The sequence below is a fragment of the Cavia porcellus genome, unplaced genomic scaffold (genome assembly GCF_034190915.1).
Source record: "Cavia porcellus strain 051 isolate PalLab524CR breed Dunkin Hartley unplaced genomic scaffold, mCavPor4.1 scaffold_1, whole genome shotgun sequence".
NCBI lineage: Eukaryota > Metazoa > Chordata > Mammalia > Rodentia > Caviidae > Cavia > Cavia porcellus.
Window position 1 is genome coordinate 177,531,866 of NW_026947484.1, and position 208,284 is coordinate 177,740,149.

At 36.8% G+C, this 208,284-nt stretch overlaps 1 protein-coding gene and 1 pseudogene across 8 annotated transcripts; one reads left to right on the forward strand and one right to left on the reverse strand.

Moving 5' to 3' along the window:
• The first annotated feature begins 17,163 nt into the window (after nucleotides 1-17,163).
• Lpar1 (lysophosphatidic acid receptor 1) lies at nucleotides 17,164-164,427 on the forward strand. 8 transcript variants are annotated; one of them, XM_063260933.1, is made up of 5 exons: nucleotides 18,432-18,587; nucleotides 20,112-20,235; nucleotides 80,601-80,758; nucleotides 95,321-96,068; nucleotides 162,010-164,427. In XM_063260933.1, exons 3-5 carry the CDS (start codon nucleotides 80,714-80,716, stop codon nucleotides 162,309-162,311), a joined length of 1,095 nt encoding a protein of 364 aa, XP_063117003.1. In that variant the 5' UTR covers nucleotides 18,432-18,587; nucleotides 20,112-20,235; nucleotides 80,601-80,713; the 3' UTR covers nucleotides 162,312-164,427. The 8 variants fall into 8 exon arrangements, with proteins under 8 accessions (XP_013001332.1, XP_063117013.1, XP_013001331.1 ...); XM_063260923.1 differs by lacking the exon at nucleotides 20,112-20,235 and adding an exon at nucleotides 65,675-65,770 and having other exon boundaries at nucleotides 18,459-18,587; XM_013145878.3 differs by lacking the exons at nucleotides 18,432-18,587; nucleotides 20,112-20,235 and adding an exon at nucleotides 17,164-17,593.
• LOC106026217 (C-terminal-binding protein 2-like) lies at nucleotides 157,200-158,553 on the reverse strand (annotated as a pseudogene).
• Nucleotides 164,428-208,284: the final 43,857 nt, after the last annotated feature.

Genomic DNA, 208,284 nt, shown 5'->3' on the forward strand with positions numbered 1-208,284 from the left:
ACAGTAATGACCTTGTTAGTGTTTATCATTTTATTTTTATGAAAATTCCTACATAAATATTCCATGAACAAAATTACTATATTATTCAATAGCAAGTTCCTTGAAGAAACAACTGAAGCACAAAACCTAAATTTTCTGTTTTACAAAATCTGCTAAATTATCCACACCTGAGTAAGAAAGTAAGAATAACATGCTAATGGAAAAACAGCCTAATAAACCTACCTGAATTCCACATTTAAGGGGTGGAATAATTTATGGGCAAGCTCTCAAAGTTTCTAAATGCTGTAATCAAATCACTATATGGAGAAAATCAAGTTCCAAACAATGAAAACATCAGTTTCTTATGGAACAGTTCCAACCATCTGGCATTCATATGTTGTTTGTAGGAAAGCTTATTGTACAGACATAATGACCCAGACCCACCTCTAGGCAAGAAGTTTTCATGAAAGAAGTTTACTCTCGTCACTTATGGCTGGTTAGTATTACCAAAAGAGATTTTTCCCCTTTGTTAATGTTTCAAATGCAGATCTTAGAAAATACTAAAAGAGTGAATTTCAAATGCATTTGTAAAGTACAAGAGAGTGGAAAGGAAATTTCAGTATCTCAAGAAAGGAATTTTTTCTTCAAGGCAATTTTTGCTTTTCAAAAAAGTGCACTCTTTCACAGGTTGGAGACAGTGTTAATGATAAGCAGCTGTCTCTTCTAAATGGGTTTCAATTAAGTATAGGATAATTCTCCTATTTCACTTTAAAAACTGACTTTGAATAAAATTTGGAATACAGAAAGTCGTAACACTTCTTATTTCTTTGGATGAATCATATATTTTTTTTAGTGTATTACCTTTTTGCCTTACTGTGTAACTTGGTTTACAGTTGAATGTTCATTTTTTCATTTAAAATGTGTCTTAGTTACTTTTCTCATCATCAAGATAAAATATCCAACACCCAAAGTTAAATGAGGAAAAAGTTTATTTGGCTTTTACAGTTTGTAGAGATTTCAATCCATAATCAACTGGCTCAAAAACAGGGTGGCAAATGGTGCAGGGATAATCCTTCATGGTGGCAGAGGATAGCAAAGCAACAAGAGACCTTACTAATATCTTCCTGCCACTTTCATACTCTGCCTAGGCTACCGGGATTAGGGTGGTGCCAAACTAAACACTGGACTGATTTAGAAATCACACATCCTTAATGTCAGCCACCTCTGAAATAGCCCCACCTAAAACTGCATGAGGCTTTGGGGGGACATCCATATGCAAACCATGACATTCTGCCTATGGCCCCCAAAAGACTCATGTATATTTCTTTACATAAAAGGCATTTAGTTAATCTCTGAGTTGCCAAAACTCTAACAGTTACTGCTGTGTCAAGGCTCCTCTGAAATTTAAGACAAAGCCTTAGCCTTGAGACCATGTACAAATGAAAAGAAAGCTAAAAACTTCCAACATTCAACGGCACAAGATAAAAATCACCATTTTAAAAAGTACAAATAAGGCAGATACAAAGGAATGGGATCAAAGTAAGTCCAAAAGCTACTGTATAAAGGTTTATAAATGTACTTATAAACCCAGTATTTATGGTTTTCTTCAAATTTAAATAGGATTCTAGGCTTCAAGACAATTTTTTCTCTCTTTCTTTCTCTTTTTCTCTGCTTTCTTCTTTCTCTCTCCCTCTTCCTTTATTTTTTCTTTCCTTTTGTCTTCCTTCTTTTGCTTCCCATCTTCCTCTCTCTCCTTTTGTTTCTTTTTTTTTCCAAAGAGAATCAAAAAATTCTTTTTTTACAAGTTATACAGAATTTCAGAAAAAATAAACAATAGGAAATCACTGGTTAATAGATTACATATTGTTATCTTAGAAATAGTTGTTCTCGATCCCTGGTACTGATAAAAAAAAATTGTTGTTCAACTTACAAAATTAAAGCATATAAAGTGGACTTTCAAACAGTGAGTCTGGAAACAGTTTTGTTCAATGATCCAACAAAACTCAGTAATATGATTATCTATCTTATACACTTAAATATATCTGCAGTTATATCCTTTAGAGCACTTTCTTTTCCTTTCTTTTGTACAATGACAATTACACATTTTGGGTTTTATTACTCCCACAGTTCTTATTACTTTTTTTTGAAGAGAGTAAAACCAAATGTGTCATAACAGAACAGAGTCAGTCAAATCAAAAGAATGGACATAATAGATAATGTAAAAACAAAATACAAGGTGATCAACAATGGTTACCATACTGCCTCTTGCTATCTTAAAAAGAATTGTCTATATCATCAGTTATAATAAAATTGAACAAAACAGTAAAGAATAAAACCAAAACATTGGAGACATTACAGGACTTTAAAAGAAGATAATAGTCAACCAGAATGGGCGTCATAATGAATCTTATTGTCTTTACAATTGTTGCCTATACTTTCAAACTTGGTACTATCAAGCAAAGCAGAATAGAGGAAAATCAGTCAAAGCAAGATGGTGAGGGCTATACAGGATTTCAAATCAAGTTAATAGGAAATCAAAGTGGGTTACTATAATGTATCCTGCTATTTTTTTTTATTTTTCCCTTCATTCAAAAGATAAAAATAAAAAAATAATTTAAAAGAAGGAGACTGAGATAAAAGAGGGCATAACAACAAAACAGTGCAGGTCAAAGCATAACCATTTAAGCAAAATAATGTTTCACCACAAGATATCCTGACATAAAAGTAGTTACCATAGTGTCTCTTTCCTTGAAATCTTTGAGTATAATTTTGTATACTGTAGCACCAAACATATCAAGACAATGTAAAACCACTCAAGAGAATGACAGTATTACAGGGTATTTAGAATCAACTATCAGAAAATAAACAATAGTTTCTGTATAATCTCCTTGTCTATAAAAGTTTTGCTTGTATTATCACATATAATAAAATACAATAAGATACAACCTGTTAAGACCAATGGAGACAGAAGAATAAAAGCTTGATGGGACTTCAAAGCAAGATGACACTAAATCAGCACTAGCTATTATGATGTCTTGTTTTCTCCAAAATAGCTGTTCCTACCATCCAATCTTCTCTGCCTCATTTCTGTTGAGCTCTCTGTTGTTTGTTGTCAGTTTGTCTTCTTTATTTTGCTTTCTGCTCCATTCATTGTGGCCTCTCTGCCACTGTTTCTGAAGTCTTGGTATTTTCCTTTTGTGGATATCCTGCAGTATTCTCTGTAGAGTTGAATTGGTGGTTGCAAATTCCCCTAGTTCCTCTTTATCCTGGAAGCACCTTGTTTTTCCATCAATTTCTAGGAACAGTTGTGCAGGATATATCAATCTTGGCTGGAGGTTGTTATCTTTCAAAGCTTGAATTATGATGGTTTGTGCTGAGAAGTCTACTGTAATTCTGATGGGTATTCCCTTGTAAGTGATCTGTTTCTTGTCTTTGATGGCTTTTAGTATTCTGTTCTTATATTGGATTTCTGGAATTTTGATTATTATATGCCTGGGTGTAGTTCCATTTGGGTTGTAGGTGGCTGGGGTCCTGTATGCCTCATACATCTGAGTAACTTTATCTTTTGCTAAATTAGGGAAATTCTCTTGGATTATTTCTGTGGATAGCTTTTGTATTCCATTTCTTTGTGTCCCTACTTCTTCTTTTATGTTCTTAATTCTTAAGTTATAGATCCTCTTATCATCTTCTAGCCTTTGTATTATTGCTGTTTGTTTTCTTATTATTTTTAAGAAGTTTTTCATTTCATGCTCCCATATTGCAAATCCTCCCTCCAATTCAGATAATCTATCCTTAGTTTCTTTCAAGCTGTTATGACAGCTTTCAATAGAGTTTTTAGTTTCCTGGTAATCTCTTTGAACCTGCTTCACATATTCTATGTTTTCTCTATTTTCTCCATCCAACAATTCTCCCCTTTTTTTCTGTTCTTCCATTCCACCATCTGTTTTTTCTTGGGCGGTGCTTAGCATTTCTCTGACTATTCTACTTATATCTTGCTTTATGTCATTAAATACTTCATTTTTAAACTTGTCTATGAGGCTCCAAGATATCGCTCTATGTCTATTGGTGTCATGTCTGATATTGCATGTTTTCTGTCTTGCTTTGCATTTCCCTTTCCTGGATCAGTGTTCTCAGGATTGGGGACTGAGGACCCTTTCTTGTTGCTTCCTCTTCCCATACTTTTTGTTCCTTCCATACAAGCACATGTAGGAGGCCCAATTTTTTTCTTTTTTTCAGTTACAGTTTGTTTGAATTGTGCCGGCTAGGTGTTCCCGCCCACTGCAGTGTACTAGGGAGACACAGACCTGGGCAGCCTCTGCTGGGCCCACCCCTCCAGGTCAACCTACCAAAGGCTTCACCACTAGGGTGCACCTCCAGGTGCTGGGACCTGGTTTGTGCTAGCCTACTGGGTCTTAGTCAGCGGTGTTATGCAGGCCAGGCACTCCCCACCAATCCTGCTTGAGAGGGGAATATGCAACTAATGTCAACTGCAGCGCCCTGTTCCGGGAAGTCTGCCTGATCCCAGTATGTCCTTTGCTGGAGCCTCCTACTCTATGAAAGGGTCCCCATTCCACTCACTCACCACAAGTCGATGTAGGGCTCCCTGCTAGTCCCGCTCTCAACTCTGTTCTCAGATTCCCGCTCTCAGAGCTTTCGCGCGTCTCTCTCCCTGCCCTGCAGATTTGGACGCAGCAGCGGCAGCAGGAAATTCAAATTACGGCTTCCAGTGGCACGGGATCTAGCTTTCGTGCTGAGATTTTATCTGTTCCTGTTATAGCACCAGGATTGGATTTCCAGTTGGCTTCTCTTAGCTTAGTTCATTCCTGGGTGAGCAGGGTTATCTCCCCTTGCTTAGGACTCCTCATACCGCACCATTCCTGGATTTTAAGCGGGGTATCTCAGAGAGTCGCTGTAGCTGCTGCTATCTATCCACCATGTTCTTCTGGAAATCTGTCAGAACTGAAAAATTCTATTATGTGTGGATTCAATTGTTACTGTCTTAGACTAGTTTAATTTTTTTAAACTGACAATTAACAATTATATAAATTTTTTGGATATTTAATAGCTTTTAAGGAATAGAAATTTATGACTGGTGGTAGTTCTGGAGGTCAGGAAGTTCAACATCAAGGAGCTTGCAGATTTGATGTCTAATGAAGGCTAGTTTCTCCTGGTGCCTGTTATATAAGGATACTAATCCCATTCATAAGAATAAAGACTTACTGGCCTAATCATGTATATATCACTCTATTGATTAGGATTCATTATATGAACATGAGGAGGAGCACAAACATTAAGACCATAGCAATAAAAAACCATGTTGAAAATGTATAGATTAAAGCCCAAGTGCCTGTATGAGTACCAAGTTGAGTGTACTTAAAAATTGTCATTAAAAAGGAAGACTAAATTAGGTATTGGGTAGTAGAAACTAAAGAGAATAACAATATAAACCTCAGAAAGTCAGTAGGAGGGATTTGAGTATAAACAAAACAACTAATGATATTCACAACAGTACATGAATAGGATTGCTAAATACATTCTGTATCTATTTTTTGTAAAGAATAAAAAGATGACCTTCAGCAAAGCAAATAGTTAAAAAATACATTACTCTACAGTACTAGGCTAAGCAAAGATATGAAATATAGTACAAAAATATCAGAATAATTCAGGTTGGAGAATTTGAAAAATCTCAACCAAAAAACCATTACATGAAAATTATTTAAAGGTAAATAATACGATAAATGGGACAGTAACTCTGGAAGATAACTGTGACAAGTTGGGTTACCTGGGCAGCAGAAAGAAAGGCTGAGTTATGAATGCACAGGATTTATTGGGAAGCATCTTTGAAAGGAAAAGGTGGAGAAGAAATAGGGAAAGTAATGCCATCCGATTATGATGCAGGCCCCACAGATTTTTTGCTAGCTCAAGATGAGCCTTGAGAGCAAAGATGATCTGCTAGAGGGACCCGTCATTAGACAGAAATAGGTTCTTACGTAGTCAGTGCCCATAATCCACGATGAGGAGAGAATAATCTTGGCTAGCACCACTTTGCTCAGTAGGCTGAAGGGACGTTCCAGGAAGAGTACAGCCCCATCTCAAAATCTGCAGAAGATTTTGAAGGTGTCAGCCACTATAAGATGTCAACTAATCACATTCTTTGCAGATTGTCAGTGAGTTCTTTCTTGAAAGTGATCAGTACGGTGTGTCTGCCATAAACCACTCAATACTCCACATGGATCTGTTTTTTCCAAATTTGTTGAGGTAGCAGCGCCTATGATGGATGTCTTTTCCTGAGGGGATACTTAGAAGGAAAAAATTAGTGGGATGTAGCCTTTTTCACTGCAGTTAATCTCAGGGACGCAGCTGATATTGACCCTCTTCTTTCCTCACTACACATGCTCAGACCCTCATCTAAATACCTCTGCTAGTCTCAATGACTTATGAGGTAACCCAAGGGTTCCACAGAAATCTGTGTCCTTGATAACAATTCTCTTTCTTCAGTTTTTATAGCTGTCTATTCACAGTCACAGGTTGATAAAGAAGTTTTAAGAAGCATGTAAGTTGCCTACAGAAGTTCCACATTTTCTGCTTCCATTTAACAATAGCAGTTCTATCTCCTGTTAATGATCAGAATCAATTGCCCTGAAAGGATGGTGACTATATTTTGGTCTCAAGACATTAGGACCCTAATTTTCCCAGGCAGTAATCATGGCTTATGTCACTGAGAGTTTAGCTTTGTCTCTTGGTAGGACTGCAAAATCTTTAACCCTGGAGTTGTCAGAGTTGTGTGGGATGAAGTTCAAAGTTCCATGGTAAGTTACTGACAGTGATGGCAAGGAAGGCCACTTCTGCTTCCAATGCTTTGGATCATGGGCCATTTAATCTATTTTCCCTCTCTAATTGATGACGAAATTGTGCTACATCTGAATGCCCAAACTATCAGCGGTAGAGACCTATTGCTCCCTTTCTTCTGATCACTCCACATTTTCCTAAGGTTTTTAAATGACCTGTATTCTTGTTTAAACTCAGCACAATCCATTTACACTCTGCAAATTATCGGTGACTTCTATAAGCTTATCTCTTGTATGCATAGTAATCTTCTTAAGGTAGTGACTATATCTTATAAAATTAGTTCTTATTCTAGGATTTGTATCTTTCCATAACACAACTACACAAAAGTTCCTGATTAGGGGCTTGGGATTTAGCTCAGCAGCGTAAGCACCTGCCTTGCAAGCGTGCAGTAGTGAGTTGATCCCCGATACCAAAACAAACAACAAAAAACAGTTCCTGATTAATATAAGTATTACATCATGAAAATAGTTCCCCATCCTTGCAGGGTACTACCTACAAGTTAGTGCTTTAGTTGGGTCTTCATAGGATATTCCATTCTTCAAAAGAAAGCCGTTGTATAAGATCATATTCACTTTATTCACAGTAAACAAAAACACTCCTTAAGTATTTGCTGTGATTTTATGACCTGTGACTCAGACATTCCATGAGTCCTGAGATACCGACTGAGGGTTGAGGCAAGAAAGCCAATGATATATCCAGAATGTGAACCACTAATTCTTCCAAGATGGAAAAGGCCCAATCTTGTCAATATGGCAACAAACTGCCATTTGGTGGATAGTTCGTGCTAGAACCCACAGTAGGTCTCTACTGCTGATAGTTTGGGCATTCAGATGTAGCACTAGTAAGTGCAGTTTTGGTAAGTAGGAGTCTAATGCTGTTGATCTCATGACAATTAATTTATTTGTCCACTGCTGACAAAATCTGGCTTCACAGTGCTGCTTGTGGAAATGAGTAGTAATTCTATCTCTTTACTTTAGGTTGTGAAAACTGTGGAAGGGGGAGGCTTATGTACATTCAAGTTCATTTTGGAATTGAGTATGCTACTCAATAACTTACACTTGCCAAAACCTGTTCCTAATGGGTCAGATGCACGTTCTGATTCTACATTTGTATGAATCAGTGAAGACTCCTCTCTGGGAAGAAGTACAGCTATTTTTATTGTTGTTAATCTTTCAAAAACTAAAAGTCCCAGGAAAGGTTATGAAGATATAGCTTTTTGTATTTATTTTCTAGATTTTTTTTTGGAAATTGGAGATAAATTAACCTTATCAGCTAATTCCACCAAGGCTCAATTTCTATTGCCCCCTTTCTTCTGATCACTCCACATTTTCCTAAGGTTTTTAAATGACCTGTATTCTTGTTTAAACTCAGCACAATCCATTTACACTCTGCAAATTATCGGTGACTTCTGTGAGCTTATCTCTTGTATGCATAGTAATCTTCTTAAGGTAGTGACTATATCTTATAAAATTAGTTCTTATTCTAGGATTTGTATCTTTCCATGGCACAAACAAAAAATTTGTAGAGGATCTTATCAATCAGGGAAGAGAATACTTGGTGAGTACTGTGGGCTGAACTGGGTACTAAACCTGCACCCACAATTTCATATGATGAAGTCCTAAACTCCAATATCTCAGAAGGGACTGTATTTGAGGGTAAGTTATTGTGGCACATGCCTGGAATCCCACCACTCTGGGAGGCTGAGGTAGGAGGATCACAAATTTAAATGCAACCTAGAAATTTAGTGACCAGTGAGATCCTATCTTAAAAATGAAATGAAATGAAATGAAATGAAATGAAATGAAATGAAATGGTCTGAGGATTCAGCTCAGTTTGATTCAATCCTCAATAGAGCAAGGAAGAAAAAAAAAATAGAAGTGATCAAGATAAATGAAGTTAAATGGGTGGACCCTGATTCAATATGACTCATATTCGTACAAGAAAAGATTAGGATACAGACAATATGGAGACTTCACTTCAACCACTTGAAGACATGGGAAAGACAGCTATCTAGAAGCAAGGAAGGAGGCCTCAGAAAGACTAACCCTGCTGATACCTCGGTCCCAGACTTCCAGCCTCCAGAACTATGAGAAATAAATTTCCATTGTTTGAGTAACCTAGCCAGTGACACTTCATTGTGGCAGCCGGAGAAAATGAAGACGGTGAGTGTGAACCTCAGTTAATAAGCTTGGAAATCCAAGAAGTATTTTTTTTTTTGTTTCAGATTAGATCTTATTCTGCCTCCTTATTCTTCAGAGTTGATGGGAAAAGAGAAGCTCAGTTTCTTTCCCTTTCTATTGTTAGTGAATGAGTTATGCCCATCCACCCAGGTTAATCAGCATTTTAGTTTTTATAGGACAATGCATTAGAGAGGGCCTGTCTAGCTTTCCTCCTTAGAGGTTACCTTTGATACTCTCTTCAAATCCATTGCTGCTATGGTACCCACGGGATGAGACTCTGTTATGAAGTCCTTCTTGATCTTATCTATCGAAACAGTCCTTGCATTCTTTCCTTTTCTGGAGTCTTGCTCTCTCCCCAGTACCATTCCAGGAAGCAGGGCAGAGGTGACCTCTGCTCTGGGAACTCATAGCCTGTTCACTCCTACTCCCACAGAGTGTTTCCAGTACAAGGGGATAGTTTTTCCTTCGGGTCTATTTGCCTCACTCTCTGAATCCTCTTTTAATCTTTCTGTGACTAGTTTTGGCTCATTTGTTTTTTGTCCTGTCACGTATCTTTCTGAGCAACAAGCACAGAGAACATTACTATACAACAGTGAGAGAGAGGAGAGTGCAAGTGCAGGAAACACATAAAATGAAATAAATATCTCAAAAGAGATCTGTCATATAGTTATTATATCCCACTAAAGATAGAAGAAACCATACACTGCTGCTCCTAGAAGTATGTTTTATGGTTATGTAGAAGTAAGGTGCTAACCATGAGAAGTCATCAGTTTTATGCATAGAAATAAACTATTCTAGCTATTGGTATATTTCTTTTAAAACTGATTTGTCTCAACATGTATGTGTTGCAGTTTGGTTTTACAAAGGAACATAATCGTTTCCTGCTGTTAGGTATTACAGAGTTAATATGTGGTTAATTCCAACCATAGACACCAAATGATCTGATGGCTGAACATTATTCCATATTTGTTTGTTTTAGAAATATTATACAGGTAGATTGAAATCATTTTATTTCATTTGCGTTTAAAATGTGCCATTGAGGTGAGAGTTATAAAAAATAAATTTTACCAGTCGTAAGTACTATGTTCAATGTGTTTGGACCATTATATTTACTCATGTAACCATCTTGTAAAGCAAGATAAGGGACATTTCCCTACTTGCAGAAAGTTCTCTTGCATATTTTCCAGTCCCTCTACCTCCTTGACAGCTATTGTTCTGTTTCTGTCCTCATAGTTTACTTTTCCCTGTTCTAGAATTTCATATAAACAAAATCAGGTAGCAGGAAGTATTTTGTGTCTGTTTTGCTGCATTCAGCTTGTTTTTGAGATTCATCCATGTTGGGTGAATAAGTAGTTTGCTTGTGATGTTGCTAACCGGTTTTGCGTTTGTGTGTCTGTGTGTGGGTGTGTTTACTCTGCCTCTCCTGGCAGAGTGTATATTAGCCTTTGCAAAATGCAGGGATTTGGCAGACCCATTCAGTTAGATATAATCACTGTGTAGTCAGGCAGAGTCCCTGTGAAGGTGTAACTTCTCTCACTTTTTTGCTTTGGATACTTATTCTAGAGGGCAGTACATAAAAGTTTTTCTTTGTCTCTAATCCATCCACAATATAGACTTAAAGGGTGTTACCAACCCTTGAGGTAATATTCAAAACGTGTGTGAATAGGGGCTGGGAATTTAGCTCAGCGACATAAGCACCTGCCTCGCAAGCAGGCAGTCGTGAGTTCAATCCCCGGTACCGATAAAAAGGAAAAAGACAAAAAAAAAAAAATTTGTGTGAATATATGATTAGTTATGCTGAAGCAACAAATTCCCAATGTTTAGTGTCACAAAAACAAGATTTCTTTTTACTCATGAAAGTTCAAGATGGATCTTCATGTCATTAAAAAGGTGTTCCCTCACATGAATATTTAGGTATCAGGACTTCAGCCACCTATCATATTTAACCAGTGGGTTCCAAAAATGGCATGGTCAACACTGTCCCAGTCAGTCAGAAGGACCAAAGTGTTGGAGACCACTACAAAAGCTGTTCTGAGAAGGATTTAAATTTAACTAATTGGCTTTCTATGTTTATCTTTGAATCTGTCCTAGGCCTTGGCCCCTTGCCTGGCAATGGCAGCTGATTCATAGTAAGTGAACCTCTATGAATCACTGGTCATAGCTGAGGCCTGCAGTGGCCTGTGAGGCCAGAGATACCTCAAAGGGTAAGATAAGGCCACAGCTGCAGACACTTGGCTCCAACCCCAATTAACAAGGTAGAGACTACAGCTACAAAAATTACTCTTATAGTCTCGCTTCTACCATGTCTTCATGATAAGACAGTACTACTAAATTGACTTGATTCTTTACTTGGAGACGTCCTTGAAGTAACTCCCAAGGTCCTGCTCATTTCCTTCACTTTCCTCAGTTTCCCCACCTTTTGTCCTTGGTCCTAATAAAAGTGGGTTGATCCAAAAAAGTCTTTGTCATAGCCTTCAGAGTCTTGAGCTCAGCAAAAGGGTTTTGACCCTCCCAGCACCCTAAAACCATACAGTTTGTCTCTTTTTATTTAACCTTCGCCATATTCTCATTTGGGAGATCGGGGATCTAAGTCAAGACCTGATAACTGGTGCCGGAGGTGAAGGATCATACATGGCAGAACTTTATAGATAGTCTTAGCATTGGCAGAACTCACTCATGCTTATGTCCTGAGGGAGAGAACTCAAGTTACAAGACTTAACTCATGTTTGAGGGAGGTCTGGGAAATCTAATTTCATTGGTGCCAAGAAGGCAAGAATAGATCTGCTTCCAGAGGCCTCTGACACAATATGAATACACTATGTTTATCTATAGAGCAGTTTTATAATTTCACTTAGGTTTCCAGAGGGCGAGTCCATACTCAGAATGCTTTAGAGCCTCTTATGGAGGGCACTGCTAGTTTGTTCTAGAAGAAATAAAGGACTATGAAGGCACAAAGAAGGGGAATGACACAAAATGCACCGGATGTAGGGAAACCCTGCTCCTCACTGTTGTCCAGAGTGGCACAAAATGCTGGCCATAGTTCTTGAAATAATCACTATGCGATTTGAGGCAAACACCCTATTAGCTAGTAGAGCTCACAAAAGTCCAACATATTACAATAGTCGTATTTTGTTTAAAAGGAACAGATTATTTCATGTCATTTGTGCTTTTTATATCTTGTGTACAGGATTATTCACTGCCCTAGACTGATAAAGATATTGTAAATATATGGACGTTTCACTTTGTAAGTTTCATTTAATTTGTTAACATTTTTTTTAAATGGTGTAAGTTAAGGATCTAATTTTTCCCCTCTGTGTGGAGTGCTTATATTCTCAGCATTGTTTATTAAAAAGAATATCCTGTGTGCATTAGTTTGCACTAATTGATCATTTATATGCAGTTCTGTTTCTAATCCTTCTGTTCTCCGTTGTCACATTATTTATCAGTCACAGTACTAATTTTGCATGTCAAGAATTCTCTTGGTGTTCTTAACCTCTTATATTCCCACATAAATTTTATAATCACCTTATCAATGTCTATGAACCATCTTATTGCATTTTGAGTAGGTATCATTGTTTATATGGACTTTGAACTATCTTGTCAGTGTCTATGAAGAATCTTATTGCAATTCTGAACAGATTGCAATGTGTATGTATATGGAATTTTTTCACTCACAAAAATGGTGTATCTAGGTTATAAAAATGTATTTCAGTAATACTAAAATTTTTCTTCATGTAGACTCTGTAACTTTTGATTAACTTTGGTCCACATTTAATGGAGATGTGTTACTATTACAAGGATTTTAAAAAATTATTGTTAATGGACAGTGGCTTTTTGACATATTGATCTTATATTTACAGTGTTACTTAACTCTATTTGCATACTTTAACTTGCTTTGAATTTCTCAAGTAACTATATCATCCATAAATCATATTCTTGTTTTCTAAACCTTAAACCATCTAATTTTTTCTTGTTTTATTTTATTATCAAGGGGTTTCAATACAGTATTGTTGAGTATGTATGGAAAAAGATCTTTGTTTTGTTATTAACTTTTGGGAGAAAAATATTTAATGGATTGCCAGGTAACATAATGCTTTTAGCATTAGATTTTGGTAACAGCTCTTTACTATGTACAAGAAATTCCTATTCCTATTCATTAGGATAAAAAAATAAATGAGAGGAGAATCAATTTGTATTTTCTAATATTAAACTATTCTTACATTAATTATATGCAAAAATGCTTAATATTATATTTCATTAAAAACTTTTTTGACTGGTTTGATAATATTGTATGTAGAATTACAATTTTATTCTTGGCCTATTATTTTCTTTTTTTGGTTCCTTTCCTTATTTTGGTATCTGGATTTTAGTAGCTCAAAATTATTGGAGTACATTTCTTCTTTTTCTGTTCTTTGAATCTCTTTCAAGATAGGTTCTTTGCCTACCATGATTTGGAAATTTTGTGGTTGAATTTAGAAATAAGAATTCAAATGTTTGGGTATGGTGGAATGTACTTATAATCCAAGCTATCTGGAAGGGTGAGGCAGGAGGATTGCTATTTCAAAATTAGTCTGGGCAATTTCAAAATAAAATTTTTAAAAAGGACTCAGGATATGTTCAGTAATGAGTGAAATACTATAAAAAAGCAAAACAAAAATTCAAATTGTTTAATAGTTTTAAATATACATGTTTATTTTGAATCATTATATTTTACAATATATTTTTTATTTATTTTAAGACTTTAAATGTTGTCAAAAATTCTACTAAAAATTCTACTAAAACTGTAGTTAGAATTTCCACATTCTTAGTCTTCTTTCTTTTCTTTTCTCATTGTTAGTTTTTACCAGAAATGCATGTACTTTTTTATTGTTTTGTAGAATTAGCATTTTTGTTTTGTTGGCTTTTTTACCATTTCTTTGTATGTAGGTCTAGTTTTAGCTCTAATTGCACATATATATATATATATATATATATATATATAATCTTTTTTCAATTTCTTTTTCTCCCAATGTTTAGAGCTGAGCCTTTTACCTGCAAAAAGGACACTGCAGAGAAAGGATTGGCTAGCCTTTGGTCCACTTCCAACATTGCCTAGATTATTCATGCAGATATATGCGATAAAAAAAGGGACTGCTTCAGACTTTGACTTCATTGTAATCTTGTACTTATACCAGGAACAGACTCAACTTCAATTCCTCACTCCTGAAATAATCTTGTGCCATTTCTCCTCTGAAGAGAGCTATTTTTTTTTTTTTTTTATAGAATTGGGTGGCCCTTTAAAATAGAAAGGAAAATGGTTTTAGTTTAAGGGAAAAACACCTGAACAGCCAAATGCATCATTTTCAGAAGGAAGAAATCTGCGCCCCCAAGGCATCTGAAACCCTCTCTCAAACAAGCTGAATTCTCTCAGGGTATTGTTTTTCCAAAATATGTTCTTTGAATCAGTGTCTACATTAATAGCCTAGAAGGAAAATTTCCAACAGATCTTTGTGCTGATAGTTTTGATTGCTCTCTGCTAGAAAATCTCAAAGGCATTTTGACAGAAAAAAGGAAACAGAGGGAGGAAGAAAGCACTGGCAAGACTGGCAAACCCTTTTTGAACAAGTAATAAATAGTTTCAAGGGAAATGACAGCTAATTTTTCAATTCCAACCAAATACTTCTCAAATTACAGTCTTTAGATCTGCAGATGACATCAACAATCTGATGAAGTCTATAGTGCCCTTTAAGGTATGGGTGCAAAATCTCCACCTGAGTAGCCATCATTAAAAATTTATGTTTCTGAGAATATTTTTTCTAATGTTTGATAGCGACAGCTGTTTTTGGCTTTTTGGAGTCGTTCAGAGAAGCAAATCTATAGAAATATTGCCTGGCAAAGGACAGGAGATATGACTGCTCAAGAAAAGAAATAAGTTTGAGTAAGAGGGCTTCAGACAGGTGACAACATTAAGGAAAGACTATCAAGGTATCCTCTCCTTCATTTCCATAGAAACAACATCATCATGAAGCCCATCCATAGTCATCTTACTTTTATGAAAACAACTTGGTATCTTATGAAGTAAAGTGTGCTGTATTATCATCCTATTTTCCAGATGAGAAAACCAGTTATTTTGAAACATCATACCAAGCTTTGATGGGCTAATCTATGTGCTGAACTCAGGTCTGTCTTGTATCTCATTTTCTCTCTCCTTTCGTACTGGATGTACAGTCTGCTTTTGATTTTAAAGTTACTGACCTAAAGCTGGCTGTTGAAGCAGCCTCATTCCTACAGGCCCATGCTTGTCAGGAAGACAGGTCTGTCCAGGTAGACTTTTATTTTGTTCCCCACAGGTAGCACTTTATTGTGTTTTTTCAGTAGGTCAAATAAAGAGGAAGGAAACTGTTTTATGCCAAATCACTTATTCTACCATTTTATCTAATGAAAATGTTTTTTCCCTAGTGGTGGCAATTGGACCAGGACCTTGTACTGAGGTACTTCCCACCCCTATTTTACCCTTGAATACACCTAGTAGGAAGAGACTTCACACTGGATATCAGCAAGGATCCCAGAGTAAAGGTATTTAATATTTAGTCAAAGTAGAAGCAACTGCATTCTTCAAGAAGGCAAGAGATAAAGATCAATATATTAAAATATTCAATCTGAGTGCTGAGTGCTAAGTGGTAGGTAAGAGACTCATTAGTACTATGCCTTGAATTTATGAGGAAAGACTAATCATGAAAATAACTTATTTAAAATATTCTTTTCATTAGATATGGAAGTATTGGTATTGAGAAATCTAACAAGTGGAGTGTGTGGTATGGGAGGGAAAGGGAAATTGGGTGTTAGGTGATTTTTAAAAAACTGAATGGTGTCATAGTTTAAAAACAACAGCCCTTTTTACTACATTCTTCTTTCCTTTTAAATATAAGGTATGGTAAAAACACCATGAATATTTAAATGAAAAATGATACGGTAAAAGATTAAGGTAAAAAATGATTAAGGTAAAATACTCCTCTTTGCTTATGTTGTGGTTCCTGCCACTTTCTGAAGCAGTTTTGGAAGTCCTCTTTCGTGAGTGCTTCCATTGCTAACCTGTGTTGATGTGGAGAATTATTCATAACTTTTCATGATCATTTTCACTTTGGGGAAAGAGACAGCCATTGCATGGTGCCAGATCTACTGAATAAAGTATGTAAGAACACATTTTAGTGTTTTTATGAGATTACTTCTCCACTGGATGGTACTTAGCAGTAGCACCATGGGTTTGCACACATCTCATAAAGGCACGACAGAGGATTTCCATAACTGCTCCAGATGGTGGGATAACTTGTTTGAAGCAAGGGGGTAGGCTTAGGCGGGGGGGGGGGGGGGGGGGAGTGTAAAATACAACAAATGTTGTATCTTTTTTTACTTAAACATTCACCATATATTATAATCACACCTCATACTATACATGTCTGCATAACTGCACAAATCATAGTTGTCCTATGCATGAGTGTATTAGCACTGTGCATATATTACAACTTTATGTTTTCACATTTTCAGTACGCTATTATAAAATAAATAATAAATTGTAGGAAAAGAGAGAAAGCAGAGTCTTCCAGAGTTTATTTTAAAAAGGAAACATTTTGGTAAATGACCAGCAGTCAGGGCTCAAGCCTTGAGTATCCTGTGAAAACCACTTGGGCTGGGTCAAGGTTCTGAGCAGTCACTGGCAGGAAATGGTCATGGTCTCTTCAGTTTGTAACTTACTGGAGGCTTGAAAAGTTTCCATTCCGTGCAAGAAATCCTACACCGGCTCTCTACTACCGCTGTTCACAGCGCCCTCTCTTCTGCAAAGCTCAAGATTAGTGTGACCAGTATCAATGCAGCGGCCTCCCTCCTTGCCTCCCACCCCTTCGTAGGTGGGTTCATTCTATCAGTGCTGCTGGCCTTCCTAAGTCCCACAGCAGGCGACAGCAGATTGAGCTTTTACTCTCTGCAGCAGCTTTGTGAGCTGGCCTAGGCGGTGGAGTGAGAGGAGAGAATTCTGAGCACTGCGGAAACCCCGGAGAGCCAGGGGTGGGAAGTGGGTGGGTGCGAAGGCGCGGCTGGAGGCCCCCACTGCCAGTGACTGAGCGTTGCTATAGGACCTGGCAAATCCGTGCCGCTGCCACTCCCCTGAGAATGATCCCTGGGCCTTGGTACTGCTCCGCTCCCGCCCACACCTCCAGGTGTGCTTTTCCCTCCCTTAATCACTCTCACTAAAATTGATAGTTTGCACTTGCAAAGTTTCACTGGGAAAGCGGAAGAGAAATTTATAATCATGGATCTGGAGGACTGGGGGAGCAGAGCGCCACACTTGCTTTGATCTGCGTGCAGCTCATGTCAGTTGATAAATCAGAACCAGAACACACACCTTTATAGCAGCCTCCAATCTAGACTGCGATGGGAGAAACTTTGCAACTTCTGGAAAGTTTGGAAACTGCGCCAAAACTGCTCCGAAAGTTTTGCGGGCCCCACCATGTTTCCCAGAGTGTTTCAAGTGGGAAAGAGAAACGTGATAAAATGAAAATGCAACGTGAGGGGGAGCTCACCGGAATCCCACAAAGCTGTGGCGACCAAGGGTGAGAGCAGGAGGGGTGGGGGTGGTGGCGAAAACACGGCCACTGTTCCGCGGTGCGTGTGTCTGATCTCGGCTGTGTGTAGGGGAAGAAGAGAGTCGGTAAGATAATGAATGGGAGGCTTAGCGCGCCCCCACCTCCACCAGCTCCCCTACGCCTGGCGACCTGCAGCCGCGGCGGGAAGTCCAGCCAATGAATGGGGGAGGGGAGCGCAGAGGCCGGGGGGCTGGGGGCGCCACACAGGTAAGGGGCCAGCTAGGGAGGGAGTCCGGGGTGCAGGAGCTGGACTTGTGCTACGTGGAGCAAGCAGAAAAGAAAGGCGGAGAAGAAGAAAGGCGGTTGGCGTCTGTGCTGCCTGCTCGGCCCTCCCTCGCGCCCCCTCCCTGGCCGCCGCTGCGCTGCCAACTCGCGGCAGCCGGAGCCGAAGGGACCAGGCGGCGGCGGCGCTTCTCCAGTCGTGGCTCGCCCTGCCGGTCGCTTCTCGGATTTGGGCTGCCCGACCCGGCGGAGCCCTCTTCGGCTTCCCGGCCAAGCCCGGGACCTCGGCGGGGTGGGCGGCCCAGCTCTGGGCGACCGCCCAGGGGCAGGCGGGGGGCCGCGTTCCGCAAGCCCGGGGCGGGGGCCGCCCGAAGCCAGCCCGGGGTGCGCAGCGGGACCCTCGGCGGCAGCGGCGGGCGCAGGTAAAGGGGCGGGCGCGGCTCGGGAGGCGCCCTTGGGCGCGCAGCCAGTGGCCGCCGCGGAGACGGCGCGGCATCCCAGCGCGGCGCTCCACCGCCCGGTCCCACCGCAGGCTGCTTTGTGGCCGTGCGCGCGCGCCGGTGCGGGTGCGAGTGCGAGAGTGAGCGCGCGCCCTGCTCCGCCGAGTGGGTGTGCGCGCGTGCGAGGCGGCCTGCGGGAGCGAGGCTCTCCTCGCCTTCCTCACCAACCGGTGGACCCAGCCCTGCCAGGGAAGTTGTCGCAGCCTCCGGGGCCACCGGCCCTGCTGTCCCCTGGCCAGGTCAGTGAGCCTCGGGGCCCACCCGAGTGACACGTAGGTGGCTTCTGAGTACCCGGGTCTGGTGGGGAGCGGGAGGGCTAGCGAAGTGCCGCGTCCCGGGGGACGTGAACGGCGGGACGTCCCGGGAGCGCAGGGCTCCGGTACAGCTGGCTTATCGCTGGCAGCTCTGGCATCCGAGGGCTGACGACTTTTCAGTTTCTGTGCAACTGCCGAACACGCTTAGCAAGTACCCGGGAGTGCAAGTCAAGGGAGGGACCTGGCTTTGCATTGATGGCTTTGAATGGATGGACTCCTTGGACTCCTGCGGGACTAATTTGTTGGGAATAATTTAAACTTTCTTCTCGGTTTTTCTTTGCTGTCTGCCCTTTATTTAGCCTTTGATGTTTAAGAGTCGTGGCATCAAGGACTTGTTAGTGCCTCCAAATGTGGGGCCTGAGGTTGTTGCTCTTTGCTGCTGCTTCTTTCTTTTCCTTTTTGATGAAATCTCTGGATTTTTTCGTAAATGTGGGTTTCCAGTTGCATGCTGACTTGTGAAAGTTCCACTATGAATGTCTTCTTTCCTATTGGAGTAGATTCCCATTGGTAAACTTACATATTGAAAACTTAACTAGTTATTAAAGCAAAATCCTCTATTCCTCTGGTTCTTAACAGTCTGTTTTCACTTTTTGCATAGCCATCCTTTGCTCAGCCAGTCTAACTGTGAAGCCAAAGTCTTTGAATCAAAGCTTGCAGTTCTGGTTAAAGGGAGGCTCAGCCCTTGGAAAACGGCTAACTTCTTGTTCAGAAATTATTCCCTCGTCAGATGAGATGAAAGCCAAGGAAAAGGAATATGTATTAGACCTCCAGTTTTGGGAACCAAACTAAAACTGCGTTCAAACACACACACACACACACACACACACACACACACACACACGTCACCTACTTGCTTTTGCCCTTGATTTTCCAAAATACATTATTAACAGTGATTTTTTTTTCTTGATTCCATGTACTTTGGGACTAAATACATAAGAGAATGGCCTCCTGAGATCTAGTAGCTAGGCTGGAAGAGTGGGTTGTCAGGAACCCGGCCCCTTGCGCACAGCGTCCCCTAGCGGTGCAACCTTCGTCTTTCGGGTCAGCTGCTGGTCTCGGTGTCCTCATCTGGATAATGGAGACTTTTGATAATTTTTACTGTTCTTTCTTTCCAGTTCTTCAATTACTAGAAGCTGGTGGATGGTTTGCTGTGATAGAACAGTAGAAAGGAAGAAAAGGAAAGGGAAATAGGACAACAGAGCCAAAAAAATAAGATGGAAAAATTCCAACATCCTCCAACGGGATGTCTGGAGGAGAAAGAACGAGCAGTCAGGGAATTGATTTCTTCTGTTTGTTTCTTTTCTTTGTGCCTCTCGTCCTGCACAAGGGAGTCAATAATACTTTCCTTTCCTCTGACAAGTCTCCTGCTCCTCTTCTTAACACTTGCGCCTGCTTGGCCTTAAATTTGACACGAGGTCAAGGTGATCCGTGTCGTCTGACCTTTGCTAGGTATCCTGGACCAAGTTGAGATTTACATCTTCTTCAGGAAACAGCTGCTGCCCAGAGGTGTGGACACCTTGTGTACTCCCAGTGTCCCTTTGAGAAACGGGCAAAAAACCTACGAAGTGGCAATGTAAGTGACAGCCCTTTTGAAACTTGCTTTCATTTAAAGCTAATATTTTCCAAAATGTAAATTGATTTCATCCCCCAAATTATGCCATCGACTTTTTAAACTTTTATTAAATCTACTATTCCATCTCTTGGAACATTCAAAAGTAATCTCAATTGCTAAGTCTTTTTGATACTCAGTGACATTCTGTTTGAAGTTAGTGATTTTGGGGGACAAGATAATTTAAAATACTTGGTAAGAAAAGTCCCAATCTGGGCAGAATACACTGTATCATTTTCTCTGGGAAGCTTCAATATTCACCAAATCACAGCACTTTTGAAATTAAATTTGACTTTGCTTTTTAATCTTTTTGCTTAGTGTGTGATCTGTCTTACTGCTCTTTAATTTCCCCTTCCCCCTCCCCTCTCCCTCTTCTCTTCCCTTCCCTTCTTTTTTTCCTTCTCTCATTTCTTCTCTTCTTCCTTTCCTTTCTCCATCCATTCATTCTTCTTTCTTTCTTTTTGGCATCAGTCTGCCCTCACACTTAAGGAATATGATTTATTTTAAAAATAAAGTGCAATCTATTAAAAATTCAAGCATAAACTCTTGGTTTAGTCTTGAAGTCTGCTCTGGCTTGTTAAATCAGCACTTTATTATTGTTTGGTTTCTCACTTTTTACAAATCATGTTGCTCCTAGTGTGCCTATTGTGTTATTTAAGTATCTCATGCTGAGCTATTAAAGATCTTAGTAGGGAAAAGAGGAAATTTTTAATTTGATAAGTAGGCGTCGGGTTCTTTCTATTGTAACAGATGCAAGGATGATGAAAAGTTTTGGAAAGAGCTGCAAACCAGGGGAAAGATGCAGCTAAGTGTAGTATACAAGGTGTGATAGAAATATACAGTCCAAAAAAGAAATATATAGTTAATATTTACATTTAAAAATGTATTACAATAAAGACATTGTATTACCCTTCCTCCCCAATTTTCCCCTTTGAATCAGACATACTTTCCAATCATTTTTGCCACTTCTGAAGCAGTTCTGCAAGTCTTCTTTTGTGAGTTTCTTCAGGACGTGCGACCAAAAAATACAGTGAATGCTGCTGCTGAGTGCTATCCAGCCGGAAAGGCAGGTTTCTAAAAACACTGTGAGGTGGCCTGCTCCACCTTATTCATGGTATTTGGCCCCAAGAGGCTTCTGTATCTTCTCCAAAGTCCAAATGGCCATGAAAGGTAAATGTTTTTAATTGATTCAGGACATCTAGGTAGCCATGACAATACAACTAAAGACATTCACAAAAGAGGACTTCTAGAATTGTTTTAGAAATTGGCAAGAATAAAGGGATAAGTGTGTTGGAATTGAGGGGAAATATTTTACTGTAATAAATAAAAAACCTCATGTCATATGTTCATTGTATGTTTCAGTCAGACCTTTTATCCTGAATAGGCATGGATATGTGTCACAGAGCCTAATTGTGGGGCAATTGTGAGGTGTCAGAACCTTGGCCTGCTGAGGAATGGAAAGTTAAGTTCCGACTTTGGCAGACATTCACACACAACTTGAAGGATCTCTTTAGAGATGTGCGGTGGGAGATTGAAGACTTATTCTCTGGAGGTGGACATAGTCAGAAGCCCCAGTGTTGAAAGCTGAAAGTTGTAAGGTGGTCAATTATAGGAAAACGTGGATGCCATTTCAAGGATGTGTGCTACATGGCGGGAGGGGGAGTATTATTTGACCTCAAGATGCAAGAAGAAACGGAGTAACGTATTTTGGATCAGAGGGAGGATGCAATGATTGAGGGATGAGTGTGCTCTCGAACTTGGTTGCCAGTTTATTCAGTTTTATTATATTGAGATTTTAAAATAAACTAGTATATGAATTTACACTCTCCTATTCCCTCGAAATTAGTAGTTCTCTTTGAATTTTGGAGAAATTTAATGTAGGCAAACAATTGTTGATGCTACAGCATTGTATCTGAGCCTTCTGGGGCCTTTTGAGCATGGGTATTGAGCTCATTCTGCGGCCACAGGGCTGACCATACAACCAACCTACTTTCTTTCTTTCTTTCTTTCTTTCTTTCTTTCTTTCTTTCTTTCTTTCTTTCTTTCTTTCCTTCCTTCCTTCCTTCCTTCCTTCCTTTCTGTTTTTTGCTTAGGGAAGGGTTTATTGGTTAATGCTAATTTAAACATGACTCTTCTGACACCTGGTGATCTTGTTTATGTTGTATATTATATTTAATCACAGTGGCTGACTATTTGCAGCAGTGAGAGAAAGAATCACAGTGAGATTAGTTTGGAAATAGGGTTAATGCCCCTCTAAAGGATTTGGGGGTGGGTAGAATCCTGAGAATCTTTTATGAAGTTTAACCTTCAACAGAAGTAGCTTACTTGTTCCTTTAGAGTAATAGTTCTTTAAAAATTTTTTCCTCCCTTCTTTTTAAAAATCCTGGAGCTGAAGTATTTAGCTCATTATGTTCAAGAAGAATCTCTGTGGCAAGTGGTGGTGAACCTATGGCACACATTTGTTTTTTCTTTTAAGACAAAAGATGTTAATGTATGAGTTATTTTTTTCTAAACTAAAACTTCAGTATTCAGGTTTAGTTGCAATGTTGGCACTGTATGATAAATTAGTGAGTTTTGGGTTGCGGTTTGGGCACTCATCTCTAAAAGGTTCGCCAGCATTGCTCTATGGGATGCATTTGGGCAGCTCTTAGGTTCCATCTGCAACCCCAAAGACTGTGTTTTAGGTGGGAATGAATAGGTTTTTCAGCTCCATGCCAAAGGTGGGCTGGTTTAGGTGAAGCCCGTGAATCTGAAATGCTAAACTATTAAGGAGACAGATAATTATTAAGCATTAAATTATCTTCTTTTTACTTTCTTCTGGATATAGTTTGAATGAAGATTACCCTAGCTTTTTTTTTTTTTTTTAACCTTCTGGAAAGGAACTCAGGTTTGGCATGTTTAAAATTAAATTAGTTAAGATGAAGGACCCCTATGTTAGTACTGTATACTTTTCTTAGGAAGATACAGATTATCAAGGGGTGCAGAAGGATGGAGGATTGTGGGCGGGGATTGTATTTAAATTCCTTAGTAAGTTAGTATGATTTCATGTATTATTGACTTGCTAGGAGAGGCCAAGGGAAACTGTAGTAATACTTGGATGTTAGCCTCTATCATCTGGTCAGTGCTACAGAAACTTTAATCGTGAAGTTCAAATAAAATTCAATTTTTTCCCCCAGAAATGAAAGGGGACTATTTTGCCACATCCATGGATTTTCTAATTTATTTTCTTTTTGTGGTACTGTTTTAAAAAAGTATTATAATGACAGGGCAGACTTTTTAGTCCAGTGCTAAAACAAACATATACAAATCTGAATGAGCCGGTAACCCCTTGCTCCCAAATCTGAATGAGGTAGATCAGGTTGTGCTTGTACTGTGGAAATAAAGAAAAATGATTTCAAAACCAGCCTCTTTCTAAATGAAAAACAGAAAGCTTGGCTAGTAATGCCTGGCTGTGTGTCCTTGCTTAGGGTGAATTTCCAACCCTGCAACTGTTGCGTCTTAAATGTTGAAATCGTGGGCTAGATTAGGCATTGTGGGCATCTGCTATCCTCAGTTTTCTTTCCCTATGTCCAAGTAGCTCCCCTTGACCAATCCTTAATGGCAGGCATTCTGAAATCCTGCCCTCATAGAAGGATGGATATTTCTGGCTCTTTGGTAGGAGAATCGAATGAGGGACAGAGAAAACGTGTTCTGTCCAACCTTGGGAGTACTTTAGTTTAACTGCTTGCCACCCCAGGCAATGTGCTAGGAACTAGGACAGATAAAGTAGGGTTCCTGCCCTTCAAAAAGGGCCCACAGGTTCATTAACAGATAATCACAACTCAGTGCAAGAAGAGGATGAGAGAGGTAAACTCCTGCACTGTGGGAGCAGGGAGTGGGGTAGGCAGAACTCCTGATCCTGGAGGTCAGGGAGAGAACTAGAAGACTGGGACTTGGAAGGAGCCGAGGAGATAAATCCAGCCCAGAAGAGGAAAAAGGAACCGTAAACAGAGGGGATCAGGAGGTTTTCTCTTTCCAGTTTTGCTGTGGCTGAAAGGATCAAAGCACTTTTCTTTCTGCATCTCTAAAGTAGGAATAAGAACTGATACAATCTGTTGGCCAATACTGGTTTTCACTGACATGTTCTTGAGTTTTTTGTATTATTCATTCATCATTCAATCCACATTTGATAGGTATTTGTTGAGCAGCCACTGTGTATGGGAGAGGAGTAGAAAATGAGACAGGTAAGGCCTCTTCTGTCATGGAGCTTGCATGCTCTCATATTATGTTGATGACTGAGGGTTTTTGGAAATGCTTTTCAATATGGGGATATGTCTCTTGAATCAGTCTTCAATTTGAAGAACTTTTTCTTTAAAGTAGTCTCAGTGTTTTCAGTCTCAGTGTTTCACATAGCTTTTCCCCTGTAGGAGACAGAACCTGGTATTCTCACTTTCATTTTACAAACTTTATACTGTTTTGCCAGGATTTACCTGTTAGCTGTAAGAATCCAGAGATCAACACAGCTGTGTTTTATCTATAAGCTTGGCTGGCTTCCATCTCACTTTGGCTATTCTTGCATTTGACTCTACGTGTGTTTCAGTGTCTATCTTCAGTTTATGGCCTACTTCCTAGGGAAAAAAAGCCTAATCTGGTGTTTATGGGAAGTCAGATTTATTTCGAGGTCATGCTATGGCTATGCTGTGCCTTTTGTTCATGCATTTTACTTATGTTCTTGTCACTGAAAAATACAGACCCTGCAGGAAGCATTCCAGCAGAAGAAGGTAGCTGCATTGTTTGGTAAAAATCGGGGTTGCTATAATGATTTAAACACTATAGATCCAGGTGTGTCTATAGTATATGGAATAATCTCCTTATTTATCTAATGTGATCCTTTTATCTGTTTGTTACATGGCCTTCCATTCTTTTTTTTTGTACCAGGAATTAAACTCAGGATCTTGTCTTGCCTGGTAGGCTCTCTGTCACTGAGCTACATCCTACGTCCTAGCCTTCCATTCTTGTTTTTTGCTTACGCAAACCTAGAGAACTATGTGTATTTATGTTGTCATGTACTCAAATACATGTTTGAACGTGTGTGTCTGCACTTGGCTCTATTCTTCCTTGTTTTAGAGAGGCTGTACCTGAGGCTGCTATTGAGAGTAGGAAGTCTGAAGCTAGAAAGGCCAGCACAGGCTCTTCTTGAATTGGGGCAGCGTGATACTGCTCAATTAAGACTTTTTGTCAGAGTGATATGAATGTCTGGTCGTTATGAATAGGAAGTAAGAAAACTTCCTACTGCATGACAGTCAAGATGACACATATATTTACAGAGACTGTTATTTCCACAGGGACTGCTGCATGTGGGGCTCAGGCAAGGGGAGGAGGGGAGTTTTGGACACAGGTTTAGCATCTGCGAGCCTTTTGTTAGGTAGAAAACAAGGCGTGAGTGGAAGGCATATCAACCACTTGTAGAGCAGGTAGGCGGGGTTAGTCATTCTAGGCAGGTTTCATTGTGGGAGCACTGAGAGAAGGCCCCGCTCCCCCAGAGGTCTGTAATCAGAAGATGATAAGGATGACGTATTCTTACTAAGGGAGTAACACAGCTGAAACAGAACTGCCTTTTGTTAAGGGGCTGCTTTGCCTTCATGGACTGTGATTCGTTGGGAGAAGGACTTTTGTCATGTCAAGAAAATGAGGCATTCATTGTGTCTCCACTATTTATTGTAGTTGCACAGAGAACTGCTTGCATTACTTTCTGAGAAGGCACAGAGATGCAAAGGTTTAAAGACTAAGGCAAGATGACTGATTTTTCCAAATTCAGTAGGATCATTCTTTGGTCGCTTATGAGACTGTCAATTCAGTTTCTTGCAACTGATATCTTGGCATGCTTCTGTGTCCTCATCCTTGGCTGAGAACATGAAAAAGACCAAAAAAAAAAAAAAATGCAAAAAACTAACAACCAAAGAAGCATGGTTTCTGCCTTGAGTAGTTTATAAACATGAAGACACATGGATACAGATGACTAAGATGAGGCAGACAGTGGTTAATACTGTAAACCAAGTTTTAAACAAAGCTGTCTGCATGTAGATGTGGCTGGATGGAGAGGGTAAATCAGCCTCGGAGTAGGGAATGATGGCCATTGCAGTAGGATGCTGGCTTCAGTTCTATGCAGAAGCTCATTCTATTTTGAGGGGCACTAAGGAAGGCTCAGGTGGACATAGGAGTGACACGTTTGGGCATGGGGGCCTGGAGTTTGTTTTCTGGCAGAGAGTTGTGGTACACATGGAGATAGTCTTCAAGATTGTGGAAGGTTCTGGGTACAAAAAAGGCAGGGGGGATGTTGATTCCATTTGTGGTTGGACACAAGGGTATGAAGATTGTTGCAGTGATGTTAGTTTCAGACATGTATAAAACAGGACGGATGTTCAGCTGGTAACTAGAAATTTAAGGTTAAGTTGAGTTAGAATTTAACACTAATTGCATGTTGAACAGTTTTTACATGTGAATGCCACTGAAATGCATGTGATTAGCTAGAGAGAACTCTTACGAGTGAGAAGAGTGACATATTCAGTGTTTTAACAAGGAAAAGACTTGGTTCAACTCTTTAGGTGCTTTTTCTTCAGCTGATGGTTAAAATATCTACTGTGGCTTCTCTTGCTGAGCTGGTTCTCGGATGATATAAAGGCAATGGTGTGGATTTCAGTGTAATGTTCTTTCGGGGTGGAAAAAATATCCCTGGGACCATCCACTGCAGCTGCTCTTATCTGCATAGTACCCTTAAAATTTTTGTGAGGTTGGCAGCGATTGGCGGGCTAAAGAGAATTGCAAATATAGTTTTAATTTACTATAGAACTAAGAGCAGTGAGTTTCATATTGCTAGCGTTACTGTAAGACAAATAGACTTTTCAGGAAAGCTTTGGAAATTGCAGTAACCTAAAGACCACATTTTGAGAAACTTCATCAGCATAGAGATTTTACAAGTCCAGTAAGTCATTTTAAACTTTAATTGCCCAGTGAAGGTAAAAAGTAGGATACAGTACAACTTTGTTATTCACTTGCTTGTAGTTAAGAATTAATTTGCATTTTAGATAACAGTGTTGGCATGAATTCTTGCAAGTGAGACAACACAGTTTATTCTTCTTGCTAAGCCTTTATAATTCAAGATTATGCTCATTTCCATTTAGTAGCAAAGACAGTAAATACATGTTCACTTTGGAACATTTGGACTGTACAGGAGGCCATTTGTAGTTCTACCACTCAATAATAACTTCTGTATTCCATTTTGGCCTAATTTCTTGCAATTTAGAAATGTATATTTAATAGCATTATGCTTGTACACATGCTGTTAAAATTTTTCACTTTGAGTTTCTAAGAACTGCAGAGTTTTCACAATATGTAACGTGTGTTATATTGAGGGCTTTGTTTTTCTGCCCCTCTTTTGGTGCCTAAGTTCTCAGAGTTCCAGTCTTACAGTCTTCACGGTGAGCTAGCCTGCACAGCCACTGTGGTTTCTCATCTTTGTCATCCACTGTCTGCTCGGTCTAGAGCATTATTTTCATAGATATATATTATCATTTTTCTGCCTTAAAGGTTTCTACCTTCTGGTTGAAGCCTTCTAGCTCCTACATTTAAGATTGCCTGATCTTTCCTGTTTCTGCAGCTTTCCTGATACATTTCTTCTTTGTCATTGAACTTAACTTCTAGTATCAAATGAGGGCAAGGATTTCTTTTTGAATTTCTGTTTTATTTTCTGCTGTTTTCCCATTGCTTTGTACAAATCAAAAGTTTTAAGTCAAAAAAACCTGAACAAACTATCCTTGATCAATATTTGAATGAATGAAATGGAAGTTTATCATCTGCTAAGTAAAATATAATGAATCATGTAAAGTCTTGACTTTACGAGACATGTGATCCAGTGAAAGAGATGCCCATTGAGCATCTGCCTCCTTGTGATTGAAATTAGGGAGAGGAGCAGAGTGGCCTAAAAGAGTCTAAGGTCAGGTGACTCTTGACCTTGTCTAGGAGGATGAGTAAAGTATCTCTGACCCGACAAGGGTGAGTCCAGTTTGCTAAATGAACCTGTGAGGTGAGGATGGAAGAGGAAGAAGACTGGTTTATGACAAACAGAAGAATCAAGAAAATACTACAACTTTGGTTCTCATATTTTGAGTTGAACTTAGGTCATTGTTTAAATGAAATTATATAAGGACAGAAATTTATCAACTATGTTGGCACCTTCAGTGGTCAGTGTTTCATTTTCAATATATTTTTGTTTTTGACTCAGTCAATGAGGAGGGAGCAATTTTACATCTGAAGATGGCACTTTAAAAGAAATGGGGCTAGTTTTAATTCTGTTTTATGCTAATATGAATCCCTGTAAATTTTTTAAAATTTTATTTTAGGAGAAAAAGAAAAAAAAACAGAAAAAGGGTACACGTCATACAAATTTCAGAAAGAATAAACAGTAGGAAATCACTAGTTAATGGATTGCATATCATTATCTTAGAAATAGTTGTTCAAGCCACAAAACCAAAGTATACAAAGTGGACTCTCAAGCAGTGAGACTGCAAACAGTTTTGTTCAATGCTCTAACAAAACTCAGTAATATGGTTATCTATCCTATACACTTAAATATATATGCAGTTATATCCTTTAGAGACTTTCTTTTCCTTTCTTTTGTACAATGACAATTACACATTTTGGGTTTTATTACTCCCACAGCTCTTATTACTTTTTTTTGAAGAGAGTAAAACCAAATGTGACATAACAGGACAGAGTCAGTCAAATCAAAAGGATGGACATAATACATAATGTAAAAACATAATGTAATGTATTGGTTACCATACTGCCTCTTGCTATCTTAAAAAGAATTGCCTATATCCTCAGTTATAATAAAATTGAACAAAACAGTAAAGAATAAAACCAAAACATTGGAGACATTACAGGGCTTTAAAAGAAGATAATAGTCAACCAGAATGGGCATCATAATGACCTGTAAATTTTAAAAGTGCATGGAAAATAAAAGGTTTTAATACCTTACTTCACTGGAAATGCTGCTAGTGGTTTAGTATGAGTTGGCTGAAGGTTGCTTTATTGTAGGTGCTTTACACACATAAACTTTTACATTGATTGTTGGTTTTGTCCATTCTGGTAAGTGAACTTGCATTATTGTACTTGTCACCTATAGAAAACCATTCTCTTTCCAAGCATTTAGGGAACAGACATCTACTTCTTAGATTAAGGGTTTCTGTTTCGTATATTCCCTTAAAGAGGGCATGGCTTTCTATAGGTAAAAAGTAGGGGCTGGGGATTTAGCTCAGCGGCATAAGCACCTGCCTTGCAAGCAGGCAGTCGTGAGTTCGATCCCTGGTACCGATAAAAACGAAAAAGACAAAAAACAAACAAACAAACAAAAAAAAACAAAAATACAATGTATGTTTGTTATTTGGTCAGCACACTATTATTAGTCTCATACTCATTGCCCTGTTTTCTACTTGAGTTGTTGTAGACTAATAACAGTTCTTTAGTATGTCTCTACAAATAGGCTTCTGTTGATTTCTTTGTAACAATTTCTGTGTTAAATAACAATATAAAATACATAAAGGTTCCAATTAGGCCTTTGTTATTTTTTTTTATTAATATAAAAGGACCCTCTGTGCATTTGCAATTGCATTGTTTTTGGCTGATATCAATACTGCCAATTCTCTTTGTTTTTTCTTTTTTATATTTGTCTGAAATGATTTCATTGGTGCTTCTGATGTTAAACTTTTGGTGGTGTTTTACTTCATATATCTGCTGGTAAGCAACATTTAATTAGATTTTGTTTTGAAATACCTTTCAATAGGGAAACATTACCTTTTTAAAAAAGATTTATTGTTACAAATGATACATATGATTTTTTTTTTTTGATGCAAAACGTACTATACTTCTGGAAAGATCACTGGTTTTGAGGCAGCGCCTTATTTTAAGGCCTTTTCCACCAATTCTTAGCTGCGTGGCCATAAATTCCACAATGTCTCTAGGCCTTAATTTGTGCAGAAGCAACACACACACACACACACACACACACACACACACACACACACACACATTTTCAATTAATGCTTTTCAAATGCCTGGTACACTGAACGTGTTACCTTCCATTATTATTATCATTGTTGATAGGTTGACTCATAAAATTCCTGATATCTGACTGCTGCTAACATATAAAAATGGCAACTTCATATGGTTCCACTTAATACCATACTTTTTGGCCTTTTTCTTATTTACTTGAGTATATTTTTTGTCTCATGTATCTTGTAAAATGTCCAAATTTACTTTTTAGTTTTATTGGTGATTGCCTATATTTTCCAAATACATTCATAAAGCTATGTTTCTCTGATTCTCAAAAGCAAGAGTAAATCATAACTTTGAATTTCATTCCTGGGCACATCAAAGAACTGAGTATACTTTTGCTTTTCTTATTCCTTCTCAATTTCCATTACATGGAAGTGTAGATTCTATTTTGTAAACAAATCTGTGTTAGTGCTTTGTATGTCACTATAATTTCTTTTGATTCTCATTAGCAACTGGGGCCTTTTGAGCTTCTTGCTTTGATTATCTTTAATGCATATGACAGGGAAAACATAATGGGGAACCTCATCTGACTTGGAGTGATTAAGGTTTTCCTTGGGGAAGTGCCATTTGGTTAGGTCTGCAGGGATGGGTTGATGCTGTGAAGGGCTACGTAGGGATGTGTGTGTGGGATTGTACAGTCATGGAAGAAGTGAGTAAGGGAAAGAAAACAGTGCTGGAAGTGAATGACCAGTGGAAGGTCACCTTTCTTGTTTGATGAGCTTGTATTTTTTGGGGGGTTATACTTATGCAACTTCCTATTTGTGGCACCCCCCCCCATCTCTTGGCAAAAGTCAAACAGATTATAGAAAGGAATTTGGGAAGAGATGGGTGAAGGTATTTGTTGAAGCAGTTTGTATGACAGACATTTAGTACATTACTAACAAGTGCCAGCATTTATTGAAGGTTTGTTCTGTATTAGCTGTTGTACAAAGTTGTGTATAGTTACATAGGACATGCAGATTTCATTGGGTTAAACAGACTATTATAGTTACCAGTCTATTTGACTTGCATAATTTATAAGAAATTAGAATACTGGACTAAAGCTTTTGATAAGTAAGGATCAAATGGTTATTTCATAATTTGTGATTTTTAATTATTAAGAGTTATGACTATGCTATTATTTTTATTTCAAGTTTACATTTTCACTATAACTTCAGGGTTCATTTCCCTCAATTTTAAAATGCTGTGTAAAGAGTTCTAAAAAAGTTTTAAAATTGGAAATTCATAAAGTAAGTTTGAAATGAAATGAGGCAGGAAACCATTAATTAATGCCAGTTTCCCTACTTCTACCCATGGAGCCCTTGAGAATACTAAACCTTTGTAGGCTTTGGGATTCTTGTCTTAAAAATAGAGGATTTGGAATCAGTTTACCCAAATCACTCCCCAGTTTTATTGTTCAGTGGCTGTATGCTTTTGATTTTCAACTTTGTTTTGGCTATTTAGTCTTAAAAACTTGTCTCTGTGCCATTTGGCTAATCTCACCCAAGAAGCTCAAACTGATGTTGGGAGAACCCCAAATGTTTGCATCCTTCTGTGTTCTCCTAAGGTAATGATCAGATAGCATTAACACCTTTTCATTGGATTGTGCTCAAAGCATGAAAGAATGGATGAAGACTAGAATTTCTTGAGCCAATCTTTAAGACCTTAAATCACAGTTTGTAATTGGGCCACATCTGACTTTAAATTTTTAAAAAATATCTCAGGTTCAAGGAAGATGGAAAAAAATAACTATTAGATTTATCTGCTGGTTGCTTGCTTGGAAAATATGTGAGGTATCTAAGTTATGTATAATCCAGATTTATAAAAACTCACCGAACAGTGGGTGATATAACTTCAAAGAGATTTAAAGAGCTAAGGAATCATACAGAAAGCAAATTCAGTTTTAATAGCTAGTCCAAGATTAATGTTTCATAAAAAATAGAAGAACAGAATATGTAGAACAGAATAAGTCAGCTTTTCTTTTTCTCTAACCAATGTTAAGGAGTCATAATTGACAATTATGTTGAAGTAAAATTGTAGTTTTAAAAATTTGACAACATGATGACTTGATATACATACATACTATGGGAAGATTAACACAACCAGCAAGTCTGTTAACACATCTCTCACCCTGTGTGATTGCCCTTTTTTTCAGTGGTGAAAACACTTACATACTGTTATGGATTAAAAACTGGTGGTCAGTTTAAAACCAGCTGGATTACATCAGCGTGGAGCTGAGTGTAGATGTCCTACCTGAGGACATCTACTTATGCCAGCATAAATAGAGACGTGGAGCAGGAGAAGCTATGTGTTGAGGCATTGTGGATTCTCCTATGAGTTGCTGTTTGAGCTGTTAGGTTCTCCTGGAGAAGCTCTGGTCCTCACATCCAGTATTGCTTCCTGGCTCCAGAGAGGAAGACGTGTACCGCTTAATCTCCAGGATGAACTCGTCACGCTGGCTTCCTGGTATGTACTCGACTGTGCTTGTCAGAGGAGGAGCTCAGGGCACTCCGTGTCACTGAGGATGGCTGTGTGCTTTTCAGGACAGCCCTGGTCTTTGTTGTGGGTATGACTTCTCTGCTCAGGTGTAGAAACCTCAACCTACCAGCACAGCTCCTTCACCCTGCTGGCATAGACTTCCTAGCTTCTACCACTGACCTTTGGGCCTTCCCAGCATGGATCCATAAAAAAGACTGGTGTCCTTCTTGTGGGCTCTAGACCTCCAGTTGGACTCATGGGAGGCATTGTCATGAGCTCTGGGTCTTCATCTGGACTCATGTGGGACATTGCTGTGGGATTCAGGCCTTTGGCTAAATATTCTATGTCTTTAGTGTCGCGGATTTCCTGCATTTTCTTGTGTTAACTCTGGGTGACCATCATAAAACAATATTCATAACTCCATGTCCTGATTCTAATTTTTCTCCAGATAACCCATGACTAAAACACAACTATAGTCACCAGACAATATGTCAGGGAAAGTTGGTATTCTCTGACACACATAACCTTATTTCCCCACCAAGTTAGCTTTTCTCACCCTTGTGTTAAAATTGTTGATTTAAATACATTTAAATATTAGTTTTACCATTTAAGATCTGTAGTCTTTAAAGTTTACTTACTATAATATGAATAGTTTATTATACCTATCTTTTTGTTTAGTAGTAGAAAGGAGAAAATAAGATGTATGCCTTTTCAGTTTGAATTCTAGCTAATTCTTCATTCATAATACATATTTACCCAGCGAGTCCACGTGACTGTAGGGGTTTTACCTGATATGTTTTAGTGCTGATTCATCAGCGTACATTCCTTTACTTGGTATTGAATATCTGCTTCTTAGGTTGATTACTGCATGGAAACTGGCAGGATTCCAGGCTCCTGATCTGAGACAAGGCAGGGGCAAGTCACACAGCACAGGCAGGGTTTGGGACCATACAAAGGTCCAGGCAGGCAATGGGCATGAGTGTTGCTTGAGGCTAGTACTAGATACCAGTTTGGTTAGAAGGGGATGGAATGGTGGGGTTAGATTAGCTTTAAGGCAGATAGAGCCAGGCAGAAGCATGGGGCAATCTGACTTTGAGGAAAGCATTCTGCTTAAGTTTAAGAGAGAAATGACGTAGGCAGAAGTCTAAAATTACCTGGAGAGATTTTATTTTCAGTGTTTGAACATCGGTTGAACTTCTCCGCTTGTTCATGGACATCTTCACTCTCAGTGGAGCTTTGGCACTCTGAATTAGGGAGAAGCTCTGGCTCCTTTTCAGGCATTTGGCTATCTCAGGGTGAAGAAACACAAATCCTCATCTGATTAGGATGAGGAATCTTATTGAATATCATTTCTCTAGAAGCAGGACTCATTCCAGGTATAAATATGTTATTCCTGAAAGAAATTTATTGTAAAACACATTCATGTGTTTGTGGTGGTGGGGATTGAACGGTGTCACCCCTCCCTGGTTTCCCTGTGTTGAAGCCTGAGCCCACAGTATGTTTATGTTTGGAAACAGGGTTTTTGGAGGTAATTTATGTTAAGTGAAGTTGTAAGAGTGGGACCCTAATCCAATAGGATTGATAGTTTTAGAAGAAGAAGATTTGCCCACACCCATACTCTGAGGAAAGGCCATGGGACCTCATAGTGAGATCTTCCTTTATGCAGGTCACAGAGAGCCCTCCCTGGGAACCAGCAACACTGGCTCTCTGTTCTCAGATTTCTAGCCACTAGAATTGTGAAGAAATAAATTTCTGCTGTTTAAACTACATAATCGATGGTGGTTTGTTAAGACAGTTTAAGCTGACTGATTCAATATTTCATTAATTTTGATTAGGAAAAAAGTATTAACCCTGGCTGGTAGCCATCGATGGCAGATGCTTGGGACCTACTCAGGCTTATTCTGATACATGGAAAATGTGCAGGGCCACTTTTCTGCCTATCTCTTCCCTTTCCATTTTCAGTCTATTTTAATGAACAGCTCAGTGGGTAAGCCCCCCACGCACACATGCACATCTTACTGAGCATCCTTAAAACATATAAAACTATTTCTTTGTGACATATGACTTGATGTGGTATTAAAAATATTTTAAAAATTATTTTGAAACCATGTTATGATGGTGTTTAAATAAAAAAAAAAAATCCCAACCCATTCCTGTTTGCAGTTGCCCAATGAGTAATTTTTTCATTTAATCATGTTGGTTTTATGGCCTGTTTTAATTATGGTCTGTTTTATAGCCTACTTATTCCAAGAGGTAACAAATGTATGTTTTTGTTTCTGCAAGTCATTTTTTTTTATGACAGCATATTTGGAATCATATTTTTAGTGGCTATTGGTAATAATCTGTTAAGTTGTCAAACTGTTCATTTAAAAATTGTAGTATATTTTAATATTGAGTTTTATTTCTTATATCATTGCTGTCTTAAAAAATACTGCATCTGTAGCTTTCCATATAATTTGTCTAGGTTATCTAAGAATGAAATCACTAATTTGAGAGTGATAATGTTTGATTTTTTGGTGTTCTCTTTCTCTGTCTCTTTGTCTGTATCTTTGTCTCTCTGTCTCTCTGTGTTTCTGTCAGTTGTACAGCTGTCTCAGTCTCTGTCTGAAACAGTGTGTGGTTAAGTTGCCCAGGCTAGCTTTGCCCAGGCTGATTTATAGCCTTCCTACATTAGACTCCCAGGTAGCTGAGATTTAGGCATGCAACACCATGCCCAGAAGTCTTTCGGTTTTTAACTAAACTTTAAAAAGGTTCACTTTTTTCTTTTCTTTTTTTGGTTCCAGGGATCGAACTCACGACCTCACACTTGTCAGGCAGGCGCTTATGCTGCTGAGCTAAATCCCCAAGGTTCACTTTTTTAACTTACAAAAATATATATTCGTTGAGGAAAACAAAAATGTAAGAAGTAGCTCTAATGCCCACCTAAAGACAGCCATTGTGAAGTTCATTGGATGTTTTCTTTTAATATTTTTACTGTGAAATTTATCTAGTTAAAATCCCGCTGAGCACAGTATCCCGTCTTTTCTCTTAATGGTTCATCATACCTAGAGGTGACCTTCGTTTCATTCTGGAGCTGCCATGAACACTATTGTGTGCATGGTCTTTTCTGCATTTCTTCAGAGTAGGTTCCCTTAACAGAATTTGTTACCTCAAACAGTAGGGATTTTTGTGGCTAGACATGATGAAATTTATTTCCCAAACAGTGATACCACTTCACATTTCATACAGCAGAGTTTGAGAAAAATTTCAAGAAAGAAATCAGCATGCATGAAATGTGGATTTGCAAAACACGGAAATGATTGGAGCATGTTTTAGTGATAATTTGTCCTTGATGATCCTGACTGGAGGTGGCTGACTTCACTGGCAGATGTTCTTTCTGCTGTGCTAATACCTTTCTGTCACTTACACTTTTGGATTCTGACTGAGAACATCTGCTCCCAGGCTTCCCTTGGTCCTATGCTCTTTGAATGCATAGACTTTAACGTGAAAAGTTTGCTTTTTGGTTGCATTCATCTATTAGTTGAAGGGAGAATATTCCTGATTGAGTATGCTCCTGTGAAATAATGGTTAATTACCAGAAAGTGACACAGGTACTCTCAAAAGGGATAATTAATAAGTCATAACTAAATGTACATTCTTCACAGCTGTTGCCGTAAACTTTATTTTCTTCAGTTGCTGTTGTGTCTTAGCCAGGGACCACTTTGATGTTTAGGGGGGAATAGATGAACTTCCGTAAGCAGTAGTTAATTTTTTATTTTACCCATTACTAGAAATAGTCCCATAAGATGCAAGAAATTTGACATCTCACTAAGGATTGCTTATTAGATCCTGGAGATGCAAGATGAGTAAGATGCAGATCTGTCTTCAAAAACTCAAAAACAGTAGAGGGGAGAAATGAATGAAAATAATGTGCGATATACACAGTGTTAGAAGTTCATTGCACCTGTGTTTTTCTTCAGAATATGAAGAAATTTAATAGACACAGGAAGGAAATGTGGAAAGAGGAACTGAGAATGTAAGTTTAAGCAGAGACTGGGGGTCCATCTCAGGGTCTCGACCGTGTATCGGCAAAGAGCCAAACACTTCACTGCCCTTTCAAGCAGTTGGCATGATGGAGGGACAACTAGTTGTGTGGCCCAGGGAGCCCACCAGGATAAGGATTAATGGAGAAGGGGAGGAGGGAATAACTCTTCATGGTGCTGGGAGGAGAGAGGATTTCATTTGTGATTCTTCAATTTTTTGAAAACTGTAACTGTTTTTAAAATTTTGATTTTTAAATGTCTAAAATTTTTATTAATTAATGTTTGCAGTACATAATGATTGTGTATTTTAGAGTAGTGAGCAGTGTCTCTAAATACAGTCACTACAGTGAATGTAATAGTGGAGTTTTAAAAATGTTACTTTAAAAATTATTTATTTACTTAATTATTTTTTGAGTCAAGGTCTCCTGGTGTAATTCAGGCTGGCCTTGAATTCACTATGTAGCTGAAGCTAGCCTCAAACTCATGGTGATTCTCCTGTCTCAGTCTTCCAAGTGCTGGGATTGTAGACATGTGCCACCATGCTCAGTTAAACAATGTTAGTATAAGTCTGTGGCACAGTGCCAAAGCTTATCTCAGAAAAAGTAATTCTGTGGGAGCCAAAGCAAGACAGTTCAAACATGTAGCTTTCATTGGCTTTGCCCAAGGATAGGCATGCAACAGTCCATGTAGACTGGCAAACTAGACATCTTTGAGGATATTACCTATGTACGCTACCTCATACAAGATAATATTTTGGATAATTACTAGGTAGCAGGAAATTCAAGGCTATGAAACTAAAACACAGCATCATTTCCATGTAGTTAGTGTGAATCTGTGCGCTTAACTGTCAGCTTCACTGTGTTGCATGTACGAGGGTCTGCATATGTTTGGGAGTCTTTTCACTCTAGAGAGTAGAAGAGAAATGAAGGTCCTGACATTTTATGACTTTGGCTAGCATTTGCAAAATAGGTAGTACAGCACTAAGTGAATTTGGCTTTGCATGCATGTTATTCAGGTCAAGGTTTTAAAAGGTGAAAGACAGGCACACTAACCACATTAACCCAGTGAAACCTCAGAAGTTTGACTGACAGTGCAGGCCACAGCAGCTTGACTGACCTGGAGGGAAGGCCCTGCAAAAGAAATATAGTGCATGTCAAAGCAGCTTGTCTGATCCCCACGCTGCTGCGCTCCAGCCACCACCTCCGGTGCCTCTGGGCCACTGGCGAGACCTGTTGCTGCAGGCCCCGGGAGGCTGGAGGGAGTATAGTGACTCAGCGTGTACTGGCTACCCCCACCCTTGCCCCGCTGCCACTGTCACTGCCACTGCCACCGCCATCCCCACCACCGCTAATCCAGAGGAAAGGTGGTGCAAAGTCCGCTGCCACTGCTGCCGCCGCTGCCACCACCATGCTCCAGCTGCAGCCACCCAGAGGGGAGGCAGCAGCAAAGTAATACAGTGAAGGCCACAGCAGCTTGACTGATCCGGAGGGGAGGTGCCAGCATATGCTGTCCCTATCTGCAACTCACTAGCATATGGCAGTGTGAAGAGTCATCTAGCTGGTGTGCCTCAGAAGAATTGTAACCAACAAAGAAAGAAACTGGGGCCTCCTGGAAGAAGCAAAAAAGATAGGAAGAGGAAGCAACAACAAAAAGTCCCCAGGTCCCAACCCTGAGAACACTGACCCAGGACAGGTAAATACAAAGGAGAATGAGAACAGCAAACATGCAATATCAGACACAGCGCCAGTGGACATAAAGGAGATATATTCAGGACCTCATAGATGAGTTCAAAAGTGAAACATTTAGCCAAATAAAGCAAGATATAAGAAGATTAATAAAAGAGATACTAAGTACCCCTCAAACAGACACAGATGGAAGAAGGGAGGAACTCAAAGGAGAGAACCATTTGATGAAGAATATAAAAAAAATAGAACACATGAAGTAGATTCAAAGAGATCACCAGGAAATTAAAAGCTCTATGGAAAGATGGCAAATCAGCTTGAAAGAAACTAAGGATACATTATCCAAACTGGAGGACAATTTTGCAATGTGTGGGAGTATGAAAGGGAAAAATTTTTGAAAATAACAAGGAAACAAGCAGTAACAATACAAAAGCTAGAAGATGAAAAGAGGATCTATAACTTAAGATTAAAGAATGTGATTGAAGAAGCAGGGGTACAAACAAAGGAACTACAAAGACTATTCCAAGAAATAATTAAGGAAAACTTCCCAAACATAGGAAAAGGAAATGATATTCTGATGTATGAGGCATACAGAACTACAGCCACCTACAACCAAAACAGAGCTACACCCAGGCACATAATAATCAAGATCCCAGAAATTCAATATAAGAACAGAATATTAAAAGCTGTTAGAGACAAGAAACAGATAACCTATAGAGGAAGGCCCATCAGAATAATGGCAGACTTCTCGACACAAACCATCAAGTCAAGAAGAGTCTGGAGCAAAATATTCCAAGCCCTGAAAGAAAATAACCTCCATCCCAGATTGATATACCCTGCTAAACTGTCTCTAGAAATTAATGGAGAAACAAGATGCTTCCAAAGACAAAGAGGAACTTAGGAAATTTGCAGCCACCAATCCAACTCTACAGAGAGTACTGCAGGGCATTCTAGAGGGAGAGAAAAGTAGTAGGATTCCAGAAACAGTGGCAGAAAGGCCTCAATGGATGGAGCAGAAAACAGAGTGAAGAAGATAAGCAGACAATTGATGGCAAAAAAAAAAAAAAAAAAAAAGAGCATAACAGAAATGAGGCAGAGAAGATTTTATTCAAAACTGATATGATTGATAGTATCAAGTCTGAGGGTATAGGCAACTACACTGAAGATGACAAGACTCTTCGATACACATTCTGGTTTGATAACTGCCTGTTTTTGAAGTTCTATACTATATACAAAGTTGTGTTTTTATTAATACTGTTATATACTGATATATTCAATTATATTGTGTCTGATGATATAGCCAATTCTATTGGAGATAACATGAGGCAACACAGGAACCATGGTAGAACTCTTTGTACGATGGTCTTGTATGTTTATTTCATTTCATGTATTTATAGTAATATGTTTTGTTTTGCTTTGCTTTGTTTTGTTTCTCCCTCTAACATAGAAAGGATAAAAATACATGTTAAGACTCATGCATGTGTAGAATCTATAAACAGTTTATGAGAACTGATCTTATGACACATGATGAAATGAACAGATACTTTGAAGAAAAAGAGACACTAAAATACCCAGTGCTGATCCTGGAATATTATAATGTGAAACCCAGCAATAGTATTATTCTTTGTTCAGAGTAATATTAGCCTGCTTGGGTTTATTCAATCTCAACATAATTGAAGATATAGATAACTGCATGTATGTTTAAGTGTATAGGATTGATAACCATATTTCTAAGTTTTTGTTGGATATTTGAACAGAACTGGTTGCAATGTCACTGTTTGAATCCCCACTTTATATGCTCCACTTTAGTATCTTGAATAACTATTTATAAGCAGATAATCTGTAATCATCAACTAGTGATTTCTTACTGTTTTTTTTTCTTTGAAACTGTGTATTATTTCTACTCGTTTTCTGTTTTGTTTAGCTTTTCTTTAAATTAAATTAAAAAAAAAAAGACACTACAGTACCCAGTGCTGGTCATAGAGTGTCAAGATGTAAAATCCAGCAATACTATTATTCTTTGTTCAGAATGATTTTAACCTGCTTTAATTTATTTAATCTAAACATAAATGAAGATATGGGTAACTGCATGTGTGTTTAAGTGTATAGGATTGACAACCATGTTACTAAGTTTTTGTTGGGCAGTTGAACAGAACTGTTTGCAGTCTCGCTGTTTGAATTCCCACTTTACATGTTCCATTCTTGAACCTTGAGCAACTATTTGTAAAACAATAATATGTAAACATCAACTAGTGATTTCTTACTGTTTATTTTTTTCTCTGAATGTATGTATTATTTCTACCTATTTTATGTTTTGTTTAGTCTTTCTTTAAATAAAACTAAAAAAAATGAAAGGTGACAGACAGGCAAGCATTATTGGATAGTTTAAATATGTGTTTCAAATTTGTTTTCACTAAGCACTTTGTGTATCTGTGATACTTGACTGGTTCTTGTGGGTAATTACGTTTGTGATATCTGCAAGTTGTATGGCCACATTATACAATGTGGAAATTTCAGGGGAACATTAAAAGGCAGTGATTAGTCAGTGTTGTAAAAGGCTTCCCTCGGAGGTGATTCTGAGGCTGAATGTGTAGGTGGAGGTGGCTATACAATTTGGACAAAGGAGGGTAGAAAGAGAAAAGTACATGTATGAAGATCTGTATTATGTGTTAGGGAGCTCCGCTGCAGTTTAACAGGTGATTTGGGTTACAACTAAGGCAGGAAGTAGTTGTAAGAATAATAAATGCTTATGATCAGCATCAGAGAAAGATTCAGCCAATTGAAAAAATACGCATAATTATTGAGCGCTATCCATAGTATGATTCCAGTTAACTACTGCTGTTTTAAATTCCAAAATCAAATAATCTAAAACAATAATTTATTGTTGTTTTTCACTATACTGTGAGTTAGGAATCAAGGAAGAGTTCTGCTGATTTCCCCCAGGGTCCCTGGTTACCATGTGGAATTCTATATGATCTGTGGTTCCCCAAGTCAGTGAGGGAAATGGGAGCAGAGGCTGATTTTTTATAGCCTTCTCTGCATTTATTAAGATGGTTGTTTTTTATTATTTTTGATTAGCAAATTATAATTATACACATTTTTGGGATACAGTATGATGATATATATGTGTGTGTGTGGGTCTATATATTGATATATAGATACAGTACAAAATGATTTAGCCAAGGAAGCTAACATATCTATCCATCACCTCTTTTAGCTATCTTTTTAAATGGTGGGACATTTGAAACTTACTGTTGTACTTTATACATTACGTTGTTGCAGTTACTATAGTCATCCTGCTGTGGGATGGATCTCAATATCTTCTTCTCCCATCTGAAACTTTGTGTGTTTCAATCAACAACCCCCCGTTCCCTCTTTCCCCAATGTCCAAGCCCCCCAATATCCATCATTCTACTTTCTGCTTCCATGAGTTCCAGGTTTTCAGAGTCCATGTGAAAGTGAAATCATAGGATTAAGGCAATGACAGTAGTTTTAGATGGAATAGGGCAGCTATGAAAGATCTTTAGGAGGAAGAATTAATACAGCTTAGTGATGAAATAGAGGTCGCTGGTAAGGGGAAGGGAGACATAATGGTAGATAAACAGTGTTTCAGAGTCATAAGAAGTATATTTGTTTGTTAGAGCCACCATACAGTGCTAGAGATGGGGTGACTTAAATAACAGTTCTGGAAATTAGAGGTCTGAGATCAGGGTATTGGCAAAGTGCCTGTTTTTCTGAAGCCTCTTTCTTTGCCTGTTAGGTGATCATCTTTCTCTGTCTCTTCACATGATCTTTTCTCTGTATGAGTCTAGGCTCAGAATTCTCTTTTTATAGTACATCAGTTAATATTGATTAGGGCTAACACTGATGACTTTATTTTATCTTCTCAAAGGATTGATGTCTTCCCAAAGGATCGTGGCCGTATTCTGAAATACCAGGAGTTAGGACTTCAACATGGGAATTTCTGGAGCATACTTTTAGCCCATAACAGGAAGGATGAGGAATTTGATACATGTTGAGTTCAAAGTGCCTAAAGGATATGCAAAGAGGTGGCTCTAAAATGTAGATAAGTGAGGATGCAGCAGTGAAAAGAGCTTCAGATTTGGTATTTAAAACCATAGGAATGGAAAGGTTGTCTTGGCCAGTAATAGCCAACTTTAGCTTATTTTATGAATCACTTGGGGTTGAGGAGCTTTTCAAATGTATTGTATTCATGGGCCTCAGGGAGACAGTTTGACTCAGTGTTAGAGACCAGCACAACAGCCTGGTGGTTCCAGTGTATGTCCAGGTTTGAGAGGACTGATTTAGAGTGAGTGTGGTATGTGAGCCACCAAAGACATCTGGAAGATCAGCTCAGATCATTCAAGTGATGGGAAGTAAAGGAGAGTAGGAAGGAGGTGGGTTTTGTGATGCTGCCTGTAAACTCAGCATTCTGGGTGACAGAGGCAGGAGGATCACAAGTTTGAGCCCATTCTGAGCAACTTAGTGACTCAGCAAAACTCAGTCTAATAATAAAAATGAAAAAAAGGGCTGGGAATATATCTAAGTGCAAAGGCTCTAGGTTCAGTCCATGGTGGCCCCAAAAACAAAAGGAAAGAGAAACAGAGGGAAAGGATGGAGCTTTGAGATGCTTCTTGACTGATACCAACTGACTTCTCCATGATAGACATGCATACTATGGAGTTTCTTTAAGGGAAGAGATGACCTGAAGAATGGAAGAGAGCAGAGACAAATGACAGCATTTATGACTGCCATTGTGGGCTCAAGGAAGATTAGAATGCACCGATGAAAAACGACAGTTGTACTTTGTTTTTAAGTTTTCTCTGTGAATGGGAGAGCACAGGCAGCTTGGAGGTCCATTAGGATGCAGAGGTGGCCACAGGCAGATTGGCAGAAAGGCATGTGGGAGGGAGCTGATTTACTAAACAACTTTGAATGTATCTTCCAGTTCATGATTTAACACAGTGTTGTTTTTTGGGTCAGGGCTCTTTCCTCCCCACTAATACACTTGCCTTTAATCAGAAGAATAGAGCAATCTGGAAAATAATCATTGAGCAATCCCACTTTTATTGATCTTCTTGTAATTGTAAATGTTTGACAGATTGTGGCCTCTTTAAATGCCTTGGGAATCCATTAATGCACACTTCATAGAGTTCATCCAGGGTCAAGGAATGAGTACCTTGGTCAGAAAATGCTTTTCTGTCTGCTGCTAGCTCTACCACCCAGCTGGCTTCTGAGGCTCATAATGGACAGTTAGGACAAGAAGGACAGGAGTTGCTTAAGTTCTTTTTAAGGCAGCACAATTGGATTTATCTTTTACCACGTAGTCAGGGTCATGGTAGTAAGGGTCATGGGTAGTACATTTGCCATTTGGGGTTTGGCGTTTAACTTCTTTATTGTGGATTGGTTGGTCCTGGACATTTCAGAGTTAGTTTTGTGGTAGGATGTTTTGTCTGCAGTTTGTATCTGTATATGGAACTGGAATGAAATATAGTTTTTAATACTAGAATTGTCCCCCTTCAACAAAACCACCAGAAATGATTTTAGGAGTATATTTAGCATTCATATTAGAATGTTTGCTTATTATATGAGGAGATAAATTCAGTTCTCACCTGCAATATAAGAAATAATCTTTAGGGGATTTTTTTTTTTTTTTTTTGGTGTTTTTGGTATAGCAAATACAGATATCAGCTGTCCTGGTTTTGAATTTGCTTTTTGGGAAAACTGTTTTTGAAATCTCGTAAAGCTTAGTACTGATACAAGAAAATGTAAACATTGAACTTGTGACAGTGACACATTAGAACTTTCCTAAAGCTCCCGGCTGAGGCTGAATCCACTGGTCTGCCTTGTACACTTCAGGGAATTCCCTTTCTGTTGCCTGAGGTTTCCTTCCTCTTTCTTTTGTCTCTTTCCTCTCTTCTCTCTTTCAATCTCTTCCAGGTTAGACATGTTCTCTGTATTGTAGCCCTTGTCTCAGAGGATCAAGTGTAAGTGAATAATCACTTCAGCTGATTTATTTCTTGAGCTTCAACCCTATCTGACACACTGACTCTCTTCTCATCCTACCACAATCACAATAGTATCCTCTTCTTCAGAAGACAAGTTTGGACCAAAATGAGAAGATGGGATTACCAGTGCCTCATTCTGATCTCAGCTGTGTCATCAATTGTAATCATTGGATTGCTTCTGCCTTTTTGGACACCCAGGAGATCAAGTGTGCGTTCATGCACATGGGCATATGTGTGTTTGTGTTTTAATGCAGTAGGAGGTTAGCACGCAATAGGTTAGGTATCAATTCTCAATGTTTACTGTGTCTCAGAATCACCTGAGAGGCACATGTTTAAAATGGTGAGCCACATCTGCTCGTATGGGTCTGACTCAGTCTGGGAAGGCTCTGGAACAACACACTTTTTAGCAAACTATTTAGTGGGTCACATTTCTTCAGCAAACAGTGGATCTGAGGAATTCAATTTTTATGATTTTCCATATCATAAGAGTAGCAATACTTTTAAAGTCAGATCTATTTGAAATGATCATTACATAAAACTATAGACTTTATTTCATTACAATATGTTTTCTGTCTCAAAACTAAATTACAAACAAGGGAGATGTTGGCTTCACTGTAATCTGTATTTTAGCTGCTATCCTTTGGTGATAGAATGACTAAGCTGTAGTGTTCTCTGTCACTAGTGGAAAGGAATTGTAAATGATCCTTGAAATAGGAATGGTGAGAAAGAGGAAGAAAAGAAACACCTGATCACATCTCTGTCTTCACTGGCTTATAAATCTTATCATGTATGATGGATTCAATATGGTTATGAAAGAGTTGCTGGGTCCCCTTAATAGGATTGATTGAAACTACATTAAAAAGAGAATTTGTGGCATGTGACTTGCTCAAGGACTTCCTGGTTGGCCTTGGAAGCTAATGTGCTTCCTGTTATTGAAATGATCTGCCAGATACTGCAGAACAGAGATACTGCAGGGATTAAAGAATTGGATAAGAAGTGGATTTAGATATAACCTGGGAAGTTTCCCTTCAATCATGAGCTGTTATAAACTTTATGAATGTCACGTGTAAACTAGTTCTAGGACACTCTCCAAATATCCATTGCTGAAATAAGACTCAACTTCAGTTGGTTGATTGATTATTAAAACCAAACACAGATACACACCAACCAACACATGTATACACACAAATGATAAATGCTGGGATAGTTTTGAATTGCCTTTGAAGTTTATTATTTGCAGGTGTAGAAGCTCTTAAGTTTTGGTTTGCAATGTTCCTAGAAGTGAAGCTGTCTCTTGAACTGTCTTTGATGATCTGATGTTTTTATATTGTGTCTGCTGTGAATTTGGAAAGCCCTGCAGAATCACTCCTTTAAAGATCAGAGGGACACTCGATACAGTGAATTAAGTCTTATCCTGTTGTTTGTAATCTTGTTCTTTGTCTAGGGCTTGCCTTCAGAGGTCTCTTTCTGGAAGGAGAGGGAAAGTCATGACTGTTAATAAAAAATTAAACTAGGCAATGTGAAGTTTGAAAGTGTGTGGCATATGATCTGAATTTTTATTCCTGAGTAAATTACAGATTAAAATCTGTGGTTTCCAGTCAAGGATATTGAACTAAAAACAAAAACAAAAACAAAGAACAAAAACATGTACCTGATGTGGGTTTTGATATCATTAAGAAGAGAAGTGGTAGTAACTGAATGTTGTCAGTTTTGTCTCCTTTTTCTTGGTCTCTTGGTTCTTTTCTATTATCCCAAAAGATATAGTAAATTTTAACTTTTCCCATGATTGTCAGTGATTGTAAACTTTAATGTGCATTAAGATAGATGGTTTTGGTTCCTGTCTTACTTTCCTGGTCCTCTTGCTTTAATAGCCAGGTTCCCAAGATTCAAAATTGAGGCCAGATGTGTGTCCACATCCAGAAACCCTGACTAGCCCTCTTGTTCTCTGCTTCCCCAGATATTAGTGGAAGAAGGAAACAAGGACACCAGGCACAGCCACTCGTAACTTCATCTGTAATTTTTGCCTATTGTCCTTCTATAAATTTTTAAATGACATCTGTGTGCATATTTATTGTGTTAAGTTCTGACATTTAAATGTGTTGCTTTCTCATAACATAGTAAGTCTTTGAATGAATTGCATATAAGTCTGTGAACACACTGCACATTTGCTTTCAATTTTGACTATTTGAAAATGGAGTTCTTTTGCACAGTTTTCCCTATAATTTACTATGAAGTGATGTCTGTACTCACATGCTTATATATCTTTTTTCTCACTGATGAAATGACAAATGAAAGTGTATAAAATGTAAACTACATAAACAAGGGAATAAATGAAAAGTTCTAAAACATAAACATTTCAAATCATATAATAATTTAACATTCATAATAAGCTTGTATTATTAAGTACAGGAAAAAATAATCTAAATATTCACAAACTAGAAATGTTAGCTATTAATATTTTTAGTCTCTTTGTGTGTGTGTGTGTATATACAGCATGTATGTAATACACACACACAGGGCACATTAATCCATTAATTATCAAATAAACTTTTCTACTATAAATGATTCATGGGCCTGGGGTATGGCTCAGTGCTAGAGGTCTTGCCTAACATATGTGAGACCTTGACTGCAAAAGAAAAGAAAAAAGTAATTTATATATAATTCAGAACTATTATAAAATATGAAAAGCATAAAAAGAAAAGGTCTAAAATATTTACACTCAAAACAAACAATTTTTGTTAATTATGTACAATGTTTACTTATATCTGTAAACTCATACTATTTAAAAATGAAAAAAGATGACACAAGTATATATTGGTCTATATATATATATATATATATATATGCATTTATACTTAGGAATAGTCAAACATTTTACGTCAAGAAAAGTGGTATAAAATGTGATGTGAATTTTAAAAACATTTGATTTTCTGCTTTTGGAATCCATCTACCACTAATTCTAGAGCATTTTAATGTATTATTTCTTCACTTCTCTTGGTTATTTAGTTATGGATCCTCATGTAGATGTTTACAAGACTTCCCCACCGTGCATCTGAATCTCACTTTTCAATTTCTTCTCTGTGTCCCTGTTCTCTATCCTATGTAATTTCTTCGTTTTTTCTTTAATGTTTTTGAGACAGGGTCTCACTATACAGACCAACCTAGCTTCTCTCAGCAGTCCTCCTGCCTCAGCCTCCAGAGTGCTGGGATTACAGATGTGTATGACTATGTCCAGTGTAATTTCTTTGTAACAGTGGTCTGGTCTACTAATGATTTCCGTAATTTCACTTCATCTGCTGTATTATTCACCAATTGAGTGCCTAATTTGAAATACTATATATTTTTCATTTCTAGAAACTCTTGAGTTTTTAAACTATTTGACATTTTAAGGTATATTATCCTTTATATAATGTCCTCAGCCATGTCTACATCAGTTTAAATACCCAGTTTGAGATTTTTGGGTGTCCATCCATGTGATAATAATTCAGGCCCCTAAGTTGTTGCTGGTAGGTATCTCAGTATAAATTCTCAGTGGAGTCTTTGTCTTACCACTTTCTGTACCATATCTTTATGTGACAAGGATTAGTATTTTCCTCCTAATTTACCTGTTGACTTCTCGTCTTGTTGCAGGGATCTTTGATTTGACTCCTACTTTCCTTCTGATTTCTACCTATAAAGACCAAAACTCAGTTACCTGGGGTTGGGGTATTGCCATTGGCCAATTCAGTGCTCTTACCTCATGGATTTCTTGGCATATTCTTCCATATTTTTCTTGGGAGATTCATTACTTTTGCTAACTTGGCCAGACATTTGCAAAAGTAGCAACTGTGCATATATGTTTGTATATGCATACACCCAACCAGCAGTTTTAGATGCTTTTGTGCTGGAAGAGTTTTCAGGATGTTTTGTCCTTGGTATTCGTGGAAGAGAAGTCTACAGTATGGCAGGATGTATATTATCTTTTCAGTATATTGCTTATTGAAGTAATACTCTTCTTTGGAATTTAAAATTTGCTTTCAACTTGACTATTATAAACAGATTTTCAGTAGATGCCCTTGGAGAGATATCTTCTTAGAAATTGCTTTTTATCTCCCTACAGTAAATATCTTTGAGCAGAGTTACTAGGTCAAAGAGCATGCTTGTCTGGTTTTGTTGTTGTTTGTTTCTTTAATAGTTCTGGGAATTTAACAAGAGTCTTCACATTATAGCAATATTCTCAGCCCTTTTCAAATATTTTGAGACAGGGTCTTATAAATTGGTGAGCTGCCCAGGCTAGGATATAGCTTGGTGATCCTCCTGCCTCTTCCTTGTACAGTACAGGAATTACAGGTATGCACTATCATACCCGACTCTTGACTGTTTTTCTTGAATATCAGCATAGTCATCCTGAAGAAATCAGATGACTGCTTCACATTGTGGCCTCAATCACGGTGCTCAAGAGTAAAACAATTTCTCTAACAGGTAGTACACATTTAGAAAAAGATGAACATGTTGAGAAAGTAACACTTTATTGTTAAAAGTTGTGTTTCCCTGATGAAAGGAGTAAGCAAAATTTTTTCTTATGTTCATTGACCATTTTTATTTCTCTTACAAATTTTCTGTTCGTGTTTATTGTTTTTCTAAAAGAGACTCATTTTTAATTTTTTGTGAAAGCTATAAAGTAAGAGTTTTTGTTTTTAAAACTAAAGCTATAAAGATTTTATTATGTGATATAAAAAAATTTCAGTTTGCACATTTTTTCTTGAAAGGTTAAATGTTACCTTTATCAATCTTTTATCATTTTTGCTTTGACCTGATGCCGAAATAGCTCCCGTTCATTAAAAGACTGTATAAATATTCCTTAATATTTTCTTTCAGCTCTCTTAGGACTTTATTTTTCATGTCTAATCATAATGCATAAAAATTTGTTTATGTAATATAAGGATTTTATCTCACCGTATAGCACTGTGCGTTTATTTGAGTTGCTTGTCTGTGTACCTACAGGGAGATGTGATTTGAGTAAAGTCAGATTATTTGGGTTTTGTGTGTCTGTTGAGTTAGTCTGCTTTTGAAAATGGAATTGCCGTAACATGGAATGTGTAATGTAGATGTTTATACAGATAACAGCAAAGTCCATGATGAAAATGCAAGTGTGAAGGAAGGCAGAAGGAATAAATTAAGGGATGTGCTAAGGGAATGGGTAAATGATAATGCTGAACCTTTTTTTAAACTTAGTATATGTTTGTGATATATAATATACACACTGATTATGGGGAATTGGTATTATACCTCTCACATCTTGATCCTTTTTGGAGTTGTCTTCCTACCAACTGGTACATGTTTCTTTTTCTTCGCAATGATCTTTGGGAAAAGAATATGTGGGATTCACTAAGAAGGCTTGTACTGTCGGGACTTGCTGTAACTTGAGAAAGCAAGGGACACCGTTACCTACACTTTGTGTCTTGTGTGATGTGGCCTTTTGCATGCCAGAATGAATGGACATTCACTGGTCAGGAAAAAGTTAAGTGGTGCTCAAATACTCATGATATTGGCTAAGCCAATCTTTGAGTTCATTTCTCAGTCTCACAAGTCTTATGTCATCATTCCTGCTTTTGTTATTCAACAAACCTTGATTGTGCACTGTTGACATGCCAGGTTCACTGAGCAGTAAGATAAAGAAAAAAAAATGACGCTGATCAAGAAGCTCAAAGTCCAGCAATTACTTTACAAATGAATAGAGTCTCACATGATGACTGTTGTCACTTATGTACGAAGTGCAGAGATGACAGCATATAAGAATACACAACCTACACTTATGGATCATGACTGGCGCTCATGAAGAAAGAGACCTCTAAGACTTCAGCTGTGTCTTAGAAGAGTTTATTTTGTGTTTTGGAAGAGACTCATTTTAAGATTGTACTTTAATCAGTGAAAATAGAATGTCAGATATGAAATGGCATGTTTCCTAGAAACTCTAAGTAGTTTTGTTGGTAAATAATGGAAGAATTTGTTGGTGAATGAGGCAGAGACCAGATTAGGGGAGGTCTTAAAGATTATGCGAAGGAATCTGAAGTTTGCCTTTTCCTTCCCAATTTTTAACAATGGAAAGGATTTTTCGCAGTTTTGTTAGATGGTCAAAGAAGGTTAAGCTGAAGGGGACAGAAAAGTGAAATAAGAGTAGAGATGGTACCTTTGCAATTGTCCAAGGGAGGTGACCTGAACTAAGTAAGAGACAATAGGGATTGGAGGAGAGATAATAGATTAGAATCTATTGAAAGGTACAATCAGCAGGATTTAATGATACAGTCAGTGTAGAAAAGTAACAAGTTGAATTTAAGGTAGCTTTAAATTTGAGCTCCTTAAGTGCTATACAGGTCAATTGGAATATTGGGGTGTTTGGAAGTGGAGATGCATATTTGAGGCTCACCAACTTATAAATGCCTGTGGAACTCAGTGATGAGACCAAGATTAGCGTCATGACAATGATCAGAAATAGACTATAAAAGACTAAGTCAAGAAGTCATGGGTGGACCAACCTTTCTCAATCACTGAAGAAGGAGGATCCTGCAGAGATGCTTGAGAAGGAGCTATTGGAGCTAGTATAAAAATCAAGAGGATGTGGTAGCATGTGTAGGACAGGTGTAAAAACAGAGTAATTAATCATGTACAATGGCCACTAATAGGCTGAGTAAGATAAGGACAGAGAAATGTTTTTGTTCTAAAGGAAAACAATTTTTTTAATACCAGGAGTCAACTCAGGACCTTATACTTGCCAGGCAGGCACTTGTGCCACTGAGTTATATCCCTGGTCCAAGAAATTCATCTTTATCCCAAAGCTTTGAGGAATGGGTACAGAAACTATAGTGTATTTTGTAAGAATACAAAAACAAACACAATATATAATACAAGACATACAAACAAACAAGATATTACAAGATTAGTTTACAATAGTCAGCCACAGAGTTGGATAAGGAAGCTTGCAGAGGGTGTCTTCACATTGGAGGCTGAAGGGTTGCAATGTCCTGCGCAAGTCTGTATCAGGAGACCGATGGGTCTGTGTTGGAAGACTGAAGAGTCTATGCTGAAAGGCTGAAGGATCCAATTTCAAAGCTGAAGAGTCTGTGCTAGAAGCCAGGAGGTGATGTTCAAGTTGAAGGCAAAAGCTGGAGTTCCTCTGAAGAGTAGCCAGTCCATCCTGGCTCATTTCCCTTTTATACTGTGCACGTGATGAGCTGCCCTAGGGTGGATGCTTTATGTCCTAGGATACAGGCAGCCACCCTAGGGTGTAGAATTGTTGAGCTGATTCAGTTAAGCTTCTAAATTTATCAAGCTGACACAATCAACCACTACATAGATGATGTTCCTGAGAAAGAGGAATCTTCTGACCTTTCTTCATTGTATTGGCAGTGGGTGAATGTGTTCATTGCTGTTGCCAAGTAGGAAAATTCTTTTTAGCCCCAGTGATGGTCTTCTCTTTTGGTTTGTGGTTTCTTCTATTAAGGCGATTACCTGTGGAATACCCAGAGGATGTATTACAGGATGATTCAGTGCTACTCTGATGGTTTTACTCATACCATCCTTTTTTTATGATGTAAATATGCACCTACAAACTGTCTTAGCTTGGAGCGTTTTGGCTTGCCCACTAAGTTCCTAGGGTTGGGCAGCAGTAATCCTCTGCTTCAGACTGAATCTCTGCGATCTAAATATTTTGCTGTTGACTCCTCATGACCAAGGGATTCCTATGCTAAATGGACTTTTGACAACCTGCCTGCATTCCAAGAGTTCCTCATCTGGGCATGCAAATTAGGCTTCCTGGAAGCAGCGTTTGTTATTTTAGAAAGAAGTCACTCATCCATAGTGCTTTAGACTTCAAAGGGAGTCATCTTTTGGAGCCTGATCCATTTTTATGGATAGTTTTATAATTGCTCTATCCTATTAACCTAATAAGGAAAAATCCTAGCATTACTGTGGCTTTAAGTCCCTGGCTTTATCCTACTTTGGTTTAGGATTAAGGAATACATCTAACCTTCAAAAAGTAAGGAGCCTTGCAACATGTTCATCCTCATTATTAATTTACATTGTGTGACAATTTTCCCAGTTTTAAAGAGAAGCTTTTTCAGAAATTTGTTCTCATATTGGGTCATACCTCTGCTGGGTGTTTTCTTTTTTTTTTTTTTTAATGTATGATGATCGTTAGCACTTCATGAATATTGTCTGATAAAATTAAATGATTGTTTTTCCCCAAGCATGCTAAAATGTGCATATATACATATACATGTTACTGTGATATTAGTTAGTGTACACATTAGGAGTTTAGAAGTGAGTTTAAAAATCATTTTCTCAAGGAAATTCATTTCACAGAGAAATATAATTGATAGCTATAATAATTCATTTTTAAATAAAAAATATACTTATTGTGATAATTTGTATTTTATCAATAACCATATTTAAATTGCCTCTGTAATTGAATATTCCTGCCATAGTTGTTTTAATTTTTGTTAATCAGCTGAAATATCAGTTTTATTATAAAGTGAGCTACAAATGAAAAGAAATTTAAGACAGACTTTAAAAAAAAAACTAATATTCCCACTTAAAGTATATAATTTCTAAAGAAGCTTAGCATATATTAAAATTTATAGCTGCATTCATGAGTTTTTACGTGTTTCTAGCCAGAATATTTTAGTCGTCTGTTCATATCATCTGTGAGTAGTTATATAGCTTATTTTAAAACAGAATTGTGAATAGGGTTTTTAATCAATCGGTTAAATCAGGAACTTTCCGTGCCTGTCTTTGGAGTAGAAGGAAGGCAATGGTTAGTATTAGGTTGTCCAAGAGAGCTTCAGGTATGATCAACCTTTTACTTCTTGTTTCTGTATCATTTCAAGAAATAATCTGCAGGGTTTGCTGCACGGCATTTTTAGTACAGAATGGTGGTGGAAGGGGTCAGAAACGAATCTAGGTGGAAAGAAGAGATAGGCATGATCTTGGAATTTTCCTAGGCCAGTTGAACATGTTTAGATTTGCAACTCACCTGGATGTTGCTTCTGTGTATGGTGTAATGTGGGGGTCAGGTTATATCTGTGTTTACTTTTGCCTGAGAATCTTTTTAGTATATTTCCATTATGTCTCCAATATTATGTCATTTCTGTCATATTTGTGAGATTATTTGTTGAGACCCTGTGCATTGCTGTAAATGTAGTCCTAAACAAATACCATATCACTTTCATTACAAGGCTTTTTACACAAGCCTTGCTCTCTAGCAGGTCATGCCCTCCCCTTCTGTTCTTTACATTTGTCTTGGCTATTTTAGTACTTACTTGGCATTTCCATTTGAAATTTAGGATCAAGTTTGTCTGTAGACTGTTTTGGATTTTGAATACAGATAATTATTTTAATTGCAGAGAGGACATGTTTGTCTTTTCCTATCCATTCCTTTCATGTTATTTATTGTTGTCATATATTAATGAATGAATGACCAAGTCTGCCCAGAATTATGATGGTTGAATAGCAGGGCTAATAATGGAATTCTTGTCATTGTCGACATGCATGGAAATTCTTTTGCTAAGTAACTTATTCCTCTTCTTGTATCTGTTGCTGTGAGTGGCTGTTTTGAAAATGACAAGAGGCACTCTGGTAGCCATTGTTGATTTCCTATTGTGTTGTTTTGAGATTCTGTATCACTTGCACAGTTTTGTTTTGATTGGCTTTGTTCTGTTTAGTTTGGTTTTATTCTTTTTAAAATAAAAATAAATAACCCATAACTTGTGTGTGTTTGGTTTTAACATATTTTAAATTTTTTTAAATTTTTATTTTTTCACATCTTTTATTAGTACATGTTTGTAGTACATAATGATAACATTCCTTGTTGGAAATTGGTACATGTACATAACTCATTTTAGTTCCCTTATTTCATTCTCTTTCTCTTCCTTCCTTCCTTTACCCATCTTTTGCTCCCCTCTTTGCAGTTATAAAGATATCAAATAATAAAAACAGATGCTATCAAGTCTATTGGGGAACAGTAACCTTTATACTGTTAGGGGAAATATAAACTAGTACAACAATTTTGGAAATCTACTGATTTCCACAGTAGAGTCTCCAAAAAACTGACACCAGAAGTTCCGTTTGACCCAGCTATTCTCCTTCTAGGTATCTTTCTCAAAGAGTTTAAGACATCATATTACAGCACACATTCATACCCATGTTTATGGTATACTAGTTCATGGTAGCTAAATCTTGTAAGTGGTCGTATGTTCATAACTAGATGAGTGGGTAAATAAAATATGTTCTTTGTACACAATAGAATAGTACTCTGCCGTTAAGAAAAGATTAACCTGAGTCATTTGTAGGAAAATATGTACCCCTTGGGACCATAACGTTAACTGAAATAAGTCAGACACACAAATTTAAATATCATATGATTTCTCTTATATGAGAAACTCAAACTATAAATAAAAGATAGATATAGAAATTATGGATATTACTCTTTTTAAAAGGGCAAGGGAATCAAGAGATGGAGGGAGGGGAGAGAAGAGAAGGAATTAAGATGTGTCATGTATATATATCAACTGCATACAATGAATGGTTTTAACCTGTTTAAAAAATAGAAAACAGAATAGATATGCATAAGTTTACAGCAATCAACTTAATTTTTACATTATTTTAGATGCATTTTGTTAGATCTAATTCTGACTCCAAAATGGCAGAATTCTGACGCTGCATTTTGTGGATATTGTACTTCATTTTAATTGAAATACTAAAGTGGGAAACCTTCCTTTACTTCACATTTTTTATAGACACTATTTTGGTGCTATTTAATAGAAATGCTTGTGATAATGAAAGTGTTTTGCACTGTCCACTTAGGTGACTTACTATCTTATCGGAGAGTGGAGGCCTGGACTTTGGAGTTAAAACTATATAGTATTTTCTGGCTCTGGAACTCTTCCTGGTTTCAGAAACCTTACTCTTTTGGGCAAGCTCTGCTCCACATTCAGGTACACTGTGGAGGGGTGGTGCAGCACCCATCAAGGGTTGCTGCCCTAGGACTCCCACTTAGCCTGATGCCTTTGTATAATGAGTGATCAGCACCATTAAGGTGATGCCCATGGCCACCTCTGCAGACCCTGCATCCTGACTGCTGAAACAGGAGAAAAGTGTGGCCCTATTCCCCACAAAAGACCCCTGACCAAAATGGGACCCTTTGGTTACAGGCTGGTACTCAGGGACCTGGCTAGTGAAAAGGAAATTCTTCATGTTAGAATTCTTTTGGTACCCAAATCTTCTGCAACCAAGCTTCTATTCTCCCATATTTGGTGAGCCGTGAACCAACCAGTGAATTATTTATTGTGGCTTTAGATTTCTGAGAAAACGTTGTTGTACAGAACTTCTGAAGGTAACAGGAGAAAGGGGAAGCAGTGGTATTATAGACTAGTATTTGTGGGCTCCTCATTCATACATTAAAATCCTAGTTCCCAACATAAAGGTATTAGGAAGTGGAGCTTTGGGGAGCTGATTAGGCCACGAGGGCAGAGATGTCCTAAATGGGGTTAGTGTTCTTCTAAAAGAGTCCAAGGGCTCTCCACTCTCTCCTACTTGTGAGGGAGGGTATAGTCAGAAGGTGACAGTGCTCCCTACAGGAGGGCCCTCACTGGAATCCAGTTTTGATGCTATCCTAATTTCAGGCTTCCAATCATTAGAACCGTGAGAAATAAATATTTAAGCCACATTATTAATGGTAATTCACCATAGGAGCTCAGATTGATGGAAATATTAGTTTTTTGAAAAAGTAGAGCCGCACCAGGTGACCCTCCTGTTTGCTCTCTTTGGCCTGTATTCTATTAAATGAGATAGAGTAGGGTAGGTTTGACTCTTCTCGCTTCTGGTGGTTTCTTTTTCAGTGAGCAAAGCACTGAATGAACACTGATTGCTTTTAATTCAAATTCACATCCCCTGTAGATATTTTTTCAAGATTCTTATGAATGAGTGGGTATTATTTTTGGTGTCAAAGCCATTTTGAAGTGTAGTCTTTTTGTTGTTTTATCTGCATTGTAACTGGAAATTAGGGGAGGACATATGGAGAATCTGGGCTGATGTCATCCTAAATTAGAAGTCAGTTTATATCCATTTGCAGGATTTTTTAATTTAATCATAGCTTTTCATTCTAATGAAATATCTCTGGGTTGAATTTATCTCAAAGATTTTAGACTTTAATATTTCTTAAGAGGGTTGATACTGCCATCCAGAGAATAATGTAGTAGACAGAAATTATCTTTCTTTTTTAAAACAATTTTATTTAAAGAGAAAAAAAATCAAAACAGAAAAGGGTAGAAATAATAAAAGATTTCGAAAAAAATAAACAGTAAGAAATTTCTAATTAATAAATTACATATTGTCCTCTTAGAAATAGTTGTTCAAGTTACAAAATTAAAGCATACAAAGTGAACATTCAAACAATGAGATTGCAAACAGTTCTGTTCAGTGATGCAACAAAAACTTAGGATGATTATCAATCCTACACATTTAAACGTACATGCAGTTATATCTTTTAGAGCACTTTTTTTAAAATTTTTTTTTAATTTTGAAGAGAATAAAACCAAATGTGACAAAACAAAATAGAGTCAGTCAAAACAAAAGGATGGACATAGTACATGACATAAAAACAAAATACAAAATGATAAACAGTGGTTACCATAATGCCTCTTGCTATCTTCAAAAGAATTGCCCATATCAGCAGGTATAATAAAATTGAACAAAACAGTACAGAACAAAGCTAATAAAAATGAAACATTGGAGACATTACAGTACTTCAAAAGAAGGTACTAGTCAAACCAGAATGGGTATCATAGTGAATCTTATTGTCGTCAAAGTAGTTGCTTATTCTCTCAGACTTGATACTATCAAACAAAACAAAATAGAGTAAAATCAGTCAAAACAAGACAGTGAAAGCATTACAGGGCTTCAAATCAAGTTAATAGGAAATCAAAAATGGTTACCACAATATATCCTGCTATCTTTGGAATAGCTGTCCAAGCCATCAAATCTAATACAAGTAGACAAATTGGAACAGAATAAAATGATACTAAACAGAATGATGAAAACAATATGGGTTTCAAATCATGATAAAAAATTAATAATGGCCACTGCCTTCCCTTTTTAGACAGTTCCTCCCCTTTCACTTTCACAGGGTGCATTGTACATTTTGCATCCCACTAAGTTTTTAGATAAGGGAGACAGCCTGCTATTCACCTAAGTGATTCTGAACCTTTTTACTCATGAGCATGATCTCAAGTTGAATCCATTTACCTACAAGAGCCTCAAGGTTTTCCTTCCTTATAGCTGAGAAGTTTTCCATTGTATAAAAGTGTTATGGCTTTCTTGTCAATCTGCAGTGATGGACAAGCTACTCCCACTTTCATCTGGTTCCCTGTCACACAGAGCATTGTTTTCTTGTCTTTGATTTTCAGTCAATAAACCCTCTTTTGGGTTAATTATATTTCTTATATAGAGCATATTGATACACCATATCTCCTGATCCACACTTTGCTTGTGTTTCATTTTATTGGTGAATCAAGGCCATCCATATTAGTGATTATAGCCATCCTTCTCTGCCTCATCTCTGCCATGTTATTTTTCTGCCATTGGTTGTCTACTTTCCCCCTTCATTCCACTGTCTTCCCCGTTCAGTGAGCCCCCTCTGCCACTGTACCTGAAACCATGGTCTTTTTTTTTTTTCTCTCTCTCTCTAGAATGTCCCTCAGTATTTTTTGTAGGGTTGGTTTAGTGGTCAGGAACTGCCCCAGTTCCTCTTTGTAATGGAAGCATCTTGTTTCTCCATTAATTTTAAAAGATAGTTTTGCAGGATACATCAATCTGGGTTGGAGGTTATTTTCTTTCAGGACTTGGAATACTTCACTCCAAGCTCTTCTTGATTTTATGATTTTTGCTGTGATTCTGATGGGCCTTCCTCTATAGGTTATCTGTTTCTTTTCTCTGACAGCTTTTAATATTCTGTTCTTGTGTTGAATTTCTGGGATTTTGACTATTATATGTTTGTGTGTAGATCTATTTTGGTTATAGCTGGCTGGAGTTCTGTATGCCTCAATATCTGAATATCGCTTCCTTTTCTTATGCTTGGAAAGTTTTCTTTAATTATTTCTGTAAATAGCCTTGGTATTTCATTTGTGTTTACTCCTGCTTCTTCACTCATGTTTTTTATTGTTAAGTTATAGATCCTCTTGTCATCTTCTGGCCTTTGTATTGTTACTTCCTGGCTCCTTGTTATTTTTAAGAGATCTTTCCTTTCATGATCGCAAGCTGCAAGCCTGTCTTCAAGGTTTGATAGTCTATCTTTAGTTTCTTTCAAGCAGTTTTGCCAGCTTTCAATAGAGTTTTTAATTTCCTGGTAATCTCTTTGAATCTGTTTCATATGTTCTAAATTTTTTTTTATATTCTTCACTGAAGGTTTCCCTCAATTTTCTGTGGTCTACTATTCTTTCATCTGTGTTTTCTTTAGAGATGCTTAGCAATTCTTTATGTTACATTTCACATATCTTCTTTTACCTGTAATAGTATTTCTGTTCTAAGTCCGTTATAGTTTCATGGAGTTGTTTCTTTATTTCATTTGCTGTTGCTTCAAAAATTGCAGTTGTGCAACTTCCGATATCTTCTGTGTTTTTATCTCCTGGGCCAGTACTGCTTGAGTTGGAGGCCAGAGCTTGCCTTTTGTTTCTTTTCTCTTGTCATGTTCCTGGTTTCTTCTGAGCAAGTGGGTAGCAGGGTCCCTGACACTTCCTGTGTTGGTTATAATTTCTCTGAAGTGTGTTGGCTAGGTGTTTCTGCTGTTTGCTGCTTTCCCCAGTCTGCTGGTAGCTACTGGAGTGTAAGAAGGGGTGAGGCAGGTTGGCCCTCCCTTCGGAGCTGGTTAACCACAGGGCATCTTCACCACATTAATGTGTGGAGCAGGTAAGGTTGAATAGGGATAGCTTTAGGGAAACCTTGGCAGTGGCTATTGGACAATGCAGAGGGGTGGGACTCAGTCTAAGCAATTTCTACCAGTCTGCTGTGAGCTAGGAGTGGCTGAATGAAGCCAGCTGTAGTTCTGTCTCTAGGTTTATCTTGCCCAACTCCAAAATGGTACCTGGCCAATTGCCCACACTCATGGGAGAACTGAGGCCTGCACATTCACCACCAGCCAGTGCAGTTCTCTGGTCTGCTGCTCCCCTCTGCCACCACATCTCCCTGCCAAGGCCTTTGGGCTTGCTAGCTGCCAGCTTCATTGTGCCCATGCATCTCTGGGTTCCAACAGCACTCTGGCACTGTGGTTCTGGCTTCAGTGAAAGTGCCGCCAGCTATTGCTTTCTTCTGCTTGAATTTTTCTTTTATTGTTTTATTCTCTCATTGGGCTTCAATTCTCACTTTAGTGTCTCACTTTAGTGGGTTGAGGGGACCCACTTCTTTCCTTCTTGTCTTCTCCAGAATGCAATATTCCAGCATCTGGACTATTTCTCCTAGAGAGGCTATTTACTCTGCTGCTTACTGTTCTGCCATCTTTCCAGACTCCTCAGAAATTATCTTTCAACAGATCAAATTCCCTTTGTAAGTTATATAAAACCCACTTGTGTCCACATCTCTGCCCTCTTTTAAAATTATACTTTAATAACTTAAAACAATCCATATGTAAGCATAGTGCTTTTCTATTTGAGCTATAATACGATCTTATGTTCATGAATAGGAAATGAATTTAGAAAGCCTCAGATTTGTCAGCTAGTACTTTCCTTAAAGGAGAGCTTGCTATTGATTTTATCCAAACTAAAGCTGTTGCTTTTGGCAGTGCCCTCTGTCATTCAGATAGCACTGAGTAGTTTCATTCTATAGGTCAATTCATATAATTATGTGGTAGGTACATTTTGCAGCTGTTTGCATGTAAACACATTATGATGAAATACTATTCAAAAATAACATGTTCTTAGGAGCTTCATTAAGTATGTGTGTGTTATTTCTCAATGGCCAAGATTTTTAAATAGTAATGGTCAGTACTCTTGGATCTGTTCTTTACTGATTTGTAGAGTTTTAGTTCATCTTTGTTAAATGCTTACAAGGTTCTCTCCTAAGAAGATTGCTCTCAGTCCTTCTAATGGAACAGATGAAATGTCTCTCATTTGTTTTGGATTTTTAAAGAAAGTGTCATTCTTACTTATTATGCTGGATATCAAAAACATGAAATTATTTAAAATCGATAGCATGGAATACTTTAGACACTCATCAGAGCTTTCAGTCTTGAATTATCTACTTTCTTATTCTATCAAAGGCTATTTGAGGTCACTGATATATTAAGCAAATAGTAGTGGTTCTCAAATTTTGGCCTAGGATCAGCATCACTGGGGACTTGCTAGGAAATGTAGATTCTTGACCCTGACCTAGACCTACTGTCAGAAACTCATGGAGTGGGGCCTGGATCCCTGTGTTTGAAAACCCTCCAGTGAATGCTGGCATGTTATGGTTTGAGACTCACTAATCTAAGACGGGTTAGCACACCTGACTTCTAACCTGGACTCATTTTGTTAAAATTCAGATTTGTGGTTCTCACTGCCTGATTCAGTTAGGTTTGGGTATAGCCCAAGGAATCAGTGCTTTTCTATTTTCTGGTAAAGCTTATTATACTCTTACCTTGTGTCCTGTTTAATCACTTATTAGCTATAAATGTAGAATATAATAATCATTTATTCCCCATACAGGTATCATTAAAGAATTCTGATTTAAGATAATGGCATATAATCAAAGATTTGCTTCAGAATTACTTGAAGAGACTAAAAATAGAGGTGTCTAGCATCTACTAAATCAAAACCTCTGGTTAAATTATGGATAAATCTGGTTCTATTTTGAGTTAAGTTTCATGGTGGATATACCATCCAAGAATACGGTCTCTTTGTCTTTAGCTTTTGCTGAGTGTTGATAGGAGAAATAATGACAGTAATATTTTCGTATATTTTGTAGTACATGATAATTCTTAATCTCTCTCTCTCTCTCTCTCTCTCTCTCTCTCTCTCTCTCTCTCTCTCTCTCAAATGCAACTCTTCTGTTTTGTTACCAGGGAATTCAAGTAAACTGTTGCATTCAATTTTGAAGCACATATTTCCCATGCCCACTTTAATTCATGATACTTATTTCTTCCTTTTTTTCTCTTTTGTATAACTTCATATTAATGTATCTGAAATTCATTTCAAAATAGTGAAGGCTCAAAAGTAAGTAAATGATGGGGTGTCTGCCCTTCATTTTGAAATTTGCTTCTTCTTTGGAGAACCTATCCCAACTCTGTGCCAACGTCCCTGCTTGTCTTCTAAGCCTGGCTATGAAAGAGTTAATGTTTCTCAATACCAGGCACTGACATAGGCAGTAGGGAAATCTGGTTCATTTTGTTTCAAAATACACCATACCTCAAATAAGTACAAACAGCTGCAGTGTGGGCTTGGAGCCAAAAGAAATCAGTGTGATGCTATGAACTCCAGCCGAGAGGAGTTCATGTAACATGAATCTGAGAGCAGGCTCCATCTCAAAACTTTCAGGCCCCAGCAGGAAGAGTCTTTGCATGCCACCCTGCTCACCTCCACTGCCACTGCTCAGAGAATTTGGAGTGGTTTTTTGAAGAGGTAGCCCCCCGCCCCCATTTCCCCATCTCCAGCGATTACTGTTCTGCAGTGGATTGCACACACATTTTGTCTCTTGCAGCTCCAAACTAAGGTATTGTAAAATTAGGAAATCTGGGAATATAAAGCACTTATATTTACCACCTGCTTATTTTATCTCTATGGTTAGACTTAAAGGAGCAATCGTACTAACACTGCTTCTTTTCAAAGCCTCACGGAAATTCTTAGTCAGGTAGAACCTCTTAACTCCTGATCCTGTTGGGTTGTTTCTTCTTCTCCTAATTCTTACAGGTAATATCAGTTTAGTAAAATTGGTGTTTTTTTTTTTTAACAGATATCTTTTTACCATAATTTCATTTCTGACTTTTTAATCCTGCATCTCTTTGGGGTGGTCAACAATTCCCTTTTTACATTAACTAGAAATTATCTGTATGACAGTCTCCATTCTCTGCATTTTTGGAATATCCTCTGTGTTTTTCTGGACATGTAGAATGGCATCTTTCAGGCTGATGTTTAGAAGTCTTTAAAATAGGGCCTCACAGCTGTTTTTAGGTCTCTGGTTGGTTTTTAGGTCGTGTGTCAGGCATGGGTGATTTGTGGCTTTTGTGGTTTTACTATTTTTTTCATAGTTTATCAAAAAGGGCTCCTTCCCTTTCCATATTCTGCTTCTGTCTTGGTAAATAGTCCCAGCAATTATTTTAAAAGGTGCCCACTAGTATATTAGGAATGTTTTTATAATAAAAAGTAGGAGTTAGAATACCATTCATATAAGTGAGAGAATTGCCTCCTCATGGTATCATAGTTACTAAATGATTGTGAATAGAGAATCATTTAATTTTCCTTATTTTACTTTCCTGTTTCCTCAACAAAGTAGTCACGTTGGAAGTGTGCCCCATAGAACTGTTATATTAAAGAGTGACAGAAACCTTACTGACTCTTCACATTGACAAAATCATATACATATGAATTCTCAGGAAACTACATAGCCCAGCTGGGAATAATTTTATCCTTTGGCACAATACCAGTTTTCTTTATGTTCCCTTCTGTATTTATTGTGTCAGAGTGGTATTGCCAAGAGGAATTTTTCTGAAGAAGAATGGTGCATAGTAGGAGGAAGAAAAGGAAAGGAAATGAAATGTCTCATTATTTTTCCCATCCTGAAGTAGATATCAGGGCTGCATTCAGCAAGCTTTTCCTCCTTAAAACTTTGGGTTGATTTTATAAGTCTCTGGACTTAAGGTTATATACTGAGGTTTTTTTTTTTTTTTTTCTCTTTTATCTCTTAATTAGAGATTAGTGAGGAAAATTCAATTTCTTATTTGGCTCTTGAAATAAACTGAAAGTTCATATTTTTGAATAGCACATTGTGGGCTGAACAACATCTGGGAGAGATTATTGTACTGGTAGGCAGAGAAAATTCATAATTTGCTATCTTCAAAAAACATAGCACCTTGTCCCATTTCTTCTGTCTTCTGGAAACAAAAGCAGTGCTTAGGGTGACATGGCTGGTGCATCTGCCCCTTCGTTCATTTTACTGAATGTAAATGTATCGAATGCTATAGTATTTCGGTAGCTTTTGAAAATGACAAAACTTGCCGGTATGTTGCTGCCTGCACAGTTTACTGTGGCCCAGACTTCTCCTTTTTCAAAAGGCCTATTTTGACTTCTGACAACTTGCCTGTCAAACTTTGCAATTTATCTGAGACATCTTTTCCTGTCTTCTGTGAAACCAGGCACATTATGTGTCTGGGATAGTAGTGTGATTTATTGCAATAACTTATGCCCACATTTTAAAAAAGTATAGTTTTGGGCATGTTTACTCTATAGTTAGCAGTGACACATGAACATTTTCTTTCATTTAAAAAGATTTTATTTTAGTTGTTTTTTCTGTTCTTCATGTTTCTTTTCTCTTTCAGCTTTCAAATTTGCAGAAAGGTTGCAAGGACATATAGAAGTGTGATGAAACTTTTATCTCACCAAGTCAATTTAGAATTGTTCACATTTATACTCTAGCACCCATTCTCACAAAATTTATTTTTCTTAAAAATGAGGATGGTCCCATCCTCACATATTTTATATTTCTTACACATAAGAGTAGTCTTCTACATACGCAAATTATCAAATCGTAACTATCAAAATCAGTAAGCGAACTTTATTTTACTGTCATTCAAGTTTTCTCAAGTTGTCACAGTATCCTTGATAGCAAAAATTCAGTTCCAAATCTAATGTTGTGTTTAGTTGTTCTGTTTCTTCTCAGTCTCCTTTAATATGGAGTAATTTCTCTCAGATTGTTGTTGTTTTGCTTTAATAACTTTGATCTTTTCAAAATTACATTCCAGTTATTTTATAGAGTATTTCTCAGTTTGGTTTTGTGATGTTTTCTCTTAAGTTTAAATTTCAAAACTTTGGCAAGATTATCACAGAAGTAATCATCTTCTTCTATCCTATGACATATGATAATAATTTATGCTGTTACTGTGGATGTTTATTTTTATTACTTGATTAAGGTGATGTCTTTCAGATTTCACTACTAAAAAGTTACTGTTCTGCCATTTGTAATTAATAGATATTTTGTGGAGAAGTATTTGGGTCTAACCATTTTTAAAAATTAAACCATTAATTTATATATACCATTAATTTATACATGAGTTCTAAAATGAACTCATGAATTGTTCTTTAAAAGAGTTAAATAATTTATCTAGCGGGTACTTTTTGAATGAGTTTTCCTGTTATTTTAACATCTTCTTATAATTGTTAGTTGTTGCCTTAACTCTGTGTACTCTGCATGTGATGTTCCAAGCCATCATATGCTTGCCTGATGTCATGGTTTATATATAGATGTAACCCCAATACCCATGTCTTCACTAGTTGAACTTTTAGGAAGTGATTGGATTGTGGATGTGTGATACTCATCAGTAGATTGTCTCACTGATGAATGTATGGCTAAATGTGGTATTGGGAGATGAAACTTGGTTGTAGGAGGGGAGTCACTGGGGGCATAGCCGGAAGAGTCTATCTCTTCTGTCTTCTTCCCCTTGGTCTTTCTGCTTCTGTCTGTCCTGCCATGCTCCTATAACATGCCACCTGACCTTGGAGCCAGCTACCTGTCGACTGAAATCTTACAAACTGTGAACCAAACTGAACCTTTCCTCCTCATCTTTCTGGAGATAGTGTCTCAACAACTAAAAAGCAACTAAAACAAATGTTGGTACCAGAAGTGATATTATTGCTTTGATGCTACTTGACCGTGTGGTTCAAAAACTTTTTGAGTTGATTTATGAGAGGAGTTGGGAAAAGCTTAGAGATGGTGGCTTGAGGTTGAATAGAAGAAATAAAGCTAGGAAGAAAGGAAATCGAGATTTTAAAAATTGTACTTTAAAGAAAAATTGCAGCTTCAAAACACAAGCTTGGTTATTTACTCTTTTTTCTTCTGAAACAGAACCCTGGTGAACTTCCCTTCAACTGCATATGGGTCTGCCTATCCCCATTTACTTGGTTATTTACTCTTTTTTCTTCTGAAACAGAACCCTGGTGAACTTCCCTTCAACTGCATATGGGTCTACCCATGAAAGGATCATTTTTTTGGCATTTCTCATAGGAATAGATCATTATCTCATTAGGTAAGCCATCCTCTCCCACCCACTAAGACTAAGACTAAGACTAAGACTAAGACTAAGACTAAGACTAACACTAAGACTGTAGAGTTTTGAATTCCACAGATTTTCACTCCTCGAAACACATAAAAGATTCCTAGTTCCCAGCTATATTACTCTTCATGTCTTTGACTACCCACGTGTTGCTCGTGAGTGCATCCTATACCTGCCTCTAACAAATCCTTCTCATTCCTGTTTTACTGACACATTCTGAAAATTCTTTTTCCATGACAGGAATCAGAGAACCTACATACTTATGTTAAAGGAGTACACTAAATTCCTTATTTCAGCATCTGGGCCCCTCAGACCCAGCTTGTGACATCTTTGAGAAGCAGTGCTAAAATGATGTGAGTGGAGCTTGGTAGGAGATTCTGGTCAGAGCTTAGAAGACCAGAATGTTGACAGTAATGCAGATGGAAGAGACCAGGCTCAAGAAGATTCAGTTGGGAAGAAGATTAGCAGCTGGACTCAGGCCATAAGTGTTATTCCCTGGTACAAAATTTGTTTGTATTTTGCCCATGTCCAGAGACTTTGTTGATAACTAAGATTAAGGGTGGTGGACTAAATAATGTGGGTGAGCAAATTTCTAGGCAGCCAAATATTTAGGCTGTGGTGTGAGTTCTTGGGGGCTTTTAGTCAACTTTTCAATGCCAGTGAAGTGCCAATAGCTCAGCAGAATGATTTAAAAGTTCTGAGTTTGGCCAAAAGGGAATCTTAGGTAAAATTTGGGTCTGCAAGGATACAGTAGAAGAGAGCTTTGTTGCTAAAATATTAGCATTAAAAAAAAAAACCCCAAGTACTATACTTTGAAACAGGACAATGGGAAAAATTCCTGAAGAAATGTGAAAAACTAGCAGGGCCACACCCTTTTCACGGTTCAAACTTGGAGAGATAAAAACTTGGCTTTGAGAAGAGAGCCCCAAGCTACCATGTTTCAAAATGGCAGCTACTAGGGAATTTGTTCCTCAGGATTCAGTTTATAGTGCTCAGCTATCCTGGTACTCACAGATGGTTGCAACCAAGACAGCAGGTAGCAGACCTTGGCATCATCCATCTGGTGAACTTTTGAATACAAAAGTTGTGGGATTAGAAAGGCTTCTACCCAGATTTTAGAAGTCCTGTGAGGCAGGCCTTGTGCCACTGAGAGGGCAGTGTGTGAAGCTGTGAGAGTGAAAACAAAAGTACAGAGGAAACCACAAGATGTTAGAAAAGCCAGGAAAATGGAACATCAGAGTAAAGCTACAGGGAGGCAGCAAAGCTGGCCCAAGAGAAAGGGCCATGAAGGCTACAACTGCTGTTAGCACCATAAGGGCATGAGTGCCCAAACCTTTTAGAGTTCACATTTAGCCATGGATTTCCCCAGGTATTTGACATGAACTACAAGTCTTAATATTGGCCCTGCTATCTTACTTTAGTCTCATTTGTTTCTATCTTTCCCATTTCTCTCTTTTTTATTGGAATGTTTACCTATATGTAGGTGGTGTTTAACTTTCTTTTTAATTTCTACAGGGGTGCACAAAAAAGTTTGCCTTAAATCTCAGAGGACACTATGAACTTGGACTTTTTAACAATGCTAAAACTGTTAAGACTTTAGTAACTCTTAGCGATGGACGTTTATGAAAATGCATTTTTCATAAAGGGATGTGCATGAGTCTTTTCGGGACCATGAATGGGATGTTATGACTTACATTTAGATGTTTCCCCCAAAGTCTCATGTGTTCATAATGATATAAGGGAATGAAATTCCCAACCTACTATATGTCTGGTATGAGTTCGTGTTCTCTAAAATCGAAGAATGAATTTTAGGAACAATAAAGATTAAGAGCAGAAATATTTATTGAGAGAAATAAAACTTCTGTCTGAGAGAGAGACAGGAGTCCCAAATGGCTTGTCAAAGAATGTGTCTTTTACTCTATTTTTATAGAGTAAAATCATGGGGAAAGGTGGGTCTAAAGTGGGGAAAACTGGGCACTTGCAAGACAGATGGGCATGAGGTGGAACAGAACTATGCTCAGCCAGTCAGATTAATTGTTCTTGTAGAATTGACCAAATTAGGGACAAATAAGAAATAGAGTCAAGTAGCAAGTGAGTATTCTTACAAATCAGTGACTCTTCCTGTAGGGGTTGAGATGGTAACTCCTGACTTCTCAAGGTGATCCATACCTAATCCCTAATCACTTAGGATGTGATTGCATTTGTTCTGCCTTCTGTTTTGAGGTCTGGCCCACAGCAAGAGTTGTGTGTCTCCTCCAGGGTCACAACACATTTGGTCCTCTGTGCTGGCTTCCTGGAGGGCCTATCCCTGTCTGACTGCCTATCATATTTCTAACTAGCTCAGCTGCCTGTAACAATAACTAGGGCATGCTGCTCTGCCTTGGAGCCAATTCACTATAGACTAAAATCTCTACAAACTGTGAGCCTAAAGAAACCTTTCTTCCTTAAAGTTGTGGGTGTGTGATATTGTGTCTCAAGGACAAAAAATAACTAAGACACTTGGCCTGACCACTTGACCCAGACATTTCTTCAGAGAGCTTAGAATGATATTTAGAGACTAAGATGTAAATGCTAAGTGTGCTCATGGTTTTTGAGATGTTACTATTCACAGGCTTCTCACTGTGCAACACACATTTACAATTATCATTGTAATTATCTCCTGTTTATCCTTTGCTGCTAGATTCCTCCTAGCTGATGTGCTCCCTCTAATGCAGACATCTTCCTTGTCTCAGTTTCAAACACCCTGCCTTGGGTTTCCCATGCTTTGTTACAAGCATATGCTTTTTTAAAAAAAATATTAGTTCATGATTAGTGGTCAGATTTTCATACTGTCAGGTTTTCCATTTAAGGAGACTGTTACTAAAATTCTGCCTTTAACAATCTATAAAATAGCATTTTAACATTATGATGTTTTCTTTTAGTAAAATTTTATTGACATATATAAACATTTAATGTATGTAGTTAATACGTTTTGACATATGAATGTACCTTTGATTCATCACAGTCAAGACAGTGAACAAATACATCACCTTCCAAATTTTCTCCAGTTCTTTTGAGATCTGTTCCTTGTATCAGCTCTTCCTTTGGATTTCTAGGCAATCACTGCTTTTTTTGTTCTTTAGAGATTAGTTTGAATTTTCTATAGTATTAATGCAATCATTTGTAGTAAGTTCTGTGTTTTGTCAGCTTCTTTTACTTGGCTTAATTACTTTGAGACTGATATATGCTATTGTACATATTAATAATTCAGTTATTTCTACTGCTGTTTTCATTGTTTGATTGTATAAGAATTTGTCTGTCTACTAATTTATAAGTTGGAATTTTAGCTGTTTTCCAGTTTTGGACTATTACAGATAAGGCTACTATAAATACTTGTGTGCTTAATTCTTTGTATAGACATATACTTTCTTTTCTGTAGATATCCAGGAGTGAAATAGCTGAATGGATGTTAAATACATTCTTAATATTTAAAGAACTGTATTCTAAGCTGATCCCATCTTACACTCCCACATCAATCTGTGAGGGTTGCAGAATCTTTGTATCCTTACCAATATTCTTTTAATTTTATATTCTTTTTAATTTTATTCATTTTAATAGATATGTATTGGTATTTTATTTGGTTTTAACATATATTTTCCTATTTGTTCTTCTGAGCTTATCTTCCATCTGCATATTATCTTTGAAGTGTGGAAATCATTTGCCCCTTTTTAAAAATGCATCTGGTTTCTTGCAAAATTTTGAAATTTCTTTCATACTTTAAATATGAGTCCTTTAACAGATAAATGCTTTGAAAGCATTTTCTCCCAGTTTATGGCTTGCCTTTACTTTTACTTAACTGTGTCTTCCAAAGAACATACGTTTTTAATTTTTATGGAGTCCAGTTTTTAAATTTGTGCTTCAGAGATCATGCTTTTGGGATCTTAAGAAAACTGTTTGTACCTTAAGTCTAAATTTTTTTTCTGATTTTTTAACTTATAAAAAAGGAAAAGCTTACTTTGGTTCACAGTTTTGGAGGGCTTAGCCCATGGTTGGTAAGTTCTGTTACTTTCAGACCTCATTGCAGGGTCACAGGGCAAAGAAAGCTGTTTGCTTCATGATACAAAGCTTCTCTTATGTTTTCTTCTCAAAGTTTTGTAGCTCTCAATTTAACATTTTGAGTGAACTTTTGTATATCCTGAGATCTGAATAAAAATATTTTTGGGGAATGTGACTATCAAATAATTTTAGCATAACTCAAATTATACTTTCATATTTAAAAGTAGAGGATAAAAAGGACATCCTTACTCTACTGAATAGCCTATTTTACCTATGGCAAGTAGGTTTATGACTGAATTATCTGTTATGTTTCATTAGCCTATGTTTATGTTCATACTGTACTGTCTCTATCATTTATTATCCTAAAATTTAATGTCTGTGGAATCAGCAGTGATGGGCTTTCATTCCTGATATTAATTTGTGCTTTGTCTCTCTTTTTCCTGGCTAGGATGGTGAGACAAGATTATCTTTTTCTAGTTTTTGATGGCAAAAGATGAAGTTATTTATTTGACTTTTCTTTTTTCCTACTATTGGTATTTAATGTCATAAGTTTCCTCTTCGGTACTGCATGGCCTCAAATTTTAATATATTTTATTTTCATCTGCATTCAATTAAAAATACTTTTTAATTTCATTGAATTGTAAAATATTTTAGATATATGTTATTTAGTTTTACAGTATTTGGAAATCTTGCAGAAATGTTTGTTACTGACTTCTAATTTAATTCAAGTGTGATCAAGGAACATACTTTGCATGATACAAATCCTTTTAAATTTTAAATGTGTTTTAAAATGTGTTTTATATCCCAAACTATGACTTGTTTTGATATAAATTTCTTTTGCACTTGAGAAAAATGTGTATTTTGCTGGTGCTGTGGTGAGTGTTCCATATGTCATTTAGATTAAGTTGGCTATGTTGTACAAATTCTTCCTATCCTTGTTAATTTTCTGTTCTGTCGACTAATGACAGGGGTATTGAACTCTGGCTATAATTGTGGATTTGTTCTTTTTTCCAGTCATCAATTTTTACTTGTGTATTTTGAAAGTCTGTTATTAGATGCATAAGCTTTTAGAATTGTTACATCATCTTGATGAATAGACCCGTTGTTGTTATGAAGTGTCTTTCTTTATCCTTTATAGTAAGTTTTTCTCTGAAGTCTGCTTTGTCAGATACTATAATAAAGGTACTTCAACTGTATTTTGTTTAGTATGAGTGTGGTATATGTTTTACTACTCTTTTATTTTTGAACTATTTGTGTCTTAATATTTAAAGTATGGTTCTATAGTTGAATCTTCCTGCTTTATCAGTCTAAAACTCTACCTTTTATTTAGGTTGCTTAGATCACTTACATTTAATATGTGCATATATGTTTCGATATGGTTATGGTTAAGTCTGATATTTTGTTGTTTATTCCATTTTTCTTTGGAATTTGGTATACTTTATGATTTTATTTTATCTTATTGGTATATTAAATGATTATCTTGTGGTTAGTGGTTAATTAAGTATTTATACTTATGGTACTAATTCATTCTAGACAACTTTTAGGCATGCTTCTTTATGTATGACATAAGAACCTCAAAATAGTGTACTTTCTTTCTTAACTTTTAAAAAAATATTACCTTTGTGGTAAGCCCTATTATTTTTGTTGATTATGTTTCTCAACAGTTTTGAGATATAATGTATATATCACATAGCTCAGTCTTTTAAAGTATAAAATCCGGGAGGCTTTTGTATATTTAGTTAACAATTATTACCATAAACAGGTGTAGAAAATTTTTATCTTTCAAAAAGAAACTCTGCACTATCAGTTATTCTCTATTTCTTCTCCTCCAAACTGCTGGAAAACAGGTGGTTAGTGGTAAGCTTGGCTCTTCTAACCACAGCGGATGGAGGAGACTTGGAAAATGAGTCCTTCTAAGAATAATGCATGCGTCTAACATCAGAAGTAGTTCTGGTATGGACCACAATAAAAGGCATGTGTATGTTCATAGTGGTGGAAGTGAGGGGAAAGAAAACCACATTCTGTCTTATAGAAAATTTCATATATTCTAGACATTTTTAAATAGATGGCTTGTGTGACCTTTTGTAACTAGCTTCTTTCACTTGACATAATGATTTTAAGGTGCAGACATGCTGTAAAATTTATCATTGCAACATTATTTTATTGCTCAATAATATTGTGTTTTTTAGAAGTATCATATATGCACTTAGCTATAGATAGATGATTCGATTGTTTCCATTCTTTGATGGTTTTGAAAATTTCTTGTATGACTATTCTTGGAGGAATTATTGTATGGAAATATATTTTCAGTTCTTGGGTATAGGAATGGATTACTGGGTCACATGGAAATTCTATGTTTAATATTTTGAGGAACTGTTATTATTTTTCATGGTGGCTGCACCATTTTACATTTTCCACCAGTAGTGTCTAAGAGTTTCACCTTCTTTGCATAGTCACCGACACTTGTTATTAACTCTCTTTTTACATATAACTGTCCTAGTGATCATAAAGTGGTACTTTATTGTGGATTTGAGTTTCCCTAATGGCCAGTGTTACTGAGTATCTTTTCATTTACTTATTGGTGATTTGTAAAATTTTTAGGAAAATGTCGATTCAGATATTTTATCATTCTAAAATTAACTTATTTGTCTCTTTTATTATTGGGTTATAAAGTTCTTTGTATATTCTGGATATATTTCTTATCATGTGTACATTCCTAACTCCATATGTATTTATTTGATGTTCGTTTATTTGTTTAGAGACAGGATTGTGCCAAGTTGCCCCAAACTAAGTTCAAACTTACAGTACTGCCTCAGCCTCCCAGAGTGCTGGGATTACAGACGTGTGCCACTATCCGGCTATATTTTAGGATCTTGATGCACATTATGCAAACAAATATATATCCTCAGTACATTCCCGAAGTACTGTAGCAATTGCATTTATGTAGGAAATATTTTTGAGTGCTTATTTTCCTACCTTGTATACAAACTAATGCATCAGAAAATTGTCTTTCAGATATAATTTTACTACACTGAAGTACACTTTTGAAATCACTTTTTTATTCAAACACCCTAAATTGATTTTGAGGTATTTTTTCCCCAAACACTCTTGAATTTGAAGCCACTTGAAATTATAAGTAATGAAGGATGCCTTTCAACAGAACACTCTGCCGTTGAAAACTCCTAGTCTAGGCTGAATCTGCTGTTCTTGCCACAGCCACAGACTTCTGTATTCTGAGCAGCTATTTTGATACTCTGTCCCCACTGCATTCAGTCTCTCCTTTTCCCTCACTTCCAATATGAACATACACATGCTTTTTATTGTGGTCCGTCCCAGAACCACTTCTGATGTTAGATGCATTATTCTCATCTTCCAAGTCTCCTCCGTCCGCTGTGGTTAGAAGAGCCAAGCTTGCCTGAGACTTGGTTACTGAGGTTATAATTCTCCTTGTCCTGAAAACTATGGACTGAAATCACTCCACCTTGGTTCAGTGATTCTCTTCTTAAACATTCCACAATACCGTAGAACTGTACTACCGTATCCTTTAGGTATGGTACACTCTCCCCACCCTGGAAATCCTAATTCCCATCCATTCAGTATTCTTTTTGTGTCCTCTGAAAATGGGTAGGAGTCATGTAGATACTAGATCAAAGGTTTAGACATTGCAGTCTTTGACTATGGAAAGAAACAGAGCAGTGTCTGTCTCTTACCCAAAGAGGAACTGCTCTGTCTTATTTTCAAGATTGTTTTTAGTTGTCTTTATTTTAAGAAAATCTCATCCCTTCTTTTCTCACTCTCTCATGATTGGTTCCATTCACTTAAATTTCATTTTCTCTAGCTCAGGAATCTGTAGTTCTAGATCCTTCTTGATATAGTATGATATAGTATGTCTAGAGTAGAGACTCTCTGCTGTCTAAGCATAATGATACAAATTGGTTTTACCCTGACAAGTGGGTTTGGCCAAAACATCCTTTGGCATTGTAATAACCACAGTTCTGGGATTATTCCATAAATCAAACTTTACAATTCCTAGTTATATTTTAGAACTCATTTCCCATGATGAACTTCTGAAGTGGAAACTATATACCTTCCTTTCCGTCTCCAGTCAGTAGAGTGAGTTTCTAGGACTTTGATTCGTTGTTCCAGTTTGCAGAGTTTGCAGTGTACTAGAATCTGAACTGGTAAGATACAAGTGAAGGAGTGCAAATGTGTTGGTTGTGTTTCTTTTTCTGTAGTCAGCATCAGCAGGGTGGGCTGGCTGTGTTTGTTCCTTTGAATGTATCAGCTTTGTGCCATACAGAAAAAGAATGAGAAACTCTTAGGCCAGATGTATCATAGAGAGTTGGATTGAAAAGTTGGAGTAGCACATGGAAAAACTGGGAAAGTGTTAAGAACATGAAATATTCATTGTCTTTTTATGAGTATATTGAAGCAAGATCTTAGGTCAGATATTCTGAGAAGAGGAGGACAATTTCTTTAGCCACAGGTGAAGCTGGAATTTTAAAATGAAGCATGAGAAATGTTTGGTTTCTCAGGTGGTTTTCTGATTTCTTTGTTTTAACCCTGCACGTGAAGCAAATGGACTCTGATCCCTTACTCTTCTGCCCCAGCTGGGCCACTGGTGTCACCACCGTTCTGAGCAATAGTGACAGGGAGGGATTAGTGTAGCTGTTCCTTTGACACCCTGGTCCCCATTCCCTTTCTTCTTTGGTCTTTAACCACAGTGTGATTTTTGTTAACTTTAGAAATAAAAAAGTGCTGATTGCCTCTTCTCTACAAGTGAAAATTTTTTCTTTTTCTGGTGATTTTTTTTTTTTTTTTTTTTTTTTGGTTTTCACTTCAGCTTATTAGTTATATTGATTTCAACTTTATAGCTTTGAAAAATACTTATAACTGCATTTTTCCACCATTTTTATCACTGAGATTTTGTGTCTATATGAATTGATAGGCTGCCTCTGCCAGAGCTCTCCTGAGCCCATTTCTGAGATTCAACACGAGTGGTTGTACTATGACATTGATTAGATTTTATTTGCTTTATATTGGAAAGTGCCCTGTTTTTGCTGATTGCAAGTAAGTGACAAGTTGGCCAAATGTAGAGCTTTTGTGTTCCATATTTCTGACAAAGTCTTGAAAATTGTTCCTTTGTTTTATTGTCTGTTGTGGCCGTGTCGATGTTATATTCAGTCCAATTTTTTCTATTTTGATTTGGTGTTTTTCTCTACCTAATTTTTTTTCTCCATAAAGTCTAAGTAATTTAAAGTTAATGTTTTAGTTGTTGATCACTTACTGTATGTTTTTCCTGGAAGAACCAAGCTTTTTTCTCTTTCTAACAAAACTGTGATAATATATGCATAATATAAAATTTATTAAGTGACTATACACTTAATAAATAAATGTATAGTGTATACTCAGTAATGTTTAGTATAGTCAGATTGTTGGGCAGTGTCTTAGTTTATTTCTGTGCTCTAATCAAATACTGGAGTCCTAGTGATTTATAAAGAGTAGAGGTTTGGTGGCTCATAGCTCTGAGTCCAGTATCTGATGAGAGCCTTCTGGCTGCTTCATACCATAGCAAAAGGTATCCCATGAGGAGAAAGAGCAGGTGTGCTGGCTTTGATCTCCTCCCCTCTTTTTATGAAGCTGAGAGTGCCATCACAGGGGCCCTACCCTCATCCAATCCTAATTACTTTTCAAATAACGCAGAAACAAATACCATCATTAATCTGCACATTTGGAGATTAAATTTCTAGTCCAAAACCTTTTTCCTTTTTGGAGAGCTAGGGATTGATGCCAAAGGCACTCCTATCACTGAACTGTCTCTACATCTATTTTTATTATTTTGAGACAGCGACCCCCTAAGTTCCTCAAACCAGCATTGAATTTGTGATCTTCCTGCCCACCCTTCCAAGTAGCTGGTATTATAACTGTGAACAAAGATCTGACATTTAAAGGACTTTTGAAGGAAACATTCAAACTGTAGAATGACACTAGTGTCCAGATTCTTTTCCTCCTAAGAGTTCTATCTAAAACTCTGCTCATTAAGCAATTCTCTTTCTTCCTTTCCTTAGTTCCTGTTTATCACTATGGTACTTTCTATCTCTGTAAATTTGGCTATTCTAAGTATCTCCTAGCTAGACAGACTCATAATGTTTGTCTTTTTGCAATTGGCTTATCTCACTTAGGATAGTGTTTTCAAGATTCACTCATGTTTTAGCGTATATCACAATTTCCTTTTCAAGGCTAAATACATTCCTTTGCAAATGTATACCACATTTTGTTTATATATTGTCATTCATTACTGGACACCTTGGATTCTTCTACCTCTTGGCTACATAAATAATACCATAGGAACATGGGTATATAACAAGCTTTTTGAGATCCATTTAATTCACTTGGGAATATATCAGAAATGAAATTGATGGATCATATGGTCGTTCAATACTTACCTTTTAGAGGAAAAACTATATTGTTTTCCAGTTCAATCACACTTTTTATCATCTAACCAATAGTGCATAGAGGTTCCACTTCTTCCATATCTTTGATAGTGTTAATTTTCTGCCTGTTAGCTTGTCTTTAATTTTTATGATGATCATCCTAATCAACTCAAGTCTTTTGCTGGTTTTTAAATCAGAAATTTTTTTTTGTTTTGTTTTTTTTCTGAGGTAGGAGTTAGAAAAGCTTATTTTTATTGTTTAATATTTTTGGTTCCATTTGTACTTTTCAAGTATGCCAAGTAGTATGTCAAGCCTTTGTTCCTATACCTTTAATAGAATGCAATAGATTTCATTATGGTAAGTGCATGTGCTTTTACCTAATCTAGCCTTCTAGGCATGAACTTGGGTTTTTGCAGTTGTACATTTGCCTTTTGTAGTTTCAAATTTTTAGCTTTAGGAGTGATATTCTCTGTAATTTTTAAAATCAAATTTATAAATGTTTATAATTTAACCTGTTAAGTAGCTCCATGAGGCTTGTTAAGAAAAAAAGAGTCCTTATTCCTTTCATATTTTGCCTTCACTAGCTTACCACTTTCAGTTGTGTGAGCTGCCCCATTTGATGTGTGCATCTTTTCTAAGGTTTGTATTTTTAAAAAAATCACAAAATATGTTGTTTTGAAATATTTATGCGTTGTGAAATTCAAAACTTTTATTTCTAATTTTTGATTTATAAATTGTAAATAGGTACATTTCCTATGGGGAAGAATGTGATGGCATCTCTACTTCTGTGCTATACCTCGCAGTCCTAATATTTAGGTCGGGACTTGTTACTGTGTTCCTTGTTACTCTGATGATGAGTGTGTTAATACCATTTATACCTGAGCTATGTTTGAAGAGTTCTACGAATCCTTTTCCTCTTCTGAGGTTTTGTTTGCCATTGATTAACCATTCCTTTGATATTTCTTTAGTTTTCTGTGTGTTTGTTACTTATTCAGTCTCAAACTCAATACCGAAATCTGCTCTCAGAACATCCAGTGGACAGGTGTGCTGTGATGGGGACCTGTGAGGTCTTCTTGCCTGTCACAAAGGGCTCTCCCTGTGCAATTTTGCCAGGAATAACTGTGAACAAAGTATCTTTTTCTTGATGTTCCTGTTGTTAAGTCTTCATTTGTTCCTGCCTACAAAACAGGGAGGAAGATAAGAAAAAGGAAGGCATGTGGCACAGGAAACGGATTCCAGCACTGGAGAAAAACAAGACTGATTTTATTTTCTGCTTTTATTGACTGTCTTTATTCACGTTTGAAATGTAGATTTTTTTTTTCTCTTTTTGACTAGTGGAAGTTCTTTTTCTGATCTCAGATAATTCTTTTCATGTCCATCCTACATTTAAAGATACTCCTGTCTCCTCAGCAATTTTAAGAACATGAACTAGACATGTTCTGAAGTTTTCTCTTTTAGGTCATGTGCATATGACTTAAATAAATATTTTCTCTGATTCTCAAGTCTTCCCTTATTTCAAAGTATAATAATATGTTGTATTGGTCTGGTAGATTTGAATTTTCCTCTTGTTTATTCTTGGAGATGAAATCTTTTGCACATTCAGTATCAGGTATTGCCTGGTGTTTTTTTTTTAGGAAACTTGTAAGAGTCACTGCTTGTCTGAGGTCCAGAAAAATGAAAAAGTAAAAAGGCTGAGTTTGTAGTAGATTCATTTACTAATTAGAAATTCATCTTTCTGTGAGGCCTGGGGAGGAAGCCAACATCCACACCAGAAGTAATCAAATAGAAGTTTGCTTCACACTAGACTTTCTTGTAGGTATTTGGTGTGGCTCTCAGTTATTAGCAAAGTTATTGTCCTTTGGCGTGGCTGCCCTCCATGCTCCATGGAAGCGAGCTAGCGGCATTCTTTTCTTTTATATTTGCTGAAGTCTTCTTCACTGCCGTATGTAAATCAGGAGCAAATGTAGTTAGAGATGACTTACTTTGATTTTGGTTTGCTTTTGGTGCCAGAAACCCCTTAAAAGAGTGTATTTTAAAGGTACCCAATTCTCTCCTGGCCTAGTTTCCTCCAACCCTCATCCCTTTGAAATGAAGGCATCACTCCAGGTCTATTGGGTTCTCATCTGTTTATTTTCTGTACATTCAATTGCAGTGTCTCATGAAGAATGTAGTGTTTTAGTCTGTTTTTAAACGTCCCATCTTGATGTCTTTCCAGTACAGTTTCTGGACATTTTAGCATTAGTAGGATCAACCTGTAGTTTCTAGAACTGATTTTCAAACCCAGTCAATCACTTCTCTAGTCATCTGGGAAAAAAGAGTAAACCTCTATAGCTTTCTTTTTTGGGAATTGTACTTTTCCTAAAATTGTACTTTTTTTTCTTGTGGTGCTGTGATTGGAACCCAGAGCTTCCTTAAGCGGGGCACATGCTGTACCCTTGAACTACATCCCCGATCCCTCCTGAAGTATGCTTTTAATTGCCCACGATCCTTGCTCATCCACTTTGACTTGTCTACATTTTCTGTTCTTTTAAAGCTAGTCTACATATAATTTTAGACTGTACTTTTTATATTAGTTTTCATATCATTCCTTATTTTCAGGACCCTTTCTTTCACCCTTTTTTTGGTGGTAAGATGTACATAACGTGAAAGGTACTGTTTTAGCCATTTTTAAGTATACATTTCAGCAGCAACAGCTACACTCACGGTGTTGTGCAGCTGCCACCAATATCCATTTTCAGAACTTTTTCTTCAGCCCAAGCTGAACCTCTACCATTCTGAAATACACCGCATTACTTCCTCCTCCCAGCCCCCCATATCCCCTGTTCTACTTTCTAGTTTAATGAATTTTTGTGTCTGTATTTTGTATATATGATCTGAATTATAGGGGAAAGATAAGGATGTAATTCAGCCTGGTGACCATAGGGGAGTGCATGAATGGTCCAGTGAATAAACTGATGAAAAACCTATACATACAAAAAGCACTGAGGTAGTTTTATGGTTTAGGAAGATGTTGTAGATAACAAGAGATGCTGAGGAGAATGAAAAAGAAGAAAGGAAGGTTCAATAATGATGACCTAAAGGCAGCTGGAGAACCTGATGCCAGGGGAGTAAACCCACATTAGGTTGGTTTTTTGTGGCTGGAACAATTTGGGAGTTCCAGCAAAGGAAATGTAAAGTTAGGTTGATGACAGTTTGGAAGAATTGCAGGAAAGATATCAAGTACTTGGAGTTCATAGAAGTGTGTCTTTCTTTCAAAGTTCTTGGGCAATGCTATAGTTGACCATCTGGGACTCTGGCGAAGCAGAGACTAGTGTGTCTAAGTGAACCAGCGTACTCTTCTAGAAAGCGAATGGGTTTATTACTCTGCTGGGTATTGTCTTTCTGTTGTCTTGCCTAGTTATCCCATGATTTATGCAGCTTTGCAAATAAATTGAGAAGTAAGTGGGTTTCTTAGATGTAATTTTGAGACATCAATCCCAAGAATACTGATTTATACCTCTAAAAGAACATGGTTTGCTCCTTGTGTTTGGCAAAGGTAGTAACCATATGCTGTTTTATGAAGGGTACTTCAACAAAAGTGTTAAAACATATCTCAGATGCTCAAAGGTAAAGCAGTTTTAGCTCCTTTCTCCTGCAAAATATAAAATTAAAAAACTGTGTTTATTAGATATTTTAGATATAAAACTTACATCAAATTAAGAGGCACATAATTCCAGTTTTATATTGATGAGGGGAGCCTGGGGTTCTGTGTCAGAGGGTAACTGCAGGCTATCCGAATTACATTCTTCTGTCTTTAGGACTTCCTGAAATTTTTGTTTAAAAACACCCCATGCTCTTCATATCCCTTCCCTGGGAGAGAAGGAGACTGACTGCTGGTCTTGGTTGGGGTCTTGGTTCTCTGTCTTCTTGGCTATGCATATGTTGTCTAATCTTTCAAACTCTCAGGTGTTTGAAATGAGTGAAAAAAAGTCTGCCTCAAATTCTGTCAAATGTAGATGATTCATTATTTTTTTCTTTTCTTATTATTTAAAGGCAAAATAGCTTTTCCTCCTGTTCACTTTTCCTTTCTCCTCAAACTTATGCTGCCTCTCCAGAATATCTAGCTGGTACCGAGTTGAGCTTAAACTTAGGAAAATATACCCACTTACTAGCATTTCTACAAATGATACAAAAGTCATAACTTTTAGAAGTCAAATCCGCTCTGTGGGTTCCTAGTGTTATGAGACTAATATTTTGTACTTGGTATAAAAGTTTTGCTTCCTTTGGCCCGTGGTGCTTTACTCTTATATGCTGGTCCGCTTATACTAACTGTGGGTGTTCCTTTCCTTTTCCAGGTCCCCACTTCGTCTAGCATGACTGTGATTTGATCAGCAGCCACAAGAATTGGCTCCTGTGTCTGGCACTGGAGTGCTGGGGCCTGATCACTGCTCACAGCTCTAGAGCTGTCATGGCTACTGCGTCTACGGCAACCTCTGTCATTTCACAGCCCCAGGTAAATGATTCGAGCAGCTTAAGTTTGGGAGAATCGAAACTTTGTTAGATATTTAAGTTGGATTTCAGAAAGTAACTTTTATTCTAAGGGACTGTGTAAATCTCTTTTATTAGCATTCTCTGTGCATTTAGATAATGGTGCTTTTCCGAGCGAGGTACCATTTAGTTCAGGAAGCAGCTGAGACAATGAACAAGTGATTTTGGTGAACTGGCCTCTGTTTCCAAGAGACCTCAGTTTTGAGTACTTAGGACACATCAAACTCCAAACCAAGACAAATAGTAGCAAATTCTGCTGTTTTTGCTTTTGTGTATGTGTCTGTGTGTGTGTGTGTGTAGGGGAAGATATTTAATGAAATATCTCAGAAAGGATGTGATCTTACAACAAGGTCTCCAACCCTGCCTTGTTGTCTTCCTCCCATAATTATTGTTTTACTTTGATATTTTCTAAGCACTTTGAAAACAAAATGCAGTTCTAGAAACTTCTGAATAGTAGTCCTAGGAGGAATGTTTTCTGTCCACTTAAGAAGAGTAATACCGCAGAGACACTGCATTTGTTCAGGTTATTGCACAACCTTCTGGGTATTCAGTGGTCTCTTTAGGTTCAGCAGGCACATGGTACGATGGGGGAAACAGGCTTGGGAATCAGCAGGCCCTGTACCTGGGAAAGCTTGATAAAAAGCTTGATAAAAAAGGATAAAAATTGGGGGCTGGGGATTTAGCTCAGCAGCATAAGCACCTACATTGAAAGCAGGCAGTCGTGAGTTCGATCCCTGGTACCGATAAAAACGAAAAAGATCCCCACCCCCCGCAAAAAAAAAAAAAAAGGATAAAAATTAAACCTGAGATCATGCCAGCCAATCTCAGGTTTAATTTCTTTCCATGTACTTGTGCTTGACACGCTGGTTATATGGCATAGTTTCCCATGCGCTCTTTCTTTACCTTCCCTCTTCTCTTTAGAGCCTGGCATCTCATTCGTGACAGTCATTTTAAGCTAAGGTTAAAGAAAAGAGAAAGAGCTGTGTTGACTGAAATTTGAATCTTGATAGTATAGAAACTTTTTTGTCTGTATCATTTTTGCATGTTATTACTTTTTATGTATTTCAGTTGAGAGCGTCTGTGTTTTTAAAAGAAAGAATGGAAAAAGAGACGGAAGAAGGGGAAAGGGGGAAAGGGGCATTTATCCTTCATTGCTGTAAATTCCCCTCTTTTCCTCTAAAAGACCTGCATATTTTGTTGCATGAGTAAGGTCCTTGTTGCGCTTGAATGCTTTCAGTATTATGTTCCAGAATGCTCCGTGTTACCCCCATCACGTCATGATGTGTGTTTCTCTTTCTTTGCCCTTAATTTACTTTAGGTATTTTGTTACTTTTACCTTCAATAGTTTTGTGTGTGTGTGTGTGGTTCCTGAAAGAGTTGGAGAATAGGTAAAAAGAATTCAATGCCTGTTACTGGAGGTCACCATTGAAAGTCCAGTGCAGCTGTTCCCAGGTGCCTTTTAGGCTTGCGTGAAGTGAGTTAGACTGCAGTGTAGCTTTTCTGCACAAGGCATTTCAGTATCCAGTGACACTGTCATTTGTCAGCATTGCCAAAAGCATCACATTTTGTGCACATTTTCCTTATTATATAAGCTACTATAATCTGGTGAGTAATATAATACTTTCAAATGACTTGTTTAGTTAAAATGCCCTCCTAGTCATTTTTATGTAAATACTTGGGAAATGTGTACCCTTACACATGTCCTGTGGTCCTGTGGCCACTTGGGAGGAAGATGATAATTTAAAATCATGCACCTTAGCACATAGTCTGCTCCAATCTTGGTATCTATATTACAAAAGCACTCACATAGGAGGCCAAGGAATAGTATGTAGAAATATTCACTGAAGCATTGCTTAAAGACCAAAAAGTATAAAACTTGCTGAATATCTAATAGTGCAAGGACATAAACTCAGACATGCAGATTTGATTGAAATGCTATAAAACAGCTAAAAATGAGCCTATCAGCAGAGCTGAATTACTTTAAGTTATCTTATGGTGAGAAAGAAAAGTAAGATGCAGTTTAATCCTTATAGGACGATATCATTAAAACTATAATCCATGACTGTGAGTCTTTAGGGATAGAAAAGTGGAAGTACATAGTAAAAGGCCCAGGACACACATTTTCAATAGAATGATATTCCCCCAGAGGGCTAGAACTAGATCTTGAGAGATGAAAATAATCTCTCCCAAAGTTTAGGCTTACCTAACAAAACTCGCTTCCTTAGTATTTAATTTCTCCCTTAGAGAGAATTTAAATTTAATTGAAATTTTCTCCTTGAGGGCCACTCATGGAAAAAAAAAAAGAAAGAAAGGTCAGCAAATAGTTGTTTCTTAAAGCATGCACACGCCCCCCCTAGTCAACAGCCTGAGTTAAATCCTGGCTGAGCCTAAGGGAAAAGTGATCATGCTCTCAGTGCCTTGATTTCCTCACATGCAGAATGAACAAGGCAATCATAAAGCCTGTCTCAGGTTGTTTTAAAGATGGCATGAGAAAATGTGTACACAACTTAAAATAGGTCCGACATATATTGTGCAATTATATCAGCAAGGGTTGTGATAAATAAGATAAAGAAGGCTTTTGCCCTCCCTGAGTTTAGAAATGTAATGCAAGGTATACAGATAAGTACACAGATTATAGTGGCATATCACAAAGCGAGGACACAGGAAGTATTGCTGTTATAGGAGTAAACTGGAACCCCCAGAAAATAGTGGGCAGACCAGGGAAGGTTTTTCGAAGGAAGATCACCAGACTGGTGTCTAATAAAAGAGTATGGATTATTTTGGCAAGCGAGTAAGAAGGGTATGTGTGAGGGTCAAATGTCCTGTGGTGAAAGACAGCATAGCAGCTAGAATTTAGTTTAGGGTACTACAGTATAGTGGAACATGTGGTTGTAAACACCCATGTCCATAAGCCACATCCAGCAGTTCATGAAGACTGATTGTTAAATTTTAGAGAATTTTGTGAGTAGACTTCAGGCCAGTAGCTTGAGATCAATCCTGGTGGAATATTTATACTACAAAACTAGGCAAATGGTAAGCATCAACATAGATGAACTAGGTTATGAAGTCGGAGGTTTTGCAGCCTTTCTAAGCCATCTTAAGGAATGTCATGTAGAATTTATAGATACCTGTGCAGTTCAGTGGTTAGCCAGACTTTGGAGACTTAGCTCTGGATACAAGTGTTTTGTGTAGTATCAACCCTTCAATAGATACAGGCTTTGGAGGGGTCTGTTGAGTAAATCCTATATTAACATTTTGACTATATGTTGGGTGTAGTGATAGCCTCTAGTATTTGGGGAAACACATCCTTTTGGAAGACGTCATCTGTGACCTGGGATATTAGGTCATAAGGAAAGCTGGCTTACGCTTCAGGAGAGATAAAGACTGTCTCAGTTATTTCCTCATTGCTAAGATGAAATACCCAACAGCCACAAGTTAAAGGAGGAGAGGGTTATTTTGGCTATTTATAAAGTCCATAGTTAGCTGATTCCAAGAAAGGAGGCATGGCAGAGGGGAAACAGCTCATCGCATGGCAGCCTTGAAGCAGAAAGACGTCAAGGGAGTAGGAAGGATGTACAATCTCTAGACCACAGTCTCAGTGACATGCTTCTTCCTTCCAGGCTTCACCTCCCAACATCACACCCAGCTATACACCCATCGGTGTGATGTATTCCAAGGAGTAGCACACACCCATGATCCCTAAAGCCGTATATGTGAGCACATAAGGCGTTGGGTGGGAGGGACATCTAGATATAAACCATAACAGAGACCATTGCATCATTTAGTTTGAGGATCCTCTGGTTGATGATGGGTCTCCTAATTATATGTTAACTCTTCCCATGTAATTTGTACAGTCAAATTTTAGTCCAAGACTGGCTTGACCTTTTTGCCATGCCTCTTTTCTCTTATTAGCACTTTCCTTCCAAATTCAGAGAAGGTTGAAAGTATTTAAACTTAGCCTCTCCTTAGCATAATGAATTGTTCACTCAATCAGTTTAGCCCGGTATTGAGTACATAAACTTGATCTGCATTCTTTAGAAGTGAATTCAGGGATCTATGCATAAAGATAAACCACTGTTAATATACAAGATCTGAAAACCCTCTTCCAAGGCAAAAACAATTAAATAAAAAAAGTTTGGTTTTGTTTGTTTCTCTATTCATCTGATAACAAAGTGCATTTTCTAGGTAAGGCTGCCTAATACTAGATATAAACTAATTAATATGAACAAATGACCTGTGATTGTTTCAAACAATAATAGAGAAGAAAGCTTTCGTTGTCACTCCTGCTGGGATTGCTATTTAGTCCTTGAAAACTATGCCTTGTGCTTTGAAGTGAAACAAGCCTGCATTCCCTGTTTTACTCCTGCCTGAACTGAGACAGATTTTTGTTTTCTCATGCTGAGAATGCATCTAATGCTTACAAAGCTAGGTAAATTCCAAGGCAAAAGTGGAGTAGCAGCTGCAGGATGTCTCTGTTTGTAGCTGATTTATGCTTCTGCTATTCCAGACACTGATAAACAGCTTCCTTCTCCAGAGGAAGCTACAAGGATGTATTTGCAGACAGGAACTGTTCATCATTAGTTGAAGTTAATATTGAGAGAGTGGGGAGGGTGTAGGAAACCAAAAAACTTGACTTGCCACTCTCAGTAGCCCCTCTCTGTTTTTGGAATTCTGTTAAGCGTTTCTTTTATTCCGGTTGATAAAATTACTGTGAATAGAATGGGTAGAATTTAGAATTAAAATTTTTGCTTTCATTTTTGATGGAAGCTTCAATAGTTTAATACCTGACTGTACAAGTCAGTTTCTTTCAAACTGATAATAGAGGATATCTGAGAACTTCTGAGTTGTTTAGCTTCTTTACCTGTGAGTCCAGTAAGGAAGAAATCTTTTCCTTAGCATTTTACAAGAATTTCAGCCTGCCTCTCATGTGCTGTGACTATTTTGGTTTTAAGGCAAAGACAAATGGATATTTTGATCCTTCCGAGTGATTTCTGGGAAATTTCATTAAATGGTAAATTTAGATAGATTTTCAGTGTCTTAATAGTTTGCTCCTCTAATTCTTCTATAGCATTCTAATAAAAATTGACAAATTTAAATGGCAAAATATCTACCAAAGGTTTTGTGTACTATTAGTCCTTTAAAGATATGGGGCATATGTTAATGCTTTCCATTTTCCCCATGATTATTTTAGGAGTTCTTTACAGGGAGGAAGTGATACTTTTACATATGGATGTATATATTATGTGCATATGTGTTATGCCAGAAGATCCATCAAAGGAAAGCCAACTTAGATAAACACTTCAGGGAGAACTGCAGTGTATTGCCAGGACTAAATGCATGTGCAGATAAACACTGAGATTTCTGACTTATTCCATCTTGAACTGTGTTTCTACTAGAAATTAAATTTGTTCTCATATTGCCATTTAAATTCATTTATGTCTCATTTTGTGTTTATAAACTCAGATAAAGCTTGAGAGGATATCTTGTTTGGCAATCTGAGAGCACATTTTGAATTTTCTTTTCCTAAGATAAAATTGCATTGAGACACCAAGGACAAACCACAAATGACACCTTTTATGTTTGTTCGTTTTTCTAATACATCCTTTTAATTGGAGTTTTTAATGATTAATGAAGCTATTTCTTTAACCCTCAAAGCTTTGTGGCTTTGTCCTTCTTAATGCCCTTTGAGGCATGTTTTGTCTGCTCTCCTTTTGACAATCCTAAATTCCCCCGCCACTTTTCTTTGAGTGTTTGTGGCACATTTGCCATGAGTAAATGTCAAGGTAGGATAATACCCACTGTTCTTATTATAATCATAGAGTCCAAGGAATACCTATCTTATGAGCTCTGTATCTTGCTGTAATAAGACGGTCATTTAAAAAATCAGTCTGTGTTTGCTGCATAATGATACTGTGTTCAGTAATTGCATAGCGTCTTTAAATTTCACTAGGCAGGCTCAGGCTGGGAAAGAAGTGAGAGTGTGTTGATACCTGTTCCTTAGCATCTGAAAGGGCCCTGGAGCAGGCTAGATTCTAAAGCCCAAGTTTGGCGATGAAACAGTTTAGGAAGACTCAGACAGCCATTAGTAGCAAAAGACTGAATCCTGCAGGAGGAAGAATAGGGTGTGGAAGTGGCTGCAGGACTTAGAATGTCCAGCCGCTGATTTCAAAACATTTACACTTAAATAAACATCCCCCAGGCATTATAGAGAGCTGTTAAGAGTCTTAGTGCAAGCCTGGAAGGGAGAAGTCTTCATCTGGATTCAGCTGTGTCCCAGGCTCAGCGCTTTGCACACTCTAGAATTCTGCTTAGCATTACAGAGTTGTTGTTGATCAGGTTGTAAAGTGACCTGGCTGAAACACTGGAGGAGAGGACCCAGGGATTCCAGCCTCGTGGTCCAATGGCACAGATCAGTATTGAGTGTTCACCTCTGTGGATATGCTGGTGTGCGCAGAAGCGTAGTGGTAGACACACAGATGGAGAGAGTCAGCTACTCTCACTACTTTTACAGATACTTACTCAGGACAGAAATGTGGATAATGTACTTTTTGTACTACACATGTCTGACACTGTTTTTTATTGCCTTGTGTAAGAGCATCAGAGCAGCTGGCTGTGGAATTTATGGATCTCAGGCACTTTTTCTTTACTGTGTCAAGACTAGTATGGAGCACTAGGGCACCACTGAACCTGCACAAATTCAAATGTGTAGCCATGGATAAAGAAAAAGCAGAAAAAACAAGGTGGCAAGTAATAGGGAGTAGCATGAGAGATAAAGATTACAGTCATCAGTTGCACCAGGGTATTTTACTCTTATGAACGCTTGCATACATTTTTGAAGACACATTCTTATAGGCACTTTTTATTTGAAATTGTTTCTTAAAATTATGAAAGCTTTTTGATATTTAAAATATTAAATGCTGCTTTTTAACTGTGTATTTTATTGCTTTCTCTAACCTATTCACAGAAAAAGGAAGCATAGTATACAGGGATATGCAATTTTGTAATAAAAACAAGGGAACATAATAGAAGATACTGAAAATGAAAAGAAAAAGCATATAATCCTATCTTTTAAAATTGAACTGAAACATGGACAGATGGGTTGGTAGAAAATAATTTTTCATTTTCTTCATTGGAAATTATTTAATTGTTTTGATTAAACAATTCAAGAATGACTGTATTTTATAAATAGTTTTTGGTTATGGAGATTCAAATCCTGTGTGACTTTTTTTCTTTTTTGGTGGAAGCAGACATAGAACCCAGCATCTTTGCACTGAGCTGTATCTCTAGCCTCCTTTTCTTAAGTTTGAGACAGGGTCTTGTTAAATTGTCCAGGCTGAGCTTGAACTAAATTTTGTCACCATCTGAAAGCAATTGTGGGTCTCGAGGGTTTTAAAGAGTACTGCTAGTAGTTCCCTCCTTGGGTGTGTGTGTGTGTGCTTCTTTTTTTCTTTTTTCTCAGAACTTATTTTTACAAGTACTTAGTTAGGATAGAAACATAGATAATGTACTTTTTGTACTACACATGTCTGCACTGTTTTTTATTGCCCTTGTGTGAGAACATCAGAATAGCTGACTGTGGACTTTATGAGTCTCAGGAATTTTCTCTCTGTATTAGAAGATTCTGATTACTTGGGTCCTGTCCTTAGGAATTCTGTCTACATTAGAAGCTTGACATATTCTATGTTGTCTGTTTTAGGTATTTTTTCTCTGTATACTAGAATTTGTCTTTATTGTTGAAATTCTAAAATCTCATCAAGCTGTGACTACATTTTATATTATTTTTGTATTATATATATAAGATTAACCTGAGGTCTTTCTTTTAAACAACGTTTTGTCTTTGTTTAGAATAGTGTCACTATCATCTTCTTTGGCTTCTTAGTGTACCTAGAGCTTCTGGGTGTTTCTTTTTTCCTTTTGTTCTTTCCCTTTAAGGCTTTCTGAGTCTTGGGTAAATTTCTTACATCGTCTACTTGGTTTTTCCCTTTTCTGGAATGTTTATATTTTATTTTGTTGCCATGTTGCTGTTTTTAGAAAATTTATTTACTTTCTTCTGGTAGAGTAGTGACATCCAAAGATAGCCACTTTATCCTCAGAATCTCTGTGTACACTGTTTTACATGACAAAAGGGACTGATGTGATTCTGTAAAGGATTGTGAGATAGAGAGATTACCCCAGATTACTCTAGGTGCTTTAGAAGTGTTCTTAGGTGCAAAAGAGAGAAGCAGAAGAGCCAAGTGTGAAAGAAAAGATCTGGCTGCCCTTTACTGGCTTTTGTGGGTGAAAGAAACCATGAGCCAAGGAAAGTGCGTAACCTATAGACGTTCAGAGAGACAGAAAAAATGAATTATCTCCTAGCACCTCTGGAGAGAAATACAGACTTACCAGCAGCTGGATTTTATCCTAGTGAGACACATTGCAGACTTCTATATATTTAAGTGACTGTTTTAGCATTTTGTTATAGTAGCAATAAGAAACTAACAACTTCTATATAGTGTTTATTTTTGTGTTCATATGGTTTATTATATTTTCCATATCAATATCCTAATAAAGCACTTTGAGAAGGCAAATCATAGATATCCTGTAACTTAATCTCTCCTTTTTGCCCTAATAGATCTGCTCCATAAGGGACATTTTCTTTTTGGGGGTGTTATCTCCTTTGGGATTACATTCTTACCAGTTGTGTTAGATTTGTTTTTCCTGTTTGCTACTTCATTACAGCCATGGCTATCTTACTGGGTAGTCCATTTGCAGTGGAATCATTCTCCACGAGCCTAAATCCAGAGTCCTAAAGAAGCAGCAAAATCCGTTACTGTGGTTCTCTTGATGCTACTGGGGGTTTTTCAAGTTTGCTGTTTTCTGCAGATGATTTGAGAGACTTATTCTTTTGATTCAGTTGTCTAGTACTAAATCTAACTGAAATGCCTTCATTTCACAGATGTATTTTACCATACTGTCTTTAACTCCTGGTATATTTTCTACTCTTTTAATATTTGGTCTGTAATTTTCATGAAATGCAGAATTCTTACCCAGAATTCTCTTTGTATAGAATTCCAAATCAGAAGTAGAGGTTCTATATAATTTAGGCTATTTTTCTCAGATAGTCAAGCTGAATTTCAAAAAGTTCATGTTTTATCATTAAAATTATATAGTTTTGACTGTAGCATCACTCAATTTTTGAGAGATACGGAATGAAATAAAACTGAGTCCTATACGATTTGCCAACTCAACAATTGAGATTTCATTAGAGAAAAAAAATGTCATTTTTTTTCTCTTTGTATATTGTGGCTTAAAGAAGATATGTTTTACTTTTACTTTTTATTTTGCCATCCTTAACCTTAAACTTTAAGTTTAAATAAATAGGAAAACTGTAACATATTTCTGTTTAGAATATTATAAGAAGTACCACATATCCCTGTTTGGTTTTTTGATAGTTGATGTCTTGAAACCAGAATGCTATGAAATATATGCTTCACATTTGATTTTAAAAATTCTGTATTCAGAGAAAACAAATGGTTCCACAGCTAATGGAAAGAATAATTTTGTATTTACATTTACAATTTCTGTATAACATCTGCAGAAAGGAAACTTGTAAATTGTAAACATTTTTGGAATTATCTTTATCTTATTAATGCAATTAACATTCATTTACCATTCAGTCCATCTAACACTTACTGCCATACAACAAAGAATAAAAAAGCCAGGATTTCTACCTTGGTTAGTTTTTAGCTCCGCTGAGAGGGATCAATAGATAATTAAGCAGTCATTACACAATCACTACCAGGTGTTGTTGTAGGGGAGCCACATGTATCTGGTAGGAAATACTTTGCCCAAACTTAAGAGTGATTGAGGAGAATGACTCAAAGGAACATTTCACTGATAGAAATTGGGGAAGGACTGAGGTGCTCAAACTGTGGTCCTTGAATCCACAAGATAGGCATTATCTGAAGTTCCACCTCAGATTACTGTATCAGAAGTTCTTGGGGTATGGCCAGCAATCTGTGTTTTATAAACCCCGTTGATGATTCTGATGCAGGAAACCACTCTTGTCACTGATGCTGAGAACTGGAAATAAGAGAGAGTGCAGCACATTAAAACAGAGTTGAAGCAAAGTCTGAAGTCATCAGTAGCTTGAGTTGAGGCAGGTAAGTCCTGATAAGATAGTTGACAAGCTTAGCACATTTGTAAACCATTGAAGTGTTTTCAGCAGAGGAATAGATTGCTTAATTTTGTCTTTTAGAAAGATTACTAGAGAAGAGATGAGGACTGAGTAGAAAAAAATAGTTAGGAAGCCATTATAGTAGTAATAGCAATAATTATGAGGATGGAATAAAGTATTTAGGTCAGTAAGAAATTCAGAAAAGAGAATTTCTAAGATTTCATTATGGATATAAATTATGGGAATGAGAGAAGTCCCATGTTTAGCACTCAAGCCAACAGACAGATAGACACTTGGATAGAGGATATAGGAGGAGCATGTTGGAGATGGTGAAAAGGTTTTTGAGTTTGGCTTTTTGACTATTGAAATGGAAGTACTGATGGGATAGTCAATAGAGGTATCAGCAGATAATTCTATATTTGAATGGAACTCAGAAAAGAATTATGGTTAAATATCTAGAATTGGGAAAATATGGGTTATGTAGGGTGAATTGAAATCTTAGGGGATAAATTAAATGACTCAATGGAAGTTTGTTGAACAAATGAGATGATAAAGAGTGTATAACAATTCCTACTGGACAAGGAAGAGGAACGCTTAAAAAATTACCAAGAAGGACTAGCCAGAGAGCATTGTTAAAGTCCAAAAGACTATGGTGTCATAAAAGCCAAAGAAAGACAGAAGAACCACCTTTCCTTTATGTGTCTTATGCTCTGGGGAAGCCAGAGGGAAAAAAAAGTTAATTAGAATGGCCACCCAATGATACCAGTAACTTTGGAGGGTTACATAGACCTTGTCTTAGATGCTTTCCTTGTTGCTGAGACAAAGTACCTGACAGCCACAAATTGAGGGGAAAGGTTTATTTTGGCTCTCAATTTGGAGAGTTTTCAGTCCATAGTCAATAGGCTCCAAGTCAGGGTTGTGTATCACAGGGTCATCATAGAACAGAAACAGTTCATAGCATTGCAGGCAGAAGGAACAAAAGCAGCAAGCAGCAGAAGTAGCCTGCCTTCCTGCTCTCTCTTTATCTTCCATCCAGGCTATAAATCTATTTATTGGTGACATCTATACCTATGGTGGGCTTTCATTATTTCATATAATTTCAATCAGTGCATTAATTTAGTGCTACCCACCCTTAATCCCAGTGTCACATGCCTAGAACCAACCAGCTCTGAAAAGCCCCACCAATAAGTGTATGAAGCTTTGGGGGGACATCTAGATACAAGTCATAACAGATCTCAAGAAGTTGATTAGGTGTGAATTTGATAGATGGGTGGGAGTAGAAACAACACTATGAGAAATTAGTGGGAGACAGACATAAAAGAGGATTTGGCTATGAATGAGAAAATGAATCAAACCTGGCAGGCCAGAAACAGAATGTGAGGCTATTGGAGAACTTTTCCTTCTTTTTAAAGATGTCAGAGACTTAATTTTTAATTTTACTGATGGGAAAGTGTGTCCTTAGAGGGAGAGGACAAAGGATAGAGGGATGAAGAAAGGAAAAGAGAAGGAGGAAAAAAGGGAAGAAACTGCAGATGGAAGAGAAAGGAAGCAAATAATAGAAAAAGATTCTTGTAATTGTAGGTAGAGAAGAGAATCAGAGTAGTTGTGTGCAGAGAGCACACTTTCCTGTTCTAGGAAAGCAGAGAAAGGGGGTGTTGATCAGATAACTTTTCTTTTCAATGAAAGAAAAAAGAGGAGGAATTCAAATCTGATGATTTCCTGTTTTCATCTGTTTGACAGCTGCTCATGGAAAGAGGAAACAAGGTGGCCTAAAAGGCTGAGAATGGTTAAATAAAATAAACATTGTGCAGAATATATAGATTAATAATTAGGGAGAAAACCAAACTGGCATCAAAGTTTCACTTGAGGAGAAACATCATGAATTTATAATGCGATCAATCTGGAAATATGTGAATTTTCTCTAAACTTTGTAGAAAGCCTTAGGACATGTGGAATTAGCAACAAATTGGATTCAATCAATACCACTGCTTTGGTAATGTAATAGGGCAAAGAAATGAAAAGATATACCCTCTGTTTCTGTATTAAAAATTCCAAAACTTAAGCAACTCTGAGGGCTGAAGACTTACCATAATTCATTTGGTGCCAAAACTCTGAATGAATTAATGTACGTCTATTGATAGCTTTCACTCATCCATATATATATAGATACATATGTATATGGATGAGTGAATATATACATACATATATATATGGATGAGTGAATATATATATATATATATATATATATATATTCACGTGTTTTGCTTCACGAATGAATGTGTATGATTATGGAGCACTACCTTTTACTCTGCTAAAGACATTATATATGGAATATACACTTTATTCTTAAAACCAGAAAAATTCTAAATTCTAAAGGATATTTGACCCTAATATCTTTAAGAAGAGACTATGACATCAATAAAGAGGTTAAAATGAATTACTATGAAATGTAAGCTGAAAAAGAGGAAAGGGGAAGGTGGGGAGGGCATTCTAATGGGAAAAGTTAGAAGAGATGAGGGTAAAGATATCTTCAAATGCTAGGAGCCAAATGACAAAGATTGAAGAACGGAAATTACAAAAAGCAAATAGAATGCTTCAAGTGCTTCCCAAGGGAGACAGTTCTGGATGCTTGCAAACTCCAGGGTGGGCCTATTAGGGCAGCTGGGTTGTAATTGAAGAGAAAGTCATTGGAAATGAGGTCAAAAAAATAAAAAAGGCAAGATAATTAGATAAATTACCCAGAGTAATGGCAAGATTCAAGGTACACTGGAACTCTAAGCCAAGTTTTCTGATCTCTAATGAGTCAAGAAAAGTGAAAAGTGTGTGAGATATTCAGGGTATTGAACAAGGGCTTTACTCTTCCCCTGAAGCAAAATCTGTTTAATAAACAGAAAACAAAAGCAATAAGTAATTTTATCTAGCTTGTTTAATGCTAGAAGTGTGATTTAGAAGTTATTGAAGTCAAATTGAGAAAAATGACTTTATAGAACTAACACATATTTTACACTGTTTTTGTAATTTTTAATGATTGGTAAACATTTACATTCAGCCATAGATATTCAGTAGAGTATAGTATTACAAATAGTGATTAAAAACTCATATTTGCTAAGCTATTATAAACCATGATTTAAAAACAGTAAAATGTGAAATACTCAAGAAACATGTTCTAATTCTAGAAGTCTCAAACATAAAGCTTCAGGAAGAGTGATATACGACATGCAATTTTCTAGTTTTCCTCTGTTGCTTTATATTTTCTAATTTTGCCACTTATTTTCACTACTGGATATCAAACCTGGAGACATTCTACACTGAGCTACATCCTAAACTCTGCCCCCCATTGTTTTTAGTCAGGGTCTCACTAAGTTGCTCTGGTGGGATTCAAATTTGAGATCCTCCAGCCTCAACTTCCCTAAGTTCTGGGATCTGGTGTTACAGGTGTGTGCTACTGTGTCTCTCATAATTTTGCTTTAGTAGCTTTATTGATCATATTATTCTATTTAAAATTGCCTCAATCCCTTTTGGCTTCAAGTAAGTATAAATAATAAGCAAATGTATTCTAATGATTGATGTTAAAAAATAAGTAAACATTGTAAAGCATTTTCACTTCAAATTTTAAAGACAAACTTAATGTAACCTAAATATCTTTCACTTCTTATAGAGCAGTATCGAGTATCAACTACTGTTTGGAGGTTACATTAGGTTCTCCAAAAAGAAAAATCTCCTTGAGTGTTGATGAATTCTATTCTGGGGATGAGGAGCTGTAGGGGTAGGCTCTACTGACCACAGGAATGTTGAGCATCAGATGCTGGCTTTGGCCAAAGAACCTTTGATGGACAGTGACCTCTTTGAAATGCTGAGACCAATGGTCCCTGTGGGAACCTGCATCACAAAATGTCTGTCACTGATGGAACATACTGTGTGAGAGTAAAAATGCAGAATAATAGGAGAATGATACCCTGTCCATAAGCCATCTGTGTTTACAGGTTTCCCAAATGACAGGTCAAAACAGATTTCTCTATAGTAAATAGTCCAATTGCAATGTTCTCCAAAATTTTGTCTGTCTCATTTATTTTAAGTAAGATTTCTGGGCCATGTGGCTTTTCCAGTAGACTTCAATGACATGCCACCACCAGCCAGAGACCTTGTCATTTATTTAACTCCGACTGTCTTTAATCTTGAGGACTGTGAGAAACCTTAGGGCTTTAGTATAATCATAGAATGTTTCACAGGATCAGATTTTCAGATTTTTTCTTTTGTTATTTTGGTTGCCTGTACCACAGAAGTCTTGTTGTTATCCCATCATCTTTAAATTTGGATTTGTGTGAGGTTTTTTCTATCTTTTTATTATCATTTTCCTCCTTTCTTTTTTAGTTCACAGCCATGAATGAACCACAATGCTTCTACAACGAGTCTATCGCCTTCTTTTATAACCGGAGTGGAAAGTATCTTGCCACAGAATGGAACACAGTCAGCAAGCTGGTGATGGGACTTGGAATCACTGTCTGTATCTTCATCATGTTGGCCAACCTTTTGGTCATGGTGGCTATCTACGTCAACCGTCGCTTCCATTTTCCTATTTATTACTTAATGGCTAACCTGGCTGCTGCAGACTTTTTTGCTGGGCTGGCTTACTTCTACCTAATGTTCAACACAGGACCCAACACTCGGAGACTGACTGTCAGCACATGGCTCCTTCGTCAGGGCCTCATTGACACCAGCCTGACAGCTTCTGTGGCCAACTTACTGGCTATTGCAATTGAGAGACATATTACAGTTTTCCGCATGCAGCTCCACACGCGGATGAGCAACCGGCGAGTGGTGGTGGTCATTGTGGTCATCTGGACGATGGCCATTGTCATGGGTGCTATACCCAGTGTGGGCTGGAATTGTATTTGTGATATTGAGAATTGTTCCAACATGGCGCCCCTCTACAGTGATTCTTACTTAGTCTTCTGGGCCATTTTCAACTTGGTGACCTTTGTGGTAATGGTGGTTCTTTATGCTCACATCTTTGGGTATGTTCGCCAGAGGACTATGAGAATGTCTCGGCATAGTTCTGGACCCCGGCGGAATCGGGATACCATGATGAGTCTTCTGAAGACTGTGGTCATTGTACTTGGTAAGTTCTGTCTTCTTATAACTCACTTGATGGATTCCTAATACCTTAATATAAGCTGCGTTAGTTTATGGTAGCAGTAAACAACAATATGAATATTTTCCAGATGTATACACAGGAATTATGAGGGGATGAAACATCTTTATTTTAAATATCTATAACAACTCGTCCTACAATTGCAGAATTAGCAAAATATTGGTCTCAGTGGTATAATATGATGATGATGATATAAAGCATGTCATTGAAGAGTTTGGCTATCTACTATTGGAATTACATACTAGAATCATCAATTAATTTTGTTTAGCTTCTAACAGGTTTCCTTAGACTTTAAATTGTGAAACTTTGTCCTGTGGCCTCTATAATCTTGATTTTCAGGGGGAAGGTATTTTTGCTAATATGAATATATTTTCATATTTTTTTAGTGATCTATTTCTAAATATATTATCATTAACATTCTACAATTTTTATTATAACCAACTATATCAAGATTTTTGTATAGGTTTATTAAACAAAGATTGAAAACAATGATATTTTGTGATTACAATCTTCATGAAAACTTGTTAGTTCCTGTGGTTATGTAGGAGGGATGGGTTAATTTTACAAAAAGAAAAGTTCTGGTCTAACCTCATCTTATTGTAAATTTATGTGTTGACAATTGGTTATTTTTTTGTTGTTGCATTAGTGTTTGATGATTTTTTTTTTTTTAAAAAGCGAAAAGTCTTTTAAAACAAATAATAAGGGTTAAGGGTGTAGCTCACTGGTAAAATACAGATAGTCTATGGGAAGCCCTGGGGTTGATTCAGCACCATAAAACATACAGACAAAGCATGCAAAACTTTCATTATTTCATCTTTTTCTGTAGGAATTCAATGGAAAGTTCCTATAATTTTCTTTGCTTTGCATAACACAGTACTGAAATAATGCAGCCTGGGATTATGTGACTTCTCTTAACTATCTGGAGCACTTAAGTATTATCTCCATTGGGGACTCTATCATCTCAGATGAGAGATTGCCTTATTCCATCCAAGGAAGCTTCATGGAAGTACAAGAATAGTTTCCTTATGTGTTTAACTATCAACAAGACTTTGAGTATCCTGGTGCCACGAGGATAAATTTTCCATGTTATGTATGAATCACATCTTAGTTTACCATATACACTATTTTTGCATAAAATTAAATAACATGAAGCATTTTACTTCTATATTGATGTAAATGTTTATTTACTAGTGGTCTAAATGTTGATTGGTATTTTTCATATGCATGTACGTTTTTGTTGCATTAAGTGCTGCTTACATAGTTCATAGGACCATTTGGAACTATGAGCCTATCAATTAATGGTTTAATTTTCATCTTTATGTTATTTCTTGCATTTCCTGTTGTACAAAATGCTTAATAAGTCATGTGAAATTAACTTTTGTGTCTCATTGAGGCTTTTTGCATGTTGATATAATTATTTTAAGGGTTTATAAGGCTATAGATGTATAGTAGTACATCTCTCCTAAATATCTATATCCCAACTCCTAAATCACACAAACTCCAAACTTGAATATAGCAGCAATATTTCTGCTTTCTAATATTTCAAGAGAACAGAATCCATAAAGAATGAAGTTAATTTCTTCAGGAACTGATAACATTATTTCTGTAGCTGAAAAATGGAAGAAGTTTTAGAATATGAAAAGCTCCAAATAGGATGATAGGTGAAGAAATTAGATGAGGCATTGTGGGAATGTTATTGTAACACAGGAAGCAGAAACTAAATAAATGGACTGTTGCCCTTGTGAGAAAAGCATCAAGAATAGAAGGATAGAAGGGATATAGCTGGAAGGGTATTGGAAAGCTTAGATTAGGGAATCTACAGTCCTAAACAGTGTTTATCAAGGTGATGATGTTGTTCAAAAAATGTACTCCACTGCCTGCTTGAGTTCTGAGTGTCTCTCTGGAAAAACTAGAGTTCTGTTCTACCTGCATTTCATTGCATCGTAAACTGGTGTACTGAGAGTTTGTTACTTTAGGTTTTCACTTCATGTGGACCTTGGGTTTTAATTTCTAGTATCTGTTTTCTTGGCCAGATTGTCAGGTCTTTGCTGGGCAGGCTGGGATTATAATGCTGTGTTGTCTGTTTTTTCCTCATGGTCTGTCACAGTTGTCTAGCACAAAGGAAGTGTTCAATAAGTAATTGCTGAATGAGTGAATGTGGTAACAGAATCAAGTTTCCAAGTCTTCAAAACTGAAGACCAGAGAAATCCACAGTGAATTCCCTATGGTAAATGCTTCTTTATTCAGCTGAATGGAAGCCACATCTAGCTATACTTCTGTTACATTCTCTCTCTTCTATTCAAAATGTACCTCTTGGAAAATGACAGGCTAATATGGGTTGTCAGGAATAAGCCTGTTTTAGTTGCATTTATTCTGGGGCTGACTAACTGTGGACATCCTTCAGTTTCATTTTAGCTGTGTTGGAATAACCTCTGGTCTTTGAACCTTTCAGTATCAATGATCAGGAGAAGGGTTGATTGGTAGACAACTGTATTGCTACGAGGCAACTCAAAAATAAAGGTCTCCTTGAGATTTATGACAGAATGTGTAGATAAACTGCTTCTCAGTGAGTAAGAGATTTTTGTTTAAAGAGAGAAAAAAAAATAAAAATGATACAGAATTTCGAACAGGGCAATAGGAAATTGACAATGGTTGCTGTATTGTGTATTGTTGTCTTCGAAGTACTTCAACAGATTATAAGATATAGGCATGCAAAATTGATCAACCAGTATAAGTACAGATTGATCTTTTTGATGAAAAAAGAAATTAGTAGTATAATTATGTTAATTGTCATACAGAAATTGAGAAAGGGAGAGAAACTGCTCAAGAGTATGGGATCTTAATAGTTACTTTTGTCAAACATTTCTGCAATATTAATCATGTGCCCAGCAAAATTCTACTTTGGAAATTAATATTTGTATATAATAATCCTGTGGAGCATAGGTATAGTTATTAATTTCTTGTCCTTATTTTCTAACAGATGAATACTGAGGTACAGAGGCACTAGGTGACTCCTCTGAGGCCATGGAGCTAGTAGGTAGAGGAATTAGGGTTCAAACTCTGGCACTTGGGCTCTAGAACCTATGTGTTTTTTGCCTCCACACTGTACTGCTTCTTTCAAATGAAAACAGCTACCGGTACGTGTGATATTTGGTAGTAAAGTTTGAACAGCAGTGTGCTATTAAGTAGAAACATTGTGATCCTATTAGTACCCACTTGCTGCCCGCCCTCTGTGTGCTTTGTCCATGGGCAGAGAAAGCTTTAAGGAACATTCATTTCTTTGTTTTTGATGCTGCTCAGGACTCTCATTTCCTCTGCCCTTTTCCATTGTGTGGTGTTGGGGGCACCAGTAGCTGCTTGTCACCAAGGGAGTGTTTTGTTCTAGGTGTGGTTAACTTGTTCATTTGTTGTCTTAGCACCTCATGTAACCTCTTTCCAGGCTTCTCCCTACTTGACATTTTAGCGAGAATTCCTTCTGAGTCTGTTCCATGGTTGAATCTGTGGCTGTCAAGATGTTCTTCCTTATTTGACCACAGGCTGTCTTTAGTTGTAAGTCTTTCCTTTCTGATGCTATTCTTTGCGACAACATTTCTGGGGATAATTACAGAAGAGAAAAACCAGAATTTGGGAAGAAAACATCATGGTGAAGGTATAGAAGTTTTTGTGTCTGAGCCCTGGGAGGGTAATAAAGTAAATTAAATCTAGGTAGTGGTTTTCTCTTTGGGGAAGAAGAAAGGAACAGTTTTCTAGTTGGAGCTGTTTAGGCTGGAAATGATCACCACAGAGGCTACGTTAACCTTATTATCTATCTAGTCTATGCCCAAGCCAACACGAGGCACTTCTCAATGCTGTTTTCACCCAATACCAAGGAAAGTGGCACCTTTCTCTCCATTTTATGTATGTAGCTCCCAGATTAGGATAGGGTAAGTCATTTGTCAAAACTCATTCCTTTTGTCAGTGACAGACTTGGAATTCAACTCCAGGAATGTTTTGCATGGCCTTCTACCACAGGTGCCCGAGCCTTTACTCAGTTTAGTTCATCAAACATGGTGTTGAGTGCCAATTATGTGCCAAAGAGAACAAGACAAGGAAAGTTCTCTACAGAGCTTGTGTTGCAGTAGAGGAGATCAAGACAGTGCCTCAAAGCAGTTGGGTCCATGCCCTAGTAGAGGTGTGGCCCTGAGTAGAGGTGAAGCAAGTGAGGGTTTTCTAAAGCAGGTTCTTAGTGAATATGGAAGAGTTTGTCATACTATAGCATGGGATGGAGGAGAAGGTAGGTGATAGCATGAACAATAAATAGTTCCTGCCTTAGTGAAGCTGAAAGTAGTCAGGTATGATTTGCGTATTGTGGGTCTGCTGAATGGTGTTTTGACTGGAATGTCAAATGTTTTGCTAGCATACTAAGGAGTGTGGGTTTCAGCCTATAGTGATAGGAGATGCTAAGGGGTACCTTATAGGTAGGGTGGTCATAAAATTACTCATCTAAACTGAGCCACTTTCAGTGATGAAACAAACACTAGCTGGTTGGGACTCTGGTACAATAGCCATAAACCTAAGACTGTTCTGGGAACTCCAGAAGATATGGTCACTGTCTTCCTAGATTCTGCTTCTTATTTATAGATAATTTGGGTGTATTATTTCTAGGTTCTCTTTTGGCCTTTCAAATGCAGAGCTCAACACTGGGCTTCTTCCAGTCTATAAAAATTGTAACGAAGAGTTTTTAAAAGGCAGTGTCTGTCCAGATTCAGAATTTCAGAGCTCTAAAGGATCCTTTGGAATCATTTTATCCAGCTCCTTCATCTTACAAATAAAGACTGAACCTCCCAAGTTAATTGAAAAATTTAGTTCTGAGTTATCTCATGAGCCAACCAGGATCTAAGCTTCTTCCTTCCACTGAGGTGCTGTTTTTGTTCCACCAGTGCCTCCACCTTATTCAATGTCATCCCCACTTGCCCTCATTTTCTTTCTTGTGAAGATCAACATGTCTTTATGTGACTGGCCAAGATTAGGTGTAAACATTGTGGCTGTAAAGGTAACTGGCTCCCGTAGCGTCTCCTTGAATTTGGCCTCGTTATAACCAGCTGGTAATTTCTGTAATGAGACTTCAGTAAAGACATCTGAGACTGAATTTGCTTATGTACTATGCAGTTTTTACATGTATTATGAAAGATACCACTTTTTAAATAGCAGGATTGTATTACTGCTTTTATGCAGCTTTTTTCTATTGAGTTTGTGCTGTGTAGAGTGTATGCATCTGTGTGTGTGTGTGTTCTCACTTCTATTTGTCGAGGCAATATGCATCTGGTGGTAAATAGCTTTACTCTCGCATATCTGGCTGATTCTGAGCAAGTTACTTTCTTGGTACCTTCAGCTGTAGTATGAAGTTGATCAATTTGATTTCAAAGAAATTTAGGGTTCTTTTTACTAGCCTATAAATAAAATCGTAAGGACAGAAGTCAACTGTGGATCACCATGTAGGGTTTTCTTGTGGAAAATTTAGAAATGGAACTGGAACAAAAGCAAAAGACAATGGTTCCTGTCTGGTATAAAAGGTACGCATCACCTTCTTTAACAATCCATTTCTAGATACACTATTTCCCACTGAGGGGAATGGTGCAGTTGTGGAGAATTATCTCAAAGAAGTGGACTTTGGGTGTTACTTTTCTGTGGAGAGCCACATTGCAGGAGAGGTAGACATCCCAGTTGGTAGTGTTGCTAGGGGAAAGGAGTGGACACAGAGTCCCTTATTCCCTGGCCACAGGTGACCAAACTACACATCCTGTTGCTCTGAAAAGGAATTAAATCTACCTCAAGTCTGCTCAGGTCCCAGTGGCATCCCTGTAAAGGACGCTTTGAGGAAGAACCTGAGCAAACCTTCATGAGAGCCTTGATTGTTTGGCACTGTGGGTCACGCCAGGAGAGACACCCTGCAGCTGTTCCACAGTGCTGCCCAGACCCCAGCTCCCGGGCTCAGGTCAAGACAGAAAACAGCTTTCAAACACCAGCTCTTTATACCCTTTTGTTGTCCATCTCCATTGAATTTTTTTTTCTCAGACGAAACTTTTCAACAGACACCCCACCCCCATCCCCACCAAACCACACAGACTTAACAGAGTTCCTTTTGAGGTATGGACAGAGAAACCAGGACATGAAGCTCTTTCTTATTTTAGCTCTGTTGAGAGTGATTCAGATTTGTCTGAGACTCTAAATGTTGCAGAGTTATTTGTCCTTGTCATTAAAGCAAATAAATGATGCAAAGTGCTTTAATTGTGGTGATGACTGAGAATCACTGTTGCCTAGAGGCCAAGAACTTAGATTTAAAATAAAACAGGCCAGTTTGAATATTGGCTCCTCACTTGCTAGCCCTATAACCCTGAAAAAACAGCTTAGCTTCTCTGAACCTCAGTTCTAGAATTAAAAATGAAGACAGTATGACTTTTTTCATCACGTAGTTATAGCATTAGATGGACTGATTATGTAAAGAACAGAGTTCAGTGCCCGGATTACAGAGAACTCTCACTAAACGTACATTTGCTGCTGAAGCAAGCACATGGCACCAAGTGTCACTGCTGTTGGGTTCTTTTCACATGAGTGTCCTTCCCGCTTTTCCTTTTCCTTTTCTTTTTAAGGCACCTTCTGACACACCAGATTTACTATTTATAAAATGATGGTGCTTTATACTATGACATAATATAAAACTACTACTGTGGTTTAGCAACTGGCTCTAATAGTGTGATATAAATTTTATTCTTAATGGCCTTTGCTTTTCAAAGGTACAATCTTTAAAAGGTTTTCATTTTTCCCTTTTTCTATTAGTATGTGTTTGCAATACATAATACATTCACATGGGAAAACAGTGCACATACAGATTGCATCTTGGCCATTTTATCCTTTCTTCCCTCTCCTCCCAGACCCCTTTCCCACGTCTTTACTACATACAGTCTTGCTTATTCCTTATTTGCTGAGCTTCAACTCAAGGTATGAAAATTCCTATTAGCATTATAGGAATTGGCAGTTTGATCTTTTAACTCTCCAGCAATAACTATATGGTGTTAACAATGAAAATGAATTTTGGAAGTGAATAGACCACTTAGTCGATATCTATTAGGAAATTATCAGCCTCTTCCAACGGAGCTGCAATACTTAAGGTGCTATCAGCTATCAGCCCTGAAAGGCCTCGTTCAGGGCTTTTGATCAGCAGCGAAGGGCCATATCTGGAATATCTGGAACCCACAGCAAGTGGATGGGATCATGAGACCTTACTGCTGTTCTCAAGCTGGTTCCAGCTTCAGTGTGGTCCCCTGTGAATCCTTTAGTTTGTGTTTCATCATTATTCACCTAGGAAGGAGCATGCTTAACTCCTTCTCAACATCTACTGCCACTAAGTGACTCTTCTTGGAGAATTCCTATGGGCATTTCATGTGTTAGGTCTTTATCTTCTCAGCACCCAGAACAGGGTTCAATGCATATCAGTCTCCAAATATTTGTTGAGTGACTTGAGTGAAATATATAATTCTTTCTAGCCTGGGAGATGTATAGGTTAATTACAACAAAATATACCTGTATGACCTATAATTCAATGGGATGTAAAAGCTCCATTCAAGAGATATTTGTCAGGAAGTTGGTTATAATAAAGCAGTTCCACATTTTTCCTTTCATGGACCTTTTTAAAGCTAACCTTGTTAATAACGGTTTATTTTGTCAACAAATATGTATTGAATATCTTTGAGTATCTCCTTTAAGGAACAGAGATTTAAAAAAAAAAAAAACAATGAAAATATAGACCCTGTTCTTCAGGAGGACTCACGTTAGTAGATAAGAACAGATAATTTAAATAAAAACAAAACAACATGGTAAATAAGCATACCATATGCAAGGTGCTATGGAATGCAGTATGGTGACTGAGAAATGTCTGGAAAAGACTTCAGGATGAAAGTAGGATTGGAATTATGTCATACATAGTGTATGAGAATTTGCCAAGTGAACCCAGGAAGAGGAATTATTTGTTGTTCTTTATACCGTGTTTGAATGAAATTTTTGATCACTTTATTTAAATTACAACTATTTTGTTATTTATATGTGACATTAACCTTCATTAGATATGCAAATTTCATGTAAATTTCTGGGAATGGGAGAGGATTTTTCATAATTGTCAGGTAATAATTCTCTTAAACTTTTTACCTATATTTTTCATTAGTATAATACATTCAGTTTTTGAATTGATCAAAGGTAGCAAATTAAGGTCAAATTTAACATCTTTTATTTTATATGACAACCCTAACATACACACACATGCACACTCACACACATCATTGTCTAGGCAATAAAACCTTTTTGAAGGCAAAGAACTCTATATAATATAGATTTTATTCTTTATTGTGTATGCTTCCATACTATCCTGGAGATTTAAGTTCTCAGAGGTTTCACTTTATTTGCTATTTTGATTTATCTTTGAGTTGTTTGGAGATAAATAAAGGATTATATCCAATGTATAGAATCTTATATTTGTTTCCCAGAAATGATGTTTGCCTATGAACGGGTAATGTTGTATACTTGTAGGTCAACACTGAATTAATTTCTTTTTTTATGTATTCTTTGACATATCCTTTGAAAAAAGTACTTAAATGAAATTTTTTTCATGTAAGCAGAGGATTTTTTTCTTGTGTTTGTAGTTTTGATATTTTTTCCCCTTTGAGGTCTAAACTACAGGCTTGTGCTTCTGAGAAGCTACTTTTCATTCGTGTACTTTAGTGAAGATGATAGTGTCTAGACTGAATGTGGTCACGGCTTTACTTAAACCCAGGCGGGTCTCTTCCACCAATAGAGGACTTGTTGTCATGATCCAAAGCAAATATGAAGTTCTAATAGGGTGACATAGCAATAACAGGGTCTTTTTGAAGAAGTGGGATTTAATCTGGCATTGAGAGACTGGAAATTCATGGCTTCACCTATTTATCCTGCCCAAGTAGACTTTTATTGACACAAAGAACACTGCATTTTAAGTAGGGTTTTCCATGAGTTCATTCTAAATGGGCATTTCTACACTTCAGAAAGCTTCTCTTTATGTGGCAGGCGTGAATTCATTCACTGGAGTTATTTTCCTTTCTCTTGGGAGAGAGAAGATGATTGTGTAGGAGCCTTGCCTTAAAGGACCTGCAGAAGAGACTGGAGAAGCCAAAAGTCCACGGACCTTTTTGAAGCCAGCAAGTGATTCACCATTTTATACTAAAGGGATTTGCTTTACTAACCTTGCTGAGACTGTGTACAGCTCTTTGTGTACTGGCTCAGGTCCAAAGAAAAAGCCATGCTATAAACTGAGAGGTTGCAATCAGGGAGTTTCTGAACAAAATAAGAGAAGCTGTATTTAGACATTCTTTAAAAATGGGTGCGTATGAGTGTAATGATCAAATGGTCAAATAAACAGAAGAGAGATTAGAGTGCTAGCTTTATTTAATTTGGCAAATTCTCATGTTTTGAGGGAGAAGTGAAGCTGTTTTAATCAAAAACACTTCCTAAGCCATATACTTTAGAGTATTCACGACTATCAATACACGAGAACAGTTTACTTGCAGGATTCAATTAATCAGCTGAACTGTAGTATATATTAATACATTTGTACAGTAAAATAAGATTAATGTAACTTTATAATGAAATTTTTAATAGTTTTCAATTTGAATTAGTTTTACCACTCCTAAAGCAAGAAGTCTCCCACTAAAGTGTTCATAAATTTTAAAAATATCCAAATTAAAAATAGGAATAAAATACATTTCCATTTGTATGTATAGAGCAGTCTATATTATGTAATAAATGATTTATTGGTATCATATTTATGTTCTATGTTATCCCTTAGTAATTATGTATTTATAACTTTAATAATAATGTGTGTAGCTCCATTGCTACATAACTAACTGAGATCATGAGGTTTTTTGCTGAATCATTTTGATTAGAGTCTGAGAACATTTTTGTTCTGTGTTTATAAATAGGATATTTGAATTAGAGTAACATTGATCTTTGTAGAGGATTTATTTGTTGAAATGTATATTTATCTATTCTAATCCTTTCAACAATTTAATAAACAGCACAGTTTAACTTTGCTACATTTTCTCTTTTAATGTGATTATTTTTCATAAATGTTAAATCATTCTATAGAAATTATATGCAGGAGACAAGATTTGATCAAGATTTTTAAGCACAAATTGTGACTACTAAACCCCAAACTCCTTTTATTTTACCTCTCATATGTACTTTTCCTGTCTTTATTCTACAGCTAAACTTGATCAAAAAGATTTTATTCTTCTTTTATGTCATAATATACAGTATGTCTTTTTTGCTTGTGATTTAGCTGCTTTCAATTTTATTTTAATATTTTCATATTATTTTTAACTTTTCCATATAGTAATTTTACTTTACAGTTTCTAAAACATGATGATGGCCAACATTTAAGTGCTTATTACTTATCAGGACTCTGACTTTGTCCCAAGTGGAATATAATTTTGAGCAAGAATCTTAATCTCTCAGAATTTCAGTCCCTTTATCTGCCAAATATAGAAAATACTTTTATAAAGATCATGCATGAAAATCCTTTTTATAGGCAGTGCTGCACAAATGTAAGCTAGCAATGCTTTTACAGCTGTGGCTTATTTAGGACAATGACCTAGATTAAAACAAACTAAAAATGTTTGGGATGTTAAGCAACGTGATGCAGTGTGCATTGCCTGTATTCGAACTCATGTGTTTGTCCCAGGTGGTGTGACTTTGGACAATCCACTTAACCTTTATGACAGTCTCTTTATCTGTGCCATTAAGGCCTGCATACGCCATTGTGTCTCCAAGTGTGGTTGAAGGACCTCCTGCATCTGAATCACCTGGCATGCTTGTTAAACAAGGCCGAGTGTTGGATCTCAGCCCAGACCTGCTAGGGTAGAATCTTTGTGTTGGCATCTAACATTAATACCCAAGGCCCTCCAGCGTGATGGTACTATGACTCTCTGGGTTTGATTTAAGATGCCTAACACTCAGCTCATCCTTGTTCATTTTATTGTATTTTATTTATTCTTTATTGGGACACTTTGTAGTACATATTGATTATGTTCATTGTGGGTAGCTGACACTTGTATCTGACACATCTTAATTCTTTTTAATGCACTTACCATCACTTCTGTCCATCTCTTGGACTCCTTCTATTTGTTTTCCTTCATATGTGTTTGTATACATACTTATCATGTTCCTTGTAGGGAATTGGTATGTTTACACAACACATTACAATTCTTTTTCTTTTTTATTCCATTTCCTTCCCCTCTCATACCCTTACCTCTGACTTTAGGGTCCCTTCCCATGTGCTAAAGATCTATCTTGCTATTTCCTAATATCTTTTATTTTGCTTTTTATTTATATTTTGGGCTGTCATAAAAGAGAAAGCATGTGATATTTAAGCTTGAGTATCTGATTTATTTGAATTAAAGTTATGGTCTCAGGATATATTTATTTTCCTAAAAAGGAATGAAATTTATCCTTCTTTATGGCAGAGTGGTATTCTGTTTTGTATAAGTACCACATTTTCTTGATCCACTCACTAGGTTATGGACATGCAGGCATTACAAAGATTTAGCTATTGTAAATTGTGATGTTGTAAACATGAATATGCATGTATCACTGTAATATAATATTTTTATCTCTTCTGGGAGATACCAAGAAGGAGAATAGTTGGGTCAAATGGACATTCTAGTTTCAGTTTTTGAGGAATCTCCATACTGATCTCCATAGTGATTGTACCAGTTTACATTCCTATCAACAATGAAGCAGTGTTTCTTTTTCCCCATAGTCTCATTATGAAGTGAGATGGGATCACAGTGTTGCTTTAATTTGCATTTCTGGAATGGCCAGCGTTATTGAGCATTTTTGCATGTATTTATATGACTTTTGTACTTCTTCTGAGAAGTGTCTGTTCATTTCAGTTTCCATTTTCTGATTGGCTCTTTTGTTTTGAGGGTGTCTAATTTATTCAAGTTCTTTATATATTCTAGATATCAGCCCATTGGCAGAGTCATACTTGACAAAATTTTTTCCATTCTGTAGGTAGTCTCTTCGCTCTGTTGGTTATTCCTTTCGCTGTGCAGAAGCTTTTTAATTTGTTAAGATTTCATTTGTTGATTCTTCGTATTATTTCTATGTAATTGTTGCTCTGTTCAAAAAGTCCTTGCTTATATCTTCAAGAGTTTTACCTGTTTTGTTTTCCAGCAGACTGTTTCTGTTTTAATATTTAGATCTTTGATCCATTTTGACTTTACCTTAGTACATAATGAAAGATAAAGGTCTAGATCCAATTTTCTGTAAATGGAAGGACAGTTTCCCTAACATCACTTATTAAAGAGATTATCTTTCTTCCAGTAAAGGTGTTGGCTCCTTTATCAGAGATAAGGTAGTTAAGTGTGATTGGAGTTGTTTCTGCATATTCTATTTTGTTCCACTGATTTTCAGGTCTGGCTGTTTTTTTTTTTTTTCTTTCTGTCTTGCAGTACAATACTGGTTTTATCATGGTAGCTTTGTAGTACAACTTCAAATCAGAGATTGTGATGCCCCCTGTCTTTGTTGCTCAGTACTGTTTTTGGAATTTTAGGTCTCTTCTGGTTCCAAATTTATTTTAGGATTGTTCTCTCTGGTTCTTTAAGGTATAGTATTGGTATTTTTATTGGGATTGCATTAAATCTGTGTAACAGTTTTGGTCTTATGGCTGTTTTAATTCTATTGGTTCTGCCTATTTAGGAGCAGGGTCTATCTTTCCATCTTCTGATGCTTTTTGATCTCTTTTTAGAGTACTGTAGTTTTCATTGTAGAAGTCTTTCACTTCTTTGGTTGGAATAATTTCTAAGTATTTAATATTTCTTGATGCTCTTATGAAAGGTATTTTCCTAATTTGTTTCTTGGTGAGCTTATTATTGGGGTAGAGCAACATTATGGATTTTGTACCCTGCTATGCTACTAAATTTATTTTTTATTTTTACGTTTTAATTTTATTCAAAGAGAAAAAGCAAAACAGAAAAAAGTATAGAAATAATACAGAATTTCAAAGAAACACTAAGAAATCACTAGTTGATAAATTACATATTATCATCTTAGAAATAGTTGTTTAAGTTACTGAATTAAAACACAAAAAGTGGACATTCAAAGTGAGACTGCAAACAGTTCTGTTTAATGATCTAACAAAAACTTAGTAATATGGTTATCTATCTTACACACTTAAACATACATGCAATTATATCTTTTAGAGTACTTTCTTTCCCTCTCTCTTTATAATAGTAATTACACATTTTGGGTTTTATTACTCTATAGTTCTTATTACTTTTTACGCTAGAGACATAATGTGATATTTCAAAATATGATTCTTATTTATTTCACTTATGAGAATAGTCTTAAGTTACCTCCATTTACCTATAAAGACCTCAAGATCATCCTTTTTTTATAGCTGAGTAATATCTCATTGTATAAAATTACCACATCTTTTACATCCACTCTGCAGTTGATGGGCATTTTGATTGTTTCCAAGATTTAGCTATTACAAACTGTGTTGTTATGAACATGGTGCACATATGTCCCTGTGACATGACCTTTTCAGTTTTTCTGGGAAAATACCCTGGAGGGGAATAACTGGATTGAATGGAACTTCCAATCCTAGTCTTCTGAGAAATCTCCATACTGATTTCCATAGTGGCTGTACCAGTCTACACTCCCACCAACAGTGGAGCAGTGTTCCTTTTCCCCCACAGCCTTGCCAACATTTGTTATCAGTTGATTTCTTGATGGCAGCTATTTTTTCTGGAGTGAGATGAAATCTCAATGCTGTTTTAATTTGCATTTCTTGAATGATCAGTGATGGTGAGTAATTATCCATGTATTTATTTGCCATTTGTGTATCTTCATCTGAGAACTGTGTGTTCATCTCAGATGCCCATTTTTGGAGAGAGTCTTTGAATCTGGGGTGCTTGATGTTTTTCAATTCTTTATATGTTCTGGATGTAAGTCCTTTGTCTGAGGGGTTGCTGGCTATAATTCGTTACCATTTGTGGGTTTTCTTTTCACCCTGTTGATGATTTCTTTTGAAGTGCAGAAACTTTTCAGTAATATGAGATCCCAGTTGTTGATTCTTTGAAGGGTTTCCCGTGCAATTTATGTTTGTTCATGATTCTCTGCCTACCCCTATGTCTCCAAGACTTCTACCTACCTTGTCTTTCAGTAGATTTAGTGTTTCTGTTTAATATTTAGATCTTTGATCCATTTTGATCTTAGTTTAGTGCATGATGATAAGCATGGGTCTAGTTTCAGTCTTTGGCATGTGGAGAGCCAAGTTTTCCACACTATTTATTAAAGATGCTATCCTTCTTCCAGTGAACATATTTAGCCCCTTTATCAAATATCAGGTCACTGAGTGTCTTTGTGGTTGTGTTTGCATCTTCTAATCTATTCCATTGATCCTTAGGTCTATTTCTTTGCTAGTACCATGCAGATTTTATCATGGTAGTTTTGTAGTATAGTTTCAAGTCAGCAATTGAGATGCCTCCTGCTTTGCCTTTGTTGCCCAGAATTGCCTTTGCTATTCTAGGTTTCTCTGTTTCCAAATGAATTTTAGGAGTATTTTCTCTAAATCTGTGAATGTTAATGGTATTTTGATTGGAATTGCATTAAATCTGTGTAACAATTTTGGGAGTATGGCCACTTTTACAATGTTGGTTCATCCTAGCCAAGAACATCCTTCCATATTCTAATATCCTCTTCAAACTCTTTTTTTTTTTTTTTTTTTTAGCATAGCATAAGTTTCGGCATATAGGTCTTTTACATTCTTGGTAGGTTGATTCCCAAGTATTTCATTTTTTTAGATGCTATTGTGAGAGGTGTTATTTCTATAATTTCTCTCTCAGTGAGTTTTTTGTTTGTGTACAGGAATGCTATTGATTTTTGAGCACTGACTTTGTATCCAGCTACACTACTGAATTTGTTTATTACATCTAGTAGTCTTTCAATGGAGTTTTTTTTTTTGTCTTCTATATAGAGTACCATTTCATCTGCAAATAGTGATAATTTAACTTCTTCCTTTCATATCTTTATTTCTTTTTTTTCTCTCTCTTGTCTGATTGCTCTGACTAATATTTCTAGGACTATATTGAATAGTAATGGTGATAGTGGACATCTTTATCTTGTTCCTGGTTTTAAAGTGAAAGGTTTCAGTTTTTGTCCATTTAAGTATAATGTTGGCTGTTGGTTTGTCATAGATGGCCTTTGTAAGATGGAGGTAGACACCATGTATTCCAAGTTTCTGTAGGGTTTTTATCATGAACATGTGTTGGACTTTATCAAAAGCTTTTTCTGTAACTATTGAGATGACCACTTTTTTTTTTAGCTTTGTTGATGTGGTGTATTACATTCACTGTTTTGCATATGTTAAACCGTTCCTATATTCCTGGAATAAATCCCACTTGGTCATGATGTATAATCTTCTTGATGATTTGTTGCATTCTGTTTGCCAGTATTTTATTGTGAATCTTTGCATCAATGTTCGTTAGTGAGATTGATCTATAGTTCTCCTTTTTGGCTAGGTCTTCCCTGGTTTTGATATCAGAGTAAATACTTGTCTCTGGGAATGATTTAGGGAGCAATTGCTTCATTTTCAATTTCATTGAAGAGTTTAAGGAGTATCATCAAATCTTCTCTACATATATTGTAGAATTCATATGCTACTGAATCTTGTCATTTATAGGAGAATTTTTTGTCCTACATTTGGGGAAATTTTTGGTTCTTATTTTTTTTTTGTACTTGTGATTGAACTCATGACCTTTATTTCTTTTCCTTGTCTGATTTCTCTGTGTAATACTTACAATATCTTAGTTCACATACTTGAATTTGTGAATAAAAACTTTTGGCAAAATTTTGCTTCCCTCTGTGAACTCCACAGTGGGTGATAAATAAGAGACCCTTTTCCTCAGAAAAACATGGGTGCCTTGGTTCACAAATTTAATTTGCTTTACAATTTTGGGAATGATAGCTGCATTTGTGTTCATGCAGGGAAGATGGTCATATTTGTGTTCATGGGGAATGATGGCCACAGTGTTGTTAGTCATTCAATATGAAGTTCACCAATGGAAGCAAAATTTTGTTCTCCAACCAAACTGTTTGCAAACAGAAGCATTTGTGAACTAAGTTATTACTGGATATTGAACAAGAATGGGGGTAGCAGATATTTTTCTCTTGGTCCTGATTTTTGAGGGAAACCCTTTAGCTTCTCCCTATTTAATATGATGTTGATCTCTGGTTTGTCATAGATGACTTATATTAGATTGACATAAGAATTTTCTATACCTAATTTCTTCATTTTAAAAAAAAATCATGAATGGATGTTGGATTTTATGAAAGGCTTTTCTGCATGTCTTGAGATGATTGTGGAATTTTTGTCCTTGCTTCTATTTATGTGGTATAGTGCACTTACTGATTTGCATATGTTGAACCACACCTGAGTCCCTGGAATAAATCCTACTTGGTCATAATGTATGATCTTTTTGATGATTTGCTGCACGGTGTTTGCCAGTATCTTATTGAGAAATTATTGCATCTATGTTCATGAAAGTGGTTGACCTATAGTTCTCTTATTTTGTTGGGTCCTTTTCTGGTTTTGGAATCAGCTTAATACTAGCTTCCAGGAATGACTTTGGAAATACTTCCTTTCTGATTTCATTAAAGAGTTTGAGATAGATTGACATTAGATTGAACATTTTTCTCCAAAGCTCTTGGAGAATTTGGCAGTTTATCCATTGAGACTGGACTTTTCTTAGTTCTTAGATTTTTAAAAATTAAATCTTCAGTTTCATTGCCTGACATTGGCTTATTCTCTATTTGGTTCTTAAAGTAGATGACCTGGATTTCAGCAGAATCTGTTGTGATTTTGCCTTTTTCATTTCTGATTGTGTTGGCTTGGCTCTTTTCTTTCTTTTTTTGGTACTATTGGCTAGAGGTCGGTGAATTTTATTTATTTTTTTCAAAGAACCAACTTTTTGATTCATTGGCTTGTTTTTGTCTCAACTTCACTAATTTATGCTCTGACCTTTAAAATTTTTCATTGTGCTAGCTTTAGATTTGGATTTTTCTTGTTTTTCTAGGATGTTGTGGTGTATCACTGGGGTATTTATTGGCATGCTCTATTTTTCTGATGTAAGCATTCACAGCTATAAACTTCACTTTTAGGAGTATTTTCATTGTATCCCAAATGTCTAGTATGTTGTACTGGCATTATCATTTGATTCTAGGAACCATATAATTTCTTCCTTGAGCTCTTCTGTGATCTTTTGATTATTGAACAGGCTATTGTTTAATTTCCATGTGTTTGCATAATTTTTGTGTTTTCTTTTGCCTTTGATTTCTAGTTTAATTGCACTGTTATCTGATAATTGCATGAGATAATTTCAATTCATTAGCATTTACTTAAGCATGTTTTATGGGCTAGCATGTAATCTATTTTGAAGAAAATTGTATGTGTTACTGAGAAGAATGCATATTGTATTCTTATTAGATGAAACGTTAGATAGTTATTGTCCATTCTAGATTTGATTCAACTCTAATATTTTTTTGCTGTTTTTCTGTGTAGTGGATATATTTGTGACGGTACGAAATTCAGGTCCCTCATTATTATTATGTTGATATCTATCTGATTTTTTAGTGTCCAGTAATGTTATAAAGTTGGGTGTGCAGGTGTTTGGTGTGTTAGTGTTTATAATTATTATCTCTTCCTATTGAATTTTTCCATTAACCAGTAGGTAGTGACCTTTGTGCTTCTGATCAGTTTTGCCTTGAAATCCACCTTGTCTGAAGTTTAGATCACTGCTTCTACTTTTTTTTTTTTTTTTGGTGGGGTTGGAGTGCTTGTTGCATCAAATGTTTTCTGTCCGTTGATTTTTAATATGTGAATTTTAAAAAATGAAATGTTTCCAATATACTGCTGATTATTGCGTCTTGTTTCTTGATCCATTCTGCCAGTCTCCACCTTTTGACTGGGAAGTGGGGAATAGTCACGTTGGGAGCTATTACTGAGAGGTATTGATATATTTCTTGTCATTACATCATTTTCTTGTTGCTGATTTCCTTATTTTTTTCCTTCCACTTAACTGATCACGCTGGATGGTGTATTCATTTTGTGTGACTTATTGGCATTGTTGGCTTCATTCTGGATATCCTTGTGAATTATTTCAACGTGCTGGTTTGATGACACTCAACTTTTGAGGTGCTCTTTAATGAAAATAATGTATTGCTCCATAAATTTTGAAGGATAATTTTGTAGGCTGTACTTTCAATATAAGTTTTAATCTTCTGGATTTCTGTTTGAAACCTTTTCATGAACTCTAATTTTTTGCTACACTGCTTAATTGTATTTTGCATTGTGTTTGGCCCTGCTGTTTTTCACTAGTGTGTTTTATAAGCTCTCTGGTAATTCTGCTTATTACTTCAATTACTTGTTTAGTTATAACTACAGATATTGACATACAATGAGTGCACTATATTTGACACCTGAATGTCTATTAATATAAAAAAGATTTCAACAGTAATTATGTAAAATTAGCTATGTAAATATTAATAAAACTTCATAGCTCTACTGTTATAGAGACATAGGGGCTTAGAAATGGAAAAATAAACAAAAACTTCTGAAATCCTAAATTATAGGAGATGAGAAAGAAGAGAGAAGTGAAACAAAGAATCCTATTAGGGAGTAGAAAGGTATTTATAGAGTTAGATAAAGATAACAGAAAAAAGGAATAGAAGATAAAAGAAGAAAAGTGGCATGAAGAAATGATTTGAAAGACAAAAGGGAAAAAAATTAAAAGACAAAAGGAAAAAAACAAAAATAAAGGACAAAGGAAAAGAAAAATTCTTTAAACTTCAATAAAATAGGGAAGAAGAAAGCACAAAAGAAAAAAAGAGTCCAAAAAATCTTTATGTTTTTGAATATACGCATTTCTTTCCTCTGGGATCTATAATTTTGAAATCTAGCAATTCATGGTTTTCTATGTCTAGTCTTATGGTCCTTGGTTTTTTTGAGGTGTCCCCCATTCTAGATTCCCTGTATCTCCCAGGCTATAGCAGTTTCCAAGCCAAGATATGTTCCCACCCATGTCATAGATAAGGAAGGCAATCAGACTCCAATTCTGTTCTACATGCAGACTGCAGGGCAATGGTTCAAGCATTCAGAGGTGACACTTTCATAGCCACAGCAACTCAAGCTGGACTGGCCTTTGCTGATGGGTGACAGAGCATGTCTTTCCCCTCTGAACTCAAACCCCTCAGGGAGTCTGTTTTCAGCCTGATCCCTCTCAGTGGCTCTCTCTCACCCGGTCATTGTGGGAATGTAACCCCAGGGGAACTGAAGTGAAACTGTCACACAGTTCTGAGTTCCAGAATCAAACACTCACCCCTTTCCCAGAATGGCAACCTACCTTGCACTGTCTGGCAATATGGTGAGCACCTGCCCTGGGATTCCTCTCTGGCTGTTACCTGCTGCGGGGAAGGACTCCCTTTAGAGCTAAATCCTATGCTGTCCTTACAGGTCAGCAAACACTGGCCAGTCCACTGCTGCCTTTTCTTTCTAGCACCCTTTCCAGGCCCCTAGTGTTCATCTTCCTTTTGCAGAGTCAGACTCCCCTCTCCACGAACTGTGTGCCCAGAGTTGGGGAGAAATTCCAGACTATTCTTCCCTATGTGTTGTGGTCCATTTCTTCAACTTTTCTTAGCTTTTAATTTCCTTGTAAGTTCCTTCTTGGTTGCTGGGGATCTGCTTCTCTTTCTTCTTCTTCCCTAAGTTATTTTCCAGTGTCTGGATTCCAAATCTTGGAGAGGCTGAAGTTCTGCTAATCACCACTGCTCCATTTTTCACTCTCTTGCCTTTGCTCAATTTTAAACTTTATTTTTCATTTTTTTCTAATGAAAATGACACACAATTTGTACCTTTTAAGCAGTGTGTGAATACTTGTGATTGCCCATGCAAATATCTTTACCAGCTGCTTTGCAGAAGGGGACAATAAGAGAAAGGGAAAAACAGTGCGAACAGAAAGAAAATTCTAAGCAACTAAGATAAAACTTTTGACTTTGAAGAGCTTGCTATCAATGAAAATCAGTATTTCCAAACCAAGTAGATTTTTCCCAAAATAACTGAAACATCCTTAGTATGTGTAGCACCTATAACTTTATCACCTATAACTTAAAGACTGAAAATACAATCGATCTATGTGTATAAAAATACCTTCAGGAATTATGACATTTTAACGAACATTTCATGTGGGCCTGTAATTCTAAAGAGAAACATTATATTCCCAAGAAAAGATATAGAGCAATATGTTTATTTTTGCATTAACTTGAAAACTATTGCATGCATCTGCATGAAGACTTTTGTAGAAAAACAATAAATTGATATTCAGGCTATGTAAGGAATAGCTTACCCCTTTCATTTTCTTTCTAAATCAGAACAGCATGATCCAAAGAGTTTGGAATTTGGACTCACATGTATTTGAGTTAAAAATCTTGACTGTGCTGACACAGTAGCTGTTTGATGTTAAATATCTAATATGAATCTTTAGTCTCCTCACTGCTTTTTAATGACTTATAGGTTAATGTCCTTCCCAGGCAAGTTTGTACTGATTTATATGCTTCAGAGAAGAGAATGAAAGTATTTTGTCACATTCATACCAATATCAGGTGGCATTTTTTTTCTTAATGGTGCTTCTTTTGTCATTTACATTATTGTATCCATGAGAGCAAACACTCAACCAGAGAAAAGGGATGGTTACTCTTCAGGATTTAGAAACTAAGTATACATAAAAATAGAAATACATTTGGCCACATTAAATATATATATATATACTACTTTGAAGTACTGTGGTTCATGTAAGGGGCTATATTTACTTCTTTAAAAACCTGAAGCCCTAACAGCTGGGCAGTATGGTGGTTGACATTGTTACTTACTGAATTCTAATCCTAGTGCTACTACTACATACCAGCATTTGTTTCAAGCTTCAGTTTCCTTGTCTGTACAATGAGCAGTAGGATGGAACAAAAACCTTAGTCGGTTAAGTAAGGTTATTATAAATGGTGCCAACTTAGCCAGGCTTACTGGAGCATGCTTGTAATCCCAGCATTCTGGAAGGCTGAAGCAGGAGGATTGAAATTTTGAACCCAGCCTAGGCAATTGAGTGATTTAGCAAGATTCTGTCTCAAAACAAACAAACAAAAAAATGAGAAAATGGTTAGGGATGTAGCTCAGTGTAAAGGCTGTGTGTTCAACCGCCAGTACCACCATTACCATCACAGACACACAAAACCTACGCATATAGATAGGTAGGCAGAAGTATGAAAATGCATAATTTTCATCAGATGGTCTTACTGCTAAGCTTAAACCAAAGGCCCCTGACTTCATCCTCATTGTATTAATTCTTCATTATATTGTGAAAAGGGGCAGTCCTGAGTGGAGGGGACCAGTCTTTTTCTGGGACTCCATGTGACAGGTCTTCTTTGGACTGGATGGCATGACCATACCAAGATCCTGAGAGATGCTGAAAGCAGAAATGTAACTCACTTTGTATGTACTCTACTTTTTTCTTTTCCTAAGTGACTTTAATTCTCATGTTCCCATCAAGTCTCAGTTCAGTGTTCTCACTGTCTCAACAATTCTTTTATCAGTGCCCCTCGTCTGGCAGAATTAGCCCCCAGTTTCATTTATTATGCAGTTAAATTAATTTACTTCATGTTTATTTATTTACTTATTTTGGTACTGGGAGTGGAACTTAAGACCTTGCAATTGCCAGGCATGTGCTTATGCCACTGAGCTAAGTCTCTGGCCTTTTACTTAGTGTTTATCTCACCTCTCGTACACCAGGCCCTGCTTTTATTATTTATTTATTTATTTAAATTTTTTTTTTTTGTTTTAAAGAGAATGGAACAACAACAACAACAACAAACACAGAACAAAGCAGATCAGAGCAAAACAATGCAAGCAACACAGGATTTCAAAACAAGACAACAGGAAATTAATAGTGTCTAGCATAATGTCTCTTGTTTTCTTTGAGATAGTTGTCCATATCTTCACACATACTGAATTCAAACAAAACAAAGCAGTATAAAACCAATCAAAACAAAAGAATGAAAGCATTAACTGGTCTTCAAAACCAGACAACAGGAAAATCAACAATGGCTACCATAATGTCTCTTGTTCTCTTCAAAGTAGCTATCCATACCTTCACACATATTGAAATTAAATAATACAAAACAGACTAAAACTAATCAAAACAAAGAATAAAAGCATTACTGGACTTCACAACAAGATGATAGGAAATCAGCAATGTCTACCATAATGTCTCCTTTTGTTCAAAGTAGCTGTTCATTTCATCAGACATACTAAAATCAATTCTTGTAAATTCTTTTAGGAGAAGTTCTAGGCATGTATAAGCCTATGCATGTACATCTATCCTTTCTGTATTAGAGGGAAACCAAAACCAAAACAAAATAAAACAAATTATGAGAAAAGAAGAAACAAAAGAGACAAATAAATAACAATAACAAAGAGCCCAAAACAATGACGATACAGGCTTTCAAATCAAGGTGGTAGAAACCTAACCGAGGTTGTTATTTTGCATCGCCATCCCCAAATTTATTCCTCTCATTTCCTTCTGCTTTGCCCCAAGGCGATTCTTGTTTTATCACCCTCGGGCAGCAGAGGTCCCTCTAGCTGTTTCTGGACAGTTGCAGACCTGCGGAGGTCTAGGCTGCGTACTGAAGGTGCTGATGTAGTTCGGTAGCTGGCTGTAGGTCAGCCCATGGCCTCTAAGTCCTACAGGTCTTCAGTACATAACTCCAGAGAGCATCCATTTCCACTGTAGGCTGTCTCCATGGCTCACATTGAATGTCTCTCTGTGGTGGTTTCTCTCTGATGTGGGTGCCACGTCCTTCATCCCAGAGCTCCTAGCTCACCAGGGACACAGCGTTATAGCCACATTGACCACCTGTGGGCCCAGACCATGTCTCATCACTCTTGTTTTCAGATGTCAATCCAGCAAATGTGCCTCAAACAGTTGTGTGGTTGATTTCGGGCTTTGTAGGGATTAGACTGGTTGATTTTTGCATCCTAGGGTTACCACTTATTACTTATCTGAAATGTGTTGCTTCATGTGAAAATCAAGTGAGAAAATAGTGTCCTCTCAGCACCATATCTGACATGTACTTGGCAAATGTTAACTGTTAACAGCAACTTCGAAACCTTAAATGTTTAATTTGTGTTAGGAATAGAGCAACAAGCCACTAGTTTTTAAAAATTTAAGTAACCTTGCCAGTTTATGAAATAAAACATAAATATTAAAATAAAATCATACTTATGTGTCTCCATCAAATATACACAATTTTATGTTTAAAGAAATTAAGAGTGATAGTAAAAATATTATTTTGTCCATTGTAGAATTGATAAAACAGACTCAGAAATGATGTGAATTGCCGAAGGTAATTCTTTGTTGGTATTCCTTAACTTGCTATGTTGCTGCCTTTAATATTTCAAGAGTTAAAAATGGGAAGGAAGGAAGAAAGGGGAAAAAGGAAAAGAAGATTGTTATTCTCTTTGACTTTTCTATGTAGTGAAAGTGTGCTGTTTCTGCTATGTCTAGTACCTTTAAATGGTGCAGTAGTTTTAATTAGTGTATAGGAGTCACAGCAATTGAAAAAATACCAATACCTTGTTATTAGAAATGATTTTTTAAAATGTTTTTGGCCCTATTTGAATAATATAGCATAAGTGTTATATTTTAACTCAAAAATACAATATGAAAAACGTTTTAAATTGGATTTCAGTGGAGAGAAAAATGCTTCTGGAAAAAAGGCAAACTTCTCCTTCCCTCCACTCTCCTGCTCTGAACGTTCACATGCCTAACCCTTTCACCGATGGGAGCACTCTTACTGCCTAACCACTTTCTGGGCACAGTGGCATGGAAATACATCATCAGGGTATAATTTTGTGCAGAGCACAGAGAACATGCTATTACGGAATGGAGTCTCCACTAAACACAGTGGCTATGGACTGTGTTTTTATCTTCATGTTAAAGTACACATGAAGCAGGTCCCTAGACAGTTTGCTGGTTCTCTTCTTGCTTGGTTATTTTCATGCCCAAGCAGCAGGTGAAGGGAGAACCAACAGTCATGTAGCACTGAGGTGAAGGCAACAGTGAGTTAGGGGGACAGTGACTTTAGGTTGTGGAGTCATTGTAACAAACTAAAGATACTGCTTGACTCTCTGATGATGGTCAACTAAGAAATTGTGGCTGTCACTGGCTGGCCAGGTTCTAGCCTTCCTGGTTTGTTAAGGGTAGGTTTTTCTATGTAGCCACTGTGGTGGTTCTCTAGCGAAGCAGCATGGAGATGGTGGCAACTGCTTTGGTTTAAGTATCTGGAATATCTCATGTGGCTAATAATGATGTGGGAAGTTAAGGAAGGAGCTTGGAATTTCCATTAAATTGTGTTTGTGTGTGTGTGTGCACGCGCACACGCACGCGCATAGTTGATAGGTCCCTTTTCTCTTAGGTGGTTCTCTTTATGTGTTTGTTTCCTATGCTGCAAGACAAATTGTCCCAGATGTAATGGCTTTAAAAACAATGGCTTAATAATCTCATTTTTGCAGGTTGAAAGTTAAGGCCTGCCTTTTCTGGTTTCCCAGGCTGAACTAAACATATTGCCTGGGCTGCATTCTCATCTGGAGGCCCGACTGGGGAAGTTATCTTACTTGAGATCGTGTCTAGGTTGTCAGCTGAATTTATTTCCTGTGGCTGTCAAATTCGTGGGAGCTTGCTGCTTCGACAGCTAAGAGAGTGTGTACGTCTCTGCTGCTTCTTGTCTCTGTCCTTTGTTTTTCAACTGCCCACTTAATTAGGTCCATTTGATTCAGGTTAATCTCTTTGGATCACACCTACAGAGTGGGGAAGCTGCACAAAAGCTTGACTCTTTGAGGGTCACCTCAGACTGTTTCTACTGTGCATGTGTCATGGTTTTAGATACAGATTACAGAGGAAAAAGATGGCTTTTAAAAAGTGCTTGTTTAAAAAAAAAAATATTAGGTCGAAGGCTAAAGGATGGGGTGTAATCTATCTAAACCTATGCTTTTTTTTTTTTTTAAAGCTTTCCCTGGACATATGTGTGTTTTCCAAAGAACGTATCATTTAATACCTTTGAATTGTTCTCTTTCTTGACTATGGAGACATTAGTTGTTCCTGATCTTCTGGTCTCTTGATTCATTCTTTCAGTTGCACTTCCTTCTGTGTTTGGGAAATGCCACATCTCTAACCTGATAGTGCCCTTTGTCCACTCACCTTAAGGGTGGCTGGAAGCTTTATGGCCACAAGACTGTTTACTTCCTGAGCACAGTTGCATGCAAACGCATAATCATGATATAATTGTGACCTGCAGATAAGCCACCAGCTCTGTTGGGGGCATGTTGTAATCTGGGTGCCTGCAGAATGACCTATGGGTGATAGATCTTAAGACTTTTTGGACTTCACTTTTAAAACAGAAATGAATTCTTTTTGATCTACCGGAGACATGCTGGTTCCATTCAATTTTATGTACAAATAGCAGTATTACATAGTCTTAGATACATGTACAGAGTATATATCTGTGCTTATTTATACTAAGCCTTGTGTAGCACAAAGATTTAAAACAATTTAAAAAGATGCTTGCAATTCAGAATATAAAGTTGAATCACAAATAAGCAAGAAAAAGGAGAAAGGAGAAAAAATTTTGAAGGTAATGTAGAATCACATAAAGATATAATTGCTACCAGTTTACGTAATCATAAGAATTATTAAATTCATGATTTGGTGGCCATAATTAGAAGAAGTAGCCCTTCTAAGCACTGAATCTGGAGAGAGATTTCTCCTATGGGTGTCCACCTGTGATGGACACATCACCATGGGTGATACACTGATTAATTCAGTGTTCTTTGTGAAGCTTGCAGGTACCATGTTTCATAGTCATTTCTCATTCTTCTTTGAAGGCTGTGACCTGTGACCAAAGTGAAATTCTGTACAAGAATTTCTGGGGTGATTAAAAGATACAGTGTAATTGCTTGACTTTCTAATAAGGTACTGGATAGTGGCTAGTTCGGTCAAAACCAGGTTTAGCATAATGTTTCTAAGTTTTTAAAAACTTATTGCCCTGCCTTACTAAAAGCTTAAGAAAATTTCAAAGGTTTATTTTTCATTCCTTAAATTATGTTGCAAGCTGAGCATGGTGGTACAGTTCTAGCATTCTGGGAGGCAGAGCAAGAGGACTAAAGGTTTGAAACTTGCCTGGGCAACTTAGTAAGAACCTGCCTCAAAATAAACAAAAGTCAGAAAGGTGAGCAGAAGATGGAGTTCAATGCAAAGGCTTGGATTTATTCCCTGGTACTCACTCCCCAAGTAATGTTATTTTATTTTTCAATTGTGATGTTGACAATGAACACAACCAGCAGTATTCTGCCATAATTACCCAAATAGCCTTTTAAAAAAATCTTTATTTTAGCTTCTTTGAAAGAAAGAATTCTATAGTTTGCCATGTGTGTTGTATTATACTTATTTCTTCAAGGTTCTTTCCCCTAAGATTATTTTTATTGATAACATCTGGGCACACTTTTTAAAAAATGATTTCTAGTTAAATATAAAATGTTGGAAGTCAGTGAAACTTTCTTGGAGAAAGCGGGCAATTTAATTCACTCTAGGAGCCTTGCATAACTTAAAAGAACATCTGCTTCATTCAAGAGGCTGTTCTACCCTAACTGAGAGTGAAGAAGAGGGAGAAACCAGGGCCCATCCAAGGGCAGCAGCGTAATAACAGGTGACCCAGAGAGCGAGGGTGATCAGGATTCATGGCTGTGAGTCTCTAACTCTGTTATTCCTGGTTATAAACCGAAATTATATTCTATGTCAGTGTTACACAGAAACCTTGAAATAAGAATGCAAACATGATGTCAATTTTCTTACTTGTAAAATAGACTCAGAAGGAGTGCTCATTTCATGAGATTCTTGCAAGGACTACACAAAAAGTATATTCAGGGAGGAGAGCACAGTTCAAGGCATATGACAAGGCCCCAGGAGAAGAGTATTGCATGTGCATACATTCCTACATACATTTACATGTAAAATAGTGCTATAAAATTAGTATGCTCAGTGCGATTTCCTTTATCCTTTCAATTTAAAATCTGACATTTGGCTAGAAGGTTGTATTTCTTTATACTTACTTGTGCTTGATTTTGTTTTCAGGTTGTTATCGTGATACGAAAGTTGATAATTTACTAAATTATTATGTTGATAGACAGAAATAAGGAGGGAAAGAAAACATGTTCAATATCTTTTTTTTTGTTAAGGAAAGTAATTGTTCTGTTATTGATGATAATAGGTATAAAAATAAGCTAAAATATGCAACTAAAGACTTTCATTTATGTCTTTACTTCTAGGAATTTAAGAAAATTGTATACAATGATGTGTGAGCTTGTATGTATATGAAAATCAGCATATAGTTGCATGTGCAAGATACAGATTGTATCCTAAGGATGAATTATAGATAATTTTTCTAGTATATTCTATCTTTCAAATTCTATTAAATTTCTCTTGTATATTCTATGTTTCTTGTATATTCTATCTTCTACAGATGGACTTAAAATGCTCTTGATCACAAAATAACAGTAAATACTAATGTTTTTAAAGTGAAACAAGGTAAATGAAACTATAGAATTATAAGTTACGAATATAATTATACAGGGAGTTTAAAGAATCCTTGTGGACAATACTCACATCTTAAATGGATTACTTCTATATTGTAAGTCAATGGAGCTTGCACCAATGTCCCTTACTATCCTTCTGATTTCTGTATTCTAATATTTTTGATCTTAATTTGTGAGAGGTTTCCCTTAAGTTCCACAAACTAGCTGGTTGAAACTAATGTTAATTCCATTCTCAAGGATGGATTGACCTGAGAGTTACAACACTCATTTTTAAGAAGTGAAACCCAGAAATACAATCTTAGCAAGTAAAATAGGACAAGCTTTCCCCACCTTGAGTCATTAATGAAGAAAGGAAGTAAAATTAGAAATATCAAAGTCCATACTTTGTTAGGTATCTTCCGGGTAAGTGTTGGCATTATCCTTTTGATAAGACTGCCTATTCAAATAAGAAGGAAGCACTGAGTTATTCTCATAAAAAGAATTGATCTTGGAATATGAGAGCATAAGTATTAATGACATTTATGTACACAGTGGTAGCCCCGTTGAAAATTTGGGAAGACACCCCTAACAGAAAGCATTGTTAGGTTAACTATTTTTCTTATTCTTAACTTTCTGTTATGCACGCTAACCACATAGTCACTGATGGTCCAACTCCTCCTCAGTCTTCCTCCTGCCCCATCCCCTTCTGGTACTTTAGCTGGTCCCCATATCAAAACAGATGCTAGTGATTGTCATTCATGGCTGACTGGCTGGATGAATATGTACTAAAGAGATGGATATGTACATAGACCCTATTATATGTCAGGTGAATTTCTAGGTCAGAGAATATATTGGAATATCTAGATTTGAACACAGTCTTCAGTTTGAACAGTAGCTAGATGAGTCAGTTGATTTCAGTTTTAGTTTCCTCATCTGGGAAATAGTGTAAATGATTCTACTTGAGATGCTATACCAAAGAATAAATGACAAATGTCTGCTGTGGAGGCCTTCCTCAATGCCTGTTAAGTTTCCTTGCTTCCTTCTTGAGTCAGGACTTCCTGAGGCAGATATCTGATCCTCTCTGGTTGACCAGTTGCTCCATCTGTCTGTGGTTAGCTGGTCATCTTCATTGGGCTAAATACCAAGAGAGATGAGATTAGCATTTTGTAAACTGAAAGAAGCTCTTCTTGTATGGAGGGTGAAGAGGAAAGATAAGAGTGCCCCGGTGACATTTAGAATGGAATTTCTAGATCTTTTCTCTGTACATAGTTGGAGTAAAAAAAAAAAAAAAAAATTGGATGCTGAGATACTGTCTTCAGTAAGAGTCTTACAGCCAAATTGGAAGAGCTGGTTTAAATTTAGACTATGCTAGCTCCTATAGAGGTTGAAAACCTGAAACACTTACCTCCATTAATAAAGTTTCAATGCTCTCTAAATGACAAATATCTAAGGATAGGCTGTATTGTGAAATGAGAAGCCCCTTTAAATTTTCCTTTTCTCTTTTTCATGAAAGAGAAAAACAAGTCTGTAATTAGGAGAAAGGTCCTTGTCCCCTAATAAATTTTCTTCCAAAAAACCTATCATTAAAAAAACAAGAGTTGTTCAAAGTTGTATGTCCTATGTCAGGGATCAAATATTTGCATTTGTAAAGAAGTTAGAATTGCTTTTGAGGAGGGGATATTCCTGGCAAAGTTCAAGTTCCCCAGTCCAAGGCTTTGTGGAATGAAGTTCTGGTCACCTTTGTGATGGAAAAGGTCACAGTAAGGAGACCTGGCTTTTTGGGTGGTCAAAAATAGGGTGTGTTTGGAAAAAAGCTGTTTTTCTTTCCATTTTCTGTTATTAAGAATTTAAAAGCTGTGATTGATGTCTTTGTTTATGCTTTCCTTCCTTCTACTCACAGCCTCTTCATCTATCCAGCCTCCTCCTTTATCACTCAAACGTTTCTGCCTGCGTGTTAGATTTGCTTTAGTCTATAACTTTTTTGCTTTTTGGCTGTTCCTTAAAACAGACATCCAGGTTTTTGTATGAATACTCAATTCTGATTACAATGAGAAAGAGAAGGTGTTAGGAATATAGGAGAGATTCAAGGAGGTGTCAGGAACATATAAGCTGTTATCACCTTGGTTTCTGATCAATAATTCTCTTTTGAAATGGAAACTCAAGTCTTATTGAACTTTTGTTATGTGGGATCACATTGGCTGTCCTGAAAGGGAGGCTGAGCACACATGTTCTTTCCATCAGCGTGGCTCTTCACGTGGCCCTGCATCTTGAAGAACTGTCCCTTTGAGTTTACAAGGCCTTCTGGGAAGTTGTGCACATTCCAACACAAAGCAAAAGGCTTTTCTTTGGTGTCTGAGACACTAGAATCTTCTATTCAGTGCATTTACTTTATACTTTGGGCTTACTTTCAACGATACAGTGGACTCTTGAGTTACTACTGGCCTGACATACGAACAACTTGGGTTAAGACCATATTTTAGTTTTAATGCCAGCCACTTATGCTTCTGGATGGTCTCAGATAGAGTTAACCCTTAAAGAGTTCTGGAAGGAACAACACACCATCCTTTCCTGTGTGGGGTTAATGGAGAAATCCTGGGTCAGTGTCTCTCTAAGACACTGAGATCTGCCCGTATGCAGGACAGAGACTTTGAAGGTTGTGTAGAGGAGCTTGAGCCTTCTATTGACAACTCGAGTTTCAACCCGACTTTGGGAATGAATTGAGTGTGTAGGTGAACTCTGTATTATGTGACAAGGCACTAACTTAAAAAGGAATTCTGTGTTTTAATACTTGAATGATTAAAACTAACATAAGTATAATTTAACAGATGTAAAATTTCATGGTAAACTAACCATTTAGATAATAATTAATTATTTTATTAAACATGGATAAATTGTTAAATATTATTTAAATGAATGCCTTAAGATATTATAAAAATAAAAGTGAAATATTTTTAAAAGATAAATATGTAAATGAATAGTCATTTTTAATGAGTCATAATGTTAATGCACTTTGGGTTGTGAGGAGATTTGTGTGTGTGTGTGTGTGTGTGTGTGTGTGTGCGTGTGCGCGCGCATGTGTGAGCTTGAGACAGGGTTTTGCTCTGCAGTTCAGGCTAGCCTTGGGCTCACTTTGTAGCCCAGGCTGGTCTTCAATTTGCATTGTTTCTCCTGCCTCAGCCTGCAGAGTGCTGGGATTATAGGCATGAGTCACTACGCCCTGCTTTGGGGGAAATTTCTTCTAGATTGTTGGTGTCCTGAAGAAAGAATTGGACAAGACACAGAAAATGTAGCTAGAACATATGTTAATTGAAAGTGGAGAAGAAGTTTGCTGTGCAGAGTGAGAGCTGGCACAATGGCCAGGAGGATAATAGGAGGGAATCTTTTGTATGTGGAATTCCTAGATTGGCTTCTCACTGACATAAATAAGGAGTGTGGGGTGGTTGTCCTAAAACTCACTTGGCCCCTGGAAGGCTCTGATGATTTCACCTGAGGTGTAAATGAAGAATGGAAAATAGTGCTTTCCTGATTGGTTCCACATACACTGTTCACGAACTAGAGTCAACTGAGATTCTGTGTTTCATGCCTGTGCCCTGGGCTCGTAACTTTGACAGATTACATGATTTTCTCACTATGCCTGACACCTCATCTCCTACTTCAATAATTAAAATTGATAGTAATTTTGTTTCTAGTTTAAGTGGAAAATATTCTTCAAAAGGGAAACACATTAATTAGTTATTTCTTCAGGATGAGTAAGAAAGGAGCAATTGATTTGACAAGCTGAATTATTTGTATTGCAAAAGTTACATTATCTCTCTTCAGTAATATATCTTATGAATTCACTTAAGCTTTTTCCTAAAATCAGGAATGATGTGTGTGATATGTGTATGTGTGTGTGTGCGGATGAAAATTTAGAAGACTTAAGCTAAAATAAATCAGAATCTTAAATATTCCTTGAATGGCAAGCCATTCTTCTATTTTCTATAATTTTTGCTCTTTGTTCTGTTTTAATCTTTAAATTATTACTAAGACTATTTATTTTCTCCCATCAGAAAGGTAATATTTAACTGGCACAGATATATTGGAAAATATTGAAAGTCAGAAAGTGAGCAGCTATCTAGTGTCACACCACACAGAGACAATAATGCACCCTTTATCTGAGCTCTTTTTATTGTGCTGACATGGGACTGACAGGAGAGAAAATGGAATTACTGGATCCAAACATTTTTTTTGTGAACTCTTACAGATATTGCCTTACTGGCCTGTTAATGTTGTCATGGAAAAATCTAAGTTAAGTCTGATTATTCTTCCTTCACACGTAACCTATTTATTTTGGCTAGGAGATTGTCTGGCTCTTTTGTTACAGTCCTTTCTCCATACTTATTCTGCCACCAAGGATTCTGCTCCTTTTAAAACCAGGAACTTTCCCTCTTGTGTTGTTACAGTGCTCAGTCAGGGGGTTGGAACCATCAGTGGCTCAGGCAAGACAAGTCTCCAGGGAATTACTCAGGCTTGTTCTGCACACATCTCTGTTAGTCCTGGTTTGTCTCTACGTTTTCCTTGGTGGTTCTAGGATATGATTTATAGGATAATATGTTACCAGGAACATTTATGTTTGCAGTTCACTTTGATCAAACTCTTCAATAAGAGTTAGCCCCTTTTCAGATACAGTATTATCCTTTCTTCCTCTTTGTTAAAGTGAAATGATCAGTGGAATCATTAACATTTCCAAACGCATTTTAACTTTTTCTTTTTTAGCCCAAGGAAATGAAGGAAGTGTTTTGTCACTGAGCTACCTGCCTCTGGTACGGAGCTACACTAGAAATGTGTAAACATTCAGAAAGATTAATCTACTTTTTATTTATTTATTTATATTGTGATTTTTTTTTTTGAGACAGGGTCTTGCTATGCAGTTTGGGTTCATCTGGAGCTCACTTTGTAGCCCAGGCTGGTCTCAAACTCTCAATCATCCTCCTGCCTCAACCTCCTGAGTGCTGGGATTATAGGCATGAGTACCATGCCTGGCAAGATTACTTTATTCTTAATTACAGATTTTTGTTACAAAATTAAAATATCTGAGTCTATTTTGCATCAATGTAGGATTGCTTTATAATTTTTAGAAATTTTTAGAAAGGTCTTTTATCCTTAAATTAGCCCTTAATATATCACTTTAGAAATACTGGCACCTTACATAAAAATATGTATTTCATATGATATACTTCTTTTGTATGATTACTGAATATATCTATATACCCTCTATATATAAGCTTTTTAATTTAAAAAGTTTGTTCTAGCAGGGGCCTGGAAGAAAACTGCAAGTTTTTAAAGTACTTTGATAGCTGGTTATCAACTCTTAATTGTGTTGTTGCTGTGAAGCACTTTATTTTGCTGACTGCAAAAGTCAAGCCCAAGAAAAATATTTCAATATGAAAAAATTCACCACAAAATGATTGGAATGTGTACTTTTATTAGATAATTTTTTGAGGAAACCATTTTGATATTTACTGGGTTGATGTTAAAAAAAGAATAGATAAGCATGCATTTCTAGCATAGATTGAAATTACGGAGATGATATTCTTCATTATTCTGAATGATTATGTTTCCACTTAGAAGTTTTCTCCTGATGAAAAGAAGTAACTTTTAAAAGTCATCATGTCACACTGATGGCATACAATGAGCAACACTTCACACCCAGGTGGGACTAGTTAATGCTTCACTACTATAGAAGGTAGATAATGGGTCAGCAATAGGTAAGTGGCTAATACTAGAGTCCCAGTGATTCTAGAGCCCCAAATAGAAGCACAGGGAAATTTTGACTTTAGAGATCACAACTATCTTGTCTGTAGAACTTGATACATTTGAGGGGGTTCTGCAACCCTCATTAATTTGGAATTTTGGTGATCCCTCACTTTTTGTCTATAACTATTGCTACCTCTGATAACAGGTTTTCTAACACAATGTGTGTCCTCGAATCAGAACAGCTAGTGTAGAATGTTCATTATGTACCAAATACTTTATGTACATATCTGTGTCTTACAGCAATCATACAGAGTAGGCCTTGCTATGTCTTTTTTACAAATGAGGAATCTGAGGCCCAGGGAGTTAAGCCAGGGCACTTGGCCAACAAGCTGAAGCACTGAAGCCAAGGTGCTTCTGATATCAAAGTCCAAACTTGGTTGCCATATGGGATTTTATTTCTGAGTGAGTCAGTCTGTGTCTCTCTAGGAAAAGTGGTTCTTTCTTGCCACAGGATGCTGAAATTGAAGGAAATATGTAAAGGCTTTTTAATTCTTACATATTATGGAGAGTAATACAGAAGGCTTTTTACCTTTATAGTAAAAGTAGGTGTTCATACATATTCATAAATGCAATAGTTGAAGTATTTATTATAGCTTCTTTAAAATTTGGCAAGTAATTTCATTCTCACTTATCTGTGTGTTATAGTCAGGGTTTACAAGGAAATCAATGTAATACAGGACACATAATTTATAGAATTATTTATAATAATAGTCCCTCAAAGAGTCTAATACAAAAAGTGCAGAAAATCTTCCCACACATTAAAGAACCCAAAAACTCTAGCTGAGGGCCTGGATCCCACAGCAATGTCCTGCATGAGTCCAGCTGAAGACCTACAACCCATGACTTGTCTCATACAAGTCTGTTCCATAGATCTCCCTGGGAAGGCCCAAAGGTTAGTGGTAGAAGCTAGAGAGTCTGTGCCAGCAGGATGAAGGATCTGTGTCAGTAGACTGAGGGTTCTGCACAGGGGCCAGGAAGCAGTGCTCAAAGTAATGACCAGAAGTTTTCTGAAAAGTACCATAGTCATCCTCAGTGAAGGTCCTGAGCTCCTCCAATGACCAGAACAGCCAACTCCACATCAGGAAGCCAGCATAGCAAGCTTCTTCAGGAGATTGAACAGCACACCATCTTCCCTTCCGGAGTCAGGAAGCGATGCTTAAAGAACCACACAGGTCCCCCAAAGTGAACCACAGCCATTCTCAGTGACAACAAGATCCCGAGCTCCTCTGATGATGACTACAGCCAAGTTCTTATCAGAAAAGAACTTCAACAAGCAACTCCAGGAGAACCAACAACAACAGGAGAACACCTTCTTCTCCAGTTCTCCTTTTTATGTTGGCAACAGTCCTCAGGTGGGCCATCCACACCCAGCACAACAGGGATTCAGTCCAGCTGGTGTTACAAATTGACCTCCAGTTGTCAATCCACTAGACAGTGTTATTGTCACTTGATCTGCCGTTTCTCAAACAAGTTGTGATTTTTCTGGGTTTTAGGTGAATTTTCATTGTGCCGTGGACATCCGGCTTTCATGTTAAGAGACTTAGAGACCTATTTAAATCCCTTCTTTTAGCACACAGCCATCCCTTCTAGGTTTAGTGCTCGGCACGTCCTTATATAAGTGTGTTGGCTGTGCTTCCAGTGACAATTACATTTTCAGAGACTATGTTGTGGTATTCTGCTCTGCTTGATTTATTTAGGGCTGAGAGATCTGCTGTTGATTCCTGCTGATGCTGTCTATGGGTTGGGGGTTGGCAGGCAAGCACTTTCCCTGGTTAGGATCTCCTGATCTGCTTTGATAGGGGAGGACAAACAGAATTCCTGGAAACAGGCATTGGTTGATCTGACTCACCCCCAAGGAAAGTACTTCTCAGATGGACCTTTTTGGGGACAAGATCCCCACTGATGATGTTGTTAATCACTGGGTGAAGGGACAGACTGAGGCCCACCGAGTAGGGAGAGTGCTTTCTGAGGCTCCTTGGCCACTCACTGCAAGTGTGGCTCACAATCCACCCGCCTTGAAGTGCTGTTGACAATCTTGTAGTGTTGGGGGTCTCCTGTTTGATGCTGGGTACAGGGAATGGGTTCACCTGTGCTGCCTGCTGATGCGTAGTCTGGAATATGGAAATGGTGAGATCGGATAGTCTTCTGTGGCATCCAAGATTATGAGACACCTGTCATTGTGGTTCCTCTTTAGTCCCGGGTCCCTCACCAGTTCATCTTCCTCTTCTTACATCTGAGAGTTGTCTTTGTTTGCCCTTTGTGTTTTTCCAACGATTTGACCTTAACTGGGAAGATCAGAGAGAATATATTCTATATTGTATTGTCTATGCTGCAGCTCTTACTTAGGAACTATTTTTAAGAGATGGGAACCCTTCAGACTCCTCATACTATAAAAGAATTTGGTTAGTGTTTTTATTTCGCCAGAAAGTACTTACCGTCTTTACAGTTCTACCTCTCACAATTACCTACAAACGAAACCCTCTCTCCCTTCTCTATCGCTCCACTCTGCAATTCTGCTGCTCCCCGGGTTTCAGTGAGTGGGGGTTCTCATGTCTTCAGAATGTAGGACAAGGGTTAGCTGAGAGGCTCAGTTTTGCTTTGCCGCTCTTGTTGCTGTGGGAAGGTGAGTCAGTGCATCCTTGATCCCTGGGCCACACCTTCTCCTTTGTCTTCCTCCAGAGTCTCCTGTTGAGCTCCTTACCAAACTTCCCAAGCCTGGAAGAATGGGCTTTTAAAGACTGTTAGTCTAACCTTATGTTTCAGTCTCAAAAAAGGAAAGAAATCCAAAGTAAAAGCACCATCTGGCTTTATTTATTCAGAATCCCTTGAGCAGATACACGCTTTTACTCCAAAAGCAGTTTATAGGAAGAAACTGAAGAAAGAATTTGTTTAAAAGTTTTTGAAACTATAATTAGATTTAATGAACTTGTTACTAAGGGTTCTGTAACTTAAGATATTCTAGCCCTAAACACATTTAAGCAGAAATCTAAAAAATACAGGAAAGTGGCTGATGAAGGTTTTATATGAGAGCCAGATACATACAAACTTCACTTTCAAGGAAAAATATCAAAAAAGTTGATGTTAAAGAGCAGTAAATAGAGCAATATAGTGTATAAATGGAATTCTTAAGTTCTAAGAAGAGTCCAAAGATTCACAAATGAATGGTGTTTTTTCATTTGTTGAGTATTAAAACAGAATTTTATACTAGTGATCTCAGCAGGGTAGAGGAAGCATGGATCATGCTTGAGAACTGCAACATTTCCAAGTGGAAAAACATGATTCTTCTCTCAGTTGAATTTTTTATATGAATAGAAATGTTACAAAATACTTTCTTATAGGAAAGTACCTGCAGCACAGAATAAAAACAAAATTATCTAAAATTTTGAGAAAATTATTTTAAATTGTTTTAAGTGTGAAATTATTTACTGCTTCAAATTTTTATTTTAATTTTGTGGGAGTGAGGAAAATGGCCTACCAAAGATATCCACATCATTTCTCCTGGATCCTGCATCTGCATCACTTTCCGTGACAAAGACACTTTGCAAGTGAGATGGAGAAACTATGCTGGATTATTGGCCTTGTGGATGGAGAAAGGGTCCACAAGCTGTAGAATGTGGCAGCCTGTGGAAAGTCAAGGAGGTAGATTGAGCCCCTAGAGCATCTGGAACTCTGAGTGCACTGCTGGCACTCTGAGGCTCATATCACACTTCTGACTTTTAGAACTGTGAGATAATAAACAAATATGCTTCTAATAACATGTTATTAGAAAACTGATATAGACACTCATGTTAAAAGACGTTGCTGTTTAGCTCACATAACTTTCCTTACTAAGGCATTATCTGAAATAGTGATTTTGCCTCCAGAAGGATATTTACCTGGAGGTATTTGGGATTTTCACAGCCAGGGTTTTAGTGTTCATGTCTAGTAAGCTAAGGCCAGGGGTCCTAATAAAACATATTACAGTGGAGAGATAGACTCACATTATCCACTCTAAATGTTGCTAGTGCCAAGGCTGAGCAACCCCCAAATGACGATTTTTGTTCTCAAACATGCAGGAAATTAAGGCCAACCACACAGTCATCTCTGAACTGTCTGTGTAGTTGAGAGCAGAACTATCCACTTAGGGTGGCTCTTAGACACATATAGCTACTTAAATTTGAATTTTTAAAAATTAAATAAATTTTAAAATTCAGATTCCCAGTTGCACTCAGTATTCAGAAATCCAAAATTTATTCAAATAAAAGTCATTGAGCTCTCCTCCATCCAAATTTAAGGCATGCTGTAGTTTACTATGCATTGTTAAATGCAAATGCAGTGTTTAATCCCGGAAGTCTTCAATCTAGCAATGCCCCATTCTTGTTGATTTTTTGCTTTGTTTTCCTTATCTACTTAAGTACAGTTATTTTCCATATTGTGTCATGAAATTCAGTGGAGAATTAAAAATACAAATACAAAAACAAAACAATAACAACAAAAAAAAACCAACAAAAAATTTATTTTGCACTTAAGTGAATTGATTAAGTGCAATTGAATAATCATACTAAGCAATTAAATGTAACATTCTCAGATGCTTTTTAAATGTTTTAAGTGGGATTATCCCTGATACGTTTCAGTAGGCATTATAAATGATATGAAAATACAATTGAGATATACTTGCATCTCGACTTTACATAGTTAAAAATCAGAGGGCCACAAAAGTCTTGGAGAAATAGCACGTTTGATTAAAAAGTTTGATTAAAAAGAAACTTGAAGTGGTGTTTGTGAAAAAGAATGAGGCCCCTAGAAAATATCAAGCAGAGTTTACGTCTCTTCTGGAAAAGAGACTAAGTAAAAGTAGGCTTGGAGCTTTTCATTAGCATCATATGGCTGGAATAAATCCAGAAAATCTGTTTCTTCTTCCAGTCCTAACTTGAAGCACATGCTTCACTGACAGCTCGGAGCAAAGGGTAAGTGAAGGAAATCACCTTGGATAAGACCAAGAATTGACCCAGTTTATATCTTCCCTAATAATGAGTTTTCTCTCTGTAAGCCTAAACTGTTTATGATCTTTGGTTAACAAATGGATGCAAAACAGGTGGGTCAGTGTGGCAAGAGAAGCCTGAAGAAAATGTTCTAAGTTGACCAAAGTTTCTGTCCTCATTTTCCACAAAGAAATTGAAGCTGGACTTGGTTTCATGTCATTGCTACTCTGTTTCTTAAGAAAATATTTTTTTTCCCCTTAAGAACTGTTTTGCAGTACAATTCTCTCACCGCCAACCCTTTCCAGCAGCCCACTTGTTTCTGGAGGTTGAGGTTCAGTCTTCTTTTTGTTTTGTTTTGTTTTTGAGACAGGGTCTCACTATGTAGTTCAGGCTGGGCTGGCCTTGGACTCTAGGTTCAGTCTTAACAGAGCTGGAGTGATCTAACTGCACATGTCCTGCTCAGTTGCTTATGTTGTGTAACCTCTACCATTATCTCTCAAGCTTTAGTCTGTGAAAAACAGTCTGCGTCCATCTGAAGAAGTTCCCCACTAACCTTCTTTCTTTTCAGATTTATCAACTGAATCAAGCCCTATAATTAAAAAATAAAAATACAAAACAAAAACCAGATGAGTCTGCCCAGCTGATCTAGCGTCTCCCCCATAAAAGGTGGCATGCAATGTGCAGCCCCAAAATTTGCTGTGTCGGGGTTTTGGACAGCTGACCCTGCTATGCATCTCTGAGCATGCTCAGAATGGAGCATCTTGTGTTCCCAGACTTTCCAATGCCTGAAATATTTCATTCTTTCACAGACTACTAGAGTAGCTTAGCAGGCTAGGGTAATGTGTATTATTTGCTTTCCCATTGCTGGGACAAAATACCTGATATCCACAATTGAAAGGAGGAGAAATTTATTTTGGCTTGTAGTTGTAGAGGTTGTAGTCTGTGGTCAGCTGGAACCAAGCAGATACATCATGGAGGAGCAAAGTTGCTCACTTCATGGTAGCCAGGAAGCAAAGCACAGGGGAAGAGGACCTTAGAGAAAAGGACCAGAGATCAGATACAGTCACAAGGGTCATAGCCCCATGACACATGTGCTTTGCTAAACCTCTTGACCATCTCAAGCCAATCAATATTGATTTTTACTCTTCAGAAATTGTTCTTTTTTGCTGAAAATATAGCAGTATCAAAGACTTCTTTCTTAGCTTATTAACTTGACTCTTTCTTTATATTCTTATTCAAATGAAATAGTCTCAAGTTAAGGAAGTAGAAGAAGTTGCTTTATTTTCAACTTAAGCAGCAGGTGGCTGACGCTAAAGTCCGATAGCTTATTGAGCAATGCTAGTGGATTCCTGCAGAATTTATTTCACTAACCATGGACAGCCCGGGAGCTACTCTGTCACAAGAGTAATAGCAGACTTCAGAGTGCTTCTCCTGTTATCTCTCTCTAGCTTGACAGAGCCAATAAGAGTTCACCCCAAATTTCTATTTCTTACAGCTTTATTCTTTGGGTATTCCCTGAATAGGGCAAGAACACACAATGAAGGGATTCTGTTAGGCGGCTCCATACTTTCTATTTCACCTGCAGCGTCTCAGTCCTCACAATAGGGCTGGAAGTAGGTTATCTTCATTTGACAGACAAGAAAAGTGAGTGTCTTCAAAAGGGAGAAACATTCGTTGTTACACAGCTAATAAAGAGAAGAAATATTTGACCATAGGTCAGGTTCTTTTCTCCTATAGTGTATGAATACATACTTTAAAGTCTTCCAAATTCCTAGCTTGAGATATTAAAGTAAATTTATTTCCAAGGAACCTCAATCAGTCTTCTTCCCCACTAACTAGTACGCTCTTGAGTGCCCATGTGAATAATGCCTGAATGTTGCCACCCGTTTCCTTAATTATAAAGATAAAACATGTTCCTTGTCCAAAAAATTACAAATGTGGTTACATTAAAATTTAAGGTATAGCCAGAGATATAGCTCAGTGGCAGAGCACTTGCCTGGCAAGTATGAGGTCAGGAGTTCAATTCCCAGTACAAAAAAAAAAAAAAGAAGAAGAAGAAAAGAAATTTAAAGTACATTCCACTGCCCTTGTCCCCTTAAGGTAATTGATGCTTATAATTTGCTGGTTATCATTGTAGACTGTTTTTGGTAATACACATAGAATATATATGCATGTAAGTACTAGAGCAATCTTATAATCAGTGGAATATTGTGCATAGTGTTACTTTATTGATTCAGTGTGGCAGACATTTTCTCCCATATAGGCAGATACGGCAGAGGAAAGTTAATCTGTGGTGGCTGCGTGTGACTCTGCTTATTTATTCTATCAGTGAACAGGTTCAGATTGTTTATAATTTTCCACCAATATCTCATCAGATGACCTGTGTTCATTTTTTCTATGCTTCTTCAAATATTTCTAGATGAACTGTTAAAGGGACAACGAACATTTTAAACTTAGATACACTGCCAAATTGCCCTCACAAAACATATCAAATGACACTATCAATAGTGTAGGAATGTACCTGTTTATTATGCATTTTGTGGTTATTAGGAGCATTTTAAATTTTCTCCAATCTGCTAGCTATCATGGTTGAAATTAGAACAGCATACTTAATAACGATTAGTTTTAGTTATGAGTCCAAAAGGGCTGTCCCTTTTGTAGATCAACAGTCTTGTAAAATGCTGGACAAAAGAGGCTTCTCCATGAGGGAAACTCTGCACTACTAACCCCTTACTGAATGTTTTCGACCTACTTTCTACAAGAAAGTCAACTAAATATGGTTGATATTGGCCCTTCTGGTCTTGGTTGGTCTCTTTCTGAATCTCTCACTCTCTCAGTCTCACTCTGTCTCTGTCTCACTCTCTCACACACACATTCTTTGTTGAGTTACAATTGACACGTAACAAACAAGAGAAAAAAGGAAGACAGAAAAAAGGGTGGGAAAATGCAGAATTTCAAAAAAATAAACACTAAGAAATCACTAGTTGATAAATTACATATTGCCATTTTAAAAATAGTTGTTCGAGTTACAAAATTAAAGCGTAAAAAGTAGACATTCAAACAGTGAGAATGCAAACAGTTCTGTTCAATGATTCAACAAAAACTTAGAAATATGGTTATCTATCTTACACACTTAAACATACATGCAGTTATATCCTTTAGAGTACTTTCTTTCCCTCTTTTTTATACAATAGTGATTACAAAATTTTGGGTCCTATTACTACTATAGTTATTGCTATTTTTTGCACTAGAGACACACTGTGAATTTAAAAATATGGTTCTTATTTATTTCACTTGTGAGAACAGTCTCCAGTTACCTCCATTTACCTATAAAGGCTTCAAGACCATCCTTTTTTATAGCTGAGTAATATTCCATTGTATAAAAATACCATATCTTTTTCATCCACTCTGTGGTTGATGGGGATTTTGATTGTTTCCAAAATTTAGCTATTAAAAACTGTGCTATTATGGACATTGGCACATGTATATCGCTGTGATATAACCTTTTCAGTTTTTCTGGGGAAATACCAAGGAGGACAATAGCTGAATTGAATGGAACTTCCAATCTTAGTCTTCTGAGAAACCTCTACACTGATTTACACAGTAGCTGTACCAGTCTGCACTCCCACTAACAGCAGAGCAGTGTTCCTTTTTCCCCGCAGCCTCACCAACATTTGTTATCAGTTGATTTCTTGATGGCAACTATTCTCTCCGGAGTGAGATGAAATCTCAATGCTGTTTTAATTTGCATTTCTCAAATGACCAGTGATGGTGAACATTTATTCATGTATTTATTTGCATTTGCATATCTTAATCTGAGAACTGAGTGTTCATCTCTGATGCCATTTAGGACAGGGTCTTTGAATTTGGGGGGCTTGATGGTTTTCAATGCATTGTATGTTCTGGATATAAGCCCTTTGTCTGAGGGGTTGCTCACTATAATTCTTTCCCATTCTGTGGGTTTTCTTTTCACTCTGTTGGTGATTTATTTTGAAGTGCAAAAACTTTTCAATTTCATGAGCTCCCAGTTGTTGATTCTTTGAAGTGTTTCCTATGCAGTTTGCATGTTTTTTTTCATGAATTTTCTGCCTACTTCTATGTCTCCAAGACTTCTACCTACCTTGTCTTCCAGTACATTTAGTGTTTGTTTTAATATTTAGGTTTTTGATCCATTTAAACTTTAGTGCATGGTGATAAGCATGGGTCTAGTTTCAATCTTCGGCATGTGGAGAGCCAATTTTTTCAGCACTGTTTATTAAAGAGGCTATCCATCTTGCAATGAATATGTTTAGCCCCTTAGTCAAATACCAGGTGGCTGAGTGTCTTTGTAGTTCTGCTTGCATCTTTTAATCTGTTCCTTTGATCCTTAGGTCTGTATCTCTGCCAGCACCATGCTGATTTTATAACTGTAGCTTTATAGTAGTTTCAAGTCAGGAATTGAGTTACCTTCTGCCTTGCCTTTGTTGCCCAGAATTGCCTTTGCTACTCTAGGTTTCTTCTGTTTCCAAATGAATTTTAGAAGTATTTTCTCTAGATCTGTGAAGTATGTTAATGGTATTTTGATTTGAATTGCATTAAATCTGTATAACAGTTTTGAGAGAATGGCCACTTTCACAATGTTGGTTCATCCTAGCTAAGAACATCCTTCCATTTTCTAATATTCTCTTTAATCTCCTTTTTTAGTATAGTAGAAGTTTTAGCATATAGGTCTTTTACATTATTGGCAAATTGATTCCTAAGTATTTCATTTTTTAAGATGTTATTGTGAAAGGTGTTATTTCCATAATTTGTCTCTCAGTGAGTTTTCTGTTTGTGTACGGGAATGCTATTGATTTTTGAGCATTGACTTTCTATCCAGCTACACTGTTGAATTTGTTTATTACCTCTAGTAGTCTTTTAGTGGATTTTTTTAGTCTCCTATATAAAGTATCATGTCATCTGAAAATAGTGATAATTTAACTTCTTCCTTTCCTATCTTTGTACCTTTTATTTCTCTCTCTTGTCTGATTGTTCTGGCTAATACTTCCAGGACTATATTCAATAGTAGTGGTGATAGTGGACATCCTTGTCTTATTCCTGATTTTAAAGTGAAAGCTTTCAGTTTTTGTCCATTTAATATAATGTTTGCTGTTGGTTTGTCATATATGGCCTTTATGAGATTGAGGTAGACACCATCTATTCTGAGTTTCTGAAGATTTTTTATCATGAACATGTGTTGGACTTTATCAAAAGCTTTTTCTGCATCTATTGAGATGACCATGTGGTTTTTGTTTTGGGATCTGTTGATGTGGTGTATTACATTTACTGATTTGTGTATGTTAAACCATCCCTGAATTCCTGGAATGAATTCCAGTTGGTCGTGATATATAATCTTCTTGATGATTTGCTGCATTCTATTTGCCAGTATTTTATTGAGAATCATCAATGTTTATTAGTGGCCTATAATTCTCCTTTTTGGTTGGGTCTTTCTCTAGTTTTGGTATCAGAGTAATACTTGCCTCCAGGAATGATTTAGGGAGGATTGCTTCCTTTTCAATTTCATTAAAGAGTTTAAAAATATTAGCATCATATCTTCTCTAAATTTCTTGTAGAATTAAGCCATGAATCCATTAAGACCTGGGCTTTTTTTGTTGATAGGTTTTTAATTACATTTTCAATTTTAATAGTTGATATTAGGTTATTCAAAATTTTTATATCTTCTTAGTTGAGCTTTAGTAATTCATATGTTTCTAGAAATCTGTCCATTTCCTATGTGAGTAGATTTTCCAAGTAGGTATTCATGATCTTTTGAATTTCCATTGGATCTGTAGTAACTTCCTTCTTTTCAGTCCTTATTGCATGAACTTGTTTTTTTTTCTTTCTTTTTCTTGATAAGGTTAGCTAGAAGTTTGTCATTTTTGTTTATTCTCCCCAAAAAACAGCTTTTTGATTAATTCTTTTTATTTTTTTTTAGTTTCAGTTACATTAATTTCTGCTCTTATTTTTTACAAATTTCTCTCTTCTATGAGCTTTGGGTTTGTAGCTCTTCTTTTTCTAGAAGCTTAAGATGAAGCATTAGGTTGTTTATTTGTGCTTGTTCTGTTTTCTTAATATGACAATTTATTGCTCTATATTTCCCTCTGAAAACTGCTTTTCTTTGCATTCCACAGATTACAATATGTTGTTTCCACATTTTCATTGAATTGTAGGTGTTGCTTTATTCCTTCTTTAATTTCATCTGTAGCCCACTGGTTGTTCAGAAGGTTGTTATTTAATTTCCACGTACTTAGGCAGTTTTTGCAATTTCTTTTGCTATTAATTTCCAGTTTCAGTGTGCTATGTTCAGATAATATGCATGGGATAATTTCAATACCTTTGCATTTACTTATGAATGTTTTATGGGTTATTATATGGTCTATTTTTAAGAATGTCCCATGCACAGGTGAGACATGGTGGTTGGCTGGAACACTCTACAAGTCCAATTGCTCACAGGTATGATTCAGTTCTATTATTTCTTTGCTGGCTTTTTGTCTAGTTGATCAATCTTTTTGTGACAATGGGGTGTTAAGGTTCCCTGTTATAACTGTGTTCTTGTGTATTTGGTTTTTCATGTCCATTAGTATCTTTTATATAGTTGGGTGCTCCTGTATTTGGTGCATATATATTTATAATTGTTAGTTCTTCCTTTTTAATTTTTCCACTAACAAGTATGTAGTGACCTTCTTTATCTCTTTTAATCATTTTAAGTTTGAAGTTCACTTTGGCTGCAAATAGAATAGCTACTCCTGCTTTTTCTTCATTCTTGTTGCATGGAATACTGTTTTCCATCCTTTGACTTTTAATCTGTGAGTTTCCTTCTGGATCAGATGTGTTTCTTGTATACAGCATATTGTGAGATTATGTTTCTTGATCCATTCTGTCAACGAATTTCTTTTGATAGGTGAATTGAAGCCATTTGCATTTATGGATATAACTGATATGTACTCACTCGACTTTGTCATTTTATGTTCCAGTTGTTTGTTTTTTGCTTTTCCCCCTTATTAATTGCTTGTCCTGCCTGATGATTTCTTTCTGTTTTTGTTCTGAGATTATGGTCATTTTTATCTATATCTAGTATGCCTTTCAATACTCTTTCTAGGGTTAATTTGGTGGACGTGAATTTCTTCAGTTCTTTGTCATGGAAGTATCTTGTTTCTCCATTAAATTTGAATGGAAGGTTTTCTGGGTACATCATTCTGGGTTGAAAGCTGTTTCCTTTTAAGGCTCACTCCTACACCTCACTCCAAGCTCATCTTGACTTGAGGGTTTATGCTAAAAAGTCTGCCGTGATTCTAGTAGGCTTTCCTTGATAGGTGAGTTGTGTCATTACTTTAACAGCTTTTAGTATTCTGTTTTTATGCTGCATGTCTGGGATCTTAATTATTATATGTCTGGGTGTAGATTTATGTTGATTGTGACTGTTTGGAATTCTGTATGTTTTGCTTATCTGCATATCAGATTTTTTCCCCATGTTTGGGAAATTTTCTGCTATTATTTCTGTGAATAGTCATTTGCATTGACTCCCATATCTTCACTGATGCCTATTAGTCTTATATTGTTTCTCTTGGCATCATCTTGAAGCTGCTGGATTGTCATGCTGCTTTGTTATTTTTGAAAGTCCTACCCTTCATGATCGCTAATTGCAATCCTGCCCGAAAGGTCCAAAATTCTATGTTCAGTTTCATTTAAACAGTCTTTCCAGATTTCAATAGAATTTTTTGTTTCTTGGTTGTCTCTTTGAGTTTGTTTCATGGATTCTGCTTGTTTTCTATATTGTTCATTCAAGATTTCAATCAGTTTCCCATGCTCTGGTACTTTTGTATTTTTTCTTCTCTATCTGTGCTGAACAATTTCTTTACTAAGATTGTTATTTCTGTCTTTACATGAGAGATCACTTCTAATTTGATTTCCTCTATAGCCTCATGGATTTGTTTTTTATTTCACTTGCTATCTTTTCAGAAATTACTGGTGTTTGACTTTTGAAGTGTCTATTTCAGTGTCTCCTGTACTTGCTTCTGATGGACTAGATGTTTGAGATTGCATTTTACTTTTTCATTTTGCCATTTTTCCTTTTCAGGTTAATATTTGGTCTTTGAATTCCACTGTCAGTAGTGTGTATTTTAGGGTCCTACTGTAAGGTTGATGTTTGTCCAATTGCTGGGTCCCACAATGAGGAGGTGGCCCAGTCACCTGAATTCCCCCTGCAGGCCTATTTGGTGAGTCCTGTATTCTTTCTAGGCTGATAAGCCTAGAGGTATTGATAACTCTTAGTTCCTGCTGTTATGTCTTCAGGTTGTTTTCAGAGTCATTAGATCTCCCTGTATATAATGCTTGTCTCAGCTGTGACCCTGCTGTGTCACTGGCTGTCTCATAGGCCCTCTTAATTTTCTCCAGGTTGGGGAGGCCTTACTGGCACCCTCCTCAACCTACCTCATGTTCTCTGTGTGGAGGAAGGACTCACCCACACTCTTGCCAAGTTCACCAAGAGCCTACTTCTGGAGGGGGCTTCACTATTGCTACTGTTTACTCATTGAAGGTGGCAAACTCTATTCCTATTTTAGGAGCAAACTCACTGCTGAGTCCTTCTGTTTGGATGATGGGTTACTGAGTCTGCCCTTGATACAGCACAGTTAATTCACTGCAGTTCAAAGTTCTGGGAGGAGGAATGGGAACCAAAGATCAATAGCAATACTAGGTCCAGGAGGTAGGGCATCCCCAGTGGCAGCAGTGGGACTGTGGAGGTGTGGGAGGCTGAGGGTGTGGCCCAGCCCTGTGTTCACTGCTAGCTGGAGGTACTGGGTCCCGAGGTGGGTGGCCGGAACAGCCTCTTTGTGATTAATTTTGCTTTTCACTCCTCCCTCAGGCAGCAAGTCTTCTGTCACTTTAGATTCATTTGCATTTTCTAAAATCTTATAAATGGACACATATGTATTATAGCAATTTTCATCCATCATAATTATTTCAAGTTCAACCATATTGTTACATACATCAATAGTTTTTTATTGCTGAGTAGTGTTCTGTCTTTTAAAAATACAACTATATATTCATGCATTCATTTGCTGATGGACTTTTGGCATGTGAAACTACTGTGAGAATTCAGGTACTTGTTTTTGTGGTAATTGTACATTATTATACAAAAATTATAGTTGTGTGAAGGAGCTACTGTTTTGTCCATTTTAAACTGCTTTTCTTTCTCTTGGACAAATAATTAAGAATGGAATGGTGAAGTAGCCTGGTGTAAGAATGTTTTATTCCAAAGTGTTTTCCAGAGCACTCTTAGAATATTGTATTCTCACAAGCAGTGATGAAAGTGCACAGTCTAGTACATCTCAGCTATTCTTTCTATAGTCATTCTTTAATATTAGCTGTCTTAGCAGACATGTAATGCTATCTTATGATGCTTTTCAATTGCATTTTCCTGAGAACTAATGAATTTGAGTATTCTTTCATGACATTGAAGAGCTATTTGTATATTTTCTTTTGAGAAATGTTTATTGACATCCTTTGTCTTTTCAGAGTTTTCATTTTATTGTTGTATAGATTTATAATGGGAATCTATCTTTGCTTTTTCTGTCTCTACAAAAGAATAATTACTCTAAGACAATTAATTGAGGATTTCCTTTCTCTGCTTTAAAAATATTGTATATATTAGATTCTGTTACACACAGTGGTCAGCTTCTATACTCCATTGTGTCCAACTGATCTCTATGTTTATACTTTTGTAAAAAAACCAATTTAAAATTGATTTGGTCTCAAGTTTTAGGAGACATTTCTCTTTCATTAACTTGCTTTGTTAACTTCCTCCCCTATCCATGCACTCAATGCACAAATTTAGTTTTTTATTAGTACTTGTTTTCAGTACATAATGTTTATATTCCTTGTGTGGGGTTGATCCATGTACAAAACACATCTTAGTTCATTTTCACAATTATTGAACTTTCCTTCACAAGAAAATGCTACATAGCTGTTTTTATTTTGGTTATTCATTAAAACTTATATAATTTTCTTTATGAAAGGATAATATATTTTTGCTACATTATGATCATCTTGTACAGGGAATGTCAGTTTACATGAGAAAACTATTTGGTTTTGTGCTCAATTTATGTGTCTATTTCACTGAATTAAATTTTTTCTCAGTAATTTTCCAATGAATGTTCTGTGATTGGCCTTAGGTGGTTATTATTATTTAGATTTTCTATTAACAAGTGAGAACTTTCTAAATAATTTATTCTCAAAATAATTCTATTTTTTTGGTTTATTACATTGACTAGAATATACCAATAAAAGTTGATGTCCTTTTCTTATTCTTATTGTTAATGAAATACTTCTAGTTCACTAAGAAGATTTTTCATGGTTTCTAATAAGTTTTCTAGTTTCCCCATATTCCTAGATTATTAAATGTGTTCTTTAGACTATTTTTGATGTACTAAGTTTTATTTTCCTTTTTAATGAGTGAATTTTAAATTTTATCAGATAATTTATCAGTATTAATAATTTTCCCTTAATGATATAGTTAACTGAAAGGATATATTTCCTCATATTATGTCATTTTTGTTTATATCATAGCATTCTTTTAATGTACTGTTGGATTCAGATAGATGTTGTCCCCAAGGACTAGGGGCTTCTTCCTTATGTCCCTCTGGGGACATTTGGTAATCTGAGTGTTTATGTTTGCTGCCCACAGTGACTGGCAGGGCAAGAGTTAGGAGTGGGTGTCTGCAGCTTCTAGTGGGGTAATGGCAGGGTGCTAAGTGCTCTGTAATTCATGGAACAACCACATGCAATAGAGTTTTTCCAGCCTAAAACCCATCCCACTCACATTGGGAAAAATTAATCTATAATTTTGTAGAGGAAGATATTGTTTTTTCCAGTTTTTCACAGTTTATCTTAGGCTTTTAAGATGACTTGAAAACTTTTTTTAAAAAATTCTAATGCTTGAGAACAATGTAAATACTATAAAGTAGAATTTATTAAATTTCATCCATAAATCCATTTGAGTTATGTTGATTTGGAAGAGGCAAAGAGACTCTATTAAACTCTTTGTGGACATATTCAGATTTTTAAACAGTTCTATCAATTTTTATAATTTTTATGTCTTATAAAAGCATTAATTGTATCCATATTTTCAAACAGATTGGCAAATACTCTTACACAACTTTCATCAATTTGTGTGAGTTTCTTCATCATCTGTTACTTCTACTTTCTATCTTTGTTTCTTTGATCATAATTATAAGAAATTTATCTCACTTTTCAAATGCCAGTTTTGTTGTCTTTATCAAGTTGTTTATTCTTTGTTTTCTGTTTTAATAACACATTTTAATTTCACCCTCTTGGGAAGCCCCATCACCAACAAATTCTTTTCATTTCAATGAAATGTGTGTTTTATTTTTTTCTCATTATTTTTATTTATAAATATTTTAAAAATATTTATTTAAAAATGTAATGCCATGACAGGATTATGGAGTTAATTTAAAGACTTTTTAGACTTAACAGACATCCTACCTGTTGATTGAGTTTAAACAATTTGACTTGAATAAATTCAATTTCTTGATTAATGTGTATAATTTGCATTACTAGAACTGCTATTGATTGTTTTATAACCAAAATATGCTATTTGTGCAGCAAACAACCTAAGTCTGTTTTGAATTTCTAATAGCTCAGTTGATGTCCTGTTAAATTTAATGCTGGCAGTTCTGCATTATCTTACAATTTTATAATTACTTTTAAAATAATGTTTTGTGATAAACAGAAAAGTCTTACAGTGAAAAACATATTTTCAGTTTTACTTTAGTCTTCGGCCATGGTAATAACCAGTTCCTGATGTAGCATTCCAAAAAGTATTTTCTATACATGTGAGAATATATGGGTATGAGGAAACATGTGTGTATTTATATTTATACACTGAACTTACGCCTATTTTTGACTTTGTTTCCACCAGTTTGGAATTTTAACTGTAGTTTGGTAAAACATAAAAATCATGACCACAGCCCCTTTTCCCTTTGTTTCTTCATAGTAAACTTCTTCAAAGAGTTGTCTGTACTTCCAGGATCCAAATATTTTCCTGTTTTCTCTTGAACCTGCTCCAATGAGGCTTCTGTTCTCATAACTCCCCTGAGCTGTCACTAGTGACCTTATCAGTAAATCATTTTATGGGCAAAATTCCTCTGTAACCACACTTTCCCATCTTTATTCTGGATTACTGCATGAGCTTGCGTGTAAACTTGTCTCTTCATAGTCCCCATAACTGATCCCCTCAAAAAAGAATTGTACTTTATTTGTTGGTTGGCTTTTCCTTAGACCTCTCAAAATCTAAGCTCACTTAGAATAGAAACATTTTTCTTTTTTATTTACTGCTGTATTCCTAGTGCCTAGAATAGTACCTGACATACAGCAGATCCTCATATAGTTGGATGACTTTTTTTAAATGAAAGTTTAGTACAGTAAATTTTAAGGTCAATAACTCAGCTCCTCATGGCCATCAAAAACAAATTATTTTTGCTCCTAAAACTGTCTACATCAAACCATCATAATTATATTACTAGTTAAATATTACAGTACCTGGCCAAAAATTCCCATTATTACTGTGAAAATTAGGTGAATTTTTCAACATTCAGTGAGGGAAAATTACAAAACTATTGCTTTAAGATAGCTGGAAAAAACAGCTTTTTGTAGTTTGGAGAAACCATAAAAAACTTACAAGGTTTTGGCACTGAAATTGCTTTGCTAGAATTTCAAGTGTTGATTCCATTTTGAAGAAGCCAAATTGGAAGTAATATGTGATGTTTAATTGGTGTGAATTTCACTTGAGAGATTATATAGAACTTTAGTCAAGAGACCCCTTTCAAATGAAAAGGTTGGCTCTATATCAAAGGACTGACGAATGAATATAAATTTGTTTTTTTTAAGTCAAATAACGTGTTTGATGTATCATTTTGTGATTTCTTGTTTTAAATATTTTCAAAATAAGTTGTTTATTAGCCTCATTTGGGACTATTATAGAACATCTTTGTGTCCACTTTTTTATTGTTCTTACTGTCAAAGCTGTTTGGTAACATAATTATACACATTTTTTACATTTTATTCTTTTAACCTAATAATATGTCTTGGAGATCATTTGGTATCTATAAAGACAAGTTATCTTAATAATTTTTAGAAGTTTAGTATGATTCTACTTTATGGATGAAAATAATTTTAAAATTTTTCTGTGATTATCTAATTGATTTTCAACTTTTAAAATAAATTTTGCTGCAAAGAATTCTTTGAACTTGCATAACTACGTTCGTTGTAGATACATCTATATAACAAATTCTCAAATTGATATCATAGCAATTTATTTTGCTAGTTTCAGAACAGATTCATTGACTATTACATGTAATTTATGAGTCTGACTTTGTTTTATGATGTTTAGACAGTTTTGCCAGTTTTGACATTCCAGTAGTTTACTCTACATTTGTAGTTGAAATAATTGAAAATCATGTCAAGAAAATGTTTACAATTGTGCATTTGGAATTCTTTAGCATCAATTCTGACATCTCAATTAAGTAACAGATTTTATAAACTTTCTTTTTAAAATTCTGCTTGAAGTGTTCCATGAGGAGCTTTTGATAATGCGAAGTGTCTAAGGCACAGAGCTATCAAATTATAGCAGAACAGACTGTACCTCTCTTCTCCTCTGCCAAGAATCTGTGCTTGGTGAAGATCAATCCAGGACATTTGGCAACAGTAGTAAACACAACCGATCTCATAAAGAATAATGACATTTATGCTCTCTGCAGTTCTTCATTTCTTTTTCTTTCAGAATGAATATATCTATATCCCTGTATATATAACTATACATAAAAATCTATGTATTATCTCAATATATATCATACATATGATGATCTATGGTGTGTGTCATATTTTGAGGTTTCCAAATTATCCAAGTGCTGGACAATGCTGTATTTGCTTTTGAATTGTTTTTAATTTCTTCCCATTTTGATGGTAAGACAATGAATTGTAAATGAAATTTCCTTTGTGTTTCACTATCCTTCAAGTTTCTCTTCTGGGCAATACATATTTTCTCAATCCATGCCAGTACTTCATAAATTACAAAACAAAATCTACAAGATTTTGTCATCTGCTGTATTCTTCAAGCATTTTCAGCGAGATTTCAGATCTTGTTTAGACTTATATCATTTTGGAGGAATCTTAATTCATAGCTGAAAAATTAAATATGTTGCAAAACCAATTATAAACTTCCTGGTAATGTTGAACTTTTGCTAGGGAAAGATTTGGGAGAGTAGGGATTTAATTTATCCTTTTAGAAAGATAAATATTATTCATATCACCTTGGTAACAGCTGGGTCACAATCTTGCAGTGAGTCTAATATCACTTTCTATGACATTAGCCTGAAGTTGACAACATAGATTTTTCTATGAGATGTATGATTTAATATTCTGAAAATAAGAGGGTGGTTAATCTGCTTTTTAAAAAATTATAATCTATCACTAGGTTTAGGGATCAAAATAGACTTAACTGTTTTGAGAATAGTTAATTATTTTCTATATGAAGAATACATATAACTTTTTTAAAGTCAGGTCTCAGTCTGTTGCATATAAAGGAAAATGAATTACCTTTTTTAAAACACTAAAATGAAGGAATTACTCTTACTGCAATATGCATGTATATTATATATATACATTTATATGTTTTATATGTATGTTTAAATGTGTTTATACACACACATGCTATATATCTTTTTGCAAATTTAAAATGTATCTGCCATTTGAAAATTAAGGGTTTACCAGAAAATCTTTCAGTTGACCTTGGAATAGCATTGCGTTTGGTTACTGTCAGTGTTAATGCTCAATCATAGTGAGGCAATCTTAACCGCAGTCCTTTACCCCAAGACAGAGCTTAATACTAATCAGAAAGACATTTACAGGGAAGAAAAAGACAGCTAGTGGCCCATCTTAACATGATTTAGATTGCTGCATGTATTGGTTTTATTGAAAGTAAACTAAAACATATCCTGTTTTGTAATCTTCTTAAGATGATAGGGTCATATTCTGTTCCTGAGAGGATCTACTGCCATTGCTACCACTGGAAATGGCTTGTGCGTGTTTGAAATGACACGTAACTTGGCACATCCTGAAGCTGATTAGATGGTCACACTATTTCTGTATCACTGGAGCATTACTGTGACTTCATTTTCTGTATCCATAAATAAGAGAAACATGACTGCATGGAATAAGGCACTTTGCCTGCTCATTAGATGGCATTGCTGGAAGTTTTAGCAATAAGAAAAACTGGCAGTGTGTTGTGCTATATTTCTAAGCAAAAATGGTTCCCCATTCTGGAAAGTTTCCTGCAAAATGTGCAAACATTCCCTGAAGCATGGTGCCCTCCAGTGCACATGAAATAGAGTAGCATTACAAATGGAAACTGATAGCATAGGAAACAATAGCTTCAAATAAGTGTAATTAATGATTTCACAGATTTTTTGACTAAATTAAGATGCCTTGGTATATATTGTTCAGATAGAAAGAAAATTTCTGATAACATAATAATTAGTAATAAAACAACAGATTGCCTGCTTTCCTTCAGCCATCACTAATAAAGCACTCTAATCACAAAATGAATCAAAGACCAAATGGCAAAAGACCAAATATTCAGTCTGCAAAGTAAATCCAAAATATCCCCCAGGACACCAAATAAAAAGCAAGAGTTAAAAATACAAAAGAAAAATTAAGAGACTGAGGAACAATCAAAGTTTAAACATAGATTCTAAAATATCCAATAACCATCATAAAATAAATTTCAAAGGAAATGAACAAAAAGAATGGAAAGAAAAGTTGAAAGAAATAGAAGGATATTTTCTTGATCTAAAGAACAGTGTGAGACTTTAAATAAAATTCCATGTTGTGGTCAAGCAAGAATTATAAACAATGAAAATACGTCAAGATAGATGTACCCTGGCAACATTGATGATCTTCCGAAGTTAAAGAAAAAATTTGTGACAGTTTTCAAGTAGTAGTAGGTGAGAGAAAACTTGATTAATGACATAAAGCTAGTCAAATCTTTATTCTTCAATTTAGTTTTCAAAATTCATTCAACAAACATTTATATAAATCTTACAATAGTGCCAGTATTTTGTTAGGCAGTGGAGACACATTGGTGAATAAAAATAGTCTGAAGAAAAGCAGTAATCAATAATAGAAGTATAAATAAAAGTGAATTACAGCTATGAGGTTTTGGAGACTATATGTAAGTAAGGATGTCAACTTCATCAGAGAAGGCGTCTCAGAAGTAGTTAGGCAAACAGAGAATGGGAATTAGGTTAGGGGAGGGGCAGTAACATACAGGAAGAAAGAAAAACAGATTTATGTTTGGGAATTGTGACAGACTGAAAGGAAGAGAAATGCTAGTCTATTCAGAAGGATGTTGGTGTAAGATGAAGGTTAGAAATAGGGAAAACTGTACATGCAGGTCATTTACATTAACAAATTGGGAATCCTGTGACACTAGACCCCTGGATGTGTCCTCTCCAGGCCTGAATTCTGCAAGTCATTGTTCTGCAGAAAATGATCTTGACCTCCTACAAACTTTCTAGAAAGACTTCCCAGGATGTACTGTAGGAAATGACTGGGGAAGGGAAGGAGCAGGAAAAAAAATCTTCCAGACAAAGGAAGATAACGTTTGCGGAACACAAGATATCACCTAGAGATTAAGAGAAGGAATCCTCAATGAATCTGTGTGCTAGAAACTGATTAATTTGTTTGGGACAGTAAATCAAAGGGTCATGAAATGTCATTACAGAGTAATTTTATAATTAAAACTTAGAGTTACATCTATGACATACTTCAGTTAGAATAAGCCGTATGTTTCTTCTGATGCGTGGGGTGGGGGGATAACAGAAAAAAGTAACTAGAAATTCAAGGGAACAAAAAAACCATTCAAACTTGGGTTGTTTCACTATAATCAGATCATCTCTTTTTTAAATAAGGATATTAAGTTTAATCCATTTGTGATACCTCAAGACATGTTTGACTTTATTCTTAACATCGTGTTTATGAGAGAAAGGAGAAGGAGAAAGAGACAGGCAGGAAAAAATGTGAACAATTTACAACAGATTCAAAAGGCCAAACAACATTCTTTAAAAATTGGATTTTATTAATGTTTAACTAGTATGCTGTGGGTTTTGTCTATCAAATTGAAAAGGGTTTTTAAAAAGAGATTATTGTGGTCCAGACTTTCAGCAATTGCCATAACAGTTTATGCTGCTTACAGGTACCTAAATTTGTATAATCTTTTGATGGGCAATCTAACCATATATAACAATAGCCAAACATATTTACACTTTTTAATTCAGTAAAACCTCCTTGTGGAATCTTTACTTAAAAATGAGACAATATTGTTAAATACTTAATGTGCCAAAACATTAACTCAAAATTCAATAGAGCAAATTGAAAGTTTTTCATTTCTATTTTAAGTCATTATAATTATAAGCAGCCTAGAAAATTAACATTTACAGATATCACTTGATATAATAGAGAATGTTACCAATGCATTATTTGTGGTAAAGTTATTCTACACAAATGTATTTTGGAATTCAAAGAATCAACGGCTAAAGAGTATGTCATATACTAAAGTATGTGATTATAAAATTATAAATGACTCTTTACATTTTCTCATATTTTACACACTTTCTGTAGGACAAAAAAAGACAACAGAACCTAAAGAACTTGTTAGTTTCAGATCTCCAGTTAATCACAATCACTTCAAGTGAATGAGCTGATATACAATGCTGGGAAGAAAAATTACATAATGAGAATTATCCTTGTCACGCTCTCAAAAATTAGAAGTGTTCGCTTGCATTAAGTTGTTCTACAAATCATCAGACAAAATTATATGAAAACAACTCACAGTTTTTATGAGTCCCTGTCAGAAATATACTTGTGACAGTTGGAATGTCCTATGACTATTCAAATTTAACATTACAGGTCAGTGCTGAAGATAAATAATTAGAACTGTACTTTAAGTGTAAAAGAATATTTAAGATACTGTTTCCTGGAAGGTAGGATATATTTTCCTCTGTCCCATCATAGCTAGAGTATGCATATGAGACATAAGCATTGGCAATAAAATACATCTGATGCAACTTTGAATTTTGATGGACCAAGAAAAAGATACGTGCAATGAATTCATGAATTTTCCAGGCAACTGTTACCAGGGTCTGGTCTGCAGCAGAGAATATATAAAGACAGTAGAGTCTAAATTATAGAAATGTTCTTGAACCATTGCTGTATTACAAACAAGGCTGACAACATTCTCTGGTTAGTGACTCATCCTCAATCTTTAGTACTCAGTGAATTCCATGGACAATTTGATCTCTATCAGTATTAATTATAATAGATTAGCTGATGCTATGTGAGAAGCGCATATATAACAAAATGCATCTATGTAGGGACCACCTCATGTCCCTTTAACGCTCTGTAGCGTTTATTCAAAGACCATGCCCACTGCAGAAGTTTATGTTTATTTTCCAAACACAATTTAATGCACATCTATTAGTTAATTTTCCTGTGTCCATTATTTCACAGTAACTTTCTAACTCATTCAGCAGACGATGTATTAAGTGATATATTAGGTGTCTATGTTAGGCACTGTCCTAGATGTATGTTAGAGATCCCAGACATGAAAGAGAGCATTCCCTCCACCCTGAAGCGAACATCTTGCTGACAATCAATAAAAATGTAAGCCAATAAGTACGACAATTTGGGATATAGATAAGAGGTCTGAAGGCAGTAAAATGGGGCAATGCAGTGGCGCACTGCTGGGGCCTCAGTTAAGAGAGGCAAGGATAGTTTTTTGAAGGAAGGAAAACATAAAGAACTACAGAAGGGTATCCCCAGCCAAAAGAGCCATAAACACAAAGATCTGTGATACAAATAAGCTTAGACTACATGGCTAGAACCTGGTAAAGGAAGAGGAGGTGGGAAGAAATGAGGCCAGAGACCAGCAGGAGAGAGGTGTGTGTAAAACATTAAGTACAGAATGACGTGTGACTAGCTTGGTGCTTTTGAAAAATCATTCTGGCTGTAGGTGTAACCTGGACTTATGAAAGAAGTACAAAGGAAGAAGAATTGTTGCAATAAGCAGATAAAAAGTGTTGCTCACTTTGCTAGGGGAGTTGCAGTGGAGAAGTGGTTTCTGCTGGCTTTTTGCAGAATTCTCTTCTGTAAGAGATGACGCTCGCATACAAGTCTCCTCGGTATGTACTTTCCAGTGTAAAGTTGCTCAGTGAGATTTGCAGTCTGTTGCAGGGGATGGAGCACATGTGTGTGACACTGTTCAATATTAGGGGGCGTATACACAATGCCAGCGGGAAGGCAGTTCTGACATTCTCTGTGTCTAGAAAAGGCAGCATTGTGTTTTATCAGGACAGAACTATCAGAGTGAAACTTCCACCCAGGAATCTTAAAAAGAATAAGGATTCTACTGTGCTTTAGATTTTTGTATCATATCAATGTCTTTCTCTAAAAGATAAATGTTGCTCTGGGTCACCAGTAATGGAAACACTAGAACAAATCACACAGTGAATAAACAGTGAAACCTTGAATGTCTGAGACATTTACTTTGCTCATGAACAGGTGTAAGTGTTGGGCATAGTAAAAGTGGTATCAAGGTAGAATAACATGTCATAGAGATAATCTCAGTTGAATTATTTGTCTTTTTTATAGTCAGAAAAATTATACTTAATCTAGGTATCTCTTTTATAAAAAACTTTAACTTCAAAAAGTCATCACATGTAGTCCTATTATAAAGACACCATACTTACTAGACCAAGGAATAAGCTTTGTATTTATAGCCTATTTCTAAGAGTTTTGCTTAAGCTATAGAACGCAGAAAGCTTTCCTAGCTAACCATGCACCTTTATAAGAGAGTACTACAAGGGTGAATTAAATTCTGATTGGATTCAGCAATACTGCCCTGCCTGCCCCGAGGGAATACACCATTTGGTGGCATGAGAAAAAGCAGTCTCTGTATTGAAATGCTTATTTTCTCACTTGATCTCCGCCACAGGTTTCTGAAATAAATATGACTGTTTAAGAAACAGGAAGAGCGAGGCCAAAGAGAGGTTAACCTGGGCACCGTGCTGGTGTAGAATTGATTTACCTTGATCTGTTTGGGATCCCTGGGATGTTTGAATTTTTTGTAAAAACACAATTTTGCCAGACAGACTGGAAGTGATGTTTTTTTCATCAAAAGTCTTGGGCTCTCTCCCCAGAGATCTTCTCTGGCAGGCCTTTTTTCTTCTTAAACTTTAGCTTTTGTATTCCATATGTAAGTAAAGAAGCAAAGTTCAACTATTTAGAAAAAGTCCTTCTAGAAAAAAAAAGACTAATTATAAGACCAGATGGTAAGCATTACTCAGCTGATGGGTTGTGTAGATTTGAGGAAAGGTGTAGTAACATGATCTTGGTCTGCAGCTGTGACCTGTTGTTCTAAACAACCTCTTTCTCCCCTGCCTTTTGGATCTACATTCCAGCACCTCTCCCTCCATTTCTGTGGACACTGGGCCCTCCCAGATCACTTTGACAGATGTATATGAAAGGAGTGGAGGTTATTCAAGGAAGAGCACCCTGCCAACTTTTGTGTAGCCTCCTCCCATGTTTCTGTAACACTGGCAAATGAAGCAGACTGTTCTGTTCACCAAGAGGCAAGTTTCCCAGGACTCAGATGATCGTGAGTTTGCCATGGTATCTGTAAGGCATCTCCGTTTGATGTCTTGTGGACATTCAAGACCAAAACATACACACAGCATTCTTCTCCTTACCTCCCCTAACAAAACACCAGTCAACATTATTTCCTGTATTTCCTCCTTCAGAAAAAGGGACCACCAGCCTTCCTTCATCCAAACTGAAAATCTGAAAGTTATCGTAGATTTATCTTTCTCACCATCAAATGCAGTCAAACTCTTAAATACCTTTCCAATCCTCTTACATCTGTTTTTCCCAAGCTGGTGCCTGAGGTAGGCTCTCAATATTTTTGTTCTGGAATTTGAAAATACATGATCTATTTTCCTTATCATTTTCTTCTTCCCTGTGTCACTAATGTTATATCTTAAATGAAATTCTGACCAGGGGCATGAAAGTCATTATTTCTTAGAAACTCTGCATGGCTAGGAATGAGAACAAATACTGAACTGGAAACTATTTCAAGTGTTAGCCTGTTATGCAAAACCTTCATGACCTTGGATATCTTATCTTCTGCCCCTTTTGCTTCTGACTTTACAAGTAAATAATTGTAACTAAGTACTTCCTCTAACTTCATACTGTTGCTATCATTTATTGGTTTTGTGCCTTGATCTGTAGGGACTGCAACATTTAAAATGTCCTGGAAATAGACTACCAAAAACACTGTCTCTTCTGAGTACCATGTTATTTTATTCCTCATCTTGGGCATGAATTTACTCTTTTTTTTTTTGAAATTTTAATTACTTTTTATTGAAAGCTGCACTGAATGCTAAATGCCCACTTTTACAATAAACAAATACAGTAACAATAACTCACTAAAACAAAACATATTTCTAATAGCCATTATTTTCTATTTGGGACAGTTTAAAATTTTTCTTTTGTCACAAAAACAGGAATGTACCTATACAAAGGATCAAAATAGGACATCTTTTTAAACTAAAAGGCAATGATTCACAACATGTAACTAGTTGATACAAATCTAATAGGATTTGTTAAAATCAGTCACATCTAATAACACATCTGAAGTGTTCTTGTATAAAATATCATATGAAGAGAAGAATTTATCAATGTCTAAAAAGTGAGTTTGTTCATAGACAATCTGATAAGTTACCATAAAAAGTGTTTCCTGAAACATAAGGAAATGCAACATTTTTCTTCTTGAATGCTTACAGCTCAAGACTTTCCACTCAATAAAAAGGTGAGAATCTGAAACTGAGAAAATGTATTTGAGTAAAAAGAGCTTGTGAAACTTAATTTGCCTCTTTTTTTGTACAAAGAAGTATCTCTCATATCTGAACCGCAGACTGAGCGCACAACCAACCATCTGAACCGCTCAGTCTGCGGTTCAGATATGAGAGATACTTCTTTGTACAAAAGCCTGTACTCTTCAATCCTGTGCGTGCAAATATCTAACAGGCAGTTTCCTCCCCATTTTGTAGTAATTTAATCTTCCTATTAGTGAAGAGGTAATGAGCCCCTGTAGACCAAAGGGACTAGAGTCATAAGATGGGGATTTCCTCTTAACATATTTTATTTTGATGCTTGGAACTCTTGATGCAACATTCTAGAGCAAGGTGCTCAGGACCTGCTGTGTCCAAGGGATTAATGGATAAAGGAAATAGCTCTATTTATTCTTTGTGATTTGATGCACAGATGAAAAACTTGACACACAATAACAGAAGTTGGTCATTAATAAGTCACATCCTAGTCTTTCAGTGCTTCCGTAAGCACATACCTTCAGTTTTCTAGCTCTTGTAGCTGGAACACTGCAACATCAAGGATATATATATATATATGTTCAGGAACAGTTAAAAAGACTGCCAAAGACTTTTCTCTTAGTTCATCCATTTTTCACTGTCTCTTGGTCTCAAGTTTATCCAAATGGTTACCTTTCAGTATTCCCTGCTGTGGCTCGTTGGGGTGCTCTCGATTGTCCCGTGTTTTGTGGACTGGTTGGGAAAGGGGGCTTGGGAAGGATGTGCCACCATGGGGAAGTTGGGAATCACTGGGATGCCTACTGGAATAATCCCTTCCATGGCTGCAATGAGTCCTCCTGGAGCCACACCTGGTGGATACTTGTATGTGGCACCACCGAGCTCAGGATGAATTGCTGCTGGTCTATTGCTGACCATAGAGCTGATGTGATGAAGAATTCCTTGTTGACACAGTTTCTTAATCTTTCTGGGATGCGACCTGTGATCACTTGGTGGATCTCTATAGCAGCTGTCTTCCTCATCTCCAGGGATGCTTGTTCATTGTGCCAGGCTGTGTGGGGAGTACAGATGAGATTTGGTGCATCTTTCAGTGGACTCTGAGCATAGCTAAAGGGCTCAGATTTGTACACATAAAGGGCTGCCCCTCGTATCCTGCCCTCTTTGAAGATCTGGGCTAAGGCTTTCTCATCTGCCAGGCCACTTCGGGCTGCATTCACTAGGAGTGCTCTTTGCCTCATCTACTTTATGGTAAAGTCACTGATGAGGTGGTGGTTATATTCATTGAGATTGCAGTGCAAGGAGACACAGTCACTCTGATACAGCAAATCCTGTAAGGTGTAGACCCTCTGCACACCCAGGGATCGTTCTATGCCATCCTGCAAGTAGGGGTCATGAAACATGATGCTGAATCCAAAGGCCTTGGCTTAAACAGCAGCCGCTTGCCCTATTAAAGCCTAGTGTGTCTCCACGGATTTGGGCTGCTCCTGACGCCACTTCTTAGATCTGTCCCACGTTCTATACCCATGTCCCTTCCTGCAGTGCTTAGTACAGCCATGTGTTCTGCCAGTACAGGTTGAGGATATGGCAGATGGTGGAATTGGCTGTCTCTTCTACAGCTGCCCATGGGATGCTGCACACAGCGACCCCAGCTCGCCAGCAGCCTTGATGTCCACATTGTCATAGCCACCGCCAATCCGCAGGATCACTCTCAGGGCATTGAACTTCTTCAAGTCTTCCTGGTAAGGGTGATGGTGTGGTACATCATGACACCCTCAGCCTCTTCCAATACCTGTCTTGACTGTGAGTCACAGAACGCCACTGTGGCCAGGTCCTTCAGGATAGGCATCTCCATGGTGCAGTCTCTGCCATCTAACAACGCCACCAGGGGCGGAAGAGGTGTTTGCAGGGGCCGTTCATGATCTGGGGGCAGATACCTCACAAATTCTGTCCAATCGCTGTCGCTTGACTTCGTGCTTATCCACAAAGGCCATTCTTTATCAAACTTTGCAACTCCTAGATTCAAAAGGCCAAGCAGCCCTCCAAGAACTTAAAGGAACTCGCAGGAGTCTGCAAGCATTACGCCACTATGAACCCAATATTAATCTGTCCACATACTATGGTTCACGCGATGTTTCTTTTTAAGGGGATACAGCTTCATTGGTTCAAAATCATTTAAAGTGATGAAACCTTATCCAGGGCTGCCGGCGTTCATGATGAAGGGCGCCCACCTGGAGACGGTGGCGGTGGCTTGCAGCCCCCCTCAGCGCTGCATGGCTCCGGCCCTCGCTCCTCTGGCCGCTGCCTCATAAATTCACTCTTGAGAACCTTGAAAATGATCTGGGCTCCTGTGCTTGCATGCATTCCCTCTCTATACCTTCTGATTTTCCTCTTCACACTCATCTGCAGATCCTAAGATTTTTACGATCACAACAGGGTACTGTCAGAACTCTTCAAAATGCCAGGTCTTTTTGGTCCAGTTCCTGCTTTCACGTTCTGCTTGTATTTGTGCTTCTCGTGGTGGTGGCAAGGTGTGGTGGAGGTCAGGTAGGTATGCAGTATAAGGAGGGCTTCTGCAAGTTGTTTCTTAATTCGATCCTCACCATGGCCTGCGGGGCAGGTAGGGAGCTCCTAATTATTCACTTTATAGATGCTGAGGTGGAGGGGTTTTGTCTGTTTTTGTTTTTTATTTATCCACCTGTCTTACACTTGATTCTCTCCAGCCTTCATGTTAGCAATGTCTATGATACACAAGCTCAACTGAGTTATGGTTGGCTACTTCTTATTAAAGGGGCTTGATATGACTTATTTGTGTTTTTAGAAGCTCAGGGGGAAATTCCTGTTTCAATCAAACTTGGTTTCAGCATACTCATTCACTATGGCTTAGGCACCTAACTACTTTGGAATTTTCCAGACCTCTTTCTCGCCATCTGTAGTTCATTCTCGTCTTTTGGTCCTTGACACCCATGTGGAAAGGAAGAGAAGAGGATAGAGGGGAAAATTCTATGCAGTTGGTTTTACATGTTGATTTCTGAGGTCTGTACTGTTAGTCACTGAAATTATTTGATTGAGTCTTAAAGATAAAAACACAGTGTGGTTGGCCTTAATCATAGTACTAAAAACAGTTTCTTCCAGTGGAGAAGCGAGAGGACTCTGGGTTCCCAATGAAATGTCCACATGTTTAGCTTCTCTCAGGCCATGGTGTTACTCACTTCCTGTGTCCAAGGTAACAGGGATCCTTGTAAGTTTTGGGCCTAAAAGTAAGATCCATAGGCTAGTTTCTGAGACCATGGATCTTTTTGGAAAGAGCTTGTTCTTCTTGAACTTTAACATTGGGAAAAAAATCATAATAAATGACTGTATGAATTTTTTTGCTTTTGAACAAGTCAAACAGATTGACCAAATATGCCATTACAAGGAATATTTATTTCTGGTGTCTGGAAGGTGAAAAAGATCATTTTATGTAAGCTACATCTATGTGTTGCTTGTGTCTAATCAAGCTCTAAGTTTGAGCTCAATTACAGCTTTGATAAAAGAAAAGAGAAAGAAACTTGAAAGAATGTTCTTCTATTCATGAGGGGGCTCTGTGTGTTTTTAGTTTCCAAGTACATGAATAATGGGACCATGCATTTTCCATCCAAGCATTTTCCACCCTGAGAATAATTCCCTTCCTGGCTTCTCAATGAATAATGCATTATTTCTGAAACCCAAGAGGCATTCCTTTGATTTTCCTTTATGTTTAGCTTTCTAAGTGATTTTTCAATAAAGGAAATTCAAGGACTTGGAATGAATGCTTTATTAACATTTTTATTGAAGTTCAGATAGCTCCTTGGCTATTATCTCCTGATATTTGGAATATTATTTTTTTTCTTGAAGGAAAATCTAAGGTATTGCATTTATGAGAAAACGAAACACCTTGGACAGTCTTCAAAGCAAACAGCAGTTTAAGACCAATATGCATTCACGTTGTAGAACAAAGAACTTTCTGGGGGTATTTTCTCATCACGTTATTTTCATTTTCATTGCTGAAAAGTTTCAGAAAAGAAAGCTCACATTCAGAACTGGGCTGTTTGGAGACTGAGTCTCACTTGTTTACCTTTGGGAAACCTATCCCTTGAGGCTGGTCCAGACCCAGGACTCTAGCCGAGGAGCACTCTGGAGTCCTCCTCATCACCTGGCCCACCTCTGTTAATAATTTGCCTGACTCTTACATGGGCCCCTTAGGTGAGGTGTAACGGGACAAGGTGGTGTCCACCCACCCCCAGTCCTTTCAGCTGAGGATGCCCAGCAGATACTAGGCTAACACACTTGTAGGCTTTAAGGCCATTTTGCAACTCCTGCTTTCCCTCACATCCAAATGATTAGTGTTTTCAAGACTAAATATAATCGGGATGTAGAATATAATGTATATTTTTGTTTCTCATGCAGTTATAGTAAATTTTAACATTTCATAATAGAAGGAGTAGGACAAAGTTGATCTAAATTAGTAAAATACCAGAAGGATAAATTATATTTAAAATATTTGATTTTATTAGTTTTGAGAGGTAGAAGTATATAATGCAGTGTTTTCTGGCATGTGAACTCTGGAACCAGTCTTCAAAAACAGAATCTGGACTTTGTCACCTGTCTATCAATTCCCAGTACTGTGGCATGAGCTAGGTGTTCCAGGTTTGTCATGAGCTAGGTAAAGTCTCATCACCTGCACAATGGGCTATAAGTTTATATGTCATACAGCTATTGTGTAGTTTGTGTTATTTGTACAACATTATATAAGTGATTGTTGAATAAAGATAAAACATACTTTAGTGTCAGAAACCACTACTTCAGAACAGGCTCTTATTAACTGATACTGACCAGGTAGGTAATAATATTATTCTCATCATCATTAATATATACTGGGTGATCACTTTCTTACTATTTATTTAATCTTTGCAACAACCTCATGAAGTAGATATAATCATCACTACTTTTCAGATGAGAAAATGTATAAATAAATAATTTGCCTATGTTTATCTGTTTCAATAAATAGCAAAACAAGAACTTGAGCCCAGGAAAACTAGAACCAGAAACTGAGCTGGTTAACTAAGCATGAAAGGATGTTAAAATCATTAGTGCTTGTCTTTAGCCTGAAAGCAACCTTTTGCTATGAATAACCATGTCCTTGTGACAGGTGGAGTGTATCCAGAATATAGTTTTTCATATCTCACTTGCTTATCAAACTCTGTTTTGCTCAAAATAATCATAATCATTGGCTCAAAGCCGAGGTTAGTAGGCTCCGAATTGATGAAATGTTATTGCTATTAAAATTCTTCCTGATTATTTCATATTTTATTTGCAGCGATGACTGGTAGTTTCCAGTGTGGTTTACACTGATCTGAAATCATTTTTTGGTTACATTTTTTTTCATTCTTTCTTCGTATTTCCCCTGATTGGTCTTCCTGTCCTTGCAGGTGCCTTCATCATCTGCTGGACTCCAGGACTGGTCCTGTTACTACTGGACGTGTGTTGCCCACAGTGCGATGTGCTGGCCTATGAGAAATTTTTCCTCCTCCTTGCTGAGTTCAACTCTGCCATGAACCCCATCATCTACTCCTACCGAGACAAAGAGATGAGCGCCACCTTCAGACAGATCCTCTGCTGCCAGCGCAGTGAGAGCACCAACGGCCCTGCGGAAGGCTCTGACCGCTCGGCTTCCTCCCTCAACCACACCATCCTGGCTGGGGTTCACAACAATGACCACTCTGTGGTTTAGAAAGGAAGCTAAGACGAGGAGCCAGCTGTCTTCTATGGAGGGATGGACAGTCTCTCCCCACCCAGTTTCTAGGGCAGAGTGGGGAGCAAGAGAGGAGAGAGAGACACTTGTGTACTTAAACACTAACCAACGGCAGTATTTGATCCTAGACCCCAGGAGACTTGATATATCCGGAAAATTAGCTTATGTGATAACCCTCATCCCGATCCCCTTCCTTCTGAAAACAGAAAGTGGAGTTCTTGTGGTGGAATTCAGGAATAGACTCTGGAGTGTCTATGTAAACAACACTAATTAGACGTTAAAAGATTTTGCGTGGTTTGGTGCAAGTCAGAATAAATTCTGACTAATTGAGTCCACAAGTTCATTTACATACAGGCTTCCCTTTTTTATTTCTTAAGGATAAATTTCTTTTAGTAAATATGTTTATGCCGACCAGTATGTTTGTGATGGATAAAGCAATAGACTTAAATTACCACAATTTCAATTTGTTCCTCATGTAGGAAATCTGTAAATTAGAATTATTTTTTTGGAAAGCATGCATGTAATATATGTATGCGGCATGCTTTACTTAAGATTAAAAAATACTAATTTTAAATCTTCTAGGAAATAGAAGAAGCTAGTTTTCAAAAGCAGTATTTGTTTAGGCTCTGAAAGAAACAATGCCTGTACTCACAATGTTACATTTTTATTAAAGTGTTATAACAAGCAGAAAATGAAAACTTTGTTACTGAAAGAATATGTACCCTAAAAAGGCTATAGAAAATGAAGCACATTGATCATTTTCCTGCAATTTAAAATACCTAAGTACATGGTTATTGCCAGTACATCAGAGGATGTTTTTAATAGCCTGTGTTTTTCCAAGTTATAAAATAACGCATACTTACTGTAGAAAACTTGAAAATTGCAGAAATGTGTTAACAAGAAAAAATGATTGCCAATAATACCACAACCTAGAAGTAACCATTTTTAACAGCTTCCCTCATGTATAACTGAATGTATATTATATACTTTGTTACATAATTGGGATTAAACTGTAAACAGTTTTTAGCTAGTTTTTTTTTGGCATTAAATTTTTTACAAAAATGATAATTTTAGTGGCTATATAATATTCCATTTGATGGATGCAACTCAGTTCATTTACCCATTCCCATATCATTGAATAGGTTATTTCTAATTTTCACTATTATTGTTTCAGACATTTTGTGTACATACGTCTTTGTCCATATAATTGATTATTTACTTAGGAACCTATTCCTATGAACGATTTTTTAAAAAAAAAATGTGAAATGGCTTCTTAGCCTTTTACCTTTTATAAAAAGGGATTTCCTGCTATTGCGCTGTGTAGGTGGCAGTTGTAAGGAAAACCAGTAAAATTACCTTTATACAAAAGAAATGCAGTGGTTACTTTAGTTGAGAGTGACTTTTTAATATAATAAAATGAATTAGAAATAGTCCATTGTCGTAATAACTAAAACACCCTAATATATCTAGCAATTCCATTTTTTCGTTAGGTTAGCTAGCCACAGCTATAATAAAGAAGAAATTTTTGAAGGAAATACAACGAAATCAATCAAGCCAACTGAATAAAAGATCAATGTCTTACATGTCTTGGGGTCCTTCTGTAGCAAAGGGATTGAATGTATCAGTATGTGCCTGGCTAACACGTGTTCTTTAGGAATTACCCCTGATGAGTTGTTGCCACATCAGGTGACACGGTGTTTGATGCATGGCCCAGGGGAATACTGACTGAATCAGTGTCTTGCAACATGTAGTGAGGAAATAACAGAGTTTTGAGGCAAGTTTGGGCAGGTCAGCAGAATGTCTAAAAGAAAGAAATCTTGAGGAAGGGTGGCGGTCTAGGGAGTAGAAAGTTTTTATGTGATTAGGTTTTGCACAGAGGGTAGACTTGTAAGAGGCCCATGATGCAAAGGATGTAGCAAGCCAGTTAGTAGAAGGCTGTTTGCACACCATTTGTACAAAACACAGAACCTTTTATACTGGATGTTAAAGAAAAGATGGTGGACTTTAATCGATATGCCTATTTTTATGGAGGAGATACGGATGATTGGAAACTCAAAGGTGACTAATTGGACCTTAATAAATCATTCTCAATCAATGCTGGTAATGCGTGCTTCTGGTCAGTCCTGTTTCTCTTATTCAAGAGTCATGTAGCTTGCATTGGGTTATGTCTTCCTCTGTGACCTCTTTATTTCCTTGCTACAAGGGCTGCTAAGGTTTGAGGAAGAGCCACCAGCTGTTCCCTGGCCAGCAATACTTTTTTCCCAGTCTTTCTAACGCGTAAGAGATGGTGGGTTACATTTGATGTTAGGATAGTCCTTTATCTAAATAGAACAGCAGTTCTATTGTTTTTTTAATGCAGATTTTGTAGGACCTTTGACTACCATGTATATGTTTATTACCTCTAGGAGTTTAGAAAGTCCCAGCAGTCTTTCTGCTTATAGATTTAAAAACTAATGCTGAAGTACCACATGCCCAGTATAATCTTTCCAGGTTATTGCTAAGGTGTTAGAAAGAAACAGCATGTTTTATGCCCCAATGAGTATTTGGAAGGGAATTATGAATCTTTAGATCTAGGTGGATAAAACATTGCTAGATATCAGATCTCTCTGAACTCATGTTTACAATTTAGCTGTCTCTCAACCTCCCCAACCCCATTTTGTTAGTAAAACCATGGTTTTGTTGGTGTCCGGGCTCAGAAACTAACCAACTCATTCAGTTAATGAGTTCTTTCAATCTCCCCCTTATCTTTTCTAATTGACAACTGGTTTAGATTCCACTGTTCTTTTTCCTTCTAAGAGTCTCTCAGCCTCTGAAATATTTTAATTATGTGATACAGTTTCTAGCCTCTCAACTGAACTCTAGAGTTCACACTTACCTTACATAATGGTGGTAGAAATGTAATGCTGAATCTTTACTGCACCAAATTAAAGAAAATATTTTTATGGGAAATTGAAACAAATGACTTATTTTTAATGCCTCATGAGCTTCACTTGATCCTAAACACTCATAAAATGAAAGCTTATTAATGTGTTAAGAGATGGGGTGGTTTGTGACTGAGATTGGATTTAAGTATCGTCTGACAGAAGAAACATTCATAACAGAACCAGGACGTGTCCCGAATCTACCCAGGAAGACTATGTTCACTTTCTAGAATTCACCTGTATGTTGTGCGCTTTGCATAGCAGATCCTTTGACTCTTCCCTGAAAGTTATAAGGTTCAGATTTAACAGATTATTTACTAATAATCTGTTTAACGATGAGCTATATAATAATTTGAAATTATAAAAGAGGAATATGAAAACTAGGCCCACTGGTCAAATCCAACTATGGAGACTGAGCTATAATTCCCTCCCCTTTCTTGTTTTTGAGATGGTTTGCTAAATTGCTCGTGCCGGGCTCTAACTTTTGATCTTCCCGCTTCAGTCTCTGGGTGCAGAGGCTACAGGTGTGTGTGCCACTGTCCCTGGAAAATCTACCTCTATATTTATATGAATTTTGAGCTAAGGACAGGTTTTACATTTTCAAATGGGGACATATTTGAGGTGCATGAAAATTGCATGAAATTTAAATTTCAGTGTCCATAAATAAAATGTTATTGGCATACAGCCACACTTTCTTTCTGATTACATTTATACAATAATATCAGAGTTTAATTGTTGTAACAGGGGCTGTATGACTCATAATCTAGGCTGTTTAATATCTGGCCCTTTATAGAGAAAACTTGATTTAGGGCATCCCATTTTCAGTCATGCTGTCCTCATTTGAATATGAATACTTGTTGGAGAATGAAGGACAAATTTAGCACAGATACTCTTATCCCAACACTAGCCTGCAAAGACAATCCTCAGTTGTGTCTTTATAGTAATTTTTATTATTTTGAAACGGAATCAGACTAATGGAAAAGTTTAACAGTTTTACAGAACTTGTAAACATGAAATTCTGAAAGTTTGTTAATTGTCAACATGATGCCCCAAACACCCTTAAGTATTTTACTTTGTAATGTCTATACACAAGGACATTTTTGTTCATACCCTCAATGCATCCATCAAGATCAGAAATTAACAGAGAAACAGAACCCACCTTTTCATTCAAAGATCCCATTCAAGTTTCACCAATTTGTCCAGTAATATCCTCTAAAGCAAAAAGAATCAAGTCCAGGACCCTGGTTATATTTAGTTGTTTTTGTTAATCTTGAATAGTCCATCCATCATTTCTTGACTTTCAAGACCTTTTCACTTAAAGATCTCAGGTCCTTTGGAGGATGTCTCCCAAATTTGATATTTCTATCATTTCTTCTTGTTGTATTTGTATTATTTGTCTTTAACAAAATAAGACAGAAATGCTGCTGTGGTTGTCACTGAATCTTATCCAGCAGCTCATGGGAATCTGTTGAGTTTCTGGTGATGTTAATTTTGGTTATGTGACTGAGGTGGTGGCTGCTAGCTTTTTGAACAAAATTCATTTTAAAAATTGTAAAAGGCATTTTATAGAGAGGTTTAATCAAATATCCTGGTTTAATCAAAACTTTAATGTCTAGTTTTAGCATTCACTGATTTTTATGGCACAAACTAATCATCCTGATGGCTGCCAAATGATTCAGTTTTTCCTTCAAAGTAAACATTCTTCTGTGAGAAAGGGCTTTGTCTTTTCCCATTTATTCATTTACTTATAGTAGTCTAGGATTGTGGAATCCTTTTATATTCAATTATTTAGAATGTTACTATGTCTTGTCAAAGTTTTTCTTTTAATATAATTGTAGACTTCCATACAATTTTAAGAAATAATTTTTAAAAATACAAGGAAGAACTCCTGTACCCTTCATCTAGTTTCCCCAAAATGGAATATCTTTCAAAGGCATAGTGTGACGTTATAATCACAGTATTGAAATAGGTGTGACCAAGGCACAGGACAGTTCTATTACCTCCAAAGATTGCTCCTCTTGCATTTTATAGCTACACTTATCTCATATCTTGACCCTTAGCATCCACTATTCTGTTCCTCATCTCTTAAATTACATTTTAACAATTATTTTTAATATTGAAACTCATAGTACTTCTCTAAAATAATGACTTTAGCGTATTGGACTGACTCTTCCCAACAGTCTAATACATATGGGGAGTTTTTATGAGATAGAAAGAAAATACATATATAGACACTGTAATTTAGTCTTCATATAGAGAGAAGCTACACAAATTTATAAATATATTAAGAATACAGAAATGAATAAAATAGTTCAACTTTCCCTTGTGGGGTGGAAGTTAGACTACAGATACCTGTTGCACATGTTACATGATAAAAACACATGCACAAAATGAGTTTTACATTTTGCTTTGTATTTTGGTACTCAGTGCCTTTCTATTGACATTAGGAAAACTATTTGGTTTGATTTGACATTCCAATTTGTTTGCATTTTATCTCTTATTTGCATCTTTCAGGAAAAGAATTTTTGTGTTCTCTACTATTATACCATAGTGGTAAGTAGTACTTAATATTTGCTTAACTAAAGAATACAGTGTGTAAAAGCAGTCTTGGCCAAGAAATATTCCTTATTTGCCAAGCTTGATAAAGAATTTCTTCCATGTTTAAAAATTTACAGTAAGAGTTAAGTAGGAATAATGAATCCAGAGTCAAGTCTTTTGAATAATATGTTTTAACAATATCAGTTTGTCATTTCTGAGTGACCTGGCTTAACTTATTTTAGTATGCTTTGGGAAGATTATTAATACCATATTGCACTGGTAATGAGACCAATGCTTTGAAAAACATTCATATAATTTGTCCTTTTTTGTTTCAAACAAGGTTACATAGGAAATTAAATCACAGAGGAAAAATTTGGGGTCCAATATTTGTTGTTTATAGCATTATTTAATTACATATTCTTTACATTTTAATCCATGTTTCCTTGCATGTACTTATCTATCTTGGTTTCCAAAACAGATTACAAATTTCTTGAGGAGCAACACAATACATTACATATATTTTTAATACTTAAATGATTCAGTAAATGAAATAGAACATGATGTCAAGAATATATGCATGAACTACCATGTATTTGTGGTGCTTAAATTATTACAGACATGTGTCTTTAGCCCAAGTTTAATTTATTTGGGTACAAAAGAACTTTTTACTTTCCACCTTCATTTCATGATCTAAATGACTACATCAAAACTAGAAATATGGAGCCACTTACTAAATGCTTCTTGGTTTAGCATTATAAGATCATACCAGGTAAAATATTTATCAATGTCACTCTTCAACTTATTTGTTCAAAAAATTGTCTGACAGCCTTCTATATATCAGCTACTTATGATATTGTTGTATGGTAAACGATGTCTTTAATGAGGCTTAGAAATTTGTAGGAGTGAGAGGAAAAATAAGTTGAAAATAAAATTATAAATTATACTGAGTATGAAGGAAATTCAGTGTGCCAGAAATTAAATTAAAATGAAGGGAAAGAGAGAAGGCAGGGAGAAAAGCTACTCTGAAAGGGGGTCTATAAAGGCTTAATGTTAGGATAAGAACTGTTCCCACAAAGCTCCTCAGCTTGAGAACTAATCGCCCAGAAGTATGATTCTGGTCTAGCTTTTGAATTTGTTCATATTCTAATAATCAATGTGCATCTAGCAAGCATTAGATACAGGCATGTGTCTAGTATATGCACATAGAAATTTCAGACAACATATTGTGGCAAAATAAAGCAAAAAACTTGAGAAAGAACATTGCGTAGAAACAGAATAAAGCTTGAAAGATAGGAAGTTAAACACGATGACTTGAGTGATTTCAGAAGTCTTTTTATGCTTCAGAAATGGGACGTGAGTTAAAGAATTTAAGTAAGGAAACAGTCTGGTTTGCACTTCAGAAAAAAAGAAGACTGGCGGTAAGACAAGCTCAGAGCTTGTCACATTAACAGAGCCAAAAGTGAAGGGTGGCCATGGAGGGGCAGCGACGGTGGATGAGTTGGAGAGAGATTATGGGTCTGTTGATCTTAGAGAAAGGAGGCTGCGTGACCTTGGCCACGGGGAGCATGGGAACATGAAATACTGAGATGAGCATGGGACGAAAAGCACTTTTACAGCAAAGGCAATAAGTAAAATTTGAGAGGTGAACCATCAAATGAGAATTTAGTGGTAAAGAAGTGGCTCTGCAAGGCAAAAGATGTAAATTCTGGTCTGCTTTCTGCTGCCGTCTTTCTACATTGTTCCCTGCAGTGAGAAGCAGAGCTTCTGAGCTGCTTGAATAAGAAGCTGCAATGCGACAAAAGAAGGAAAAATAAAGGGCACAATTAATATGTGACTATATTATCTAGAAATTTAGAGATGCTTCTCCTCAACAAAGGAAGGTTATCTAAATACAGCATGTATTTTTATTTGATAATATGCTATAGAGATATTTATAAGTTTGGTAAACATGTATCTGTCTTGCTGGAACCAATAAGCTATCACAACTAATTGGAACTAATAAAAATAGCAAAAAACAAAACAAAACAAACAAACCCAAATGATACCACCAAATGCTGGTGAAGAAAGGGAGCACCCAGAACGCTCATTTATAGCTTAAGGGGATTCACTTTGGAAGACAGTTTATCAGGTCCTCTCATCATGTGTTTCAGTGATCATAATCCTTGACATTTAACTGAATGACCACATAAAAACTTGGAATATAAAGCAGTTTTATTCACAGTTCCCAACATTTGGAAGCAACTAACCTGTTCTTCAAAGGTTAATGTATAAATTAACGGTGTTATACTTGGGCCTTGTAATATTATTCAGCAATCAAAAGAAATAAGCAGCTGTTAAATCTATGAAAAGGTACAGAGAAACCCCAGATGCACATTTCTAAATGAAAGAAGCCAAATGGAAAAGGCTACATACTGTATGATCCCACCTAATGACATTCTGGGAAAGAATGTAGAGACAGTAAATATATCAGTGGTTGACAGAGGTTGGGAGGGGACGTGAAGGATGGATGAACTAAACACCAAGCATTTTTAGGGAAATCCTAAAAGCTGTTCTATGTAATCTTGTAGTGATGAATGTACATTTGAATGTTTTATTCCAAACCCATGAAATATACAAAACCGAGAGTGAATCCTGATGTGAACTATGGAATTTGTGTGATACTGATGTCTCAATTTTGGGTCAGTATTTGTGACAAATGCTCAGATCAGGTGGGGACTGGACAGCCACAGTACTTGGGGAAGGAGAGGGAAGCATATGGGAATGCTGTACTTTCCCCTCAACTTTGCCATGAACGTAAAACTGCTCTCAAAATGTAAAGTGAGTGTGCATGTGTGTGTGTGTGTGTGTGTGTGTGTTCTCCCTGCTGCTGCTTTGTGTTCATACATATTTGCTCTTCTTTATGCTGTTTTCGGTATAACATTGATTTCTGTGGTGTTTTAATTTTTTCCTTTCTCCTCTTTCCTATGCACTGCCGATCACTTTTCATAAAGGATACATATAGCACCTACTTTTTGGATCCATGAAGCAACACCTGGCATGATATTCCTTTACTTCATGGCAACATGATTTTGCTATGTGCTCTTCATCAGCCTTTTGTCGAACGTGTTTTTTGCCTTGCATCATTTCTGGGAAGATTGTTTCTTAATTATTATTCATTGTGTAATCTGAGCAGTTCATAAGTCCTGGTGTATAGTCCAGACTGTTTTGAGGTAGAGAAGAGAGGAAGGACTTGGGTACTTCAGGTGGCAGGAGGTCTCCCTGGGCACAGAGGGAGAGAGCTTCCTGCTTTTCCTCTTCCTTCTCTACATCCATCCCTCTTTCCTTCCCTCTCCCCCTTTTTCTGTCTTTAAGTGTGGATTACCTACGTTAAAATTCCTCATGATACAAGAGAAGTAAAATCCCTAATGTGTTTTTCAAGTTTCTGTTGTCGTAGCTGAGTATATTTCAGTGCACTTTCATGACATCAGCTCATACATTTTACATTTCAAAAATAGGACCATACTTTACCTCCCTTTTCTAAACCTGTAAACATTTTTGTGGTTCCTATTGCTACATTTATGAAGCATATGCTATATTAAATATGTTCCACACACTTGAGAAAAAATGGTAAAGGTATGATACCTATCCTGGGGAGGACAATGGCCACTGAAAAACAATCATTACAAGAGGGGAGTTAGATCAGTGTCTCAGTCATTTTCTATGTCACTGAGATCCTAAACGACACCTACGACTTAGAGGAGAAAATATTTATTTTGGCTCACAGTTTCAGAAGTTTCAGTCCCTAGGCATCTGGCTCCAACGCAGACACTGCATGATGGAGCGGAAGAAAGCTGCTCACATCATGGCAGCCAGAAAGCAGAGAGAAGAGGACGGAGGGAGGGAGGGAGAGGGAGGAGCCCTTTCAGGTCTGTCCCCAGTGCCCTGCCTTTCCTAAGGCACCCCACCTCTGAACAGCACATTTACTTCTTAATTCATAAGCAGATCAGTCCAGTGGTGAACACAGCACCCCATGATCCAATCACCCTGCAAGAGCCCTGGTTCCGAACACACGAAGCTTTGCGAGGACATTCCAGATCTAAACCATTACAGGCTGTAAACCACGCTTCCTAAGAAAATAACTTTCACGTTTCCAGCTGAAGATTGCACAGAAGTTTTATAGGTGAACAGGGAGACAGAGGATATGGGAAAGCTGATAACATGTCATGTGTGAAATTTTAACAACCTACACTTAAGGACCTGAAAGATTATATAGGTGGAGCACAAAAAAATAGGGGCTAGAGTTGGGTTAATTGTCAGGAACTACATCAGGTGAAACCCTGTAATTCTTGATAAGGATTTTTCTTTCTTCTAAGGAATGAGCTACTCAGCTGTTTGAAGACCAAGAGGGAAATGATGAGATATTAGCAGTTTCAAACCTTGCTAATTGAACGATGGTGTAGATGGGGCATATATGGATGAAAGTGAACAATAAAATGTCACTAATTTTATGAGGTCAAAGATGAAGTTAGTTTGGATGAGGATCCTGGTGGTATGGATTGAAAGAATAGGCACGCATTAGATATGTAAAGAGATGAAACCAACCAAATTTAGTGATTGACAGGATGTACATTAAAAGGTAAAATAAAATGATAAGAAAAATCTTTTGCTTCTGGCTTAAGTACTCCCTTCATGTGTAGTGGTGCCATTTACTAAGAATGGGAACTTTTTAGGGTAGAAACAGATTGGGGTGAGGACAGAGAGAATACACATTCATTTATAGACGTAAGCAGTAGCTGCTTCTCAGACATCCAAAAGGAAATCTTGTATAGGAAGGTGGTATTGCCGAGAAGGAAGGTGTCAGAGAGAAGAGCTTTCAGTGTTCCATTGTACAGATGGCTCTGGGAACAGAAGCATGTTTGAGATTTTTCAAGCAAAAAATGTAGAATAAGGAGCTGGAATACAGACCTAAAGAAATGTTGATATTGTTAGACATAGAAAGAGTTATAGTTGGAATTTATGGTGGAATAACCTGCAAAGGATTGACCTCCAATATGTGACATGTTTTTCCCTGAATTCACTGCTTTCAGGTCTTTCAGTTACGTTTTAGATTTTTTATATTATTCCTAAGCATTTTGTAAGTACTTATGTTTATGTATTTTATGTTCTGATAAACAATTCATATGGAATGCATTTTTGTACCTCTGAGAAGTAACTATAAATTTCAGCCTTATGATACAAAAAGACCTTTGCATACATATCTGACTGTAAAGTATTTCTGTGTGTTTCTGTTTTCGCTTTTTTACATATTGAACAACTCTTCATGAAGACACACATTCATGTATATTAACTTTTAAGTTGCTGCATGCTATTCCATTGTGAGCATGTAATCTAATTAATACTTCTTTGGCAGATACTTTTTATAACTTTCCTTTATACAGAAAATATTGGGATGAGAACCTTATATCTTTATAATTTTTTGTAGTTACTTCTCTAAGATAAACTTTGAGATGTAAAATTGATAATGCAATTATACGGATTCAATTTTCTGAATGTCCTTGACAATTTCTAGCTATTAGAGAGCCTGTTTTCCTACACTTTCATCAATACTAGTTATGAACAGTTCTTAGATTTTAGCTAAATCATCATGCGTTTATTTTACACTTTTAATTTTCATGTTTTATTTATTGAAAAGGTTGAGGATTTTTTTACAAATGCATCTAGTTTTCTTTATATAGCATTTGGATGTTTTTATTGTTAGTCTTTTGTGAATTTGGAAACTGTTTTTAGCAAACTAATTACTTACCTTCTTATATATTATGACTTTCTTTATTATTAACATTTTTCTTGTTTAACAGAATCTTTATTCATTTGAGTTCAGACTTCCCTAAATATTAATATTTCTAAAGGTGCTGTTATCTTCTTTATTCATTCTTAATAATTACATTATTTTGTTTTAAGCTTATACATCACAAAGAGTAAAAATCTTGTTTTTGCTTGACTATTCATTCCATGAAATTTTATATTTCAGGGTTATTTAACTAAGTCTGTACTTCTTATGTTCTTGTGCATCTTTATTTTTGTTTGTTCTAATTTTCCATCTTGAAGTTATTTTTCTAGTTACTTTGAAGTTGCACATTTAAAAATATTTTTTTAAAAAACATTTTACCCTCTGTCAATAATAAGAACAAATTTGTATTTCCCTTTTCCAAGTTAAGGAATTTGCCACAGATTAATAGGATCCCTACTCTCCTCTCCAGTAGTCTCCATATCTTAAAGAATTTAAATATTTATTTTCATGTACTTGTTTCTTGATCTAGTTTCTCTTTGAAGAATCTTTCTCCACATCTGTCAATGACTTGTGATGTAACCCTAGTTTCTGGTTATTTGCTTGTTAGATTTTCAAATTTCACATCTTCCACTTTCTTTACCTCTTTAGACTGACTCATTTCTAGTCTGGCTTTCATAAATGATTCCCCCTCCTACCGCAGAATGTACACACTGGGACCGCTTGTGTGCATGAAGACATCTTTCCTCTTCATGAACTTTTGTTTGGCTGAGTTTATAGTTCTTGGGTAACAATATTTTTCTTAAGAAAAAGTAAAACATTGCTCAACTGTTTCTAGTAGGAGTGTTAAAGGATATCAATCTGGTAGATCATCATTGTATAAGGTTTCACCTTTACTTGGGAATTCAGAAGTACGAATCTTTATCTTTGTATCAGTCTGCTAAATGCCTTTTAAATGCTTAAGGAGAGCTACTTCTGCCCAATGGTTGGATGCACATCTTTATGATTTTACTGGATGAAGCATACTGATTGTTTTGAATCTTGGCACTTTGCTGTTCTTTTCCTTTTGTTTTTGTCTTCAATGAAGAAAGATATATTGAGATTTTTCTACTTTTGATAGTGCATTTGTCATTTTTTTCTGGGGGGAGATCTTTTGAATTTTTTTACTGTTAAAAGTTTTATCTTATTTTTATTTTCATTAGTACATGTTTGAAATACAATGCTTACCTCCCTTGTGTAGAGTTGGTACACACACACACACACACACACACACACACACACACACACACGACACATCCGAATGTCTTTTTCCTCCTCCTCTCCTTCCCCTCCATCTCTTGAGCCACTTTCCATGTGAGAAAACTCTACTTTCTTAGTCCCTGTTCTTCATCTTTTCTTTTATTTTTTTTTTTATTTTATTTTTTTTTTTTGTCTTTTTCATTTTTACCGGTACCAGGGATCGAACTCACGACCGCCTGCTTGCAAGGCAGGTGCTTATGCCGCTGAGCTAAATCCCCAGCCCCTCATCTTTTCTTTTATAATTCATGTTTCTCATATAGGAAAACCATGTAGTCTTTCAGCTTATGTGTCTGATTTATTTCACTTGCATTTTATATTTTGAAGCTATTTTACTAGACATTCATATTTAACATTATCTTTTGAGTGAGTTGAGTTTTATATCATTATGTAGCAGACTTTGCTCTAACAAGGTTTTTAAGTTAAGAGGTTTTAATTTTTGTTACTAATAAAACTGAATGTTTCTGTACCATTTCTGCGAGAACTTAGTGAGCCCTTTTAATGTAAACCTCAATGACCTCTGAGAAAGCACCTTCTATTATTTCTTGCACGTGTTCGCCAATCCCTTTTATAAGACAATTTTGTAGATATTGGATCACCATGTATTGGTCATATTATTGTTGCTCTTGTGAGTCACATCAGTGTTTCTTTTATCCTAAATTATTTAATAATTCTTACTATATTGGAACTTCTATAGGACCATGAATTTATTTGCCCTTTTTTATTGGCATACATATGTATGAGCCAGAGGAGAAAAGAGAAGCGATACTCCAAGTGACTTTCTGGAATGATAGTCTGATATTCTTTTCAACAGCTCAGTCAGTATTCATTCTGTTATTTCAGCTTCTTTTATTTATTTATTTTTTAGTTTTAGAAATAATTTTTCCTTCTCCATAACAACCTATGTTACCTTTGTGAATCCCAAATAGCCTATTAAATTGTACTAAAAGTGTTCATCCTTTAAAAAGTAGTTGTTTTGGTCTATTTTTGCTATTAGCTCTTTTTTGGGATGGGGATGGGGGACTTTGACATGACACAAATGATTCTCTCTATAGCAAAGTGCTTTTCATGAATTTGAAAAAATCAATAACAGGCAAGCTTGCTGTTTTTGGAACTGCCCTGAGCCCTTTCAGATATTGCATGTATAACTATTTAGTGCCTGCAGTTTGGCACAATATGATTAGCTACATATTCACAGGTGGTTGGTAATGAGCTGAAAGTTAAACACTGACTGAAAGAAAGTTTGAGAAGTTTTGTAGTTAATTTAGGATATGATGGAAATGGAAGAGATATCCAGGGAACAGTAATGGCTTACATGGCTTTTGTTGTCGTTGCTTAGGAGCAGATCTTCCTGCATGTTAGACCCCCAGTTGCTGGGGTTTTTTAAAATGAGTTTTTTGGAAATTCTCTGAGGACTTTTGATACAGCTCTATTCTTTATTATAACTAACTCACTCTGAGCCTGCCACTTGTAATGTTTCTCACCAGCTTCTGTTTCTCAGGTGACGTCTGCAGAACTTCTTGTTGCTAAGGTCCCCTCATCTTGGCCAGTATCGTGGGTACAAATCTTGCAAGATGACTCAAGTCACGCATCACTGAACTTCACTGTTACTCCCTGAGAAACAGGGCTTTGGTTCTTCCTAAAGTGGGTGTGGATTCTGGCTCTTGAAATAGTTTCTCCAAAGCTCCCATTTAACCCATTGGGAAGATCTCAGCCTATATTCTCCATGGATAGGGTTACTCTCAAATAATCTCTGTATTTTGCTTTTCTTTCACAGGTGGTTCTAGACAAGGATTTACATATGTCACTATTGGGTGCAGTTGGACTCTAAATTCTAGGAGATACATGTCAGTTCTCCATAATTTTTTACACAAATTATATTGAGTTAAACTTGGAAAAAACAGTAAAAATTATGCTTAAGAAAACTTCAATGGAATATGTTTACATTTTTATGTGTGGTTCATGTTTTTAATTTGACTTCAGGATTCTGAAATATATCTTCTATTGTGTACTGCCTTTATTATATCTTAAATCTAGCAGTTATGATAGTACTGTAGTTTGAAATTCTTGGAATTCTTGTATGGCCTTGAGATCTTTTCCTATCAGGCCACAAAATCTTCACCCATGAAAGGTTTTTAGTGAGCCACCTTGCAAGGAATTTAGAGTCTGGCCTGCCCCAACTAGTTCAGGTTTCAAGGGGAGTTAGGTTATCACCCTCAACTTCCACAAAAGCACCATGTGACTCCCATCAGGTTGCAGCACAATGGGCTTTGGAATTTCTTGGCATTAGCCAGTTGCTTCCAAAAGCTTGAGGTACAACACAGGACAAAACTTAGTGAGGATAGATAGGTGTGGTTATAGATAGAAATGTAAAACAAAAGCCAGTTCATAAGCAGAGAAATGCTGTGATTTATCTGTGAGATCTCCTGGTTGAAATTATCGTGGACACAGTCTTTTAATAACTGATTTTTTCCTTTGTAAAGAAGAAACATTTAATGCTTTCAGCCAATATGGAAAATGATTGGGTAATTTTGTAATATTATAATAATGTTAATGTATGACATTGTTGGGAGCTTCATAAGCTGTCTTCCCATTTACACTGACAGGGTGACCCTCCAAGGGTCTAGGGAATGAAACTTGAAGGCTCAGATCCAGCCACTGAAATTCATCCATTTGTCATTTTACAGTCAGGAATTGGTGTACTCTGAGGACTCTCTGAGTGTTTCTATTGGGGAAGAAAAATAGAGTTAAGGAGGAAAAGAAGTCAACAGTAAAAATTTTCTGGCCACAAGATTTCCTGTTTGACTTTAATAATTTAATGCCGGGATAGTATGTGAAGACCTGTCTCTATTCTTCAGAGACCGAGTCCTTCAAAACAAAGTAGCTGTGGGCTTCAACAAGGAAGCTAAGCCATTATTAGCTGCCCTAATAATACCTGAGGGAGAGGTTCTGTTCACTTAGATGTTCATTCACCCTACCCTGAGGTGAGATAGAAACTCACTCCTTGGTTTTGGTTGAGGGGAAGAGGGACATCTAGTGGTTGTTTGCACCGGGAGGACTGTTAGAAGAGATACAACCTCAGGGCCTAAAACTCTGAGAGGTCTTACAGTGACAGTCATTTAAATATTGAATTGCATCCCAGGAATTTGCCCATTCCTAAACCTTTAGTGAGGAGGGTCTGTGGTTGACCACTTAAAAAATTTTTAGAAGCACATTTTAAAGGTGATACAGATATCTCTAGTTAAAGAATGACAATAGGGAAAAAGTTTTTGTGAAAATAGCTTCTGACATTCTCCACTATATGACAATGTGTGTGTGTGTGTGTCTGTATGTGTGTGTGTGTGTGTAATTTCACCAGAGTGCCAAACAAATGTAATACAAATTATTGATCTCTGTAAATCAATTCAATATACTACTTTGTGCCAAGAGAAATCTGGCTTTTCCCTTCCATTATCTTCTGTGGAATATTTTTCTGTCTTACAACTCCTGGAAATGGTGACTGATGACAGAAAAACCTGATGAGGGCAGAGATGGCAGAGGATATGAAGATGATCACAGTAGTAAGAAGGAAGACAAGGATTTTGAGGTGGATATTCTTTACTGTTGTTGTTTTGGAAGTTGTGTGCTTATGATCAAACATTTTTGGGGGGTGTGTGTGTGTATTTCTTGCATTATGACATCCAAGAACCAGGCCTACTGTGTCCACAATGATAATGACTATGGCTTTAATTCTTCCTCCGTACTGCTACTGCCCCTGCAGAATTCTGGCTCCATCTCAAATGCTGTTCCATGTGTGGGCACGTGAACATCTGACTCTGACCCCCCTGCTTCAATGGTAGGTAAGACTTGACCCTTGATTCTCCATTTTTTCAAATTAGCCCAACTTGAAACCCTTCCAATTTAGGTCCATGATAGCTCCTCCCAGTGTTCACTGATTGCTCTGGTACCTCTGCCGAGGAGGAGGGATGGATGTTCCTGACCTGTTGGTTTGTAAACTTCTATGTCCCCTTTCACTAGGCCCTGAAGAGAACCTTTTCTAACTAGCACTTCTGACACTTGGTTATCCCTATACGAATTTCATACTAAGTTCTTTGCTGTTACAAACAGATCCTTCCAAAAACAGAATATTTCTAATTCTGGGTCTTTCTATTAGCACATGGATTGTGTTTATTGCATAACATCATGCATATTTGTGATTTTCCATGAAAGAAATCAATTTTGGTAAAGAAAGACAGCTTTATTTGCTTTCTTTACCTACCATACTTCACCCTGTGCTCTGCTTTACAGAACAGGCATCGCTGCAGGGGTGGTACACACAAGCATTGCTATCTGTCACCTGTTCCTGAGGCTGTGTGACTCTCTACACAGTGGTACCTTTCCATGACTGTGAGAACTGATTTCTCTGGTCTCATACTGCGATCCTCTCCCTGCCTATTCTTCTGGGTTTGTCACTGAGTTTGAACTGTGAGGTAGTCTTTTAAATTTAACATCTATCCAAGACAGTGCCTTCTATATATCTTCTCTGGCTAAAAAATCCTTGATGTGCCTTCACCTTTGCAAAACATGGGCTTCTGGAATACTGAGCTTTTCTTTGATAGAGCCTAATTCCTAAACATTTGCTCACTGGAAAAAATGAAAGTGCTTTTACATGCAAAGTTTTTCAGGCACTACAGATTTTAAGGGAGCTGGGCTACCTGAATAACCAAGCTTAATGTTCGTTGATTCATAATGTTAGTTTATTCTTTTTTCTCATGGTTGTCCAATCTGTAAATAATAGATGTGTAGGCCTTAGTCTTTAAAATTTCAAGACAAAATTGCTTTGGTTAGAGAATTAACAAGTTAAAAGAAAGAGCTCAAAGATCCATGTATTTAGAATGAATAATGCTAGCAGGTGGTTTGGGCTTTCTAAAGACTTTACTGGGATGTCAGTTCAGTCCTCTGCCTGAAGTTTGTGATGTGCTAAGTAGTAATGGCCATGGGTCAAAGTGCCAGTTGCACTTTCTACTTTGTTTTGGAGAGTATCTAGAGTGAATCAAGCCATTGTGTCATGGAAGGACATTGAAAGGACCAATAAACTATCTCAGATATGAATATATTTGTTAACTTATTGCTACAATATACTGAATAACAAGCAACCATAGAATCTCACTTTCAAGTAACAATAAAATGAGCAATGAGCCTTTACCTTGCGTGTCTGTGAGTCATCCAAAAGTCTGCTAATCACAGCTCTACTGGATTAGTTCTGCGCACTAGAGAAGCTCTGCTTCAGGTGTGTCTCTTTCTCCTTCTAGCATCAGCTCAAATGTGTTCTCCCTGTGTTGCTGGAAGTTTATTTAATGGAGTTTGGAACAGAGACACCATCACTGCTGTTTTTCTGCTATTGTGCAAAGCAGGGCTCAAAGCCAACTTCAAAGTTAAGCTATGGGGAAGCATGCCTGGATCATGATGAGGCCATGGCAAAAATACAAATCACAGAAAGTAGCAAACAATGGGGGCCACTAAATGCAATCTGTCACATTAAGGGTACTAGGAGACCTCTTGTGAAAGGGACAAACAAATTAATTCCAGGAGGATGAGAAAGGAAAAGCAGTGGAAGATAGGAAAGCAAGGATATATGCAATAGCATGGTATGTTCAAGAAAACAGAAGTAATATTTAAGATGTCAAGGACATGGGAAGGATATTGGAGAAGAGAGTACAGAAGTATCATGAAGCCAGATCTTCAAGGGCCTGTGTGTAAAAGAATTTAAATAACTCAATACACTGAAAACCTCAGATTTACATTTGATAAAAGATCACTGTGGAAAGAGTATGTAAGTAAAATCTTGTAGCTAAGAAAGGTGGCAAAGAGACCTGCAGAGAAAATAGAGAGGCTATTTATTGAAGGAGAAATCAAACAATCTTGAATTAGGGCTGTCTTCAGGTCGGGTAGTGGAGATGGAGATGATGAAGGCCAAAAGGATATAAATAGAATAGCATCCATGAGATTCTAATGATCTTATTAGGAGTTAAAAAAGGAGTCCTTGCTTCTCAACTTGCTAATTAAAAGTATCATCCACACACTAGTGGCATCAACTTCCCCAGGAAAGCTAACTGTTCTGACTAGGGAAGTATGGGGAGCTGTGGAGGGAGATGCTTGATTTAGCTTGCAGACAGTTGAGTTTAGGTCTCCATGGACTGCTCAGGATTAGAGGTTCATTCTGAAGTTCTCAGTCAGCATAAATATGAGGAGCTTAAATCTGTCTGGGGCTTTGGATAAGGCTACTCATGGAAAGCAGTTTAAGCCCAAGCAAATGAATTCTGAGGACAGATCATAGATGCAGGAGGTGAGTTAATGAAAATAGAAATTATAGTAAAATAATAATAATAAAAGAATCAGCTGATGGGGAGAAAACCAGAAAGATTAATTATGAAAGCCTAAGGAGGGTTGGTGATTAACAGGGCCCAAAGTCATAGCTCAGGTAAGATTTTAATAAAAGAGGCTATTGAATTTGATAACCAGTAGGTCATTAATGACCAATGAAGCTAATTGTCATGGAGTAATGCGTAAAGTACCTCAGCCAAGATTACACATAATATTTAAATGGCTAATTTGGGATTCAAACCAGGCTTCTGACTCTACGTCAGGTTTTTTCCTACTGCAACCCAAATGCTGACTTCCTTTAAAGATAAATTAATGTGCTGACATCTTAGCTACCAAAGCTTTTTGCAAAGAAGGAGAATAAAAATGCACACATGGATGTTTCATCAAAAATCATATGCAAATTTGTTAAAGTAAACTCTTGGCTATACTAACAGCCCTTTGATGCACAGGTGTTTTTGGGCGCCTGGGTATGTAAAGCTGAGGATTCCCTTCAGCACGGGTAACTCCAGCAGTCCCCAGGACGACCATGACTGTGCATCTCTATAATTTCCTTGAAGCCACACAGACTTCAAAGGACTCTAGGGTTCTTCTTTTTCACTTTACAGAACTGGATATTTTGAACAGTAGACCAGGCGAAAAGGAAAATGTATAATGTTAGCTGTTAGATTTTCCACTCTCATTTTGTGAAAAAAAGACAGACAGAAAAAGAAAAAAATTCCTTTTTCCATGCGGGTTATAAATCTTGTAAATAATAAAATGTCAAATCACCACAACCTAAAGATTCATGAAAAACCTTCTCCTTTTCCTTCCAGTTAAAATACTGACACACAAAAATAAACCATTGGTCTAACATTGTGGTTTTGAGCATTTTTCCAGGCAAAATAGGCAAGGAAAAGAATGTAAAGAATTTTAGCTGGTATGCATTTTTGGGAGATGAAGCCAGGCTTAATGATTTCCAGTTTACGGGGAGTGTTTAGCCTGAAAGACAGATTGGAGCTCTAACCTCACTCCCAGTGCAACCCCCTCACACATTTATCTTCTTGTTTTTAAAAAGCCTTTCGCTTTCTTGGACTACTGAAATTTTGGATTGCTAAAAATTATTTTAAATTGATTTTTCTATTTACACAATCTATTAGTAGTATTATCTTGAAGTTTCTTTTTCAAGAGAAATTTCTTTTTTTTCTGAGTTACTGCATTACTCAAAATTTAAATTTAGTTAATAATGATAAAAGAAGACAATGACATTAACTTAATATTAATTGAAGACAATGTCAATGGACACCTCTTAGTTTGGGGTGAGATAAGAACCACATCAGTCTTACAACTTAACACCTCTTGTGTCTTCCTTGCACCAATGTCAATTGTTACAGCTACTTTAAATAGAAGGATAAGATACTTTTGTTGTGTTTACCAAGAAGTTTTTGTAATTTTAATATTTTTAGCTTTAATAGGTATTTTGAAATTCCAACTTTTTTCCTCCTAGAAATAGGTACTGAGTATGATCAAAGACTTTTTGGTATATGACTTTTTCTCTTTTTTCACTGTTATTTCCTATTTTTTAATTTGTTGTTGTATTGAAGTTTATTGGTACAACCTATGTATGCATAATAGCCACATTCACTGTAGAGAATTGTGCCTGTTCATGGTGTGTCTTGATCCCCCAATTCCCACCTCCTCCTTTCTGACCCCTTTCCCTCCCTGTTCACAGAGCTCATTTTCATTTTATCCTCCTTTTCTCATTTTTCCTTTCCTTTCCTTTCTTCCTCCTCCATTCCAGCTCTCTTTTCCTTTTGAACAGTTTCTTGCTATTTCATGGTATCTATTGCATATTTTTGTTCTCATTTACATTTTCAGTTTCTCACACCAGAGAGGTAATGGGATATTTACACTTCTGTGTCTGATTTATTTCACTTATGAATATGGTCTCGAGGTCATCCATTTAGCTGTAAGTGTCTCCATTGTAACTTTCATTATGGCTGAGTTAGTTTGCCCATCTGTATAGTAGGCCATTAGATACAGTCATCTAAACTGGGACAAGCATTGGTAGATTCTAGAAAGTGTTGGTATGAGGTCTGCAGTGATAGGATGATGTGACCACAAAGGAGGATGGGATTTCTCCTGGGTTTATATGTTCAGTTGGAATCACTGAATTATACAATTTAAATAAATGACTGAATTATATTGTAGGTTGCTATCAAATAATGTTAGCTAGCATTTAAATCAATGTCATTGTTTAGTGTTGAGATTGAGAGCCCGTGTGCTGTGCACTTCACACCTACCAGTTGTGTGAGGTCAGGCAAGTTACCTAACATTTTATTTGTCTTGGTTTCTTCAGTGTAAAATGAAAATAATTGAAGTATCTACCCCTTGAATAGTTATAGAGAATAGATACATTAATACATTTAAAACCCGGGAACAGTGTATCACAAAAGTTCCCAGTAATTGTTAACTTTTCTTAAAGTATTTAAGCTAATATTTTATCCAGGATTTAAGAAGTATTAGTTCTACATTGTATCATTTCATTGTCTTTCTGTTCTCTTAAAAAAATAGCATTCTCTTTTCACAGAGGTGTTACTCTGTATTATACATAGCTTGCATATAATAAACCCAATTCATATATAATTGAACACAGTTTATATAGCTAAATCTTGGAAATAGCTCAAATGTCCATCAACTCATGAATGGATAAAGAAGATGTGGGGGTTTTTTATACTATGGAGTACTACTCAGACATAAAGAAGAAACTTGAGACATTTCTAACTAGATGGATACACCTTGAGTCCATAGTCTTAAACATTCAGACACTCATGTTTAAATACTGTATTTGCTCCTCTGCTGTGAAAACTGAGAGTGTCAATAAGGACCAAAATGTGTAATAGTTATTGGAAAATAGAAGCAAGATGTTTAAATGCAGAGGGAAACAAGGGTAAGGAGAGGAAAAGGAAAAAAGAAACAAGAAAAAAGAAAGAAAGCAGAAGGAAAATTGGAAACCAAGCTTTTGTGAATAAGCAGGGGAAGAGCAGTTTAAGGAAGGGGAGGGAGATAGGAAAAAAGAAAAAAGTAAGATGTGGTACAAATTCCCTACGATGAATGTTATTACTGTGTGTATCTAAAATGTACCAATAAAATAAAAATACAGAAATAAAACATACAATCCCACTGTTCCAACATAGCCACTGCCCCTTTATCTAACTCTTACTGTTTCTCTCAGACAAATATATGTGTGCATTTGTTTTGTTATATATTAGAAATTAGATATTCACTTTATACTTAATATGTACATTAATATATTACATATAACACGATATACATGATTAGTTAAAGTGCTATATTGTTCACATTGTATTATCTGATTTTAAAATTCAATGATCCATTGTGAACATACTTTTATGCCATTAAATATACTCTCTAATCTTTTTAATGGATGTATGATACACTGTATGATACACCAATGTTAACTCAAACCATTGATACTGATAATTTTAGGATGTTTCCATCCTGTGGTGTATTATGCTATTGCATACTATCTGGATATATGTGGTGTATTAATATTTAAAATATTAACAATTGTTTAAATACCTGACTATATCTGTACTTTGTTCTAATTTACTACTGGGAATTTATATGCCAGTCATTTGAGGTTTACTTGTGTTTATGTGACTTGCTCTGCTCATCCACCTCCTTTACATGCCTTTCTTTGCCCCGCACACCCTGGAAAATTAAAGCCTACAGCTTGGATACAACTATGCAGTTAACGTATTTAATGTGATTTAGGCATTTTTGATTGAATGTTCTCATATGGTACTTGAAGTTGTGAAGAGAAAATAAAACGATATCCATTTCACTGATGCAGAAACCATCAAGGCAGCATGGTTTCAGATCTGGCAATTGTAGCAAAAACACTGCAAGCCCAGACCTGCCATATAGCTTTAGAAGTCAGTCCCCAACACACTATTGTCTTTTTGTTTTCCCATTTCTCAGGCTTCTCAATGATTCTGTAAGCCCCAATAGTAAATTCTGTTTTGCTTGAACCATCAAATGATGGTTCTGGGTTCCTGCAATTGAATATAACAGGAACATAATGATGCAAAATTTATTTTTCTCATATATAATTCAGTAATCTATCCTTTTCCTGCTGTGCTGAAGCATAACTTTTACCATATACCAAATACTTATAAACATTTAAGTACTTCTGTGATTCATTTTCCCTATATATTCTACTTGCAATACCATACTTTTTTGATTACTATAGCTTTATGGTAATTTTTAATGTTTGTTTGTATAAATGCCTTCTTGTCCAACGTATTCATTTAACATTTTATGGACCTCATGGGCTTCACCTCCAGATGAACCCTTTTGTCAGTTTCTAAATATATGTTCATTGAATTTTAAAGTAATTCTGTAGATAAATTGCAGCTTACACCATCAGTAGTCCCATCTTCAACCCTATCCCTTTATTTAAGCAAACTTTATTTTCTTTTTCTTTTTCTTTTTCTTTTTTTTTTTTTTTTTTTTTTTTTTCGTTTTTATTGGTACCAGGGATCAAACTCATGACTGCCTGCTTGTAAGGCAGGCGCTTATGCCGCTGAGCTAAATCCCCAGCCCCAGCAAACTTTATTTTCATAAATAGAATTTAAAGTTTTTCTTCCTGTTGCCATTATGCCAATTCTTAGATATTTTATAATTTATCTGTAAATTTGAGAGCGATATAATCTGCATTGTATTAGTTTAACCAATATTATCTAAAATATATCAATTTATATACATGTATTTTAATTATCCAACCATCCTAGATGCTTTCATAAGTTTTATAACTTTTAGTTGCTCATAGATTTCAGAAGAGCTTTATTTGTAAAATGACAGTTCCCTTCTTTGTAATACTTGTACCTAACCTTACTGTGTGAAGTTATTCTTAGCTATAGTGGGGTTGTTTGGGTATCCCTTTGATGGACTGGTTTTGTATATCGGTGGGTTCATGAGAAGAGGAAATCTTTATGGGTTGGGCAATTTCTTTGAGACTCCAAAGATGTCCACTGTGTGCCTTTCCTCTTTGACTTGTGCAACATGTGCTCAGCCTCCTTCCTTCCATTCACTCAAAGACCCCATTGCTTAGTAATGTGATGTTACTTGTCCATCCATGTTTAGCTACAAATGATCTCATTTTTCCAATGGAAGATAACCCAAACTTATATCAATAGGAGCCCCTGTTCTCTAAGTTGAAGTCTCTTCCTGACATCCATTTTTTCATATTTCTGAAGCAAAGCCAGAGCATTCAAAAGCTATTTCTGAGCATATTAACCACTGGAATATAACAAGGAACTTGTGAAGATTTGAGAGAGCGGAAATATTCAGAGTTAGAAAGAGTGTAGAGAAACAGGCATCTATTGTTGGATAAATGATACCATGAACTTTCTAGAGAAGAACTTGGCGATGTGTTCTGAGATCTTTATAATGCACATATGCTACGGTAAATGAAAATCTTTTGTCTCCACGGAATGGGGAGCAACTTGAATTAAATTAGAGGAGTTGGGGAGTTTATGTAAGAATGCTGAAGTAGCATAGGGAATCCCAGGGAAGTGTGGCAGCTGGGCCTTAAAACAGTGTTAGTACTAGGGCATGAAAAGTATTGCTCTTAGAATGTTTGAGTCAGCCTAAGTTGGGACATGCAGTGTGTTATGTGGTGGTCTCAGCTCTTGGGTCCTCTCCAAGAAGATCTGAAGGAAAGTCCAAAGACAGGACCCAGGGTCATGGGGTAAAAGTTTTTAACAAGCACTTTGTTGAGGAACAATAGAGGTGGTTTTATCAGAGAGGAGAGTATACTTGGGAAATGTCCAACTGGGGAAATCTTAGAGGAGACAATGGTCTAGAGGACTAGAGTGGTTTATTTTATTTTATTTTATTTTATTTTATTTTATTTTATTTTATTTTATTTTTTGTGGTCTTTGAATTTAAAGAGGAGCCATAGATCCATGGCTGATAGGGCTTCTTCCAATTAACTACGAATCCTTCACATTGGGAAGGGGAGCTTTCGATTTCATATGGTCTGAGTGGGAACTAGCACAGCAACACTGGGTGGAGAGTGTTACTCAGAACTGCAGCGGAAGTGCATGTACATGAGACTTCACTGCGGTAACCACAGGGCATCATACGCCAGCAAGGTGGTAGTGCCCCTGGGTGTAACTGCCTTTAATACTAGATAGGAGGGGCAATTTGCAAGGGGGAAAAGGTGCTTATTTCAGGGCCCCAACCTCAGGGCTCAGATCTGAGTGGGGTTTTTTTGCAGAATTTCTTCCCACAGCGCAGCTATCAGCATTCCGGTCACAGCTTGTGTCTGGCTACCTGCTCTGTCAGTATGGAGAAGTCAGCTTTTGAGTTCGTGTCTCTCTTTTCTGTGCATCTGTTTGCTTACCTGTACTTGTCTTTTACGCTTTATTCATGCCACTGAGTTGACTTTCTGCAGTATAATGCATGACTTCAAATACCTGGCACATACTCCTCCAAATTTTATGTCCTTGAGCTCATGTGTCCTTCATTGAGTGTGGAGTTCAGGCTTCTTATGTGACCACTTCACACTCTGAGATTCAAATTTTTGACTTAAGTCTTTCTTCAGTTTTTGCTCAACATTTATACGTTGCCATTTTCTCCCAGATTTCTGAACTTGGTTTTAGGTCTTATCTCTACTGGCCTAGCAATAAGCAATTCCTGGCATCCTATTACTTCTCAGATGTCTAAAACTGTTACTTCCATATGGAAATAAGCGACTATTGAAATCTTTTTTCTATTGTTGATTGATTCTCAACATAAATTACTGCTCTCTTTTGTATTGAAGCGAGTGTAAAAAATAGAAATTTTGTACTGGTTTGGGGGATTCAGTGTGGGGTCTACTTAAAAGAAAACCAAGACTTGCTCATTCAGATGTGTGACTGCTGGTCTTTGCCCTGGGAGGTAAGGACACGAACCAGCTGGGTCTCTCATTACAGCTTTCTTGGCTTATAACTGAAATGACTCAGCTTGGGATCTTATAATGCAGTGAGTCAACCTAAGTAAGGACCAAAGTATAACACTCACATTTAGAAAGCTTAGACATCATAGCTTCCTTCTCACTCTTTCCTTTCTATATGCAAGAAAAAATAATTCTACAGTTTCCTGATTTATAACAGATCAGGTTTGGTCTTTAAAATACTTTTTTGGCTATGACTATATGATTTCATCAACTTAAAAATTTTTTTTCTGGCTCTTGTGGGTTGTTTTTTTTTTTTTGTTTTTTTTTGGTATCTGTGAAATGAAGGGAAGCTGGAGTTTTGTCTGTGCAGTGTTGGTGGTTCTGGAAGAAGAGCACAATCTAAACAATGACTGAAGCTGTAGTGGAAGAGGCTTTAGAGACTTCTCTGGCTTCAAGCAGGGAAACGAATGTCTTATAAGTTGAACGTTTCCTGAAAGATGTGCTCTCATTAATCAGGAAGACTTTTATCTGTGGTCACGTTTTGCTTACTAATATTAACATCCTCTTGGCCACAGGAGGTAGAGTTAAGAGCTGTGCACTTCCAGCCTTTCTGGGACAATGCTGCTGCTTTCCTAAAAATGGTAAACCTCATTAATTAACGTCTAAATTATTTATACTTTTAATATCAGATCATTGCATGGCTCTGTTTAACAGGCTTTCTCCCTTTTCTCAACTAAGCAAGTGAATTTTATAGTGTTGGTTACTTGGTTATTGGTGAACTTTTCTATTGTGGTTACCAAATATTTTTATGGAAAATTAATTGCTTTATCCTTTCAACAAGCATTGTTCCTGCAAATATTTTAATTTTTGTTTTGTTTTGTTGAGCTATTCAGTACACATATTCTCCTAATCTTCTCTTATGTGTGTCAGCTGCTGGTCCTTTTCCAAATGTTGAATCATTTGACTAAGTGCTGCCAGGGCCTTTTCTGTGTGATTTCCCACCTCCCCTCCCCATTTCTGGAAAGTTCTATTCCTCCCGAATGCCCCTGTCTGGGAAAGATTATCTTGGCAAAGAAGGAGGACGTTGAGAAATAGGAGAGGGCAGCTTCTCCGTTGCCAAGCAGAAGTAGTGCCTCACTGACTTCAGAGAAATGTGATGTGGGCGGGAGGAGGGTAAGCTCACAGCGTACCTCGGTCCTTAAGCAGCACAAGTGATCTCATTCCTTTCCTTAAATGACTCCAGTGCCACAGAGCAAAGAAGGAGGTCTGAAAGCTTAATATCCAAGCTGATCAGTCCTCTTTTTTCATAGCTTCAGATACACAGATAAGAGAGCCAACAATAGCAATGCATGATTTACAAGCATTAAGATGAATCTACGCAGCAGTCAAAAATGAATCATTTGATCAATTTGTCCAGCTTGTGGGACACAGTGTATGACTGGTGACTGTCCTGTCCACCAGAGCAGTCTTCAAATCGCATGCACTGTGGACCAAACAATCTGTTAACATGTTGGAATACTTCAGGGATCCTTGGACGTCTTCCTTGGATTGTTCAAAGTGTTATATTGCAGGGGTGGAGGACTCCAGGCCTCCTTTGGTGATAAATTTTCTACTCTATCAGGGCCTAAGCCATTTTCACTTATTAAATATTTTCACCATCATTCCCACTACTAAGCATCTTTATAGTTACTCCTTTATCCAATTCATTTGTTCACTTTTAATTCATCAATTTGACAAATACTTAGTGATTACCTGTTAAACGTCAGGCACTGTTGTAGGTGCTAGAGAAACACTAGTGAATAAGATAGACAAGGTCCATTTCATTCTAACAGAGAGAACAAATAATAAACATGAACATAGCAATATTAACAAGATAACTCAGCAGTTATGAATGCTATGTAGGCAGTATAAGGTTAATGAGATTGTTTCCCCTTTACCTAATGAAAACTTCCAAGGAGGGATTATTTAGCCAAGCTTTGGAAGATTACTCTGAGGTCTGGTGGGCTTGATTTGTGCTCCTTTAAATTCAACTCCAGGCATCTTTCACCTACATCTCAAAGCCTAGCTCTGGGAATTCTATGGAACAGAGACAAAAGTGAAGAATGATGGTTCAAATGTGAAATGCACCCCAACAACTAATGTAATGAGAGCTTGATTCCCAATGCAGCTGTGTTCAAAGGTGAGGCCTAGAGATGTGACTAAATTATGAGGGCACTAACCTCATTAATGGATAATCCATTGATGAAATCATTAAGTGAGTGAGCTGTTAGGAGACAAAGCCCAGGAGAATGAGGTCAGTAAGGTCACATCTTTGAAGACTATGTTTTCTCTCAGGCTTTCCCTGTTCTCTCTGCTTTCTGGCTGCCATAGCTAAACAGCTTTTCTCTGCCATGCCTTTTGCCATGTGTATGCCTTGGAGCTATCTTGCCACGAACTGAACCATCTGAAGCCACAAACCAGAAAAAAAAAATTTTTTTTTTCTTTAAACTGTATTTCAAGGAATTTGTTCCAATGATGGAAAAACAAATGAAGGGGAAACATTTGCTAGCATCATTGGCTAAAGGAAGTGATATGAATAAACCTAGAAGTAAAAAGAGACTGTGCCCAAATAGAGAAGAACTTAGACAAAGTGAAGGGTAAACAAATGAGGTCATTAACGCAATCAATTAATCATATATTCTTCAATTGATTTTTTACCTTCAGCAAAAATATTTAAAAATTTAAAATTGTTTTTTCTTGCTTTTCTTTGGTAGCCTATTCTGGTACCTTTGGATGCAGTATCTTTATATATTCTCAAGCTTCTCTGAGAAGAATAATTAAAATTTTTGTGGGTCTCTTTAGACCTATGGAAACTGCTTTTTCTTTGGGCAGTGGGACCATTACCCTTTTTTTGTAATTTTCTGATTTTTGTTCTTAGATGTCTGCTGATGTTGGGATTTCTCTTTCTTTTGTGAAGGTCTTGTTTGCTCAATATAAGGTACAGCTGTGAGCTTTTTCTCTGCATCTGTCCTCCAGTGGGGCTTTCTTGAAGGTGAGAACTTGCAGCAGTCTTGATTTAGGTGGGAGAGTAATTTGGACAGCAAAAATAATGAGCAAGTAGCCAAAATCCAAACTGAGGATTTTTTACTCTGAGGTGCCGGTATCAGTAATGGCAACCCTGACTCATCTAAATGAAGGATTTGATATTTTTTAGGATAACATCTTTGTGTAGGGACTAAATGCTGAACCATTTGGGGTTTGGGAACAGGATGGAAGGGCGAGGGGAGTAGCTGATGCACCAGCAGAGATTCATGCTTCTCTTATCCTTCCATTCTCTGCATCTGCCTCTGCCTGGACAGCAGCCCCTCAGGGTTTAGCCAAGAAGAATAGCTTCTACCTGCATCCTTTTCTTGTTTCCTGTACTGGTGTAGCTGTCAGAAGACCCCATCTGCTTTCCATCTTCCAAAGATGTTTCAAATATGTGGTCAACAGAGGCCTCAGGTAATGAGACAAACACATGTGTTTCCTCTTCCCTCTTGAAGTGGGAGCCCATATAAAATTTAAAGCCTGTAATAAACCCCTCTCAAATTAAGACTGCCAAACAAACAACACTAGAGTTAAGGAATACAAATAAATCAATTTATACTTAATGCTGTTTTGTATCACTTTATAGCATCTTATTATCCACTTTTCAAACAAAGAGTATTAGTCTTAAAGGTTTCACTTCAAAAGCTACACACCCATGCAAGTCCTCTATGGATTGCCTTTTAGTGCTAACAATTAAAAGTAAATTGCCTATAACAACTATAGATTTAATTAAACTTCAAGTAGACACTTTTCCCCTGAAAACTGTCCTTAAAACTTTTAGAATTTCTGTATTTTTATGGGATATATAAATATAAGTAGGGGGCTTCTTTCAAAACTTGTATACCTATGTACTTAAAATCTCAAGTAAAATAGAACCCAATGCCCTCCCTTTACCCTCTTCCACCTGCTCCCAGCAAAGAAATTTCCTGGAGATAAACTGTTCTCAAGCCAATGATTCTGTCCAAGAGATTCCAGGCTCGCAACTGCTTCAGGCAAATTGCCCACCCCGCAAGTCTGGTCCCTAGCCAGGGACTGTCCAATAACACAAAGCTCTAGTTTAATTGACCCTGCTTTTGAATTTAAGATTTAGGGAGAGTAAGCAATTCTTTCATCCCTTTGCCTTGAAGTTTGGGCGGGCGGCTTCTCCTTCTTCCCTGGATGGAGAAATGAAAAGCCATTCTCGACACTCTGTGCACAGTGTCATTGTAAATGGCACTCGTCACATTATTCTTTTTGTTCAGACACTAGAAAACTTATCTCTGACAAATTAAGCCATTGAATCATGCAGAATATGTCAGAACAGAAACAGAAAATATTTTGGGGCTTTTTTTGAATCTTCTAAGTTCAGTTAACCAGCACCTACTGGAAAAAAAAAAAAAAACTATCCATGTTAAATCCACTAGGTCTTCATGTACACATTATAATTGCAATACTGCTATGGGCACTCATGTACTCTAAATATCTCTCAGCACTAATGCTATTTATAATTAAACTATTTTATTCCAGTTTAACTATCTCATTTTTTGTCAATGACTTTGGGATGCAGTCAAATGATTTAGGCCATGGGATCTGGTTGTGTACACTCTTATGTCACTAGTCACTATGCTTTAATAGTCACTGTCCAAGAAACACAAAGGCCAACTTTCTGCTTCAGGATCAACCAGGAGGTAGGGGTATCGCATGTAACCCTGAATACCTTTTCTCTGCTTCTACAAGGTCAAGTGATGCCTTCAGCACTGCGCCAGATCTCAGCTGAAGGGCAGAGGATGGATGGGTCAATCCATTAAGCATCTGAGAGCCACAGAATTTCATATGAGGTGACTGAATTGCTAAGGGGATTATTTAAATAATGTTACTAAACCAAGTTAACAGAAGGGGATGTGTCCTCAGCACACCATGGAAAAGCAAGGAAGAAGCAGTAGGAATCAATAAATTAGCTGTTTTTACTATTTTCTCTCGTTGTAAAATAAATCTGTGACTCTGATCATCTATGTATGTAGCGACCAATTTCTTCAGCTGAGGAAACAAATACATTCACATTTCTCATTTTTCCAATTACTAGTCCAAACTCCCACAGATTTTTTTCTCTAGAGTTCTCGCCCCAATTGCCCAAGGACCCCAGCCAAAAGGGACAATCTCTGCTGCACTGTTCCAGAGGAGTCTGAAAACTGGGAGGAGGAAACACTCCGTTAGCTCAGCTGCTACAGTTGTTGTCAACAGGGTGCTGCTGGGGATCTGCTGGGCACAGCCCAAGGGATGCTTGTCCAGTTGAAGTCCAAAGCAATGCTAGTCCAAAGCTGTGCTGTGCATGACAAGGTTTGCACTGGCAAATCTTTTCATGAGTCACTGATTCTGAGGGGCTTCCCACTTCAGCCTCATGTTTTGACAGAACTAGTCTTCCTCTGGATAGCAAACCTTGTGCCAAGCTCCAATACCATCCCATACTTACCTTCTTTTCTTTTGAGAACAGTTTTTGAGTATAGAGTGGGGTTATTTTCTTCTGCTAGAAAAACTTGGCTAAGCCATCACAATTCATTCCAACAAGTTTTCCTGACTTTGATTCTTATGCATAAGCAGTTGAATTTTCTTTAGAAAATCACTGCCTTTCAGAAAATTATCTACCTTATTTTCAGCATATATCAAAGTATTTATGGGGGATCTTTGACTCCATCAAGTGACATAAAGGTGCTCCTTTGTCATTCAGCCATGAATTAAAGATCTTACCCTACATTTGTGTAACTAATGGCCCCTCAAATGATATATCTTGCTTCTGTTGTTTGAAATTTGTTCCCAAAACACAGCTACTATTTCCAAAGATTTTTAAAAATTATGTGACTTATAATGCTGCAAAATGCATCAAAATGCAAATGCCCTTCATGAACATTTATTGAGGTATTACTTTAGCTTTCTTTTTTGCTGCTGAAAAACTTAAGAGATATTTTAGATGATTTTCCCACTGGAATTTGTTCCCAAGCTTAAGGCTTTGGTTTTCTTTGCCCTGGAAGTGGTTTTAGACCCTAAAGCCTGAGTTGCTATAACACAAGTATTTGGAGAAGTATAAAACAATTTTAGAGATTAAGTTAAATGTTCAGAAAGGAGGAAAGAAAAAGAAAAATGCCTCCTTTCTGGACTGTGAGGTAAAAAAGAAAAACACAACAGAGATTGGAAAGGATTCTCCAAGGTGAGAGGGGGACAGAGATCACTCTAGGTGCTCTATTGAGGTGGAGGATCCTGGGGAGAATGCTTGCTCTAGTAACAGGGAAGCAGAGCTGTAGGCATCAGAGTTGCTAGGCTGACTCTGAGGATACAAAAGCTCAGGTGTACCGCACCATGTGGCCAAGGTCCCAAACTCAATTAACTCCACAAACTTTAACAATGGATAGCTCAGTGAGAACCAGTGTAAACCAAAACCTAAAATATTCTTTTCAGTATTGTGCCCTGTGTAAGACCCCAGAACCTTTGCATTACATATTCTGGCAGGAATTAAAGGCCCCAAAGAACTAACAATCTCTTGAGTCAAAAGATCATGATTTTACCAACTGATGATTTTGTCATTTTTGAGAGTCATTTTTCTTGCATACAAAGTAAGATTATTTATTACTTAATTTATATAATTCTATCTCTGAATGTTCAAAAATCTAAAATTATGAAGGAGTTACATAGATTCCTCATTGCCTCAGGATATTTCTTCAGAAGAGGTTTTAGGGATAAATACAATGAATTTAAGACCTACAATAAACTCTGCACTCTAAGCTCTTTACCTTCTCCTCCTGTTTTGAGAGTGTTTTGCAGTGAGATACTCATGGGTAAAGGAGTCTGTTTCCAATTGTTCTTCTTTTCCTAAAGGAAACTGAAAAAGACTATCTGTGTCATCTCATTTGCTTGCCTATTTTGGATCTTTACTTAAGACTATTTCAGGAATTTTCTTCCTCCCTAACTTCATGACCTGGATTGTTTCCTTTGCTATGTACTCTTGCAGCGAAGTGCTTTATAGCGCTTAATCTACCCTGTTATAGCTAAGCAAGTTTTCTTCTACCATAAATCATAAATTTAAAAAAATCCACATATGATTCTAATGCATGTGAAACTCATCTGAGGTAGAAATTCAGTGGAATGCAAAAGTGTATTTTAATGAAGAAATGATTAGGAGCCCAGATTTTGGAACCAGGCTGTATGGAATCAGATCTTAGATGTTCTACTTACTGTATGATCTGGCACAAGCTAAAGTTCCTATAAGCATGTATCCTACAAAGTTTTGTGAAACTCAAGTGTCACATACAGCCTGCCACATAATATTATGAGGACTCTTGTGATGGAAAATGGTGATATAAGAAGAGTTGGGATCTGGACAATGTTTCCTCTCATTTCTTTTCTCATCCTAGATAAAAACAACACATGAAGGGACTTGCGCACACATTTGAGGTCATTCTTATCCTAATAAGTGTGCTTTAAGCAACTTCCACAGAGCTGGGATGGATGGACTATAAAAACAGTCTGTGCCAAAGCTGAAATTCTGGTGTTTTTGACATCTATAAAATGGTTTAACATGGAAGCTATAGGTCCTAGGTAAGTGTATTCTCTTTTCCCTTTGGGCTTCTCACTCCACAAGGAAGGTCTTAGCTGGATAAAAGCCTTAGTGTGTTGGGGGCCTGGCCTAGATCCCCAATCTTCCAAATGAGTGTATGGTGAAGGCTTAAGTAAATGGGACAAGTGGTGTGATTTTAGGGCTCAAAACCCTTTGCAGTGTTCAAGACTCCAGGGACTAGGATGAGAAATGTCTCTGGGCAGCTCATATTTATTTAATTTTTCAAACAAGGAAAGGGTTAGAGTGGAAAATGCAGGAAACTGAACAGACCTTGGGAGTGGTTCAAAGACTTTTCCAAGTAACTGATTATCTTTACTTTAGGAGAACTATCTTATGTTAATTTAGGGTTAATATCTCAGGAGAAGATCTCCATATTGCATTTAACTACAGGAGTGAGATGACTGCAGCTACAGTCTTTCTTTAATTTTTGTTAATTGGAGTTGCGGCCAAGTGTCCTCCGCTGTACCTTATCTTGTCCTTTAAGGCATGTCTTTGTTCTCCCTTTGGCAGTGCCCCAGCCATGCCACAGCCCTGCACATGCCTTCAATTCCAAGTTTCAACAGCTCCCAACATTCGTTAAGTCCTTTTTGTTGGAGTTTTCTGGCCCAATAGAGAAGTGAAAAGTAAAAAAAGAACAAGTTCATTGAAGACCTGGAAAGGAGCACCCAACCCATGGCAGCTGGGCTGTCTCCTTCAACTGGATACAGAGAGGCAGAGAGGGTCATATTACCTCTGATTGGAAGTGGTGCATGGGGCAGGCATTGATGATGTGTGAGGAACTGACTGGAATTTTCTGTGTGCACAACAGGAAGGGGAGTTGCCATTAGGGCTGAAGAAGAAGGAGGAACCAGTAAGCATTTTCGCTTTGGCCTTCCACCATGTGAGACCACCACCATAATTGTACAGTAATTTATACCAGGGCAAGAACCTTTCACTGCTAACCCCAGTGTCCAAGACCAGCTCATCCTTGCTCAAGCCTACGATTGGAACTGACATCTGCTGTGGATTCTTTTTCCCAAATAAGATCCCTTGGTGCCAGTAGATAGATTACATTATTTAGTACCAAACTGGGAATTTTCTTTGCTGAGCAAATCCTTTTGTGGTGTTTGTAAAATATTGCAAACTTTCCCAAGTGTGAGCAAAGATGTGAAATCCTGACAATAGGAAGAATTATGGTTTACTAAACTCTAACTGGACCACATACCCTCTCTCATTTCCAGTGCATAGCAGCATAGGCCTCCAGGAATGTTCTTTGTCAGAGTAATAGCAAAACCTGTTTCTTCTTAAATGCTGAGAACCCACAGTGGAAAAAGTATGTATTATAATTTTCAAGTACTCTCTATTATCTCTTCTTCTGTCTCTTCCTCTGCCTGTTTTTTCTTCTCCTTCTTCCTCCATCTTTTTTCCTTCTTTGTTATCCTCAATATTTGTTACACTCTGGGGACTTCAAAATCCTAGGAGAAACTGATGCACTCTATTATTAGTAATCAGTTGTAAATTTCTAGTAAGGAAGACTTACTAGACTAAATATGTATCATTATTGTTATATAAAGAAAAAGCAGAATAAGGAGATTCTATTTGATCCCTTTGCAGTCAAAATTCGCAAAATTTGTCCCATCTCTGAAGTTAGCTGCTGCTTTAACAACAAAGAAAATCAAGGATCCTGGAGCAACTAAAAAGAATTAATTTTATTACAATTTATATATCATCTACTAGCAGCATTGAGGGAACTCTTTAATGGACAAGGCTGGTGTGTCACTCACTATTCTTTAACAAGATGAGTACATCTGTCAAAATGAGAAAGACTCAGGAATCTTTCCAAATTAGAAAGGTACAATCAAGAAATTCTAGACTTTGAATTCATTATGGAAGTTGCAACATACTTAACTCCTTAACTCCTTGGCCACTCCAAATTCTAATGGGATTAATCTAAACCACCAGTTAGAGGATGTATTGGGTCAGCAATGGAAACTATGGAAGGAAACATGTCTGAAATATAGAGGATTTTTTTGAAAAATAGAAATAGGAGAATCTGAGTGGATAACCCATGAAGAAAGACAATTAAGCGAGCAGATGGAAAAGGCTTTCATGTGGCAGAATTCTTTAGAATTCTTTAATCCAGAATGCCACAGACGAAAGCAATGGTAATACAGATGCCTTATTGCCTGCTCAAAGCATCTTTCCCAGTTTTCAAAGCCCATCCCTCAGGTACTACAAGGTTTGGCTACCAGCATCTTACTCCAACATCCTTCTCTAGAGTACACCTTCATCCAGCTGCATTTTCCCTGTGATTACTTTCTCAATCAATTGCTTGCATAGGAATCCTCGATTTAGTAATGGATTCTAGGGATCCTGGCCTCAAATAGTATCCCAGGAGTAGTCTGAAGGAACATATCCTAAGGATAAGATCCTGTAGTCGGGTCCCTCAATGATCGGGCAGATAGAGTTATTGACAGTACACGACAGGCTTTAGCAGTGTGACTACAAATAATTCTGTTTGTAGTGAATAAACAGAAAAATATGCTTTAATTTGGGTGACATCTCTGACTGACTGCTATTTGACATGATCTTGTTTATGCTTTTGTTTTATTGCTGTTGGTTCTCCACTAAAAAGGTATCTCTGCCAGATAAGAGTGTTTGTGTGTCTTTTCAGTAATATTTCCCAGGCATCTATGACAGCACCTTCCTATCATTTAGGGGCAAATCAATAGTACTTACCCAATAAATGAATTAAAAGTTAATGGATTTTTTTAGAAGAAATCACTGAAAAGATTGGTTTGGGGAGTATTTACTGATAAAGTACAGACATTTCTGTCATCATCACCATCTAAATAACTGGGGAGCCCTAAGGCCAGGCAATAACAGTTAAGTTAGTAGATTTCGGGAAATAAGCAATCTCTGCTTTGCCTCATGAGAGTTTAGCCAAAAAGAATGTTTTCCACATCGAGTGTATCACGGTTGTTTCCTGTGCTCTGCTGTTCATCAGCATTACTCTCTATCTCCCATTTTACCAGAAATAGACCCAAATATCTAGTCCGCCGAGACTGCAGGTGGAAAAGCCAATCCTTGTGCTCTCTTTCTGTTTTAAACCAGGAAAACTACCTCCACGTGTACTGTAAAATCTTGCAATAGTTACACTTAATGTAACCCTTCCCGTGCTAGGGCTCAAGTCTGCTATTTTAGTTGCTGCTTTCTGTTTGTTCTTTCTGTATTTCGCTTCTCTTTTTTCTTCGTCTTAGCTCCTTATATGTCACTTGAACATTTTTAGAGCTCCATTTTGATATATTTATAGCTTTTGTAGGTATATCTCTTGGTAGAGTTTTATTAGTGGTGGCCATATACATAAATATGTAATACCTTAGTCTATTAGTATGCATTTTTACTAGTACACATAAGTGTAGAAATTACTTTCTTTTACGTTCCTTTAACCTTACCTTGCTTATAATAAAAATTATCTTACCTATTTCTTTTCTACAAACTTAGGGCCCAGGTGCTGGATGGAAATCCCATGTCCTGAAAGGGGCTTTTTTGACATCTGTGAGAAGTTTGAATCCCCCCTTATATCCTAGTGAGGGTTCAAGATTACTACTTAGGTTTTCCTCGAGTGGGTAGAGGTGAGGCATTTTTTATGTGGTGTTTGGCTAGCAGACAGCAACGTTTGTCTAGAAGCTTTCTGTCTTGCTAGACTTCCCCTTTTGTGGTTCTTGGCTAAAGATAGCAGGCTTTCCTCTGGGCTTTTTTTGGTATGTGCCTATTGTCTTTTCTGTGCTGCCAGCGTCTTCCTCTGCAACTGTGAGGCATTCACAGCTAAAATACAAGGCAGACAGCTCACCCTCAAATCTGTGGGTTTGTCTCTTTCTAGATAATCTCCTCACCTTTCATAGCCTTCTTGTGTTTATTTCATATATGATATTTAGGGCTTTTGTTGTAATCAGTGGAAAGAAGAAGGAAAACACATTTACTCCTTTTTTCTCAAAAAAAAAGTTCTGCTGAATAAATTTTGATCACCTTTGAATGTTAACTCATGTAAATATATTACCTATTAAAAGTAAGTAAAATTAGAATAATACAATGAAAACAATATAAAGCAGTTTGAATCCTTGGGTAAAACAAATGAATAAGAATTCCACATTAAAAACTTTATTCTGTCTCAAAAGAAAATGATTTAAAATTAATACAAAGAAACTAAAGATGATTAATGTGAAAGGCAGAACCGCAACATGTATTCTGGTTAATAATGAAAAAAAAAAAAGACTTAAAAAAATGAAAGACAGTAGAATAGAAATAGTAAAAACACTTCACAATTCACAGAATGCCAAAACAAATTGAGAAAAATATTTAGAAAAATTGCAACATTTCCAAAGACTGGAAAGTAATGAAAAGGGATAAAATTTCTTCCTTGATAATCTGGGAAAATATTAAATTTGGTGATATTTTAAGTTAGCCATATTATGAGAAACAGTACTTCTACGTGTAAATTGTTGCAATATTTCTGGTATGTAATTTTATAAAAAAAGGTTAAAATTCCTAAAAATGTTTATTGAGTCTGATCCAGTGATTTCAGTTCTATTATGGTAGGTACCCTTAGGAAATGGTGAAAAGAGATGGTAATAATTTAGCTATAGTATATTTTACAGCAGCATGTCATATAATAACAAAAAGTAGACATAATCATATTAGTAAAAGTCTTTTAGTATCTACTATGTATGAAGTACTTTCCTAAACATGGTGGACATTAAATCATTTAATTCAACAATCTATGAACTAGGTGTTCTTAATCTCATTTCATCAATGAGGAAAATTGAAGCATAGTGACATATGTCAACTGGTAGGATTTAACTTCTGAATCTATATATTTTGCCATTCTATCTGTTGCCTGTCTAGGTAACATTTCACACAACATCTATATAATGATTTATTATATAATCATTAAAATAATATTGTGTTTATATTCAAAATGCTTTTAAAAGCTCCAAATGTACTTATTATTAACAGAAAGTAAATAATGCAAGGCAATCTTGAGGAAAAAGATCTAAGTGTAAATTTTGAAAAGTCAAAATCTCAATGTAAATGATTCATGTCCAGGTGCAATGGTTTTTCTCTTAGAGCTATATTGTCTTGGTGTCATCTTGTTAATAATGTTGTGTATATACTGAAACACCCAATGTTAAATTGGCATGTGTTATATAAATTCATACTTACTGCAATAATGAAGATCTTTGATAACAAACACTGAATTTCCTGAGATGATGCCTCCTGTCTTCTAAAATTCTTAACCATATAAAAATAAACTTTTCATATTTCTTTGCATAGCTTATTTCATGATAAGGGCTGAGTTTGTCAACTATAAAAATTTGAGATAAAATTGTTTTCTCTAAAATATCAGAGGCTTATCATAAAAAAAGTGTCTCTCCAGGCATTTCCTGGTCAATGACTTCTTGTTAAGAAATGAAGTTTAATTGTGGTTCTTTGCCTTTCAGTATCACTTCTCTGAGCATCTTTCTCTTATCTGCAGCTGTTTTACCCTTCATTGACTATCCTTCCTGACTCAGTCTAAGAGGGGTTTGGGGCATGAAGTGAAATTCAAGTGGTTCCTTTCTTAAAGCCACCCGAGAAAAGCAATGTGTGATAGAATAATTCTGAATCTCTGAAAAAGGCGATCACTGAATCAGAAACTGACTGAAGTCAGTGAAGACAAAATGAATGCAGGACACTCAATGTATATTCTTAAGATTCTTAAATATAATATATCCCAATAACTTACAACACTAAGACGCCAAAAGTAGGGTTGACTTTAAGTCATATTTAGTTTATGTTTGGCTAAAGCGTCAACTGAAACAAGAATTATACTAACCACCATATTTCCAACATTACTTTTAAAAAAATCCGAAAGCGTGTCATTCCTACACTTCTAATTTTAATCACAACTCAAAATAGTCAAGAGCACACCCAGAAAATGACAGTGTATATCTAAATCTGGTGCTTTTTTGTGGTTAACATCACTCTGACACAACCTTAGATAGCACAGGTGGTTTCTCTTCTTATGGGCAAAATTCTAAACATGGTATATATTTTTCAGAGGCTGTAGTTTGAAGATGGTTAGTGATGGACAGTTGCATAATTACAGGTAGGATGATGAGGCTTATGAGAAAAACTATCCTTGTTGAAACTCTTAGAAGTTTTTAATTAAGAGAGACTTAAAAGAAACATCCAAATTCTAAAGGAGTCACTAAATTATTTTCCTTCACCTTTATTTTGCCTTGTTTTTGTATGGGACAATCTTTAGGAGGCAAGACAAATATTTAGATTTACATAAATCTTTGTTTATAATTTTAAGAAATCCATTGGCATAGTTTTTGTTTTTTAATTAGACTCACACCTGTAGGTCATTCCAGGTTATGTAATTTTTGTCTCTTCCAATATGTAAAAATGCAGTACCAATAACCATGTGAGTAATGCATAGTTTGATCTATACAGAATTAAACGTTTATAAATTCACATAGTAGTGATCAGGCTACTAAGTAGATATAAAACCAGTAAAAGAGTGATAACCTGAAAATACACTTGCTATAAAGATTTGAACCCACAAGAATAGCACACTATCCACTTCACAATAAGGTGGGGTGCACTATCCACCCCATCAAAGTGGTAGAATAAGCACAATATCAAATTACACCTTCAAAAATTGGAAATATCCACATCAGTGCTGAAAATCAGGAATAGGTGATAGATAAATACAACCTACTTGCAGTTAGGGAATTTCTGCCAATTTTAATGGAGCAAAGGTACTGGAAACTGTTAGAACAGACACAGTCTACCTTTGAGAATGTGTGTAAATCGCAGCTCCAGGATGTGGCAATATGCATTTAGTAAGAGAAGCACATTGGAGAGGCTCTCAGGCTTCTCCCTAACAGGAAGACATTATCAAACTGAGAAGCAATATTCAGCGTTGTGCCTAGAACAGGTGTGACCCTAGGGAGGAGGACTGGAATCTGTAAACCACAAGATATAGTAGAAATATAAGAACAAAGCTGGAGAGGAAAGTTTGAGATAAAAACTTCGGCATAGAAATAATATTTATACCAGATAAAATCACCAAGAGTATATAAATGAAAAAAAGATACTGAAGAAATGAGCTATGGGATATGTCAGCTTTAGGAAGCTGGACGAAAACAGGAAAAAAAGGAGCCAATAAAAAAGACTACAGCAAAGCATGGTGGTGCATGCCTGTAATTCCAGCACTTGGGAGGCTGAGGCAAGAGGATATCTATTAGTTTGAGTCCAATCTGGGCTACACAGTGAGTTCAAGGCAGACCTAAACTACATAGTGAGACCCTGTTTCAAAAAACAACAAAAAACCCCAAAGAAACAAACTGAACCAAACCAAGACTACAGAAGAGAGAAAATTGTTTCAACTGTGTCAGAGGTGCTTATTTTTTTAAATTATTATTTTGAAGAGAATAAAACCAAATGACAAAGAAACAAAATGAGGTCAGTCAAAACCAAAGGATGGACATGGTACATGACTTAAAACCAAATACAAAGTTATCTACAAATGGTTATCACAATGTCTCTTGTAATCTTAAATAGAATTACACATACCATCAGGCACAATAAAATTAAACATAGCAGTACAGAACAAAATCAATAAAAACAAAACATTGGAGACATTATAGGACTTCAAAAGATGGTTATAGTCAAACCAGAATGGGTATCCTAGTGAATCTTACTGTCTTCAGAGTAGTTGCCTATACTTTCAGACTTGATACTATCAAACATAACAGATTCAAATAAAATCAGTCAAGACAAGACAGCAATCGTACAAAACAGATTTAAATAAAATCAGTCAAAAGAAGACAGTGAAAGCAATACAGGGTTTCAGATTAAGTTAATAGGACATTAAAAATGATTACCACAGTATATCTTGCTATCTTTGGAATAGCTGTCCACGCTCTCAAGTTTAGTGCAAATAGACAAACTAGAACAGAATATAACCAAACTAAACAAAGTGATGAAAACATGGGTTTCAAATCATGATACAAGATTAACAATGTCCTCTGTCTTCCGTTTTTAGACAATTCCTCCCATTTCACTTTCACAGTAGCATTGTACATTTTTTTATTAACTCCTTTTTTTTAACTCCTTTACCTTTTAGATTAGGGAGGTAAACTGCTATTTACCTAAGTGGTCCTGAACCTTTTTATCTTTAAGCTTGATCTCAAGTTGTATTCCTTTACATACAAGGGCCTCAAGGTTTTTCTTCCCTACAGCTGAGTGGTTGGTTCTCCATTGTATAAAAGTATTATGTCTTTCCAACCAATTGCAGCTGAAGGGTGAGCTACCTCCACGTTTTTCTGGTTTCCTGTCACATAGAGCATTATTTTCTCATCTTTGACTTTTAGTCCATAAATCCTCTTTCAGGTTAATTATATTTCTTATATAGAACAACTTGATGAACCTTATCTCCTGATCCACTCTGCCTATGTTTCTTTTTATTAGTGTATTGAGGCCATCCATGTAGCAATTTTGGCCAATCTTCTCTGCCTCATCTGCCATGCTATTTTCTGTCATTGTTTGTCTCTTTTCCTCTTCATTCCAGTGTCTGCCCCATTCAGTGAGTCCCCTGTGCCACTGTTCCTGAAGCCATGGTCTTTTTTTTTTTCTTACTCTTTAGAATGTACCTCAGTATTTTTTGTAGGGTTGAATTGATGGTCATGAACTCTTCCAGTTCCTCTTTGTCATGGAAGCATCTTGTTTCTCTATTAATTTTGAGAGATAGCTTTTTAGGGTACATCAATCTGGGTTGGAGGTTATTTTCTTTCAAGGCTTGGAATACCTTACTCCAAGTTCTTCTTGATTTGATGGTTTGTATCGAGAAGCCTGGCATGATTTTGATGGGTTTTTCTTTATAGGCGATCTGTTTCTTTTTCTCTGACAGCTTTTAATATTCTGTTCTTGTGTTGAATTTCTGGGATCTTGATTTTTATATGTCTGGGTATAGATCTATTTTGGTTGTAGCTGGATGGAGTTCTGTATGCCTCATATATCTAAATATCATTTCCTTTTCCTATGCTTAGGAAGTTTTCTTTAATTATTTCTATAAATAGCCTTTGTATTTCATTTGTGTTTACCCTTGCTTCTTCACTTACATTATTTATTCATAAGTTATAGATCCTCTTGTCATCTTCTAGCCTTTGTATTGTTTCCTCCTGGTTTCTTGTTATTTTAAAAAGATCTTTCCTTTCACAATCACATGTTGCAAACCTGTCTTCAAGGTTTGATAGTCTATCTTTGGTTTCTTTCAAGCAGTTTTGCCAGCTTTCAATGGAGTTTTTAGTTTCCTGGTAATCTATGTGAATCTGCTTCATGTGTTCCAGATTTTTCTTATGTGTTCCAGATTTGTTTTATATTCTTCATCAAAGGCTTTTCTCTTTTTTCTATGCTCCTCCATTCTTCCATCTATGTCTTCTTGAGAGGTGTTTAGCATTTCTTTTATTATTTTTCTTATACCTACTTTTATTTGTATTAGTATTTCTGCTTTGAGTTCTTTTATAATTTTACAAAGATATTTATTTACGTCAGATGCTCTTGTTCAGAAACTGCAGATGTGCTGTCCCCACTCTCCTCTGTGTTTACCTCTTCTGGGCCAGTACTGTTTGGGTTGGAGGCTGGAGACATCCTTTTGTTTCTTCTTCTTGTTTTGTTTCTAGTTGCTTCCAGATAAGTGTATAGTGGGGGTGCCTGACACTTCTTGTATTGATTACAATTATGCTGAGGCATGCTGGCTAGGGATTGCTGCCCTCCCCAGTCTCCTGGGGACTACTGGAGTACAAGCAGGGGTGAGCAGGCTGGCCCTTCCCTTCTGAGCTGGTCAACCACTGAGAGTCTTCTCCATGTTAGTGCATGCCATGCAGATGGGGCCAGTTAGGGATAGCTTCAGGGAAACCTCATCCTTGGCTATTGGAATGTTCACAGGGGTGGGGATTCAGTCCAAGCAGTTCTCACCAATCTGCTTTGCAATAGGAGTAGCTGAATGAAGTCAGCTGCAGTTCTGGTTTCAGGCTTATCCTGCCCGACTCCAAAATGCCACCTGGCCAATCACCCACTCCTAGGGGAGGACTGAGTTCCCCACACTCACCATGAGCTAGTGCAGCTCTCTGGTCCACTGCTCCCCTCCAAAACTGTGTCCTCCCTTGGAGGCCCTTGGGCTTGCCAACCTGCAACTTCAGCATGACTGTGCATCTTCAGATTCCTGTAGTGTCTGTTCATATACAGAGCTGAGGACCAGCTCTGGTAAGAGTGCATCTGGCTACAGCCTTCTGTCCTTCTTTTTCTTTTCTTTCTTTCTTTCTTTCTTTCTTTCTTTCTTTCTTTCTTTCTTCCTTTTTTTCACTTTAGTTTCTTCCTGGGTTGAGAGAATCTATCTCTTTCCATCTGGTCTTCTCCAGATTGCAATATTCCAGCATCTGTGCTATTTCTGTCAGAGAGACTTTTTACTTTGGTGCTTATTGATCTACCATCTTCCCAGCTCCCTTCCATTCCCATTTTAATTTCTTTCAAGCAATTTTTATTTCCATATGACTTCCTTAGTAATCATGCTGTTTGTTCAAGAGAGTTTTGGATGTGGGATGCAGACTTCTAATCTCAGTAATCTGGTAGGCAGATGCAGGAGGATCACAAAATTAACCTCAGGCTGGACAATTTAGCAAGACCCTCAGCTGGGTATATCCAGAGGTGCTTCTTAATTAAGATGATGAACTTTCCTCCCAGTGTTTCATTGAGATAACAGTAAATGTACATGGCTAATAATCCATGTAACTCTGAAAATGATGCAAGTGCCACCACTTTGACAAATATATGGACACAGAAAATAACTTAATATTCCTGTCTACAGAATGCATTGGTAACCTGTTGACTGTAGTGTACTTGTGCCAGCTATGTAGGGTGAGAACTGATGTCACAAGTAAGAGTTCTGTGTTCTGAGCCAGCAGATAGAGACAGCAGGAGTTGTCAATCAGGATGATCAGCTAGAGGATTTTACATAAAACAGGTACAAAAGAGATTTTACTGCTAACTAGATCTCTATGAAATGTTCTCTGATAGATTGAAAGATTTTCTTAAGAAGGGTCTTTAGATGTTGAATCTAGATAGAGAGGCACTGCATTATGTGGAGAATTATTAGACTCTCTTGAAGAATGGAAGCACTGAAGGCATCACAACTCTCCCTAGGCATGCAATATACCCAAGTGTTATTTCCTCAGGATAGAGTTTTTCATTCCTTTCATGATTTGGAGGGTTCTGACTCAGGCAGCCTATACCTTCACTGGTGACTATGAACCCCACTGCTACCAACGTTAATCCAATAATTCTTCATTTGTAATTACATTGAATGCTTTACTTATGAACTCAATTCATTCATGAGGACTGGTTGGTTGAATGTCAAAAAAGCTCTTGGGGGAGTTGGTATAGCACACTAAGACCTGATTCTGGTTCACTCGGTCTCAATCATTTCAGAACAAATACGTGGTCTAATTTTATTCATTTCCGTCTTTTCTTTAACAGTGCTCTGTAGTGTACCATCAAGCAAATGAATGTAATGATTGGCCTTTTCTCTGTCTGGATGGATCTTCTGTACAAATGTTTGTAGCTCTGTCCAGTTTTTCAAGATTTCCTTTATTTCAGAAGAACTTTGTTGAACAGATTGTTGATACTTCCCCTTGTCTTCAGAAAGCTCCTCAGCTGCCATTCTCTGTTGCTTAGCCAGAAGTTGCTCAAGCTCCTCTGCAGACAATTCCTCTGAGTGTTCCTCCACCAGTTCCTCAACAGCACCACTGTCTACCTTGCAAGCTTATGGACTCGCTTTAGTGCCAGTGTCATGGAAACACAGGATCAGTTGAAGGCTCAGACTCCTCTACACAGCCTTCAAATTCTGTCTCTTGTATACAGGAAGATCTCAGGGTCCTTAAAGAGACATTAGTGCAGGATTTCTCAGTTAACTCTCCCCCCTACCACCACATATACACAAAGGAAGTACAATTTTCTTTCCATAATTCTTAAGGGTTAAATATGTATATGAGATTGTCTATAAGCACTGCAGGAACAGTTATTTGGTGTATAACTTCTTAAAGTTATACTTCTAAAGTTATACTGCTGCATTAGAGGAGTTGTATTATGTGGGAAAAACTCATCTGAGATGGGAATTCTTCCATCAATTCTTCCAAATCTCATGGGTAAGCAGGAGCATTGTCCATGATGAGGAATATCTTAAACCTTTGTCCTCTAGATATTTCTTAACAGTAGTACAGAAAGTCCCCCTGATCCGTTCAAGAAAGAACACTTTTTTTCTCAGGATTTTGTGTGAAATCGCTGCATGGACCCTTGTCTATTCTCAATGACTTTATGTTTTGTGAACACTCTAGAGATCTCAGTGATAAACCAAAAGAGGATTTATCTTGAGGCCACCACTTGCATTGTCA

Bases quoted from the DNA above. Each gene is read 5' to 3' on its own strand.
- Lpar1 (XM_013145878.3), top strand. From the start codon at position 80,714: ATGGCTACTGCGTCTACGGCAACCTCTGTCATTTCACAGCCCCAG. The intron at 80,759-95,320 runs GTAAATGATTCG...TTTCTTTTTTAG, and splicing joins CTGTCATTTCACAGCCCCAG to TTCACAGCCATGAATGAACC. The intron at 96,069-162,009 runs GTAAGTTCTGTC...CTGTCCTTGCAG, and splicing joins GACTGTGGTCATTGTACTTG to GTGCCTTCATCATCTGCTGG.